Below are 288,358 nucleotides of genomic sequence, written 5' to 3'. Positions count from 1 at the left end.
TTCCTTCTTTATATTCTTCAGGGCTGGATGGTCTGCTGTTTGACTGAGCATCCTGTTCTGGGGTTGTGCCAATCATGCGACACTTTTTCCAATTTTTTTGATTGCCTTGGTCAAGTTGATTGGGCAAACATAATGACTTCCTAGTGTGAACTCGGCCACGAAGTCTGCCAAAGCTTGGGCGCTTATTGCGGTTCTGGGTTGAAACTTAATGTCGAACTACCCTAATTTCACTGCCTACTTCAATATTCGTCCCGAAAAATTTGCCATTTCAAACAAGGCTTTTAGGAGGAAAGCCGTTAAAACAATCACGGTGTGGACATGGAAATAGTGTGACAACTTTCTTGAAGCCATCATCAAAGCTAAGACCAGCTTTTCCAATGGCAGGTACCTTGTTTCCGCGCCCAGCAATGTCTTGCTAACATAAAAGATAGGCAGATGTTGTATTCCCTCTGCTCCGACCAACACTGCACTAACTGCATGCTGGGAAATTGCTAAGTACAAAAAGAATTTTTCTCCTAGTACTGGGGTTACTAACAACGGAAGAGAGGTCATGTAGTCTTTCAATCTTTTCAGGGTGCGGTCGCACTCATCATCCCATTCAAACTTGGCCTTCAATGCTTGGAAGAATGGTCGACACCTGTCTGACGATCGACTTATGAATCGGTTGAACGCGGCTGCTAAACCAGTGAGATACTGTACCTCTTTGACTGTGTTGGGCCTCTCGAGATCTTGGATGGCTTTGATCTGAGAGGGATCGGCTTCTATACCCCGATTGGTAACTAAAAAGCCCAAGAATTTGCCTGCCCTATGCCGAATGTGCACTTAGATACGTTCAGACATAATGTGTGGGACTTCAAAATTTCAAACATTTCATCTAGATCCCTGAGATGGTCCTTCTCATCTCTGCTTTTGACCACCATGTCATCTATGTAAGCCTCCATTGTTCTGCCTAGCAATGGTTCAAATATTTTGGTGGTCATCTGTTGGAATGTAGCCCCTGCATTCTTTAGGCCAAAAAGAATGACCTTGTAACAGTATAGTCCTCTGGGTGTTGTAAATGACGTGACCTCCTGATCCAGTTCATACATAGCGATCTGATGGTAACCGCGATACGCATCGAGAAAGCTAAGTCGGTTATGCCCTGCTGTTAGGTTTACCAGTTGGTTTATTCGTGGTAGGGGGAAGTTGTCCTTTGGGCATCCTTTATTGACTGTTTTGTAGTCCATGCAAACCCACAATTTGCTGTTCTTTTTCGGTACCACTACAGTTTTGGAAATCCACATGGGATAGTGTATTTCTCTGATTGCTCCTGCCTCCAGTAGGTTTCCTACTTCCTCCGCCACTATCTCTGCGTGATGGAGTGCCGATCGACATGTTCACTGTATCACTGGTCTAGCAGTTGGGTGGACATTAAGTTGATGGCAAATGAAGTTAGGGTAAATGCCAGGTATGTCATACGGTGTCCAAGCGAACACTTTGATGTTAAAGGTCAAAAATTCTATGATCTCTATTCTCTCGGTGCTGGACAGAGACGAGCCGAGCAAAAAAAACTTTTTTGGGTTCTTTTCATCTAGTCTTATCGCTACCAAGTCTTCTACCGCTTTCTGTTCGGCTGCCTTGCCAACGTTTCCAAATAGCTCGTTGCTTTTTAGCTCTTCTACTATTTGTACAAACTTTTTGCAGCCCGACTGTCGTTTACTATGACAAAACACTGTTTCGACATGATTTGGCCTCCTAAGACCTCTTCAATCACTCCAGTTTCGTTGGGAAACCGTAACACCTGATGGTAGGTTGATGCCACTGATCGCATGGCGTGTAACCATGTTCTTCCTAAGGTTATGTTATAAGTGAGAGAGACTTTCAATACCCAAAACTCCACATGCTTCGTCATTGTTCCTGTCTTGACTGGCAGGATTATCTTGCCCACCGACCATTCTAGTATTGAGTTGAAGCCGACTAAGGGGGATGTTGTGGGTGCCAAGTCTCTATTCTCCAATTTTAGTTGCTTGAAGGTCTTATTGTACGTTATCTCGCAGGAGCTCCCTTGGTTGATTAGGATCCGTTTAATGTCGAAATTCTTGATGCGCAAAGTAACCACTAGTGCGTCATTGTGAGGGCATTGTAACTGATGGGTCGTTGAACACACCAAAATTAATTACTAAACTATACCAAATTCTATTAGAATAATGGCAAGTCCATGTATCGATCCACAGGGACTATTGTGAAATTAAACTAATTTAATTGTTAAATTCCTAAATTAATTTTGATAAAAAAGATTGAATGATCATAACCTAATTTAATTAACAAATAAATTAAACTAAGGAATTAAATTATCAATATTAAATGAAATTGGATTTACTAAATTGGGGAAAAATCCTAGGGTAGAGAATTCACCACTAACCACATAATTAGGGTTTCCAATTGAAATTAATTATGCAATGGTTTGAACAAATTAATGCTTCACAACTACAAGCTCAAAGCATTTAACAAGAAGATCATCACATTCAATGTATGAGCACGAACCATCTCAAGTAATACGAATCGTTCACTCTAAACTAGGGTAGTGATACGACTCGTTCCTCGTAGCATGGTTCGTCCCATACCTTGAATGTGAAGGAATAGAAAACTCATGTATGGATAATATTCAACAATCACAGAAAGTTAAATATTTGAAAAGATAATGAAGATCATATATAAAGAATTTCTAAAACACCATACAATGGTTCAAACCTTACATAATATAAAATCAAAAGAGAAAACTACATAATTACATGGCTAGGGTTTCATCAAAACCCTAGAAAAGAAGACTAGCCACTCATGGAGGAGTGGAAGGAAGTAGAAGGAGAAGGAATCACCATGGGAGACATCCTTGAAGCTCTTTGTTTACTCCTCTTTTGCAAACCCTAGCCTCCCTCTTTAGGTCCAAAACAATTTCAGAACCCTAATCCAGCCTTTTTTTCTTCTTTTTATGCTTCTAATCTCGTCCAAACAGGTTTAAAACATCGGTTTGACTTTCCCAGAAAAAGTCAACGCACGTGCGGGAAAGTCAACGCACGTGCGAGAAAAGTCAACGCACGTGCGGGAAAGTCAACTCTGCCCAAATTCTGACTTTTTGCTCATTTTATGCTCCGACGATGTATAACCTGATTGACACTCAACACACATAAAATATACAGTTTGACCAACAAGTGAAGTTAAGAGATTCTAATTAACGGCCTCAATGATGTACATTTCAGCCTTAATCACATCCCCCAACTTACTACTTGCTAGTCCTCAAGCAAGTAAAATAAAATAAAATTAAACAAAATCTATCTATTTCCTCTTTCGTGGGAAAACGATTGCATTTAGCATATGCAACAAGCCTTTAAACCACAAGGTTACCCCAAGTGGACGAGTAAAGTCTCGTGAGGGTTTCTAGAAATGATACCCACAAACATTAACATATTCATATATACTCAACAACAAATGACCACATTACTCCACCTAACCATCAACTAATGTGCCACTACAGTGTGATATTTAGACATTATGAGTCATTAAAGACACAGTGGACAAGCATGAAGGAACCTATTGGGTCAAAACCACAATTCAGTTAATACAAAAGTAAAGTTCACTATACTTGTGCATGCTAGTAGACAAGTCATGAGTACCCTCGGTGTAAAGTGCAATCTCCATATTAGTTAGCTATCCACTATAATAGCCCAGTGTAACTCATAATAACACCCATCATATACAAAAAAGCTAACTTGTTGCAGCCAAGATTTTAAAAAGTTTTTTTTTTTTTTTTTTTTTTTTTTTTAATGACTGTGCAATGTCTTGATCCCTTAAGCTTTCTAATCAACCCGTGTAACGAGCATTGGGCCAATGACTCCCAAACCAGACGGTTTTAGGGCACTGGGTGTAGAGACACCCCTACGGGCTTAATAACTCGAGTTGAAAAGGCTACGAATCCGAACAAGTCATTCTTCTTGTTTTTCCTTAACTGTGCAATGTCTAAGTCCCTTAAGCTTTCTAATTAACCCATGTAGCAAGTTTTGGGCCAATGACTCCCAAACCAGACGGTTTTAGGGCACTAGGTGTAGAGACACCCCTACGGGCTTAATAACTCGAGTTAAAAAGGCTACGGACCCAAACTAGTCAAGGTTTTTTTTTTTTGAGAATCTTGGCTCCTCATTTATTCTTTTCTGTAACTCTAGCTATTATCAATGATGTACACCAGGGATTATAATAAAAAGATCACTACTATGATAGTGTGTTCATGTGAATTAAGGCATACTCATGACAAGTGTACTAATATCACAAACATAGACAACTCTCCTCGTGCAAACATCACATGCAAGTATCTACCCAATAAATCCTTTTCATACAAGTCTACTATGATCTCCAAATAACATATGCAAATATCATCACCCTACTAGCAAAAAGTCACATCAGGTGAAGTAATGCAGTCAAGTGAAACAGGTATAAGCATGAATTATGAGCCAAATAGGAATGCACAAAATAAAATATAACCCTCATCACCCAACTTGAATATGACATTGTCCTCAATGGAAAAGTAAAGAGAAATGAGAGAAAATTACCAGAATTGTAGGTGCACATCCAGGTAGGCAGAGAGTAACATATACACACTTCACTTTTTTTTTTTTTGTAAAAACGAAATTAATTAAATAAGTGAAGTAAAATGTCAGTAAATTAAATTAACGAAGCTATAAAATAAACTAAATTAAACTAAATTATAAAATAACTAAACTACAAAATAGACTAAAGTATAGAATAAAACAACCAGAAACAAACATTGTTTTTGTTTTTGTTTTTTTTTTTAATATTTTTTTTAAGTTTTTTTTTTTTTTATGTATTTATTTTTTAATTGAAGAGAAGAAAATGAAATAAATGAGGAGAGACTAAGATAAAAATAAAATCACTAACTACACAAGTATAAGGAAAAGAAGAATAAAACCAAATGTCACTAACTAATTAAACTAACCAGAATCACTACGAAGCAATTTACACTAAACAAATAGAACAAATAAAAAAAAAAAACTAAATTAGGATTAGTGTTAGTACCACTATTGATAAGGTTTTTTTTTTTTTTTAAATATTTTAAATTATTATTATTATTATTATTATTATTATTTTTTAAATTAGTATATAAAAATAAAAATAATAATAATAAGAAAAATAAAAGGGAAACAAAATCTGCAATTTTTTTCGTTTTTTTTTTTTTTTTGAAAAAAAAATAATAAATAAAATAAAATAATTTTTTTTTTTAAAAATCCCGCACTTGCCCCGCACCTGCTTTTAAAGCAGAGTGCAGCTCCTTCAAATGCCAAACTTCCCGCACGTGCGGGGCCCAGGCCGCACGTGCGGCGATTTTCATCCCCTCGCTTTTCTTTCTTTCTTTTTTTTTTTTTTGTGGGGAAATGTCAGCCGCACCTGCTTTTAAAGCAGGGGGCAAATTGCTTTGTGAGGTGTTTTTGGCCCATGTGCGCACAGTGCCGCACATGCGCAATTTGTTTCTCTTTTTTTTTTTTTTTTTTTTTTTAGTTTTTTGTTTTTTGTTTTTATTTTTATATATATATATATATATATAAAATTGAACAAGTATAATACCTTCTTTTTTTTTTCTTTTTTTTCTTTTTTTTTTAAAAATCAAAACTAAGCATTTCTACCTTCAATTGACATCCGAAATAAATATAATACATAAGAAAATAACGGAATGCCCACTAAAGGTATAATCTTCACGCGAAAACCACGGGTACTACTTTTCTCCCTAACTGTGTTTGTAACTTTCTCTATTCTCCAACAGGGTGACAGACTAGGTTGATTCGGTATCCAGAATCGAGGCGCATAAAGCTACCTCAACCTATGGGGCTGCCATACAGAGTTCAAGCCGAGGTAGTTTTGAAGCAATCTCCACACCCCTGGGTATTTAAACCAGACTCTAGTCTCGGAAATCCCAAACCTTTGTGTTCTAGGCTTTGCCATTCGAACTCTAGTTTCCACCGTCTCAGTTAGTCTCCTAGGAACTCACTACAAACACAGCTAGGTGGCTATACCAGACCGTCAGATGCCGTTCGGGCACGGCTAACACCAAAGGAATTACACCTTTAGAGGATTTAAAGTCTTCTAGACGCAAATAAAGCATGACGAGAACAAAGAAAAACAAAATAACATAGAAGGGAAAGAAAAGAGACTAAGGAATCAATCTATCAATTATAATAAAATGGGTCCATCAAACCCCTGGGTAAAGGAAAATGATCCTTCCTAGTCGAGGAATTTAACCTCCTATCATCAATGCAGCCTCGCCACCCAGTAGTGGTTCGTGTGGGGACTAACTCTCCTCCCTCATTCTCAACAACAGTGATGCCCGATTTCTTGGGCACTACTTGTGTGGGACTCACCCACTTGCTATTTGAGATGGGGTATATGATACCCGCATCCAACAATTTCAAAACCTCCTTAACTGACCCATCAATATCAAAATTTTCAAACCCAAAATGACCTAGACAAGCCTCTAAAGGGTCCTCTACAAGAATGGAGGGCACAGCCTCCTCCACAATCTCATCCACAACATCCACTAATAAGCACTCTTCTCTCTCATGAGGTTGTTGGGATGCTTGGAAAACATTAAGTTTCACTTGCATGTTGCCAAATGAAACTTCCATAACCCCGGTCCGACAATTTATGCATGCATTGGCCGTAGCCAAGAAAGGTCGACCTAAGATCACCGGGATTTGTTTCTTAGAACTGGTTACCGGTTCCATATCTAACACCAAAAAGTCAACAGGGAAGTAGAACCTATCAACCTTAACTAGCACATCCTCAATCATGCCACGTGGTACTCTGAGGGATCGGTCAGCCAATTGAAGAGTGACAGTAGTGGGCTTCAACTCGCCAAGCCCAAATTCCTCGTACACAGAGTACGGCAATAAATTGACACTAGCCCCTAAATCTAATAAGGCCCTGTCAATGAAATGGTCCCCTATAATGCATGCAATGGTTGGGGCACCCGGGTCCTTAAGCTTAGGAGGTGTGTCATTTAACAAGATGGAGCTTACTTGCTCCGTGAGTAGGACCTTTTGGGACACATGTGTCCTAGATTTACGCTTTTGCGTACAAAGGTCCTTCAGAAATTTGGCATATGATGGTACTTGTTTAATCGCCTCCAACAGGGGGAGGTTGATTTTTACTTGTTTAAAGACATCCATCATTGCCTCCATAGATGCCGCCTTCTTATTAAAAGGGGACGGTGCATCGAGGCATTGGGGAAAGGGTGCCTTAGGCACATATGGAGTGCTAGGGACTAACTTATCCTTCTTAAGTGTTTCCCCCTCACCATTGCTCTCATTAGGTGTACCCCCATAGTCACCCTTCTTAACTCTAGTTGCATCAGACGCAACAGATTGAGGCTCTAACTCCCTACCACTTCTTAAAGCAACCACCGCCTGCACTTGCTCATGTTGCTTACCATTCCCACTCGAACTCTCTGCCCTATATTGTCCCTTAGGGTTGGCCACAGTTTGACTTGGTAATTTTCCCTCATCTCTCCGATTCATGTAGTTAGCTATTTGATCCAATTGGGTCTCTATCTTGGCAATAGAGTGAGTGTGGGAGTGAACTATCGGTGCTAACCCCTTAAGTTCTGAAAGAACTTCCAACACCTGAGTCTCAAAGGCAGAGTCGCCCTGAGGGACAGGCGGGGGTTGTGGTTGACGGTATGGTTGTGGGGGTCTATACGGTTGCGGTGGTCGGTAAGATGATTGGTTGGCAAAATTATTGAAATTCTGCCTTGGTGGTGGAGGATTGTAAGAAGTGCCTTGTGAAGGGGGCCTCCATGAGAAATTAGGGTGATTTCTCCATCCCGGATTATATGTGTTGGAGTATGGGTTATTACCCGGGTTGGAGAATCCTTGAGCCGCATTCACATGCTCTTGGACTAACTCTGGAAATTGTGATGCCGAAGGGCACTCACTCAAGTCATGAGCAGGGCTCGCACAAATAACACATGCCTCGTGAAATTGAGGCTGATCATGTTGGGTAGGAGCATGTCCCGTAGCTAATAATTGGTCCATCTTGCGGGACAATGCCTCTACTTGTTGGGCTAACTCTAGGTTTTGCCCGACCTCATAAATGCCCCCTCTTTTCGGGGCTCCAACCATGGGTTGCCGGACTTGCCGGGCTGCGGAGGCATGGTGAAGGGAATTATCACTTAGGTTCTCAAACAATTGCCATGCCTCAGCATCATTTTTAGACATAAATGTCCCACCACAGGACGAATCCACCATTTGGCGGTGTGGCTCAGTTAAGCCATAATAAAATGTTTGAACAAGTTGCCAATTAGGCACTTGGTGGTGGGGACACTGTTGGAGAAGGTCTCGAAGTCTTTCCCAAGTCTCATGGAATTGCTCGCCATCCACTTGAGCAAAGTTTGTGATGGCTCGCCTAAGTTGGTTGGTTTTACCTATGGGAAAATACTTCTCCAAGAACCGTTGCTGTAATTGGTCCCAAGTTGTGATTGAATTAGCAGGTAAAGAATTTAGCCAGTGTTTGGCTTTATCCTTTAACGAGAATGGAAACAATCTCAACATTAAGGCCTCATTTGTGAAATTCTGGATCCTTACTGTCGAGCAAATTTCCAGAAATTCATTCAAATGCTTATAAGGGTCATCATGAGTTAGTCCATGGAATGATGGGAGCATTTGTATAGTGCTGGACTTGATCTCATAATGAGCAGCAGTGGTGTTGGGCAATTGGATGCATGATGGTGATGTATATGCAGTGGGTGTAAAATAATCCTTAAGTGTCCGGTTAGGCTCATTCGGGATATTAGGATCTGCCATCTCTAATGGCTCAATGTATGAATAATCAAGCCTGGGAATACGGGCAGAAGTCCTAAGTCTCCTAAGGGTCCTTTCTAGTTCAAGGTCCAAACTCCACAATTCAGGGCGACAAGAACGACGCCCGTGCATACACTACCCAAACACACACAACAAGTTCCGACTCTGTGCACTAAGTATGAAAGCAAAATACCAAAGGAAGAAATACTCACAGCGGTTTAACGAAAACGCTTTACTCGTCTTACGGATGGTTGACGTGTAGACGTTGTCCCCAACCTCTGTTTGAGCTTTGACTTCTGTTTTAGCACTTTGGTGCTTTGCTTGTGAGTGTTTGCTTCTATTTACTCACTTTAGTGCTGCGGTTTTTATTTAAGCTCGGTTGCGCTCCGCTTACACTTCAATGATAGCTCCAATTTCAAACACTCTGCACACTTAGCAACACCAAAAGCATAAAATCCTAAACTAAAAATTAAAATAAGAATGTAACTTTAAATTAACTAATTTCGCCAGAAGTCCCCGGCAACGGCGCCAAAATTTGATGGGTCGTTGAACACACCAAAATTAATTACTAAACTATACCAAATTCTATTAGAATAATGGCAAGTCCATGTATCGATCCACAGGGACTATTGTGAAATTAAACTAATTTAATTGTTAAATTCCTAAATTAATTTTGATAAAAAAGATTGAATGATCATAACCTAATTTAATTAACAAATAAATTAAACTAAGGAATTAAATTATCAATATTAAATGAAATTGGATTTACTAAATTGGGGAAAAATCCTAGGGTAGAGAATTCACCACTAACCACATAATTAGGGTTTCCAATTGAAATTAATTATGCAATGGTTTGAACAAATTAATGCTTCACAACTACAAGCTCAAAGCATTTAACAAGAAGATCATCACATTCAATGTATGAGCACGAACCATCTCAAGTAATACGAATCGTTCACTCTAAACTAGGGTAGTGATACGACTCGTTCCTCGTAGCATGGTTCGTCCCATACCATGAATGTGAAGGAATAGAAAACTCATGTATGGATAATATTCAACAATCACAGAAAGTTAAATATTTGAAAAGATAATGAAGATCATATATAAAGAATTTCTAAAACACCATACAATGGTTCAAACCTTACATAATATAAAATCAAAAGAGAAAACTACATAATTACATGGCTAGGGTTTCATCAAAACCCTAGAAAAGAAGACTAGCCACTCATGGAGGAGTGGAAGGAAGTAGAAGGAGAAGGAATCACCATGGGAGACATCCTTGAAGCTCTTTGTTTACTCCTCTTTTGCAAACCCTAGCCTCCCTCTTTAGGTCCAAAACAATTTCAGAACCCTAATCCAGCCTTTTTTTCTTCTTTTTATGCTTCCAATCTCGTCCAAACAGGTTTAAAACGTCGGTTTGACTTTCCCAGAAAAAGTCAACGCACGTGCGGGAAAAGTCAACGCACGTGCGGGAAAGTCAACTCTGCCCAAATTCTGACTTTTTACTCATTTTATGCTCCGACGATGTATAACCTGATTGACACTCAACACACATAAAATATACAGTTTGACCAACAAGTGAAGTTAAGAGATTCTAATTAACGGCCTCAATGATGTACATTTCAGCCTTAATCAGTAACCTTGCTAAGTCCTTGTCAGAAAAGGCAATGACGTTCGTTACCTCTATTTTTTCCCTTTTGACGTAGGTTGTGCACTCAGTACCTCCCTCATATGCTCAACCTTTTTTATCATCCCTCTGAGTTCACATACCCACTCAGGTTCGACGATCTCATGTATTACATTGATTATGCCTTGGGATGGGCTGTCGACCGGCATCCTATTCGGTCTATTGCGATCCTGGGGGGTTGGCTGTGTTTTCCTTTCAATATACTGGTCCAGGTGGCCTGCGGCCATTAGCTCCTCCAGATGTTGCCATAATGGCGTATAGTTTTCAGTTTGGTGTCCTTTTTCATCATGGAAGGTGCAACGATACCTCTTATCGTAACCCCTCTGCGTCTTTCCCAACTTGGTTGGCCGCCGAACGAAGGGTTCATCGCGTATCTCGCTAAGAATCCGGTAAATAGGTTTATTGAATGCCGTGGTGATGGCAGTGCAAACTCTTAACTTCCTTGCCTGGGAGTCTTCTCTGTTGGCTCGCCTGCCTCGCCCATTTTTCCTTGGTTGTTCAACCGTGTTGACTTTTGTTGCGGTCTTTCTATCTGGCATCGCTGTTGTGCCAGATTTTACTTTAGCGCGGGTGCTATCTTCTTCTACCCGAATGTGCTGATGCACTCTCTCCATTAGGGCCTCCATCGTGAGGGGTGGCATCATCATCATTGAATCCCTCAACTTGCTACCGGTCGGTAAACCTCGTTTGTACTGTGCGATGGCATGTAGGGGTCTGACTTCTCCTCATAAGTAGTGAATTTGGACTGGTGGAAGCCTGAAAGTAGCGGTGCGTTCTCAATTGCCAGAACGAATGGTGAGCTCTGTAACCTTGGTAACACTTTATCTGCTAGTTCGTAAGCAAGGCGCGGTATTGGCATCCCTACCTCGACACTCCTATATGTCCTAGGGGCCAATCACTGTAGAGCTGAAACTTTATGAGGGTCGCGAGCCCTGGTGTCCTCCTTCCGTCGGGCCCTCTCCTCTAGCACTGTTCGCAGGTCCGCTAACCTAGGCAACTCCGTGTGGCTAGATGTCGTTTGGTGCGTATGCAAGGGTCGATAACTACTTCCCTCCGTGTATGACCTCTCAGTCCTTGTTCTTTCAGACCTGGAGTAACGAGTCCTAAAGGTTCGTGATTGTGTATCGTCTGTCCTTAGGCTTCTACTTTCCGTCTGAAACGGTGTGACTTGCCTGTCACGATCTTCTAAGTGGCGAGGGTGCGCCCTACGCTTGCCCACCTCTTTTTTTGCCGCCTCTTTGCCCTTTATTTGGGGCTTCATAGTCTCAATGTCTGCCGCCATCCTCTTTATCAATTCATTTTGCTCTCTCACACGATCCTCCAAAACCTAAGGATCCAACCTCTGTCTCTGCCTTTCAGGACTTTGGGAACAACGAGTACTGGAGCCCCGTCTCTCCCGTGTATCCCTCCGGGAGTTCCGTCGCTAGGCTTCTAACTCTGCCATAGGTGGGATAACAGGTAAGTCTTCGCATCTCCCACTCCCCTTCGGGGTTTGCCCATCAATAGCAGATTACGGCAAATCTTCATTGTGCGCCATTGATTTTAACTAAAGAGGAAAACTCGTCAAAAGGTTTGTTATTTGATATTGTATTTTCCACATACGATGCCTATTGTACAAGTACAAAATAATCTTCTCGTATAATCCTGTTGATCAAGTTTGCACTCCTCCAAACGTCATCGTTTTGCTACCTGAAAACACAAACGTGAGCTAGCTGGCGGGTGTGTGCCAGAAACCCCTCCAATGCCTAAGTCAGCAACTAGATAATAAACAATAAGCTTAGTGTATTTTAGAGTCAGAATTGTGATACCTGTACAAATGTCATGTCATGAGCTTTTATAGATTCTACCTGGTACAATCCCAGTAGGACTCCAACTCTCCTTATGAGAGCCCTTTTGGGAATCACACTCCCAAGGATAATGCCCATCTTGATAACACCCTACTCACTACTAGCCAAGTGAGATGGCTTAAAACCTCATTACCTTGGTTTAGTAATAGCTCAACTAAGCTAGCATGATCACGTCCTATACCAGACAATGCTCACATAGCTCGGCGCTACTGCAGGTTACTCTGCAAGTCTTTACTGTTTAGACGACATCTTGCAGATCTATCATATACCTCGGTCCTCCTCCCAACAATACCTCGATTCAAGACGGCCAAACCAGGCCACTAGTAGCCTGCCTCTGACCGAACTGTCGGGATAATGGACCGAACTTCTTTACCTCGGCCCATAGTACAGCCCAACATCCAGGAATTTGCACCTAGCTCGGTCATTTTCAATAGTTGTACTTAGCTCCGGCCCAATTTTCATATAAATTACCCTCTCATATAATTTACTTATTTTTTATTACTTTGTAAAAAGACAAAAAGACCAAACTCCCAATCACACTTTAATTCATATAAGCCACCCATATTATTTATTGTTCAACTTATTTTTATTTATTTTTGTGTACATCCAAAGAAATATTCATTGTGTTTGGTTTCAATTTTCTGGATTCAATTTTTTGAAAATTGCATTTTTCGGTTTTCTTATTTTTTATTTTTATTTTTAGTGAATTTTTTAAAAAATTTTAAGCATTTTTTTAAAAACTTTTTTAAGACGTATCTAAAAAATAAAATATTTGTAAAAAATAATAAATGTACAAGAATGTGAAAATATATTGAATTTTCGTAATTTTTTAATATTTTTGGTATTTAATATTTTTTTATATAAATGTTATACTTTTTAAGTGTATTTATTTTAAGTGTAACTAAAAATTTTAAAAATTGTTTAAAATATTTAAAAAAAATTAGTGAAAACAAAAAAAAATATGAAAAAAAAAAAATTTCAATCTTCTGACAAATGAATCGTGAAGAGTGAAACTATACAAGCTAAATTAGTTTATTTCTCTCCTTTTTACGTTGTTAAATAATGATATAAAGCGTTCGTTTGAAAATTGAGTTAGCTTTTTGGTTTTTTGATTTTTTTGACTATTTTAATTTAGGCTAAAAAGTCTGATTTGGGAAGAACTTTTTAGCTTTTTTGGTTTTTTAGTTTTTTGGTGAGGTGTCCATATGTAATATTACTAAACTGCCCCTGGTATTAAATTTTGTTTTTATTTGGGCGGCTGTCCTGACAGTGACGTCACCAACCCAGGCTAAGTTTTTGTTTTTATTTTTTTACAAATAGTTTTTCATGTGGTTTTTATTTTTATTCTATTTTTAATTTCAATTTGTTTTCATTTTCTGTAAAATAATAAAAAGTGAGGTTTTATTTTATTGTCCTGTGTATTTTAAGAAATTATTTTTAAAACTCATAACCAAACACATAATTCGAAACTGCATACTACTTTCACAACTCTACACTCAAATCATAACCAAATACATAACAAAAAAATTAAAATATTTAAAAAATATTTGTATAAAATAGAGTTTGAATTTTTTTTATAAAAAAATCTAAATCGTAATATTTTAAATTTCAATCGTAATATTTTAAAATTTAAATCATAATATTTAAAAAAAAAATCGTAATATTTGAAATTTAAATCGTAATATTTAATTTTTGCCTTATTTATTTATTTTTTTGCCATATTTATTTATATTTATTGTTTTATAAATTAATTATTTATTTTTTGCCTTATTTATTTTTGGGGGATGCACCAATAAATCCCAAATTAATAACTTATACACTGTTTAGTCTTAAAAATTTTCTTATAGACTGAAAGGTCCCATTATAATGTTTCAAATATCAGATTAATGTTTCGAACATTAGATTTCGAACATCAGATTAATGTTTCAAACATTAGATTGATGTGCAAATGGGACTAAATGGAACATAAGAAAACTTTTAGGACTAAATGGTTCAACTTTTTATAAACTAGGACTTATGGGTAAATTTTCATTTATTTTTATATTTATTGCCTTATTTAATTACGTGGCGAATGGTAATTTATGTTTTCATGTTTTCTTTTTTTAAAAAAAATTTCAATGAGCCGTATCAAACACATATGAAAATAAAAAAAAAAATTATTTTAATAACAAAATTTAAATAATTTAAATATTCAAAAAAATTAAATAATTTAAAATGTTAATATTTTAAATTTAAAAACAACTCTACACTCAAGTCGTAACTAAACATATAAAATGAAACTCAATTAATAAATTATTGAGTTAACTCATAACCAAACACATAACTCGAAATTTCATACTACTTTCACAACTCTACACTCAAATCATAATATGTTAAATCGTAATATTTTATTTTAAATATTTAAATAATGTAAATAATCTACAAAATTGAATAAGTAAAAAATTAAAATAAATATTCACAAAATTGAAATCGAAAAAATTTAAATAATTTAAAATGTTAATATTTTAAATTTAAAAATAACTCTACACTCAAATCATAACCAAACACATAAAATAAAACTTAAGTAATAAATTATTTTTAAAACTCATAACTAAACACATAACTTGAAACTCCACAGTACTTTCATAACTCTACACGCAAATCATAACCAATACATAACAAAAAAATTGAAATATTTAAAACTATTTTTATAAAATAGAGTTTGAATTTATTTTTATAAAAATATTTTAACAGAAAACAAAAAAAATGTTTTTAATTTTTTTTTTCAACTTTGTTTGTTCTGGGAAAATGTGTTTTTTGGGAATTTTTTTTATTTTTTGTTTGTGCTGCCGCATGTCCCTCTTCATGAGAGGTATTTTCGTAAATTCCCCTGGCCGTTTATTGTTGCCAACCAACTGTGGCTCTTTTGTCCTTTACTGGTTAAATTAGCCTATTTTGGCATTTAGTGGCTAATTTAGCCCGAAAGCCTTTCCCAAACGACTCCAAAGATGGTTTTATCTCTAATCAATTTAATTCAATAGACTATGGAGGAGTTATAGTACGGGATAGACTCATCTTTAATCCAAATTTAAATTAGAGAGATGTTGGTTAGGCTCATGGAATTCATCATGAGTTTTATTTGATAATTTGAATTATTCATTTTTAAAAGTATTATGCGTATAACACTTATGATAAAAGATTGATTCGATAATTATCAAAATTTTATTTTATCATATTATCTTTAAAAAATCATAATTTAATTTAAAAAACACGCTATGCCATTCATTTTTTTTTTAAACAAATAAGAATAATGCTTGGAATCCCCTTTTGGGGTCACCCCCTCACCCCCTTTTGCCATGTGGCAGAGGGTGATTGGAGGAGTAGGAAAAAAAAGAAAAAGAAAAAGAAAAAGTAACCAATGAGAGAGAGAGGTGGTCAAGGGATGGAGGGAAAAAGGGGATGAATCATTACTCAACAAATAATTATCACTGTCATACCTTCAAAATTTCAACGTGATTGCGACAGGTCAAAAACTAAACACCATGGCATTACGTAAAGCCACCTCTTAGTGCCAATCACACTACCAAAAGCCACCTAACTTATCCAAGTTCTACCACCAACCACCCCAAATCATCCATTGCAAACCAAGCCAATGCCATATCTCCATTGCGCCCCAAACTTAGCCACCCCTAATGCCACTGCATACGACCATCGTCATGTTCTCAACATCATTGTGGAGGGCAAAAAAATAATTTCACAGAGATAATGGAGGACAAAATTGTATTTTCACATTATTTATTAGTCTGATTTGATAATTCATATATAGTCACCAAGGCTGGCCGGCATAGGCCCTCCAGGTCATAGTTTAGGGTCCCTCAAAATAGACAAAAAAAAGTGACACCCTCCTATAATAGTTAAGTGTACTATATTAAGTATATTTTAAGTCAAAAAAATAAAAAAATAAAGATGACCTAAATTAACTTAAAATAAATTGACCTATTAAAAAATTAAAAGAGTCATTCAAAATTAAAAGGGCCCATTCTCTCTCCATATCTAACTCATAACCCTAACTCTTAATTCAATTTTTCCAACAATTTGACAACAGCAACACAACAAAGCACAACGGAGCAGTAGTACAAAACATTGCACAAAAAGTATATGAGACAAACTTTAGCTTTTTGTTTGATTTAAAAAAGTACAGCGATGAATCGTTAAAGGTGGGGTGTGTGAACCTTAAAGAATTTTTAAAACATGGTGAGATTTCCGATATTGATGGAAGAGATTTATTGATAGAGTTAAAAGTCTAGAAAGAGAGATTGCCAAAAGAAGTTAACAAACCAATTGAAGTGCTCATCATCTGCAGTTGATGGCAATTTGTTTCCCAAATTAATGAGTTGTTATAGGATATTTTTGACTATTCCGGTTACAGTTGCATTTGGGGAAAGAAACTTTTCAAAATTGAAAATGATCAAAAATTACCTTCGATCAATCAAGTCACAAGAAATATTAAATGGATTAACATTGTTATTCATTGAAAATGATTTTACAAAAAAATTAGATTATGTAAGTATGATTGATTTATTTATTTCTAAAAATGCAAGAAGAACGAGGATCAAGTAATACTTATTAGTTGTTGTAATGCAATGCTAAGTATTTTTTGTAATTTTGATACAAATCTTTTGTCTTTTGCCTTCATTTTTTTTTTCATTGAATGAAAAATATGTGAATGGACCCTACAAATTTATTAGTTGATTATCAGCTTTAGACTTCGAAAATCTCAAGGCCAGCCCCGGTAGTCACTTGTATTTTTTGAAATTTAAAATAAAATAAAGAGAAAAATTAGATTTTATTTTTAAGCTTAACGATATGAAAATCAATTAAGATATTAAATATGACATTTTCTCTTTCTGAATAATCAACCAATATTATATATCATTCTATTCATAAAATAGATTTAAAAAACAAACTTGTAGATAATTTTTGTAAAATAAAATAAAATGATGTTATTGGATAAGTTATTGTAATATTATATATCATTGTATTCATAAAAATAGATTTAAAAAACAAACTTGTGCATAATTTTTCTAAAATAAAATAAAAAGACGTTATTGGATAAGTCATTGTAATTTGTAATTTACCCCAATCCAAAGACTCTTCATTCCAAACACCGACCCAACGAACGCAAGACATTGAACATCAAAACCAAGTTATACTCCTTCCTTAGGATCACACATGATACACGAGGAGATAGACAGTTCGAGAGACAGACACACTGAACGAACCCATCAACACTTTAGGTCTCAATTCATCATCCAAAACCCTTTTTTTGATTCGCATCAATCAGGTACTTCAATTACGCCACCACACGCATATATACATACCAGTTGAGAATCAAATCTGTGTCTTCAATCGATCTTCAAGCTTTAGAGTTTTCAATTGTTTTAATCAGTTCTTATATGGGTTTAATTAGATTTTATTGATTCATGCCCTAATTGAATTGGGTTTTCATTCTTTGTTTGTTGGAATTCTGTGAATCAATCCCTTTTTGTGATGACATCGTCAATTTTGCATTATGTGCAAAATTTATTCCCTTTTTTAGCACCCAAATTCGATGATTTGAGAGTCTCAGATGGGTTAGTTCGCAAATTATCAGTGCCTAAACACACGAAAGAATTTATATTTGCGATTGGAGAACCCGAATCGCAGGCTGTGATATACGTACTCTGTGCTCAGAATCTGTCTGAGAGATCAGCTTTGGATGCTGAGTTTCTTATTAGGGAAATTAAACCTGATGCTGTTGTTATTCAAGTGGGTCATGGGGCTGTGGATGAGATTCAATCCAAAGATATTGAATTTAGGGTTGATATAGCCGTTCCGACTTCGTCGGTTGAAGTTTTGAAGAGGTGCTTTATTCATAAGATTAATAAAGATAAGTATGAAAATGTGGCTGGGAGTTTGGTTTTGAGAGAGATTTTTGGGATTAGTATTCATGGGCATTTCTTGGCTGCCAAAAGGGTGGCTGAAGAAGTTGGTTCGTCGTTCTTGTTGCTTGAATCTCCTTTTGTGAAATGTGGTGGGGATAACAAGTTTCCCAACGGGGAAGTTGAATCGGGAAACAAGTTCCAAGCTTTAGCCATACAGCCTAGCAGTTTGGTTCCACAAAAGTTGGGTTCGATTGTTCCTTCAAGTTCGAGGAGATTTTCTCTTACGAATGACCTTTATTTGCAGATGTCAAAGTCAATATCTTCGTATTTCACTCGATCAATTTCTGTTTCAGAGGTGGGTTCTAGCGAGTTTCAGCCAAGAGTGGATTATGAGGCCCCGCCATTTGCCCAGTTGATATATCCCTTACTTGTGGATTTACACAATATTTTTGTTGATATCCCTTCGATTGGAAGGGCTTTAGCTTATGCACAAAAGATGCTTAGTGACGTGAACAAAGGAGAAATTGTTGATATCAAGCTACTATCTGATGTTTATGTTTTTCAGATTGCAGTTGAGGGATTGAGAATTGCTCTCAACAACGCTGGTCGGCTTCCTATGAACAAAATGGGTAACACGAACTCAGCTAAAACTGAGTTTTCACAGCTTGATGTTGAGGAAAAGTCGCATGCTCTTCTCGCTCAGGCCCTTAGAAGCCAGACAAAAAAGTTCAAATCCATAGTGGCAGTAATCGATGCCAGTGAGTTGGCTGGCCTTAGAAAACATTGGAACACTTCAGTTCCTTCTGAGATCAAGGACATGGTGGAACAATTGATTACAAATTGTGAAAATGACAAGGGAATTTCAAATCACAATGACAAAAAACGGTTATTATCCAATAAACCAATGGTGGCAGTTGGGGCGGGAGCGACTGCTATTTTAGGAGCTTCATCACTCTCTAAAGTTGTCCCTGCATCGACCTTCATGAAGATTGTTACCTTTAAAGTTCCCGCTTCACTTAAACTTATTTTGACCCAAACCCAAAAGGTAGTTTCTTTTGCACTTAGCAAGACTGTTGGTCCTTCAAAACTGGTAGCCCCGGGATTTGGAGCCAAAGCAACTTCTGCCTTGAAAGCAACAGCTTCTGCTGAAAAAATTCGGGTTGTGGCCCACAGTATGATAGCATCTGCAGAGAAAACCAGTCTTTCTGCAATGAGAACAGCATTTTATGAGATAATGAGGAAACGGAGGATCCGGCCAATTGGGTTTCTTCCATGGGCTACATTTGGGTGTAGTATTGCTACGTGCACAGGGTTGCTTGTGTATGGCGATGGAATTGAATGTGCTGTTGAGTCTATTCCTTCAGCTCCTTCAATTGCCAGTTTGGGTCGTGGAATCCAAAGTTTACACCAAGCATCTCAAGCAGTGAGGCAATCAGAAAGCTCCCGGATACAGAAATCTATAGAATCCCTAATGTATAGATTAAGAAAGTGAAGGGGTCAATAAAGTAAGAAAATGAAACTTTTCTGGAGGTGTATACTAGTTAATTTTCTTCTAATTAAAGATTTTGGAGGTTTTCGTCTGTACATAGAATCTAGAGCAGAGGCTTTTTGGTTTGTGATGGATGTTGATTTCATTGTCTGTTTTATTTATTTGTAGCTTCAAAGCATAGACAAGTTAGTAATGATAATTCATGAGAAATTTTGGTTGGATGCTTGCTCTATGTTGACTATCAGTCTGTATTGTTTCTATTTGTGTGAATTTTTTAAGTTCAATTCTAATGATAAGCTTCTATCTATGTGGCTAATCCCTGCCATCACCCTTTTGTGTGATAATCTTTTTCTGCAATGATATATCATAAAGTTGATGTTGTTCATCTGCTTTCTGTCTTCTCCAAATTGTGAATCTAGGAATATATTATTGGGTTGTCATCAATTGCTCCTGAGCACATTTAACCTGATTTATTGCATAGTTTTCATTTAGTGAACACCGGGTGAGTGATTCCCAACTGCAGATTACACAAAGACTCAGGGATTCCAAAACTGACTTACAAATTATATCAGAAGCTAGTTTTATATTTAAAACAGAATAAAAACTTTGGTATTTTTTGGTATTCCAAAACTGACTTATAAATTATATCACATATATTTCCGCCAGCACACCTGCCTCCGAAGACGTTTACCTTTCCAATTCCTCACATCTCATCCCCCAGGAAGTCCTCAGGCGCCATGGTCACAACTTCAACCAGCTCGCGACGGTTTACAAAGACCATTACTGGGCCATCCCTTTGTAGATGTTTGGAAAGTTGCTATTTTAGTAGGCTATTTTAGTTTTTGACCATTTTAGTAGGCTAAAATTTTTGTATTTAGGAAGATGATTGGATTTTTTTGTAATTGGATGTGATGTTTGTGAAAGAAAAAATGAAATGATTATGGATATGATGTGACATTTTGTCTTATTAGTTATTTTAGCTTTTTGTGAATTTTAGCCTAAAAAAGGCTAAATTTTTTCTTGCCAAACAGCCCCTGCTCTCCTAAAAATGCTGCTTGGGTCTGTGCAGACTATCGACTCCTATTGAACTTCCTTTTAAAATGACCTTTTGGTATCAGAACTTCTAGTATTTTTTTTATGAGTTATGTTGCATATTAGGAACCTTAACTGGTAAGACGATGAAATTGGTAGATGTTATGATTAGGAGGAGAGTTAGTATAGCCTGTGTACAAGAAACTAAGTGGACGGGTGAGAAAGTTAGGGAAATTGAGGGTACCAGTTTTAAACTGTATTATAGTGGTAAGGATAGACACAGGAATGGGGTAGGAATCATAATTGACAAGGGTCTTGTAGAAAATGTAGTGGTGGTCATTAGGAAATTGGATAGGATTATGTTAGTTAAACCAGTTATTGGAGGGGATATAATGAACGTTATTAGTGCGTATGCGCCTCAAGTAGGATTAGATTATCAGACTAAGAGGGATTTTTGGGAGCAAATGGATGAGATCTTACAAGAGGTATCCGGAGGAGAAACCTGGTTATAGGTGGAGATTTTAATGGCCATATAGGCATAGATAAATTAAGCTATGAAAGGGTGCATGGTGGATACGGTTTTGGTGACAGAAATGAGGCTGGAGTGACCTGGTGGTGGCCAATCCTATGTATAAGAAGAGGGAGGAGCATTTGATAAGCTTTAAGAGTGGGTCAATTAAGAGTCAAATAGATTATTTCTTAGTGAGAAAAGTAGACAGCCTAATATGCAATGATTGTAAAGTGATTCCTGGAGAGAGTCTGGCCTCTCAATATAGGATTTTGACACTAGATTTATGTTTTAAAGGGCACTGCCAAACTAGGAAGGATGGTGGGCGTCGTAGGACGAGATGGTGGGATCTAAAAGGGGATAAACTAGAAATATTTAAGAATAGAATGGATAAGAAAGATACTTGGGACTTGGAAGATGATGCTAACACCATGTGGAACTCGATGGCTAATTATATGAGGAGAATCTCAAGGGAAGTGCTTGGAGAGTCGAAAGGAACGGGACCCAGTTCTAGGGAAACTTGGTGGTGGAGGGAAAACGTTCAAGCAGTAGTTAAGGCAAACAAAGAGTGCTTTAAAAAGTGGCAGAAGGATAGAATTGAGGAAAGCCTTAAGAGTTATAGATTCGCTAATAAGAAGGTCAAGAAAGTAGTGAGAGAGACTAAGTTGAAAGCTTATGATAACTGTACGGGGAGCAAATATTCCGACAAGCCCGTATTCCTTTCTTCCAAGCTCCGTTTCTGTCCGATCACCTGCGAGCACAACAGCGGTGAGCTACCCGGCGGTGTGTGGCCGGAAAACTCCTCCAGCGGACAAGAAAGAAGCACACAAAATCCGGGTGAAGTCAGAGCGGTTTTGGCTCTCTCCATCAGGCGCGTTGTATAAGAAGTCCTTCACCGGTCCTTATCTCAAGTGCGTGGCACCCGAACAGTGTGGAGGCCTTCTTGTTTGAAATTCATGAAGGCGTTTGTGGCAGCCACATCGGGGGCAGGTCCTTGGCCTACCGAGCTATTTCGCAGGGTTACTGGTGGCCGTGCATGCAGGCCGACGCGCAAAAATATGTCCGTAAGTGCGAGAAATGCCAGAAATTCGCCCATCAGATCCACCAGCCTGCCAGGGCACTTCTTCCCCTCACCAGTCCTTGGCCTTTCGCCATGTGGGGGCTAGATATAGTGGGACCATTGCCAACAGCACCGGGCAACCGGAAATTCTTCATCGCGGCCACAGATTACTTCACAAAGTGGGTTGAAGCTGAGCCCTTGGCAACCATCAAAGAGAAAGACGTGAAGCGATTTGTCTGGCAGAACGTTGTCACGCGGTTTGGCGTCCCCAAGATTTTGATCTCTGACAACGGCACCCAGTTTGACGGTCGCCTATTCAGAGGATTTTGTGAAGATCTGAAGATAGAATTCTACAACTCCACCCCGGCCTACCCGCAGTCCAATGGTCAAGCCGAAGCGTCGAACAAGACTATACTGGATGGGTTGAAGAAACGGCTGGAAAAGGCCAAGGGAAAGTGGGCTGAGGAATTGCCCAGTGTACTTTGGGCATACCGAACAACCCCGCGACGTTCAACCGGGGAAACTCCATTTGCTTTGGCTTACGGCATGGAGGCGGTCATACCCTTGGAAGTTGAAATGCCCACCCTCAGAACCGAGAGTTTTGAGCCCGAGCTAAATGCCGAGGCTATTGCCTTGGAGCTGGACTTAGCGGAAGAGCGCCGGGAGAAAGCCCTCATCCATGTGGCCGCCTACCAACAAGAGCTCTCCAAGAAGTATAACAAGACAGTGCACCCCAGACCGTTCAAAGTTGGAGATTGGGTTTTGAGGAAGATTATGGGCAACACCCTGGTGCCAGGAGAAGGCAAACTAGGGGCAAATTGGGAAGGACCCTACAAGATCACTGGTCTGGCTGGCAAGGGGGCTTACCACTTGGAGGATCTAGAGGGAAGAGCTATACCCCGGCCATGGAATGCGGCCAACTTGAAATTGTATTATTTTTAAGCTTTTTACTTTCCTCTTTTTGTAAAGCAATTTTTTGGCTCGCAAAGCAGAATGTAATTCTTTTTGTCAAATTATAGAAGTCATTTTGCATTAGCACTTGGATTATTGTTTTAATGTTACGGACCGAGATGATGTACTCCGGTTGGAAGAGTTGGTGTTTTGTCCAACTTTGGATTCCCAACCGAGATGATGTACTCCGGTTGGAAGAGTTGGTGTCTTGTCCAACTTTGGATTCCCAACCGAGATGGTGTACTCCGGTTGGAAGAGTTGGTGTTTTGTCCAACTTAGAATTCCCAACCGAGATGATGTACTCCGGTTGGAAGAGTTGGTGTCTTGTCCAACTTTGGATTCCCAACCGAGATGGTGTACTCCGGTTGGAAGAGTTGGTGTTTTGTCCAACTTAGAATTCCCAACCGAGAGGATGTACTCTGGTTGGAAGAGTTGGTGTTTTGTCCAACTTAGAATTCCCAACCGAGAGGGTGTACTCCGTTGGAAGAGTTGGTGTTTTGTCCAACTTAGAATTCCCAACCGAGATGGTGTACTCCGGTTGGAAGAGTTGGTGTTTTGTCCAACTTAGAATTCCCAACCGAGAGGGTGTACTCCGGTTGGAAGAGTTGGTGTTTTGTCCAACTTAGAATTCCCAACCGAGATGGTGTACTCCGGTTGGAAGAGTTGGTGTTTTGTCCAACTTAGGATTCCCAACCGAGATGGTGTACTCCGGTTGTAAGAGTTGGTGTTTTGTCCAACTTAGAATTCCCAACCGAGATGTTGTACTCCGGTTGGAAGAGTTGGTGTCTTGTCCAACTTTGGATTCCCAACCGAGATGATGTACTCCGGTTGGAAGTGTTGATTTGTTCGACTTTGTTACAGCCGAAGTGGCTACTTCGGTTCATGAATTTGTCTTGTTCTGCTGAAGTGCTTAGACCGTGTTATGTATTCCGGTTCGATGAGTTATACTGAGATGTTTTGCTGAAGACAGAACTGATTACAACCGTGCATACACTTGCAAAAATTTGAATTTTCATTGATAAGAAGTTTATTACAAACGGAGGGGACAGAGCCCGGTTACATCAAAAGAGTTGGAAGCAAAAATACAAAAACAAGGAAAAAGAAACCTAAACTAAGGGGGAAAGATTGGTGAACGCATACTCGGCAGCATTAGCATCAAGGTCAATAGCTTGGCTTGCTTTTTGGGCGCCGGGCTCATCGTTGCCGGGCTGCTCAGGCACCTCGGCCTCTTCTTCCTCAGAATCTGTCTCCCCGTCCCCATCTTCAAGTCCCTCCTCGGCCTCAGCCTGTAAAGCGCTGAAAACATCGTTTGCATATGGCACAAGGTAGACCGGTAGAGAAGCTGGAGGAGGGTTGGCAAATACGTCGGTGTCAGAACTTTGGCCGAGGTGTTCGCAGGCGGACTTCTAACCGGCCTTAAAGTAGATGTCTTGGGTTGCAAAGACCTGCTTTTTGTAGCTCTCCTCGGCCTCGTTGAAGCCAGCGGTGTTTGCAGCCCGGCAAGCTTTCTTCTTCGACTTCTTCAGAGCGTCCACCTCGGCTTGGAGCTCATCTCGTTTTTTCTCGGCTGCATCTAGCTGGCCGAGCAGTCTGTTGTTATCATTGTTGGCCATCTCGAGAGAAGCTTTAGCCCGGCCGAGCTCGGCTTGAAGGCTTTCAACCTGGCTGGCAGTGTCGTTGGCTTTCTGCCTAAGCCGGTGGATGCGCTCCAAGACAAGATGTTGTTTTTGAATGGCCTGCACAAAAGCAAAGTAGATTAGAAAGGAGACCGAGCAGAAAAAGTACCGGGCAAACACTTCGTGAAATTTTCAGAAGAACGCCGACTTACCCTGGCCATGGACTTGACTGAGGATTTCACCAGCCAGGTGTCAGGGACGTGGTCGCTGCCGACCACATCGTCCGGTAGGAGAAATGCTTTGGAGAGATCGAAGGCGAGCAAATGTTCTTTGTTAGCCTTGATCGAAGCCGTCGCCGGGATGTCCTGTCCCCGGTGCTTCAACTGAGGACGCCAAGCGGGCACGGGAGCAGGAGTTTCAGCTGGGTGTTCGGTTGTCAGCTCGGCGACGAGCTCGGCGGAGGGGTCTGCCCTTGGTCTTTTTCCAGCCCGGCGCGCTTCTCTGGCAGATTGCCCGGCAGCTGGAGCTGGAGAAGCAAGGGCTACCACGGCTGCACTCGACTGACCGGCAGCCGGGGAGCGGGTGGTGACGCTCGGTATCTCGGCTGAGGTAGCGGTTAGAAGGTTTTTGATTCTGCTGCGCTTTGCCATCTCTTGTTCCTCGGTCAGGCGAATGAGTGGTACGTCTGGAAGGGTAGGATCTGGGGGTGGCGAAGGAGCCCTGAGGAAGTCAGTTACTCTGCTCCGGCGCGGAGCTGAATATCTGTAAGTCGGGGTGTAGCCGAGCAGTTCGTTGCAATCTCGGTGACGGTACCTAAGCACGACCCGAATTGCCTCGACGTTTGGGAATTGATAGTTGGCTTGTAAGGCTTGGATTGTTGCAAAGGAGACAGGAAAGCCGGTTAGATGCAGAGTAAAGAGTTAGACCAACCGAGCAAGGTGAGCGGCTTACATGAAGAACCGAAGTTTTTGTTTATAGACCAGCCCGGTACCTCGGCTGTTTCGTAGTTGCCGGACACCCAGAAAAAATCGTCGTCGTGCATGTCTTTATCCGGGGTGCCGGTTATGATCTTTTCCTTGCCCGGTCTTATTTTCAAGTAGTAAGCTAGGCCGTCACCGGTGTGGCCCATTGTGTATTGCCTCAATATCTCGGCTAGGCCTAAGTTGGTGCCTAGCCGTTGGTTCAATTCGTGAACGCCGTTGATTATTCTATAAGTGTTGGTGGACACCTGTGTGGGTGCCAGCCCGGTGCGGCGGAGGAACTCGGTTATGAGAGGGTTGAGCGGGAAACGAAGACCCCCTTCAACGATGGATAGCACGGTGAAGGGGCACTCCTCCCTACCCCAAGGTGTGGTCTCCTCTTCTGCGAGCTGCAGGTGGACATCGGCCGGGACGCCGTACTCCTCCCTGAACGTAGCCAGCGCAGCCGGAGTATCCACTAGGAAGCGGAATTTCCCCATTTTTGGCCGGCTTAGTGTATCCCGGCTGAGGGGTTTGGCTCTGGGTATTGGATGTTGCCCGGTCCTGAGAGCCTCAGGAATGACAGTGGTCCCCTTGGACTCTGCAGGAAAAGGATGGCAAGTGTTAAGTGTTAGCGCGGTCGCGCGAAAGGTGCTGGATTTTAGCTCGGTCATTAAGGGTGCCAAACCACCTCGGTTGTCTATTCTATCTAAGGAGCCCGGTCGCCCAAGCGGACCAGATGTTAGCCCGGTTGAACGGCCAAGTCCTTTTGTTATCTCGGTTTCCGCTTTGGTTGAAACAAACATGTTGTTTGCCCGGTTTGGTCGGTTTTTTGGATCAAAAGAAGGCCCAGAGCCCGGTTCACCCCAGTTCTTCAGTGTTCTTCAGGAAGACGAAGAACACCAAGAACAGTGGAAGGTTTAATGCGGATTCTACGACCTATGCCCTAATAGCTATGTTTTTGTACCCTAATGTGTGTAATATGAAAGAAAATAGCAACTAGGGGGATCGAAAACCTTACCTTTGGAGGATGGGGGCTGTTCTTCCAAGAATCAGAAATGGCAGTCGAGATAGAGGAGAGGGCTTGAGCTCTGGATCGTCAGATGGTAGAAAGGCAGTAGGAAGAAATGGCTTGAGGAGGGTGATGTATATGTAAGGGTGAAAGGCCGCCCAAATTCAAAAATCTGACAAGAACGGCGGGTTGGTTTCTCGATGACCAATGGGAGCTCGCCACGTGTCCCCATTTATGGCTACGTCAGGATTGAAGCGACGGGATGAAGAGACGAAGAGCCAGCCGAGCTACTTTCGACGAAAAGGCTGTAAGCCGAGGAACATGACCGGGGAAGGATAGCAGATTAGCTCGGTGAAGGCTTGGCGACTTGACGACCGGAGAAATGTTATCTCGGTCGAAGTGAGTAATCCCAGTCACGCTTTCGCGGACGGGATTAAGGGGCAATTGAGAGGGTGATTTATGATCTGGTGTTGGGCCGAGGTATCGACCGGGCAAGTTGAGAGCCCAACAGTGCATTGGGCCGAGATGATCGACTGTTCACCCAGAGATGGGCTACCAGAACTTGGGCCGGGCAGAGTTTGGACTGAGTGTGTGCCGCCCCGGGCCGTACGGGAGCTGCTCGGCCAGGAAGTGACCGGTCAGACCAGGATGCTCGGTCCGAGGATGGTCGAAACCAGACAGACCGAGAGACCGGCGCCCGGAAAGGCGCGGTCAGCCGAGGTAGTTGATTGGCCGGCGAGAAGGCCAACCAAAGGAGGAGCCCGGGCTAGGCTTTGCCGAGATGCCGCCTAGCCCGGTCCTTCATGTGTTTGTCCGGCTAGGCGCATGGGTTTGAAGCATGACATGGCCGAGGTAGAACAGCTCGGCTGCCGAGCTCCAGCTGTGAAGTCAAGCAGTTGAGGTTAGGTGGTGAATGGCATGGTTTATGCTGACAGATGGGATAGCAGAGCCACGTGTCAGGAGATGATTGAGAGTGGATATGGGGTTCAGAAGGTATAAAAGCATGCCTGCGCCCCCCATACGCAACACACGAGCATATCTATAAGGATTTCTTACACTCAAACACTCTCTCCCTTCTCTCTATTCCCTCGAAGGTGTGTGCTAACTTGACCGTCGGAGGGTTTTTCCGGCCACACACCGCCGGGTAGCTCACCGTTATTTGCTCACAGGTGATCGGATATCGACGGAGCTCGGAAGAAAGGAATACGGGCACGCCGGAATATTTGCTCCCCGTACAATTGGGTGATTGCTAGGTTGACCGGGCAATCCAAGATCTCGTTGAAGGTTTCCCAATATCTAGAGTTGTATGCCTTCAGTGTGTCGCTCGGCTCCATCTTGACACTGAGAAGGTGGTCAACTTCCTTTGGCATTTTGGTGTTTGTTTTGAAGCGCGTCACAAAAGCCTCGGCCAACTGTCGCCACCTTTCTATGCTCCCCTCCGGCAGCCTCTCAAACCATTTCAAGCCCAGCTCGCCCAAACTTGACGGGAAGATAAGGCACATAAGAGCATCATTCCGCCTATGTCCGGCCATGACCTGTCGGAAGTGGCTTACATGCATATAGGGATCGATTTTTCCATCGTAAAGCGTGAACTTAGGCTGGTGGAAGCCCGCGGGAAGCGGTGTTATTTCTATCCCCACGGAGAAAGGGGTGGCACTCAGCTTTGCCAAGTCTGTGTCTAGAAAGAGAGGCGCAGCTAGGCGAGGTGGAGGCATTCCGACCTCTTCACTGGCGTGAACCCCATAGGATAGCCGCTGGAACGCCGGCACCCTCTGAGCCTCCCGTCGGCGAGCCCGTTCCTTCAAGACTACCCGCAAATACTCTGAACGAGCGGAATAAGAATACCTCGACGTCGTCGCTGGACGTGAGGGTTGATAGGTGCTGTCTTGCGCGCTGGACTTCTCTACGTGCGCGTCGGAATCTTCAACCTTGTAACTTCTGGTGATTGAGATGGACGGAGTACGCCGCTGGCTCTGACTGCTTGAACGGCGGGGTCGGGTGCGCTCACTGTGGTCTCCCACTCCAGCTACATCCTTCCCTTTGACATGTCGCTTAAGATCCTCCATCTCCGCCGCCATTCTCCGGATGACGGCGTCTTGGCCCCTTAGCTTGTGTTCCAGTCGCCTGGCGTGCGATTCTCTCCGCCGCCGGTGACCGTCTGGACTTCGTGAATGTCCAAAGCTTCTTCCGCGCTTATCCCGCGCGTCTCTTGAATGTCCTCCTGGAGAAGTTTCCAGGTCCACTATAGGAGGAATGGCAGGATGTCCTTCTCTCCGTCTGCCTGACTTCGGGGTAACTTCGTCGATGGCGGACAACAGAAACTCATCGTTGTTCGCCATGGACGGCGATCAGATGAGCGTGGAAGACAAGGTTTTATCTGCAAAGTTCCCACAGACGGCGCCAATTGTACGGGGAGCAAATATTCCGACAAGCCCGTATTCCTTTCTTCCAAGCTCCGTTTCTGTCCGATCACCTGCAAGCACAACAGCGGTGAGCTACCCGGCGGTGTGTGGCCAGAAAACTCCTCCGACGGTCAAGTTAGAACACACACAGGGGATAGATAGAGAGAAGGGAGAGTGTTGAGTGTAAGTATTTCTCTTACCAACTGTTCATCTGTCCGCATATGGGGGGCGCAGACCCGCTTATATACCTTCTGCGCCCCAAATCTACTCTCATTAGTCTCTCGACACTAGGTGCTGCTATCCCATCTGTCAGCACAAATCACGCTGAACATCACCTAACCCAACTGCCAGCCCACTCTATTGGGAGCTCGGCAGCCGGGCTGCAGCTTCTCGGCTGCCAACAGCCATACTGCACTTCAAGACCAAGTGCTTCCAATAACCGAGCTTCGTTTCAGCCGTGCTCGACCGCATTCCGGCGACACCGAGCACGGGATTGGTCATTCCGGTCAACCAAAGGCCTTCCTGCCGAGCTTGAGGCATGAATCTTCATGCCGAGCTATGGGTGCGCGCCTTCCGACCGAGCAACGCACGAACCGTGAAGCCCTTCTAGGCCGCGGACGTCTCAGCCGAGCTCTCACTTGATCGGCCTTCATACCAAAGAGCCCAAGTAGCTCGGCTCCGCAGGCCCTTTGCCATTATTGAGCAAAACCACGGCACAATCTTGAAGCCAAATACCTCGGCCAAATCTTGTTTGGCCGAAACTAGATCATAAATCTCCCTCTTAATAACCTATACACTAAACTAGATAGTAAGGAGGGAGAGAAGAGGGTATACAAACTTGCTAGGATACGAGAGAGGAAAACAAGAGATTTTAATCAAGTTAAATGCATCAAGAGTGAGGATTCTAAGGTATTGGTGAAGGATGAAGAGATTAAGGAAAGATGGAAGAATTATTTTGAGAAACTATTAAATGAGGAACATGGAGGTATGACAATAGAGGAAGAAATAGCCAATAATACGATAAACCAAGACTATAGGTTCTATCGCAGGATTAGGAATTTTGAAGAGGAGATTGCACTTAAGAAGATGAAATCAAATAAGGCTTTAGGACCCAATGATATCTCTATTGAAGCTTAGAAGTATTTGGGTAAAAAAAGGGTTGCTTGGTTGACTAGGTTGTTTAGCAAAATTTTGTTGATTAGGAGCATGCCAGATGAGTGGAGGAACAGTATTTTAGTGCTAATCTATAAGAATGAAGGAGATGTCCAGAATTGCAATGACTATAGAGGAATCAAGCTAATGTGTCATATAATGAAAGTGTGAGAGAGGGTGATGGGACGTCGATTGCGAGATATAACAGTGTCAGAGAATCAATTTAGGTTTATGCTTGGCAGGTCAATAATGAAAGCGATCTATCTTTTGAAGAGAGTAATAGAAAAGTATAGAGAAGAGAAAAGAAATGAGACATTCATATGATGTTTATCGACCTTGAGAAAGTATATGATAGAGTGCGCCGGGATATAATATGGTAGGTGTTAGAGAAGAAAAAGGTGACAAAAGGTTACATTGATGTGATTAGGGACATGTATGAAGGGGTGGTGACCACTATTAGATCGCCTACTGGAGAGACAAATGAATTTCTTATCACTGTAGAGTTACACTAAGGATCTACCTTAAGTCCTCATCTTTTTGCTTTAGTTATGGATTAGTTGCCGAGACATATTTAGGATAACGTGCCATGGTGTATGCTTTTTGTAGACGATATCGTATTAGTGGATGAGATTAGAGAAGGAGTTAACACAAAGTTGGAGACTTGGAGAAAAGTTCTTGAATCTAAAGGATTTTGGATAAGCAGAACTAAGACAGAGTATATGGAGTGTAAATTTAGTAACAGTAACAGTAACAGTAACAATGAAAGCAGAAGAAAAGTGAAGATTGAGAATCAAGAACTGCCTAAGAGTGAACATTTTTGTTATTTAGGATCGATTATCACAACAGCGGGGGAGATTGATACAGATGTGGCTCATAGGATTAAGGCGGAATGATGTAAGTGGAGAAGTATTTCTGGGGTACTATGCGATAAACGAATACCCAGTAGACTAAAAGGTAAATTCTATAGAATGGTTATTAGACCAGTGATGTTGTATGGGACGGAGTGTTAGGCAACCAAGAAACAACATATAGATAAGATGAGTGTGGTTGAGATGAGGATGTTAAGGTGGATGTATGGCAAGACTAGACAAGACAGAATTAGGAATGAGTGTATTCGGGAATGGGTATAAGTAGCACCAATAGAAGATAAGTTGAGAGAGAATCGATTGAGATGGTCTGGTCATATTCAACGGAGGCAATAGTGAAGAGATACGATACTGTAACGGTAGATGGAAGTGTTAGGGGACAGGGTAGGCCTAGATTAACGTTGGCTAGCGTTGTAAATAGAGATATGGATCTACTTAATTTGACTAATAAAATGGCCTTTGATAAGGCCGCTTGGAGTAGAAGGATTCATGTAGCCGACACCATTTGATGGGAATTAAGGCTTGGTTTAGTTTGGTTTATGTTGCATATTAGCCTATGTGAAGTTAACATGTTCCTGTTTCATCAACTTGAGCTTATTATATTGCAAATTTAGAAGAAGGAAGCTACAGGTCAGCAAACCTTGAAAACAAGCATTGTTATTATTTGAGGGGAGACTAAATAATTGAAATGTGGTGAGGTGGTGAAACCCAGAGAACTATTGAGTTTTGGCATGCTGTGTGGTCCAAGTAATACATATATATGGTTTGACAATTTTCATTGCTGTTGTGTTGTGTACAATTTTCATTGGAGTGCTTCTTATATCGCAACTTAGAATGTTCTATATGTGGTTCATTAGTTTCTTGTTCAATTCTCATTGCCTTCATGTGCTTATCAATATATATAGTTCGTTAGAGATTTTAACTGTAACTATATTATATAAATAATTTATCATTTTGCCTAAATGGAGAACAAGCAAGAAATTAATATTAGAGTCATCTCTTCGTATTGTTTGGATGCCCTTTGTGATTCTTTTGTGGACATGTAATGCTTTGTGGACTGAACTGTTGACTTGATGATGTGTCTGTTGACTTTTATTGATTGTGGTTGATCGATATGTATTCTCTCCTAAAACTGAGGAGTTCATTAAGAAGCCCCAAACAGGATAGATGTACAGAGATCTGTATTCTCCATAAACGCATAAAAAAACGGAATTTTGCATCGCTTTTTAACTTGATTTAGGAATTTATGCTCTTTCTGTTTTTTTCCCTTGCTGGCTTGTTCTACTCCTATTTTTTGTGGCAGTTTCTGTTCTTCTTTCTAAACATAACAAACACATAAATTTTAATTCAGCAAAAATCTTGCAACATTCTTTGTGTAGTATCTTGTGTGACATGAACATTGGGCATCTCCTAGGTGCCTAAGTGACAAAAGGCCATTGATTTTGTTGCCTTTGGCACTCTGAGAATTGTAATACCTTATATGTGGCAGGTGATGTATTGTTGAAGATTCTCTGTCTCCTCCAAAAAGAAAAAAATGTTTGTTTCCTTTTTATTTTAATTTGTGTGACAAGAGTCATGACGCACTAGTATAAATTGAGGTGCTCATCGAATAACCTCAACGTATATTTGTCTTGGCTTCTCTGATGGTTTCATATCAAGGATACTGCTACCATTCTTTAATTTGGTTAGCAATTTATAGGCCCATGAACAACCTGTGTATTGTGTGAACAAATGGAACCATACGCATATTTTTACCCATATTGAAGATTTAGCCTTTGAAGGGTCGTGATTGTTTTTTTATGGACTGCCCATTCGGTATATACTCTGTTAGAAGATATGCTTGCCAATTTTTTTGTTTTTACTATGGTGTGGCAGTGACTATAAATTTTTGTACATTTTGAACCAACATTGGGCATATTGGTTCTCTCTGTCTGACAAATGCGGTGGAAATTATTTAAATTTAAAATGTCCACTAAGCGGAGAACAATGAACATACCGTGGAAAGTTTTACCAGTATTGAAGATGTAGCCATAAAGGGTTATGGAGATTGCTTTTTATGGGCTTTCTACTTGATACATAGTACATACTATGGTAGAAGATATGCTTGCCAATTTTCCTTTTAGGATTATGGTGTCGTAGCGGCTATTAGTTTTGATACATTATTTATTTATTTAATGTGAAAAGCAACAACATATTTTTAAATAAATGAAAGGACTTACATAAAGACTAACGAGGACACCAAAAAATGAAAAATTACAAGTCCATACAACACACCAATCTTTAAAATAAAAAAGGAATCCCATTGAAGAGAGGAGAGACTGAAGCTCAATAATAAATCATGAATTTTTTTTTTTTTTTTTTTTGGGTGGTAATTAAGCGTTTGAATAAAAGAAAAGAAAGTTACATATTTTCAAGGGTATTCCCAGGCCATACAAACTACAGATGGAGATCACCTGGCAAAGCATAAGCATCCCTAAAACTATGCTAACAAGAAGATCAAAGAAGGTTCCCTCATCACCTAGATTCTACCTAGGTGGTAATGGAACCACTCATATGATCTGAGTTTACATAGAAACACATTACGCACTAGAAAACAAGCAGTGACGGAATAGCTAAATCCCCAAAATAGAACATATGAATTCCAGGCAACAAATACCATTTGTTCCTAAATTCGGAGTGCACCTGCTTGTGATGCTAACCTCCTGAGTCTCCAAAAGTGTGTCACCACTTTGTGCAATAACAATGTATAAGAGCTTATAAAGGAGAGCTTTGTTTGTATACTCTTCTTGTTGCAATCCATACTATTACTATGAATGCTCAGTAGTTTTGCGTGTATGTTGAAGTTTATTATAAAAGAGAGCTTATTAAGGAGAGGTTTCTGTTGCTGAAGAAAAGTAAGATCATAAATGTACAAATTTAAAGAGCTTGCAACTATAGAAATAATTAGGAAGTAGTTGACCCTGAATAGCTGGGACTGAGACTTTGTTGAGTTGTATAAATTAAATTTTGGGATATCCTCTTCCCCTTTTAAATAAATGTTTTCCTTTCTTGGCAAATTTTAGTGTTTCCTAATTTGTTATAGAAAATTGTAAATAATAACATGGTCACATGGAAAATATCTCTTAATTCACATGGAAAATCGGCATGATATCAGCCTTGAAGGTGGCATACTTTCTATTGTCTTGGTACATTGTGTCATATCTCTTAATTTACTCATTCCTAGGTTATCAAGACTTGAAGTTTAAAACAGTGTTGCAATATTATGCTCTTTATGGTTGCAAAAAGATGTTACCTTTTTTTTTTAGTCATCTCATCAATCTTGGTAGCTGCCCTGGAGGTCCAAGTCACCTTCATCTCTACCCTATAAAGTAAGCAGCAATAGTACCATAGCTTTATCCCCCATGACTGTACTGATAGCCCAATTAAGCACCATTGCTGGCCTTTTGGTTGTCTGAGATTGCGCCGTTTTTTTACTCTTATACAATAACTTAAGTGTCTCCACAAAATCTAAAAATTGGTCTAATGGATGGGTCAACAAATTTTGAAAGCCAAGTGTATGGAAGAGACGAATCTCTACTGTTCAAACTAAAAAGAGATTGTTCCACTCCCTCATATGTCCTCCAGTTGCAGAGTCTGAAAAAGGCACATCAAGCATAAAAGAACTAGGCTTTTTCCAATCTCTTACGCACTTTTTCCACCTTTCTAGCAGAAAAAAGTTCCATCACTCGGGAATATCAAATGAACCCAAAACATGCCTAGGAGGCTAGGATCATAATATCCTAAAGCTCGCTAGCCATGAATCAATGAATGAAAAGGCGATCGACTCACTTCTGATCGTTTTTGCACATGCAACTCCAATTCACAAACTTTTCTCTAATCAAATTGTCACTGGTAAGTATCTTCTTGTGCATATTCGTCCACACAAAGAAAGCAACCTTGGAAAGGGCTTTGAGGAAGTCAAATCCCTTTCCAAGGAAAGGAATGAGCTTAATTGACACACTATGAACGACATAAACTTTCCTTAGGACATGGAACAATCTATTTTGTAAAAGGGAATATTAATATTTAGGTGAAGGGTCCTTCTAGGGTGAGGATGAAAAATATGCTTAATTCCACTAAATTAACATTCCAATTTACTTTGTTTGACATTGTTTGGTTCGTATTTATTTTAGACTCACGCAAAAGACATTGCAAGTTTATAGAAAATAACTTGAAAGCCAATGATTAAAATCAAATTAATGTGAGTTTATACCTATTAATTCCTCCTTTAGGTTTTATAGTTTTAGAAACTTTGAAGCCTAAATTTTCAATTCATTTTTAAATAGAGTTTTTTAAAATAGATACTAGGACTATTTTTAGCACTTACTTTCCAATATATGGAACGTGGAAAGATAAATACATTTTTGTTGTAATACAATATAAATATATAGAATTAGGTTGCATATTTAAACACGTTTTGAATTCATCTATCGCTTATTCAAAGTTTTGCTTTGAGTTAGACCTCTGAGTCAAAATCAACTTCTTTGTATATGAATTCGAAGAATTCAGAGTTATAATGATTGGTGGCTAATAAATGATAATTAGGCATTGTTAAACTGTTAAATAAAAAATTTAAAATTCATTTATTGCCCTTTATTGAGTGTACATTATTATCTTGATTCAGGTTCTGGCCTCTTAAAGTTTGTGGACAAGGTCTTCCAAGAAAAAAAAAAGAGAAAAAGTAGGTTGAGTTGTAATGCGGGTCCCTAAGTTTAGTGACCATAACTGTGAAAGTGGGCTCACTATCTAGCGGAAAGAAATATACATGTGCGCGCACACTTGCACATATATTAAAACTTGCTAGAAATTTGTCCTTTTTTTTGGCATTGCAAGATCCTATAATCAATAATTTCTGTTTTCTTTTAAACAATAATTGGTTTTGCTTTGAAATCTGAAATTCGAATTCAAAGTAAACACTTTTAATTATGTATGCAAGGTAGGACTTATTTCTTTAAAGTTAAGCTTGGCAGTTGTATATAGAGTTTCAACTCAAAGTCACCATCCGGTATGCAAAACAAAATTGATGAGGGAATTAAAGTCAGTCAAAAGGGTGTTAGAAGACGTTTGTAGTTTCCTCTTTATGAGTTGTCCTTGGGTTGAATCTTCCCTATCTTTTGTTTTATCATCAACCTAAATGAAACCGACCATTCCACTTGTACAAACAAATATGGTAGCAGTTTAACTTAATTCCTTTCTCCAAAAGAATGATTGAGTTGGTTTTTGAATGATGGGGTCTTGATGCCCAAACCAAACAACTTTCTGGACTTTGGATTGCTGGATTTCTCTCTGCCCAAGGAATGGTCAACAAAATGATCTATTTATTGTAGGTGGCTTGATAGGTGTAGTCATAATTTTCTAGCTCTACTTCCATCAAATTGAACATTTTCATTTGCTTTAATGTATTTTATCAACTATTGGTAGCCCCGGGTTATGCTGGCAATTTAATTTTTTTCAGTCAATTGTTGAAGCCTTTTACTTGCTTAAAAATTTTGGATTAACCAATTAATGATGGGCCAAAATTTGGTGTTAACTCACAAGAATAAGAATGAGGGAAAAGGTGGAATATAAAAACAAAAGATAATATTGAAAATGTAAAGTGAAAGAGGGACACGAGCTAGATATTGTTATGGTATAACTTATAAGTAACCAAGCTATATGCATGTAATTTGAGAAAATGCCACGTGGGCAAGTCTCTGATTGGCAACAGTTGCCCAATTTCCTGTTTTGCTCCAATAGAAATTTCTACTACAGGACAAAATTAATGGCTGTATTTGGATGTATTGTTAAAGAGATTCCCATAATTAATAGTATGATGGAATGAGCTTTCAATCACCATTGATTTTTAGCAAGGACAAGCTGGTAATTAAAATGCCATGTTAATTTCAATCACTTTTTATTAAGGGAATCTTTACTTACAAAGCAAATTCATTCATTTCTTGGTTAGAAGGTAAGTTATAAATCAACCATATTGGTCATGAAAAAACTACATTTTCTTCGTGTAAGGTTTTTATAGTCAATGAATACCTTATATTTCTAAATGGTATAATTTTATAAAGTTTGTGTGGTTCTCTATTTTGTTTTGTAAATAGATAACCAAATCTTACATGTCTTAGATGCGGTTTTAACTTTAAAAGATGCGTATTTTTGTAATAGACTAGTATTTTATATTTTCTAGTGTTTCTTTTCTAATTGTGCAAGTAAAGCCCAAATAGGCCCTTGAATATATAGTTTATGTTATAAACAATTAGTAACCAGGGGCTATGGTTGAAGAAATATTCAAAGGTGAAGTGATAGATCCAAAATTTGATAGTCCATTTGAGAGGGTAATTTATGTATATAAATGGGGCCGAGCTGTGAGATGGACTTTATGGCCCAAAGTATGAAGGACTGGGTAAAAAGGCCGAAAAGCTACTCCGGCCAAGAGAGATAAAGTTACTCAAGCCCAAGAGAGATAAAGTTACTCCGGTCTAAGAATTGTAGAGCTACTCCGGTCCGGAAGCAACTTGGAGTTAGGCCGGTTTCAAAGTTAGTCCGGTCATGACGTATTGTGGTTAGAACGATCAAAACTTTGCTACTCGGTAGCTCGGTTTGAACATACCATGGTTTGTACATGAAAGAATCGAGATAGGGAGTAGAAAAGAAAGAACCGAACTAAGGATAGTTCGGCCTACTCTGCGGCTCAGCATAGCCAGTGTTATTTCGGTCATGTGGTAGTTTGGCCATGGTAAAAACTATCTCACTTGGTTTAAGCAGTGAGGGGGGTGTTGAAGGATAAGCATTATCTTTCAGGAGTATGAATCCTAGGAGGACTCTACATGGAGGAGTAGAAGTCCTACTAGGATTGTGTCACACAAAACCTATAAAAGCTCATAAACATCACCTTTGGGGAGGTAACACACAACTTTGCTCTCTGAATACACAGAGCTTTGTCTATTTGTCAAGTTTGCTGACTTAGGCATCGGAGGGGTTTCCGGCACGCTCCTGCCGGCTAGCTCACGTTTGTGTTTTCAGGTGACAAAGCAACGTAGTACGGAGGAGCACAGACTTAGTCAACAGGATTATACGAGAAGGTATATTTCTTTTCCGTACAATTGGCTCCGTCTGTGGGAAAAACAGACAGAACAAAACCTCTTGATCAAGCTTCTCCTCTTTTCAAATAATGGCACACATTGAAGAATTGCCGCAGTCCGCCGTCGACGGGCTAACTCCAGATGGAGGTGCAAGGCGTGAAGGATTACCTTCTGTCCCTCCCATGGCGGACTTGGAGCCCCAACGACATAACTCTAGGAGGGATGCTAGGGGGAGGCAGACTAACAGCCCCCGTCACTCTCACTCGCAAAGTCCTGATAGGCAAAGACGGAGGATTGATCCTCAAGCTCTGGAAGATCGCGTGAAGGAACAAGACGAATTGATAAGAAAGATGGCGGCAGACATGGAGGCCTTGAAACGCCAGATGAAGAAAAAAGAAGTGGCGACAGGAGAGGGGCGCAAAAACAAGACGCCCCCTCGCCACTCAGAAAATCATAGTAGGAATACCACACCCTCGCAAGGAGAGAGCAGAAGCCTTAGGACAGGCGACACTCAATCTTGGTCTTCCAGAACTCGTCACCCCAGGTCTGAGAGGACGAGATCTGAAAGATCATACACTGAAGGAAGCACGTATTGGCCCTCGCATTCACACCAAACCAGATCTAGACAGACGGAGTTACCCAGATCATCCGACTTACGAACCGTGCTCGAAGAAAAAGCACGATGCAAGGAGGATGCCAGGGCGCGGGATCCGCACAGAGTTTCTGCCTTACAGCGGTTGGCTCCTCGGACGCATGGAAGCGTCGAGGTTGGAATGCCAATACCGCGCCCTGCCTACGAACCAACAGACAAAGCATTAGCAAGGCTGCAGACTTCACCGTTTGTTCCGGCGATTGAAAACGCACCCCTACCATCAGGCTTCCTTCAACCAAAATTCACTACATATGAAGGGAAGACGGATCCCTACTCACACTTGAGCCACTTTCGCCAAGTCATGGCTGTATACAGGCGAAATGAGGCCTTAATGTGCATACTCTTCCCATCAAGCCTTGGTGACCTAGGCTTGACTTGGTTCGAGAAATTTCCAGAGGGCAGCATAGCCTCTTGGGCACAATTGGCAGAAGCCTTCGTAACAAGGTTCCGAACAAACACCAAAACCCCAGTGGAGATCGACCAGCTACTCTCCATCGACATGGGCGATAAAGAGACCCTAAGATCCTACAACAGTCGCTACTGGGAGACATTCAATCAGATTGGGGACTGCCCCACCAATCTCGCTCTCGCACAGTATAAAAGAGGCCTTCCAGTCGGGAACAGACTAAGGGACTCGATCACCATGACGCCACCCCTCACCATGGAAGCCTTGATGGAAAGAGTGCACCAGCACATCAGGGTAGAAGAAGATGGCGCACGTGCCAAAGCAAAATCTGGGGCAACCATAGTACCAGAAAAGAAGACCTCAGCAAAGGTCAACACGGTAGATCGAAGTAACAGAAACGGACGTGGCAGACGAGATAACGGAGAAGACCCGGATAAAAGATGGTTGAGAATCCGCACTGCCATAACCACGGTGTTCAAGAAACCGATATATCGGATTCTTAGCGAAATAAGAGATGAGCCTTTCGTCAAGTGGCCAGCCAAATTAGGGGAAGCGCAGAAGGACTATGACGAAAGATCACGGTACACCTTCCATAAAGAAAAAAGGACACCGCACTGAGAATTACACACTGTTGAGACAACACCTGGAAGAGTTGGTGACAGCAGGCCACTTGGACAAGTACATTGAAGGAGGGACGCAGCCAGCCCCCCAGGACTATAATAACCACCCTAACGGAATGCCAATTGACGCCCCGCCACAAGGCATTATCAATGTGATACATGGAGTTTTTGAACCTGAGCGTGTATGCGAGCTCAGGGGATCAATCAAAAATGCTGAGCACTTTAGAGAGGTGCTAAGTACCCAACCTGCCATCAAGAAGGGGAAGACAGAGGCAACAAACGTCATGTCTTTTTCGGATAAAGACTTGGATCGAATATACTGTCCTCACAATGATGCCCTAGTCGTCACTCTCCGAGTCAAGGATTTTGACGTCAAGCGGATTCTGATTGACCAGGGCAGTTCATGTGAAATCATGTATTACGAAACATTTAAACAATTAAAGCTACAAGACAAAGACTTAACGCCTGCTGTATCTCCTCTAATTGGATTCAACTCCATGCCAGAATGGCCCGTCGGTAAGATAATTCTTCCAGTCAGAGCAGGAAGCGTGACAAAACAAGTGGAGTTCTGGGTATTGAAGGTCCCCTCCACTTACAACATTATCTTGGGCAGAACATGGCTGCATGCCATGCGATCAGTGGCGTCATCCTACCACCAAGTAATGCGGTTCCCTAATGACACCGGTATAATTGAAGAAGTCTATGGGGATCAGATCATGTCAAAGCAATGCTTCGCCACGGTGAATGGCAGCCGCGCTGCCAAAGGATACGTTCATTCGGTGGAAGAACCTGAAAGTAATGAGCTATTCGCGGATGTCGGTAAAAAGGCTGATCAGAAGGCAGTGGAGGACTTGGTAGAGGTAAGAATAGATGAAAAGAATCCGGATAAGTTCTTTTTGCTCGGTTCGTCGTTGTCCAGCACTGAAAGATTAGAGGTCTTGGAATTCTTGACCTCTAACATCGAAGTGTTCGCCTGGACACCCTACGACATGCCAGGCATTGATCCAAACTTCATCAGTCACCAACTTAATGTCCACCCATCCGCCAGACCAATCATCCAACGAACACGCAGATCAACACTCCACCATGCCGAAATAGTGGCGGAAGAAGTAGGCAACCTGCTGGAGGCAGGAGTAATTAGAGAGGTGCACTACCCGAAATGGATCTCTAACACGGTCGTAGTGCCAAAGAAGAATGGCAAATGGCGGGTCTGCGTTGACTACAAAACAGTCAACAAGGCATGCCCAAAAGACAGCTTTCCTCTACCACAGATAGATCAACTGGTGGACCTAACGGCAGGGCACAACCGACTTAGCTTTCTGGATGCATACAGAGGCTACCACCAGATCGCCATGCATGAACCAGACCAGGAGGTCACGTCCTTTACGACTCCAAGAGGACTATACTGTTACAAGGTCATGCCCTTTGGCCTGAAAAACGCAGGGGCAACATTCCAACGGATGGTCACCAAGATGTTTGAACCATTGTTAGGCAGAACAATGGAGGCTTACATCGACAACATGGTGGTCAAGAGCAAGGATGAGAATGACCATCTTAAAGACCTAGGCGAGATGTTTGAGATCCTAAAGAAGCACAAGTTGCGCCTTAATGCGTCCAAGTGTGCATTCGGAGTAGGATCTGGCAAATTCCTGGGTTTCCTTGTGACCAGCCGAGGTATAGAAGCAGACCCTTCCCAGATCAAGGTCATCCAAGATTTGGAGAGACCGAACTCAGTGAAAGAAGTGCAGCATCTCACCGGCATGGCAGCTGCGCTCAATCGATTCATAAGTAGGTCGTCAGATAGACTACGACCATTTTTTCATGCCTTAAAAGCCAAGTTTAAGTGGGATGAAGAATGCGACCAGGCTCTGGAAAGCTTGAAGGAATATATGTCTTCCCCACCATTGCTCGCCACTCCAGTACCTGGTGAAGAACTCTTCTTATACCTGGCAGTCTCTCAGCACGCAGTTAGCGCAGTGTTGGTTCGTGCAGAAGGAATCCAACACCTGCCCATCTATTATGTCAGCAAGACATTGCTGGGAGCCGAAACAATGTATTTGCCACTGGAAAAACTGGCATTAGCCTTAATGATGGCCTCCAGGAAATTGGCACACTACTTTCACGCCCACACCATAGTTGTGCTCACAGTTTTTCCACTAAAAGCTTTGTTTGAGAGGGCGAACTTTTCTAGGCGAATCTTGAAGTGGGCAGTAGAGCTGGGACAATTCGACATCAAATTCCAACCTAGAACCGCAGTAAAAGCCCAATCTTTGGCAGACTTCGTTGCAGAATTTACTCCAAGAAGTCGTCATATCTGCCCAGTCAACTTAACTGACACAACCGAACTAGGGATAGAAGTTGATGCCGGAATAGCGCAACCCCTAGCAGAAAGCACTCGGTCAGACTCCAAGGCAGACCAAATTAAAGACAGCAAGGAAGAAACAAACCAAGACTCACCGACAGTACAATCAGATGGCGAGGGGTAGACAGCAAGCATGGACCTTGAAAAAAACACCATTCTTGACCCCACGACATCATCTGACCCCTCCACTTGCTGGAAGTTGTTCGTTGGAGAGATATGGAAGCTCTTTGTGGATGGAGCATCCAACCGGCATGGTACAGGACTTGGCATAGTCCTCATCTCCCCAGACGGCCTGGTTATAGAGCAAGCAATCAACCTTGGCTTCCCAGCATTAAACAACGAAGCGGAGTATGAAGCACTTCTCGCAGGACTCAAATCAGCATGCTACATGAAGGCCACCGAACTAATGGTATACAACGACTCACAGCTGGTGGTAAACCAAATTTCTGGCGACTACGAAGCAAAGGATGATAGGATGGCCAAGTACTAAGAATTGGTCAGAACAGAGATCAAGAAATTTGAAGTAGTAAGGATAGAACAAATCGGCAGGGAGGAAAACAGCAGAGCGGACGAACTAGCAGGTTTCGCCTCTATGGAAGATACCTCCATAACTCACCCACTACTGATCGACTACCTACCTAGACCAAGCATAGAAGACCCCGAAGCAGAAGAGGTATGTTGCGCAGAACTAGGCCCCTCTTGGATGGATCCCATCATCCTGTTCTTAAAAGACGACATCCTACCAGAAGAGAAAAAAGAAGCCAACAGAATAAGAGCGAAGTCGCAGCGATTTTGGCTCTCCCCATCCTTGGCATTATACAAGAAGTCATTCTCAGGACCTTACCTAAAGTGTGTTCACCCCAGCAAAGTGCAAGCATTCTTGTTTGAAATACACGAAGGGGTGTGCGGAAGCCATCAAGGAGGAAGATCGCTAGCTTACAGGGCCATTTCACAAGGATACTGGTGGCCATACATGTAGGCAGACTCAGAGAAATATGTGACGAAGTGTGAGAAATGCCAAAAATTCGCACACCAAATACATCAACCAGTAAGAGTACTCCTACCATTAACCAGCCCATGGCCTTTCGCAATGTGGGGCTTGGACATAGTAGGACCACTTCCAACAGCACCCGGCAACAGGAAGTTATTTCTCGCAGCAACAGACTACTTCACAAAGTGGGTGGAAGCAGAAGCATTGGCATCAATCAAAGAAAAAGATGTGAAGAAGTTTGTTTGGCAGAATATCATCACTCGGTTTGGCATACCAAAATCCTTAATCTTAGACAATGGCACTCAGTTCGACGGCAGAATCTTTAGAGGCTTTTATGAAGAGTACAAGATAGAGTTCTACAATTTTACACCGGCATATCCTCAAGCAAATGGCCAAGCAGAAGCATCAAATAAAGTCGTTTTGGATGGATTGAAGAAAAGGTTAGAGAAGGCAAAAGGCAAGTGGGCGGACGAGCTTCCTCATGTTTTATGGGCTTACCGCACCACACCTCGGCGATCGACAAGAGAGATACCATTCTCCTTAGCCTACGGAATGGAAGCAGTAATCCCACTGGAAGTTGGCCTCCCCACAATTCGAAGCGAAAATTTTGATCCAGACTTGAATGGAGAAGCCATAGCATTAGAACTTAACCTTGCGGAAGAAAGAAGGGAAAGAGCACTGGTTCACATTGCCTCATACCAACGAGAGTTAATCAGAAAATACAACAAAACGGTGCATCCAAGACAATTCAAGATCGGAGATTGGGTACTGCGCAAAGTGATGGGAGACACCTTGATACCAGGAGATGGCAAGTTAGGGCCAAACTGGGAAGGTCCTTACAAAGTGGTTGGATTAGCAGGCAAAGGGGCATACCACCTAGAAGACAAGGACGGCAAAGTAATCCCTAGGCCATGGAACACGGCCAATCTCAAGTTATTTTATTTTTAGCTTTTTTCTTTTCAAACATGTGTAATTTCTTTTTCTTCAATAAAACAATCGATTCTTTTCAGCATGAGTTGTTCTCCGCAAAAGTTAGCTTTAGTGAAGTTAGGAATATTGCAAACATTTTATTCTAAGTTAGCTGGAAAAACTAACTTAGAGGTTGGATGGATTAAACCAACACCCTTCCTAAGCCCAGGATAAGGATCCAGGCTACAGGACGTTTGGTCGGAATAACCAAACATTCTTCTAAGTTAGCTGGAAAAACTAACTTAGAGGTTGGCTGGATTAAACCAACACCCTTCCTAAACCCAGGATAAGGATCCAGGCTGCAGGACGTTTGGTCGGAATAATCAAAAATTATTCTAAAGTTGGCTGGAAAAACCAACTTAGAGGTTGGCTGGATTAAACCAACCCTTTGTACTCTTCAGCCGAAGTAAGGGTATGGCTGAAGAGTGGTTGGCTGGATTAAACCAACTCTTTGTACTCTTCAGCCGAAGTAAGGGTATGGCTGAAGAGTGGTTGACTGGATTAAACCAACTCTTTGTACTCTTCAGCCGAAGTACGGGTATGGCTGAAGAGTGGTTGGCTGGATTAAAACCAACTCTTTGTACTCTTCAGCCGAAGTAAGGGTATGGCTGAAGAGTGGTTGGCTGGATTAAACCAACTCTTTGTACTCTTCAGCCGAAGTACGGGTATGGCTGAAGAGTGGTTGGCTGGATTAAAACCAACTCTTTGTACTCTTCAGCCGAAGTAAGGGTATGGCTGAAGAATGGTTGGCCGGATTAAACAAACTCTTTGTACTCTTCAGCCGAAATGAGGGTATGGCTGAAGAGTGGTTGGCTGGATTAAACCAACTCTTTGTACTCTTCAGCCGAAATAAGGGTATGGCTGAAGAGTGGTTGGCTGGATTAAACCAACTCTTTGTACTCTTCAGCCGAAGTAAGGGTATGGCTGAAGAGTAGTTGACTGGATTAAACCAACTCTGAATACTCCTCAGTCGAAGTAATTATGTCGGCTAAGGAGTGGTTGGCTGGTAAGCATAGTTAGTTTAACCAGCTAAAACCGAGATAATAGTTGAAACTAAGAAAGATCCTGGAAAAATCATAACAAGTACAAACGTACACATCAACCGAAGTAAGAGTTAATGAAAATCTTCATTCATCAGAAAGATTACATTTAATGGGCTCCTAGCCCGGTTACAGGTAAAAGCAAAAAAAAGAAAAGCAAAAAGAAAATCAAGAGAAAAGATCATCAATTTCGGCATCAAACGCAGCATCGGCATCAACATGAAGACCGGTTTCAGGCGGGAGCTCGTCCTCGGTCACAAGGGTGGTTTCGGTCGGAACCACGGTTTCACCTGGTTGTTCAATAGTCAAGTCTTCCACCGTGGGCTCTAGCCGAACTGACGGGTCCGCATTGACAACCGGAGTATCCTCAGAAGTAGAGTCTTCGTCAGAGTCTGAACCTTCAAGAAATTGTTGCTGGATGGCACCAGCATACTCCACTAGGGAGTTCGGTATGAAATAGGCTGGAGGGTTGAAAACCTCGGTCTATGAATCGTGACCGAGCTTCTCAATAGATGCCCTCTAGCCGCACTTGAAGAAGAGCTCCTTGGCGGCTTCGCACTGCTTGACATAAGCATCCTCTGCCTTCTTGAAGCCTTTCTTTTCGGCTCCTTTTGCGCTCTCCTTCAGCTGGGTTATCTCGGTATCTTTCTTCTTTTCAAGCTTCACCAGCTCGCGCAGATACTTATCCTTTAGCACAATGGTGGCCTTTTGCTTTTCTGCTTCGGCCGAATTAACCAGTGCGGCCAGTCGGCCGTTCTCAGATCTTAGCTCGACCATTTGCTTTCTAGCCTCCTCTAGCTCGGCCGTCTTTGCTTCGGCTTCTGCCACGGCTTGCCTTGTGGTTTTCCTGAGCTCTAACACTTTCCTATGAGTGATGTTGTTTTTCTGAATGGCCTGACAAAACAAAGATTTCCCTTGAGCCAAAGTGAAAGTTGGAAAAATTAGACAGAAAAACGGACAGAGCTACTTACCAGGATCATGGATTTTGTTGAAGACCGGATGGCCTTCAGTTCGGTGTTTAGTTTCTTTTGGTGGTGCTCCATATCTTTGGGGAGGCACACACTCTTGGCCAGGTTGAAGGCCAACTGGTGATCTTTCTCATCAACAACCGAGTCAGAATCTTGGATATCTCGGTTGTTGAAGATAAGTTTTGGTGCCCAGCTAGTGGTAGTTCGGTCAGAAGGCTCCGGTTGGGGGCTCGGTGGCGGATTCGGTGGAAGGGCAGTCTCGTCTTCATCAACCAAGCATTGTTCAGTTTCGGTAGTCCGGGCGCGCTTGGTTCGGCGGGATGAGGACGGTTGTTGCGTAGGAAGCGCCACCACCGCTTCTTGGGTTTGACTTGCTGGTGGTACTTCGGCCCTGTTGGTCTCGGTCAAGAGGGCCCTTACTCTGTTCTTTTTGGCCATCTCCTCTTCGGCAGTTAATGGAATTAGTCTGATTTGTGGTAAGGTTGGGTCCGGCTCTGGGGCGTCTTTAAGAAGAAAATCAGTCACTCTGGCTTTTCGGCGACCACTGTAACTGTAGGTCGGCTCGAACTTCAGTAATTTGGCCTAACTACGTTCTGGATACCGTAGTGTGGCGCGCAAGGTGGCTAGGTTTGGGTAGCTGTATAAAGAGTGAAGGTGGGCAGAATCTGCGAAAGAAGACAACTGTTAGACCGGCTGAAAGATTAAAAAACCGAAATATAAGAAGCAAGCAAGAAAACCGAAGTAAATTTACCGGGCTCTCCTTTTTTCTAATTTATACGTCGGCCAGGAATCTGGGCTTGATGATCTTCAAAATTCCCAGATACCCAGAAAAAGTCGTCGTCATTCAAGTCTTTATCCGGTGTATGTTTTATTATCTTCTCTCGGCGACGACGTATTCTTAAGTAATAGACCCATCCATCTTCTTTTGAACCAATGGAGTATTGGTGGAAGATTTCGGCCAGGCCAAGGTTTAGACCGGCTTGGCGGTTCAGTTCGGCTATTCCCATTATGATGCGGTAGGAGTTGGTGGATAGTTGGGTTGGGCATAGTCTAGTTTGCCTAAGAAACTCGCAAATTAAAGGTTGGACTGGAAATCGTAGTCCGGTTTCTATTATGGATAAAAGGGTGAAGGGGACAAAGCCTTCATTACCCCAGGGAATAACGTCTTTTTTGGCCAAAATCAGGTGGACGTCATCGGGTATATGGTAGTCTTTTCTGAATTCGGCTAGGCCGCCCGGAGTATTTACTAGGTACCTAGACTTTCCCATTTATTGTATAAATTATGAATAAATTAGATCGGTGCAAAAGTTGTGCTCAGTAGCTCGGTTGAGCGCACGGAGGAGTGCCTGGGCAACCTAAGTCTGCAAAGTAGAAAACAAAGGGGTTAAGCACAGATCATTAGACCGTGCTACAAATTAAAAGCAAGGTAAAAGAGCTCTACTTCAGCTTTGTGGACAGGTTCTATCTCGGTTCAGCAAAATGTTTGGTAGCTCGGATTGAGCATAGGGTTCGCAAGATCGGTTTTTTGTATAAGGTTGGTTATCTCGGTTTGAACTATGGGTTTTGTTACTTCGGTTGAGCCTCTAGGGGCAGCTTTCTGAGTTTGGTTTAGAAACTAAGGAAGCTGGCTTAGCTCCAAGGCTTAGCTCGGTTGAAGGCCGAGGTTCCTAGTTTACTAAGTTCAAACTTCGTTCGGTGAATTTATCTCGGCTAAAGTGAATCAGGAGTTGGTTATTTTTTGAAACTACTGTTATTTCTACGAGTTCTAGTTCGGTTATTGTCTAAATTGATCTACATATATAGCATAAACAGTATCCTAGTTCGGTTACATCATGATTTTGGATCAAAGACTAGTCTTCTACAGGATATATCATATACTCATGCGTTCTACTGTTAAAGTTTTTTCCAATAAAAGTACAGAGCAAAGCAAGATAGAAAAAGTGTTTGTAAAAAGCACACAAAACAAACTACAATGGATCAAACGAAAGCAGAAAGAAGAAAAACAAAACAGATTTTTTGAAGCTTACCAGAAGAAGAAGATAAAGCTGGAGATGGGAGCAACAGCACCAACGAAGAACACGAACTCAGGGAACTCAGAGGTTGGAGAAGTAGAGGCACAGAGAGAGAAGGTGAATAGTGTAGGTGAGTGATTCAAAGACGGAATGTTTGTTTTGTGGAAAGAGAAAGAAAGGGCGGGAACTGTTCAAAAATTGCGAAATACGAAGACGGCGTTGACAGCTGCCGTCCGCGAATGGGAACGTGCCACGTGTATACGGAATAGAAAGCGATTCAGTTTTTGGTGATTGAAAAGACATTGTGACCGGATGAGAGCGGCTCGGTTTGAGTTTAGCTCGGCAGGATAAGCTAAATGGTTGTAGCTCGGTTGGAAGGTTTAGGGACTATAGCTCGGCTGATGAACAGATAATCCCTATCATGCTATGCAGATGGAATTAAGGGGCAATTGAGAGGGTAATTTATGTATATAAATGGGGCCGAGCTGTGAGATGGACTTTATGGCCCAAAGTATGAAGGACTGGGTAAAAAGGCTGAAAAGCTACTCCGGCCAAGAGAGATAAAGTTACTCCGGCCCAAGAGAGATAAAGTTACTCCGGTCCAAGAATTATAGAGCTACTCCGGTCCAGAAGCAACTTGGAGTTAGGCCGGTTTCAAAATTAGTCCGGTCATGACGTATTGTGGTTAGAACGATCAAAACTTTGCTACTCGGTAGCTCGGGTTGAACATACCATGGTTTGTACATGAAAGAACCGAGATAGGGAGTAGAAAAGAAAGAACCGAACTAAGGATAGTTCGGCCTACTCTGCGGCTCAGCATAGCCAGTGTTATTTCGGTCATGTGGTAGTTCGGCCATGGTAAAAACCATCTCACTTGGTTTAAGCAGTGAGGAGGGTGTTGAAGGATAAGCATTATCTTTCAGGAGTATGAATCCTAGGAGGACTCTACATGGAGGAGTAGAAGTCCTACTAGGATTGTGCCACACAAAACCTATAAAAGCTCACAAACATCACCTTTGGGGAGGTAACACACAACTTTGCTCTCTGAATACACAGAGCTTTGTCTATTTGTCAAGTTTGCTGACTTAGGCATCGAAGGGGTTTCCGGTACGTTCCCGCCGGCTAGCTCACGTTTGTGTTTTCAGGTGACAAAGCGACGTCGTACGAAGGAGCACAGACTTAGTCAACAGGATTATACGAGAAGGTATGTTTCTTTCCCGTACACCATTGAATTCATTATTAGGTTGAAATGAGTCATATGACTTCAGATAGCATTTAATTTTCTATGAGATTCTAGTGACTAATGCGTGTTCCATCTTTCTATGTGCGTGTTTGCACACTGTAATTTTGAAGTAATATACTATGTAAAACTCAATAGGCTTGATTTTTTTGAGACATCAAATTCAAATGCCTTCTTGCACAGAATATGAGTTATATGTTGTAAAGACAATTATCAGTGCTTGACTTAATCTGGGACAGCCCATTGCATATTGACCCAAGTGATCCGTTCAGAAATTCTAAGCAGCAATAAGTTAGATTAGGTTAATGGCTTATGACAACTCAATCAAATTTATTTTCTTACAAGGATAGCCGTAAAAAAATTTTAAAAAAAAACCATAAAAACTTGAATATATCGAATTATTCTGATATTTGTTTATGCTGAATTCTATGACAGCGTCTCTCCATTACTCTGTGTTCCGCTTCATAAATGGCACTGCTTTTTTATGTGGTGTGTTTCTTTTTCCTTTTCTATTTGCCCTTTAAACGCAATTTTCCATAATTTTATAATTTCATTACAGCAGTTTTCAGTTGTCATTCTAAATTTTTAAGAAACTTTATACTTCCTTTGTTTTTCTCAGGAGCTGAGGTGGTTGTAACATTAAGGTAGAACTGATGTCTGGTTTTAAATAAGACATTGACAATGGGGCTGTACTATGACAATGAAGATCCCTTCATGCAGTTGAGATGTGTACTTGGCTAGTTACTCTATTTGGGTTTTTGCCGAGTGGGGCTTGTGCCTCTAGAGCCTGGGTTTGAATTGCTTCTTCGATATCTTGCCTACCCAACATTGGAAAATAGGTCCAACCTAACACGAATCACTGTAGAAAGTGTTGGACAATCTTCACTGTATTTAAAAGATTTAATTCTATTGTGTACACAACAACAATTATAATTTAAAGAAATAAAAAAAAGGAGTGAATTTGTTTGATTACAAAAATCAAACTCGAAATAAAAATAAATAAATAAAAACAGATTTTATTTTGTTACAAAAACAAAATTTAAATCTGATTTTAATAAATAAAAACAACACTGAAAATAAATTAAATAACTTACTTGATTTAATTTGTTCGAATTATTTTCTGATCAAGTCCAGTGTTTGACATTGTGTCCTTAAGACAGATTCGTCCTCTCCACGGTGCTTTCAGAATTTGGACGTCTATCTCACAGGATGAAATGATCTTACTACAAACAATAGCAGCACTGCAAATTGTTTGCCTTACGAACACACTAAGTGTTTACACTCTTTCTTTCAGAAATAAAATGCAGCAAGATGAAGAATATAATTAGCAGAGGTGAAATACGAAATTTTTGAATTAATAACATCAAATGAGGGTGGTCCTATTTATAGATGTAAATGTGGCTCTTGATTTTAAATTGAACAGGTATGATACCTGTTGGTTTTGAATTCAAACAGATTTGAATTTGTTAACAATTCAAACAGATAGCAAAAACGGGAAGGGCCCTGTTTGGGTGTGCACTAATTCCAAACTAGTTTATTTCTGTTTGAAAACGGGAAGGGCCCTATTTGGATGTACAGAAAATCCAAATCAGTTTAATTTGAATTCTAGATTAGAAGCCCAACCCAACCACACACCACGAACCCGCGCCCAAGCCCAGGCCCAGCCCAGCCCAGCCCGCCCGACCGGACGGACGGCGGCGGCGGCGCGCGCGTGTGTGGTGATTTTTAGGTCCAATGGGTCTAGCCCATTTTGCCCATAACCTCTCCCTCTAAAACACTTGGGTACGCCTTGGGGCACACCCCAAGTATCTCACCCAAGCCTTATAAACCCTTTCAAAACTTCCCACCAAATCAATGTGGGACAAGCCAATTTACAACCTTAAGGAATTTCCACCAAAACTCCATTTCCATGGAGCACACTTTGGCTTCAATTTTCCATTCACTCGGTAATGGTTTTGAGCAACCAAATATACCATGTGAATCACAACGCGGCATAGAACGCGTTACCACTTTGACCCGAGTAAATCGACACTCGGGGCCCACCTAAAAAATAGACCAAACTTGAGAAAAAATTCTGATTTTACCCAGAATTTTTCTACCATTTCCAACAATCCCCCACATGAATGGAATTTGATGACAACGGAAATGCAACAATATGCAGATTTAACGAAAGAGTATAAGTTGAAAATATCTTGCATCAGGATAGGTAGTTTTCGGCCTTGAACCTTCCCTAGTGATAACCTATCGGACTTACTGGCTAACCAATGGACGCGATGCCTTGAATTGTTCAGCCGTTTGTGTAAGCCAAGACAATAGATTTCACACAAAATATCTTCTAACACATCGTGGTTCTCACTGTTGTGTTCATTTTGGCCTTGAACGCGCCTGGTTTTCATAAGTGTTTCTAGAGAATTTAGCCTTTTCATTCTCATAGAACCGGCCCCAGTTCAACACTCATATAGGCGATTCTTATTGTGAGTATCTCCTTATACTCGTCTTGATTTTATACCTTAATCAAGATATAAGTAATCATTAAAAGCAAAGCTTATCCTTACACCCCTGCATACAATATATGTTGTAGATATCACTCTCACCATAGGAATGGGTAGGGAATTTTTAATCCCTTGGTGATTTCTGGTGAGCCATACATAACTTAGTTGTCCCTTTGAACTTAGTTCTTGGGATCTCTAGTCATATAAGTAGGGTTACCATTATGACGACTCTTATGTAATAGGCTTTAATCCCATCCCCTTCGATGAACTATACACTAGCTCTTTTGTCAAACCTTTTGTTAACGGATCCGCAATATTCTCTTTAGATTTTATATAATCTATTGAGATTATTCCGTTTGACAACAATTGCCTTACGGTATTATGTCGACGACGAATATGTCGTGACTTACCATTATACATATGATTCTGTGCCCTGCCTATTGCAGATTGACTATCACAATGAATGCAAATAGCTGGCACAAGTTTTGGCCACATTGTAATGTCTTCTAAAAAATGACGAAGCCATTCTGCTTCTTCACCTGCTTTGTCTAAAGCAATGAACTCAGATTCCATTATGGATCGTGCGATGCAAGTTTGTTTCGTGGACTTCCAAGAAACAGCAGCGCCTCCTAGAGTAAAGACATATCCACTAGTGGATTTTGAATCTTTAGTATCCGATATCCAATTGGCATCACAATAACCTTCGAGTACTGCTGGATATTGAGTAAAGTTCAAACCATGATCACGAGTAAATCTTAGATATCTAAGAACCCGAATGATCGCTTTCCAATGGTCTTCTCCAGGGTTACTAGTGTACCTACTCAATTTACTGATAGCATAAGCTATATCAGGACGAGTACAATTCATTAGGTACATTAGGCTTCCAATGATTTGGGAGTATTTTAACTGAGACACTGCATCACTTTTATTTTTTGATAAATAAAGACTGATGTGTACAGGTGTTCTAGCTAAATTCAAATCATCCTTGATAAATTTATCAAGAATTTTCTCAATATAATGAGATTGAGATAATGCATATCCGTCAGATGTTTTAGTAATTTTCATTCCTAATATAACATCTGCGACCCCCATATCTTTCATATCAAATCTTTTGTTAAGCATCTGCTTAGTTGATTTGATCATGTTTTGACTGCTTCCAATGATAAGCATGTCATCCACATAAAGACAAACTATGACATATCCTTGGTCAGTGTTTTTAACATAGACGCATTTGTCACATTCGTTTATCTTAAACCCATTAGTAAGCATTGCGTGATAAAATTTTTCATGCCATTGCTTAGGTGCTTGTTTTAATCCATAAAGGGATTTTACAAGTTGACAAACTTTTTTTTCTTGCCCTGATACTACAAACCCTTCGGGTTGTTCCATATAGATCTCTTCATTTAAATCACCGTTTAAGAAAGTTGTCTTAACATCCATTTGATGTATTTCTAAATTAAACAACGCTGCTATAGAAATAAGCATGCGAATGGATGTTATTCTTGTCACAGGGGAATATGTGTCAAAATAGTCCAGACCTTCCTTCTGTCTGTAACCTTTAACAACAAGTCTTGCTTTATACTTGTCAATTGAACCATCTGCTTTCATTTTTCTCTTGAATATCCATTTATATCCAAGAGGTTTAGAACCTGGTGGAAGATCCACCAATTCCCAAGTATGATTTTGCATAATGGATTCAATTTCATTATTAACAGCCTCTTTCCACAAAGGTGCTTCAGGACCTGTCATTGCTGCCTTAAAGCTTTGAGGTTCATTTTCTAACAAGTATGTCAAAAAATCTAGACCAAAAGATTTTGATGTTCTCACTCTCTTACTTCGTCTTAGTTCATCATTAGTTAAATCCTGTTGGTCGAGACTATTACTAGTCTCTTGTGTTTGATTGTCATTAGTCTCTTGACTTTGTGTACAATCATAAGTTCTTTTCTGTGAACTTAATTCCTGTCCTTTCTTGTAAGGAAAGACATGTTCAAAAAACACAGCATTCCTTGACTTTATAATAGTGTTCACATTTATATCAGATATTTCTGATTTATAAGTCAGAAACCGATATGCACTACTATTCTGAGCATAACCAATAAACACACAGTCTATTGTTTTTGGTCCAATCTTAGTCTTTTTAGGAACAGGAACTTCAACTTTTGCTAAACACCCCCACACTTTTAAGTATTTGTAGGAAGGCGGTCGACCTTTCCACAATTCATAAGGAGTGCTGTTGGTTTTCTTGTGGGGTATTCTATTAAGAACATAATTAGCAGACAATATTGCTTCCCCCCACAAGTTCTGTGGTAAACCTGAACTTAGTAACATGGCATTTATCATTTCTTTGAGAGTTCTATTCTTCCTTTTAGCAATTCCATTTTGTTGTGGAGAATAAGGGGCTGTAGTTTGGTGAATAATGCCATGTTGTGCACAAAATTCATTTAATGGTGCATCATATTCACCACCCCTATCACTTCTAACCATTTTAATGGTTTTACCAAGTTGATTTTCAACTTCTGTTTTGTAGAGTTTAAATATTTTTAAGGCTTCATCTTTACTTCTAAGTAAATAAACATAACAATATCTTGTGCAATCATCGATAAATGTTATGAAATACTTTTTGCCTCCTCTAGTTTGAATAAATTTTAAATCACATACATCAGTATGAATTAATTCTAGAGGTTCGGTTTTTCTTTCAACCGATTTAAATGGAGCCTTAGTTAGTTTCGCTTCTACACAAATTTCACATTTATGATTAGGGTTAATTTCAAACTTTGGTATATGATCTAAAAGCATCAAAATTCACATGTCTTAATCTACCATGCCATAAATTTGACTCAAGAATATAAACAAAAAATGTGTTATTCTTATTCATAGCAACTTTCGGTACAACTGTCATTACATTCAACTTAAAGAGACCATCACTCATGTATCCCTTACCAACATACATACCACTCTTTGTTAATACAAATTTATCAGACTCAAATACAAGCCTAAAACAATTTTTACTTAACAAAGACCCAGAAACTAAATTCTTCCGGATGTCAGGTACATGCAGTACGTTGTTGAGGGTTAGTTCTTTCCCTGATGTCATCTTCAAGATCACTTTCCCTTGTCCAGCCACAGTAGAAGTAGAAGAATTTCTCATAAAAAATTGTTCACCATTTGTAGCCTCATTGTAGGTAGTGAACATCTTCTTGTCCGCACAAATGTGACGAGTTGCTCCAGTGTCAACCCACCACTCTTTGGGATTTCCAACCAAGTTAGCCTCAGACACCACAGCAGAGAGGTTGATGTCATTCACTCCGTCAAAGATGTAATCCAATTCTGTTACATTGGCTTGATTAGTGGTCTTCTTACTTGTACTTCCATGATCTTTCTTAGGGCGGCGGCAGTCAGAAGCTCGATGTCTAGTTTTGCCACAGTTATAGCATTTTCCTTTGAACTTCTTGTTACTATCATTTTGTTTAGGACCATCTCCAGTAAACTTTCACTTTTTGTTATGTGGTTTATGAACTTGTTCTACCACATTAGCCTTGGACTCAATAGGATTTTTATCATTCCTCTTTTCAGCCTTTCGGTTATCTTCCTCAATTCTTAATCTTACAATCAATTCATCCATAGTCATCTCTTTGCGTTTATGTTTTAAATAATTTTTGAAATCTTTCCAAGCCGGTGGTAACTTTTCCACTAAAGCAGCGACTTGGAATGACTCGCTAAGAGACATACCTTCTGAATGAATATCATGCAAAATTATTTGAAAACTTTGAACTTGAGATATTACCGTTTGGGAGTCTACCATAACAAAATTCAGAAATTTAACGACGACAAATTTCTTCGTGCCAGCATCTTCTGTCTTGTATTTCTTTTCCAAAGAATCCCACAATTCTTTTGCTGTTTTCAGAGGACTGTATACATTATACAGCATATTGTCAAGGCCATTTAGGATGTAGTTTCTGCACAGGAAATCTGAATGTTTCCAAGTATCTACAGCGGCAACAACTTGCCGATCACTTTCACCCTCTTTAAGTGCTGGAGCCTCTTCATGGAGAAACCGGGCCAAATTAAGAGTCGTAAGATAGAACAACATCTTCTGCTGCCATCTCTTAAACTCGGTACCGTTAAATTTTTCCGGTTTTTCTCCATGATTGATTGGTACATGAACATGGTTCTGGATAGGGACCGATGTAGGTGTAACAATAGGAGTACCACTGCCAGATGCAGTTTCAGTTGTAGTAGCCATAATCTCTGATTACAAAAATCAGAAAAAATTAAAACACAAATTAATTTTCTAGTTACTAAAACCAGAAAATAAATTATAACAACAAAATAATTTTATTTTCCTTGTTACTAAAACTAGAAAAATAAAATATCACAAGAATTTTCTGTAATACCAAATAATATTCTGCAATTGTTAATGACACCAGTATATTACTACTAGTTGTCAAAGGAAAGAGACAGTATATTACTACTATCTGTCAAATAGCATAAATCACTATTTGTTTTTCCAACCAGAATATTACTTTGAAAACACAGAAAATTAAATACAATGAAGATACCAAAAAAGGAATCTGTCTTAAGATTGTTGGACAATCTTCATTGTATTTAAAAGATTTAATTCTATTGTGTACACAACAACAATTAGAATTTAAAGAAATAAAGAAAATGAGAGAATTTGTTTGATTACAAAAATCAAACTCGAAATAAAAATAAATAAATAAAAACAGATTTTATTTTGTTACAAAAACAAAATTTAAATCTGATTTTAATAAATAAAAACAACACTGAAAATAAATTAAATAACTTACTTGATTTAATTTGTTCGAATTATTTTCTGATCAAGTCCAGTGTTTGACACTGTGTCCTTAAGATAGATTCGTCCTCTCCACGGTGCTTTCAGAATTTGGACGTCCATCTCCCAAGATGAAATGATCTTACTACAAACAATAGCAGCACTACAAATTGTTTGCCTTACGAACACACTAAGTGTTTACACTCTTTCTTTCAGAAATAAAATGCAGCAAGATGAAGAATATAATTAGCAGAGGTGAAATACGAAATTTCTGAATTAATAACATCAAATGAGGGTGGTCCTATTTATAGATGTAAAGGTGGCTCTTGGTTTTAAATTGAACAGGTATGATACCTGTTGGTTTTGAATTCAAACAGATTTGAATCTGTTAACAATTCAAACAGATAGCAAAAACGGGAAGGACCCTGTTTGGGTGTGCATTAATTCCAAACTAGTTTATTTCTGTTTGAAAACGGGAAGGTCCCTGTTTGGATGTACAGAAAATCCAAATCAGTTTAATTTGAATTCTGGATTTTATTTTACCAAAAAATAAAATTAAATTTAAATGTTTTTAGGCCAAAAAGATTAGAAGCCCAACCCAACCACAGCTCGCTCAACCGGACGACGGCGGTGCGCGTGTGTGGTGATTTTTGGGTCCAATGGGTCTAGCCCATTTTGCCTATAACCTCTCCATTTAAAACACTTGGGTACGCCTTGGGGCACACCCCAAGTATCTCACCCAAGCCTTATAAACCCTTTCAAAACTTCCCACCAAACCAATGTGGGACAAGCCAATTTACAACCTTAAGGAATTTCCATCAAAACTCCATTTCCATAGAGCACACTTTGGCTTCAATTTCCCATTCACTCGGTAATAGTTTTGAGCAACCAAATATACCACGTGAATCACAACGCGGCATAGAACGTGTTACCACTTTGACCCGAGTAAATCGACACTCGGGGCCCACCTAAAAAATAGACCAAACTTGAGAAAAAATTCTAGTTTTACCCAGAATTTTTCTACCATTTCCAACAGAAAGTTCGACAAGTGGAGGCTTCAGGATCGAACTCTACAAGAATTTGATTCTTTTGAAGAGATGCAAATTTTATACAAGACAGACTGTAAGGCTCCTTCGTTGTTTCCAGCTATGGTTCTTTATTTTTTATGTTTCATATTCATGGTTCATCTTGCAATCTCTTCTTCAAGTGGAGTATCTGCAGATGAGCCCTTGTTCAACTGTGTCCACAGACCTGTAAACCCTCGAGGCAACATGAAAGTGACGAAATGATTATGGGTTTTTTCTTTTGGTTGCAAGCTCATCCCCTGCTGAGAATGAAAGTGTCATCAGTATCTTATAATTCATGATATGATACTTTTTTAGAGGTAAATCCATATTGTTATCGATAGGTATATTAAATTAAATGAATCGTGCAATACATATACGACAGATATATATACAACACGAGACAGAAATAAAATTTCTGTAGCAATTTTGGAAAATAGTTGAACTTAGTTTATGTAAATTAATATTGTCGGAAATATTCATTAACTTAATAAAAGAGAGTATTTTTGAGATGTGAATTGTGCTTTTGTTTTTATTTTTATCTACTTTTTTGACAAATATCTACTTGTATGGTTTCAAGTATCAAGTATCTTGTGTTATAGATTTATGCCTACTTACATGGTTGAAGTATAAAGGTCTCTTTTATAGACAAGCTATTTGGGAATGTGAAAGTTGACGACTATGAGTGCTTTGATGCCATGTTTCTTTGAAGTACACTGTACATGCATCTCTCAAGTGTTTGATGCTAAACTCTCTCATTGCCTTTTTAAATAAGTCCATTTTGGTTGTGAGTAGTGATGGAGGGTAGGAGTAGCACTACTGGTTTGTCGGGTTGCCAATCATGTTTCCCAACGCCATGGTGTCGTATGGTCATGAGTGCATCATTGTCTATACTTTAAAACTCGTCTCTGGTTCTAAAGTAAATTACATGAAAATCTTAGGATTGAAGCTTGAAGTTTACATGTTCAAAATAATCTTCGTCATGAAGGCATCCGTGAGGCACGATGAAACTTGTTCCCCACAAGTCTCTTGCAGAGACTTTAAAGCTTGCAGAGGCAGAGACTTTAAAGCTTGCAGAGGGTTTCTGAAATGCATTCTGTTATCTTATAATTCTTGGCTGCCATTTTGTTTTCACGACTTTCTTAAATTATCAACAGTGGTATATTTTCAGGACTTGGGATTTTGTTCTTTTATTTCAAGCTTCTTTAACAAGTAGCTTGTAGTTGTGAGCATATATGTCAATTATTTACAAATAATCTTTAGATCTAATAATTTCTTGGTGGTTGATGCTGCATTATAGTTAACTTCTTCATTTTTTTTTTCTTTTTTTTTTTTTTTCTGGGAATTCTATTTTTGTTTAATGTCTCGAACTATAACACCTCTTTCTCCCTTGTTCCAATCACTTCGTTTCCTTTTGTCTCACATGCCATTTCAATTAGTAGCATTTCGAAACGATTATCTAGTTGATATTGACTTATTTGGTGCAGTTTTTAGTAAAACTAAATGTTAATAATTAGTAAGTAAAAATTAGAAGTATATCTCTCTTTGCTTTTTAATAATCAATATTTTATTTTTAGTTAAGCTTTAAGTAAAAATTACAGTAAATATTTTGGTACAGATTTTCAAAAAAAAAATAAAAAGTTGTAACTAGTAGTCCCATATAAATGGTTACTATTTTTATGTCAAGTTTCAAATTTTTTGATTTTTTTTTCCTATAGGATTTTATATTCAAATATAAATTTTGATTGAAAAATTTTGAAAAGAGAATTTACAAAATTTTAAATTTTTTGAAAATTGATATTTGAAACTAAAGTTAAAACACTTCAAAATTTAAATGCCAAATATACAAATAGACAAAAATGATTAATACTTGAAAATGGGGGTGGACAAATCCCAATTGAGTTGGACTTACACTATATAATAAGATTATGTGTTTCAAGTAGGATCTAATTTGATGTTGGATCTAATTTAACCATTTTAAGTTTGACTCTAAGAAAAAATTTAAATTACAAGCCTGCCATCCACTTAACCCAATAAAGCTGAACCATTATTTGGTGGTGTTTGACAAGTGATTTTGGGGTTAAAATAGCCACAAAAAATAAAATAAGTTATTTTAGCCATAACAAACAAAACATCACATCCAATTCATAATCATTACACTCTTCTTTCACAAAAAAAGTCAAAAAAGCCAAAAAACCTTTCCCAAACCAAACTTTTTAGCCCAGATTAAAATAGCCAAAAAATCAACCCACTTTCCAAACGGAGGCTTTAAGTTCTTTTATTTATTACTAGTTAGACCCCACGCACGTGGGTGTTGCGCCATCATTGGCTAAGAATTATAGAACGAGGCAAAGAAACGACAAATTGTCATTAAAAATTCTCTAAACATTATTGTATGAATTGAAAAAGGGGACAAAAAAAATATAGATCGAATAATCAAATAAAAAAAATGAGGTAATTATTAGAAGGCTTGATATAGAACACAAGGACCAATAAAATTAGCCAACCAAAGCCTGACCCTCCTGCCCTATATACTCCATTGATTTGATATAATTTGCTTTACAGCTGAAAAATATGAATTCTTTTCCTATACATAGTCGAAATAAATGAATACATAACAAATTAAAACATCATATTGAGCCATGACACTTCACAATCAAAAATGTAAAGTTAAAAATCTAATCATTCCCAAAATTAAAATTTGTTAGATACCATATGTTCTGAGAACAAACTTATTAAGGAGATATAAGCCCCCAGTAGGGTAGCCCTGAAACCAATTCCAAACCCTTGAGTTGGCTAATTGGGTCAGCTTCTTCCCTCTTGGAGAAGTGTTAACTGCAGTAGCCTAAAGAGATCAGAAAAAAGACATCTAATGTAGCTTGTGCATTCTTTCTCAATAAATGCAATAAAATTGCAATGACAATAATCCATGAGAGAGAGAGAGAGTAAAAAAATGTTGGCCCAAACTTACAAGTTTCAATGGCCAAGGATATGGACATGCACTAGGAGAACCATAATTAACAGCCAAGATATTGACACCGTCTTGTAATAAGACATTGAGAGAGGATATATACATGCACAAGAACAGTGAACTTATGTCACAGTTTCTATCTGTCAAGAAGTAGAATAATGCAGATAAAAATTACATAATAAACAACAGAAAATAAAGCAAAACATACAATAAATAAAATTACACCAAAAGGAAATATAACTATAGAAAAAGAAAGACATGAAAATAGGAATGATAGTACATTCACTGAATAATCGTTATAATACTTCAATGGTACATCTCATAATTTTCGTAAAATACAAAAACAAGATAAATTGTTGTAGAGAAACTGCTTATGCACTCATGCAACAGAACAAGTATCATGAAACTTTTGAATTAACTCAAAACTATTAAAAATAAGGATTGATTGATGTATAAAAAACAAATTGAAGAAAAGACCATGGACTCCGCTCTAATGCATTACATATCAAAAGTTCAAACTACCTCCTCTTGAATATTAATCAATCTTATGCAGGTTTCTTTGTAACGTCCTCAAAATAAATACATAAACCAATCATTTATAAAATCCATACACATGAGAAAGTAAAATCTACTCATTCATCAGAGTGTTTCTTACAAAAGGTATTACATGTTGACAACAAAAATAAATGCCCTACGGGCTTACAACTTTCCAAGTCAACACTTGGTTTCAACAAAAGAGAGTTTTAACTCCACACATATTAAGCCCTTGGCTTGGTTTACATGTAATACAAAAAGATAACAACAAAAATAAGCTTTCAGCTTCTAAACCTCCCAAGCTACATCCTTGGAGGCGGCATATCACATGTACCTGAAAATGATGTCCCATAAAGGGTGAGTCAAAGCCCAGTAGAGATACGCTAAACCAAATATGAGTAATAGCTAAAACATTAGCATTTGATAGATACTTAACTCATATAAACAAACGTACATCTCTTCCATAACCAACCCATATTCACAAGTATATTCCAATCCCCTTTCCGTTTCGTTATCCGAATCAATTTATGGATATGGTCCTCTGTTTATCCAGACAGTTTAAAATGAGACTACAACTCATATTAACAGTACTCCGATCATAATTATTTAAAATGAGACTACAACTCACATTATTAACACTTCAACACGTCAATTCAAAATGAGACTACAACTCATATTATTGACACTTCAATACTTCAATTCATCTACGTTATGCAAACGTAATTAAGATTTCAGGACTTTCACTTGGACACTTCGGCCAACTTAGTTATCAATGGAGTCCATCTCCTATCTCCTCCCAAACAGGTTTGAGAGTACATCCCATATCTCCTCCCAAATCATGGAGTACATCCCATATCTCCTCTCAAACAAGATACATATGCAATGTATTTAAATGCTTTATCATATACAATGATCAATCCAGGCACATATTCAATGTGTTAATTCATCAGTCATATTCAATGACATAACTCAATTGATTAGTTTTAATTCACCTAATCATCATGCAGTGTCTACAATAATCAAGACTATCCTCCACCAATAGCCCAAAGCAGTTATCTCTAAACAGATAAATAAATATATCAACATTTTCATAGGTGAGTGATTAATTAATCTAACTACACCATCCACTCTCATGACTTCCCAAATTCATGATTTTCAACTCAATTTTATATTTTCATATTTTTCCAAAATAATTATACGAATTAATTACTCAATTTAATTAGGGCATTTTCCCCATTTTCTCAACTTTAGCCCTAAGGCTCAATTCCCTCAATTTTACACCAATAATCTCATTTCCCAAAGTATCACATATACATGGAGCTTAACAATTGAAAACCCCCTTTTTATAATCTCAACACAAACCCTAACTTTCCCAAAACTCCCAAACAACACCATCTATACGAAATACATAACATTTATGTCAAAACTCATAGAAAGGAGTAGGTATCCCTGCCTCAAGTGAAGAGACTCAAAGGAGAAGGAGGAAGAAACTCAAAATGCTCCAAAGCTCAACTTTTTCGGATCAAAACGAAGCCCACACCAAGCTCTACCTTTTCTTCAAAGAGACTAGGGTAAAGACACCCAAGAACCAAGTGTATTTGTAGAGAGAAGGTGTATGTAGAGAGAGAAAGTGCCGGATCTAGGGTTTAAAGGAAGAAGAGAGAGAAAAGTGTGTAAAAACACGCTGCTGCGAACTGATATACTCGAGGATCGCTCGAGCGAAGGAGTGGTCGCTCGAGCGACCAGACACAAAAGAACCTCGCTCGACCGCAAGAAGCGTCGCTCGAGTGAACAATGCGAAGCTTCAGGTCTGCAACCCAGAAGCACGCTCGAGCGCAAAAGTGCTCGCTCGAGCGAAGAAACTCAAAACATAGTCCTTGCTCGCTCGAGCGAAGAAACACAATCTTCAGGTCCAAACTAGACGCAGACGCACGCTTGAGCGCAAAAGTGCTCGCTCAAGCCAAGAGACACACCACTCAAAGCTCGCTTGAGCGAATGAACCTTGGCTCGAGCGAAAAAACTAAAACCCAAAGCTCGCTCGAGCGAAGAAACCAAAATCTGGGCAACAACTATTTATTTCAAATCACAACTAACCTGTTTCAAACCTGCCCAACATATCCCAAAACTCAAATACAAAGAATCAAAGGATGGAAACGGGAATAAGACAACAACATACGTCTATGGAACCAAGTCCGGAATATAATAAACAATGGAGGAAAAACCGGGATCGCTTTATTCTTCTTCCCTGTTTCTATAATAAAAAAAATATCATATTTTGTCTTTATTAGAAAACTTTATTGGCTTAAACAAAAAATCTACTGATACAAATTTTTAGGTATTCCAAATCAGTCATGGCAAAGAAACAAACAATTGGTATTAAAGTAAACACACTCCACTACTTAAGCAATCAAAAGAAGGCTATTCAAAAACCAATTGGTACAATTTCTTAAATAAACCCAACCAAATCAAACAAAACCTTGCGTTCCAATTTCTTGAATGCATAAAAAAAAAATTAGAAAGATAAGGGAATGGAGTACTTTAGTGCCAATCAACACCATAAGTGCAAAAGGGCTGACTTGGGAAACCAACACCAAAAGTGATTCCCATGCTTATTTAATTTCCACAAGAACTGAATTAGGAAATGCAATCAAACTGGAATTCCATATTTAGCCTAAAGCTAGTTGGGGTAGCTTTTGCCCAAATGCTCTTTTCCAAATGGGGCTTTTAATTGTTTCCCATTTCAATGTTTTTTTCATTCCACCCTGAGCAAATTGATAATTTCCCAACCGCTCCTCTGACGCAAAATAGACAACAAAGAATACAAAAAGAAATTTCTTGGCCCCATAAAACAAGAACAAACATTGACAGAACATATATAATAACTTTAATAAATATTAGATATAGAGTTATGTAGCTTTGAATTCTATTGGTTGTAAAATTGCTTCAAGGAATCCAACAAACAAAAAACCACACACACACACAAAAGAAAATATAAAAAAGAAAAAGAAGCTCACCTTGATCATTTTTATCCATCTGTGCCTTTGTTTCACTAATTATTATGAAAACAATAAACACTTGAACACCAACAACCAAGAAAAAGCCCACGTCGAAAGAAATAGTTCCTTGTACAATCATCACAAGGCAAGGCCTAGAGTGGTAAATAAAAATTGGAGATGAGTACACACACTAAATAGAGGAAACATAGAGCAAACAAACCATGAAATTCCTTGTACACACGGAAAATGCTCAATAATGGAAGAAACTAAACAATAACATTATGATGAGAGAAATGTTTTACTTACATTTCCCATGGTAGGTAGTCCCTTGTCAAAAAAATCAAATGATTCCCAAGAATGAGAACAGTAAGCAAAATGTTGTCAATCCCAGCCCAATCTCTGTTTCATCATAGAGTTTCCAGTTCTTTCATTAATCAGAATTTTGAAATGCAACAATTCGTAAAAATAGAGTTGATGTTATGAACGTGAAGAACCTAAATAAGTTAATTGCTTTGTATAACAAAATAAACATATAGAAGAGTAACTATCCAATGTCAATAAACACCAAACAATCAATAATGGGATTCGAGCATTTCAATTGCCAAACCATTTTAAGAACATAGAATTATAATTCATACCAAAAAACAAGAAAGAAATCATCAAAATGGGACAACTTTGACTAAACCATATGAGGGTTCCAAGCAATTAAATTACAACATTATATCAACCTTCAAACCAACTATAAAAGAATAAAAGTTCATAATAAATCGTTCAAGAAACTTTGTAATCACAACAAATAATCTTTGTTCCAAACTGTATCAAATTATCAAATTACAAATAAAAACAAAGCAACCCAGTGCACGAGCTCTAGCTAATTACAAATGTTTCAAAGAACTTATACAATTGTAGAGAATGAAATTGGTGCCTTAAATTGTTCACCAACGACTTGCTTGTAAAGATTTGGAGTGCAAAGAGGTAAGACACATAAGCACCATAAGCACTCCATTTATCAAAAAAATTCCAAAGATCAGCCAATGTAAAATACTCAACTTTTTCCCTCTCCCAATGGTGCCAAAGCTTGTTAAGGTTTCTAATCTCGATCTATACAAAGATCATAAATCAATCAATCATCCTTGTTCTCCCTTCTCTATCACTTTCTTGATAATTCCACCATCCTTGTAAACATTTACTACTGTGATCCATGAGATGAGATCCACTTCAAACTAAATAACACAAGGAGATGAAAAACACAACCATATCCCTCCTTCTTCATGGTGATGATTATATGGTCCAATCCAATAACCACTTGACCTAACCAACCCATCAACAAACCAATCAAGTTGAAGGAAAACCAAAAGTAACTCAATGAAAATAAAGAATCATTTAGAGAAGCCCTCTAATTTTTTGGTCTACATATTAAGAAAGTTTAGATTAAGAAAGGTCTTTCAAAACAAACAATGACCAAATAAAAAGCATTTTTTAAATCTAGAAAATTGTGAAAGCCAACAGGTTTGGAAAAGAAACAAGGAAAAAGGCACCAAATATATATATATAAATATATATTTACTCAAAACTTTAGGAAGTCATGGATGATTACTCTTCCTCTTGTACTTTCATTAAGTTTTCTGTTCATAATTTTAGTACGTTTTTTTTGCAATTTCCCTTGAGGTGCATGTTCTCTGATTCTTTTTCATGTGAACTCCGAAATTAACCATATAATTTTATAGTTGTTTTGCATAGTCTATAGCTCTTATTATGTGGTCACCCTTTTGGGTGTCTTTGGATGTCTATTATGAATTTATGATGATATTTCAGTGCTTGGTTTTGATAAACTTCTTCTAGAATTGGTGGTTTGTAAGCTCTTTTTCCATTTTGTGCTTCGTTAAATTTGATCTTTATATTCATGGCATGATGGGTTTTTAGTTTTCTTTTGATGGGTTAATGTATATGCACACATGTTGGTTTGCTATAAAATCACAACATTCTGTTTGGATTGTTGTTTTTGAAATTGGTTTGTGATTAAACCTGGTAAACTTAACAAAGACTATCGCTTTAAAACTATTACTCTAGATTCAATATGTAGTATTGATATAATTTAACAAAGTTTCTCTTCAAATCTTTCAATTTCAAATTAGCACATCCAAATGAAGCCTATTTATAGTTTTATTAATGTCTTTTCATTTGTTGTATTTGATGTTGGAGTCCTTGGAAATCTGAGAACAGGTGGAGGAGCCAATTACCCAAATCAAGTTGTTAAACTTTTTGTTGATTTAGACATATTGACAAACACTTGGTGGGCATCTACTAAACACATATGCAAGAATGAAAGCATTGTAGGTGAATATTGTGCAACTGACATATAAACATCAAAATACGGATATAATTACCAGGATTTGCAACGGTGGAACCAGAAATTTGGATTAGCAACTTGAACAGCGTTACGACAACAACTATGCCAACAGTGATGTAAAGAACAGTGTAATACCAATTCTAGCGAGACTATATATTTATATAGTGAGAAATTCAATGTGTGTGAGCATTCACCCATTTTCAATGCAAGTTTTCAATTATAGAAGCCCTCTAATTTTTTGGTCTACATATTCAGGCATATTGTCAAATAGGTGGTGTGCCTAATTTGTGTAAGCACTAACAGACACCCATGAGAATAGAGGCATGCAAATAAGATCTTAATGCATCCATAGATAGCCGAAAAAGGAGTAGAAAACCACTAAATTACATACCAGATGGTGGAGTTTGGTCTATAGTCTGTGAACCCAGAAACAACGAAGCTGAACCAAGATAGGAAGTGAAACAGAACAAAAAGTATACACATATATGGGTTTGTCTTCAGCTGAGAAAGAATTGTTTGTTTGCAGTACTTAACGGAAGACACATACACCTACCTCACTCAAACGGCGCACGGCCAAGAAGATAGGTAAACCATCAAATTGGGAGGAAGAGTTGAAAAATGGCATGCAAGTGAATTCTTTGGGCCGAACCACCACTTCAGTTTTTAGCACATGGAGAATTCTTGGAAAAGCAATTGAGGGATAGATAGATGGTGGGTAATTTGCAACCCACGTGTCCAGCCCACATCTACAAGGAAAAACTAAAAAATAAATAAATAAGTAAATAACTCAAGGAAACTAAACTACTCAACAAACATAGCACAAATCCAAATTCAATAAATAGCTCAAGGAATGATATAATTCTTAACAAATTTATTTACATAAACAAATAGCACAAATTGATTCTTAACTCCCAATAATATTTAAGAGTAAACATTTAAAAACACATAATCTTGTTGTTCCTCAATGATATACTAATATTATTACTGTCAAGAGGATCAAATTCATCTTCTAGATCAAAATAATTTTGTTGTGAAGAGGATCTACCAATTTTCTTGGTGGATTTAGTAATACCATTTTTCAAGCTAAAGGAAGACCATGTTCTTAGATGAAACCTAATTTACTTCAAGAAGTTGCTTTTAGAATCCAAACAAATTTAATCCATTTACCCAAAATACTCACCCAGCAATTACACAAAACAAAGACAGAAGTTGGGTTGGGCATACTAATATTATTCCAGGCGGAGAGAACAAACTAATAAAAAAGCAAGGTTGTCATCATCAATCAAGAAAAGTATGTTATTATTGGGTTGGGCATATTGTCAAACACATGGTGAGCACAAGATAAAATTATAGCAGAACAACAAAACAAAGACAACACATAGTTTGAGCCAAATATTAAATTGAATTGGGGCAACAGAACAAGGAAATCAAATACATACTGTCAAACAAAGCACCCTAAAAAACCTAAGATCTTTCACCAAGAACCCAATGTCATATGATCGAGCACATGGTGGACACACAATTAAATAGTTGTGAGGATCAAGAATAGAGCCCCAAATAGATAAATTAGGAATAATTTCATAATTGACAAAAGGAAGAAGACACACCTCAGTTTCTGCCGGTTGTTCCAGCTCATAAAACATACACCAATCCAGGATGTATGGCCATAAATATATTGAACGTTCTGTTTTGGTGATGAGTTTGAAAATCCACTCAACTCTTGAAGATCTTCCACCGTTCCACCGATCGCACCACTCAACTCCTGAAGAGTTTATCGGTGTATGCGTTTTGTGCAAGATTCCAGAAGGGAGAGCTGGTGGCCTCCGATTGGTTGGTTAATCGGTTGTAGATGTCATGGCTATTGTCGTTGTTAAGGATTGAGAGAGGCATAGGCAAGCACCAACGTTACACCACCGTTATATCCTTTTTGTATATGTTATAGATTTGAATTTGGGGCTTTTCTTAAGTGTGCCTTGCATATGGTATGCAAGGCACTTACACCCTTCTATTTTGCATTTACACATTTGTATGTATTGGGTTATATCAAAATATTTGAAAACTTACACATTGGTGACCTGCTAAGCAGGTCACTTTCCAGGTAAATTAATAAAATAATATATTATATGACTAAAGGTGTAAATGGTCACAAAAAATTTATAAGTTTTCACAAAAAGGGTATATTTTCACGAAAGGCGTAAGGAATTTCAGAAAAAGGCGTAATTGATTTCTGAAAAGTTACATCTTTTTCTGAAAACTTACGCCTTCTGTGAAATCATTTACACCTTTTCTGAACACTTACTCCTTTTGTGAGTTGACTTACCAAAGGTGTAAACAAACGAAAACTTATACATTTTGCTTAAGGTTACACATTTTCGTGAAAATACTTACATCATTTTTTGAAAAGTTACTCCTTTTGTGTAAGAATTTTTGGCATAACATTTATACCTTCTCTTCGAACTTACACCTTTTGTGGAAGCCCAACTTAAAGCTTTTTCGGAAGTCACTTATACCTTTTGTGAAAAAATAAATTCATCAAATTTACACCTTTTGCTTCAGCTTATACCTTTTCGTGGAAGTGCTTATATTTTTTTTGAAAAGTTACTCCTTTTGTGAAAGAATTTTTGGCATAAGATTTATACCTTTTGCTTCGAACTTACACCTTTTGTGGAAACCCAACTTAAAGCTTTTCGGAAGTCACTTATACCTTTTGTGAAAAAATAAATTCATCAAATTTACACCTTTTGCTTCAGCTTATACCTTTTCGTGGAAGTGCTTATATTTTTTTTGAAAAGTTACTCCTTTTGTGAAATAATTTTTTTCATAAGATTTATACTTTTTCTTCAAATTTACACCTTTTGTGAAATAGTATATAAGCACAAAAGTATAAATGTTATGCCAAAAATTCTTACACAAAAGGAGCAACTTTTCAAAAATGGTGTAAGTCTTTTCAGGAAAAGGTGTAAGCTTAAGCAAAAGGTGCAAATTTCATGAATTTTTTTTTTTCGCAAAACGTATAAGTGACTTCCGAAATAGCTTTAAGTTGGGCATTCACAAAAAGTGTAAGTTCGAAAAAAAAGTATAAATCTTATGCTAACAATTCTTACACAAAAGGAGTAACTTTTCAAAAATTGTGTAAATATTTTCACGAAAAGTATTGGTCTGTCTGTGTCGATGTCGATGTCGGTCTGTCTATCGATCATGGTCTCTCTGTGTCGATGTCGGTCTCTCACCCACGAAAATGGTGTAAATATTTTCACGAAAAGTATTGGTCTGTTTGTCTATCGATCTTGGTCTCTCTGTGTCGATGTCGGTCTTTCTCTGTCGATCCCTGTTTATCTCGGTCTCTCTCCAGTGATCTTGGTCTGTCTGTGTCCATGTGGGTCTCTTCTCTGTCGATCTCTGTCGATTTCGGTCCCTCTGTCAATCAGTGTCCATCTAGGTCTCTATGTCTGTTGATCTAAGTCTATCTCTCTCTCTCTCTCTGTCCGTTGCTCTATATTAAAAACGGTTCTCTTTTACATTGACATACTTGATTGGATTTGGGCTCGGAGTCGCTATTCCAAGCCCTCCCAGACTCGTCTTCTCTGAAACGGAGTTCTACTGGGAGAAAGGCCAAGCCCTCCGAAACGCCCTTCTCTCTCACATTGCCATTATCTGAACAAGACAAATACAGTGTGATTGGATTTTAGGAACTTACAAAAAAAACGGAACTTAGACGTTTTGCGAAGTTACTTACATCTCTTTGTGGCATAAGATTTATACTTTTTCTTCGAACTTACACCGTTTGTGAAAGCCCAACTTAAAGCTTTTTCGGAAGTCACTTATACCTTTTGTGAAAAAAAAAATTCATCAAATTTACAAATTTTGGTTAAGGTTACAGCTTTTCGTGGAAGTGCTTACACTATTTCTGAAAACTTACTCCTTTTGTGTAAAAATTTTTGTCATAAGATTTATACGTTTTCTCCGAACTTACACCTTTTTTGAAAGTCCAACTTAAAGCTTTTTCGGAAGTCACTTATACCTTTTGTGAAAAAATAAATTCATCAAATTTACACCTTTTGCTTAAGCTTATACCTTTTCGTGGAACCGCTTATATTTTTTTTGAAAAGTTACTCATTTTGTGTAAGATTTTTTGGCATAACATTTATACCTTTTCTTCGAACTTACACCTTTTGTGAAAGCCCAACTTAAAGGTTTTTCGGAAGTCACTTATACCTTTTGTGAAAAAATAAATTCATCAAATTTACACCTTTTGCTTAAGCTTATACCTTTTCATGGAACTGTTTATATTTTTTTTGAAAAGTTACTCCTTTTGTGTAAGAATTTTTGGCATAAGATTTATACCTTTTCGTCGAACTTACACCTTTTGTGAAAGCCCAACTTAAAGGTTTTTCGGAAGTCACTTATACCTTTTATGAAAAAATAAATTCATCAAATTTACACTTTTTGCTTAAGCTTATACCTTTTCGTGGAACTGCTTATATTTTTTTTGAAAAGTTACTTCTTTTGTGTAAGAATTTTTGGCATAAGATTTATACCTTTTCTTGGAACTTACACCTTTTGTGAAAGCCCAACTTAAAGGTTTTTCGGAAGTCACTTATACCTTTTGTGAAAAAATAAATTCATCAAATTTACACCTTTTGCTTAAGCTTATACCTTTTCGTGGAACTGCTTATATTTTTTTTGAAAAGTTACTCATTTTGTGTAAGAATTTTTGGCATAAGATTTATACCTTTTCGTCGAACTTACACCTTTTGTGAAAGCCCAACTTAAAGGTTTTTCGGAAGTCACTTATACCTTTTGTGAAAAAATAAATTCATCAAATTTACACCTTTTGCTTAAGCTTATACCTTTTCGTGGAACTGCTTATATTTTTTTTGAAAAGTTTACTCTTTTTGTGTAAGAATTTTTGGCATAAGATTTATATCTTTTCTTGGAACTTACACCGTTTGTGGAAGCCCAACTTAAAGCTTTTTCGGAAGTCACTTATACCTTTTGTGAAAAAATAAATTCATCAAATTTACACCTTTTGCTTAAGCTTATACCTTTTCGTGGAACTGCTTATATTTTTTTTAAAAAGTTACTCCTTTTGTGTAAGAATTTTTAGCATAAGATTTATACCTTTTGCTTAGAACTTACACCTTTGTGGAAGCCCAACTTAAAGCTTTTTCGGAAGTGGTTATATTTTTTGAAAAGTTACTCCTTTTGTGTAAGAATTTTTGGCATAAGATTTATACCTTTTCTTCGAACTTACACCGTTTGTGGAAGCCCAACTTAAAGCTTTTTCGGAAGTCACTTATACCTTTTGTGAAAAAATAAATTCATCAAATTTACACCTTTTGCTTAAGCTTATACCTTTTCGTGGAACTGCTTATATTTTTTTTGAAAAGTTACTCCTTTTGTGTAAGAATTTTTGGCATAAGATTTATACCTTTTCTTCGAACTTACACCTTTTGTGGAAGCCCAACTTAAAACTTTTTGTGAAAAAATAAATTCATCAAATTTACACCTTTTGCTTCAGCTTATACATCTTCGTGGAAGTGCTTATATTTTTTTTAAAAGTTACTCCTTTTGTGAAATAATTTTTGTCATAAGATTTATACGTTTTCTTCAAACTTACACCTTTTGTGAAAGAGTATATAAGCACAAAAGTATAAATGTTATGCCAAAAATTCTTACACAAAAGGAGTAACTTTTCAAAAATGGTGTAAGTATTTTCACGAAAAGGTGTAAGCTTAAGAAAAAGGTGCAAAATTTGATGATTTTTTTTTTTCCCAAAAGGTGTAAGTGACTTCCGAAGAAACTTTAAGTTGGGGTTTCACAGAAGGTGTAAGTTCGAAGAAAAAGTATAAATGTTATGCCAACAATTCTTACACAAAAGCAATAACTTTTCAAAAATGGTGTAAATATTTTCACGAAAAGTATAAAGGAGTAACATTTCAAAGTGTTGATAACCAGAAAATGAGTAACAAAGGGTTCATTTCAAAATGTTTGTAAACACAGAAGGAGTAACATATGTTCATCTCAAAGTAGTAAACACAAAAGGAGTAACATTTCGAAGTGTTCATAAACAATTGAGACAACCACTGAACAAATCAAAGGGTTCGTGACCCCCGTTGACCACTCATGCGTCGGTGGGCTCCGGTGCTCACAGCCTTCTGAGATCGGCACCTCCACTTGTACCGCCGCCGCAAATCAAAGGTTTTTTGAAAGATTGGCTATCGATCTTGGTCTCTCTGTGTCGATGTCAGTCTCTCTCTGTCGATCCCTGTTTATCTCAGTCTGTCTCCAGCGATCTTGGTCTGTCTGTGTCCATGTGGGTCTCTTCTCTGTCAATCTCTGTCGATTTCGGTCCCTCTGTCGATCAGTGTCCATCTAGGTCTCTATGTCTGTTGATCTCAGTCTATCTCTCTCTCTCTCTCTGTCTGTTGCTCTATATTAAAAACGGTTCTCTTTTACATTGACATACTTGGTTGGATTTGGACTCAGAGTCGCTATTCGAAGCCCTCCCAGACTCGTGTTCTCTGAAACGGAGTTCTACTAGGAGAAAGGCAAAGCCCTCCGAAACGCCCTTCTCTCTGACATTGCCATTATCTGAACAAGACAAATACAGTGTGATTGAATTTTAGGAACTTACAGGTTTTCGGGGGGAAAAACGGAACTTAGACGTTTTGCGAAGTTACTTATATCTCTTTGTGGCATAAGATTTATACTTTTTCTTCGAACTTACACCGTTTGTGAAAACCCAACTTAAACCTTTTGTGTAAGAATTTTTGTCATAAGATTTATACTTTTTCTCCGAAGTTACACCTTTTGTGGAAAAAAAAATTCATCAAATTTACACATTTTCCTTAAGCTTACACCTTTCGTGGAAGTGCTTACACCATTTTTGAAAAGTTACTCCTTTGGTGTAAGAACTTTTGGCATAACATTTATACTTTGTCTTCGAACTTACACCTTTTCGTGAAAGTGCTTACACCATTTTTGAAAAGTTACTCCTTTGGTGTAAGAACTTTTGGCATAACATTTATACTTTGTCTTCGAACTTACACCTTTTGTGAAAGCCCAACTTAAAGCTTCGTCGAAAGTCACTTATACCATTTGTGAAAAAAAAATTCATAAAATTTACACATTTTGCTTAAGCTTACACCTTTTCGTGGAAGTGCTTACATCATTTTTGAAAAGGTACTCCTTTTGTGTAAGAATTTTTGGCATAACATTTAAACTTTTTCTTCCAACTTACACCTTTTGTGAAAGCCCAACTTAAAGCATCTTCGGAAGTCACTTATACCTTTTGTGAAAAAAAAAATTAATGAAATTTACACCTTTTGCTTAAGCTTACACCTTTTCGGGAACATATTTACACCATTTTTCAAAAGGTATTCATTTTGTGTAAGAATTTTTGGCATAACATTTATACTTTTTCTTCCAACTTACACCTTTTGTGAAAGCCCAACTTAAAGCATCTTCGGAAGTCACTTATACCTTTTGTGAAAAAAAAAATTAATGAAATTTACACCTTTTCGGGAACATATTTACACCATTTTTGAAAATGTACTCCTTTTGTGTAAGAATTTTTGTCATAACATTTATTCCTTTTGTGCTTATATACTCTTTCACAAAAGGTGTAAGTTGGAATAAAAAGTATAAATGTTATGCCAAAAATTCTTACACAAAAGGAGTAACTTTTCAAAAATGGTGTAAGTATTTTCACGAAAAGGTGTAAGCTTAAGAAAAAGGTGTAAATTTGATGATTTTTTTTTTCCCAAAAGGTGTAAGTGACTTCCGAAGAAACTTTAAGTTGGGGTTTCACAGAAGGTGTAAGTTCGAAGAAAAAGTATAAATGTTATGCCAAAAATTCTTACACAAAAGCAGTAACTTTTCAAAAATGGTGTAAGCCCTTCCATGAAAAGGTGTAAGCTTTAGCAAAATGTGTAAATTTGATGAATTTTTTTTTTCACAAATGGTATAAGTGACTTCCGACGAAGCTTTAAGTTGCCGCTCACAAACGGTAAAAATTCTTGAACAAAAGGAGTAACTTTTCAAAAATGGTGTAAGTATTTTCACGAAAAGTATGAAAGAGTAACATTTCAAAGTGTTCATAAGCACAAATGGAGTAACAAAGCGTTCATTTCAAAATGTTCGTAAACACAGAAGGAGTAACATCAAGTGTTCATTTCAAAGTATTCGTAGTAAACACAAAAGGAATAACATTTCGAAGTGTTCATAAACAAATTGGGACAACCATTGAACAAATCAAAGGGTTCGTGACCCCCGCTGACCACCCAAGCGTCGGTGGCCTCCGGTGCTCATAGCCTTCTGAGATCGGCACCTCCACTGGCACCGCCGCCGTAAATCAAAGGTTTTTTTCTCTCTGGCTATCGATCTTGGTCTCTCTGTGTCGATGTCGGCCTATTCTCCGTTGATGTCAGTCTCTCTCTGTCGATCCCTGTTTATCTCGGTCTGTCTCCAGCGATCTTGGTCTGTTTGTGTCCATGTGGGTCTCTTCTCCGTCGATCTCTGTCGATTTCGGTCCCTCTGTCGATCTCGGAATGGCTGCTCTGTCGATCAGTGTCCATCTAGGTCTCTATGTCTGTTGATCTCAGTCTATCTCTCTCTCTCTCTCTCTCTGTCTGTTCGTTGCTCTATATTAAAAACGGTTCTCTTTTACATTGACATACTTGGTTGGATTTGGACTTGGAGTCGTTATTCCAAGCCCTCCCAGACTCGTCGTCTCTGAAACAGAGTTCTACTGAGAGAAAGGCCAAGCCCTCCGAAACGCCTTTCTCTCTCACATTGCCATTATTTGAAAAAGACAAATACAGTGTGATTGGATTTTAGGAACTTCCAGGTTTTGGGGGGAAAAACGGAACTTACACGTTTTGCGAAGTTACTCACATCCCTTGTGAAAAAACTTACACTATTTGTGAAAGGTTACACATTTGTGAAATAATTTATTTTATAAAATTTAGACCTTTTCGTTGAAATACTTAAACCTTTTGTGAGAAGTTACTAATTTATTAAAAATCATGTCTATTAAAAAATTTACACGTTTTATTGGAACTTACACTTTTTCTGAGAACATAACTTACACCTTTTTTGAAATAAGTTACATCTTTTCTGAACTGCTTACACCTTTTATGGAAATCTGAATTATATTTTCCTAAAATTTAAACCTTCAATGGGAAGTTACACCATTGTGACATAACTTTCATGTTTTGTGAAAACTACATACATGTTTTTGAAAATATACACCTTGCATGGAAGGAGTATTTGAATAAAATTTATACCTTTTGTTAAAAACATAAACCTTTTCTGAATGATTACACCTTTTTATGGGAATGCTTACACCGTTTCTGAATGGTTACTGCTTTTGTGAATAACTTTTTTCATAAAATTTACACTTTTTATGGGATATTACAACTTTTCTGCCAGCAAAACTTACACCTTTTTAAAAAATTTACACCTTCTATGGAAAATATATTTTCAGCAAGTTTACACCTTATTTTAAAAGCTTACACCTCTTCTAAAAAGGTACTCCTTTTGTGAAGCAAACATGTTTAAAAAATTTTACACCTTTTAAATAGGAGTTACATCTTTGGTGAAGACAGTTAGACCTTTTTTGAAAATTTACACGTTTTATGAAAAATAAGCTTTTGATAAAGTTTGTTAAAAGAAATTATTTGACAAAAGGTATAACCTTTTCAAATATGGTGTATGTTTGTCCGAAGAAGGTGTAAATGACCATAGAAAAGATGTAAGTTTTGTTTTTCACTAAAGGTGTAACTTGAAATAATAAGTGTAAATTTTATGAAAAAGGTTTTTCCACAAAATGTGTAATTTTTCAAGAAGTTGTAAATATTTCCGGGAGAAGGTATAAATTTTTAGGAAAGGTGTAAAATTTAGGAATAGTTGTAAACTTTGTGAGTTTTTACAAAAGGTACAAGTTCCCAAAGAAGACCAATCATCGAAGCTGAATGTTTCATTTTTAGAAAAGATCCAAGGTGTAACTTTTATTAAGAAAATTAATGTAAAGATATAAGTTCCAAGGTGTAACTTTTATGAAGAAAATTAATTTATAAATGATGTCAGTTTTCATTAAAAGGTGTAAGTTATCAGAACAAGTATAAAAGTTTCAAAAATGCCGAAGTGTTCAGAAGAGGTGTAAGTTCCGTCTGCCCGTCTGCCTCTCTTCCTTCTCGGACCTCTCTCTTTGTTTGTCTTTCTCTCTGCCCGTCTCTCCGTTGTTCCATTTCCCCGTAGCTGTAGGGTTTTACAGAGAAAAATATTTGAGGAGCTTAAGTTCTTGGGAAGGCTAGCCATGGAAGTGGATGCATAAATACTTTTTTTTAAGTTGATTTTTGTCGGTGGAGCACAACCGCAAGGGTTAATCGAGCACCACCGTCGGTTCGTCTGATCCGGTTGGTATTTCCTTTATTTCGTGCTGGTACATTATCTGTCTCCTTGTTTGTCTTCTATCATTCGCATATACCTTCACACCCAACCTGAAATCAACCCAATAGGAACTGTTCTGTACTCCATTTTCGTATTTTGTGCTATTCGAATAGGAACTCTTCCCTCTGCTAACCGAAATGGACCCAATAGGAACTGTTCTGTACTCAATTTTTGTATTTTCTCCCTTTCGAATAGGAAGTCTTCCCTCTGCTACCAGTGCTGCAAGTTGAACATAGGTATCATAGTAGTTAGCAACAAGCATAAAAGGTGTTCTGTATTTACATGGCGAACTTGTTAGGTTGGGTTATATATAACGAAAAAAGACTTTAAAAAAAATTTGTGTAATGTTGGCACGGGAAAAACAAATTTTTTTTTCGAGTAGCCAAAAAAGCAAAAATAAGAAACTCGATAAACAAACAATGACTAATCTTGTTTCCGCAACAGGTAGCACACTCGGTTGAATTCTGCTTTCAATTTTGTAGTACTCGGTGATTTTATATTGCCGGAACTTATGTTTAGAAACAATCTGTGGTACACGGACTCTTCAAAATAGATCAAATACCTGTGTCGGACACCTGAGAGTCGGACAAGGGTATGGGATATGTGTCGGATACTTTTCAACGGACACTTGTTATATAATTGTATAAAACACAATTATTATATGTGCAAATTATTGTGAAATTACTATAAATGTGATTTTGACACCGTGAGTTACATATAGTACCATTTTATGTCACATATTAGATTAAAAATATGATATTTTTCCCCACACCGTGTACCATTGAATGTAGGGTTAAGATTTAATGAGTCGGACCTATACAAACATACCGCACCCGGCACCCGTACCCGAGTCCGTGTAACACAGTAAACAACTCTTTCTTTCAGTGCTAAAGTTCATGCATAGTTGACGGTATTCAACTTAAAAGATAGGAAAGCCAATTGAAAGAGTTGAAATGAGGATGACGATTTCCAAATTTTGTAGAGAGCTATTCGTTCCCACACCCAATTCTGAATCAAGAGTTGAAGTGTTCACTTTCATGGCTAGCCTTTCCAACAACTTAAGTGGCCGGAGACGATGGCTGAAAACAAATACCTTCTCCCCACCTGACTCGGACAAGCCTAACAGATTAAGGAAGAAGTTTGCCTTCAGTCCTTCTCTAATATCCAACTTTTCCAAGATGTGGTCCATCCGGGCATCGTCAATGCCCTCTGTTTCTGTGGTTGGCGTGTCTGTAGGTGAACTCTTTAGGAGGGATCTCAACTATGTGTGCACATACAGTGTGCTTCCATCCCAGGTGATGTTCAATTGCTTAACGAAGTTGTTCAGTTCTTCAACTTCACGAACTGTCATAAGGGTGAGGTGAAGAAATTCAGAAAAGTCAACAAGCCCAGGCAATTCATGAAGAAAATCTCATTTGTAGAAATGGACAACCTTGCCTGTCATTGCACGCAACTTTTGAATGACGGTTACCTTTCTCTTGAAGTTATCATCTTGCATATATATACAGCAGTTACATTTGAAGAGGAAGGTAGCTGTCATTCATGAGTTGCGGGCTGTCTGGACTTTATTGAGCGAGTTCATGAATGCGTACTCTCATTTGTCTTTTTTACGACCTTCGTGCAGAATGAGAATGGATGGGTACGTTAGTAATATTTGTTGGCAGGCAGTGGCAGTCTTGCTTGTTTCATTGTCACATACAATTGATGAAACTTGCTTGTACGCCTGGAAAAGTATTCTTCTATGATCTGCCCACTGTCTGAGCACCCGAAGGTAATGGAGCATGGGCCAGGATGCAGCCACCTCGATTCTCTACAACCAAGTTGCTCAGTAGGAAATTGAAGCCCTCAACTTGATGGCTGGCCTTTCCAACAACTTAAGCGGCCGGAGACGATAGCTGAAAACCAATACCTTCTCCCCACCTGACTCGGACAAGCCTAACAGATTAAGGAAGAAGTTTGCCTTCAGTCTTTCTCTAATATCCAACTTTTCTAAGATGTGGTCCATCCGGGCATCGTCAATGCCCTCTGTTTCTGTGGTTGACGTGTCTGTAGGTGAACTCTTTATGAGGGATCTCAACTGTGTGTGCACATACAGTGTGCTCCCATCCCAAGTGATGTTCAACTTCTTAACTACGTTGTTCAGTTCTTCAACTTCACGAACTGTCGTAAGGGTGAGGTGAAGAAATTCAGAAAAGTCAACAAGCCCAGGCAATTCACGAAGAAAATATCATTCATAGAAATGGACAACATTGCCTGCCATTGCACGCAACTTTTGAATGACGGTTACCTTTCTCTTGAAGTTATCATCTTGCATATATATACAGCAGTTACATTTCAAGAGGAAGGTAGCTGTCATTCATGAGTTGCGGGCTGTCTGGACTTGATTGAGCGTAGAAATGAAATGCGTACTCTCATTTGTCTTTTTTATGACCTTCGTGCAGAATGAGAATGGATGGGTACGTTAGTAATATTTGTTCGCAGGCAATGGCAAACTTCTTCCTTAATCTGTTAGGCTTGTCCGAGTCAGGTGGGGAGAAGGTATTGGTTTTCAGTCATCGTCTCCAGTCGCTTAAGTTGTTGGAAAGGCCAGCCATCAAGTTGAGGGCTTCAATTTCCTACTGAGCAACTTGGTTGCAGAGAATCGAGGTGGCTGCATCCTGGCCCATGCTCCATTACCTTCGGGTGCTCAGACAATGGGCAGATCAGAGAAGAATACATTTCCGGGCGTACAAGCAAGTTTCATCAATTGTATGTGACAATGAAACAAGCAAGACTGCCACTGCCTGCCAACAAATATTACTAACGTGCCCATCCATTCTCATTCTGCACGAAGGTCATAAAAAAGGACAAATGAGAGTACGCATTTCATGAACTTGCTCAATAAAGTCCAGATAGCCCGCAACTCATGAATGACAGCTACCTTCCTCTTCAAATGTAACTGCTGTATATATATGCAAGATGATAACTTCAAGAGAAAGGTAACCGTCATTTAAAAGTTGCGTGCAATGGCAGGCAAGGTTGTCCATTTCTACGAATGAGATTTTCTTCGTGAATTGCTTGGGCTTGTTGACTTTTCTGAATTTCTTCACCTCACCTGTCACGCCCCCAAACCGCCCCTAGTAGTTTGGTGCCGTGATGGCCAGTAATCCGAGATTACCGAAGGCCGACTTACAAGAATCACACCCAATCAGAGTATAAAATACGGGGCTTACAAGTGCGGAAGCAATATATATACATATACAGAATTTAAATAGTCCATGAGAGCCGTGCTTAAGTCCAATGAAATGACATACATTTTTACAAAGTCTTACAACTTAGATACAATAAGGGAATGGGATACAAAATACATCTTGACCAAAAGGCTTCTCAAGCCGACATATACAAGTACACATGAAATATAGACTAAGAAGCATAATCTTCAAGATGGTACAAAATGCTAATCCAAAACACGTCGGCAATGCACCCAAAAACACATCGGCTACACGTCTAGGCCTCATTGCCTTCTTGCTCATCACCTACATATATATAGAGAGGGTGAGCTTGGATACTCAGTGAATGATATAAGAAATAAAGGTTTTGCATGATTGATATCCAAGATTTCTTTTAAAACAATACATAGCATACTTTACAATCAAGGGGGGAATCAAGTTCATTGCCGGCCTTTCAAGTTCTTTGGATGTTATTACATCTACTTAATACAAGGGGGTGATGACAGTTCCAAGACAAGAGTGCAGTTGCATCATAGTCCCCTGCAGCTAAGGACTTTCAAGACAAGAGTGCAGTTGCATTATAGTCCCCTGCAGCTAAGGACTTTCAAGACAAGAGTGCAGTTGCATTATAGTCCCCTGCAGCTAAGGACTTTCAAGAAGTGCCATCAAAACAAGATAGTGCTTAATATACAAATAGGGATAGTCCTTCATGCTAGATCAAGTACTTTTCAAAACAAGGCAAGACGAGATTTATGAAAGCAAGTGTAACATAGCTTTATTAAAAATACCACTCACATAGTTCCTTCAAACGCCGGAGTCGAGACAAGCCCAAGTCCTACAAACACATGGCAAAGCCTATTGAATGCACCTTCAACAAGTTTCGTATGTACACAATTGATTTCGGAAAACATGCTGGGCACCGACCAGGTCTAGGCCGAGGTTCCACACCTCCTCGCCGAGGTGTGTTCCCGAGGGCCACATGCAAGGAAAAGAGGTCGGGAACTCTGGGTTTCCCTCTGCTGATGAACATGAAGAACATGAGTGTGAAAACATGAAAATATGAATGTTCAACCATAATCTGTCATCACAAATCTGGGATTTTCATGCTATGAGTTTGAAGACATGGACCTGGGTACCCGTACTTGGAATTCTTGCGGAAATAAACACAAAAACATGATTCTTTATGCAAGCTTTCGGATCAAAACAAGACTTTCTTGAAGAACGCATGAATGTCATTTTCTCTTTCTAAAATCGAACTTTAAAACAATGCATGGCTTACAAATCATATCCGATCATGCAATGCAATAACATGAACATAGAGAACATCATGAGCAGATCAAGAATCTAACCTTAGAACACGGATCTAACGGTTCGATCTCTAGGAATCAAGCTTGAAGATCTACTTCCTCACTCTAAAACTCCTTCTTCCTCCTAGAGTTTCTCTCTCTACAAGGCAAGGTCATGATACCAAATGATAGTTTTCTTTACCCGGTTCTGGGGTTAACCTTCTACTGAGACACGTGGCGGCGACTGGTTGGGTTTTTCCTGAAAAGGTGGCTGACAGGCCAGACAAAGCATGGTGGAAGGGTGTTCAACAAGTAAAGCGGTATGGGCTTTCTGACGAGGCAAAGACATCGGCTAATAACAAGGCGTATTTAACAAGCTACACGGAATGGCACTCCGGCAATGGGTGACATCGGCTAACAAAAGGACTTCGGCAACTAAGGTGACAATGACCCCGGCTAGGAAGGACAACACTTGACTAAGCTGTGCCACATCTTGGCCTAGATGCGCCACACCTCGGCCTAGGTCATACCACTCCAGGACGAGATCACTGGGGTGCAAGGTAACATTTCGGCTAATGTGTCAAGGCAAGGATGGAGGTCAACAAGGGGTTCCAAGATACTTCTAGACTGAGGATGACCTCGGCTTATAATGATCTAGGCGTAACGTAACCTAGGCTTGGAATAACATCGGCTAGTATAACTCAGGCAAGGCGTGACCTAAGTTTCACATCGAGGAAGGAACAAGACAAGCATACTACACTTAGACAAATTACAAGGCTTCAAAACAAGACATGGATCACATTCGCTCAAGCGAAACAAGTCACAAACATACACATGCAAGCTTAACAAGTCATAATTATACCGATGCTCATGAACATGATGAGGACATAAAATGTGGGTTCCTACATCACCCTTACAACAGTTCGTGAAGTTGAAGAACTGAACAACGTAGTTAAGAAGTTGAACATCACCTGGGATGGGAGCACACTGTATGTGCACGCACAGTTGAGATCCCTCCTAAAGAGTTCACCTACAGACACGTCAACCACAGAAACAGAGGGCATTGACGATGCCCGGATGGACCACATCTTAGAAAAGTTGGATATTAGAGAAGGACTGAAGGCAAACTTCTTCCTTAATCTGTTAGGCTTGTCCGAGTCAGGTGGGGAGAAGGTATTGGTTTTCAACCATTGTCTCCGGCTGCTTAAGTTGTTGGAAAGGCCAGCCATCAAGTTGAGGGCTTCAATTTCCTTGCTTGTTTCATTGTGACATACAATTGATGAAACTTGCTTGTACGCCCGGAAAAGTATTCTTCTCTGATCTGCCCACTGTCTGACCACCCGAAGGTAATGGAGCATGGGCCAGGATGCAGCCACCTCGATTCTCCGCAACCAAGTTGCTCAGTAGGAAATTGAAGCCCTCAACTTGATAGATGGGGTTTCATCTGGTTTTTGTGCCTGGGATGAGCACCAATTTCTCTAACAGCAGAATCGTGTCCTGATTGTTTAACCCCGTCATGAAATAGTTCAGTTGCTTCTTTGTCCTTTGTAGTCGGGCCTTCCTAAAAGTATGTGCGTGTAGTCCTTCAGCCCTAAATGAAAAACATAATGTAGTCCTTCCTCTTCAATATTTGGGAAATTATGCATTTATCGCTTGTACACATAATTATTTTAATTGTAAGCTGTGGGAACGAAATGCAAAATTTTGATGTGTGTCCTTTCTTTTGTCTGTTTCAAAATCTGTATATGTGTTGGGAAATTCTACGTGTTGTTGTCTGTGTTTACGCAAAATTTTGAGGTTAACAGCCACATGTTGCAGCCGTTTGTTTGTGTTCTTGTAAATATTGATTGGAATACTTTGCAGGAGTTGTCGTCATTGCATCTGATGGATATTGGTCACCTCGCACCAACAATGTTAGTTTTCTCCTTAAAGACTTGCTACCAGTTGGTTTCGTACATATGTTTGTAAACAAACGAAATCCATCACCAAGGAATACGCTGATTTTTTTTCCGGATCAATTCTTACAGCAGCCCGTGTACTTTTGTGTTTGTGTTATTTTTTTTGCACAAATTTTGAATGGCCTCGCTTTGCAGCATCAATTTTGAACTTTTGTTTCAATTACGTCCATTTGATTACAACTCTTCACTGTTTTGTATCAGAAAATATGTATATACGTGGCAACTGTACTTTTTGTTGTAGTCAACTTATAACTTTACTAAACTTACATAATCTCAATCAATTGACATTACAATCTTTGTTTTAAAAATCACAAACGGCATTAGCAATTTGACCGAAAATGTCCACGAAATTTGAAATGGACTGTCACAATTTAGGTAGTTTAAAGTGCATCGATCCAAATTAGACAACGGACAAAATGTGTACACCACCCCTGTAATTTTCCCTTCAATCTAATTTGTATGATTTGCTGTTTCATAAGGGGAAGGAAAAGATTGAAGACAATTGCCGAACAACATATCCAAATGTCTGACACTATCGCTGGCTCTTGTCGAAAGCGGCCAGTTGCACCATTCATTTGTTACAAGTACTAGTTGTTTATTTTGACAATCTGGAATTACATTTTTCGTACTGAAATTACGCGCCTCGTCGAAGTTCAGTTTGTGATGTTTCAAATTGGTTTTGTTCCGCATGTCTGAAAATGTTTAAATTGGTGTCGATTCAGTCCCGGATGTACGAAAGCTGTCTTATGCCGATTTCGGGGCCAGCTTGACATAAAAACTTGCATATATATATATATATATATGTATTCATATTTAACATTTAGTGATGATAAGCTTCACGATGCTTGCATGCAGCCAGCAACAATTCAAGGAAATGCAAGGGCCAGACAACACTCGACGAAAAATGGTGAGTGTCGAAATCTGTATTCTCTATAATACACTATGATGGAAACACATCGCTGGGTTGCTATCCACACGTTGTATTGAATGGTCGTAGTGGGCTTCTGATTGTTTCGCGTTTGTAGGATTTTAGCATGTAATAATGTCACCTTCCTATTGTTTTTGTAAATTTCAATTCGTTGTAAAAGTCCAGCTACGTTTTGTCGTTGACTTTTTGCTGCAAGTGTTATTTGTATTTGCAATCTTATTTAATTACCAACAATGCACGCGGATTGCGTTTGGCATAAAGTTGTAGTTACAGTAATTTTGGACTCATAGTTGTTACTTGTCTTGTACGTCTGTCATTTTCTTGGTTAAAGACTAGAAAGGAGATTGTGAAAAGGTGGAAGGCACTCCCTTCTGATGAGAAAAAGAGGTTTGAGGAAATGGCTAAAGCGAGCGCTGAGGAACACACCAAAGTAGTACCATGTGCACCGAAGTCTGGAAAGGTCATTACGTACTTCATGTTTTCGTAAATGCATTTGGCTAGGTCCTGCTTTGCTGACATTGTTGGTTGTATTTTTGTATTAATTTAAGGGTAAAAAATGTACAGGGTAAAAAGCAACTCCGCATATCATTGAAGTCAATTGTTGAACTAGTTAACCGGTTCAACAAAGCACAAAAGCAGGCAGTCATTGACATTGGGTTTGCTCGCCTCCTGGGGATGAAGTGTACACGTATAGATCACGACTTGTGCGCATGGTTGGTATAGAACTTCGATCCTGACAGTAGTTCATTGAATGTTCACGGTCGTCAAGTCAGGCTCACGTGTAAGGCAGTTAATGTTTTATTGGGAATATGGTGTGAAGGCGATGACGTGCAGTTGGCTGGGTCATTAGAAGCATATCCCAATATCTACGATGAGGTTGGAGTTGTTAACGGAGTCATTCCTTTGAACAAGTTGAGACTTTATCTGACCGAGACTGCTGGTGCGGAGGACGAGTTTCGGTGGAAATTTGCGCTGTACGTGTTGGGGGCCATGTTGTGTCCTACCACAATGACCGGGTTGAAGCCATCGTTCATTCATGCCGTGAAGGATGTGAATCGTATGTGAGCTTGTAATTGGGCAAAGTTGACACTGCAATTCCTTCACAACGGTGTTCGCAAGTACAAAGGTCATCGCGGTGCAACTGGATGTGTTTTCCTGCTAATGGTATGCCAATAACTTGATTTTTTTTTTCCATTCCCCCCTTCATATGTGTCGTGCATTGTTCTGTCATGGTTCAACAAATTGGCCTTGATTGGGACATACAATGGTACCTGCTTTGTGAGTATGACAAACAACACTCTTCCTGACCAAGTATGGTACTTGCAGAAATATATTTTGTGTGACTACCGTCATGAATTTAAGAACAAAGAGTACAGGGCAAAAAGTATGCCGAACCTCAATGGAGGAACCAATTAAAACTACGTTGCGAAGAGGGGAACATGTACATAAATTTTTTTTCTTGGTTTCATCAATAAAGTCCTTGGTGTGCTGTACATTTTTTTCCCCAAAAAACATTGCATGATATGTGCCTATAAAGTTGACAACATCCTCAACAAAATCGGTATGCTATGTACGTTCCACTGCAAAATTGAGAATAATGAATGTCATTGTTACTGAATATAGTTCATTTTTGTGGGAAGAACAACTTAATTATGGTGTGCCCCTTAATGTCCACAGCTGTTGCACCTTGATTGTGTTTGTCTGAGCTCGACTACGACGCGGTCCACACCTCGGCTTCATGATTGGGGTGATACCCAAATACGGGAGACGCTGCGACGTATCAAAAGGAAGCAAAATTTCCCAACAATTGCGGTAAGCACTCCTACCACTGTGCACATTTCACACCATCGACCCACTTGTCTTCAACATACAATGTCAGACTTCATTTATGCGTTTCTATGATTAGGTGGAGTTTGATTACAGTAACGCCGATGGTGCTGACATGGATGCATGCCATGTCGAGAACCAACAAACAGGACAGTACAATGAAGTCCGTATGAGCAATTTGGAGTCCGACATTCGTGAACTGAAGGAAATGATGAAGCAAGTTCTCCACAACCAAACAGATTTTATGGAGATGTTACGACATTTCGAAGGCAAGCAAGTTGTTGGCAATGACAAGGTAATCCATCCAAGCATTACGCAATTTTCACACAGTTGAGCCACATCATTTGAAGATGGTTTGTAAGACTAAGTTCACGAATGTGTATGTATGATTAGGTGGAAGGCAATGATGTGTGTATCATTAACCTCTCCTCCAATGTTGCTCAACTGAAGGAAATGCTGAAGTAACTACTTCAACGTTTCAGTTTGGGCTGCAACGAACCGTTCACTGAACAAACCAATTTACGTGAACTGCAGCAAATGCTACACCACCTCATCGAAGGTATATTCTCTACACCGCAACCGGCAGGCGTGGCCAAACAGGGTGTGGACCCTGCTGTTAGAGTCGAGGCGCATGACGATGGCGTGGTCAAACCATCTGACGAAGTTAACCCAATGGAGTGTAATATTTCAAATGTACAAGGGGTGGATCACCAACAACAGATTTTGAAGGGAACCTTGGCAAGGGACAAAAGTCATTTGCATGATGGGCACAAGCTGAACATCGAAGAAGGTGGGGACAACAACAAGAAGGGAGGCCTTTAGTCAGGGGAAACATATGAAACTGAAGATAAATACAGTCCTGACCTCCAGTCAGTGGGCGTGAAGAACGTGGCGTGCGATGTGCATACTTCTCCTACTAAGCTTGGCAAACCATTGGGAGCAACTGGAATCGTTAGAGGATGTGCAAAGGGAAGACGAAAAGGAAAAGGAAAAGGAAAAATGCGCGGAAGTGGAGTTCAAGCCACTGAGGTCGGGGATATGCAATTGTGCATCGATAGCAAAACAAATAGTGGAGTTGACGACAACAGTTCACCTGTGGATGTTGATGGTGTGGACAACGTGAACAAGGTACAAATACTGCCTTTAATGCCCCACAAATTCTGAATACCCAATTCATGCCCATATCAATAATGTGAATCAGTAATTTTACAATCATCTGTGTTGTATTGTACTAGTTGTCAAAGAATTGCATGTTTGCAGTTATGACTGCTGCCATATGTTACTACACATTTCTAACAAACTCCGCACCAAACATCACAAGTTAGGAAAACTCTGAGGCTCACAGTTTTTACATTATTTCACGTTCTTTTTTATGACTACCGACCTTGTAATGTAAGCTTCAATATTTTTATGAAATGTGTACTGTTAGTTGCCTGTTTATTTTTGTAGGACTCGTTGACGATGTTGGACAGCGAAGGGTTGTTATCGGCGGAGGAACAAAAACTTCTTCACTATGTATTTGACGATAGCAAAAATGAAATGTATTGTTTCATTTACTACTTGCAAATTTTAAATGACAGTCCACTATGAAATAACTATCGTTCTAAGGATTATTTATTGCTTGTAGAGACATTGTTGTTTCCATGAATCTTCATGGACGGGCATGTGAAGTTGGCACCCGGCGTGACATGCACACGCTCAAACCAGGGTCGTGGTTATCCGACACTGTAAGTGTTGGCTGCACAAATATGAATCTGCGTTTTTCAGTACCCCTGAACTCAGAAACCTTTCTAATCAACTTGCCTTGTGTCTTGCATACAATGTTCCAGCCAATCAACTTGGTGGTGGTGCAATTGACTAATCGACAGAGGGATTTACACAATGACGGGAGGCACACTGATTGGTTCTTTCCCGTATATCTGTCGGTAACTAAGTGTTTAAAGCTACGTTGTGTATTGTGTATGACATATTTTGACAAATGTTTCCGTCAATGACCTTTATGCATTACACATGCAGACTTTGATTCTAAATAAAGATATGCAACCTCTGCACCATGAACATATTGTCACATCATTTTTCGGACATGACAGATACACTGGTGCGATTGATGCATGCCAGAGGGTAATATCAATGTTCATCCCGTTATATTAAAACGAAAATATGAAAGCCATTACATGTTTGCATGGCCTCTAAACAAGGTCTGCTGTTGTGTTTACGTGTAGATTTACATGCTTTTCAATTACAGAGGAGTGCATTAGTTGTGCTTTAAAATTGATATGGTGGACCGTGTAGCCTACCTATTCGACTCAGTCCCATCAAAAGGAAGCTAAATGCAGCTAAAATTTTGGTATGTCCTTCTGGTGCATTTCTGAACACTACAAAAAACTTGAACATCCTTTACGTAAACCAAGTTCAACCTTGTGGAACAGGTTCAAACTATGCACGACTTGCTGCAACTACACTTTGGAAATGATTATGTTACAGACGTGCGTAGCTTCCACCGCTGCATGTTAGATGAGAGGCCAGTACAATAACTGGACGGGTAATCCACAATCCCTCCCTCACATTAATGTCTATGCTGCATGACTGACTTAATGAACCTATTAAGTATTGACGACAACTTTAATGTGAAATTATTTTGGTAGCACGTTTGACTATGGGATGTTCATCATCAAATTCATGCAGCAACCTGATTTAAGCCCCGGTCCACACAAGGTACATTCTACCGCTTAATTTCCATTTGTCAATCAAATCCTTCCTCGTATGTCCTGCAATTTTAACTGATTTGTCTTATGATCTTTCTGTACAAAGTTCGCTCCCTCTGTGCATCATAAGTTGTTGGTTGACATCATTATGGATGTCAATAATGCAAAGATCGCAGAGTACCGGGAGTGCCTTCATATGAGCAATGCCACAAGCTAGGCCAGTGATGGGAATGGGCTGCCAGTACGCCAGTAATTTGGGTGGCAATAGGACTTAACTAATTTTTTATTCTTTGATTTCAATATGGATGTTAATTATGGCTCCCCAGTATTGTTTTTGCTGGACGATGTAAATATGGACCAACTGCAAAGTGCAAGTCAAATGTAAACATGAATCAAACATGTCGATGTGGCTGCTGACTTAGTACTATTTTCTTTACGCATGTTTCTTGTTCGGATGAATGCGACTGTAACTGTATATAATTTACGGCTGCTTTTGTTACCGAAGTTAGTTTATAATTTAATTACAAGAAAGGGAAAATTAATTTTCAAAAATGAAAGAAACCACATTATGAATGAAAACTCAATACTCTTCGTAGGTAAGTTATATATCAGCCCATTAGCACATATGACTCCAGCCAAAACAAAACTTTCATGGCTTATAGGGAAGGTTAAAAAAAAAATAAATCAAACTACATATCTGCTGCATCATCAGCAGCGTCTTCTGAAAAGTTGTCCATACTGTCTGCTTGACTGTCCTCATCCATTGTCTTATCAGACTTCGCTTCGTCCGCCACCAATTTGTCATCGGTCAGCCAATCAACGTTCTGCTTGATAGCGCCGACTTGCCGCTCCAAACTTGACAACCGTGTGTCCACTTCATTCAACCTTTCGTAGATAGCTTGCAACTGCTGGAATACATGAGCAACATGAGCTTTAACAATAGCTTCAATCTTGTTCGAATCGGACATTTTGTAGGAATATGTGTATGGTTTATTTTACTGACTACTTTTTTAAAGGAATGTACAGATTCATAATATTACACAACACTATGCTGTAAGTATTTGTAATATATGGTACATGACTTGTATGTTTGCAGAAGACCTCATGCATTGTGATATACATCGTATTAATTTCTCAAACTGGCCGAATTCATCTTGCAAAAATTCGTTCCTTCTTGCATGCACCAAGTCATCCGTTCAGTACCCCTGATCGTCCATTATTTGACATTTCCAACACACATGCATTGTACCTTCCATCAATACTATCCCACTGTCATTGATTTCCACACCCACAGTTCATCATACATTCACATTCGTCATTTGTATTTGTGCCCCAACCCAATTACATGTCTACTCATCCATAAAGGTTAGCAAAATTGCTCTTATCAGATACATATGTCGTTCCAATTGCACCGAACCTATTAAATGAACTACCCGCAGTCATTAAGTTGCTTTTACGCAATTTGGGTAGGTGTTACCACCAAACAACAATAAGTGTGTTCACATCTTTAAACCTACCACCAACGTATTAATGACTACGGGTTTAAGGTAATTTAACATTTACAACCAACCACAAAAAAGTTTGCAACCAGTGTTGTTTCCTTTGCATTTGGGTTTGTTTTTGCGTCCATATATTCTTCGTGAACCTGCGAAAACAAAGTTGGACTCAATCAAGAATCTTCACACCTATGGATGCACACCACGGTAAACGTGGTCGTGGACAATCACTTGCAACGGCTGCCAGCTCCCGACCGAAGTCACCAGAATTAGATTATGCAGGTGGGTATATCGATTCCTTCAGTGATCGACGTTTCTTTGAAACAGGGTTCCCACTGTGGAGTTTTGAACCTCTACGGGATTACAACTGCAACCCAATACAAGATGCTTGCCTGGGGAAGTATTTTGGAATTCCAGTTTCACTGTTTGCGAAACGAGCTCAGTGTGAACACCGCTGTCGATGTGCTTTTCTGAAGGTCACAAAAGCCCGATCGGTTGAAATGCAGCGGCAATTCCCTCATGTCAGCAACTCCCAACTTAGGCATCGTTTGCAAAGTGAGGTTGATCAAATGACTCGTCGACTCATTAGGAACTCACGAATAGAGGACGCAAAGGCAGAGTCGAAGATACATGGATCGAACCCGGCATCTGCGATCAAGGCTATAATGGAGGATCCTGCACTGGTGTCGGACCCTGACCTTTCAAATTACTCAGACTCCGAGGTTGTTGATTTGAGCGAGGATTAGCAGACCTGGACATGTGTATGACATAGTAAGCGTAGTCTTGTAAGATGGCATCGTCGCGCGAAAATAAACGACTTAGAAACTAACAGACCGTCATACTCTGCTAACCATTGCAACGGTGCATGCGTTAATGTCTTCATCATGTCCACTTTGTTGAAGGTATTTTTTTGGGTCACCGTCCTCGACTAAAAGCTGTCTTATGATTTTTGTTGGTACGATGACAAGGTAATTTTTTTGTAATGTCAATGACCGATATCAGAAACTATCATTAACCTATGTTTTGTTGATTACTTCATGTTTGTGAATCGTTCAATATGGACAATAAGGTTTAAGTGTCGGAATCATTGACTGGAATCACAAGCTGTAATTGCAAACAAAAATTGTGCACAACCAGCCAACGGTCTCATACACTCTTAACATCAATATGGGCACAAAATGTTATGTTTTTTCAAACACAACGGTTGTGTGGAAGCATACCCCATGGGGTCAACCTGTGAATTAGCAATTTTTCTCCCATTGTGCATTGTTATGAACTAATCAGCTCCCCTTCAAACAAAAAAATATACAATAGACCATGCAGAAACAAAGTATTGATATTCATTAATGAAGAAGTCAGCACGATGGTGAAGAAATGTACCACGCATTCTATATCTGCTTTCAACTTGCTAACAGATAATAGTTGAGGCCACAGATAAGTGACAAACAGATACTAGTTGACAGATAACAGATTTGCCAAATCTGTTAATTACAAACAAACCTGCAACACATAACAGAAGTTGTTCATTACAACCAAAATTCATGCACCCAGATAAGAGAACTTGCAACAGATAACAGGCCACAGATAAGTGACAATGCACCGACAAAATTCAGTCATCCACAAAGCATTCACAAAATTCATCCACATAGCATCCACAAAAATGAATCCACATACCATCCACAAAATTCGTCCACAGATCTGCCAAATAGCATCCACAAAGTTCTTACAATGACACCAACGTTTCCCAAAATTCATTATAGACTAACATTATAAGTTACATCATAATAACTTATAAAATTCATTCCGTACATTCATTCCATAATAAAATTCATTCCACAAAGCTATTAAGTAAGTTACATAAGTTACATCATAATAAAATTCATTCCATAAACATTACTTACATCATGAAGTACAATACAACAAAAACTGGTACAAACTTCCATTCAATTTTCCAAAATACAAAGAAGTACGAAAGTTACATGATCAAGTACAAAATGATAGAAGGGCTGTGCTACATCCCCCGAATTTGGGGGCCCCTAATCCCCTGAAAAATCAGAACAAGGCAAAAAAAAAAAAACATGCCCAAAACGACGTCATTTTGGGCATTAGGGGGGTTAGGGGGGGCATTTTTAGGAGGACAAATCATTTCTCAATGATAGAAAATAGGAAAATGATTTGTCCCCCTAAAAATGCCCTCCCTAATCCCCCTAATGCCCAAAACGACGTCGTTTTGGGCAATTTTTTTTTTTTTTTTTTTGCCTTGGTTTGAAATTTAGGGGGATGGATTAGGGGGCCAAAAATTAGGGGGATGTAGCAAGGCCGTAGAAAATATAATGAAATACACCATCGCTTTGATAATATTTTCTATCCTTTCAAGCCTTCGACCATGGTCATTTCCCAAGTCATGAAGCCTCGTCCTTACATCGTTGAAGTGTTCTACTGTTAAAGCATCACCAGCTCTAGTGTTGGAAGGGATTGTGGACATAACGCCTTCATCATCTTCAGCCACGAACTTGAAGTAATTGCAATGGGGAGTGGGAGTGGTACTCTACAATGCATGACAATTAGTTAGTTGAATACGACAAATATTACTGTGACTACTAAAGGATTAAAATTTCCAATACATACTTACATATTTTGATGGGCAAACAAAGCACAAACGCCCTTCATTTCCATTCTTATTGTTCTGACAATACGTATGGCAGCGGTTCTTTCACAATTGCACAGCCTCGTTTGTAATCTTATGTTGCTAATGTTAGAAGAAGAAGCCATTTTTTAAATCTGTATACATGAGAAATTTGTAGTGCTCTGCTATGCTTCTGTTTGATGGGGTTAATAGCAGGTCTAGTTTAATTTGAGGGACAGAGTGTGTCTTTACTGAAAACATCTATTTGTTCAAACTGCCATGTTTAATAGCATTTGCACAGAGGTTACACAGACTAAACTGTTAATAGCATTTGAACAAACATCGCAGATCAATGTAGACACATAGCATTTTGAAACTGAACAAATACAGCAGTTTCAAACATAACATTTGTGATTAATTACACACATGTTACACACATAGCATTTTCAATCTGAACAAATATGGCAGTTTTACAAACATATCAGTTCAATGTCAAGTAAATTATCAATCACACATGTTAAACAACTATTATCAACAAATCATGCTGAAGTGAAATGATTAGGGGCAGATTGTTGGAGACTGTGATTCAGTAGTTATCAAACTGAAATAGTTATCAACAAATGACACATGTGATTTTCAACAAAGCACACTGAAATACTTATCAACAAATCAGTAATAGTTATGAACATTTAAGTTCAGTTTGATAATAGTTATCAATGTTGATAATAGTTAATTCAAGTCACGCAGCTAACACATTAGTTGATAGCAGTTCATTACAACAATTCATGCGTGATTGACAACAAATTCAGCAAAATCACATTATCAATCACACATTGAAAATTACACAACTATATGCATTCGTTCAACTAATTATCAATCTGCATAATCATACTATGTTCTGCAAAGATGTGATCCTTTCATTTTATGTTGGATCAGTTTCTGCATATTCATACTACGTTTTGCAAAATTTATACTTTAACTCTAAAAGGTAAATGCATAAATGTTCGTCACAATATGTGCCACATTTTTCAAGCATACCATTTATCTATCTGCATAACAGTAATTTTCAAATCTATTTTGTGAATCACAACCCTAACTTTTTGATTTCAGCGTTTGGAGGACGAACCTGGTTCATCTATAGCCTGAAAGCCCACGTTATCGTCAACAAATTCCTTCTCTACAGCCGATGGTGGTCGCGGTTGAGCTATGGTTCGCGAAGCAGAGAAAATGAGGGCTACAGCGGTGGGTTGGGTTTACGAGTGGGTGGCCGTCGGGAGTGGTCGCCGATGAGGCTGGGTTCGGTGGAGGAGGAGTGAGTGTGACAGTGAGGGGGAGTGAGAATGAGATTGAGGTGTATACTCTGTATAACCTGTATAGCAGAGCGAGAAAACGAAAATTTATGTTTGGTTTGCATTTGGGAGACGAGTTTTAAAGAAAAAAATTTCTAAAAAATTGTTTGGTTTGAGTTTTTCTAAAAAAAATTTCAAAATCACTTTCTCTCTCTTACACATCAATCAATCACTTTTGCTCTCTCCTCTCTCATTCCCAATCACTTTTTCTCTCACACACATTTACTCAAATTCTCCCAAAATATCAAATCATCCCAAACTCCCAAAAAAATAACTCTCCCAAAATACACAACCAAACAAACCAAAAAAAATTTTAAACTCTCTTCCCAAAATTTTTTTCAAAAACAACTCTCCCAAAAACAAACCAAACAATCTTTATTTTAATTTTTAGTCCATAAGCCAAAAAATCACTAACAAAAGACAGTATGAATTAAGATTGGGACCCTCTTTCCCCGTACGAGGATCCTCTCCTTGCAAGCCCGTCATTGCGCCCGTCCTTGCAGAGCCTTCGGGCCTACTTTTAGGCCCAATTTTGATAATCCGAACCGTTCATATTTTATGATTTATTCAGTATATTATACCTGTAAAAAATCAAGTTGATTTATTCACTCTCTCTATTTCCAACTCCCTCTGGAGCCTCCCTTTCTCCTCCCCTGCCTTGGCGCGCTTGCCCTCCAGTTCCCTCTAGAGATCGCCCACTCTGCTATCCGCCTCGTCCTTTTGCCTGACCAGCTCCTCATTATTGCTTATAGCCTCTTCATGTCGCTCGACCGCGATGGCGCAGGCTCTTTGGGCCTCGTCCAACTTCTTCTGCTCGCCAGCAAATTGGAACTCGAGCGACACAACCTAGCGGTGTGTGTCCTCCAGCTCTGCCTTAACCGTTTGCAGCTTAGTGTGGGCACTCTCCCAACTTGCACTCTTCTCCTTTAACTTTGCAAGCTGGGCCTTGGCCTCATCTACCTTGAGTTTGGTAGCCCCCGCCTTCCTTAGCAGGGCCCCTGCTAAGGTGGTTACCTCCATTTGAGCGAAGTATAACCCCCTTAGCAGCTCAGCCTCGTTGAATCTGGAGGCCGAGCGCAGGGCTGCCTCTTCTACAATCCCTACAAGGCGATCTGCCCCTGCTCTGGCTGGGCCTTCTTCTTCCTCCAGCCGCCCCGCCACCGCACGAGCATGGTAGATCGCCGTGGTCCCACCGACTCCTCCTTCTTGAGGTACAAGACCCCCCTGAGGCTGTCTCTTCCTCCTTGGCCCAGGGCCAACAGCCTCATTCTCCACTTGCCTTTCGGGGACGACCTTTGCGACCCCTGCGGCGATCGCCGCCACCACTGGCACCACCTCCATGACCTCTGAGGCAACATCCACCACTTCTGGGCCACCTACCCTTCCTGGGGCCCCCTCCACTTCTCCCCCTTCAGACCCCACGACCGCACTGGTTTCTTTCACACTCATCTTCATCCTCCTCTTCTGGGCAGGCACTTCCTCACTCTGACTCACTCTCTTCTTCTTCTTTCCCACGCCCAATGCCTCCATCTCCTTCAACGACCTCTCCTTCAAAGGGTCTGCTGGGGGCGGCCGCGGCACAAAATCACCCAAGTTTTTCTCTCCCGAGGGTTTGGGGCGAGGTCGAATCCGCTCCCTCGCAACAGGTTTTGATGGCCGGTCGGCCTGGGACTCTTTGAATTGCTGGGCTTTAGCAAGAATGGCCTGATCCTCTGCCTCCTGCACCCTTCTCCTCGCCTCCAACTCCGCTCAGTCGAGATCCCCACTACTTGGCTTTGGCCCCAACCCCGCCTCAAACAATGCCGATGGCTGAACGAGCTCGTCCCATTTGGCCTTTTCTCTCTCTCTCCACTCCTTCACCCTCCTCACCCTCCCTCCGCAGCTGCCCCCAGTTTCAGCTCCATAGACCTGATGGGCACTTTCCATACGGTGCGCGCTCCAAGCCCCCCATTGGCAGACACATAGAACCATCGCGGCCACCACCCCTTGATTGACGACGGCAGACCCGCCACCAATCCCTTCCCCACTGCAGCCTGCGGGGTGACCCACGTCTCCTGCTGCCCCGACGCCTTATAACACGCAAAGAATTCGTCTACTATCATGGCCTTCCCTCCATTTGCCTTCGGCCATGCACTGGCACAGGCAAGCAGGATCTTCCATGCGTTAGGCATTAGCTGCCCCGGTGCTACCTCCAGACGGTTAAGCACATCCACCACCACTTGCGGCAGTGGTAACTTCAGTCCACCCTTCAGAGCTTCCTCATAAAGGGAAAACTCCCCTGGCCTGGCGTTAGACGGCCTTTCCGTTGCTGTCAGTAGCAACAACTCCACATCCCCAGGGATCTGGTATTTTTCGCGGATAGCCTCTAACTCCGCCTCAGTAATCATGGATTTGTCAGCCTTCGTGTGCCAATGATCTGGTTCCGCCTGGCTGATTGGCTTTGGAGTTGCTATCATGGTGGAACCGTGGGATCGTACCACCGGCTCCCCCACCCTCTCTGTCCTATACTGCGCTGCTAGCTCCACAGCATCGTCATCTCCAAGCGGGTCCACCCTGACAATCGCACTCCCTTCTTCGGCCATTTCTGTGGTATGTCTGCGAATCGCTTCGGCGGGAGGAACAAGGAAATTGAAAAAGTGTTGTAGAGGTGTATTGTGAGCAACAAAGGAATTCACACTTGGAATATTTTGATTTTTCGTACACAGCTAGGTGAATCGAATAATGCCAAAAGCCCACTGTTTACCCGTATTCGAAGGGTCCCAATTAATTTTCGCCAGTTTCAAAACTTTTCAAAATCATCCACCAAAACCGTCTCTTCAACACCCACAATGACCTAACGTTTCGTTTCTGATCCAACGCGTAATCTTCCTCCCTTTTGCGGGATGTGGCCACGTGTACGGCCACGATGCACTGTCCATCCCCCTTACCCTGCCTTTTCTATTTCCAATTATCATTTTCCACGCCGCCCCTTGAGCGCCGCGCCAATCCGCCCGTCCTTCACACGATCAGCCCTCCCTACGGTCAGCCTGCCCTCAACGGTCGGCCTTCTCGCGCGGTCAGCTTGTCCTCACGGTCGGCCCATTGGGTTGGTCTGCCCTCACGGTCGGCCTTCAAAACGCGATCGGCCTGTCCTCACAGTCGGGCCCCTTGGGTCGGCCTGTTCTTAACGGTCAGCTTGTCCTCACGGTCGGCCCCTTGGGTCGGCCTGCCCTCAACGGTCGGCCTTCTCGCACGATCGCCCCTCTTCACGGTCGACCCTTTAGCTCGACTGGCAGGCCCTCCGCTCGGCCTTCGCGCGATCAACCCTCTCCACGGTCGAACAATCCTACGCTCGCCTCACCAACTCGGCCGCCCATCTCGGTCGGACCCATCTTCCTCATACATATTCCCTTCGCTGGTCTGAAGCTGCACTCGGGAATGGGGGACTACTGACATAGACAGGCCCACAAAGGCCATGAACCACTATAAATAACCAGAGCCCATCATTCGGGGCCCAATGCATAACCCTGCCGATGGAGTCCGGAACAGCTGGAATCCAATATGGCACCAAGAACCAACAGCATTTAGACACGCGGTGGGTGGAGGATGAGCCACATCAGCAGACAAAGATCTGCAAAGTTATTGCCACTACGCATCACCATTAATGCAGTCCATCACAGCATTTATTACGACAACACCTCTCCGTCGGAACAGGACCCCCTTACCCTGAGCAAGGTAAGCTACAGCATAGGCTTTCGGCAAGGAGAGCAGGTCAGAAGGGACAACGAAATGATGACAAAAGGATATAAGCAAATGTTGTAGACAAGAAAAATGTTAAGTTCTCTATCTCGAATCCTCTCCCATATACTCTGCTTCTCTTCCTAACTTGCTCGTCGAAGAGTTCGCTGGGGGACTACTCCGTTCCCCGTTGAACTTGCATGCAGGCTATCTGGTGGGCGTCATCATTTGGGCACGGGCTGGAGGAGTTTAGACCTGTCTGATCCATTCACTAGGACGAACAGCATTAACACATATAATCAGTGCAAATTTCCTGTCACAAATATCATATCCAAGTACAACAAAATCTATTACTTTGAAAACACAAAAAATTAAATTTAAAAAATATGAAAATACTAAAATAACATAAAAATAACAACTTCCTAACCACCTTTTAGGGCTGGTTTGGCATGTTTATAAAAAGTCAAAAGTCAAAAAGTCACTATTTTGAGTTGAATCACATTATTTTAAGTCATATCACCTCTCACACACATCATTTCAACCCCCAACCCAAACGGAACCCATATTTCACAAAAAATGAAAAAGTACATTCATTTATATTTAAAAAGTGAGGAAAAAAATTGGACTAAAAAAGTGCAATTTTTGTCTTTGTGGATGAAAAAAATGAGGAAAAAAATATGGATGTTTGGGTTAACTTTTTGACTTTTATGAAAAAACGTGTATTACAAAATTGTATAAATTAATGTGTAAGGAAAAATTAGAATTCGGAGTTGTGTAGCCGTAATTTTTGACTTTTTGGTTTTTTTTCCCAACTTGCCAAACTTGGCCTTAATATGTAGTGTCACGTACGTTTCCGTTTCCCTCCCAAATTTGGAACAAAAACCAAAGTCGGCAGACAGCGCTTTTGAAATCCCACAGATGCAGTACTTTTCATGATGACCCACATGCCGTAGCCTTTCTAATCTCACCAACTCATTTCCATTTCCCACATACAAATTTTGACAACTCTGATGTCCCTCCTTCTCTCTCCATTTCGGTTTTGCTATCCACCTCCAGTAATACACTCTCTCTCTGTCTCTTCATTTCGACTGCGCCAGGTCGCCGACGGTAACAGTCACCATTTTCTCGGGCATGTGTGAGTCTGTCTATTTTTTATTTCGGAGCACATTATTATTATGACCTACTGTGTTCCACTCGCACGACATTACCATTTCTCAACTATTAAACTGTTCCTCCTTAGGTCATTGAAACCATACGTACGATTAGGTATACAAACTACACGGGTGGCAAACTGATATTGCCATTGAGGAGTTCCAAAGTGACAAACGGTCTTCGTTAAGCAATGTAGTCGGGTTTTTATTTCTCTGCATGAAGGTAAGTTGCGTATGGGTGCTGTTGGGTTAAATGTCCGATGTGGCCCTGTTTGAAGTGTGCGGCATTGGTTGTTGATTCTGGCTTGAAGTCGTAAATACTATAAAACGAGTACAACATATGGCCAATTAATTTTCGTAAAACAGTGGCATGCCATATCTGCATAAATTAACGACAACATATCGTACTTGAAAATAAACGAAAAGTACCACTCGTACAATGCACGTACGACTCAATGGTCCGTTGATTGTAAGTTGTTAACAGTCAATTTCGTTTTGTTACAATTTGGGAGTAACGTTCTTTCTGCATCCTTATGAATGTTGCATGAAATTCTTTGCAGGAATTATCGTAATTGGATATGGGCGACATGTCAGACAATGCGAAGCAACTGTGAGTTTATGTCGTTCAGTATTTGATACAGTTAGGTTTGCAAGGTTATGTTTCCTGTACGTACTAAATACCACGGTCTGTTCGTGTATGGCATATTGTGCCGTTATGTACTGCCATCAGGAGGTTGTGCGATTTGAGTTTGACACATTTGCGATAGCCTCAAATTGCACCATGAATTTCGTGTAATGGATTAAAACTGTGTCGATTTCTTACCAGAATATGTGCACATACGGCACATGTCGCGTATTCTGCGGAGAGAATTTGTGAAATCCATAATTCACTGAGTTATACTAAACCACTTCAGTTCATAATTTTCAGTGACAACGGAAAACGACGTTACCAATTTCACGAAAATGGCATAACTTTTGAAATGGGAAGGCAAGATTGACTAACTTTAAAGTTAACCGACGAAGATGATAGAATGCACAAAATGTGCATACCACCGATGTAATTTGGCCTTGAACAAAATTTCATTTACGCTGATATTTGTTACAGGCAAAGGAAAACATTGAAGGTAAGTGGCAAAGGTTCACGAATGGAAAGGGTTGACATTACCGAGCCCCCTCGTCGAAAGCGGCCACTTGGGCCATTTATTTTTTACAGGTTCGATCCGTGTCCTTCAAAGTGGCTCACAGTACGAATCCCTCTCGTCAGAAACGTGTGACAGTATTTTTGCACAATTCTGCATTACATATTTTGAACTCATAGCTTGCACCTGTGCAGATTTCAGTTTGTACTCACAAGAAATTAAGATTTTAGAGACCAAAAGTAAGGGCCAAAATAATTTGAACCATTTATAATTGTTGTTACAGAAATGATGTGGTTATTATATTTTTAGCAACCAAAATTGGACATTACGGATGCATTATTATGTAGTTGGGACCAAATTTGTTTGTGTCACAAATTGTGTACATATATGTATATATATCCATCCATATCTAACATATACTTGCGCCAAAATTGACAATGGTTGCAGCCAGGAACAATTCAAGGAAAGACGAGAAGCAGACAACCCCGGACCGAATATGGTTAGTGTGCAGACATGTAGTAAGTAGAGTACCGTGATGGAAACACGTGACTGATGTGATAGCAAAGTATGGACTTCTATTCCATGCGCACACCAGTCATGTGCTTCTATTGTGTCATATTCAGCGATTTCCAGCAGTCATAGACGCCATATTGCATGTTCTTATAAACTCCGATTATTTGTAAAATTCCATGTCCGTTTTTATTTCAACTGTGTGCGAAATAGTAATTTGTATGTGCAAACATATGTAAATACCAGAAAATGTGCACACATTGCGAGTGATATAACTTTTGGTGACAATTATTTTGGACTTACAGCTCCTATTTGTCCTGTATGTGCGTCACATTGGTGTAACACTTACAGAGCCGAAAGGATATTGGGGAAAGGTGGAAGGAACTCCCCTGTGATAAGAAGAAGAGGTTTCAGGACATGGCTAAGGCAAGTGCCAAGGAACTGGGCGAAGAAGTTACAAAGAAATCTGCAAAGGTACTTACGTGCTTAGTGTTTTCGTAACTGCATTTGGGGAGGACCTACTATCGACATAATGTTGGTTAATTTTTTGTATTAATGTTCACGTTAATAACATTGCAGAGTAAAATGCAAGTCCGCATATCATTGAAGGCAATTGTTGATATCGTGAACCGGTGTAACGAAGCACAAAAGCAGGCAGTCATTGATATTAGGTTCGGTGGCCTCCTTGGGTTAAAGTGTACCCGTATAGATCACAACAGGTGCCAATGGTTGGTACAGAACTTCGATCCCGACACGTGTTCGTTGACTGTTCATGGCCGTCACCTGAGGCTCACCTGTGAGGAAGTGCATGTCTTATTGGGTATACGGTCAGAAGGCAATGACGTGCAGTTCACTAGTTCAATAGACTCATATCCCAATATCTACGAAGAGGTTGGAGCTGTTAAGGGAATCATTCCTTTGAACCAGTTAAGAGTTTATCTAACTGAGACTGATGGTGCGGATGACGAGTTTCGGCGGAAGTTTGCGCTGTACGTGTTGGGGGCCATGTTGTGTCCTACCACAATGACCGCGTTGAGCCTGTCGTTCGTTCATGCCGTGAAGGACGTGACCGGTATGGGGGCATGTAATTGGGCAAAGGTGACACTGCAATTCCTTGTCAAAGGTGTTTGGAAGTATAAGATGAAAGTTCAGCGCGAGGCAACTGGATATGTTTTCCTTCTAATGGTAACGTAATCGACCGTTGTTTGTTTGTACCATGCCGATTACATATTTCATCCATTGCTGTGCATATGGTTCAATAAAATGGCAGTCGTTGCAAAATACAAACTTATCTGTTATTGAACAGCATGACAAATATACCTGTACGGGCCACATTTTTTGTAACCACGAAAAGCTTATCTTTTTAACCGGAAAGCTGCATGGGGATTCTGCCATCGAGACACATAAACACATACATGTGATTGTGTTGTAAGTTGTATGCATTGTTAGCGAATACGGATTATTTTGCTCGGAAGTGTATAGTAAATATCTTTTCCCCCTTCTAATGCAGCTATTTTACTTGGATCGTTTTGCCCCTCCCTGTAAGAGTACGTCGGCTACTACACGCTCCATCCCTCGGCTAAATGATTTGGGTGATGCCGAAATATGGGAGACGAGGCGACTTATGGGAAAGAAGCAAATGTTGCAGCAACATGAGGTAATCAACCCATTTGTTCTGCACATTTGACAGCATTGCCCTACCTGTGTTATGGATAACGGTGACAGATAGAATTTGTGTTCCTATGACTAGGTGACAAGCAGTGACAAATAGTGACCCATTCCTTAGCGTACGTCATATTTTCAGTTTGTCCCTCCCTATTTACTCTGAAATACTCAAACTTTTGAGGGGAAAACATGAAGTTTCCATGTGGACGATGTTGTAGCCTTACAAATTCAATTTTATGTACTATTTCCGTTACGAAATGAATTTTGGTTAAGCCCTGAAGTCAGATTTTTGGAAAAGCTTGAAGATTTTGATTTTTTAACCTTGTAAAAAGGTCAAAACATTGTCGTTCAGTTATTGTTAGTTAGTTTGTAATTAAAAGTTTCTCTTTGTTTATGTAATTGGGAAAAGGTAAAGTGGTAAACATGGGATCGACTGTGAAGTTGTTATCCACACCAGATGAGCATCATTTACAACAAATTTTTTTTTTCATTTCAGACAAATGGAGTGATTAATTTTTATTATATATATTTAATATGTAAACTGTGTACACATATGTTGTGTGCAACTTAAGAAAGCAGACCGAAACTTTACGATTCACAGTTGAGATCGATTAACGATTCAGTGCATTACCATTTTCATTTATGATTTGAATCTCGATTTGACAACTATGTTAGGTGGAGTTTCATCCAACAAAAGCGGAAAGCAACGACATTGATAACGCAATTGACACACACCATGTCAAATAACAAACAGAAACCATGGATTGATGATGTTCGTTTGAGCAAGGTTGAGACCGACATTAGTGAACTGAAGGAAACCATAAAGCAAGTGCTTCACAGCAATGCGGAAATAAGGGACATGTTGCTCAATTTTCGAGGGAAGGAAGCTGTTGACAACGCAAAGGTAAGCAAAAGCAATCAGTACACATGCTTCACACAGTTCACAGAGGTTACTTGAAGATGAAATATCGTAGCAGGTTAATGTATGTGTTTGTGTGATTAGGTGGAGTCGACTGAAAGAAATTGTAACATTAACATATCCTCCAGCATTGGTGAACTGAAAGGAATGCTGAACGAACTGGTTGCAGCTATATTGTCTGGGAAACAATCGTTTACTGAACAGACACATATTGCTGAAATGAAGCAAATGATGCAGCAAGTGCTAGCAGGTTTATCGAAAACAGCACAATTGTCTCGCTCAGAGGAAAAGGGTGTTGACCCTACCATGGGAGTCGAGTTGCATGATGGCGGCGTGGTCTTCCCAAATTATTATGGTAGCCCAAATGAGGGTAATGTTCAAGATTTACAGGGAGTGGATTGGGAGGACAATTATGTGAATGGATTGTTGTCCAATGAGATAATTGATATGCACGTTGGACAGTTGCGTACCGTCCAAGAAGTTAGGGACATGAACAACAACCGTGGCCTTGCGTTGGAGGAAACATACGCAAGCGAAGAAAGCAAATCTCTTTCGGTTCAGTTTCTGGCCATGAAGAACGTTGCAAAACAGAGTTTATCTTCCTTTGATGATTTGCAAACCTTGCCACCAATGCGAAGAGAAGCAGACAATGTACATCCTTCTGCTGGTAAGGTTGCTTAAACATTGGGAGCGGGACAAATTGTAACAGGCACACGAAAGGGAAGAGGAAGAGGAAGAGGTGTTGAAGCAACAGACGTAGGGGATATGCATTCGTGCAACGATAGCAAAATAAGTACTCGACTTACTGCCGAAAAATTCCCAAGTCGCCACATCACTTCACCTTTCGTATGTTTCATTACCAATTGATGCCGACAGCATTACTGATCATAATAGAACCATTATTTGTGTTGTATTTTAATATTTGTCATTCTAGTGCAAGTTTGCAGTAACAAATGTTGTACAATTGTCTTACAGATTTCGGACAAAGTCCTGTCCAAACTGCACAGGTTAGACAAGCGGTTCCATTCAGAGGTTAGACATCGCTTCACCAATTTTAGATGCATAAGGATGTGTTATGTACTTTGCAAATTAAATTTCTGAACAGTGGTGAGTTAGTTAATTGTTTATATTAACAGGAGGAGTTGATGTTACTTGATTGTTTATATTGATAGAAGGACTTGATAACACTGGAGAGCATAGAGGTTTTATCAGCGGCCGAAGACGAAGTTGTTGACTCTGTACTTGACGACAGAAACAATGAAAGGTACGGATGAGTTTAGTACTCGCAATTAACCTGTTCCGTAGTATTTGTGAAATAAGTTTGAAGTCCACAATTTTCATGTGTCGTGCTATGTTTATTTGATTCTTGTAGGTATCAGTTCTTTAATTTTTCATTCTCTATGATTTTGATGGGTTTATGATGGGTTTATCCATGTCGTATGTAGGATTTTCTTTGAATTTAATGCAGTGGGCTACGGAAAGATCAGTGGCTAAATTTCCTGTCTGAAGTTTTCTTCTTTTGGTCTTATCCTGCACACATGTACCTATTGGGAAAATTGCAAACCACTGATATTTTCACAAAAATATTTACAAATTCATGGAAACCTTTATAATTTTAATTATGAAACTTAATAAAGTTTACCAATGATTTGCAAATTTTTTTGAAAACTTATAATGAAGTGTAATTTTCCCTAGCTATTTTCTTCTACTCTGCTTACATTTTCCATTTTGATCATTTTGGGATATTGTTGGCTCCAGTTTGTAAAAAACGTGTTTCTTTTTTTTTTATCTTACTGACCTGTAAATGAGCATTTCAATTTTCACATATTATTTTAGCAAATACTATTGGACATGTCATAAGTTGTAATATCTAAAACTTTGTCTTTTCATTTTGTTTTTTAAAAACTTAAAACTAATCTTCATTGGATTGGAGCCTAGTAGAATCAGGAATATCTGCCATAGTTGTACAACAGAAAAAACTAATCTTATGTTGTAGAGTTAAGCCAGATACGTTTAAGTTTTACTAGGCTGTAGGTTGCTTCTTATTGGTTGATGTATACGTTTTATGTAGGGACATTGTCGTGTCTATGAATATGCATGAAATGCCTTGCGAATGTGCTACGCGACGTGACATGCGCACGCTGAAACCAGGGACATGGCTATCCGACACTGTAAGTCGTGGCATCTGACAATGTTATTTCCACTATATTTGCATGATGGACATATCCATGTAGGGACATTGGTATTTCGTATTACATTTAAACAAATGGCAAACCTTATTTCACAAGTTGCCTGGTCTGTTACAATGTTCCAGCCAATCAACTTGGTCGCGGTTCAATTGACTAACGGACAGTGGCAAGTACACAAAGACGGGAGGCATACTGCGTGGTTCTTTCCAGTATATGTGTCGGTAAGTAAGTGTTTTAGGTCGGTTGTGTATTGCAGAAGACATATTTTCAGAAAACTTTGGCTGACTGAACTTTACACACTAAACATGCAGACTTTGATACTAAATCAAAAAACTCAACCTCTGAACCATGAAAATATCGTCAAATCATATTTTGGACATGACAGATATACTGGGGTGCTTGATGCATGTCAGAAGGTAATATGAATGTCCATCCCATTGAAGCGAGTAGATTTAATATGAACGTCGGTAATATGAATGTCGATCCCATTTACATGAATGTCAATGTAAATATGAAAGTGCGTACATGTTCGCATGCCCTCTAAACAATGTCTTCACTTGTGTTTATGTATAGATTTACATGCCTTTCAATTATAGAAGAGTACATTGGGTGTGCCTAAAAATAGATATGGTAGACCGTGTGGCGTACCTATTTGACTCATTGGCATCTGCCACACTGGACACCAACAAGCTGAACACGGCAAAAATGTTGGTATGTCGTGCTGAATTTCACAAATCTACTTCCACACTATCACATCCTTCACATAAACTAACCGTCTCATTCTGCAACAGGTTCAAACAATGCATGCCTTACTGCAACTATAGTTTGGAAATGAATATGCTGTAGACGTGCGTACCTTTGAGGCCATTACAACAGCTGGACGAGTAATCCACAAACCCTGCGTCACATTGACTTCACTCCTGAATCACTCATTTAACGAACCTGCTTATATTTTACGAGAAGCTGAATGTTACATTTCATTTGTAGCACTTTCGACTATGGGATGTTTGTGATCAAGTACATGCAGTGGCCTGATATACCCAGCGGTCCACACAAGGTACATTGTACCGCTTAATTTCCAATTGAGAAATAAATCCGTTTATTTCCTACCGCTGTAACTGTACCTGATTTGTGTTATTCGCTTTCTGTACATAGTTTCATCCTTCTGTGCGCCGGAAGTTGGTGCTTGACTTCGTTATGGATGTGAACAATACAAAGATGGGCGAGTATCGTTCGTGCATGTGATTGATTGCAATTACAACAAATAGGGCAGCGATTTTATCATGGTCTACCAGTACGAGTGTAATTTCGATGCCCAACCATAACTGGATTACTGCATCAGCTTGTCGTGACAACTTTTAGGTCGCAGCTGTGATAATACTAATTTCCCACGCGTATTGATTGTACACATAATTCCAATGTTTGGGACTGGAACAAACGAGGGAAAGTAGTAATGTTTGTTTGCTTTTATCGTGGCCTGAACGTAATGTGATACACATAATTCCAATGTTATGGGTACAGAACAAACAATGCAATGTCATATTTGCCCAAATGACTATAGTAATGTTTGTCCAGTGCAATGTGATATTTGTCCAACAAACAATGCAAGTTGAAAGTAGTAATGTTTGTTCGCTTTTACCACATGAATTATGTTTGTTCGATTTTTTTGAATGCTATGATTTTGTCCAAAACAAAGCAAAAAAAGCCCACAGAACAAACAAATAGCGGTGACTATAATGCACTTTGAAGGGGAATTGATTACTTCATAACAATGCACAAATGGTGAAAAATTGCACAAAAAATAAAAACAACCATACAACAGACCATTAAAAACACAGAGTATTGATATTCAATTTTTTTTTTGTTCAGCAAAACAAAAAACTGTATTGATGAAAAAGCACATACAAGGTGTCAATGACACATCAACAAAGAGGAGGTTAGTTGGTGAGAGACCAACAAAGAGAAACAAAAACAGAAGGAAAACAATAAGAATGTAACTCCAAGCTTATCCTCACAAAACCACATAACAGGGGAACCAGATGAAACTCCAAGGCAGCATGAACAAACTTCAGACCATAGAGCCACCATTGAGACTTGAGCCTGAACCTTCAACCTCCATTGAGACTTGAGCCTGATCCTTCAACCTCCAAAAAAAAAAATAACTACAGCAGTAGACCAACAATTACAACAAGGCCAGCAGCAGACCTCCAATAACTTTCCCCAATCCAGCAGCAGACTTCCAATACAGCACACCAAAACATCATTCAAACAATTGCAAAAAGGCCAATATGCAGCAGCAGACTTAAGCCTATTCATTGATCCCATATAGCAGCAGCAGAGTACATATATAGCAGAGCAAAGTTGAAGCACAGCAGAGCAGCAACCAGAAATGAGCATGCTTGACCCCATAAACTAAGCCAGAGCAACAAGCCAAAAATAAGGCAAAGCATAGCAACATTGAAGCACAACAGAGCAAAAGTAGCCACCAAGAAGATATGGTAATACCACAGACTGACCAAAATCCTGCATACCACAGATTGACCAAACTCCTGCACCCTTGCAGCAAAAAACACCAAACACCACCCCCTCAATCAGACTTTGATACTATCCAGAATACAATATATGTCGTCCACTGAATACTGTAGGCCTCTATAACTTTGCTTACAGCAAAGTGCAACCCTTACTTTCACCATCTCAGCCAATTCAGGCCCATCAACAATCTTATCATTAAAAAGGCAATCATTCCTACCTTTCCAAATCATTCCTAGGTGTGCAATACAAAAGAATACATATATAAACTAGCCTAGGATTTGGGGAACAGAACGGCTAGAACACCCCACTCTGATTGAGCATCTGCCAGCATGGCTTGGGCTTGGTCCAACTCAGCTTTAGTTGTCTGAATGGATGCAGAACGATGTCTAATTTGGGAGAGCATCATCCTTGCTTCTTGATTAAGCTGGTCATGTTGCTGCTGCAGATGAGCCTTTCTTTGCCGGACAGAGGCAAGTTCTGCCATGAGTTTGGCTTTCTCGAGTTCAAGTGCTGAGTGTTGCTGAAGAATGGCTGCAGAGGTTTGCTGGCTGAGTTTGAGTGAAGTAGATATGGTGTGGGCTTCGTTTAGGAAATCCTTATTGGTTTGAATATCCTTCGAGCAAGTCTAAACCATCTCTGAAAGGGTTGGCCATTCCGTGATGATCTTGGCCAATTACTTTAGTTGAATGGGGTTGAAAGGATTAGGGGAGAGGTTTACAACAGCAGAAAGACAGGCCAAGGTTTCATCAGGTTTGTGGAGAATGATTTCTTCAACTGGGGTGTTAATGAGGTTGATGAAGGTGGTTAAGGTTTGTTGAGTTTCAGCATCAAACAGATGTAGCCTTTGAGGCAATGGGGATATTTCGTCTAGATCTTGTTGGAGAATAGAAAGTTCTGCTCAAATATCCTGGCATGGATCGACGGCCTGTGAACATTAATAGTTTGGTGAGAATATATGCTTGCAAGTAATAAAGAGTAAATAGGATGAGGTTGGAAATGGTAGTACCTGTCCTGACAATGTGCGCGCAGACGGTTGGCCTTGTTCAGCTGTGGTTGTGGCATCAGGACGAGTTGTTTCTGGTACTGATGAAATGACAGCATCAGCGCCTTGTGGCTCTTTCTCTGGTTCTGTTAACAGGGAAAAGTCATGAGGACCTTCAAGTTCTGTCTCGCCCATTGGTCGTGGAGATGAGTCCTGTATTATGTCCATTCCTGTAAATTGGAGAACAATACCAGTTACTTAAAGAGAAGTTTTTTTTTCCCAAACGAACAGTAACATTTGTATTTCTATTTACCTTGGTTGTGGTGAACTTCTGGTTGAGGGGATTTTGTGTTGTCACCTGTTGGAGAGGATTGGCTGTTGATTGAAATGTCAAATTCAATCCTCTGTGATTCTTTGTTTGACGTTTGGGAATTGGAGAGGTTGGATGGTGATGGTTGAGGGCTAGAGACAGAAGGGACAATGTGTTGAGGAGAAATGGAAGGATGTTATGATGCAGACTGTATAGATTGCTGTGGCGAAGACTGTGAAGCAGGTTGTAAGGAAGTTTGTTGCGATGCTTCAGGTGGTGGTGGAGTTGGTTGTACAGTGGGTTCTGTGGGTACATTGCTGATTGGACTGGGAATTTGATGAATGTGTTGAGGAGAAGTGGAAGCATCGTTATCATCAACAGCAGCAAGGAGTAATCTCCTTCTTTTTCTCTGCACAAAAGTAAGTGATTAGTCGGGCGTGAATGAAAATTGAGATGCTGTAAATATGTAAAGTGAAGGCTTACTTGGTAGAGCTGCCCTGAAGTATTTGATGTTGTTTGGCCAACCATTTGGCTGAGAGGGATATCCCACTCACTTAGGTCTGTGCTTAGAGCAGGAGCAGTGGAAGGCTCTTCTCTCTTCTTCGCCGTGACCTCTGTCTCGGCAGGGGTACGGGTGGTAGTTCCTCTCTGTGCTTGTGTCTGCGCGGCTGCGAAAGAGTCTGCCATTAATTTCGGAATTGAGGGGGTGTTTGTCTGAATAGTTGCATCCATTGGATCCTTGCCTTTACATTGGTCCCTAACCAATGGTTCAGCAGCAGGCCCAATTTTGGCTGTCAAAGGTTAAACAAGTTAGTGTTGTAGAGAAAAAAACAAAACAAATTGCATGACACAGTTAGGGATATGAAGTATATGAAGGAAGGATACCTGTAGCCTTAAGCTTGGAAGGCGAGGATATGCGGCCCTGAATATGAATACAAGTATCGTTAAGGCAGCTTTCAAGTGGCTTGCAGAAAATAATGACAGACATAAGTCCCCACCAATGGTCAAAAGCAGCCGAGCAGTCCGAAGCAGGTTTGAAGAAGAAGGGGCCAAAATCTTGGAAAATTTTGGTGTTCTCTGTCAGAATGGATTCAGCTTGTGTAGGATCTTTGAAGTGGATTCTGGACCCAATCTCCTCATGGATGGTTGGGTGGAAATAAGGATAAGGGATAGCCTGGGAAAGACCAAATTGCCTGGACCATTGATTGGGACAGTATGTCTCAAAACTGCAGCTGGATAGCTTGGCGGAGGATATGGAACAGCCAACCAAGACATGTCTAGAGGTGAGAATGTGTCTCCAACTCTCATTTTGTTCTTAGACTTGCTCATTGTGTAAATCAGAAGGGTCTGTGAAGAGGAAGCGAAGTCTACTGGAGGAGAATTCAAAGTTTTGAAATGGCATGTACAGGTTGGAAGGTCTCTGCGAAGGAAGGTTGTAAAACATGGTAAGATGATTTCTGAAAGTGAGGATGGGTTGGCTGTTATAAGTGAGCAGTTGCTCAGCATAGGAGTAGCAAACAGGTTTCAAGGTGTTAGGTGGTGGGGGTCGTGCCTCAGGGAAATAGGCATACAACCAGGCCTGGAAGAGCTAGAAGGGGCCACCACAGTTGCCAGAAATCTTCTTGTCGACAAAGGAAAATAGGGCCTTGTAAAGGGTGGCAAGAAGATAAGGGGCTAAAGCCATAAGTTGGCCATCTTGCATACACAAGGCAAGGGGGAGGTATTCTTTGGTGATCTTGTACCCAGGGACACAAAAAAGAAACTCACAAAGCCAAAGTAAGTAAAAAGCAGTTCTTTCTTTGTCATCGACAGGGGAACCAGGCTTGCCTTGGTATTTTTTGGCAAAATCTGTATAGCACATGTCAGTGTTTAAAGTAAATGTCACTTTTGGAGGCTCAAGGAGAGCATGAATTGGATTGCCCAAGATTGGGAGACCAGTCAAGTGAGCTATATCTAAGATGGTAGGGGAAATCATACCAAAATTGAGGAGTATGGAGTTACTAAACTGCGACCAAAAGCATGCAGCAGCAGCAATCAACCCTTTGTCCACGTCATAAATTTTAGTCGACAGTCTAATTGCTTCACCAATGCCTTGGTGTTTCCATACTTCAGCGTCGTGACCTTCAATTCTCCTGGTCCAGTTTCGCCAATCAGAGTCTGGTGACCTCCACCCTCTGAGTGGGTTTTTGCTGACATTCCAATTAGTCCACTTGAGTCCAGCTTGGTTGAGAAGAAGGTTCTCACCATTACCAAGGAGATAGTATGGAGCTAGCTCGTCTGGGAAGTAAGACGCGAAGGTAGGGCCTAGAGTAGCCTTAGCGACAGAGCTTGTGCTGGGCAATAGGGTTGCAACAAATTTTAGAGGAGCGATACGTGCTCTGATAGGGTCTGGGAAGCGGAGTAGGTCTTCATTGTTCTCCTCAGATGGAGATGGTTGAGATTTTTTCGGCGCCATGGCTTAGGGTTTTGTGGTGCTCTGGTTTTGAACGGCAATGGTTGAGAAGAAAGAGTACAGTCTGGGGAGTTCGAATCAAAGGGAAATGAAGTGGTTTGAAGTTGAAAGGGTGGGTCTTTTATAGCTTATGATGGGGGCCAGTATATTTAAAAGCTCTTATATTGGGCTGTAGTTTATGTTTGTTTTGGGCCCGTATTAAGAAATTTGCTATTGGGCCCAAACAATGGCCCCCTCGTTGAAGTTAAATATCATATGACTTGGACCCCCACAAGGGGGGACCCCCATGACCCCCTCTCTCTCTGATTGGCCACTTTTTTTATTTTTTTTAATTTCTTATTTTTTTTCCTTCTCTAATCAGCAGCCCCCACGTGTGTGTGTGGAGGGGGGAGTGGGGGTGGTGCAGGTGGTGATTGGAGGGGGTCTCAATCACTTCCGCAATATTTAACTTGAACATGGGGGCCATTGTTTGCACCAAGTTTTGCCAGTCTCTGTCGGCAGATGGTCCACTTAATCGAGGGCATGTGGCCAAGTCTGAAGGAATGTCCACGGCCTGAAAGTGGGCTCTCTGCATGTGGGTCACCTAGAAGTGATAGGGGAAGTTTTTACCACCATTCATGGAGTTAGTGGGCACACTTTCAGGAGGAAGCATGAGACAAAGCAGGAGCCTTGCTCTGTCGACAGAAGTTTAAAACAGTTGGTGGCCATGAAATAAACACAAGAAAAGGGAGCTCAACAGATAGAAGTGGAGGTTTAGTATTGATATCCGTATACTGTTTTTGTGGCCCATCATTGCATGATCCCACACGTCTACACCATAACTGCCACTGTAACTGCCCCCTAACTTCGAATCTTCAAGTCCCCTGAAAACCAATATTGACTCTTCCCCGTCGACCTTCCTTTTCACCATTGTGGGGCATGCCCCTCATCATTATGAGTTAGTGGGCATACTTTCAGGAGGAAGCATGAGACAAAGCAGGAGCCTTGCTCTGTCGACAAAAGTTTCAAACAGTTGATGGCCATGAAATAAACACAAGAAAAGGGAGATCGACAGATAGAAGTGGAGGTTTAGTATACTTGGAATGCCTAGAACGGAGATCGTTGGTTTCAATATCCGTATACTGTTTTTGTGGCCCATCATTGCATGATCCCACACGTCTACACCATGACTGCGACTGTAACTGCCCCCTGACTTCGAATCTTCAAGTCCACTCTGCCAAATATTGACTCTTCCCTGTCGACCTTCCTTTTCACCATTGTGGGGCATGTCCCTCATCATTATGAGACAAAAATCGACAGAATACTATCCACTAAACATAACCACAATCCTTGCAAACTGGGCCAATGAACCGCAACACTTGGCCACTCACTGTTACTGCCCCTGACTATGAATCATCAAACTCTGCCAAATATTGAATTTTCCCTGTAATTTAATCAAAATATATTCAATGTCGATAAACTTGAAAATATGTTTGAAATAACCTTTTTCTGTATTGTAATGACTTAAACACAATTGTTGTCCTACATTTTACGTAACGAAAATACACAACTTATTTATATCAAAAACAAAATATACATCTCGGGTTTATAATCAAAAAAATGGGAACTACCTTTTTTTAAAAAAAAGTTCACTCATATTTTCAGCTACATTCTGATTGGATATTAGATTAAAAATTCCTCTTTGCACCTATTTTTCCCACATCCTCCCAACAGCTGCTCCATTCAACTAACATTGAATCTTGAATGCCACCTGACTTACACGCTAGAGCAGTTACTGGCAGTGCTCATGGATTTAGTGGCCACCCTCCAAGAGGAAACATGAACGAATTGGGAGTCTGTATCTGTCGAGGAAAGGCTAAAAGGACCTGGGCACATGTGGCAACTTCAATTATATGCACTTCGACAGGTACAAGTGAAGCTTTTATGTGGTTTCAATACACGGAAATAACTGTGCAGTTATAGAAGTTGCACAAAAGCAGTTGCAAAATTGGCAGATCATGGGGTCGTGGGAATTTTATAGCTATAAAGGGAAGAATGTTTGCAGAGAGAGAGGACATAAACAACAACACAACTTACTTTCTACATTGTAACTTCTGTGTAGTTTTTTCCCTTCTACTTTCTACTTTGTTACAAACAACACAACAACACAACAACTTACTTTCTACTTTCTACTTTCTACTTTCTACTTTCTACTTTGTTACTTTCTACTTTGTTACCATCAGTTCATCGAAAGAAGTCTTCATCCATTTCAGGCATTTGAACCAATACCACAATTGCTTGATTTTCTTCTTGAACTTGTCAACTTTAAATTACTGCTTCGTTGCTGTCGATATAGGCCCACCATAATTTTACTAACAATAAACCCATACTTCCATAGTAAACATTAAATAATTTCACAACTCCTGTTCGTAACTCGTAATTCATATACCATTCGGCATGGAGATAAAGTAACGAGTTCGTTGGGTTACTTTCTCCAAGTAACACACAAAATTAACTGCCACTTGGATTATATACAAAATGCATGTGCTGGTATGTAATTTTGCAAACCCACTTGAACAAAATTCGTATTTTACTCAAAATATAATACTAATTTACCGACACAAGTCATAACAAATCAATACGAAGCGAAACACATCGTTAGTTGATAAACCACACCGCAAAAAACCCTTCAGTTAGATCCAACCAAATATGGAACAGAAACAAGCAACCCGCAAAAGGAATCTTGGAATACAGACATAAGCCAATTTCCCACCCAAAACAATACACAGACAACCCATATATATCTCACCTCACCTTCAATTAGTTTTGAAAATGACAAGTCACTGCAAACACAAATGACAACATCACTCTAAACAATATGGGAAATTTACAACTCGTGGCCTTGTACATAAGTAACGTTGTGCCATTTCCTGGCATTGTACATAACCAATTATTTACACGTTACGTACAACAATCCGTGCAAAATGAAAACTACATACATTATTTCCATGTGTTTTCAATAGCTAGTACTGTCTACCTAATAAATTAAGGGAATAAGTAAATCATACAAATTATACAGTTACCTGATTCACCTCATCAATTGTGTTCGAATCATTTTTCCACACTGCTGCTTCAACACTACCGTATTGGCCCACAGGCTGCTTGGAATCAGGAGAAATATCGAAAAATAGTCGCCGTTGCTTAATGTGCGGTGTACTTGGATCCACCAACCCAGTTTTGCAGCGAACGGGCAATGACTCCGCATTGTACTCACGGTCAGTTATGTGGGGTGTATCTGCATCTGAGTTAGTACCCACTGTTCGGCTAAACCGAACCTTAGGACACGTTCGCTTTGTGTGCCCAATGCATTTGCAATTCCCACATTTTCTTGGTCTTCGACAGTTGGACGAGGCCCGTCCTGGGTTCCCTTTTGTCTTCACAACATCAGGATCTTCTACTCTAAATTGTCGACGGAATGAATATTTCCCTTTGTCTCTATTCCCACCATTCCCACCATTCAAATTCCTCTCATATAACTCCTTCATCCGGCTCATCATCGGAAGACATGCATCCCTAGCCTCTTTGAAACCTTCCGTTGATTGCGAGGCATAAAAACACATTTCGTTGTAGGAAGAACACAATATCCCATACCGGGCCGTCTGTGTTGTAGTGTTATCAATTGAGGGTTGAGGCCACTGCTGGCCATCCTTACTTGCAGCCCTTGTCCATCTATGCAGCACACAAGTTGGGGGAATTTGCGTTAAATTTTCAGCTTTCATAACACATATCATGTGGCAGCAAGGTAGCCCAACGACTCAAACTTCATACAAGAACATCTCATTGCAGCATCCACTGGACTGTGTGTTACTATCCATGATCTGTCCTTCACTTTGTACTTATGAATATAGTAGCATTTCTGACCATCCGGCAAAGGGAACACGTCCTTGACATTCAACTTCCCCTCTTCTAAGATTTCATCACGGAACATTCTAAATATATTTCAGGTGAACAGCTCAGCTCCATGTCTCTCTATATCTCACAATGGAGTAATCAATACCGGAAAAGTGTTATTTGTTTCAGCATCATCTCCAGCCTCGTTATACCTTATCCTTGCAAGAGCCCGATCATAGTGCCTAACAAATTCATATAGCTTCAATTTGTGTTGGAGGAAGGGATTGAAATAAGCATTCATACACTCCGAGCGCTGAGTGCTCTTCATCCCAGCAAAGAAATGTCCACGCATATATGCCTCAGCCCACATATGACGCTTCTCATATGTCTCCAACACCCAACTGTTGGTTTAAAGTCCAAATTTTTCGACCATTGTCGTCCAGCCATGCTCAAACTTTGTCTCATCCGTTTCCATGTCCATGCACTGCTTGAAAGCATGTGCAAAGCCACTTATGTGAACATTTGAAACAGCATTTTTCCCAAGATGCCAATTACATAATCGATGTCTTGCGTCTGGAAATACTCTTCTGATTGCCTCTCGCATCGCCTTATCCCCATCTGTCAGTACGGACATAGGTGCTTTATTGCCCATCGCCTCCATAAATGTTTCCAAAACCCATGTGTATGTCTCAATTGTCTCATTAGCTAGCAAAACACATGCAAATATCGTGGTCCTAAAGTGGCTAGTCATACCAGCCAACATGACAAAAGGTTTCTTGTATGCATTGGTTCTGTAAGTTGAGTCAAATATCAACACATCACCAAACTTTGCGTAGTCGGCCCGCGATTTCGAATCTGCCCAGAACAGATTTTGTAACTTGTTATCGTTACACACATCATACTTGTAAAAAAAACGTGCATCAACATCAAGTTTTGCGCATAGGTAAACCAACGCACCCTGCGCATCACCATCCTCAACTTCTGCTCTACGTTCGGCTTGAATATGGTTGTGCAGATCCATACGGATGAAACCAACATTCTCATAAGACCCGGACTGATTTACCATATAGTCCATGATTTGGCTAGTCTTCACACTGACATTGCGCATAGCCATTGTTTGAGATTTGTCAGCGCTGTTTAAACTGCGATGTGATCTCAGATACATCACACAGTGTTGTTCCGCCAATTCATGGTTGTGGTCTGTGACAAAGTGAGTCACAACATACTTTCCCTCTTCACCAGCATCCGCATCGTACCGTATGCGAAATTGGGCTTTGCAACCTACTCTTGTTAGTGCCTTGGGAGCTCTACTCTTCTCAGCAACACGGTCCAAGTATTTTGGTAATCTCTGACCTTCCCTTGAACACAACCACAGCCCACTAACGACCTTTCCCTCTTTATTTATGTTAAATCTGGATTTTCGTATACTAAATCCCTTGGCTTTAGCATACGCATTGTAGAAATCTTCTCCATCTTCGACCGAATCAAATTTCTGTTCCAGAATAGCACGTTCAACATCACCAACCATGTCATTGCGATGGGCATCGTCAACCATTTCTTTTTTCACATCAGCTCCGCCATCTTCAACGTTCATGTTGGTTGCTTCTTCATTGCTCGGACCAGCTTCGCAACCATAATCAGGTTCTGCCCGACTTTCATTCATCAAACGAATGTCATCTGCTTCATTTGGAATGTCATAATCATCACCTTCCCTTTTAACTTCCGCTGGGGCCATACTGCACATGACATTACTACAAACAATTACTTGATGACCGAAAATTGTTAACACAAACACAAACATGACATTTTCACATGGTTTACCTGTTTGTGCAAACACAAACACTCGCTTCAAAAAGAGAAAGAGAAAGGTTAGCTGCCAATGGAGGGGTTTCCGTTGGAGCGAAACGTAGAGCGGTTGAAGTTAGGATGGGGGTTTAGTTGAGGGAAAATAGCTGAAGTGAACGGGCCAGAGAGACAGAGAGGGAGACAGAGAGAGGGAGACAGCTCCATACCTCATATCTAGTTCGAGAGAAGGGCTTCACTTCAGCAATGGAACCAACACAACCTTGTAGTTACGTTGTTGTTGGAAATCGCCCGTTATACTGTTCCCTACAGAGCTTCGTCAATGGAACGAACCCAACAGGGGCTTCTCCCTGTTAATGAAAATCAACAGTTACACTGACTCAACCTTACACAAAGAGGAGAACAGAGAGAGATAGAGACGAAATACAGAGAGTGAGTGGGATACAATCATGCAAATACAAGCATTAACCGGTTGCCCCGGTTTCAACTTTTTCACGATTAAACAATTCAATGGTCTTGATCAATTATTGTAATCTAACGGCTAACAATTGGGTTGCATATGGTGTGCAACCTTAAGGGGGTTGCACACTTAAGCAGAACCCTTGAATTTGAAACATTAACAAAATTTAATAGTAAAATAAATAAGAGTTTTAACAAATATTTTAATTAAAAAACGAAATATGTATACACTTTTTTGTCTTATATATATTTACTTTATTTTATAAGTAAAATAATATAAATTTATAATTAATATTTTATGAATGAGTAAGCCCGGTTAAATTGGATTAAAAATCTTTATCTCAAATTCAGTTTAAATATTAAATGGGTATAAAATCTTTACCGGGCTTATCGATAATAAAAAAAAATAGAAATTTGGCTATAAACTCCTCTTACATTCTTTTTTATTGTTAAAATGACAAAGAAAAAAATTATGCTTTCAAAACCCCCTCATAATTATAAAGTCTTGCATAAAGGACAAAATTTATTATTTAAATATTTTATCAGACTATTATACCCTCAACCACCTTCTCTGCCCACTCCTCTCCATCCCTGATGAGCTCGAAAGTAGGGCCAACCCTTGCAAAAAAGCCTAACGAACTGTGAATCTACATTCAAACATTCTGGCGAGTCCTTTGATATGTGATCTGTTTCGGTGGCGGTGCAATGTTTCACGACTTTGATCTGCGTCACGACCTCTCGTTCCAGAGTTTTCCATTGCATTTTCTTCACATCTTCGATGCTTTTGATCTCAAATTTGATTTGATGGCTTCGTTGAAGACATTGCGTCTCACGATGCTGTTGTGATTTTGTTTATCTTCATCACGATCTCCGGTGAGTATGATGGGAATTCCTTCTCTCTACTTGTTGATTCGTCATCACAATCTGATTCTTCTTTGTCTGATTGTTTCTTTCTCAGAAGAATATTCAAATTTGAGCCGATCAAGATCATCGGAGATTAGACAGATCTGAGATCTGAGATCTGAGATAGATGACGACGCTGATCTGAACTAGATAACAACGTTGACCTAAGATACACGGAGGCACTGAAGAAGATGTCGGAAACAGAGGTCGAAGGAGAAAGCTCAAGCAGGCATATGGAGCTCAAGTGGCCATGAAGCTTAGGCGACCACTTTCCCAAAGAAAGAAAGAGAGAGAGAGAGATTGATTGTTGTTTCCAATTAACTTCTTTTTTTTATTATTATTATTATTTGTTAATAGATCTAAGAGTAAAATTTGAATCTGGTTCATTCATTTAGTACGTATTTTATTTTTTGTAACGATAAAATTTTACTCTAGTTAAAAACATGTTGATTTGCTTAACGATATAAAAATTTTACTTTGAATCGTAGTAAACTTCACTTTGATTCAGAGCAAAATTTTACTTTAAAAATACTATTTTACTCTAAATCAGAATAAAGTTTACTGTAATTCAAAGTAAAATTTTACTCTGAAATACACTGCGATGATGGCTTAATAGGAGAATTAATAGATACGAGGGTAGTATAGTAAAATAAACAAATTTTAAAAGGGTGAATTACGCTAACAGTCCCTATAGTTTGGGATTTGTGTCATTTTTGGTCCATATCTTTTCAATCGTGACACATTTGACCATGAATTTTGAATATTGTTCCAAATAAGGACAATCGATGATATCATTGGATTTTTCAAGGGCAAAAATGTCAATTTGATAAAATATAAACTAATTTAATAAAAATAAATTTTAAATTTTTTTTTTGAGTTTTTAAAAATTATTTCTACAAAATAAAGATAAAATTATGTAAAATTGATAAATATTTTAGACATTTATTTATTTATTTTACTAAATTAATTTTTATTATGTGTTTGGATGATAATCATGTAATGGTGGTTGTTTTTGTTTTCATTAAATTAGTTTTTATTTTTCTAAAAGTCAAACATGACAACAATTTTGATATCATTGTTAAACGGGTAATGGTAGAGATCATGAAAAAAATATTATGAAATGCATCATGAAAATTTTTCATCCATTGATTAGTAGTGTTTTATTGTATGTGTAATCCGAAGGTGGAGAATTTTTCATGATCATCTTCATGACATTTTTTTCATGATCCCTAAAAATCAAAAACTAAAAACGTTTCATATATTAAATATATCGATTACCCATTGTATGATCATCATTCAAATATATAATAAAAATTAATTTAGTAAAATAAATATTTAAAAGATTTATCAATTTTATATAATTTTATCTTTGGTGAGTAGAAATAATTTTAAAATTTTAAAAATATTTTTTTGATATTTATTTTTGTCAAATTAGTTTATATTTATCAAATTGACAATTTTGCTCTTGAAATTAAGTAATGATATCTTCAATTGTTTTTATTTGGAATAAGATTCAAAATCTAGGATCAAATGTGTCACAATTAAAAAGTTAAGGACCAAAATGACACGAGTCTCAAACTATTGGGACTGTTAATGTAATTCGCATATTTTAAAATATTAGAAGATTTTGAAAGTATCTATATAATTCTTGTCTTTTTAAAAAATAAATTAAACCCTGAAGACCTATCACCAAATCTCCCATAAAAAAATATAAAAATAAAAAATAAAAAATAAAAAATAAAAATTGCTTTTGGTTTTTGTTTTTGGTTATATTTCTATGTAGTTGGTTTGTGTCTCTTGAACTTATTGAAACCAACAAAACCGATGACAGAGGGGCCAGTCACGTGACGTGGCTTTGTAGGATCCGTGTGAGTGTGAGCTAGTGAGAAAGGTAGCTCAACTCAACTGCGGCGGAGCGGAGCTACCAAGAATTCCCCAGTTCCCGCACCAAAAATCACACAAACAAATACACACACCCCCACTCTCAAATCCCATCTCTCTCTCTCTCTTCCAATCAATCATCAATCTATACTGATTTTCTGTGTGTATATAGATAGATAGATAGATAGCAGTAAGATATAAAGATGATGTTGATTAGAACAATTTGTCCGAATCGACGCCCACTGTTGTCGATGATCCTGAACCTGCATTCGTCCTCGTATTCTTCTTGTGCTGAAATTCAAGCAGAGCGAACGATCAGAGATGGTCCCAGACACGATTGGACGCGGGATGAAATCAAATCCATCTACGACTCCCCTCTTCTCGATCTCCTCTTCCATGGGGTCAGCATTCTCTCTCTCTCTGCCTTCTCTTTGTTTGTTTGTGTCATATCTTGTTTGGTTGCCCAGAAAACTAAAAAGAGAAAGAAACGTTACTCTAGAAAAGGAGAAAAATCTCAAATTTGGAACTCGATTCATAAAATTAAAAAAAATTAAAAATTGAAATTTTTGCACCCAGTTTGTTTTGTGATGAAGAAACAATAGTAAACTATGTGGGTTTTCAGTTAATTTTTTTTTTTTGTTTTGGGTTGATTAAGGAACCCAAAATTTAATTGAAATTGCATTCATGTTTATTTGCTTTAGGGTTAAATTACACTTTTCACCCCATCTTTGATTCGAATTTTAGTTTAGTCCCTCGCCTTCTAATTCAAATTGCAACAATTTGAGTCCTCAAATTTCAACCCTTTTTTTAATCAGTCCATTCATCACTCACCGTTAAAAAAATGGAAAGTGCTCATGTGATGCTTTATGGGCATTGAAGGAAAAACAATTACTAGTATTGTTGTTTTGTTATGGTTATTATCATTACTATTATTTACCACCACTTACAGCATCTCCAATCCTTCACATTTTCTTTGAAAAAATTCTCAAAAATCATTTCCTATCCTTTCATCAAATGTTAATCAAATCGAGAGTGTCATTTTTTTCATCAAATTTGAATTTGATAAAAATTTTAGAAAGATGAAGCATCGGAGATGATTCATTTTGCATCAAATTTGATGCAAAGGAAAATTTGGGATAAGAAGGGAATTTTTAATAAGATTTTGATAAAAATTTGGTGAAAGTATTGGAGTAGTTCATATCAAATCAAGCTTTTTAGTCAAATTAGATGAAAAAATTGGTGAAGGTTTGGAGATGCTCTTATACTAGTATTACTACTTCTGCTGATACTGCTACTACTGTTATGTTGAGCTTGTTAATCTTATATTAGATTCATCTTCTTATAGGCTCAAGTTCATAGACATGCTCATAACTTTAGGGAAGTGCAGCAGTGTACTCTTCTATCTATAAAGACAGGTGGATGCAGTGAAGATTGTTCTTATTGCCCTCAATCCTCCAGGTATAACACTGGATTGAAAGCCCAAAAGCTTATGAACAAGGAAGCTGTTCTTGAGGCAGCACAAAAGGTGCAGTTTCTCTACCATTTTTGAGCTGGTTTAAAAAAATTTGGCACTTAAAATATCATAAACATTTAAATAATATTTGTCATTGTTGTCTAATTGGGATACCAGGCAAGATACCAAAATAGGGGTACTGTCTGGGGTGCCAAACCTCATAAGGCTTAACCAGAAAGTAAATGAGGTGGCTGGGTGGTCCCTGAGATTTCCAGCTACTGAAACCACGTGACAAAAGACATGATTGATATTAGATTTTTTGTGTTTTGTTTCATGATTGTGAAACAGATCATCTCCCGGACCCATAATTCCTCTTCTGAGCCATTGAAGCTGGAGTTTTGTAGTATTCATTTTTTAGTTGATGCATTCTGATTCTCCTTCAATGCTTTATAAGGGTTAGAGCTATGTTTTAGCATAAAATTTGTTATCAGTATGTTTTTCGATAATGAACTGCTTTGTTTCTCTTTTATTTTATTGACCCTCTGTAGTCTGGACATATAGGCCTTGTTTGGTTTGTATTTGAGAAACATGTTTTAAGATAAAAAGTACGAAAATTTGTTTGGTTTGGTTTTTTTTCAAAAGATGTTTTGAAAAATTTTGAGAGAGAGTTTTGGAAAAAGTGATTGATTTGATGTGTATGAGAGAGAGATTTGTTTGAAAAATTTGTAAACCAAACAAGTTTTGAAAATTTTTTTTGAAAAAATTTGTTTGGTTTGATTAACTTTGAAAACTTATTTGTAGAGAATTTTTCTCAAAATTTTTTCCGAAACACAAACCAAACAAGGCCATACTCTTTGAATATTTTTTAAGCAATTTTTTCTAGTTGATCTCATCGAGCTTGCAAAGAATGCACAGATGATGACACATACATGTCAAAAATTTGTTATTGCAGCCAGAGACAAATCGTGCTTTAATAGCCATGTGGACATGGAAAAGAAGTACTATGTCTTGAAAAATGATTCTTGCCATCATTATGCTTTTGCTTACTACTTTAATACTTGCTGAATGTTGCTAGTTTAAATTGGTAAAGTATTTTGAAATATGTGTGAATTGTGTTTTTTCCTTTGAGTAGCATGCAGTATAATTTCCTTTGGTGTCCATTGGCAGGCAAAGGAAGCTGGTAGCACTCGTTTTTGCATGGGTGCTGCATGGAGAGACACAATAGGAAGGAAGACCAACTTCAACCAGATTCTTGAATATGTGAAAGAAATAAGGTAATCAAACCATCAATTTTGCAAATTGATACTTATGTTTCAGAGCCTTTTGGTTAAAGAAGGAGATGAATTTCGAGCACCGTCAAGACATGATTTTATTTGTTTCTGCGCAAACCACTTAAACTCAAATGGTTCTGCGGTCTGTTTTTTATTTTATGTATTAAATAGATGTATTGTCTAAAGTAATGCCACTACCTATAATAAATTTGTGTATGACAGATAAGATAAAGAAATGCAGTAATGGGTAGGTTGTTGTAGCAAAAAAATATGAGGTAGTAAAAGGATTGGGCAAGAATGGGAACATTTTAGAGATTGTTGCCGGAGATGTAAGTGAGGCAAAAGAGGTGAAGAAAGATTGGATTATTACAGCATGAGGTTGTCGACCTTCTTTTCTCTAATCTTTACTCAGGCATCAATCAAACATTATGAGGAACAAGGCAGTATGATGGCTGGAGGCTGACTTGATGATATACATATTATATAATTAAGTTTACAATTTATTCAGTACTTCATTTTCCAATTGCTGGCTTTTGGAAATTTTCATGGATGATATTGTTATAGTGGATGAAACTAAGGGATTAACACTAAATTAGAAATCTAGAGAGAAGCACTAGATTCAAAAGGGTTTCAAATTAGTAGATTTAAAAATGAATACATAATGTCAATAATATTCTACAATTTATAACATGTTATGTTAGAATATTACACAATATGTAATATATTTTAATATTCCAAACGTGTTTATGTACCTGTACCCGACTTATGGATACATGTCCCAATATCCAAATATTTAGGTTTAGAAAGATTTGACATTTGGACACACCCCCACATCCCATACATGTTCCTAAGTCCATGCAACATATAAACCAAACAAAACCAAGCCTTAAGTCCCATCAAATGGAGTCGGCTACATGAATCCTTCTTCTCCACGCGGCCTTATCAAAGGCCATTTCGTTAATTAAATTAAGTAGATCCATATCTCTATTTACAACACTAACCAACGTTAATTTAGGCCTATCCCGTCCCCTAACACTTCCATCTACCGTTACAGTATCACATTTCTTCACTACTACCTTTGTTAGTCTCCGTTGAATATAACCAAACCATTTCAATCGATTCTCTCTTAACTTATCTTCTATCGGTGCTACTCCTACTCAGTCTCGAATACACTCATTCCTAATTCTGTTTTGTCTAGTCTTGCCACACATCCACCTTAGCATTCTCATCTCAGCCACACTCATCTTATCTACATGTTATTTCTTGGTTGCCCAACACTTCGTCTCATACAACATCGCTGGTCTAATAGTCATTCTATAGAACTTACCTTTAAGTCTAGTGGATATTCGTTTATCGCACAGTATCCCAGACGCACTTCTTCACTTACACCATCCCGCCTTAATCTTATGGGCTACATCCGCATCAATCTCCCCCGCTGTTGTGATAATCGACCCTAAATAACGAAAATGTTCACTCTTAGGTAGTTTTTGGTTTTCAATCTTCACTTCTCCTCTACTTTCATTGTTGTTGTTACTAAATTTACACTCTATGTACTCTGTCTTAGTTCTGCTTATCCGGAATCCTTTAGATTCAAGAGCTTTTCTCCAAATTTTTAACTTTGTATTAACTCCTTCTCTAGTCTCATCCACTAGCACTATATCGTCTGCAAAAAGAATACACCATGGCACATCATCCTGAATATTGTTCATCAACTCATCCATACCTAAACAAAAATATGAGGACTTGAGGTAGATCCTTGATGTAACCCTACAGTGATAGGAAATTCATTTGTCTCTCCAACAGGCGATCTAATAGTGGTCCCCTTCATACATATCCCTAATCACATCAATGTAATATTTTGTCACCCCTTTCTTCGCTAACACCCATCATATTATATCCCGGAGCACTCTATCATATGCTTTTTCAAGGTCGATAAACACCATATGAATGTCTCTTTTTCTCTATACTTTTTTATTACTCTCCTCAAAAGATAGATCGCTTCCATTGTTGACCTGTCAGGCATAAACCAAAATTGATTCTCTGACATCTCTGTTATATCTCGCAATCAGCCTTCTATCACCCTCTCCCACACTTTCATTATATGACACATTAGCTTGATTCCTCTATAATTGTTGCAATTCTGGACATCTCTTTTATTCTTATAGATTGGCACTAAAATACTCTTCCTTCAGTCACCTGGCATATTCCTAGTCAACAAAATTTTGCTAAACAACCTAGTCAACCAAGTAGCTCTCTTTTTATCCAAACACTTCCAAGCTTCAATAGGGATATCATCTGGTCCTAAAGCCTTATCTGATTTCATCTTCTTAAGTGCAATCTCTACTTCAAAGTTCCTAATCCTGCGATAAAACTTATAGTCTTGGTTTATCGTATTACTGGCTATTTCTTCCCTTATTGCCGTACCTCCATATTCTTCATTTCATAGTTTCTCAAAATAGTTCTTCCATCTTTTCTTAATCTCTTCATCCCTCACCAATATCTTAGAATCTTCACTCTTGATGCACTTAACTTGATTAAAATCTCTTGTTTTCCTTTCCCGTATTTTAGCAAGTTTGTATACTCTCTTCTCTCCCTCCTTACTATCTAGTCTAGTGTATAGGTCATCATAAACTTTCAACTTAGCCTCTTTCACTACTTTCTTGACCTCCTTATTAATCAATCTATAGCTCTTAAGATTTTTCCCAGTTCTATCATTTTGCCACTTTTTAAAGCACTCTTTTTTTGCCTTAACTACCGCTTGAACCTCTTCCCTTCACCACCAAGTTTCCCTAGAGCTGGGTCCTATTCCTTTCAACTTTCCAAGCACTTCCCTTGAGATTTTCCTCGTACAATTGGCCATCGAGTTTCACATAGTGTTAATATCATCTTTCAAATCCCAAGTACCTTCTTTATCCATTATATTCTTAAATATTTCTAATTTATCCCCTTTTAGGTCCCACCATCTCGTCCTACGACACCCACCATCCTTCCTAACTTGATATTGCTCTCTAAAACATAAATCTAATACCAAAATCCTATGTTGAGAGGTCAGGCTCTCTACAGGAATCACCTTACAATCATTGCATTTTAAGCATTCCACTTTTCTCACTGAGAAGTAATCTATTTGGGTCTTAATTGACCCACTCTTAAAGGGTATTAAATGCTCCTCCCTCTTCTTATACATAGTATTGGCCACCACTAGGTCAGAAGTCAATGCAAAATCTGAGATACTCTCTCCAGCCTCATTTCTGTCACCAAAATCATATCCACCATGCACCCTTTCATAGCCTAGTTTATCTATGCCTATATGGCCATTAAAAATCTCCACCTATCACCAGGTTCTCTCCTACAGGTATCTTCTATAAGATCTCATCCATTTGCTCCCAAAAATCCCTCTTAGTTTGATCATCTAATCCTACTTAAGGGGTGTATGCACTAATAATGTTCACTATATTCCCTTAAATAACTAGGTTAACTAACATAATCCTATCCGCTTTCCTAATGACCGCCACTACATTCTCCACAAGACCCTCGGCAATTAAGATTCCTACGTCTATCCTTACCACTATAATACAGTTTAAAACCGGTAACCTCAATTTCTCTAGTTTTCTCATCCGTCCACTTAGTTTCTTGTACGCAAGCTATACTAACTCTCCTTCTAATCATAACATCTACCAACTCCATTGTCTTACCAGTTAAGGTTCCTATATGTCAAGTGGCTACCCTAAACCTATAGTCTTGGACTAACTTCTTTATCCGCGCTCGTCTAGAAAAACGCAGGAACCTTTGCCCATTTTTCATCACACCCAGGCGTCGATGTGGCACCCCTTGCTCACTTTTCGAAACACCCGGAGGCAGGCGCAACGCGTCACTCGAGGGAAAAAGCTAAACTAATGCAACATGCAGTAGTAAACAAAGATATGAATTTATTTAATTTAGTTGAGCATATAGCCCTTGATAGAGTAATATGGCAACAAATGATTCATATCACTAACCTCACCTAATTGTGATACAAGGCTTAGTTTGATTTAGTCATCTCTTCTGATTTATTTGCCTTGCTATGTCAAATCTTTCTGCCCTTGACATTTTTCCTTCTTCATACACCAAATATTTCTATCTATCATAAGCTTATCTCATGTGGCAGGGAAATGGGGATGGAGGTCTGCTGTACCTTGGGAATGCTCGAGAAACAGCAAGCTTTGGAATTGAAGAAGGCAGGCCTTACAGCTTATAACCACAATCTTGATACCTCAAGAGAGTATTACCCTAATATTATAACCACAAGATCATATGATGAACGTTTGGAAACCCTTGCATATGTTCGTGAAGCGGGGATCAATGTCTGCTCAGGTAATTTGGTTTAATTCTGAAGAATACAATATTTTCCTGCCTTGGTGATTAGAAGCAATATATTTATAGTTTGATTTATTATCTGTCTGGTACAGTTCATTGTCTTTTTCTCCTTTTCTTAGGTTAGATATTTTACTAACATTAAACAATAAGCGAAGTGGCAGAAAATGAAGTTGGTTGAGGAAACAAGTTTTCATCAGATCTTGTTCATGGAGATTCCACCTTCCGGGTCTTGTGCACCCCCAAAGTGGAAGGTGCAGTGGTCAAGCCCCAAGCAGGACAAGTGTGTGTATTCCTGCAACCTACCAAAAAAAAAAGAAAGTAAAGGGAAAAAAAAAAAAAAAACAACTTAGGTTGAGTTGAATTTTGTAATAAGACAACAATGTTGAATATGGAGAGAAAATAGAGATAGAAAAGAGAAAAGAAAGAGCACAAAGGTTTAACATGGTTAAGCTAATAGTGGCCTACATCCACACACACAAAGCCCTATGGGCTACATTTTTTATTCACTCAATTTCATACTCTTGTTTACAAGATACACCATATATATAGAGTGAGAGATACAATCAAATTCCTGTAGTTAAGGAATTGAAATAAATCAAAGATACAAAAAATCATAATAAACCCAAATCATGGGATCTCCAATATGGAGAGACAATAGAGATAGAAAAGAGGAAAAAAAAAGAGAACACAAAGGTTTAACATGGTTAAGCTAATATTGACCTACATCCACACACACAAAGCCCTATGAGCTACATCTTTCATTTACTCAATTTCATACTCTTGTTTACAAGATACACCATATATATAGAGTGAGAGATACAATCAAATTCCTTTAGTTAAGGAATTGAAATAAATCAAAGATACAAAAAATCATAATAAACCCATGATTTCCATGTCTTTTGATATTTTCCGTATCTTCTGATATCTTTGACAATATATTCTTATCTCCAACGCCCCCCCTCAAGTTGGAACATGGAACGATTGAAGTGAAGTGTCCAACTTGAACTCGAAAATATGATGATCGTCACAAACAACTACAATTAATTTGTTGAAAACTGATAACAATTGTAATAATTCCCTTCAATGACAATTTCGGAAAACATAGGCAAAGAATTAATATCTTGCAACAGAGAAATGTTCATAGAATCAGTCATGATGACAGTAAAAGAAAGCAACCAAGAGAGAGAAACCAACAAGGCTGAAAGAATGATGTATCACAATGAATGCTACCGAACACACCGGTGGCCCAAAAATAAAAAAGAACTAAATATGTGCTTACCGCGTCATCACAAGGACCCTAAAAGGATAGAGAAGTAGCTGGAAAACTTGGCGTGTCACAAAATAATGTTATCGAAAACACCGGCAGCGCAGAAACAAGTAAAAACTACAGAGTTTGCTTGCCAAATCAGCAAACTAGTGATCAACACAAGAAAAAAGGAAAAACACCTTGATAACAAAAAAATATGAAGTGAGAAAGAACTCTAGAGGAAAACATGCTTAGGGTTTGGTAGGCTCTGATACCAAATTAAATTTTGTAATAAGGCAATAAGATTGAATATGGAGACATAATAGAGACAAAAAAGAGAAAAGAAAGAACACGAAGGTAAAGTGGTTCAGCCAATATTGGCCTACATCCACACACACAAATCCCTATAGGCTACATCTTTCATTCATTCAACTTCATACTCTTGTTTACAAGATACACCATATTTATAAAGTGGGAGATACAATCAAATCTCTTTAGTTAAGGAATTGAAATAAATCAAAGATACAAAAAATCATAATAACTCCAAATCATGGGATCCTATATATTATGATATTTTCCGTAGCTTCTGATATTTTGACAATATAATCTTGTCTCCAACAGGTTGTAGATGTGCTAAACTTATTTTCTATACATTTCTATTTTTGCGGTGAAATGCTTGTAATTAGTTTAGTAGTTAAAACAAGCTTTTAATTGCTAAGTAAATGCTAAAAGCAATAAATCTATGTTGTGAAGCTGGGTCACCTTTCCTTTTTTTGTAACAGTGGGTTCTTTTTTGACTGTCCTTGTCGTCTTGTTTTATTTTGTATGCTCCTTTATTTATTTATTTATTTATTTATATTGTTAGCTGGCTTAGAAATCAAAAACACCTAGGTGGTTAAACATCAATAGAAAGGTAGAAAAATTAATCAGAAAAAGAGAATAAAACGACCGACCATAGGGACTTGACCATTGGTTAGCCTTTAGTTTATGTATTAATGAATTCTTATGATTTACAGCTAATTTTTCTAGATGAAAAGAATTTTTTTTTCCTGATTGGGTTACATGTTTATCTAACCCACCCACCATCTTTGGTTAATAGGAGGAATAATAGGGCTAGGAGAAGCAGAGGAGGACCGAGTTGGTTTGTTGCATACACTTGCAACACTCTCTGCACATCCAGAGAGTGTTCCCATCAATGCACTGGTTTCAGTTAAAGGCACACCTCTCGAAGATCAGAAGGTAATTCTAATAATCTTTGACTGACAATTATGTAAGTAGCAATTGTGAACTTTCATTATGCTTTCAGTTATTCTTCATTCTTGATTGGATTTCTTTGCCTGTAACATGTGAGTAAGTTTTGAGGGATTAAAATTTATCATAAACTGCCTTCAGTTTTTCTATGACAAGCAATTTTTGGCTTAAAATGTTGAAACCAATAACACTGAGGCATGGATTTTTTATTATTATTATTTTTTGGTTTTGGGTGGGGGGTGGGGAGATAAGAATTTAATTAGAGAAGGTGCCAGGGGGCACCACAATTGCTGAACTCTTTCCCTCACAACTTCCTCCACCCTGCCACACTAAATCCACTCTCCTTCCAGCCTTCATGATTAATTAGTGCACTTTAACCTCTTTAGCTCCCTCTCCTTCCTAGCTGATGAAGACACCCCTCGTTTTTACTCTAGCTCTACAAGTCTCCATCTATTTCCATTGGTGCTAAAAAGTTAAATCCGTTTCTCTTCTCTTCTCTCTCTCTATTTTATTTTATTTTATTTTATTTTTTGGTGGGTGACTGATGTCTGTTGCCACCACAACATTAGCCTCAAAAATAGATTTTATATTGGCTTGAATTTGAGACATGTTTTGTTTATGATGTATGCTTTGTCCAGCCAGTTGAGATATGGGAGATGATTAGGATGATTGGCACAGCCCGTATCGTTATGCCGAAAGCAATGGTCAGGTTGTCAGCCGGAAGAGTTCGGTTCTCCATGCCGGAGCAGACACTGTGCTTTTTGGCTGGTGCAAATTCCATCTTCACCGGCGAGAAGTTGCTGACAACTCCCAACAATGATTTTGATGCTGATCAACAAATGTTCAAGGTGCTTGGACTGCTCCCAAAAGCTCCCAGTTTTTCTGATGATGATTTCGAAGCAGAAAATTGTGCAAAAGCCGTGTCTAGTTCTGGTTGAGATAGATAGATACAGCTTTATCACAGGGACGTACTTGGTCACCTCTCTGCAATGAAAAAGCTTCTTTCTACCTCCTCGCAAATGTGGATATTCATTTGGTCCAATAATGTCACAATTTCACTGGAAGATTATTTGATCAAACCATTTCTCGTGGATATTGTTAGTAGGGACTACTAGGATAGAAAATTGTTTGGGTTGGTGTACCCAAAATTGCCCAATTAATTAAGGGTAATGCTAGGGACACCAAATTTTCTACCAAACAAATGACCAAATGTCTCACATGGGTGTGGGGTCCGCAATTTTGTGGGCCCCACACCCATGTGAGACATTTGGTCATTTATTTGGTAGAAAATTTGGGACCTCTAGTATTTTCCATTAATTAATGGGTTTTGATGGGTCAGTTTAATTCAGGTTTGTTTACAGATATGGACCTAAATTATCCATTTAGGGTTAGGTTAAATCAGGTTGGTTTGGAAGCATGGATCGGAATGACCCATTTACCCTGCACTTTTGTTCTGCTCCCTCCCTCTATTTGTTTCCTCCTTTTTTTCTTTTTTTGAGATAAAAGTCTCAACTGTTGATTAATAATCATTATCATAAGGATAGCTGTCCGCCAAACCCTTTAACCACTTTTCTACAAAATTTTGTACGACAAACTCCAAAATCTGAATGCGGTAGTGATCTTCCACTATTTTTGATGATTCTCACTGTAAGATAAATTGATAGAGAGAGAGAATAAATTATGTATATATTAATGTATTGAATGTTGTATTACAAAGGTTCAATTGAGCTCGTTTATATAGGAGAGGAGCCAAAAGTGGGAGCCTAAAGTAGCCGAAAGTGGCACTAATAAAGTAAAGTAAAGGTAAAGGAAATATACACTACTAACAGCTATACACTACTAACATCATTACAAGCACTAATATAATATACTAACAGCCCCTCTCAAACTCAAGGAGGATAGGTACTAGTCAACTTGAGTTTGGAGAGAGTAGCAAAACAGGAAAATAGACTGACAAATAAAAGTGGATAGGAGACACTGTATGGTCGTGTCAGATCGTTGGTGAAGACACTGTATGGTCGTGTCAGACCGTTGTAGCAGGACAGTTTACGAGGTCATGCCGGACCGTTGTAGAAGTTGACCGGAATCAATGTCGGGACAGTTTACGGGGTCATGCCGGACCGATGTAAAAGCTGACCGAAATCAATGTCGGGACAGTTTACGGGGTCATGCCGGACCGGTGTAGAAGCTGACCGGAATCAATGTCGGGACAGTTTATGGGGTCATGCCGGACCGTTTGTAGAAGCTTGTGGTGGTGCACCAAGGAGGCGACTTAGGGAGTGCGCCATGGGGTGGCTTGAGTGGTTCCCATGGTGTATAACCATGCTCACCATGATATATGTATAACCCCCCTCAAACTCAAATAGGTGTGAAGATAGAAACCTATTTGAGGTTGAAACAAGGGTGAAACAAAAGGGATTAATAAAGTGGAGTAAAACAACCAACCGAGTTGGTTGTGAATGGATATATATATATATATATTTTTTTTTTTGGAATAAAATCAACCATCATTCAGTAATGCAGTTGCTAAAGAGAAATATTAAAAGAGAGTGGTGGAAAGAAAAGTTTAAAAGAAATGATGGGAAAGAAAAATAAATGTGGGTATTTAAAAGAGTGTAGAAGTAGTTTGGAGAAAACAAATAAGAAGAATTAATTTTGAAATCAAACGTGAAAGGAGGAGAGAGAGGGGACAAGCCCATGTGAGTGAAAGAGGGGTGTAAAGAAAGTGAGGGAGTGGGTTGATTAAAAAAAAAGGATTGTGGGTTTGAAAGTGGAAAGATGAGAGAGAGAGAGATGAGATGAATCTTTCTTTTCTTTTTTTTTTTGTATGAAAGAAGGAAGATAAAATAAAATAAATAAAAGGGATAGTGGGATCAGACGGCGTGGTGTGAAAGTGGAGAGTTTGGGTAATATATTATAATAAAAAGAGATATATATATATATAGAAAATAAAGAAAGTTGGGGAGAGTGGGAAGCATAATAATGAGTCTGTGGTGTGTTGTGTATGGGTGTCTCTTAAAATGGGTGTGTGTATGGCCCTCTCCATCCCTAACCCGAGAGAGAGAGAGTGAGGTGGCAGTGTGTGTGTGTGTGTGATAGTCGAGCCAGTGAGACCGAACCAGCATCACCCTTCATGACTCCATGGCCTTGAAGAGAGAGAGAGAGAGAGAGAACCCGTGTACCAAAAGTCACGTTGAGAAGAGAGAGGGAGAGTTGTGTGTTGCTCTGTGGTCATGCATGGTGACCGAGAGAGAGTTGATGAATGCATGGTTTGATCAGGCCTCCCATGGCTGGAGAGGAGTGAGACTGAAACCGGCGGAGCGGACACCACAGCATGTGTGAATGGTGTGTGTCTGCTGTGTAGCTGGTGTGTGCGCAGGCCAACACCGCGTTGAGTGGGCGGCGTGGCCAGCACTGGTCGGTCGCGGCTGGTAGCAACAGTGAGGTCACAGATGTCGGACACAAGGCACGCAGGTCGTGCGAGCTGGTGGTTGCGCGCAGGGCAGGTGCGAACCGAGCTCGCAAGCAACCAACAACCGTGATACCGCAGCAGAGTTGTTGTCGGAGCTGGCCAACCGTAGCAGCAGTAGTGGTGTCGCAGACGAGTCGGCGTCGGCGTTGGTCGGCGAAATCGAGCTCCGATGTGCCTAGATCTCTGAGGAGTTGCGTCGCTAAGCCGAAGTAAAGCACCGATGGTGAAACAGAGCCTCTCTGAAAATGTTGAAATCTGGGTTTGTCTTGGAGAGAAAGAGTCAGCTCCGTAATGGCAGCACTTGGAGTAGCCACAGCCAATGTGCAGGAGTCGGTTGCCTTCAGTAGTCACAAAACAAGCTAGGCAAGGTGGCCTTTGGGTTTGGCAGCCGCAGGCTCCGATTGAAGAAGAATAAAGCTGGGCCAGTTTTGAGGAAGAAGAAAGAAGCTTGATCCCTCTGTTCCTATCGGGAGGAGGGGTTTAGTAGCAGCGGAGTCGGGGTATGTGTAGAGGTCCGGCGGGCGGCCAAGGCGAGGCTGCCGCCCGCCGGTGAAACAGAATGACTAGGTTCTTAACCTAGCTCTGATACCATGTAAGATAAATTGATAGAGAGAGAGAATAAATTATGTATATATTAATGTATTGAATGTTGTATTACAAAGGTTCAATTGAGCTCGTTTATATAGGAGAGGAGCCAAAAGTGGGAGCCTAAAGTAGCCGAAAGTGGCACTAGCAAAGTAAAGTAAAGGTAAAGAAAATATACACTACTAACAGCTATACACTACTAATATCATTACAAGCACTAATATAATATATTAACACTCACTTCTTCTGCCAAATGTAACAACCAAACAAGTTCTCTGGTATTTTTTTCATGGCTTCATTTTTAAATACATCCCTTTCATTACAATGGTGGACAAGATCTATGATATGCATCTCTGGTACACACCACCCATCCAAAGTTCTCTAATTACAGTGTCACATTCACCTTTCTTCGGTGATAAGCTCTAGCGAACAAATTTGATGCCTTCTTTTAATCAAGAGAAAAAAAAATCTTCATTCCACAACCCCCCCCCCCCCCCCCCCCAAAAAAAAAAAAAAGAAAGAAAATTCTTTATATTTCCATGGCAACAGTGGCGGATTGCCCAGGACAGCGTATAGGCAAATCTAGATCAAACAGATACAAAGTGAGTTGATGCTTATAACCGCAATAAATTTCTCGATTCTTGGAAGCATTACACAAATTAAGCATTGTAAGAATATATCAACATAATGGATTTCAATACACCCACACTATGAATCTTTGGTAACTTTGGATTCAAATTATTCTACTGCAATTATTTCATAAAGATATCACAGTTGTTTTCCAAGATATATATATTCTATATTTACTTCCTTAATTAAAAATGTAGTTTATTGAAAATCTGTCAAGAAACCCGCAGTATATTTCCCTCACAAAGAAGCCCAAGCAGAAAATCCATGTAACAATTAACTACAAATCTACTCAGAAGTTACTGGCTCCTAGAATTGGCTCGATTAAGGGAATATGAAATCTATCTTTTGTTCTTTTGCTTTAAAATCTTAGCCAGAAGTTACTGAAAAAATGCCCTTAAAAACGAAAAATTGGATCAGAAGAACATATTTATCAAATTTATCTCCAGAGCTCCTTAGTAAACATGAGCAAATATACAAGGTGGAATGCTAAAATAATCGTTCAAAACAAAAATGCTAAAAATAAGAAATAGATGATCCACCTAATCAAATGGAGGTACAAATACCATTCTTGACATTAACCAATCCACCATTCTCCACAGCATGACATTCATGAATCTAATTTTCCCTAAAAAATATTTCTTTTCTTTGAAAGTATTCATTCATATATACCAATTATTCCTTTTCTTATCTCTGTGGTTTTGTTCTTTTCCCCTTTGGAAATGTAAAACCAATATGTTGATGTGAAATCTTCAAGTTTTTGTGCTTAAGAAGTAATCTCCAACCGTCAAGAACAAATGTTCTCCCAGAACGACGTCAACTGCAGGCTGATTTTCAATGCAATCAACCTTAATCTGTAAGAAAGAACAACCAGAAAGCATGAAATCAGTACTTTGAGCAACAGTGACTAATCGGTTGTTAAAGGTTCTGGGCAATAACAAACCTTTCTGTTTCCAAGTTGAAATTCTGACTTCAAATTATGATGATCCCTTGACAGCAAATAAGTCTGTAAGCCATTCGCAAATTTTGTTTTTCCTGCAACAAAATGAAACTACTGAATAGAAAGAAAGCAGGAGAGAGAAATACAAGGCTGCTTCAACCGATGCAAACTTAATAGATACAAAGAGAGAGCTCAACCTTCACATAGTGCAAGAACAGCATCCGAGTTGAATACTAACGACTGTCTCGCCAAAGTGATAGTAAATGACAAATCAGAAATGCCATGGAATGTCTCCTCATCAAGAATCACCTGCAATTATTACCAGTGTAATTATGAAGAAATTTCTTTAGGAACATCTACAGACCATAATCATAGAAGTAGAACCAGAAACCAGGGCAACATAATGAAACATAAAAAAGCCTTCAGAAATTGCCACGTACAATTACTAACACACAAGTCAAAGTAAACTTGGTCCTTGAGTCACAAGTAGCTATCAGAGTGAAATCAAGAAAAGCACGAAGAATCATTAATAGGAAGAATGGTGCAATGGAAAACACTAAAGTAAACTAGAGCCTATGCTCATCAAGTAACAGCACATTCAAATATTTGAAAATATTAATTGAATAAATAATCCAGAATCCAACAATGATGACTTCATACACAACTGTTCTAAGATGTTTAGTTCATTCTTTTAAGTTTTTTACAGATCCACAAATTAATTCATTGATAAAAGCACTTAAAGAAGAAAAACAACCACATGCATAATTAAGAAGTATTAATGCAACTTACCGCGTGAGGTGGAAGGATGGTTGAAGGAAGCAAACAGGAACCGACTGAATCCCTGATATATGATTCCTGCACATGAAGAATAGAAAGTAAACATGCACGCTTCTAGTCATCAAGCTTTGGTTGGTTAGACATGCCCAATCGTCTGAAACTGGTTAACAGTCTATCATAGAAATAGATGATCATTTTTAGGAGTGATTATTCCCACAACCAAAATGGCTGCATCCACAGGTGCTCACATGCGGGTCCCATCTATGTGAATAAGGGGACTTTATCCATCCTATTTAGCTGTGGAGAAAGCCATCCTCATTTTCTTATCGATTGTCTCATAATATGTAATGTACCAATTCTCTGGATGCATAACATACCATTTAAGGTCATCAACAATCCTATATTAATTATTCAGCCTAACTCTACATGGTGCACAATCCACAGGCATGGGAAAATCATAAGACCGTTCGATACAGCTCTCAAGATCCAAATCTTCAAGAACCCCAAGATCTAGCAACACCCTTTTTAAAAGCCACACCCGCTGTTCACCCTTTGCAGCAACTTTGTAACAATATCCAATCAAAATTCTGAATGCCATGTGGATGAGAACTTATTCCACAAAGGCTAGCAAACCAATAAGACAAGCAATTTAAGATTCTTCGAAATCTAGTGAAATTGGACTCCCTAAAACACTAATTCAATAAAACAAATTATGAAATAACAAAAGAAGTGTCTATGCTAGCCAGAAATAGAACACTTTCTCAATATTACCAGGTAGTTCTAACCTTGCAATTGAAGTTGCAAAAAAATTGATACACAAAAAATTTAGAATACATCTAACCTCACAAAAAATTGTTACCTGTGAATTTAAAATCTGTTGTGAGATTGACGGATCTTTATCCAATGACCTGAAATAAACCTCTACCAAGTCAGTCGGTTCAAGGCCAGCTTTCTTCCGTAATTTCTGGATCCTATTAACAACCTACAATAATTGAAGTTTACAGCATGGTCACAAGCCCTTCATAAATCTTCCAAATTACAATTTTATGCAACAATCCTTTACATCAGTATATATACACACACAAAGGAAATAAACAAACAACTTATATTTTACCTCACGGGCAACCCCTGCCTCCAACAATGACTCATCAGGACGCAAATCCAATATCACCAGAACATCACCTAAAACATGTGATTGGAAAAGACTGTAAGGCAAATGTACTAACCATTTACTGTGTAATTAACAACATAATATTACTACTGATCCTTACCATCTCCAGCAGCATCAACTTCTTGCTCAGTCATATTATCAGGGAGCTTGAAACCTCGGACGATCTAAGAGTAAAAAGAATGTCAAAGATAAATCATATACGTTTAATGGACATTTTCTGGAGATCATATCCACAGTATGTTGGTTGATATTTTCAGAATAATAAAAATGTCTAAAAGGTAAAATTTGTATTGCAAATTTGAAAAGCCATGATTAGTTACAGTCAGAATAAATCAATGTGACTTCCACGCCACTAATAAGCAATACAGTTAAACATCATATATATATATAGATAGAGAGAGAGTAATCAACATAAAATATTTGAAGCGTCATCCGGAACCCAAGCCAATTTTTCAAAACAAGTCACTGTTAGAGACCAATATTGCCTAGGACCAAATGTATGCGAAGATTCGATTTTTCTTCCAAGAGATGTATGATGTATCCTCAGTTGCGTCCATGTCCCCATTTTTTTAAAATTACCGTGTCCCGTTTCGTGTCCAAGTCCGTGCTTCATAGATTGGCAAATTTAAAAAAATAAAATAAAATGCATATCATAGTTTATTTGGCCCACTTATTTATTTAATTCTTAAATTGGTAAATATTTTTCGAATTAGAACTTTGAAAATTCAAAACCATTTAAATTAGTATAATAGTATAATTATAAATATATTTATTTTTTATATTTAAAATTAAAAAAATTAAACTAAAACTTTAAATCTCAAAAAGGAAATAACATTTTTGTTTATATATATATATATATATTGTTTATGTAAAAAATTCAACTGTAAAAATTGAAAAATAAAATTCATGAACATAATTTTTTTGGTCATATACAATCGGATTTCTCATATACACAATCAAATTTCCCATTGTAAAAGGGTAAACTTGTATTTTTAGTTCTTATCCCATCTGATGGGATATGATATAATAGGGGGAGTGGGTATTGTATATCCATCCATTTTGGGGGATATACAATCTAGTTGTATATTATATTCTCCTCCAACAAAAAATTACTAACACAGGATATATGGAGCCTACAGTATATAATCTCCAATCCAACCTTCTATATCCAAGAATCAGATAGGGCCTAAAGTTATATAGCAAGATAAACAAAGCCTTACTTTTTTCTTTGATAATCCAGATAAACAGTGTCTTAAGCATTTAAATTCAAGAAAAAGAACTTTCCTGGATATCAAAATAAATGAATCACTGTATTTTCTTTCTAAATTATCAATCACATCATGTATGTTGTCAAGGAAAAACATTCATAAACATTTAAAGTTGCATTCACTAATTTTAGCTGGGCATAAATAGAAGCACATGTAAAATCATACTTAATATTTGAAGCCTATTTCATCAAGTCTTTATTTATAATGTTTTCAGAAAATAACAGATTAGTCCTACTTTTCACATTTCCTACAATTATAATTTCAATTCAAATATACTCTCTTTGATGTCGTGAACTGATTCATATTTTGTCATTAAATTGCCCTTTTTTAGTGTTTCATATTTTTCACGGCAGCTAATAAGCGTTGTTCAGTGTGGCTGGGGTTGTTAAAAGGAGTTTACTGTGGGACAAAATAAATGGTAGATTGGTATAGATGACGGTAGGAAGGGAAAAAGGGATATGGAACAATGCCAGTGATCTTTGACTCGTACGTATAGTGATTAATGGCCATGAGAAATGGTAAAATTGGACCGTGAGCAATCCCATCTAGTAGGTATCAGTTATATATGTAACAAACAGCAGATTATCTGATAGTGACGGATAAGAAACAAATATAGAGCTGCATAAACACAGGAAAAACGATGCACCTTGATGTCAGTCAGCTTCAAACTGTGTGTAGCAACAGTAATTTCTCCAGACTTCTCGAAAGCTAAAATATCCTCCTGTGACATTGCTTTGACTGCCTTGGCAACAACAGGCATTGATTTTCCAAGACGTTTGCCTAATACACTAGAAGATAATAGCCCAATGACCCAAAAAAAAGTAAGCAAGAATAGAGAGAAAGCAGAATAACTTGAGCAACAAAAATTACAGTCAATACCTGAACTCCGGCTCGGCACGTAAAGAAGCATACTTCAAAGGATCATTGCATGGGACAATGGATTTTACATTGAGTTCCTCCAACACATACTACAATAAAAAAGAAACAATTAAGAAAACCAGAAATAAAGTAATAAAACATGGCATTCCAAAATACCAACAAAATTAACAAAACAGAGAGCAAATGTCAAAAAGCCCAGGATTTTGGATACTAGATCTACTTGTAGATGCAATACAAAAAAATAAAAATGCAAGGAGGAAGACAAGACAACTAAACCATCAAACAGGAATGAAGTACAATTTTGGGCATTTAAGTAGATTTAACAAGAAGCTAACACACAACAGAATACAGACACATCAAATCACCAAGCTGAAGATAAATTCTCATGCAATGTGACTACAAGGTCTTTTGTTTATATTTTACGAAGTTTTAAACAACCACCAGTCAACCACATTTTCTTATTCTTACTGAAAAAAATATATATAGATGAAAAGCGGGAATCTCGACCCAAGTAACTGAAGAGACATCAAAGATTTTCCTCCAATTTCTCAACATGATAACCAATCGAGACAGATCTCAAATGAAAATAGCCTCACTGTGAAATTTTCCATAGAAAAGAGTCCCATCAAGAGAGTTACAGAACAATCTACAATTTTAGATACATGTAGTCTCATATAATAAAACATAATCCCATCTTTACTATAAATCTTGGAGAACTTATGCACAGACCTCTTTTAGTTTTCCAGCTATATCATCAAGAAACTCTGCATCAGGATGAACTACAACCATCTCCCTGTAGTTCACAGAAAATAATGAAGGAAATAGTTTATATGAGAATAAATCAAACATGAAAGCTAATGCAGAAGCATGTAGTGAAAGCAGAAAATGATGTATGAGACAAGCTATAAGAATTACTTTAGTGGTGATTTCAGAGGTTTGTTGTGACGCTCACGAATATTCCGGGCAAGATCAATGATGGTCATCATCCTTCTGACACTCTGCTCAATACGTTCCCCTCCCTGAATGACAGCAAAAAATTTAGAATAAATCGATTTGTGACAGAAAAGCCAAGGAAGGGAGACAAGTTTCCTAAAAAAATCTACAAAAACTACGAGGCATAACTAATCCACAGAAATGAACAATACCTTCCCTTCTTCCTCAGGAAAACCGCAATAGTGAATGCTTTCCTCTGACCCATCAGAAACTTTGCGCAAGTTTTGGTAAAGAACTTCAGTAAAAAATGGTGTGAATGGGGCCATTGCTTTACAAGAAGTTAAAAGGACCTGGAATAAACAGCCCAGGTTATAAAGTATTTGTACATATAAATTGAAATCGAGGGCACGTAATTAATAGGTGAATATTTGAATACTAATTAGGCATACTGGAATAGGTCATGTACAGTATGAAGTTCCACAAATAAAGCACCCTATGTTAAATATGCACACAAAGCCAAATCTGGGGTCAAGAAGCATAAACTATTCATATTCTCAAAATTCAACAATTAAATTTGGTAGATGAGACATAGTAACTTAATTCTCAAAAGTGATGGGCACCCAAGACCACTATGCTTCGCAGATAAGAGACCTTAGAAAAGACCAATACCAATTGTGCCCGTGTAAACCAATGACTTTATCTGGAGAAAAAGCCTGCAAGCTCAGAATATAAAAAGAAATTAACCACCAAAAAAAGGGGCTTCAGCAGGATTTTTGTTGATATCAAGAAAGAACAATGAACGCAACCCAAAAAGAAGAAAATCTCCAACTAAACTACTCTTTCTAAAGCCAGATCCTGTAACATTGTGACCAGTGTTGTCATGGAAATCAGTTAACCTCATCTAATGACAAACCAATTCTTGGAGAGGAAGGCAAGGGCATTTGATGTCCAATTTGAGGATTTAAAGAGGATATAGGATAAGATAAGTCATCTATCTTATTGTGGGCTTCAGTTTGATCCCCTTTTAAGCATTCCACTGTCTTTTTATTAGTAGGAATAGGAGGGTTGTGCGTAACGCATAATTTTTTTTTATGTATCTTTTTGTGTTTTTTGGTAGACTTCATGTCCTCCACTTTCTCTTGCCTGTTTACTTTTTCTATTATTAATAAAATTTCTTTGTTGCCGATATAGTTTTTTTTTTTTTTTTTTTTTTTTTTGGGGGGGGGGGAGGGGGGTGGGGGACACCTTACCCCCAAATTTTAAAGCACTTATAACGACTCCAAGACAACAGCACACCACCTTGTGTCATCTCATTTTCAGTTCACTTTAAACAACTTCATTTCATTCAATTCTTAGTACCAAATCAGGGAATAAGAATAACTGTCAAAAACAAATAATTCAATCAATTTACACAAATTTTATATACTGCAAATTCTACAAAACACTATGCAATAAACAAAGTCCAGATACTCTGCTCTAGATAAGCACAGATAACAGACAAGATAATCATGGCTAAATTTAATTCCTAAAAATAAACATGAAATCCGAAAGTAAAAACTGGAACCAAGTCAAGGATGAGATTACAAATTCATTCTAGAATAGTACCATCATATTATGAACAAAAATCTAAACATTACAAGACCAGAGTCACTGCATCATACATGGTACAGAGTTGAAAGTGCAATCCTGCAATCTTCTTCTCCGGTACGACCTTTGAGTCTCTTACGGTTGAACCGCACATAGATATTCGTGAGGTTATCAAGAAAGTTTAATAGATAAGGAACCACCTACAATGAGAGATACAGATCTGGACTAAAACACAAGCTCACAGCAATTATGTTGTCATAAATAAAATAGCTAATGGAAAATACAACCTTAACACTTCTTTTACAATAATATTCATAAACTCATCACGTAATGAGATGGAATGTTACAAGTGCTTATAGAATGCTACTTATCAAACAAATTTAACAAGAATTCATAATTGGATGCACTGGTAGTGTACAAGAGACATGATCAAGACGGCTACATGAAAAAGGATCAACAATAATTGCCAAAAACAAATAAATAAAACGTGTAAAGGTGTGATTACATATGGAGAAATTTCATGTGTAGAAGTGTAAATAAGGCCCACTGTGGAAAGGATAGAGGATTCAGATAAAGCAGTGCACTTGGGTCCAGGGAAGAGTGTAGGGAGAGCTAATATGCTAGAGGGCTGCTCACAACTGGCAGAAAGGTTGGTTGGATCAAACTAGCTGTATCAAAATTTTGTAAACTCTTATACATCTTGCCTGTAAGATGTGCTCTTATAACACAATCACAATATTAATTTATCACACAACTTAAAAAGTAGAAAATGGGATAAGGAAAAACAAATGTTAATACGTATTAAAAGTTATTCACAAATCAAATAATAATAATAATAATAATAATGTATCAAAGTGGAATGCTATTTTTCTTTAAAAAAAATATAAAAAAACTCATGACCAATTCTGTTACAGTTTCCCACCTTGTCTAAGCCTTGACAACGTATCACAGTGGAACCCTATTTTTCTTTAAGCTTTTGCCAGATATGAGTGCTAGGAAGTTAAACTAAGCAAACCTTCACTTTTTCTTAATTTAATAAAATCCACCATAGAGTGCCAAGTAGGAGCAACCCAAGAATTCAACCACCTGGGATAAACCATGGGATTTTTTTTCAGAATTCAAAGACAGGTTTAATGCTAGCTCCCTACCTAATTGCATGCAACCCTTGCCTGCCATCAAACTCTTATGACACCTTTTATTCTGTTGACTTTTTGGTTTTTATATCATTTATTCATTTTTTAGACTTTTTAACTACATTGTATTCACATATTTGCTTTAGTTTCTGTCATGCAATTTCTGAAGCAATAGTTAGTATATTTAACTCTTACCAAGACTAATTTGTACATTCAACAACAAAGAACTTGGCTAACTCAAACATGATCTCTTACTGCACAAGGATATGAAACAAACTCTGAACTGGAGAACCCAAGACTTTCAAAAAGAAATCCAGCAATTCCACAAACCTAATAAAGTATCCTCCATTATCCAGGTCAACCTTAGTCACCTGAAACTTTTACAATCTTCTTTCACTTCTCTTTCTATTCCCTTTCCAATCACAAATTACTAACACGGTTCATTTTTCTTCTATCATGTTCAATTTTTTTACTCTTTTTAATCACCATGAGGTTATTTCTTATTCAATAAAATAAAAGTTGATGCAGTGACTCCTCTTTCTAGAAGTCTTTTTCATCGTATGATATTCTAAGGTTTCACATTTCAAACTAGACAGAACATATTCAAAAGGTTGCTGGTTGTACACATATTAACAAGAAATTAAATAAAAAATTAGTAATTGCAGACTGCAAAGTAATGGTTAACAGATAACTAACTGTATAGAGGCGATATCCATCCATTTCTTGCCGAACAAAATGCACCAAACTCTGAGTGGCAGAGTTGATCCACTGGTCAAGAACATTAGATGACTTCTGAAGAGTGACTTGATCAATAGGAATGAATGGTGCAAGCCCCTCAACCTCAAGTCTCTTTGCGTTCTGAACAAGGAACCTGTAAGCATTGTACCATGGTAAAAATACGTCTTTGATCTGTGTAGGACAAAATACACAAAGTTAGGAGAGGCAACTGGAGATCAATTAAAATACAAGAAAATAATTAAGAACATCAAATATTCAAGATAAGTGAAACATGTTAAAATATGGCATTAACTAGAGTCAACGCAAACAAAAGAAAACACAATACTCACAACACCATAGACTCCATCCTTTTTAAAACGTAAAGGCTCAGCACGCACAACTGGAGAGTTGATAATATATAATCGTAAAGCATCCTGTACAATGAACAAAAATATATTATTTTTAAAAAAATCATGTGTCAACGAAAAAAGAATAATCAAATCGAGTCAGTTGTGTAAGCACCATGGAAAGAAATAAAACTACCGAAGATAAGCAGGGATTCAAATAGATAGTAATAACACTAAACTGGCAATCACTTACAGCCCCATAATCATTTATGACTTCCATTGGTGAAGGATAATTCTTCAGTCTTTTACTCATCTTTTTCCCATCCTCAGCCAAGACAAGTCCATTGCAAATGAGATTCTTAAATGCAGGTTTCCCAAATAGTGCAGTTGATAAGACCATGAGTGTATAGAACCTGCAAGTTGAAAAAGAAATAAATAAATTTCCACTTTTTGTATTTCAAGAAAACTGGAGCCTCTCAGCATAACATTAAAGAGTGAAAAAGGATAACAATCCAGCATAACAAATCAAACTATTCAATCCTTAATAATTACTACATATAAACTAAATCCATAAAACTAGGTTTGAAACATTATGTAACAAGGAAAATAAAATACCACTTGAGAGCATATTTTAACGTTCAAGTGATCTATAAAGGGTTTTGATAACTAACAACTGATGCACCTCAGGCCCACTGCACACAACATAGCATAACAAAATCAAGTCATAAATGGCCTCTTTGAATGCCACGAGGCAAGGCAAAACACATCCCTACACTACAAACACCTACTCCTGCTTTCTGCATTTTTTGAAATTAAAAACAAATAAAACCACGAGTTCCACCCTCAGCGGTACAGGTAAGTCCTTAAACAATAAAAAAACAATAGAGTCAAAATTCCTAATTAAACAAATTGACAAGTTTCCGATATTACGCTGTATTCCTTGTTAGTTAAAAGAAGAAAAAAAACACAAAGTTTCCAATAATCTTCCTGAATGTAAGAAGATAAAGCCATTAAAAAAATCACTAATTAAACTAATTGATCAGTTTCTTAATAAAATCAACAGTAATGTAACATTAAAACCTTGAAATTTTCTATTTATAAGGACCATCCAGCATCTCTATTCCTATTGTTTGGATTTTTTTGAAAAAAAAAAAAAATTGCTACTCCCTGAGTGGTAAAAAACATAAACCATAGGAGAGTATGTTTGTGTCCGCGTCCATGCTGCTCAGCCGATATTAACTTGGTGGGTTGACTGCAAACTTGAATGACATCAGGAAGAATTTGTGGCATGTTTCTTTGGCTCAAAGCAATCGGCTTAAAAACTGATACGGTGAGATCTTCACATTAGATTCCCCTTTATCAACCTTTCCTTCATTCAACCTTTTTGGTCCTGTTTTTCCCGAGGTTTTAAAAAGAGGCCGTAACCGTTACGTAATGCTGTTACATAACGGTTGTAATGGTTACCACCACCCGTTACAGCCGCTATAGCAATGTGATGGAAATTTACATGTGTAACGGTGAAACGGCCGTTTTGGTATTACATAACAGTCGTCGCGGCACCGTAATGGCCGTAACGGTCCGTTACATACTTTTACAATATTTTGAATAGCTTCCTTTTAAAAATAAAAAATAAAAAAAGCTTACAAGAAAGAACAAATTAGTAATCCAAACCCAAAGAAAAAATCTTATACGGATTTTTTTTCTTTATAATTTTTATTTCATTATATTAGCATAAAATATAAAAAATATATAAACAGTGGTTACATTTATTTTTATAATTATTTTATATAATATTTAATTGTAAATATTTTTTATTTTGTTATTGCAATATGTTGTTTAAAAAATGTATTTAAAAAAATTAATAAAATCAGTAGCTCAAAAAAAAATTTTGTTTATGGCACAATTTTTATTTTTATGGTGCCTACCAGTAATATCACATGATATTTTGGCATGTTCAGACCCATTAGATTGAGAATAATATTTAGCATTGTTGATTATGTTTTGAATGATTTTTCTCTGACTATTTCTGGCATATTACTGCATAAGATACTGTTTTATATCACAATTGAAATATGCTAAACCTAGGGCTACGTCACTAACAGAATCAACAGTAAATATAGACAAAGATTGATAAGTAACATAAAATTCACTCAAAAATTTCAAGGGGAAGGAACCGACGGACATGAGTATAGTAAATCCAGCTAGGTACAATTTGAAGCTTGGGTAACCAGCTTAGGGTATGATAGAAGATCACCCCTTATTTATAAATGAAAAATTAGGGTTTACAAAGAAAACAATTACAAGATGATCCCTGAGGGCATAAAATGATTACAGACCCTACTGACTTTCGGCTAATATAATATGCTAACACTCCCCCTCAAGTTGGTGCGAAGATATCTCGCATGCCCAGCTTGCCTAATATGTCATGAAATGGTTTATTCCCAATTCCCTTGGTGAGAATGTCAGCAAGTTGTTCACCAGACTGGACAAAAGGAGTACAAATGGTACCACTAGTGAGTTTCTCTTTAATGAAGTGGCGATCAATCACAACATGTTTTGTCCTGTCATGTTGAACGGGATTGTGAGCGATGTTGATGGCTGCCTTATTATCACAGTATAACCGCATGGAGTCCGTCTGATCAATACCTAGATCACTTAACAATAATTTGATCCATAAAAGTTCACACGCACCTTGTGCCATAGCTCTAAACTCAGCTTTTCCACTTGACCTGGCAACCACATTCTGTTTCTTACTCCTCCAAGTAACTAGGTTGCCGCCAACAAATGTGCAATACCCTGAAGTTGATCTCCTATCAGTTACTGACCCAGCCCAATCAGCATCTGTATAGGCTTCTCCACGAAGATGATCATACTTTGAAAAATACAGACCCTTACCAGGAGCAGACTTCAAATACCTCAAGATTCTCATGACAGCCTCAAAGTGAATCTGACGAGGAGCATGCATAAACTGACTAACTACACTGACAGCAACAGCAATATCAGGACGGGAGTGGGATAGGTAAATGAGCTTACCCACTAATCGTTGATAGCTCCCCCTATCCACAACTTCTCCTCCTTCATCATCCCCCAATTTCTGATTTGGTTCCAGTGGAGTGGCACATGCCTTGCAGCCAAGCATCCCAGTTTCCTTCAACAGGTCAAGCACATATTTTCTCTGTGAGATAAATATCCCATCCTTAGAGCGAGCAACTTCAATTCCCAGAAAATACTTCAAGCTTCCCAAGTCTTTGATTTCAAACTCTTTGGCTAAATATTTCTTCAACAGAGGTATTTCCCCACTATCATTGCCTGTAAGAACTATGTCATCTACATAAACAATAAGTGCTGTTGTCTTACCGCGTGAGGAATGTTTCACAAACAATGTGTGATCTGCCTGACTTTGTTTGAAGCCATATTTAAACATAGCCTGAATGAATCTCTCAAACCAAGCCCTTGGAGACTGTTTGAGACCATATAATGACTTCCGAAGTTTGCATACTTTGCCTTCTGTTTGATGATCCTCAAAACCCGGAGGAATGTCCATATATACTTCTTCTTCGACGTCACCATGGAGAAAAGCATTCTTGACATCAAACTGATAAAGCGGCCAATCTAGATTAGCTGCTAGAGAGAGAAGTACTCTGACTGAATTCATTTTAGCCACGGGTGCGAAGGTCTCCTGATAATCAATGCCATATGTCTGAGTAAACCCTTTTGCCACAAGTCTTGCCTTGTAACGCTCAATAGACCCATCTGCTTTGTGTTTCACAGTATATACCCATTTACATCCCACAGGTCGTTTGCCCGTAGGTAACTCAGTCAATTCCCAAGTGCCATTCTTCCTAAGTGCTTTCATTTCCTCAATCATGGCTAGTTTCCACTCAGAGGTAGCAAGAGCATCCTGAAAATGGTTAGGAATGCTAACAGAGGAAATATTGGACACAAACGCTCTATATGAGGATGACAAATGAGAGTATGATACAAACTGTGAGATAGGATGTTGAGTACAAGATCTCACACCCTTCCTCTTGGCAATAGGAACATCAAGATCAATGGACTCACGAGATTCAAAGTTACCTAGACTCTCATCAGAAGCAGGAGATGGCAGTGGAGTAGCAGAAACGGTCCCGTGTATCCAGTTAACTTGTTTTCTGTCTATGTCCCGGACATAAACATTCCCGTCCTTATTCTTGGTGACAGTGGGTTCTATAGTTCCAGTAGAAGAGGGGGGTGCAAGAACAACTGGTTCCACCATAAGAACCACAGTAGTAGAGGGTGGTGCAAGAGCAACTGGTTCTACCATAGGAGGCACAGGACTCACTTCACACGGAGGCACAGGACTCACTTCACACCAAGGCTCCCCCGGAAAGGAGGACGGTGACATCGGAGAGGACAAGAAATAGGACTGGGACTCAAAGAAAGTGACATCCATGGACACAAACCACTTACGAGAAGAAGGGTGGTAACATTTATACCCCTTTTGAGTAGGAGAGTAACCAAGGAAAACACACTTGAGAGAGCGAGGGTCCAACTTACCACGAGAGGGAGAGTGATTATGGACAAAACAGACACAACCAAATATTTTGGGAGGAATAGAAAATAAGGACTGAGAACCGAGGAGGACGTGAAGCGGAGCCTGTTTGTCCAAGACCTGGGTAGGGAGACGATTAATAAGATGGGCAGCGGTGAGAACAGCGTCGCCCCAATAGAGTCGAGGCACATTCATAAAAAAACACATGCACCGAGCCATGTCAAGAAGATGCCGATTCTTGCGTTCGGCCATCCCATTTTGTTGAGGGGTATTGGTGCAAGAGGTCTGATGGATAATGCCATGAGTAGAGAAATATTGTCCTAACCCAGAATCTATGTATTCCCCACCATTATCAGAACGAAATATTTTGATAGTGGCCCCAAACTGAGTACAAATCATCTTATGAAAAGTGCGAAACACAGAGAAAACCTCACTCTTATCTTTCATGAGATACACCCAAGTAGCACGAGAAAAATCATCAATAAATGTAACAAACCAGCGATGACCTTTCACAGACAGAACACGAGAGGGACCCCAAACATCAGAATGTATTAATGAAAAAGGAACTAAGCTTTTATTCAAACTGGGAGCAAAAGAAGCTCTATGTTGTTTTCCAAGTTGACAAGACTCACAAAGAAAGTCAGACACATGATGATTTGCGAAATTAGAAGGAAATAAATGCTTAAGTAAATGAAATGAGGGATGCCCAAGACGCCGATGCCACAGCCATACATCAGCGGGGGTAGTAGAAGACGTGGTGGTAGAATAAGCAAGTTTGTCCGGTTGATCTAGGAAGTAGAGACCATTTTCTGCACTACCACTGCCAATCGTCCTCCCCGTGACAAGGTCCTGAAAAAGACAATGATCAGGAAAAAACGTCACACGACAATTCAAATCCTGGGTAAGACGCCTTAAGGATAACAGATTAACAGAAAACTTGGGAACATGGAGAACAGAAGATAGATGTATGGTAGGAGTGACTTGGACTAAACCTTTTCCAAAAATGGAAGAAACAGTTCCATCGGCAATCCTAACTTTGTCCTGACCTAAAGAGGGCTTATAGACAGAGAAAAGATCAGAGGAGCCAGACATATGATCTGAGGCACCAGAATCAATAATCCAAGGCAAAGATGGATGACACAGGAAAGCACAAGGAGAAGATGCTAAGTTACCTGAGCGGGCAAAGGACGAGGAAGCGGTACTGAGAGCAGTAGAAGATCGGCGGTCCAACAATTGGCGCAAAGCATCCTCCAGCTCAGTATCAGAAGCTTGGGTAACAGAAGTAGAATTAGAATCAAGGGTATCAACGGCACTAGACTGATGAGCCCGGGAATAGGAACTACGGCCCCTAGATTGACCTGACCGACCTCCTCGAGAACCAGACCGATCACCGCTACCCCCAGATGGAGTCCCATGAAGCTTCCAACATGTCTCACGAGTATGCCGCGGCTTCTTGCAATAATCACAGAATACAGACTCCTTAGCAGCAGACGGACGAGGCAGGCTGAGGCCATCTCGAGGAGTAGACAGTAATGCGGAACGGTCAGTAGATACAGGGGACATCATAGCAGACCGGCGACTCTCCTCATTTTGTACATAAGAAAATGCCTCCTGAAGTGAAGGAAGAGTATCCATACTCAGAACTCGACTCCTAACTGGATCATACTCCACATTTAGGCCGGCCAAAAATTTAAAGACCCGTTCCCGTGAGATGAACTTCTTGTACCCGACAGAATCAGTAGGGCAAACGGGCTTATAGTCTTCCAGGTGGTCAAGGCGTTTCCAGCCGTTGGTGAGGAAAGTGAAGTATTGAAGAACAGTCTGCTCCCCCTGAAGTGAGCTCTCAATAGAGCGGCGCAACTCAAATGCCTGTGAAAAATTCCCTTTGCGGGAATAGGTAACAGCCACAGCCTCCCAAACGTCCTGGGCAGTCTCCATAGACAAGTAGCCCTCACCAAGTTCTGGAACCATCGAATGGATAAGCCAACTCATAATTAAAGAGTTGGTAATCTCCCATTGGTCATAACCTGAGTCAGTGGTACTAGGTGCCTGTATCCTGCCATCAACATATCCCATCTTCCCTCTGCTCTTCAAAAACATAGTCAAACTTTGAGACCATGCTAGGTAGTTTTGACCATTAAATAGAGAGGTGGTGATTTTCAGACTAGGGTTGGGGTTCTCAGTCATGGTAGTATGTAGAATGGGACTTTCACTCTTTGGTGTTTGAGAAGAAGGGGACACACTGGTGGAATCTGTCATGGATACAATACTACCGAACCCGCAACAAAATTAGTAGCAATCACAAACCTGGAAGGTGGTAGTGATATAACAGGCACAATGACCACTATAAAGAGATAACTAAATTTAAGAAACCATTTTTTTTTTTTTTTTGATTTATTTATGTATATATCAAGATATCTACATGGATTTATATATAAATATATATATATATATATATATCAGGCTAGTTTTATATATATATTAGTATATATATACACTAGGTCTGAGATCATACCACAGTGAGGACGACGAGTGACGACGAGTGACGAAGTTGAGGACGACGAGTGCTGAGGACGATGAGGGCGAGGAAGACGAGTGACGAACGTCTGGAGGAGATCGACGAGCTGAGGAGAAGACGACGACGAGCTGAGGAGCTGAGGAGATCGACGAGCAGAGGAGAAGAACGAAGACGAAGCAGATGATCCAACTGGCTGATGAAGATGAAGCGGCGTGACAACAGTGACTGACGATCGACCCAGCAGATGATCCAACTAGGTACGTTTTGAACCCTAACCCTAGAGGTGTAGCTCTGATACCATGAAGCTTGGGTAACCAGCTTAGGGTATGATAGAAGATCACCCCTTATTTATAAATGAAAAATTAGGGTTTACAAAGAAAACAATTACAAGATGATCCCTGAGGGCATAAAATGATTACAGACCCTACTGACTTTCGGCTAATATAATATGCTAACACTTTCGGCTAATATAATATGCTAACACAATTGTGGTTGGACTCAACTACCTCACGTACGCTAACCTAAATCTAGTAATCAGCAAGATAAATATTCTAACATAAGCAGGTAGGAAAAGAAAAAGTACACAGATAAAAGACAATAAACTAACCATCCACGAGTTTGATCCAGCCCCTCAGCCACAAAATGCCCAGGGAAGTTGTTCTCAAATAGTTCAACATTCTCAAATGGATAATGGATATAAGCATATGGCATCGACCCACTCTCAAACCAACAATCAAACACCTGAAGACAATAACCACATAATCTGTAATGTCAAGGATAAAAGAAATCATAATATGGAACACACTATAAAGATAATGCACCATAAGTTTTGGGAGATGAAATAAGTGATATTTTCGTTGAAGGAAATATAATCCCAACACTCATAGTGGGTGTTTGGGAAGTGGGTTTTTTTGCAGGTTTTTTTAGTTATAGGATATTATTGGAGAAAAAAAATTTTGTATTTGGGAAGATAGATGGGTTTTTTTTGTGATTGGATGTGATGTTTGTGAGAGAAAAAGTGAAATCATTATGGAGTTTGATGTGATATTTTGTTTGGATTAATTTTTTTTGGTTTTGTAACCAATTTGTCTTTTAGTGAAAAAAAATAAAAATAAAAAAAAAAACCAAAAAGCTTCCTTCCCAAACACCCCCATACTTATTCTCCATAAATCAATATAAAGACTACATAGCTAAGCACTCATACTTATTCTCCACTCTTTTTATAGTTCACACATTTAACCTGAAAGAGTAAAGAAATATAATCCCAACAAAAAAGAATATATTTAATTTTTTTTCCTTTGTTACCCTACAAGCATTATATCTACTACCAAAAAAATACCATTAAAAGGAAAAAAAACTGAAAATCTACAGCTTTAATGTCTGAATCCTTCACAAAAGTGCAAACACTGAGCCTCTACAACTGAGCAACTCCTTTCAAGTGGAGAGACTTTATGAAGGTCCTTCAAGAAAATCAACAGGCACAAGAAATGTAGCAAGACTTGCAGGCAGCACTCAACAAGTTGATAACAGAACCTAATAGGATTCGTGACATGGTAGGATACACATTAATGATGGGGTTCATTATCGAACTAATGAATGGCATACTCCTGCACCTTTGTTGTCAAATCATGAATCAATTCCTGAATCGTTTTTGCTTAAATAGTGAATCGTAAATAGTAAGATCCACATTATTTGGCGTAATACATAATTTTATATATGAATATACATAAGAAAAAAACATATGTTGTTTAACATGAAATAAGCACCATTATGTGTAACTAGTATATGTATATACAATAAAACTGTGTAGATCAAATATAATTAGCTTCCACTGCATCATTAATTCCTCAAAAATAATGAATCATTAGAGACACATTGGCGCACAAAATAGAACATGAACATGTGCACGTTAATGGATTTAGACAACAATCAAAAGCAATAAACTTCTTCCTAGGTACTGAACATAATTTCAAAAGTACGAAAAAAACAAATACTATAAATCTTAAACTTTATGATGTGGAAAGTAACTAGGAAATTTACATAACAGTTCATAAGCAGCATTGCAGAGTCAGACTGATGTATGAAGGTGCCAAAAAATTAAAACTTAATTAAAAGGCATTAACAGGAACTTATCAATGAGGAAACAGCTTTTAAGCCCTACCTAGTTACAAGAAACACACTGAGATTTATGAAGATGATAGATAATTTAACCTATCCGCAAAAGCTTCTAAAACTTAATAACAATTAAGGGGCTTTAATAGTAAAATAGGATCATGAGAACAGTTTTAATGACCTAGCTTTTCACAACTAAAGATTCCGCATACAGCCAGCAGCTCTGCACTTAAATTCAAGATAAATAGTATTCTAAGAACAACATCGAGCTTAATCGTTTCTGTAAATAGAATGTGAAATCAGGAATGCAAGAACTATACTGCTCAAAACCCAGAAAATGCTCTTACATCCTCTACAAGTCTAAGCACACAAAAAACAAGGGCCATGATGTTATGAAATCATAGCATGATCAATCTTGTGACTATACAATTGAGTGTAAAACTAAAATTATAAAATGAGGAACTTATACTACTCAAAATCCAGATCTAATGCTCTTACATCCTCTACGCGTCGAAGCACACCAAAACTAGGGCCACGGCTGGATGGAATTGTGATATGATCAATCTTGTGGCGATGCAAGTCAGACACCTGTAAATGAGAGAGAGAGAGAGAGAGAGAGAGAGAGAGAGAGAGAGAGAGAGAGGGAGAGAGAGATTAGTAATGCAAACTTAAAACATACATGAATTGCACACTCAAACAGGAGATCACAAAACCAGATAAGTACGAGTAGCAGAACTAATTGAAGAATACATTTTCCAGAAGCAAAAACTCCAAGGTAAAGAGCCAATATCCACTTTCCGAACAAGTCTTAGCACAATACTAAAACAAGTTTTATAATTTAGTCTTGTGTTTATCGACGGAAGACCCCAACACCACTTCAAAGTGACAACTATGGCTCAGATAAATCACAAATAAACATAACAAACAACACACACACACATATATACTCATTTTACTAAGAAATTAAAATAGCATAACCATACCCATTTTACAGCATTTTACAACAGCACTTTCCTCTGTCAGATCCAATGCATCATTGTCACTAACAGAAAATATCACAAAAACAAGTACATACTCATGTTTACACACCTTATCACCTCCTGACCTTTTCAATTCATCACAGTTGCTTTATTTTACTATTTAACTAAATTCAAGAATGCTTAAACACCTAACTGGATTTGTTAACATCCGTGACACTTTTTTCAGCCTTGCTAACCAATGTTTCATTGAATGATCCCATCCACTATAAAAAAAAATTCATGATTTTCACATTTTAGATGCATTCTAATATTACCATAGCTACCAACATTGGTGCAAGTAGTGATGTCAAAGCACAAAACCTATTTAAACACTAAAAGTGTTAACTTAAAATGCATGTGCACGCCTGCGTGCGTGCATCTATTTGCATGCAAGTATATGTAGAAAATGCAGTTTTAGATCTCATGCATAATAGAGAAATAAAATCAACTTTTTTTTTTGTTTTTTTTTAAGAGATAGTCTTGGAGATCTCTAATAACATAGAGAAAGGAACAAAAGTAGATAGTGAATATTATATATCAACCCTAAAGGCCTTTAAAGGTCTATGAGAAACTTGTTTTGGATGTAACGAAAAACAAATGATAAAGAAGACTTAACAATCAATTTCCAATAAATATCAATCTTCTTTTGCAATTACAATATATCATGCTTGTGATGGGGAAGAGGATCAAACCAATAAAAGGAATTTATCAAATCTCAATTGGTAGGTAGGACTCAATCCCTCATCAATTCAACATAGACCACAGTCGAATGATCTACTGCATGGAACACGTAGTTTTCGTGCATCAATGCATTCTACTAGATTGCTGAAATAAGTTGACAAGCTATGCGCTATTTGATGCCTAAAGGTTCCTCGCCCAGTCTGTAGTCTATGAGGATCCCATAACCAGTATTAAAGTTCAAGGTGAAGTTAGTTAATCTTTCACTTCTAAAGGGGAATAGAAGAGCGAGCCCCATCCTAAGAACATTGTATTGTCACTCCAAATCGAGAAACTAAATAGTGTCCTAAAATCTAGCATGGTTAGCAAAAAGACATTCAGAAATTTTAGCAAGAAGGAATGTAACTCATGATATGTATATATCAAAAAATAAAAAACATTGTTCCCATTAATATGACATGCCGGAGACTTCTTGTTTCAGAAAAACTATATCCATTAAGTCTTTAAATGAAAATAGAAAGCAGGCAAAACAGTTCAATAATCAATTTCCAATAAACATTGTATTGAATCTACTTTACGACCTAATATACATAATACTAGTCAACTAGAAAGGGGTTGAAAAGGTAAGGATCAGAGATTAGTTGGGGTGGGTGGGAGAACAAACCTCAACACCAGAAAGCTTTTGAAGTTTATCAACAGAATCCATAACAATCGTTTCCTCGCCATCATCACTAACCCACACAGGAAGAGGTGTACCCCAAAATCTACTTCGACTTACAGCCCAGTCTCTTGCATTTTCTAGCCAATTGTGGAAGCGCTTCTCCTGTAATATGCCATCACAAAATATAAGTACTCAAGTAACAAACAAGAGAGAGAGAGAGAGAGAGGAATAAAATACAATAAAATATTCCAGACAAATTTATTCGGAAAATTCCTAACAATTCTTACCTTTTCATATCAAATTTCCATCAAATCCTATTAGCACACCAATCAACCCTCTTAACATGTTGTTTGGTTTCCTAACTCAAGATTCACTTTTCAAAAAACAAAAATTTTTTGTTTTCCGTATTGTTTTGTTTTTACTGAATTTTTTAAATATTTTAAGCAATTTTTTAAATTTTCTAGATACACCTAACATAAATACACTTAAAAAGTATAATATTTGTGAAAAAAATCTTTAAACAATTCAGTAAATACCAAAAATACAAAAAAAAATACGAAAATTATGTATTTATTAATTTTCTAAAATATTTTTTTACAAATATTTTACTTTTTTGATACATCTAAGTAAGGTATATCTAAAAAAGTAAAAAAAATTACTTAAAATTTTAAAAATATTCACTAGGAAAAAAAAAAAAACTCTCAATTTTTAGAAAATTAAATTCAAAAAATTGAAACCAAACAAGATTCAATGAAAAATTCATGGGAAAGTAGGACTTCTTGACAAACAAACACACACACACACAACTTTGCTATAGAAATAGCAATCAAAGACACCATCAACAAAGAGGAATTATTCAACCTATTTACCATAATGCGGGCCTTCCAAAAGTCTATAATTTCATTTTATAGATGTATAAAACATCATCTGAAGATAAACATCAGATTCACAAAAGTACATCAAGAAATATGAATATTTTGTCATAATCCTTTGTTCTTGAACATGAGAATTAGATGAATCCAACACTCAGACACATACTCGCACCTGATACCCATACCCTATCCCATGAAATATAGGATCCTGTGATAAAAAGACAAAGTAACTGTTAGAATTTACCTACACCTACCACCACCTACTACCACACCTACTACACCTACCACCAATTTACCCTTACCTACTCCTCACCTACTACCCAAACCCTCTCCTATATAATGAGCCACTCTGATTTGTAATATAACACATCAATATATCAATCAATAATAATACATACAATTTATTCTCTCTCTTTCTCTATACATTATTTCTTACATGGTATCAGAGCTGGTTTAAAACCTAGTATTTTCGCTTCTCCGGCGGGCGGCAACCTCACCTTAGCCGCCCGCCGGACCTCAACCTATTCCGCTTATAAAATCAACAAAGATTTGCGCAACTGTAGTCATGTGTGAGGCTGATGGAGAAGAATTCTTCACCTCATATGACGAGACAGTCTGGAACTGGAAACATTGCAACATTCTGCTCTGGAATTCTGCAGCAGCTAGATTATAGCTTGGTTGAGTGCCAAGCTTTGGTTCTTCCACCCATTCTTGAACTTGCCCAGCAAAGTGTGAAGGTTCATGCTTGTGTTGGAGGGACTAGTGTGCGCGAAGATCAGCGCATTCTCTCCAGTGGGGTTCATGTTGTTGTTGGTACTCCTGGTCGTGTGTTTGACATGTTGCGGAGACAATCACTTCGCCCTGTTTACATCAAAATGTTTGTCTTGGATGAAGCTGATGAAATGCTGTCACGAGGTTTTTTAAAAATCAGATCTATGATATTTTCCAGTTGCTGCCACCCAAAATCCAGGTTGGGGTGTTCTCAGTTGCTGTCACCCAAAATCCAGGTTAGGGTGTTCTCTGCCACAATGCCACCAGAGGCTCTTGAAATCACCAGGAAATTCATGAATAAGCCTGGAAAGAGAAAAAGCTCATGCTAGGATTTGCGAAGTGATTCGCTGCAGGAATTTTGGCTTTGGATGAAACCCTTACCATACTCCACTCATTCTCTCCAACAGTTCTAACTTTTTATTTTTATTATTATTATTATTATATCAAATAATCAATGCACTCATGTTCCCCACTAACAGTGTCCACTTTTGACCCAAACCATTTTCAATCCATCATTTCTCCTTCACCTTTTGCACCCCACTCACCGACTCTCTCTCCACTTTATCACATGGGTTTGTCCCTCTCTCTCCTCCATTTGATTTCAAAAATCACTTATTTTTATTTATTTTTTCCAAGTCACTTTTCCTCTTTTTTAAATACCCCACTTTATTTTGAAACAATCGCACTGATGTTTTTCATATAATCCATCTATAAATATTTTTTATCTATTTTCTTTCTCCCTTGTTTTCTTTCATTTTATTTTTATTTTTTCAACAAAACACTCCCAAAACAAAAAAAAAAAATAAATAAAACAAAAAAAATAAAACAACATTTTACAAACTTGTTATTTCTTCATGCCGGGGATCAACCCCGATCAGCATTTTACACCATAAAAAAAAAATAAAAAAAAATAAAAATAAAAATAAAAAAACACAAAACAAAACAAAACACAACCAACACAAATCGGAACAGTGGGATTTTTCTTCTCGCCTATTCCGCCGGTCTTTTCTTCTTGCCTCCGTCCTGGGCGGTCCTTGACGGTGTTGCCTCCGTGCTTCCTCGACCACCAAGCAAGTTGCCTCCTCCCTGCTCCTCCACTGCAGCATATGGTGGACCTCCAAATCGGAACATCACGGTGGCCTTCCGCTTCAGCTCCTTGTTTTCTGCCTTTAGCACACTGATCTCTGCTCGCGCATCCTTATACATGCGTTGGAGCAGAGCCAGCTGGGAGTTTAAATGCTGCACCTCATTTGTCCTACTCTGCAGCCGGTTCGACAAGTTTGTGACCGCCGTCATGCTTTCCACACATGTCTTCAAAGTATACTGGTTGGCCTCCACATCCGACTGCACTGCCATTCTTTGCTCCACCGACCGCATCGGAAAGTTCAAAGGAGCAAACTCCGGGGCGCTTGGTTGAGTTTCCAGTGCCACCGCACCAGTTCTCTCTCTTGTTGACTCGTTGAGGTCTGGAAAGAGAGTGAGCAGACTCCGGGAAGACGAGGCCATTTTCTGGGCAACAGAGTGTTACAGAATATCTCTCGCAACAGAGTGTTACAGACTCTCTCTCTCAGCACAACGAAGAATTTTTCAGAGGATTTCGCAGGTTTTTTTGCCTCTGCCTCGGCCTCAGCCTCTGTCTTATAGCCGAGGCAGCCACGCGCATCGCGCGCCTCTTACCACCAGCCGACAAACGGGCACGCAAGCCAAGGCGCCCACGTGCCTCGCCATCATGTCCGGCACACCTTTTGATGAATTGGGCACGCCTTTTGATGGCACGCCTTTTTATGGATTGGGCACGCTTTTTGATGGCACGCCTTTTGAAAATTGGGCGCACCTTTTTGAGGATGCGATTTTTTAAGGGGTCCGACAAGACTCTGTAAACTGTCCCGACATTGATTCCGGTTAGCTCCTTTCTGGGTCCGACAAGACTCTGTAAACTGTCCCGACGTTGATTCCGGTTAGCTTTTACAAGGGTCCGACAAGACTCTGTAAACTGTCCCGACATAGATTCCGGTTAGTTTCTACAACGGTCCGACATGACCCCATAAACTGTCTTCTACAACGGTCCGACATGACCCCATAAACTGTCTTCTACAACGGTCCGACATGACCCCATAAACTGTCTTCTACATCGGTCTGACACCGCCATCCAGTGTCCTCTACACCGTTATGACACCACCATACAGTGTCCTCTACATGGTTATGACACCCCCATACAGTGTCCTCTACAACGTTATGATACCACCATTCAGTGTCTTCACCAATGGTCTGACACGACCATACAGTGTCTCCTATCCTTTTTTATTTTTATGTATTTTCTTGTTTTGTTCCTCTCTTCAAACTCAAGTTGGTTAGTTTCTATCCTCCTTGAGTTTGCGGGGGGCTGGTATAGATTTATACCAATTAAACGCTCCTCCTTTATTAGAATTTAAATATTAATGTGGTATTGTATTTTTCTTTTCTTTTTTTGAAAGTATAAGAATTTCATTAAGAAGAGGCAGCCAGGGGTTGGTAACCCACAAGAAGTGTGGGTTAGAGCTTAGTTGCACGAAGCGGGGCGGAGGCGGGAGCGGGAGGGGGAGCAGGGGAGCGTGAGCCGATAGAAGTTTCTTAGGTTGGGAGCGCCTCGGGGAGCGCTTAGATATATATATATATATATATATGTATATTATGCATATATAAATAAAATTAATTCAAAAATTTTGGAGTAGCTTTATTTAAATATATTAAATTTGATGACTTACATTGCTACACAAAAATATAATAGAATCCTATTAGAAAATTCATCACTAATACAAAATATCATTAATTCTTAATCATCTACTCAAATAAAAAGACTTGACAATATATAACGTTATTTATTATATGTAAAATTAAAACATATATATTATTTATTTATTTATTTTTAAATTTTATTTATTTACTTTAATATCAAATTTTATTTACAAATTAATTTTTTCTTACAAAAAAAATAATTTATTTTATGTATGTTTAAGTTGAGAAAATAAGAATATTCAAAAAAAATAGAAAAAAAAAATAGAGGAAAGGAAAAAAAAAGGGTTTTTTTTTGTTAATATATATATATATAATAAGGAATTACGGACATCAAACGAATAGAACAGAGGAGAGAGAGAGAGAGAGAGAGAGAGAGAGACGACTGCTCAGAAAGAAGAGAGAGACCATCGCGCAGAGTCGATGAGTTCAACACAAGCGAGAGACAAAGTCGAAAGCGAGAGAGAGATGATCGCGCAGACTCATGGAGAAAGATGAACAGAAGAAGAAGAAAATAAAGAATGAAGAAGAATAACAGATTAGGGCTTCAACAGGTTCTTCTTCACCCTTTCTCTTTCTATTTCTCTCTCTCTGTCTATCTCTCTCTATATATATATTCAATTAGTTAGGGTTTTTATCTCTCTATATTCGAGTTAGGGTTTCTCCCTGCGTATTCAGCGAGTTAGGGTGTATCTCTCTGTTTTTGCTTTTCTTTTCCACCAACGATCCCATCTTGGACAGGATCACATTTCTCTCTCTACAGAAACGCGATTCTTACACGTTTCTTTCTAAGAAACGCGGAATCGCGCTTCTTACAAAGATTCGTCACCTGGTTGCACGAATCCTGCAACTAAGGGTTCGAGTCATAGCATTACTAGCTCATTTTTGGGATGATAAAGGCTCCGTTTGATAAGCCTCTCAAATTATAGTTTCACCCTTTGATTTGAGTGTGGTGTTTGTTTTGAGCTTTCAAATCATAATTCAACGCCCATTTCTCAAAACTCAATTCAAAACATAAACATTACTTTTCAAAACTCATAACCAAACACATAATTCAAAACTCAATTCAAATCAATATTTTAATTTTTTAAATATTTTAAAAATATTTTAATTTTGTTAAGATTTTTAATATTTAAATATGTTACGATTTTTTTAATATTTTAATTTTTTGAATATTTTTAAATATTACGATTTTAATTTTTTTAATTTTAAATATTTTATAAAAATAAATTCAAACTCTATTTTATAAAAATATTTTTAAATATTTTAATTTTTTTGTTATGTATTTAGTTACGATTTGAGTGTAGAATTGTGAAAATAGTATGGAGTTTCGAGTTATGTGTTTGATTATGAGTTTTAAAAATAATTTCTTAATTGAGTTTTGTTTTATGTGTTTGGTTACGATTTGAGTGTAGAGTTGTTTTTAAATTTAAAATATTAAAATTTAAAATTATTTAAATTTTTTGAATATTTAAATTATTTAAATTTTTACTTATTAAATTTTTTGAATATTTATTTTAATTTTTTACTTATTAAATTTTTTAGATTATTTAAATATTTATGATTTAAATTTTTTGAATATTTATTTTGAAAAAAAATTATTTCCATTGTAATATTTTCAATTAAAAAATTGATTAATGTTATTTTTTGTTTATAATAAATTTTTTTAATTGAATTTTAAAAAGAGTTTGGTTATGAGTGTTGATCAGAATTTTCAATGGAGTGAAAGTAGTGTGTTTTGTAATGAATTATAACAATTTGAATTAAGTTTTGAAAATTCTTTCCAAAACTCATAACCCAACAAATTTTCTTACTTCACATGCCAAATCAAACTTTCAAAACTTAATTTCACACTCAATTCAAAACTCAATTCAACACTTTATTTAAAAATCATAACCAAACAAATTTTCTACACTCAAATCATAATTTCAAAACACACAAACTCAAAATACAACTCATATTCTCAAATCATAGTTAGAAAGTTTTACCAAATGGAACCAAAGTTTTCCATGCAATGGGGGATGTGGTTTTTTAGGGGTGGAAGAAGACTTTGCTCAACATAAACACTTTAAATGGGCTCATCTGAAGGTTAAACGGGATGGGGGGAAATCCCTACATCAAGTAGGATTGGATGGGATGGCCAAAAGGTTTGAATAAAATATTCCTATATACAACATAATAAATATATAAAGATACATTTTGCATGTGTCCCCCACGTGTCATGTCCTATATTCTTTAAAATTGTCATGTTAGCGTGTTAATATTGTGCCATGTGCACGTGTCCTCGCTTCTTAGCTTTGTCCATTAAGGTAGAAGGAATTGAGGGAGAACCAATTAAGGAAATGCACAAATTGAAGTTCTAAGCATGACGTCACAGTGTCAGTTCCTTTTGAAAATCAACTGCATAAAGATGTGCAATTTGAATGTTCTTATGAAAGTTAACTCCATACAACAACCATATTCTTTGTAATTCTAGAAATATACTGTAGGAACCTGCATCCTACATATTAGGCACCGATCTAAATATTCTTTACAAGGTTCTAACATTTCTTCAACAGTACAAAACAATAATTTAAGCACTAGATAAAAAATTAATGAGATTTAAAAAATATATCAAACCTTCACAAAATCAGGAACCCAGTAAGTTTGTTTATTGTTTTCTAGCAATTGATCTTTCAGCCTCTCCACTGCAACAAACCTAAACATATATGATAAAGATTCAGCTCAATAAGATAACCCATAAAATAAAGAAAGAATGAAAAGATAAGAAAAATGACAAGACTCCACATTTGATGAGTACCAGTTTCTAAATTAAGTCGGATAAAATAATTCTAATTGGTCACAACTTGGAAATGCATTTTACAAGCTACTTTTGTCGATCGCAACCTTTATCTCACAATATCTTAATCAATCAAGAATCATATAGTTGGGTTCATCAAATAAAAAGTTACCAAATCAAGATAATGTTAACATGAGAGATTAAATCAGTTATAAAGAGCATAAGGAAGAGATTTCCCAGTCTCTATTGTGCATAGTTTCCAAATGTGATCATGCATTCAAGCTGACTATTGGATCACAAGCAACAACATGCCTCATATGGCATAAATTTGAGTTATAGAGTTTCTTTTAGTGGAGGAGGACAAGTTAGTTGTCTTACTTTTATTAGATAGCATCAAAAGATCATTTTAAAAGTAAACAATAAAACAATAACCAAACCAAGGGGATACAACATACTGCCATTCTCAACTAAAGCCTAATTCAAAAATCATATCCAACTAAAAAGATGACACAGCATTCAGTTTTACTAAACACGATAATAGTTGCTAACGAGTGGCTCCAATATAAGAAGTCTCCAAAATCACTAGTTCACGCATTCTTAAAATCCAAAATTATCTTCAGCCTCTAGACCCCAATATGAACTGAGGAAACCCATGGTCCAAACTATGATTGCAATTATATAATCATTCTCTATAAGTACATCTTTCCAGACAAGAACACAACTACACCACGACAAACATTAAAAGTTTCACATGAAAGGATTAAAAAAAAAATAATAAGAAACAAAAAACGCAATTAGCACCAAAGGCCAAACAACTACTGAGGTTAAAACAAGTACATAAAAGACAAAGGAAAAAAAAATGTTCAATGCTGTGAGCTTACCAGCTTGGAACTGCTCTGTAGATAAGAGGGGTATCAGATCTCCAACAAAAAGGATAACTATGTGTCAAGCTTCCAATCTTTACAAGCCGGCCATTATCCTGCAGAACAACCAAAAGAAAGGGGCAGAATGTAATAATATATCAAGCATAATAACAAAATTCTGAGAAGAAAAGTACAGCAAGTTTGGCACAAGGAACACGTGCCAACAGTGACATCTAGCAGTCCTGGAAGAATTCAGTTAAAAAACAAAACGTGTCATCACGAAAGAATCAAGTTAAAAGGATTTGCATCATTTATTGTCAAATCCTTTCCAAGTAAAACTGCTCCTAATTAGTTATTCAAACACTTGTATAGAGAATCTCTTCATGTAACAACAATTATCAAAGCATTTTCTGTACTCTTATCCAATATAATAACTAAAACATCAGAATCATTCTTGCCTTCACTGCCTGAATAATATCCTTGTCTGCATCCTTGATATAACGACCGCTAAAGTCAGTAATTCTCTCGGTAAAGCAGCCATCATCATCAACTGCTACAATTAGACTCTCCCCCTAACACATGCCAACCAACAACAAATTCAAAGAATAATCATACCAAAAAAAAAAACAATCAACAAAGTCAGCACACAGATGAAACCAATCGTACAAATGCAGCTGCCAAACATCAGGGGATGAAATTACACATAAAAAGCATTTTTAGAAACATCCTTAAAGTAATACAAATAATGTGTGCAAGAACAAACAAACCTATGTTACCTAGAACATGGATCATTCCAGTACACGAAACACGAACTAGATCGCGTTACATAAAATGCTCTAAATTGTGATACGATAGGGGTAGACTTGTATAGTTTACACTAAGAATTTGAGGTAGCTCTAGTCTAGAGTAATTTTTTAAAACAATTAGACATCCTTCAAAATGTGGTTCTTTTTCCAAATTAATCCTGTAGCAACACATTTCTATGAGCATTTGAACCATTTTTTGACGTTTTCCCATGTCAAAACTACATTCACCTTAAATTTTAGTTCATTATATTTGATAAAAGAAAATATCTTGGAAAAAAAACTATTGGGATAGCTTTGGATCGCTGAAATTACTGTTTTGGAACGAAGTGTACTATATTTCACAACATGTTCCAAAACGTAATTGCTAGGTTATCAGAATTTTTCGGTAACACTGAAACAAAAATAACAAGAGCAGCATCCCGGTGAAATTCAAGCACGACAAAAATTAGCAGATACCCCATCATTAATGTAACAACAAAAGCAATAAATGGATTCATCACCCATGAGACCAACATTTTAATAAATTGTTCTTTGTTGCCAATCAAAATAATGAAATACAGATATACAACATAACAAACAATGAATAAACTAGAAGAAAAACTTAAGTATAGAAGTGCAGCAACTCTTGCAGACCTTAATAATTATTTGGTTTTCAGTACAAACACGATAATCATCTTCACCAAATGCAGGAGCCATGTGAACAACTCCAGTTCCACTGTCAGAAGTTACAAAATCATCTGCAAGAACTCTAAATGCCACATCGGAGAAGTCCATGAAGTAATCAAACAACGGCACATACCTGTAATGCATAACTCCCTTAAATCATATATGGTAAAATATATTAAATCATAAATGATGAAAAAAAGTCAGAAAATAAAATAACAGTTGATCTCTAATCATGCATTCATAGTCTCTCTTAATTACAATACTCCAAATCATATATGGTGAAATAAGAAGTTAAAGCATAAACTACAGTTCATCTATCTTGTAACATGTGAATTCATTCCCAGGCCTTGTACACACAGCCCTTTACAGCATGGGAGCTGGCCACACCCTCATATGTTACCTTAACCACAGCCCTCCTTCCCTGGCAACTGTACACAAGCCTGGGACCAAAACAAGAAATAGAGGAACAGGGTCTTTCTCGCTTTTATGCTGTGTTTGGTTGTTGTATTTGGAGAGAGATTTAGAAAGAGAAAGGGAAAAGGTGTGTGAAACTAGGTGAAATGTAGGTATATTTTATTCACATTTCACCTATCTTTTTTATTTCCTTTTCCAAATCTCTCCTCAAATCCCCCCAACCAAACACAGCGTTAGCATTCCAGTCCCCAAGTGAGAGGCTCGCACAACGGGCCATTCTCTCAAGGCCGGAGAACACACTACATATGTTGTGCCTGGGCTATGAAAGCTCTTAGCCACATGGATAGTTCAATGTGCTCATCACCTTGACCCTGAGATGTTTACAGCACATTAGCATAGTTTATTCCAATTCAAACCAGGGTTTCAAACAAACCCTCAAGGGGATAGATGAATCGATTCAAGTGAGATCCAATGTAGGTCCAACCTTCAATCCACTTGTAGGAATCTATCCACGGTAGCACCACAATCTATGAAGCACGGACACGGACACGGACACGCATACGGACACGGACACAGGACACGGCAATTTTAAAAAATGGGGACACGGACACGGCTGGGGACACGGCAAATTTTTTTTTATATAAATATTTTTATTTTAATACAATTTAATTATTTTATTTAATTATTATATTTTAAAATAAATATGATTCTATTAATTTTTTATTTTATTTTATTTTGTCTACTTTTTTTTTTATTAATATATGTATATATATTATATAAAATATAAGATATAAGGTGTTTTTTTTATTAATATTAAATAAATACATATATACATATATATATTATATACCTAATAGATATATTATACATGAATCAGATATATATATATTATATACCTATAATAGATATATTAGTACATGAATCGAATCAGATCAGAGGAGAGAGAGGGCGATCGACGCGATTGCAAGAGAGAGCGATCGACGCGATCGATGCAAGAGCTAGGGCGAGAGACGCGAGCGAGAAGGAAGGCGAGAGAGAGGGACGAGAGAGAGAGAGAGACTTACTGATGAAGATCGACAGGCGAGTCAAGGTCGAGGTCATGGATGGAGGTCAATCGCGATCGTCTGGGGTGTTCGATCGACTGATGGAGCTTGGAGCTTCGATCTTCAACTGGATTCATGGAGCTTCGATCTTCGACAGGTTTGTCTCTCTTCACTCTCTTCCTTCACACTCTCTCCTTTGTCTCTTCCTACTTGCCGCGTCTCACGCCGTGTCCAGATCTGGACACGCGTGTCCCCTACAAGAAAAACAATTAAATTAAAGGGACACGGCAGATGGCGTGTCCCGTACGTGTCCCCGGCGTGTCCCCGTGTCCCCGGCGTGTCCCCGTGTCCGACACCGCCACGGCGCTGATTTTGCCGTGTCTATGCTTCATAGACCACAATTCCTTTCTTCTATAGAATCCAGACACACAATTCCTCTCCAAGGCCCAAGTTCAGGCCAGGACTGCTATTTCTAGATCTTTTGGTCTTAATCTTCTCAGGCTAGGGTTTGCTTTCAATGAGTCTTTGACTCACAAGGTCCTGGTTAAGCTTGCCCAGAGCTGCAAACTTGTTCCGCTAATAGCCATCTCAATTGGGGTCACTCATTTCATAACCTCAAGCGACCCCAAGATGGCCATGGACATTATCAACTTAGAAGGATATTTGCAAGGGTTGCAATTGAACAAATTTGAGGAATTGTCGAGGGTGTTGGGAATACTTATTGAAGCTTTTGAACTTCTTGTTGACTCTTGCGGGTCTAGTCATGGTAGCGTATTAGTATAGGCTCTACTTGTTTGTGGAGCACAAAAATTACTTATCTGGTGATTCAACTCCCAGGATCTACTTGTTTGTGGAGTACAAAAATTACTCATCTGGTGATTCAACTCCCATCTCAACCACAAACGACAATATGATACAGCTTGGTCGCCCACTGCTCCTGGTATTTGGTTTGCAAATATTGGGTGTTTACAGCTTATGGGAATCTTTTTTTTTTTTTTATTCTTTTCTTGGTGATGCTGTCTATATGGATCCCATGAAGGATATTTTCTTTTTCTTTTCTCTTTCTTTTGTTAATTGTAATGTTTCCATTACTATCAATAAAACCTTTTCTACCTAGCCAAAAATAAATAAAAAAACAACAAGGGGGTAAAGGTGGACTGCCCAAAAAAATGGTTGTGGGAATGGATTCTTTAAGATAGAAGAAGCCAAAAGGGTATTGAGGTCATTTTACATTTTTAATTAACAGCATTAGGATTGCACTTTAGTCCCAAAAAAACCCACGTGGGAGCAAACAGCTATTTCTAAATGACAGGGGGTAAAGTGTTCAAGGCCCAAACCAGTAGACGGTAAAGCAGATTTTGCCCTCTAAATTAAATTTGAACTTTAAGTCACAAGCCTCCTCCCCATTAACCAAGATTTCATTACCCCAAATAGGCCCATTAAAAGAGCAGCCCCATCTTTAACCAACTCACCTAATTGAATGACATTGATTGCTACATCCTTATTCTTCCTCCTCACCCATCTTTTTTCACATATGCCTATCCCTTCTTTCCCATCATCTTCAACCTAGTGGTGGTGGTAGCACAAAAATTGCACAGTAACCTGACTAAACTCAAGTTTCGACCACCACCTCTGTCCTCATTCAACCTCACCAAAGCCCTTATACATACCTCAATGGCTGCCCTATCAACACAATGGAGATATTTGTTGGCAAGAAACATGTTGGATAACCTTCAACCTTAATTCTGGCCTCAAAAATATTGGAGAACTCTTTAGTTATTTGGTCAATCTCTATCAGTCCTCTACAAGATATTCTCTTATCTATAAAAATGCCACTTCCACAAACGGAATGGTAAGTTGACCACCGCTATCAACCCCCAAAAGACACAATTACTTCATTTTGCTAATAATCTTCTCGATTCCATTTTTGGAGCCAAACCATGAACAGCCATAACTACAAAATTCATCAGCCGTTTCCTTACTATTACAAAACATTAAAGTTTTAGAAACCTGAAATGGTTGATAAGAGAGGTTTCGCATTCTAGAAACTGCCTCCTAAATCGGGAGACTGGGAATAATGAAATTCTCTTTGATATAGACAAAACTGCAACCCCAACTATTCTGCTAGTCATCGGGGAGGGACACTGTTTGTCAAATTAAACATTACATTCTTACACCAAAAGATAAGGGTAGGACACTTGTGACAAATTGGAAGCACTGACAAAGTTTATGACAGAACAAAAAATAAAAAATAAATAAAGGAAGATGTGAATGAACATTAGTTATTTGGATGTAGTAAACAAACCAACAATGACATCTCTTTTTCTTTCGATAAATAATAATGACAATTCATATTAACTAAGAACGCATACTGAAAATACTTACTTTGTTCCCACAAGTGAAGCCCCTGAAAATTTATCCAACACCTCATATGTATCCACCACATTCTTACTTTTTCCACCAGAGGATCCCTTGGTCTTAGAGTTTGAATTTTCAGATTCATTGACAGATCCATTAGAAATGTTCTTTTTTGGTTTCTCAACAGGAAGCTCCGATAGTCGAGACTCAGCAACCACATAAATTTTCCCATTGAACTTGTTGCGAACCTGATTGTTGTTTCGACACGAAGTTAATTTTCATGTGACATAACCTGAACTAAAATCAAGCTTATATTCCGATACAAAGGTGTAGAATCAATCTACCAACACTCACATGCTATAACAGGATAAAAGTGTTAGATGGTTTATGATTCTTTAGTCTTTGTCATAGAATAGGAGCAAATTTCCAACTATGAAACAAAAAGCTCTGTTTGGTTTTAGAAGAAAAAAAAAAAAAAAGAATCCTCTTTCTGATTTTTTAAGCCAAAAACATTTCAACTGTTTGGTTTCAGCTTATTTAGCTGAGAATATGGGGGAAAAGAAGAATTTTTTTGTTTTAACTAGATCCACCCTGTTTGGCAAGAGCTAAAAAAGTCACATTTTTTCTGAACTTTTTATATCTGTATTAAAATTTTGTAAATTTTTATTAAAATTTGTTACTTTTTAGTGAAGAAGCTCACTTTACAAAAACAAAAAAAAAAAAAAAAAAAAAAAAAAAAACCCAAATAAACTTTCCCAATAACAAAAGCCAACTTTTTTAGCATTTGCCAAGCGCATCAGCTTTCTAGCAATAACTTCATCCTGAAAAGGCCAAAAAGCATTTGCCAAACCAGCACAAAGTTTCGTGCCTTGGAGTAAGACAAAAGCGCGAACACACAGACCTTGCAAATTTCCACAACTTGACATGGATAAGCATCCCAAAAAAACTTAAATCTCAGCTCAAGCAAAGACCGAAGATATGACCACCAGACACCTTACAAAATACCTCCAGATGCCTTAGAACGCAATAAATACCTAAACTACAAACAGGCTTTCATTCATTAGCTACAAAAGGGTTTCCAATCAGTTCTACAATATATGCCTTTGACAAGTATACCAGTATATGTACCAAAAAAAGAGACAAATGTACTAGAATAATAGTATTAGATGAGATCAATTTAAAGTAGCAACACATGGTGGAATGACATACAGAAATAGTAAATTCTGGATTCATCAAACTTGGCCAAATAGCATTAACTAACCTTTACATAGACAAAGTTTGCATTGACACAAAGGCCAAGATTACTGGGAAGGGTCCAAGGCGTTGTCGTCCATGCCACAAAAGCCGCACCTTGTGGATCACCAACTATTGGGAAAGACACCATGATTTCAGGGTCAGGAACTTCCTGTTCAGAAAGTGTAAAAAATAAGGGGAAAACTCATAAATTGAAATTAGAAAAATAAATAAATGAAAATATTCTTAAATCATTATAATCAGAATAACAATGACAAACAAAGCAAAAGCGGGACAGTTCAAGCTTTCCATTCAATTAGCCATCCGGGCACTCAGCCAATGACATCAAAAACAAAATTACAATTTTAAAAAAAAAAATGCCAAAATAAAATTTTAAAAAAAAAATCATTTAAAAATCTAACACATGCATTGTAAAACAGAAAATGTGATCAGAGACTTCTAACAAAGTTTTGGGGAAAAATTGTGAGTGCTCTCAATTAGTTTTAGAACCATCGGTAGAACCACCTAGAGCAACCACCAGTTGTACCACCAGAAGCACCAGCACTGATGACAAGAACAGCAACAAATAGCACCAACACAAAATACAATTATTTGTTACCATCATAATAGTAACACTAGCACTTGAACAAGCCACCGAGAAGAGGAGTTCTGATTTAAACCTTATAGTTGGAATTGGCTTCAAAATTAGACAGTGGAGTTTTGCAACCAGTGCTATATGGCATAACCTGCAAAAAATAACATCACAACAACTCCAAATTCAACCCATTACACAATAAAACTATCATCAATACAATTCACTTCCCAAAAATCTCCCAATACAATTCAAACCAAAACCCAATTGCTTATTGCCGGAATTTCTAAAGATTAAATCAACATTAATAATTATACAGACAAACCTTGAAGCCTCTATAGACAAAAACCATTTCAAATATCTGAGAGAAAAACCAAAATCTTCCAATACCCAATGTAGAATTAAACTATATATAACAAAACCCCCTAAAACCAAAACGCAATTACATATTGCCGAATTTTCAAAAGATTAATTCAACATTAATAAATATACAGACAAACCTTGAAACCTCTATAGACAAGGTCCTTTTCAAAGAGCTGAGAGAAAACCCACCACACAGTCTCCATAAACTTCAAGTCCATAGTCTTATAATCATTACGGAAATCAATCCACCGACCCGTCCTCGTCACAATCGTTTCCCACTCCTCCACATACCTGGTCACAATACTTCGACACTCTTCATTGTAATTCCCAATCCCCATCTTCAACACATCGTCTCTAGTCTTAATCCCCAACTTCTTATCAATCTCGAACTCCACAGGCAATCCATGGCAGTCCCAACCGAACCGTCGAGTGACGTGGTGGCCACGCATGGTCTGGTACCTAGTCACGATGTCTTTGATCGTACCAGCGAGAATGTGGCCGTAATGAGGAAGACCAGTAGCGAATGGAGGACCGTCGTAGAAGATGTACTCTGGGAAGTCTTTGGTGCGGTCGAGCTGGGTTTCGAAGGCGTGGATTTCGGTCCACCATTGGAGGATCTTCTCTTCTTGGTATGAGAAGGAGAAGTCTTTGCCTTCGCAGACGTCGTCCATGGTTGGTTGATTGTGGCCGGAGAGAGGGGGCCTAGGGTTTAACGAGGAAAGAGATGGAGAGAGACTGGGACAGGGAAGTGTTTAGGAAAGAATCAGAAACCCTACTAGACGATACAGTGAAAAAAATTAGAGAATAAAGTCCAAAACTACAAAAAAAAAAAAAACGAAACTAAAATGTACGCAATTCTATGGGTCGGTGAAGTTCCAACCCATCAAAAATAAGGATTGTTTTGAAATATTTTAAATAAGTGAATTTTTTAATTTTTTATAAAATATATATGTAAAAAAATAGGAAAAATAGATTAAAAAAATATTAAAAAAAATGTTGATAGATGTTGATTAATTTTTTGAAATTAATTTTTTTTTTTTTTAGTGAATATTTTTAAATTTTAAATTTATTTTTATTTTTTTATGTACCTTACTTAAATGTATTTAAATAGTAAAATATTTGTGAAAACAATATTTTAAAAAATTAATAAATATACGAAAATATACTGAATATTTGTATGTTTTATATTTAGCCAATTTTTTTAAAAAAAAAAATCACAAATATTATATTTTTTAAGTATATTTATGTTAAGTTTAAAAATTTTTAAAAATATTAAAAATATTTAAAAAAATCATTAAAAATAAAAATATATATAAATGTACAATTTTTTGAAAAGTAAATTTTGAAAATGGAAAGCCAACAAAGTGAATGTTGCTTATAAATTTTTTTTTATGTATATTTTTTATATTTTTATTCATTTTAATTTACTTTTAGAATTAATATAGTATGCCTATCTTCCTTTTTAGGACTCCGCATCTTTTATTTTTTAAATTTTAATTTTATGCAAATATAAAATTTCATTTTTATCCTTATTATTAAGGTTTTAATCTTAATTTTTTAAACCCTAATCTTGAATCCACCAACTATCTCCTATCACTCTAACATCGGCAATCGCCTCCCATTTCAACCAGCAACCTCGGTTGCCATCACCAACATCATCTATAGCCACTAACACATTCACCTTTACTCACCAACCATCAACAACAGCACCACCCTCACCAATATTAGACTCTCTTTTCCTATTTCAATATATTAATCTATCATCATATTGTAATCACGATCACAAAAAATCAGTGATTGTAGCAAATCTACTCTTATTGCACTATTGTCACGACTGTAGTGTTACCTGCGATTTCCCCATATTTCGTTTGGTAGTTCAAGGCCGAATCACCATCATTTGTTCAATGGTCTATAACTGAACTATCACCGTTTGTTTGGTGGTTTATATCCAATCTTCCATCGTTTTATTTGGTATTGGTTTTTCGAACCAAGCAAGATAATTTCAAATGAAGAAAAATTGAACATGAGCATGTATGACAAGACACTAGGGTAGTTGTATGGGTGGCAATGATGACAAATGATTGAGATTAGTAAAATCAGAGATTTTGGCTTCGTTTGGCAAGGGTTTTTGTGGCTATTTTAGTCACAAAAGACAAAATAGGCTATTTTAGTCACAACAAACAAAACATCACATCTAACTCATAATCATTACATTATTCTCTCACAAAAAAAGTAAAAAAAAAAACAAAAAAAACAAAAAACTCTTCCCAAACCAAACTTTTTAGCCCAGGCTAAAATAATCAAAAAGTCACAAAGCCAACCCACTTTCCAAACGGAGGCATTTGGTGAAAAAAACGAGATGGAGGATCGCTTGTGGAAGAAGGGAAAGGAAGATAAAGCTAAGAAGGTCGGTCATCAAAAAAGAAAAGTCACTGGTGAAAGCAGGCTGAAGGAAGGTCTCTAGTGGAAGCTATGGCAAGGTTGCCAGCGAGGGTAATGGGTTGCTAGAGGTGGGGGGAGATTGACAATTGAAAAGTGTTAGGACGAGAGTTTAAAGAGTATATTTGAGATTAGGAAATGGGTCTAAGAAAAAATAAGAAATGAAGTAATTTGGTTGGGTGGTAGAGGTTCAAAGAAGCGGGTGATTCTAAAAAGAAAGGCATTTAGCAATTCCCCTAGAATCATCTCATTTAAAATGTACTTAAAAAGGTAATATATTTGCAAAAATAAAAAACAAAATCATTAAAAATTACATCTCGTATGCTTTTATATTTAGAGTGAGTTTGGCAACAAGCCAAATGAGTTGCTTAATTGATTTATTTTTATCACACCAGCTACCTGTTTTTATACACATATATTTTGTAAATAGCCAAAAAAACAAGTTATACCCAAACTCATTCTTAGTACTTGTTTTTTTTTTCCTCTTAATAAACATTTTTTTATTGTTAAATTTATCTAGATTAAGTGCACATAAAAAACACATTTAGATTACGTGCATCTAAAAAATAAAAATAAAAAATTGACTAAATTATTTTTAAAAATACTAAAAACAACAAAATACAAAAAATAAAAATTTCAAAACTCAAAAATTTAAGAAATTATTTTTGAAAATTCAAAATCAAATTCCAATTTCAAATGTAAGCATCCAAGTCCTTGATGCCAATTGCATGACTAGTGCATCGGATTTGAACTCTTTGATCACAAAGTGCTATTTTGAAAGGGTATTTTTTAAACTTATTTTAGGTCGTATTATTTTTAAAAAATTTTATACAATTTTTTTTTTTATAAAAAAAATCACATTTTCTTAAAATATGACAAAATATGCATTCGTTGGAATGTGTGCATGCTAAGTAAAGCATACCTTTGTGTTATTTTGTTTGACTTGCATATCACCGAGTTTTCAAAGATTAATTTAACATGAATTACTAATAGATATACAGACAAACCTTGAAACTTCTATAGACAAGGCCCTTTTCAATGAGCTGAGAGAAAACCCACCACACGGTCTCCATAAACTTCAAGTCCATAGTCTTATAATCATTCCGGAAATCAATCCACCGACCCGTCCTCGTCACAATCGTTTCCCACTCCTTCACATACCTGGTCACAACATTTCGACACTCTTCATTGTAATTCCCAATCCCCATCTTCAACACATCGTCTCTAGTCTTAATCCCCAACGTCTTATCAATCTCGAACTCCACAGGCAATCCATGGCAGTCCCAACCGAACCGTCGAGTCACGTGGTGGCCACGCATGGTCTGGTACCGAGTCACGATGTCTTTGATCGTGCCAGCGAGAATGTGGCCGTAGTGAGGAAGACCAGTAGCGAATGGAGGACCGTCGTAGAAGATGTACTCTGGGAGGTCTTTGGTGCGGTCGAGCTGGGTTTCGAAGGCATGGATTTCGGTCCACCATTGAAGGATCTTCTCTTCTTGGTTTGAGAAGGAGAAGTCCTTGCTTTCGCAGACGTCTTCCATGGATTGTGATTGTTTGGCTGGAGAGATTGCAGAGAGAGACAGAGACTGGGTTTAACTAGAGAAAGTTGAAAACTAAAATCTAAAGAGATGGACGATACAGGGAAAAAAATTAGAGAATAAAGTTGAAAACTAAAATCTACGCTATTATTGCCATATGGTAAAATTAGATTTTTTGTGAACTCTACGCTATTGCTCTAAGTCTGACGAAATTATAGATTATTTCTCGGAGTATATCTATATTCTTAATCAATTATTATTTATTATATTCTTTCATATTTCTTAAATATTTAATATAATATCTTAACTATTCATATTTTGTACTAATTATAATATTATAAAATATTACATATTTATATTTTAAAATTACTAAATAATTAACCATAAGTCCGTGAGATTCCAACCTTAAAAATAATGGCCTATTCTGGGAATAAGGATCAAAGTTGCTTATGACTTATTCTCTCCAAAAAAAAAAAAAAAAAAAAAAAAAAAGGATATAAGATGCTTTTTGATTTTTTTCTAAAAAATTAAAAGTAAGTTTATTGAGTAAAAAATCATTTGAGAAGTTAGAAATAAGTTAACTTTCAAAATTATCAAAATACCTTCGTGTGATGTGACAGTAAGGCCTATCCTGATAAGTAGGTCAAAATTTGATTTTATAACTTTTTGAAAAAATTTATAAAAAATATAGAGATGATGTAACTTTAAAAAAAAAATCAACAAATTGACTTTTAACCTAAAATACCCTTTTGTGATAGTAAAATTATAATTTCACAAAATTTCATGGGATAATATAGTCAATTCAGCCCCGGTTTGCTTTTCATCCTAAGCTAAAAAATCACAAAAGACCAAAAAAAAGTCAAAAAATGACAAAAAAAACTTTGCCATTCTAAAGTCAAAAAAACCAAACAAGCAAAAAAATCTTAAGCTAAAAGAGTCAAAAAAAACTAACTAAAAAAATCATTACCAAACGACAACATACCTATTTGCCTAGTGATGTGACATCATAAACAAATAATATTGAAAAAAACAAAAACATATTTTTTTTTCCATCTTGCCAAATAATCTTGTAAATAAACCAAAAAGCTTTGATATAAGCCAAAAAGTAACTTATATCCAAATTTTTAAAATAGGCCAAATTAAAAACAAGTCGGTTATAAGTCAAATATGAATTTTGTTTACAATTTTTTTTTATGTATATTTTTTTATATTTTTGTTAATTTTTATTTTACTTCTAGAATTGGGACATTGTTATTTACCCCTACATTTTTTCTTAAGACCCCCACATCTTATATATTTTTTTTTAATTCTAATTTTGTCCAAACATAAAATTTTATTTTTATCCCCATTCTTAACTTTTTAACCCTAATTTTCCAAACTCGTAGCCCTAAACCCACCAACCATCCCCATTACCTCAATACTGGTCACCGCCCTCATTTCAACCAGCAACCTCCACTGCTATCACCAATATCACCTCTAGCAATTAACACATGCACTCTTACTCACCAACCAGCAGCAACACCACCACTCACACCAATCTTAGACCCTTTTTCTTTATTTCTATTTATTTATCTCTCGCCAGATCACAATCCCAATTATAGAAAATCAATAATGGTAGCAAATCCACTCTCCTCATATGATCATCATGACTGTAAAGTTGGTTGCAATTTTCTCAGATTTCATTTAGTAGTTCACAACCGAACCACCACCATTTGTTTAGTGGTCTAAAATCAAACTACCACCATTTGTTCAATACTAGTTTTCCAAACCAAATGAAACGATTTCAAATGAAGAAAAATCGAACACGAGCATATTAATGGAATGAGATATTTGGATGAATGAAAGAAGGTGGAGGATTGCTGGTGGAAGAATGTAAAGGAAAATGGAGCTAAAAAGGTGGGTTGTCAGAAAATAAAAGTCGCTAGTGAGTGAAGAGGCCTAAAATAAGGTCTCCGGTGGAGGAGAATGGTTATGGAAGGGTTGTCGGTGAGAGAAAGGGATTGCCAAAGGTGGGAGTAGATTGCTGGCTGAAAAGTGTTGGGATGATAGTTAAAGGGTATATTTGAGATTATGGAAGGGGTCTACAGAAAAATAAGAAGGTAGCAATTTTTGTGGCAGGAGGTTCAAAGAAATAGAGGGTCCTAAGAAGAAATGTAGGGGCATTTAGCAATTTCACTAGAATCATCTCATTTAAAACGTACTTAAAAAGGTAATATATTTGTAAAAATAAAAAATAAAATCACTAAAAAATTACATTTTGTATGTTTTTATATTTAGAGTGAGTTTGGCAACAAGCCAAAGGAGTTTCTTATTGGTTGATTTCTGTCACACCTTCTATTTGCTGTTTTGCACATTTTTTTTTTTTTTTGTAAAAAATCAAAAAATAAACTCACCCTTAGTACTTGTGTTTTTTTTTTTCCCTTCATAAACATTTTTTATTGTTAAATTTATATAGATTAAGTGCACATAAAATATTAAAATATTTAAAAAACATTAAATAGGTTAAAATACAAAAACTAAAAAAATATTAAAAGATAATTTTCAAAACTTAAACCAAACAAAGTGTAATCACTTTGTTTGATTTTAAAGTATAGAAAAACAGTTTTTGAAGGGGTGAATTGAGTGTGCGAAAAACCGAGCAAAGGTGGCTTTTGGGTGCTCGGACTAAATGTTGCAAGATATGCCGTCGAATTTAGGCCAAAGGTTAATAGAAGAGATGTATTTTGCTAATTCGGCAATTACGTAGTTGGTTTTCTCTTTGGCGTTGGAGTCCATTATATCAGACAAAAACCAAAACAAAAACAAAAACCAAAACAAAACAAAATAGTTTTTGATCTTTAACTTCCTATTTTTTTTTTTTGTTTTAGTGAAATTTTAAAATATTGTAATAAATAAATTTTCCTTTTTAAATCCTATTAATTTAAATACATCTAAAAGGTATAAAATTTGTGAAAAAAAAAAAAAAAAACACTAAATTTTACAATATATTAAAAAAAGCATATTTTCATAATTTTTTTTTAAATTACATATATTTTATTTGTTAAAGTACATTTAGATTATGTGCATCTAAAAAATAAAAATAAAAATTTGACTAAAATATTTTAAAAAATCACTAAAAATAAAAAAATACAAAAAAAAAATTTCAAAATTCGGAAATTATTTTTGAAAATTCAAAATCAAACTGCAATTTGATCCAAGTTCTTGATGTCAATTGCATGACTAGTGCATATATATGATTTGAACCATTAAATGGACCAAATTGCAAAAGGTCAAGGTAAGAGCCATTAAATGGACCAAATGTAAATAATTATACTTTTTTTTCTTTTTTTTTCGATTCATAAATAATTATACTTTTCTTTTGAATGTGTGCTAAGTAAATCATACCTTTGTGTTATTTTGACTTGCATCACAAGTACAATAGCCTCGTATCCTTATATTCAAATAATTTTTCTTACTTACAATATTTTATCAATTATGGTATGATAAGATTTCATATTCAAACATATTTATAACCATATGTCTATGTCCATACATTATTAAATGTCTATTCAAATGAAAATGGTGGACTGAATATATTAAAAATGTTAACTACATAGAATTTTGATTACAAAATTAGAGATGATTTATTCATATACAGGAAGATTCATTAAATATATAAGTATTATTGACTGTGGAACAATTGTAATTTATTTAATAATTGAATTATCAGTGAATCTACAATTCTAGAAAAATAATAAAAAAATCACAAATTTTTTTTTTTCATAAAAAGTTAAGATTTATTCAAATTATTTTTTAAATATATATATACCATTGATCTAATATTTTGAAGGCTTTCTAACACAAACTTTCTGGTTACTTAGCAATTCCCTCATTTTGCTTACTATTTAAGCTCTGGGCTGTATTTGTTTCAACTTAAAAGAAGCTATTGTTAACTATTTAAGTAAAAAAATAATAATATTTATTTCCTTAAAAAAAAGAGATTAAACAACAATAATAATTAAAAAAAACTAAGGAGCCACTTCATTTACCAAACTCATCAATCATTTTAACAAATTTATATTTTAAAATTAAAATAATAACTAAAAATGCAATTTTCAACAAAAAAAACATATGTCCTTGTAAGCGTCATTAATTTTTACATGTTGAAAATGTCCTTGGCGTTAACCTGGTAGGTTTCCAAACTAGATTAATCGATATTTGGTGATGTTTATTTCAATTGTACTGAGTTACTTATAATTATTTATTTTATTTAAAAAAAATGTGTAGGGTTTAGTATAAACAAGTTACAAAAATTAATTATCTTTTAAAGTTAGGAAGACGTGCATTTAGGTTTCAATATTGGCCTCGTTTGGGAAGTGACTATTTTAGAGACTTTTTGACTTTTTAACTATTTTAGTAGGCTATTTTAGTTTTTGTGTTTGGGAAGATGAGATGGATTTTTATTTGAGTTGTTGTATTAAAAAATGTGTTGAAATGATATTTGAAATTAAAATGACAAATTTGTCCTTAAGATTACAATTTTTTAAATTGATATAAAAGGACAAAATCGTAATTCACCAGTTGAAGTAACAATTTGTCAATTGACAGTGTAGGCTGTGCCTACACTGCCGGCAGCTGCAGCCTATTTTTTTTTTTTTTTGAAAAACTTTGAACAGTGGAGCTTTTTGACTTATTTGTAATTTGAGGCTATAATAGCCTCAACCCTTTCTTCCCAAACAGCGCCATTATCAATTTTTAATTAAAATAAAAAAATTTAGGATAAATTACGAATACACTCTTGAGGTTTGTTTAAAATATAGATTGTCTATTGTGATTTGAAATATTATAAATACCCTTTTATTAGAATTTTTTTATTTAACAGAATTAACTAAAAAAATAAAATTCATATTTACTCTTTTATACAATAATAAAATTACTTAAATTATTAATTAAAACATATTTTTAACATCATTAAAAATTGTTAATTGACTTGATGACTTATTAATAAAAGAGGTGATTTGTTATGAAATTAGAAACTTTAAGATAGAATATAATTTTTAAAACTCTAAAGAATAATTCATATTTTAATCAAAATTCAGAGAGTCTATCTGTAATTTATCCAAAAATATAAAAAAAATGTACCGAAACAGATCACAGGGAATGTGTCTGTAATTTACCCAAAAATGTAAAAAAAAATGTACCCAAACAGATCACAAGAAGAGGATATATTGCAAGAAGACAACTCGAGAGAGCTGCTCTCTGGCTCTCTGTAAATTGATGAATTACGAAACTCAGAAGCAAGCAATCGAATCTAACCAACCATTCCTGCGGAAAATCTGTTCCCAATCTCTCTCTCTCTCACACACCCACACACACATTTTTCTCTCAATTAACTCTTATTTTAGTTGCCATGATCATGTATTCTTTGAAGCATACGTCACCATTAGTTTTTTTGTCTGTTAAAGTCTCAATTTTTTTCAATTTTTTGCTGTGCCCAGCTAATTTACCAGTGTTAAAATAAGAAAAAAGTCAACCCTTAATCTTATCCCTGTTAAAACTGTCAATTCAACTGAAAATTTAAACTTCATTCCATTCAAACAGAGGTTGTTGACTTCTATACTCCAATTCCTTATTTAATTATTTGTTTTGGCATTTTCACAATTGAATACACCAATAATCAATAAAGATTATTAGTATTATTATTATTTTGTTTTAATTTAACTATATATATGTTCATTGGTTTAGGTTGTTGAAATTATGTATTTGTGGAGCTTCAGCACTGGGCATCTGCTCTGTGTTCTTCTGGGTATTGCTTTGTTCTTATTATACAGAAACCCATCTTCACCTCCTGCTTCTCAAAGCATGGCTGGTGAGGAAACCCCCAAATCTATTTATGATTTCACCGTCAAGGTATTAATCAGTTTCTTTCTGGAATTCTTCAATTAATCTCTGGCTTTTGATCTTCATGAGTTCATCCTTAGCTATTTGATTTGGGTTTTCACTTTTTTCTCTATTTACTTCTCATTTTCTTTTCTAATTGTTTTTGTTTCCTACTGCACTATTCTGGATATCTGTGTTGCATATTTTTAATTTTAATTTTTTTTTGAAAAACTTTTATGTTTATTTGATGTTAGATGACTCATGAGTTTAGTAATAAATTTCAGTTTCTCTCTCATATATTATGTGACAAATTATTGGTCGTGATTTTGGTGCTCTTCTCGTGAGTTTTCTGCCTCTGTTTATTTACCCTGCTTTGTTTGGATTATGATAGTAAAGAGACAACGAGAAATAGAGAAGCTTGGATCGCAATTAATTTGGATTGAACTAGTTTATCTCTTTGTTTAATTTCTTCTTCTTCTTCTTCTTCTTCTTCTTCTTCTTCTTCTTCTTCTTCTTCTTCTTCTTCTGCTTTTGTCATCCTCTTTTAGTTCCATAGTTGTTAATGTTTGATTTCACTGGCCTGTTGGCTGCCTTCTTTGGTTTGAAGCTTCCCATTGTTTCTGTCAAATGTTATCATTATATGTGGTTAGTAGTTGCTGATTGAATAGAACTGAAAGTGCAGGACATACGCGGAAATGATGTACCTCTGAGCAATTACAATGGGAAGGTTGTTCTGATTGTGAATGTTGCTTCAAAATGGCAAGTGACTTTATATATCCTAGTTAGTCAAATCTATTATATTTACAAGATTGATTTGCCTCTTCTTTTGATATTTACATGGTCAAATCTATTTTCTTTTGATAATTATTCGTACTTAATTTTATTTATTTATTTTTTGGGTCCTCGCTGTTAGTTGCTTTGTCTGCTTCCTGAGAGCCGATGGTGCACAATTGATCTTTGGGCCATGTGGGGACATATTTTCTGATTACCAGCACGTGGCATGGTGACGCCGACGTGTCAGCCGAGGTGCCACGTGCCCTGGTAGTTAAGCCGAGGTAATCTCGGATAAGCCGAGGTCATCTCCGAAGATGTCGGAATCCGAAGATAAGGGACAAGAGTCCTGAAGCAAAGAGGGGACTCAGTTAAGATAAGGATAAACCTCTTAGGGAGTTTATGTCTATCTCCTAAAGAGTCCAGAGTAAGTACTAAGACTGGGGTACACAGAAGTCATATTTCTAGTTGGACTTGGATTAAGTATATTATAAAAGAGAGGCACCCCCGTGGGTCTAAGGTATGTAATTCAGACTTTGAGTATTCAGTTTAATACTTGATTATCCTTGAGAAACGTACTGACTTGATCGTCGGAGTGCCCCCGGGTGGAAGAACCACCGCCGGAGCTTTTTCCTTTCTGTTACAGGTTGTTGGAGCCATCTATTCTGCCGGTGCTTTGCTACTGATCACTAGGCGGGCAGTGTGATCAGATTTTTACTCACACAATTTGGCGCCGTCTGTGGGAACGAAGGAAGAATAGATGGCCAGTAACGGACAACAAGGAAACGCTGGGGACGATGCTCCTTCTGGAAGCAGCAGACCAATTAACCTTGACACCGAAGGAGACAATCACAATACAGAAGCCCGTGACCAGGGTCACAGGGAGAACGACGATATCCAGGAAGGTGACACAACAAAAAGATCAAACCAAGGAAAATACTACAATGAAGACAACCTCCAGGTATGGAGGGACAGGTGCCTACGCAGGGACGAAGAAGTAAAAGAATTAGCAAACAAGTTGGCGGACCTCCAGTCGGTCGTCAACTTCATGATGCAGAACAATGTTATGCAACCACCATACCCGCTGCAAGATACGCCGATGCCAGCAACCAACACCCAGAAAGGTGGAGGAAAAACAATCCCCGAGGTCCCTCAACATACCAGGAGCGGAAGGCATTCTCACCGGTCTTCCAGGGAAGTCGGACGAGAAAGGCCAAGGCAAGAGGAGTCCCGAAGGACGCAACACATGAAGAATCCAGACCCCAAAGAACATCGACATGTTCAGGGGCAAGTACTCCACTTTGACACAACCCATGAAGAAAGACCCAAACGAACCCACCTCGAGGCCGAGAGCAGTATACCAAAAAGACTAAAATCAAAAGACAGCCGAGCTCCAGGGAGGAGCAAAGAAGACTTAAGGGACTACCTCAAGAGGAGGCAGCAAAATGCAGAGGCCGAGGTGAACTCCCCAGTAAAACCGAAGACAGCCTTCTCAGTAGAACTGGACAAATTCGAACCACCCAAGAGGTTCAGTATGCCGAGGTTCCAAATCTATGATGGTAAGTCAGATCCAAACTTTCATGTTGGGCTATACCTAAATTCAATGGCACTATATAGCGGGAACGAACCACTGCTCTGCAAAGTATTCCCCTCATCCTTTGGGGAAATTGCATCTGATTGGTTCCACAAGTTACCAAAAGGAAGTATAAAGACATGGGAAGGCTTGGCCGAGATGTTTGTGGCCAGGTTCGTGACCAACAAGCTGCAACCCCTGAGGGTTGGTGCTTTGATGGCTCTAAGAATAACCAAGGAAGAAGGCCTTAGGGCCTATGCGAAGAGATACTACGAGGTGTTCAACCGAATACCTGAATGCAACCAGGAAGTAGCAGTCGTGTCTTTCAAGAACGGCCTGAAAGATGACTGCCCACTACGGAAGTCTTTGGCAAAAACATTGCCAAAGAGCATGGAAGAACTCATGGCAAGAATTGAGAAATACGCCAGGGCCGAGGAAGATACGTCGGGAAACAAAGAGGTGAAGCAAGAAAAGGGAAACGGCTCGCCAAAGCGAGGCCGAGTCAACAATGGACCCACCAGACAAGAAATAGAATTAAGAAATAAACAGGCGGTAACCACGGTATTCCGGATCCCAATCCATAAAATCTTGGATCAGATTCGGAATCAACCATACTTCAGGGCTCCGGAAAGAGCACCAGGGGAATTCATGGGAAAAAACGTCGGCAGACGTTGCGCCTACCACAATGAAGGAGGGCATCCAACTCAAGGTTGCAGAGCCTTAAAAGCACACTTGGAGGACCTAGTAAGGCAAGGCCTTCTGAGGGACCTGGTCGATGAGGCCAGAACAAGGGAAGAACAGGCAAGGTTGCCTCAAGCACCAGCAGCACCCCCTCCCCCAGCACAGCTACCACAGGCAAGAGAACCAAGGGTGGTCAATGTGATCCACTCAAGGGTCAACGAAAACGAGGTCAGAGGAGAAACCCAGAGGGTAAGACATTTACAGCATATCCACCAAGTTGGGGACAAAAGACATCGGCCAGAAGAATGCCAAGGGCCAATGATAGCCTTTACCGAAGCCGACCTAGAACTGGTCCAACATCCGCATAATGATGCTTTGGTAGTATCCCTCCAGGTTGGGGAATGCCAAGTAAAACGCATCCTAATAGACCAAGGCAGCTCCTGTGATATCATGTACGTCAGATGTTACAGAGAGCTAGGCCTTCACCCCGATGACCTAGAGCAATCCAGCGGCCCGATGGTCGGCTTTAATGGGACGCCGACATGGCCACTGGGTGCAACAAGCTTGGAGGTACAAGCCGGCACTAAAAAGATCAGGACAGAATTCCTGGTTATTGACACACCCTCACCATACAACATCATCCTTGGAAGACCGTGGTTGCATGCAATGGGGGCAGTTCCCTCGACGTTGCACCAACTACTCCGATTCCCAACAGAGAATGGGATTGAAGAAGTCAGAGGGGATCAACTACAAGCCAAAAATTGCTCAATGACAGCGATAAAGTCCACCTGTAGTATACAGGAGCCAAAGAAAGCAGAAGTTGAAGAGGGAGACATGGAAGTCCTGGAAGACGTCGGGAAAGAACCGACCGAAAAAAGCGAAGAAGCGCTAAAGAAAATCCTCGTCCAAGAGGGCGACGAAGAACAATTTTTTCTTCTCGGCTCTGGCTTAGCTAAAGAAGAAGAAAAGGAACTAGAAGATTTTTTAAGGGCAAACATAGAGGCATTCGCCTGGACATCCTATGAAATGCCTGGCATTGACCCCGAGGTCACTTGCCACAGTCTGAATGTCGACAGATCGGCAAAACCAGTGATTCAACGAGCCAGAAGGCCGACGTTATTACACGTCGAAGCAGTGGAGGAAGAGGTAGACAGACTCCTTGAAGCCAGGGCAATCCGAGAAGTTCAGTACCCAACGTGGCTGTCCAACACAGTAGTAGTAAAAAAGAAAAATGGCAAGTGGAGGGTTTGTGTAGATTTTACCAGCCTCAACAAAGCTTGCCCCAAGGACAGCTTCCCTCTGCCCAAAATCGACCAACTGGTAGACGCCACTTCGGGACACGAAAGAATGAGTTTTTTAGACGCATACAGAGGGTACCACCAGATTGCTATGTACCCTCCAGATGAGGAGAAGACCGCGTTCATCACCCCGAAAGGCCTGTACTGTTATAAGGTAATGCCTTTTGGGCTGAAAAACGCAGGAGCAACTTACCAGAGGTTAGTAACAAAGATGTTTAAACATCTGATCGGCAAAACAGTAGAAGTTTACATTGATGACATGGTCGTAAAGACCAAGGAGTCAAAAGGTCATCTGACCGACCTAAAAGAGGTCTTTGACATACTCAAAAGATATCGGCTCCGACTCAACGCCGCAAAGTGTGCCTTCGGAGTTGGGTCAGGTAAATTCCTAGGCTATCTGGTAACAAGAAAGGGCATAGAGGCCAGCCCAGACCAAATCAAAGCCATCCTGGAGCTACAGAGCCCAACATCGGCAAAGCAAGTCCAAATGCTCACTGGAAGGGCCGCAGCCCTGAACCGATTCATCAGCAGAAGCTCGGACAAGTGCAGACCCTTCTTTAACCTGGTAAAAAAAGCCACAGACTTCCTGTGGACCGAAGAATGTGAAGCAGCCTTAGCCGACCTGAAAAAGTACCTGACCACAACCCCGGTCCTTTCTAACCCAATCCCAGGGGAAGAATTATTTTTGTACTTAGCAGTCTCTGAACACGCAGTCAGTGCAGTGCTAATCCGAGAGGAAAAAGGGGAGCAGAAAGCTGTCTATTATGTAAGCAAGACATTGGCTAACGCGGAAACAAGGTACCTTCCACTGGAAAAATTAATGCTAGCCTTGGTAATGGCCTCAAAGAAACTAAGCCATTACTTCCAGGCACACAAGATTGTGGTTCTAACAGAGCACCCATTGAAGTCCTTATTACATCAAGGAGACTTAACAGGAAGGATAGCAAAATGGGCAGTAACACTAGGACAGTTTGACCTAGAATTCAGGCCGAGAACAGCAATAAAGGGCCAAGTTTTGGCCGACTTCGTCGCAGAACTCACACCTGAAGCCATCACACCTCAGGCTCCGTCGAGCCGAGATAAGCATCACCCCGACAAACAAAAAGAAACCCAGTCAAAGACAAAACAGCAAGAGAAAGAAAGGCTCAGACCATGCAGCATCTACATCGGCGATTCGTTCAGACTATTTGTCGATGGAAGTTCAAACCGCCAGGGAGCAGGAGCAGGAGTACTGCTGATATCTCCAGATGGAGAGATTGTAGAACAGTCCATCCGACTGGGGTTCAAAGCCTCCAATAATGAAGCAGAATATGAGGCATTAATTGCAGGACTAAAGCTAGCAGCAGCAGCAGAGGCAGACGAGGTAATTGTTTTTTGTGATTCGCAATTAATTGTTAACCAGTCAACAGGAGAATTTGCAGCCAGAGACGAAAGAATGTCGGCATATGCAAAGGAAGTCATCCGACTGGCGGCCCTATTCCAGAACTGCAGATTACTCCAAGTCAGCCGAGATGACAACACCCACGCCGACGCGTTAGCCAACCTGGCCAGCTCAATTCAAACTGGAAAAACAAGGACAATTATGATCGACTACATGTCGGCCCCGAGTATAGATAAACAGAGCACCGAGCATGAAGCGATGTGCGTGGGCCTTGGACCAAGCTGGATGGATGCAATCATTGCGTTCCTAAAAGAGGGGAAGCTGCCAGAAGACCACAAAGAAGCACATAAAATTAGGCTGAAATCAGCCAGATTCAGCCTAACAGCGGGAGGCCATCTCTACAGGAGGTCCTTCACTGGACCACTTTTAAGGTGCGTACACCCTTTGCAGGTTGAAGATTTTCTCTATGAGATTCATGAAGGAATTTGTGGAAGCCATGCTGGGGGCAGATCGTTAGCCCATAGGGCCATTACTCAAGGGTATTGGTGGCCCTACATGCAAAAGGATGCCGAAGCCTATGTAAAGAGGTGTGAGCAATGTCAAAGGTTTGCACCTTTGATACATCAGCCAGCTGCTGACCTAAACCCAGTATCCAGCCCTTGGCCGTTTGCCCAATGGGGCATGGATCTGGTTGGACAACTTCCCCAGGCAACTGGGCAAAGAAAATATTTACTGGTAGCAACAGACTACTTCATAAAATGGATAGAGGCAGAACCTCTTGCCAAAATCCGAGATGTGGATGTCAAGAATTTTATTTGGAGAAACATAATCACCAGATTTGGGATTCCAAGAGCAATAGTTGCCGACAACGGAACACAGTTCGACAGCAAACTTATCAAAAACTTTTGTGCGAAATTCAAGATCAAGAACTATTTCTCAACTCCAAGTTTTCCTCAAAGTAATGGGCAAGCAGAGGCGTCCAACAAAGTAATCCTGGATGGAATAAAGAAAAGGCTCCAAGCAGCAAAAGGAAAGTGGGTGGACGAACTGCCCAACGTACTTTGGGCATATCGGACTACGCCGAGAAGATCAACGGGAGAATCCCCCTTTGCCATGGCCTATGGCACAGAAGCAGTCATCCCATTGGAGATCGGCATCCCAGGGATCAGAACCCAGGGAGTAGAGAATGGCACCAATGACATACTCTTAGCCCGAGACCTGGATTTACTAGAAGAACGAAGAGAGAAGGCTGCAATTCAGCTTGCAGTATACCAGCAACAGCTTGCCAGAGCTTACAACAAGAAGGTTAATCCAAGGGATTTTCAAGTCGGCGACTTAGTCCTAAGAAAAGTCGTCGGGAACAAGAAGGATCCCAGGGAGGGTAAGCTTGGCCCAAACTGGGAAGGACCCTACAGAGTTACTTCAGTACTAGGCAATGGAGCATATCGGCTTGAAGACAATGAGGGCAAAGCATTGCCCAGACCTTGGAATACTTGTAACTTGAAATTCTTCTATCATTAGATAAACATCATTGTTTGGCCGATATTATCTATAAAGTCTTTTCAGAATTCTCTCAACATGTATGATTAATGGTTATTGAAGACATATCAAACTCAGGCAAACTAAGCCGATGTTATTCCTTGATCCACTTGTTGAAATTTGTAGCAATTTACAAGTTGGAATCAAGCTGATTCCTTATCCTCACTTGTTGAAATTTGTAGCAATTTACAAGTTGAAGTTAAGCCGATGTTATTCCTTGATCCACTTGTTGAAATTTGTAGCAATTTACAAGTTGGAATCAAGCTGATTCCTTATCTTCACTTGTTGAAATTTGTAGCAATTTACAAGTTGAAGTTAAGCCGATGTTATTCCTTGATCCACTTGTTGAAATTTGTAGCAATTTACAAGTTGGAATCAAGCTGATTCCTTATCTTCACTTGTTGAAATTTGTAGCAATTTACAAGTTGAAGTTAAGCCGATGTTATTCCTTGATCCACTTGTTGAAATTTGTAGCAATTTACAAGTTGGAATCAAGCTGATTCCTTATCTTCACTTGTTGAAATTTGTAGCAATTTACAAGTTGAAGTTAAGCCGATGTTATTCCTTGATCCACTTGTTGAAATTTGTAGCAATTTACAAGTTGGAATCAAGCTGATTCCTTATCTTCACTTGTTGAAATTTGTAGCAATTTACAAGTTGAAGTTAAGCCGATGTTATTCCTTGATCCACTTGTTGAAATTTGTAGCAATTTACAAGTTGGAATCAAGCTGATTCCTTATCTTCACTTGTTGAAATTTGTAGCAATTTGCAAGTTGAAGTTAAGCCGATGTTATTCCTTGATCCACTTGTTAAAATTTGTAGCAATTTACAAGTTGGAATCAAGCTGATTCCCTGTCTTCACTTGTTGAAATTTGTAGCAATTTACAAGTCGAAGATAGGCCGAGGTTAGAGAAGATGCTTAACACTTGTTGAAAATTGTAGCAATTTACAAGGTTATGTTAAGCCGACGTATGATCACCCGCTGAGGTATACAGAAAATTAACGGGTCGAAGCAAAGGTTAAGTATATTGTTTAAACACTTGTTGAAATTTGTAGCAATTTACAAGTAGGTTAGAACGAAATCATTTGTTTAAATACTTATTGAAAACTTGAAAAAATGGCAGAAGTATACATTGAGTAGTATATGTTCTATGCTTGTCAAAATTTATACAAGGTTTGCAGGTCAGCATCTTGCCGAAGTAAAAGCTTTGTAGTTATACCCGAGGTATGTAACCCCGAGAAGATTGCACGAAGAAAGCAAAACAGAAAGCAAGCAAAAATTTCTAAGTATAAAACTACGCAGAAGCAAACAAACAGAACATTATAAGATTGACATATCCATAGCAAAAACAGTTGCAATTACATACTGAAAAAGGCACATCGGCCATAAGAAGGAATATACGTTGTCCAGGAATTAAAAGAAAAAACAAAGTCCAAAGTCCAAAAAAGAAAGAAGGGAAAATCAAGACTCTCGAACATCAGCAGCAGCAGAAACTGGAACCTCGGATGATTCAGCTGGAATCTCCTCGGCCACCTTCTCCGCTTGTATTTCGGCATCTATCTCTGCCAAGGTTGTGTCAAGACTTTTTTCAGTCAGAAGGAGGTCAGATGATAGACGCCCTGAATCAGACTCCTTGGATACTTCCTCAGCATCATCACCCCCTCATCTTGAGTTAAGTCCATAACCAGTTCAGCGGGAGGAAGGGACTTGACTTCGGCAGCATTCTTGGGCTTTCTCACCAAGGCCTCACCACCATCATTTTCTTTATCTTCCTCCTCGGCCTCGGACTCTGACTCACCAGCAGGAGGAGGTGGAGGAAATGGTAGCGGAATAGCATCCGCCTGACGCAATGGTGAGTCAGCAGGAAGGTCAAGCTTCTTTATCAAGGACATCCAACCAAGGGAAAATCCCCTGTTGCATGCTTGCCTGACTTGGAGCTTGTAGTCTTCTGCAACGTCGGCCATACCTTGAGCATAGGCTTTTTCATCGGCCTCTTTGATTTCGGCCTCCTTGGTGGCCAGCGCTTGTTGAAGTTCTTTTTGCGCTTGGACCTTCTGAGCCTCGGCCTCAATTTTCTCGGCTTCAGCTACTTTTTTAACGGCTTCAGCAGCTTCGGCTTTTTCAAGAGCTAAGGTTTGGTTCTTTGTTGCAGCCTCGGCTTGATCCTCTAGTTTTTTCATTTTTACTTCAAGGGCCCTTAATTCTCTCTTCATTGAAGTCGCCTCCCTCTTCATATCAACCAATCTTTGACGATTTTCAAAGGATTGCATTGAAAATGAATGGGCATGTTGGATAGCCTGAATAAAAACAGAAGTATCAGAAAATTTTCTCAGAAAGAAAACGAAGGAAGAAACATAAAAACAAACAGAAATACTTACTTGAGCAGAATGTTGGAGCATAAGAGCATAATTTTCATACTCACTAAAACTGGCATTTCGCTCCAAGTCATTCGGTAGAAGGAGAGCAGTGCTAAGAGCGACAGCAACATTAATGTCGTCAGCACTCTCGCTAGCCATAATGGGCCTGTCCTCCAGAGATAGATCAGGGGCCCATGGGACGTCGGGCTTCTTTGAAGCCGAGGTCGTCGCAGACGATGACCTTGGCCGCTTTGTTTGTGTAGACCCTGAGGGTTGACCCTCAGCAGATCTCTTGGTGGAGACAGAGGTTGATTTCTTGCTTTCTGCCAGCCTTGAAATGGGCACAGTATCTTCAGCTTCGGCATCTGTAGCCTTAGCCTTAGGCTGAGCCCTTTTTACTCTCTTTTGTTTGGGTGGGAGCATTGTTTGCGCAGGTGCGGCTTCGGCGTCAGTTGGAATGTCGGCAAGAAGATCTTGGACGACAGGCTTTGAACGAACCATTTCGGCTGTTTTTACAAGCCTTCTTCGGCGTTTACGTTCTGGAATTGGTATTAAGTAGGGGGCCGAAGTTGATGGAAGATCGGCTGGGTCAGATGTGGATTCTTGATCTGTTCGGGATGTAGAAGCAGTTAAGGTTGTGGCTGTAGGTGGGGAAAGGCTCTTTTTCCTTTTTCTTGGGACGTCGGGTAAGGCGGATTTGTATGTAGGGATGAAGTTTAGTAATACTGGGGCTTTTCGTTTATGAATTGGGAGGCCAAGAAGTGTTTTCAGATCTGGTCCTGGGAAGAAGGATTGGCGAAAATTTTTCGGTGGTTGATGAAGATCTGCAAAGAATCAGACGTCAGAAATAAAGTATTAACATCTTAAGTAAAAACAACTAAGTGTTGACTCAGGGCTCTTACTCTTGCCCTCTGTAAATGTTCGAGGAAGAGGGTAGAGGTGGACATCTTCATCTGGGCCAAATTCCCAATTTCCAGAGGCAATAAGAAAGTCATCTCCAGCCCCCTTGTTGGAGTCTGGAAGGTCAGCTATAATCTTGAACTGAGTGGATCTCGGCTTAAGGTAATATACAAAACCCCTATCCTTCAGATCGAGAGGACACATGGTATAACAATATTGAAGGTCGGCTAGGGTGATTCTAAGGTTTTCTTGCCTAGCTAAGGCAATAATACCGTTAATTACCCTATAGGAGTTGATAGTGAGTTGCATGGGGTTTAGCTTATAGAAATGAAGAACTTGACGAAAAAGGGGATCGAGTGGGAGCCGAAGTCCACATTCGATAAAAGCAACTACTGGAAAAGGCATTGTATGGTCTGTAGGCACGATAGTGTCATTATCCCCAGCCAGCTTAAGATGAACGTCGGCTGGGATAGAGAATTCTTGCCTAAAGTATTCAAGACTTGTTGGGGTATTTACCCTATGCCTCCACATACCCATTATGTCGGCCTAAACTAAGAGGAATATGTTTCAGAAGATGGGCGTTTTTCAGGTTTCCCTAAAGATTAAGGGTTCTACAGACAAAACCCAAATCTACGAATTATTAAGATAAAGATCGGAGGCACAGATCTGGGACAGATACAAAAAAGAAGAAAACAAAGACGAAGTTTCAGATTCAAGAACAGAGGTATAGTTCTCAGAAGCAGTAGAGATACAGAAACAAATCAAGAAACAGCAGCAAAGAGAAAAATGGAAAAGCATAAAAGCTCAAAGTATAGCCACAAATTCAAGAGACAAATAAATCCCAGACCTCGAACAAAATCAGTAATGGCAGTAGACAGACAAAAACACATAAAGAGAGTTGAAGAATTAAAAGAAAGGGTCTTACCAGAACAAATGAAGCCGGGGCAGTGCGCACCAAACCCAGAAACCAGTTGCAACAACAAGGAGGGCTTTTTTAAGAATGAAGGATCAAAAGCGGTTCCAGGAGAAAGTTTGAAGCAATGGCGGATTCGAAGAGGAAAAAGCTTTCAGAAAGAGAGAGAACGAGAAGACAGAATGAAAAAAGTAAAGGAAAAGAAGAGGCAAAAAAGAGTTTTGTCAAAAATTTGAAACGGCGGCGAAAATAGGGCAATAATTGCGCCTAGAGCAACGCATGCGTCAGACGGCGCAGACAAACGAACAGACAGCATCCAGGCGCGTCACTGACACGCTCCAATAAAGACGAAACACGTGGAAGAAACAGTTAGATATGCATGACAGCTCATGTGCGTAGGGGAGTACGACCGAAGCTTCGTCCTCCGAAGAGAACACGTCGGCTGAAAAAAGATAATCTTGGCAAAACAGTTTTTTTGCATACTCAGAAAAGAAGTGACAAAATTTCGAACAGTGTAGGTTCCATCACCTCAGAATGCCGAGGTAATAGAACCTAGGGGGCAGTTGTGGGGACATATTTTCTGATTACCAGCACGTGGCATGGTGACGCCGACGTGTCAGCCGAGGTGCCACGTGCCCTGGTAGTTAAGCCGAGGTAATCTCGGATAAGCCGAGGTCATCTCCGAAGATGTCGGAATCCGAAGATAAGGGACAAGAGTCCTGAAGCAAAGAGGGGACTCAGTTAAGATAAGGATAAACCTCTTAGGGAGTTTATGTCTATCTCCTAAAGAGTCCAGAGTAAGTACTAAGACTGGGGTACACAGAAGTCATATTTCTAGTTGGACTTGGATTAAGTATATTATAAAAGAGAGGCACCCCCGTGGGTCTAAGGTATGTAATTCAGACTTTGAGTATTCAGTTTAATACTTGATTATCCTTGAGAAACGTACTGACTTGATCGTCGGAGTGCCCCCGGGTGGAAGAACCACCGCCGGAGCTTTTTCCTTTCTGTTACAGGTTGTTGGAGCCATCTATTCTGCCGGTGCTTTGCTACTGATCACTAGGCGGGCAGTGTGATCAGATTTTTACTCACACAGGCCATATTCGTCTTCTTTTATTTAGGAATATTCAGAGCTCTTTGGATTTATTCATAATGCTACTTCTTTCTTGAAACCTACTTAGTTGCTTGGCATATGACTTCTTGTTTATTGTTTGTTTGAGTTTACAAAGATAATATAGACTACAAAATACTTTTAATCATATTCAAGTTGTTCAATTCAAACTAACAGAAACTTTTACCACCTTTTTTGGCTCCCTTTTGCAGTGGTTTAACACAATCAAACTACAAAGAATTGAACATTCTATATGAAAAATACAAAGACCAAGGTCTGGTAGTTATTCGACTCCAGTTAGTTGTGTGTTTCCTTTCTATTATTTCAAAGAGTTTGAGGGGTCTTAATCTTAACTTGATTGCCAATATATATTCTCATGACAGGTTTTGAGATTTTAGCATTTCCTAGCAACCAGTTTTGGCAAGAACCAGGAACTAATGAGAAAATTCAGGAAACCGCATGCACAATGTTCAAAGCTGAGTTCCCCGTATTTGAAAAGGTAATTAATCCTTTAAGTGCGGATGCAAACGTTACAGAAAAATAAGCACCATTAAATTGTTTTTAGGAGAAACCTAGCTTGTTCCTTAGTCTGTACTGTCCAACTTTATAACCTAAAAATCATTAAGGTATTATCACATGTGCTCATAGAGCAGAAAATTGTCTTCTTGTCTTGTCCAACATGTCATGACACTGTCAAATTCTTGTACCAACACGTCCCCACAGACATGCTATGAATTTCATCTTCTGATGTAAATAAATTGGAACCTGTGCAAGTTCTTTTGAAAGAGGATGAGGCTTGAAAATGTATTTTTATTTATTTTTTATTTTTAAATAAATAAAATTTAAACTAGGTTTTAGCTTGTCTTGTGTTTGCAACATTGTGGCATTGTTGCTATATTCTGATCTTCTGGGAGATAGTTAAATGGGGCATGTATAGCAACTAAGGAAGTAGAAAGTTACACCAGTAAAGAAAACAAATTAAACAGATTCATTCTGTTAGGTTTTATTTCTTGGCAAACCCGTTTGACAAAACTCCTTTGAGTTGTAATTTTATTCGCATTTTTATTTCAGTGAGATTATGAGTGTTTAGATGCGAATCCAACCCGTATTGTGCTTTTCAGAGAAGTTTGTGATGCTAATGCTTTCAGGATTGCCACTTCGCTGATTATGACGGGGATCGAGCTGCCCGGTCAGCTCGCGGGGGTCCAGGGGGCAGCGCCCCTTGGCGGGTCCGGGGCAGCGCCACGGCGGGGTTGAGGGGCAGCGCCCCCGAAGCAAAATGCAAAAATGCATTCAAAGTTGCCATTCGATCATGTTTTATTTTTCCAGATTTTCCAGTTTTGGCCTGTCCGCTCGAGCGGGACATCGGGCGCTCGAGCGTGGATTGGAAGCTCTCAGCATCTCTGCAGTCGCCTGCAAAAGTACTGGATAGTGTGGTTTACCGCTCGAGCGGCAAAACCGACGCTCGAGCGTGGAGCCTGTATGAAATCACAGAATTTGAAGTCTCCGCTCGAGCGGGGAAAAGGGCGCTCGAGCGGACCGCGCGAATCCAGATTTCCAGATTTGATAAAGAGTTCGTTTTCGGCCCAATCTAGGATTACTTTTTGGTTCCCTATAAAAACTTGGTTTTCTCCCAAAACTAAGGGATTGATTAGAACTTCTCCAGATCTTCTTTTTGGTGTCTAGGGTTTATATCTGGGGATACTTTGGGAGTTTTTCTTTGATGTTTTTATTGAGTTTTCAACTCATGATCTAAAGAGAGTACATCAAAGGTTTGTTTTGTTCTACAAAAGAGAGAGTTATTCTTCAGTTGTGGATTCTGAAGAATTCGAGCCTGAAGCTTTGGTGGAATCCGGAGTGGCTCATCAGAAAGACAATTCCGTGGTGAAGATGGGGTTGGAAGAGGCACATAAAGGTTGGTTCAATTAGGCGTTGTGGATTCGCTAGGTAATTGAGAGTATACCTGTGTAATTCCTTTAATTCTTCTTAGTGGATTGTCTTGTGGCTGTTGCCCGTGGTTTTTTGATCACAGTTGGAGGTGTCCAATTGTGGTTTTTTCCACGTTAAATCACTGTGTCTCTTTGTCTTGATTGTTTGATTGTTTGATTGGGATTGTTATATTCTGCTTAAAATTGATACATAATCACAAATCAACATCTAGGGGATTTCTAGGTTTTTCACATTCATTTTAGACAACGAAATAATCTCTGGTGAAGAAACTGTTAATCTGATTGTGCTGAGCATGTGAGTTCTCAATTACCATATTTCTTAATCTACTTTTGACTTGGTAGCAAGAAGCAACCCTTTTGGCTTACTGGTGAATAAACTCAGCGTCAGGCAACAATGATTTCTGTGTTTGCTAAAGATGTAGAAGAATAATGAATGGGTTCATCACTAGGAAAGATCACAACAAATGTTTCTTCTGCCTTGCTGTGTGTTTGGTAGTTATGGGTAGTAAAGATATAGGGGGATTGGTTCTTAACAGATTTTGCTAGAGAGATTTAAAGGAGCCATGTTTAGTGAGTACCACACTTCCCTAGTGGAGTATATTGAGGATAAAGGAATGTGAAGTGGTCGGTCCTGGGCCTTCCGAAAATCATGACAGACACTTTGATGGCACAAGACCATCAGAGGTGGAGAGGGAGAGATCTGAGGCAGCCTTAGGGTGGAGAGAGAGAGGGAGTGGCAGTGAGGGAGGAGAGTCTTTGTAAGGGCAAGTGACTGTGGTGGTAATGAGTCGAGCAGATGGTCGTAGAGTGATGGCTGCTCACAGGTAATCCATGGTACTTAGGTGAGGGAATGCTCACGAGCCAATGTGAATTACTTGACCTGCTGAGGCGGGCATTATGCTTTTGAGGTCGTGGGATCCACTCCTTAGTGGTCGTATGACCAGTCAAAGGTATTCAAATACCTATACTAGTCATGGAGGGGAATTTGAAATTCACCATTCTAAGATTTTGTTTCCTTCCTCTTTTTCACAATCTATGAATTAAACAAAGCACTTTTCTCGTAACAAATCTGTTGGATCTTATAGATCGATGTGAATGGAAAGAATGCAGCACCACTCTACAAGTTCCTAAAATCAGAGAAAGGGGGTATATTAGGAGACGGCATCAAATGGAACTACACAAAGTTTTTGGTGAACAAGGAAGGGAAAGTTGTGGAGAGATATGCTCCAACATTACCTCCTCTTAAAATTGAGGTTTGATCAATCGTTTATATATTCATTTACTGACAATGTTTGATGCTTGCCTGGGAAGTTGCATTAGTTAATTGCAGCTGATTGTTCTTGTCTAATTTTTCTGATGCAGAAGGACATACAGAATCTGTTGGGATCTTCATGAGCATCAAGGTTTGATGCTGCACTCCACCTTCACAGAATATTTATTGTTTTATTGAAAACAGTTTATCTGAAAATGGATGGCAATCACATTTTGAAATATCTAGAGTGGAAAAAATTTCCACACAATTAATTTTGAAATAGCACTTAAAGTTGATTGAATCTTTTTTTTCCTTGTTTTCTTTTTTCACCCCTTAGCCTCGCAGGTTATTAATTATGGGTCCAGGAGATTCATAAATTACAGAGGTCTGAAGTTTGCTGCTTTACTTTCCCTTTTACAATAAGGCCACGTTGCTTTGGCAAATTAGATTGGGTGTGATTATGAGTACGATTAGATTGAATAATGTGAATAGTAGGGTGGTGGTATTAGTCTATGTTCGCAATGTATGTTTTTGGGCTATAATTGCAAAAATAAGCAACTCTCAAAACTAGTACTCTCTCTCTCTCATATTTATTTGATTGTTAGGATTGAGGTGTATAATAATAAACACTTTTGATCCTAAAGGTGTTTTTTCGCATGCCCATGGGCTATTATGAGGTGGTGTGATAAAATGAATGTAATTGTTACATATAATGATAATGAAACTCATCATTTTATTTTAATATTTGGGAAAATGATATGAAAAATGACAAATTACAAAATGACAATATATATGTTTAGTCCCTCAAATTCAATATATATGTTTTAGTCCCTCAAATTCAACCTGTCAATTTTACAAAGATCAAACTTATCACATATTTAAAATCTGTTTACTTTTCTCTTCTCTCACATCACCCCGTCTCTTTCTGTCTCTAGAATTTTCATCGATCTGTTTATATTAATAAATCTAGAAATACAAAATTAATTATTGATGAAATAATGAGTTAAATATTTTATATTTTTAATTGACGGATCCCACCCAGGGATAATCGTTTTATTAAGCCATAGCAGTTGGCAATGGCTCCAGTTCCCAAACGTTCCAAGAGTATGTGTTGCTATTTATTTATGCTATCAAAAATAAAGTAAGGCTTCGTTTGGAAAGCCAAAGATTGGAATTTTTTGATTAAAATAGTCACAAAAAATAAAATATTACATTTAACTCATAATCATTACATTCTTTCTTTCATAAAAAAGACAAAAAAGTCAAAAAAATTTCCCAAACGAAGTTTTTAGCTCAGGCTAAAATAGTAAAAAAAAGTTAAAAAGTCAAAAAGTCAACCCACTTTCCAAACGAACCCTAAGTCAAAATTTACATGGACAAAAATTTAATAATAATAAATCGAACTTCTTGAGTTTTTTTAAATTTTTTAAAAACTTCTATTAGATAAAAAAGCAAAAAATACACCTGCTAGAATCTTCTACTAAAAAAAAATAATTAAAAAAAGTTATTTTATTTTATTTTATTTTATTTTAAATGTATATGGTGGAATGAAGAGCATGGATGCTTGAAATTTTCTTTGAGAGGAACAATCTTCTCTCATTTTTTTCCCCCTTTCAAAAATTATTGAGACATCTGTCAAAAATCCTTCTATACAGATTGTAGAAAAAATGGAAATAGAACATAGATTTCATTAAAAAATGCATAATTTGTGGAAAACACAAGAATGATTAAATAAATTAGAGATGTTATGGATTAAATCTATAAGATCAAAGTCCTGCTATGCTATCATGGAAATTGGGAACATGATAGACTCATTTACGTTGTGTTTGGTTGAGGAATTTGAGAATGGATTTGGAAAAGGAAAGGAAAGGAAAAAATTAAGTGAAATATGAATAAAATACACTTAGGCTTATTTTGGCAACATAATTTTTAGCCACTTTTTTTGGTTAGTAGCAAAAGCTAAAAGGTGGCTTTTTTGGCTTTTTTTTCATTTGGGAAGTTGGTTTTTAGCCAACGGTGAAATTACAATTTTACCCCTCATGGGTCAAAATGTGTTACATAGGTGAAGTTGTAAATATTTTAAATAAATGGGGGTAGTTTAGTCATTTTATTATGATTTGACGTCATAAACAAATATTAATCAAAAAATTCAAAAGTCACTTTTTACCAACTTCCCAAATCATTTGTCTAAAAAAGCCAAAAGCTTAGTTAAAAGCAAAAAAAGTCACTTTTTACCATCTTTCCAAAATAAGCCTTATATTTCACATAATTTCACACACTTTTTTCTTTCTTTTTCTCTATCACTGACAAACCCCCCCCCCCCCTTCCTCTTTCTCCATCACTGACAGACAAGACTGGCATGTCCATCTCCAGGTAAAGAACAGAAGGAACTCTCGTTGTTACTCTAATCAAGCAGATGAGGCAGCGGAGCACAAGCCACAAAGAAAGCTAGCTCTCCATGAGAGTCCAGGCTGGTATGAAATCCACGAGCAGAAGAAAATGCCAATGCATTTCTACTTCCCAACCGATGATTTTCTTCTAGCTAGCTGCACAATCTGACAGTGCATGCCACAGCTTGTGCCCAATATTTGAGCCTGGCTTTGACGTCTTCGGGATGGTCACCTGAGGAAATACAAGTCAGGGCAACAGAGAGTGAGAGAACGTACAAGAAATTTCTCAATCAATGGCTGTAACCAACAAACATTATCCACGAATTTGCGAAGACCAGAAAAGAAAAGAAAAAAGTTCTTCATAAAACCCAAGGCCACATACCAGAGAAAAGAAAATTAGGGTTTGTCATATTTGGTGCTAAGTAATAAGTTACAGGAAAATCTCACAAGTGGGTCTAGGATGAATAATATAAAGTGCCATAGATTTCAAATAAAGGGAATTGAGGCTTTACTTCAAAAAATTATTAGAGGGTTGGGTATTATTAGATAAATGAGATTTTAAAGAGGAAGATAGAATAGAGTAAAAAGAAACATATAGTTTATTATGATCCAAATATTTCGAATAACTATTATTAGGTCTTTATTTCAAATCCATCACAATAAAACTATCACATTCAAAAATTTAAAGTCCATATCTAAATTTATCTTGAAATCCATATTTAAACTAAACTCAAATCCATACACTTTAAAATTATAGGTAAAACTGAAGGTAATGAATGTTACATCATAATCAGTGGGAAACTATGTTCAAGAAATTGAAAAAAATATCAATCATCACTCAAGCTATATTACCGTGCAAATTGCTGAAACTAAAGATGAAACAAAGCAAGGGAGTTTCAAACATCAAAATTAAAACTTTAAAAGCACAAAATTTGATCCCAATTCCACACCACCTTGTTCAAAGCAGATCTCTACTAGGAACAATTATATAAATATATACACACAAAAACCAAAGAATCCGGTTCTACATTCTCTTCTACAATGACAAAAATCAAAACAAAAATTAACAAATCATCATTCCATCTAAACAACATATCACATTTCAAACCCTAAACAACCCATTTCACAATTTCATAAAAACCAAAACTAGCAACATTATCCTCACTTGATCAACAGATCAACTCAAGCATATATACCAAAATGGAATCAAATTCAAGATCAGGATTTACTAATTATCAACACAAAGAGATTTAACCAAAATCACTCACCAGGACTAGAGATCTTCCAGTTGGCAATCGGACCGGAGGCCGGCGAACACGTCTCGGCGGCAGCGGAGGCGGAGGACGGAGACTCCGGCGACTTCTGCTGGTCATCGAGAAACCTCTGGCTCATGGAATAGCAAAGCTCGAGAGCAGGCAAAGTGTTACAGAGTTCAGGGATTTCATCGTAGCTGAACCCAAACCCTAGATCCAAACAGCCCTTGAGCTCCTCCAAATCCTCATCAGTCAAGCTCTTCGTCCTCGTAAGATCATCCTCATCTGCTGCCTCTACGTACCCTTCAAGAAACACCTGGTTCTTCTCCTTCTTCTCGGCCTTGTTCTTGAGCCAAGGGTCCTTCTCATCGTCACTTCTTAACAACAACCCAGCTGGTGGATTGTTGTTGTTATTCTCCATTGTTAACTCTGCAAATTCAAGAATGTCATTCATAGATCTGGGTTCTGGTGAATATCTCCTCTGTTTCTCGCTCTCTCTCTAGAGTGATTGTGTAAGAGGTGGAGCGTCCGCGTTTTAAAGGGAACCCAGGTAAGATAGCCTTGTGCTTTATGTTATGGGTTGTTTTTATGTATGTATGTATGTATGTATGTTGCTCACGATGGTATGCTTATTTATGTACAAAATTCACACATACATACATACATCGGGTAGCTTACAATCAACAAGTCTACGAATCCACACAACCGACCTGCTGACCAAATAACATAAAGAAAAGAAAACGTAATCATTTGGGTCCCCACCCTTTTTTTTTTCACTGTAATTTTTATGGATAATTCCTGATAGCTCGAATAATTGGCTCGGCTTTTGGCTCGAATCTGTAAAACGACGTCGTTTTATATATTTTTTTTCCCCTTTCTTTTTCTTCATTTTCTTCTTTTCTTCTTCGTCTTCTTCGTTGAAACCAGGAACAGAGGGGAAGAGGAGAGAGAGAGCTCACCCGCCTTCGCCTGCCGTCCTCGTCGCGAGGAGCTCGTCGCCTCCGCCCGCCATCCCCGTCGCAGCACGCCGCCGATCGTCGCAGAAGCTCCGATCGTCGCAGCACGCCGCAGCTCCGCGCAGCCCCGCCTCCGGCCCCGACTCATCCTCCAGCCATTTTTATGGCCCCCTCCCCTCCCCTCCCTCCCTCCCCCTTCCTCCTCCTCCTCCTCCTCCTCCTCCTCCCTCCTCCTCCTCCTCCGACTCCGACTCCGACGAATTCAAGCCAAATTTGAGCCTCGAATTCGAGTTACGAATCATCGCTGAATTTTTATGTAGAAAGGTTTCGTTTTGAAGTGAATTGATTTTTTAGTTTTTTTGATTTTTTAATTATTTTAATTTGAATTAAAAAGTTTTGTTTAGATGGAATTTTTTAGATTTTTGGATTTTATGATTATAATTTAAATATTATATTTTATTTTATTAATATTTTAGCTTATTTTATTTTTGTGTGTGATTATTTTAGTTTTTTAACTCCAAAAACTTTTATGGCAAACAAGGACTAAAGTTTCCACTGTTTGATATATTATGTATGATTTGGAAGCGCAATACGATTTGAGAATAAAATTATAAAGAGAAATTTTACTATACATAGCCTTTATAGTATGCACTCTTAAATTACGATATTTTTTTCTTTAGTTATGAGTAATTATTATTTTTAAATATGATTTTATTTTAATTATAATTTATAAGATCTTTGATTATATCTAATGTAACTATTTTTTTTTTTTTAGTTATGATTCAAAAAGTAGAAAGTTATACCATTTTCTTTTTTAATCATAAAGTGCATACAATACACACTTCCATCATATTTTTCCCAATTATAAATTAAATTGTAAATGGAGGATTGGTAAAAAATTAAATTGCGTTTTGGATGGTTTGGGCGATTTTATTTTGCTAATTGATTGAAGATTAATCGTAAATAATTATTAATTATTTACATAATATTAACACTAATTTGTACACTGAGAGGGTAATTTGTGAACAAATTGGGTTGAGTTAGGACGAGTCTTCTTTGGAAGTTGGACCACGAAATGGGCCAAGGAGATATTTTGTATTTTGGCTTTAGGTTGAGGTAGGTACCAAGACGATTGGATGTGTTGCTAGAATTGGGACCTATCTACCTTCTGACTGAGATGATAGCAGGGCGATGAGCCGAGCTGGGTGTAGCTCGGCAGGATGCCAATCGGTGGCAGGGTCATCACGGCTCGCCCATGTTGAGTACGGAGCCGAAGTAACTTGGTTGACCGCATTGTCAGCCGAGGTAAAGGGTTCAACCATCTCACTTGGCTTGTAGTGATGATGGTGTTTTAAGGATAAGCATTATCCTTGGGCTTGAGACTCCTAAGAGGACTCTATTAAGGAGAGTAGAGTCCTACTAGGATTGTGCAAACCATCTCACTTGGTTGGTAGTAAGTAGAGTGTTATTAGAATAGACACTCGTCACTGGAAGTGTGATTCCTAGGAGGACTCTTATAAGGAGAGTTGGAATCCTACTAGGATTGTGCCAGGCAGAATCTATAAAAGCTCATAGCAGGACCTATGTACAGGTATCACAATTTTCTACTCTAAAATACACAGAGCTTATTGTCTATTGTCTAGTTGTTGACTTAGGCATCGGAGGGGTTTCCGGTACACACCCGCCGACTAGCTCACATTTGTGTTTTCAGGTAGTAAAATGGCGACGCTTGAAGGAGTGCAAACTTGATTAACAGGATTATACAAGAAGATTATTTCGTGCTCGTACAATTGGCGCCGTCTGTGGGAAAACAATCACAAAGAACAAACCTCTTGATAAAGTTTTCTTTCAACTCATTTCAATGGCGCACAATGAAGATTTGCCGCAATCTGCCATTGATAGGCAAACCTCGGAGAGGGGTGGGAGACCTGAAGGCTTACTTTCTATCCCATCCATGGCAGAGTTAGATTCCCAGTGACGGAACCCCCGGAGGGATACACGGGAAAGATGGGGCTCTAGTTCTCGCCGCTCCCAAAGTCTTGAAAGGCAGAGGCCGAGGTTGGATCCTCAGGTTCTGGAGGATCGCGTGAGGGAGCAAGACGAATTGATTCGGAGGATGGCGGCAGACATGGAGACAATGAAGCGCCAATAAAGGAAAAATTGGCGGCAGAAGAAGATGTGGGCAAGAGCAGGGCGCACTCTCGCCCCTCAGAAGATCTTGACAGGCAAGTCACACCATCTCAGACGGAAAGTAGAAGCCTAAGGATAGGTGGTACACAATCACGAACCTTTAGGACTCGTTACTCAAGGTCTGAGAGAACGAGGACTGAGAGGTCGTATACTAAGGGAAACAGTTATCGGCCCTCGTACACGCACCAAATGACATCTAGGCACACGGAGTTTTCTAGGTCGGCAAACCTGCGTACAGTGCTAGAGGAGAGGGCCCGATGGAAGGAGGATACCCAGGCTCGCGACCCTCGTAGAGTTTCAACTCTACAACGATTGGCTTCTAGGACACATGGGAGTGTCGAGGTGGGGATGTCAATTCCACGCCTTGATTACAAACCAGCAGATAAAGTGTTAGCAATGTTGCAGAGCTCACTGTTCGCTCCAGCAATTGAGAATGCACCGTTACCCTCAGGCTTCCACCAGCCTAAATTTACTACTTATGAGGGGAAATTAGACCTCTACATGCACTTGAGCCACTTGAGCCAGGTTATGACCGTGTATCGGCGAAACGTGACTCTAATGTGTATCCTGTTTCCTTCTAGCCTTGGTGACCTAGATTTAACATGGTTTGAAAGGTTGCCAGAAGGTAGCATAGCTTCTTGGGTGCAACTAACAGAGGCATTTGTGACCAGATTCAGAACGAACACCAAGACGCCAGTGGAGATTGACCAACTTCTCTCCATAGACATGGACGAGAAGGAAATATTGAGGTCTTACAATAACTGGTATTGAGAGACTTTTAATTAGATTGGAGATTGCCCCACAAACTTAGTTATCGCACAGTACAAACGAGATTTGCCGGCTGGCAATAAATTGAGGGATTCAATGACAATGACGCTGCCTCTTACTATGGAAGCCCTAATGGAGAGAGTGCACCAACACATCTTGGTAGAGGAAGATGTGATACGCACCAAGGTAGAGTCCGACAAAATAGCAAGATCGGACGAAACACCTTCGGCAAAAGTTAACGCGGTCGACAAGAAGGATCAACCACGCAAAAAATCTTTGCCTAACTGGGGGCAAAGTGGGTTGGTAGGTTTGACCAACTCTTTCTAAAAAATCTTTTCCCAACTGGGGGCAAAGTGGGTTGGCAGGTTTGACCAACTCTTTCTTACAAATCTTTGCCTGACTGGGGGGCAATAAAGAAGGTTGGCAGGTTTGACCAACACTTTTTTCTTCCTCTAACCGAGATAAAGATCTAGGCTTAGGAAGGTTGGCAGATTTGACCAACACTTTTTCTCCTCAAGCCGAGATAAGGATCTAGGTTCAGGAAGGTTGGCAGGTTTGACCAACACATTTTTTCATTCTTCAGCTGAGATAAGGATCTAGGCTCAAGAAGGTTGGCAGGTTTGACCAACACTTTTTTCTTCTTCAAGTCGAGATAAGGATCTAAGCTCTGGAAGGTTGGCAGGTTTGACCAATACTTTTCATTCTTCAGCCGAGATAAAGATCTAGGCTCAAGAAGGTTAGCAGGTTTGACCCACACTTTTTTCTTCCTTTAGTTGAGATAAAGATCTAGGCTCAGGAAGGTTGGCAGGTTTGACCTACAATTTTTTCATGCTTTAGCCGAGATAAGGATCACGGCTCAAGAAGGTTGGCAGGTTTGACCAAATAATTTTTTTTTGGATTCTTCAGCCGAGATACGTATCTTGACCAAAGAAGGTTGTTAGGATTAGGTAAGGCCAAACTAATTAGTTCGGCTAAACATCTAGTCAAAATGATGCAAAACATTGAAAAAGAAACACAGTAACCGAGCAAAGAGATCGAAATTTTTTATTACAAAAGGTGGGACATATAGCCCGGTTACACAGAAAGGGCATTTTTTTCATGCGATTGCGAAATTGAAGGATATAAATGTTGAAGGCAAAAAGGCGAGGCTGTTCAAATTTTTGAAGGTACATAATGGTTGTAACAAGAGAACAAGGATAATGAGGGCACGCCACATATCCTGGGAATAACGTCGTGCCAGATTAGTGGAAGGACATGTTGAGCAACTAACAAGACTTATTGGGGCCGAACGAGCTGTGAAACTAAACAACTTTTCTAGCTCGGTAGAGTGAAGCGTTCTTAGCTTGGCTGGAGGAAAATAATCCCAATCATGCTACGCAAATAGGAATTAAGGAGCAATTGAGAGGGTAATTTGTGAACAAATTGGGTCAAGTTAGGACAATTCTTATTTGGAAGTTTGACTGCGCAATGGGCCAAGGAAATATTTTGTATTTTGGCTTTAGGCCGAGGTAGGTATCAAGACGGTTGGATGTGTTGCTGGAATTGGGACCTATCTACCTTCTGACCGAGATGATAGTAGGGTAATGGGCTGAACTAGGTGTAGCTCGGCAGGATGCCAACCGGTGGTAGGGTCATCACGGCTCGCCCATGTTGAACACGGAGCCGAAGCAACTTGGTTGACCACAGTGTCAGCCGAAGTAAAAAAGTTCAGCCATCTCACTTGGCTTGCAGTGATGAGGGTGTTTTAAGGATAAACATTCTCCTTGGGCTTGAGACTCCTAGGAGGACTCTACTAAGGAGAGTAAAGACCTACTAGGATTGTGCAAACCATCTCACTTGGTTGGTAGTGAGTAGAGTGTTATCAAGATAGACACTCTTCACTGGGAGTGTGATTCCTAGGAGGACTCTTATAAGGAGAGTTGGAATCCTATTAGGATTGTGCTAGGTAGAATCTATAAAAGCTCATAGCAAGACCTATGTACAGGTATCACAATTTTCTACTCTAAAATACACAGAACTTATTGTCTATTGTCTAGTTGCTGACTTAGGCATCGGAGGGGCTTCCGGTACACACCCGTCGGCTAGCTCACGTTTGTGTTTTCAAGTAGTAAAATGACGACGTTTGAAGGAGTGCAAACTTGATCAACAGGATTGCACGAGAAGATTATTTCGTGCTCGTACATACACATATATATATATATATATATATATATATATATATATATATATATATATATAATACTCCATACATCCCTCCTAAAATATTAATCCCTTATTTCATTTTTCATTGCCTCAAAATATTAGTCAATTTTTAAAAATCAATGACTAAAATAATATAAATTCCTTATTTTATCATTATTTTAAATTCATTAATTATGACAATTGATGTTCCTAAGAAAAAGTCAAAGGGTAGTTTTGAAAATTTAATACTTTTGAAGTGTAATAATTTTACTACTAAAAAAAATTAAATTTTTCAAAAGGGACTAATATTTTGGGGCGGAAGGAGTACTAACTAATTGTGAAAGGTAAAATTTTCTCCACAAAGAAAGCGAGATGACGTGTGTCTTCTTTTACTTTACCAAGAGAAACTAAACGTTAGTGATCACCCCTAACTAGGGTAGGTTAGGAGGTCCCTCCAACACTCAACTCAGTATACTGTTTGGCCATAAGAATATAATTTGTATTTTAAAAAAGGGTTCTTGAGTTACCTATGATTTGTCCTCTTGTGCTTTACCTACTTACCCTTTTATAGTTGCTTAATTTAAATCTCATACGTTCAATCATTGTTCAATTCGAGGGTTCTACTTTTATCTGGTTATAGTCATGCAAGTTGCCAAGTTTATTTTACCTTTCACTGACGGTTTAGATCATATCAGATGTTAATGGCCAACTCGTCAAGCATTGTATTCGTTGGATTTACCAAGCTTGACCTATACTTCTGCATTTACTATATTGCGTTTCTAATCGTTGGATGAAGCTTAATTTGACATATCCCCACTGCTTTGCAGATATTTTCCTTTTAGAAGGATATCTTTTCACTCCACGCTTCTAGACACGCACCACTTGCTGCTAGTTGTCTTTAATGGGCTTCTACAGAATTTACTTTACATAATATTTTATAGGAATTTTTATTGATAAATCCATTCTAGAGTTGTTATAACCCATTAGGTCCACAAAAGAATATGATAAGCTGATTAGTCCCATAAACTTTTCTTCTTATTCCATAAGGTCCATTTTTCTAATTTAACATATTTTCTTGGACTATTTTGCCCCCATATATATAGATATATGTGTACAGTGTTATACCTATTTACGTATTACGTGGCTGTTTACGTGGCTGTTTCCTCGCTGATTCAGTTTGGCAGTTTCCATTTCACGTTTTTCTTCATCAATCCAATTCCAAGTGATACGTTTATGTTTTGCATACTCGTTCCGAGGATTGGTGGTGTTAGGGTTTCGTTGTTTGTGTTCTAGTCTGGTTCTGTGGTTTGCGAGTGAAGATGACGAAGAGGTAGCTGTTCGGCTGTCACATTTGCCTTGTGGTTTAAGTAGTTCGAATCAGTTGTATTCGACTTTCTGGAGGATTGTAGGATTGCAGGGTTAAGGTTAGTATCAATTTGATTATGAATACATGTTCAGTTCATTTGTATAATGAAGCAGATGCTCTGTTTTTGGATTGATATGAATTGGATGCGCTGGTTTTTCAATTATATGCTTCTTACGTGGTCATGTGGAGGGGAGTACATTCATATTATGTGAAGAACAGTGTTAGTTCTTATTTTAGTTGGATGTATGCGTAATGAGGATCTGTGTAGATGATTTGATTATCAGTATATATGGCAATGTGAATGTTGACATTTTGTTAATATGGATTATGTGAACAATGTGGATGTTCTCATTTTAAATTGATGTTTGCTTAATGAGGCTCTGTGTGTGTGATATAATTCAGAGTGTATGTTTCAATGTAAATGTTCAGATTTTCTTAATATTATGTGAAGTTTGTTGATGTTCTCATTGTTACTTTGATGCTTGCAATTTTGGCATATTGTTAATATAAATGTGAATGTTCACATCTGTGTATTTGTGAATTATGGATTTAGCACCTGAACTGTACACGTAGTAATTTTTGATTTTTTGCACAATGTGATTTTTCATGTCGATTTTGATTAAATGTGTAGTTCTCATTTTACTTGGACGCATGCGTAATGAGGATCTCTGTAGATGATTTGATTATCAGTATATTTATCAATGTGGATGTTAACATTTTGTTAATGTGGATTATGTGAAGAATGTGGATGTTCTCATTTGAAATTGATGTTTGCTGAATGAGGCTCTGTGTGTGTCATATAATTTAGAGTGTCTGTGTCAATGTAAATGTTCACATCGTGCGAATATGATGTGAAGATTGTTGATTTTCTCATTTTACTTTGATGTTTGCTTAATGTTGCCATGTTGTTAACAACAATGTGAATGTTCACATCTTCGTATTCTGAAGTATGGATTTAGCACTTCAACTGTACGCGTACTCATCTATTTTTTGCACAAAGTGAATTTTCATATTGATTTTTGTTAATGTTCATTGTTGTGTTTTTGTGTTTTTGTAGGAGATGGATACGTTTATGCTGTTGGTGTGTACATATGGTTGCAGTACAACTGTAATAAATGTTGCCCGCGCAATGTGTTATTCTCGTTTGGTGGAGTGTTTGTGTGAGAAATGGGATGAGTTGTTTGCTGGTTCTATTTCACTGTTCTGTAAACTACCTGGGATTAGGAAGTGTGATTTGGACAATGAGGAAGAATTTCAGAACATGTTACTGCTTGCTAAATCAATGGGGGTACAACATATAGAAGTTGTGGTTGAGTTGAAAAGTGGTAGTATTCAGTCAACTAGTTTGGGATTGGTGTGTGTGGGGGTTGAGGAAGAAATTGATGCATTACAAAGATTTTGCCACCATAACGAGAAGGTGTTGTTGTCAGCCCCTTAGGCAAATGGTATTACGCATGTGGGACAACGGTTTGTTGGAGGTGCACAAGAATTTCGTGACGTTTTATGTAAGTACGCCATCCAATGTGGGTTTCAGTTTACATACGTGAAGAACGAGACAACAAGAGTTACTGCTGTGTGTGCGATGCGGGAGGAGAGGGGCTGCTTGTGGGCTATACATTGTAGAGCACAACGAGCAAATGATTTTTTCTACATCAAGAGTTTTAGTGATGTGCATACGTGTGGTACGGATGTCCGAACATCGAAGAATCCGCGAGTTAGTTCGGATTTGGTGTCGAGTACCATATCTGAAATTGTGAGGGACAAGCCGTTGACTCGGCCGTGTGATGTTGTGACTATTTTGAAGAGGGATTATGGGCTAGATGTGAGTTACCATGTCGTATGGTTGGTTGTGGAGAAAGCAAAGGCTGGTATTCATGGAGATCACTCATTATCGTTTGACCAGCTGCGGTGGTATTCGGATGCTGTGATGCGGTACAATCCGGGGAGTTATGTCAATATTGACTATGATGCGAGTAGTCAACAGTTTCGTCGTTTCTTTGTGTCATTTGCTGCGTGTATTTCTGGGTTCAATTCTTGTCGGCCTTTATTATTCTTGGATGGAACATTCCTCAAAGGAAAGTACAAAGGTCAGCTACTGGCGGCAACGGCAAAAGACGGAAACAATGGTTAGAAATTTTTTTACCTTTATATTCGTGTCAATATTCACATTGACATGCATAGTATGGACAAATGAGTGATGGAGAAATTATAAGTACTGTGAACATTGACATTAGTAAGCACTGATGTGAATGTTTACATCTGTGTCTGCTGATGCCTGTAATGTGAACATTCACACTATTCTACACTGATACGTTCACATTATTATACATTTGTGCCTGCTAATGACAGTTATGTGAACATTCACATTCACATCAGTGTATACTACTGTCAGTTGATCCGTTAATGAACAGTACTATGAATGTTCACATTATCAATTGCTGAACAATCAAAAATGAATTATTGATGGGCGTTAATGTGAATGTTCACATCATTGTTGTTTATGAACTTTAATCCAGAAATAACAATAGTAATAGGGCAAGGTAGCTGTAAACATTCACATGACCTGTTTCGTTTATATTGTTTTCTATTCAATTTGGAATAATGTGAACAGTTGTATATTGGTGTTGTGTTGTAGGTCTGTTTCCTGTTGCATTTGCGGTTGTTGATTCGGAGACCACGGCGAATTGGTCGTGGTTCTTGCATGAACTTGGGAAGGTTGTTGATGGTAACCGCCATATTACTTTTATTTCGGATCGTAATCTTGGCCTGTTAGAAGCTATGCCGAAGGTGTTCCCATCGGCTCATCACGGTTATTGCTTACAACGCTTGAAGAGCAATTTAAGAGACCGGATGAAAGGAATTGATAATGGCTTCAAGGATCACCTAGTAAGTAGTTTGGGTGATTGTGCTTATGAGCCAACCGTGATAGGGTTCCATGAAAAGCTTGCAAAATTAAAAGAGGAGGGTAAACAACGAGCACATGATTTTTTCAATGACTTGGCACCTGAGCACTGGGCAAATTCATACTTCAGGTAATAATAGTTTCATAAAGTGTTTCATTGGTCAAGTCAGAATGGTAGCGATGTGAATTATCAGTTAGGATTTGTAAAAATCTTGCAATTGTGTTTCATGTTCAATGGCAGTGATGTGAATGTTCACATCTGCTAGTAATGACTGATTTGAATGATGTGAATGTCCACATCCGTTGTTATATTTTGCTGTTGTTAACATTCACATCATTCTGTCATTTAAGTTGATGTTAGTGTTCACATCTATGCATCATGTAAGTTGATGTTAATGTTCACTGCGAATGATGTTAATGTTCACATCACTCAACGTGAATGTTCAAACCTGTTAACTTTCGTTTTGTAAAATGTTTGTGATATTGTGCAGGGGCATGCGTTATGGGGAGATGACTTCCAATGCGGCGGAGTCATTTAATAACTGGATTAAAGAAGCGCGTAATCTTCCTATCACTCAAATGGTGGACACAATTCGTACTCAGTTGATGCGGCAAATGTCTGCACGGCGTGACCAAGCAAACAAATGGAATGAGCTTATTTGTCCTACATTTGAAACAAGGCTTATGGATTCGTTCAATCACAGCAGGTCTTGGCAAGTTAGCAAATCCAATGAGAATGTGTTTGAAGTTCATTCGATACCATCTGTTACTGTTGATGTTGCGAGGCGTACATGTTCGTGCTTCAAATGGCAAATCAACGGATTCCCATGTGACCATGCTGTTGTTGCCATTCAGAAGAGCCGCTACAATCTCAATGATTGTGTGGAACATTACTTTCATGTACAGACATATCGTGGAGCGTATTCGGATGCCATATTCCCTATACCATCGGTGGAGAAGCCGCCTTTTGATCCCATGGACTTCACTATATACCCGCCAACTGTGAAAAGACCACCCGGCAGGCCGAAAAAGAATAGGATCCCATCAAGGGGTGAGAAACTTAAGCAAATAAGGTGCGGTAGATGTGATAAGCTGGAGAGCCATAATCGGAAGTCATGCAGGGAGCCGATATAGGATGTACATTTTTCATTTTAACGTTGTGTTTTACATTGGATTCTTATATTCATTTCTGAAATAAGATTGTGTTGTGTTGGCAAGCAAAATAATGGTTTGGCAAACTTAGTATTTCATTTCTGCGTTGTCATTTTCTTTTTCTGTATGAGACTGATTTTTTGTTAAAGTTGTAATGATAAATACATGATGTGGACATTCACACTTACGTAAATGAATCATATTATGTGAAAACTTGCACATGGGTTGGACGTTTTACCTTATTGTTGTCAATGTTGACATGAATATAAGTTGTGATGTGAACTTTCACATGCATGAAGATTGACATGGTGTGAACATGTACAACTGTTATGAATGTAAAGAAATGTGAATATTCACACCTGTTCATGTTACCCGTAATGATGTCATGCACACAATGTGTACATTCCTACACAAGGTATGTGTATTACATTAAAAACTGGTTCCACAAAGCGCATCAAATATGCTCATCACAACACGGCATTATGAATATCATAAGTGATTATGAACATTCACATCAGTGTTGCAACTGTGAACAGTCACATCTGTAAACATTAGTGCATATGAATATCGTAAGTGAATGTAAACATTAGTGCATATGCATATGAATATCATAAGTGCATGCTCATCACAACACGGCATTATGAATATCTTAAGTGAGTATGAACATTCACATCAGTGTTTACAATTGCTATGACCAAGAACAAAGGTGAATATTCACACGTGTGTATGTGAGCCGTAATTATGTCACGTACACCAAGTGTACACTCCTGCACAAGGCATATGCATATCATAAGTGAGTATGAACATTCACATCAGTGTTACAACTGTCTTGTGCATATGCATATCATAAGTGAGTATGAACATTCACATCAGTGTTGCAACTGTGAACAGTCACAGCTGTAAACATTAGTGCATATGAATATCATAAGTGAATGTGAACATTAGTGCATATGCATATGAGTATCATAAGTGAATGCTCATCACAACACAGCATTACGAATGTCATAAGTGAGTATGAACATTCACATCAGTGTTTACAATTGCTATGACCAAGAACAAATGTGAATATTCACACATGTGTATGTGATCCGTAATTATGTCACGTAATTATGTCAGGTTCAAACATTCGCAGAATTTTTTCTCACAACAACACAGCATTATGCATATCGGACGTGACTGTGAACATTCACATTAGTGGTACAACTGTGGACATTCACATATGTAAAACGTAACAACACCAAAATTAGTTCAAAATTCGCAGCTGCCTTTTCCCTATTAACAGATGTTGTATCACTGTTTTACAATCAGTTGTTGTGTCAAAATATCAACGGATTCCATATTAACATTAAAATCGACTGTTGGTTAGTTCGTAGGTGGACACCCCCCACCTATAGGTTTTAAGGAAGCTCTGATTTCTTATGATTCAAAAAACTGTGCACTAACAAATCTCGTAGTCCACACCATTCTGCACTATTGAGGCTGCCCACAATTTCTTCATGATATATGTGCGCCCGCATGATGTAACATACTGCAGGTCCGCAGTCCACTCTGTAAATGTGAAATGGTTTTGATTAGCAGTTGACATGAATATTTGCGTAATGGTTATGGACGATTTGGAAAAAATGTAGTGAGGCTTACGAGTCGTCGCCTTGCTGAGGACAGACATCAACACTTTTGGTTGGTTGTGCTGTATTTTGGCCTGCTAACTTAGTGTATAGCGGTGATGACTCGCCAGTAACGCTCACAACATGCTCAATGTAGTTCCTCTGTGTATGGAATTTCACATTAGGCACTTACAAACATGTGTGTGTACAGTCATTTAATGCACGAGAACAAGTCATGTTTGTGTTGAAAAATAGCCACTTACAATTTCATTTGCTTGGTCGATATGCGGGTCATGTATGCTTGTTCTTGGGCGCAACGAGTTGTAATGCTTCCACAAATTTTCTTTAGCATCATACACAACTATCGTCCAGTGGTACTCATGATGCAATGGGAATAGTAGGTATCTCTCTCCTTGGTAGTTTTTGACATGTGCGTCAATGTGTTTACTCCTTTTGCGAGGATGGTACTCTCGTATCACTTTCTGTACACATTTGACAAATAATTAATGGACTGTGAAGTTTCACAGTCACATTACAAGTAATGGAATGATAGATTTTACCAAACACATGCTCGTGAAGATCAATGAGGCTTCATCCGAAGTTGGGTTGACCACCTCTTGTTGTTCATGCAACATTTCAGCATATGCATCTATGAGCTGCACAAACATGGGGTCATATTATATAGATTTTGTGGTTGTGAGTGTGTGTGTATGTGTGTGCATATGCATGAAGAGTGAATTATATTTGTAATGGCATACATTGCTGTGTATTGATTCCTCATTGATAAGGTTGACAATGTCATCAAAATACACATGTGTAGCCTTCGAATCTCCTTTCCACACCAGCAGCCTGGGCATTAATAACAAACCAATGTAAATATTCACATTGCATATTTCTCAACAACCCAAAAAAACTGAACACAGTGAGGAATATAGACTATTACGGAATGTGAATGTTAACATTGGATGTTTGCACAGTCACTTACTCATCGCCTCCATTTTTTTGTAAAGCTTGGACCTTTTGTTTGTCATGTTTGGACATCTTGGCCCAGACTTTGAACTTCTTGGTAAAGGATAATTTTTTTGGCTGCTTCGCTGGTGGATGTTCCTCCACATCTTCAACAATTTCGACTGGATGGGGCTGCTTTTGGCCAGGTAAGTCTGGGTATTGGAAGTCAGGCAGGCGATGTTCTTTGCGATCTTTTTCCTTTATACGCTTGACCCTTGAAGGTGGGCTGATATTGTGTTGCATTGGGCTAGGGGGTTGCCTTTCTGACATAGCTTGTGTGACAATGTGGACTGACTGGTCATCGTAAAGATCCTGAAGAATTGTTTTATCGCATTCTAAGTCGATGACCAGCTACGTTAAGCGTTTGATTTCTTGATCCTTCTGCTCCATGGACTTCTTCATTTCGATATTCACGTTGGGTGGGCTGGACTGGTTAAACAATCTATGTTCAAGATCAGCTATGACTCTTGCCCTCAACTCCCATGAAAATTGATGGTGTTTGTACTTTGCTTCCCATTGCCTTATGACGCCCCAAGCCTTCCGATTTTCTTGGATAAGCACATCAATGATATCAGGTTGCTTTGTGTCTGGTATTACAATAGCGCTGTCATAATGTTGGCTGATAAATGGAATGTGAATGTCCTCATCACTGTCCTTCAGGTCTACCCCATCCCCAGAAAAGTGGGAGTTGCTGCCACTGTCTTGTTCTCCCTTGATGTCAGAAAGGTTGGGAGATGTTCTGCCTGGTTCATAAATTTCAGGCTCCACCTTCAATGTTTTACGCTTGAACTTTTGTAATTCTGTTGGGATTGCAAAGAGTTCACCGGCATTAACCTGAAAATGAAAAAATTATGTTACTTAACGCATATATTTTGGGTGGTGTTATAATGTGAATGTTTTGAGCACTAGTTGAAGGCCCTACCTCATTAAAACCCAAATCTGCTAAAGAGATGGTTTTCATCTTCTTCTGCAAAGCAGTCAGATCCCACTTCACACAGCGAGGAAAAGCATTGGGTCTGTGAGGTTAGAGGACGGTTGTGTGCTCACACAACCAGTACTTCAATAAAACAAGAAACGCATATTGTTATTTAGCATTTGCAGAGTAAGGGCAACCTATGTGAACATTAATCACAGTGGCATTGTTGTGAACATCCCAGTAGTACATTATCATTGAATGTGAACATTCACATATGAGAATCGTGAGTGATGTGGCACTGTTGTGAACATTCACAGAAGTATGTTATGAGTGAATGTGATCACATTCACTGCTTCAGATGTGAACATTCACAGTAGTGAAAACATAATTGCCTACAGAGCAGTGTGGTAAACATTCAGAGTGGTACATTATCATTGAATGTGAACATTCACACTATTCACATTTGAATCACTGATGTGAATGATGACAGAAACATAAGTGCTGTGGCACTGTTGTGAACATGCACAGTAGTATGTTATGAGTGGATGTGATCAGTCACATCAGTGGTTCAGATGTGAACATTCACATCTGTGAAACATAATTGCCTACGGACATTCACATCAGAGGTGCAGATGCCAATGTTGACAGTTGGCTTAGATGAAAAACTCTGGAGGACATTTCAATGTTATTATTTGAAAACATGGGTACTTTCCATCAATAACATGACACAGCCGGTGACTTTTGCTGGATTTTTGTCATTTTGGGAAATAGATGATGTCAACATTGTCCTAATTTGCTTGGCCCAATCATATTCTTGCATGCTTTCCAGTGGGACCATATGTGCGTAGTAGCCCCATCCTATTGTCTCTCCGCTTGTTGAGAAAAAAAGCTTCTGGCAAGCATACATGCACACTAGTCGGGCAACTTCTTCGTTGTCATCTTTCTTTTTTCCTTTCAATGCCTCGGTCAAAAGGGTTTGTATCCATTTTGAAGTCAACCGGCTGACGTTTTTGCATCTTCTGTTTACAATGCCAGTCTTTGGTTTCGCACCGTATGATATGTCCATTGGCTTGCTGCCATAGTCCACACCGAAAATCAGCTTGATGTCGCTGTTGTGTATTTTCATCTTCTTCTGCCCAATGTAGAAGGCATCTTCTGAAGCTTGGTACATTTGTAGTACATGCACAACAACGTCATCATACTTCATGCATTTATCCAGGTCGATTTGATTGTTTCTCAATGCATCAAACAAATTCCAAAAAGGTGTTTGTCGAAGGCACCGAAGCTGTGCTTCTGTGAACTTGGTGGTTTTCATTAATTTGACCAGTCCGGTCATATTAGATCTGTAGTTCACATGGCGCATGTCGACATTGGTGCAAGTATTTGTTTTTGGGGTTTCTTCCTTCACATGGGACTCATCTCTTTTTCTCTTTCCGGTTTTCTTGTGTGCGACATCTGCAAAATGGAGCATTTTAAAAAAATTAAGTGAAGGCTCATGTGATTAGCATAGTGGAACAGATGTGAACATTCACAGTATTTCCACTGGTGTGCATGTTCACAGTTGTGTGCGTGGGTGTGAAGCACCAGAGTTTGTGTGTGGTTGTGAACATTCACATAGGTACATGAATGTGTATTTCGACTGTGTCACGACAAACACAATGAACATATCGTGTCAGTGTGTGGTAAACAATGCATTTTTATACAACCATGAACATCGTTGAAGAGCATGTATAACATTTTCAGGCAATGTGAATGTTCACAGCATATAGGAGCAGCACCAATAATATCTGATTGTCCTAAAATCTTCAGGGAATGTGAATGTTCACAGCATAGAACAACAGCACCAATAAAATATGCCTCTCTAAAAATTTTCAAGCAATTTGAATGTTCGCAGCCTAGAACTACAGCACCAACAATGTCTGACTATCCAAAAATTTGCAGGCAATGTGAATGTTGAAAGCATAGAACAACAGCGCCAATAATAGCTGACTCATCTAAAATTCTTCAGACAATGTGAATGTTCACAGCCTAGAGCAAAAGCACCAATAATATCTGATTGAACTAACACTTTCAGGCAATGTGAATGTTCACATCGTAAAACATTAACACCACCAACATCTGACTATCCTAAAATTTCCAGGAAATGTGAATGTTGACAGCATAGAACAACAACACCAATATTATCTGAATGTCCTAAATTTTTCAGACAAATTTTACAGACAATGTGAATGTTCACAGCCTAGCCCAAAAGCACCAATAATATCTGATTGAACTAAAACTTACAGGCAATGTGAATGTTCGCATCGTAGAACATTAACACCGCCTACATCTGACTCTCCTAAAATTTCCAGCAAATGTGAATGTTGACAGCATAGAACAACAACACCAATAATAACTCAATTCTAAAAATTTTCAGGCAAATTTTACCGACAATGTGAATGTTCACAGCGTAGAGCAAAAGCACAAATAATGTCTGATCGAATTAAAACTTTCAGGCAATGTGAATGTTCACATCGTATATAATTAACACCACCGACATCTGATCCTCCTAAAATTTCCAGCAATTGTCAATGTTGACAGCATAGAACAACAACACGAATACTATCTGAATGTTCTAAATTTTTCAGGCAAATTTTCAGACAATGTGAATGTTCACAGCGTAGCCCGAAAGCAATAAACCAATAATATCTGATTGTCCTACAGTGATCAGGCAATGTGAATGTTCACATCTTCCAACAACCAGAACAACAACAGAATTTGCCAAAGTGTGTCAATGCCTGTGAATTTTCACAGCATACAACAACAACACCATTAATACCTGATTACGCAAACATTTTAAGTCAATGTGAATGTTCATATCTGTTACCAACAGCAACAAAAAAAAAAATGGCCAAAATTTTTTTGAAACCATGTCAATGGTCACAGCATTGAACAACAACAGAATAACATCTGGAATAATTTGATCATCAAACCATTTCCAATCAATGTGAATGTTCACATTTTTCAATAACAACAACTACAACCAGAATATTTTCGAATGTTGACAGTTGTGAACACAATGTAATGGCAAGTGTAATGTTTTTGAGTGCAAAAGTGAAAAAATTTAGGGATTACGATTGAGGGGTTCAGAATAAATGAATGCTTACGTTTTGTGCCCATTTCGACGACAAAGATGTTGAGACGAAGGGACGATTCGACGAAGAAACGTATACAGTTTTCTGGGCGTACGAACGGCGAAGAAGATGATGAGACGATGTGACGATCGAACGAAGACAGGCTTCTCGGCGTAGGGATGGGGAGAAGATGATGAGACGATGCGATGATGCAACGATGGAAGGAATACAGTCTTCGGGGCGTCGAGGCGATGTGGAATGCGGTTTTGGATTTCTGGACTGTAGAGGTACTGTGCGTGATTTCTTGCGTAAGAATAGAGAGGGGTAGAGAAACGGTTATTAGATTCAAAGAGAGAGAGAGAGGGGCGCGTGTTTTTGTAGGGCTTTTTTGGTCTTTTTGTATCAAATGGACCTAATGGAATATTACAAAACAGTATGGGTTTCATGGAACAACACTCTTAGATAATGGATTTACTAAAAAAGCTCTCTATTTTATATGTATATAATACTAATTTATAACAAATTCTACATACTTTTTTTTAATATAAATAAACAAATTATATATTTTAAATCTCTCTTACATCAATTTTTACTTTGATATTTTATTAGAGATAAAAAAAATATATGTATTAACTACAACGGAGCGGTTTCATATGCGAATTATAAATTTCAAACTGCAGTTCAAACTACCCCGTGATTAGCAGGTGGATCGATGTGAATTGAAAAATTTGATACAAATTAGATGGTATTTTGCACAACCATATATATGATTAACATACATAAGTGAAATAATTTAAGTGGTGTTTGAGAATTAACTTTTTAAATATTATTTACAAAAAAAAGAAAAGAATAATCTTATAATTTATAGTGATTTTTTTTTTTTTTTTTAAAGATAGTTTAACCCCTTTCTAAACGGGACTAAGCAAAATTATTTTTATGATGAGTCTCACTGATATATATGGTGATAATGGATCTTGATAATTTCCATTTCACAGTTGAAATGAAAGATTTTCAATGGTTATAAAATAGGTTTGTAAATTTATCATTATTTATATTGAGGTAGTATTTTTACAATCCTAATTCTCCATGAGAATACAAGTGGAATAATTTAAGTAAAATTGTAACTTTTAGAGGTGCCTATTATGTTGTATCAAATTGTTTTTACTTAGGAAAATGATTGAGAGCCCTAAAAAAGTTGCCCCTAATACCCCTAATTTCCAATTTTGGAAACTGTTTTTTTTTTCCTTTCTTTTTTCTTTTTTTTTTTTCTTTCTTTTTACCCGAAATGGAATTTCGAGCCATTCGGGGCTCTCCATTTCGGGCCCTCAATCACCACCCTGTTACTTATATGACCCATTATAGTTGTGACGTATAAGTAGAACAATTTGAGTAAAATTATAGGTTTCATTTGGTTTAGTTTCAGAATTATGATTTGTGTGTGGAGTTGAGTTTTGAGTTTTTGAATCATGATTTAAAAAGAGAAAATTTGTTTGATTATGAGTTTTCAAATGATTTGTACTTTTTTTTGATTGATTGATATATAAAATGTGACTGAAAGTGAGAAGAGAGATGAGAGATGAGAGAGAAAAAATGATTGATCGATTGATTAATGATAATAATAATAATAATAAAGAGAAGAAATGAGTTTTAAAAGTAATTTTGAATTATATTTTAAAAATTTGTTTGATTATAAATTTTGATTCAAATCATTATTCGAAAACAGAATTGAGTTTTGAAAATTAAACTAAATGCTATCGTAATTTTTATGATGAGTTCTACAACTACCATATGATATGTATGATTAGGCTCCGTTTGGGAAGAAAAAAGCCAGGTTTTTTTTGGTTAAAATAGCCACAAAAAATAAATTAGGCTATTTTAATCATAAAAAACAAAACATCAAATCCAACCCATAATCATTACAATCCTCTCTCACAAAAAAAGCTAAAAAAATCAAAAAGCCAAAAAATCTTTCCCAAATCAGGCTAAAATAGCCCAGGCTAAAATAGCTAAAAAGCCAACCCACTTTCCAAACAGAGGCTAAGATACATAAATAAAATAACTAAAGTAAAATTTTAACTTTTATAACAAATCTTACAATTTAAGTTAACTTGTAACTTTTATAATGAGTTTCAACATTGATATGTATGAGTATGATCAAAATACATAAATAAAACAATGTGATAAAATTGTGACTATTATGATGGATGTTATTATCTAATAGATCTCGTGAGGACTCTTTCATGTAATTGGTTGCACGGTGGATTTTGCATCCGTAAAAACTTGTCGGTATACTCTCCCTTATAGAAATTGTTGTGATGTAGGATGTGATGACGTGGAATGGAACAGCTGTAGTGAAGGGGTTGTGATGGAGATGGGTATCCAAGAGAGGGCGATACGCGGGATCTCTTTGGATCACCAAAGGTGGTTGTAGCATGCTCCTCTTCCGTCCAAATTAAATTAGAGTGTTGTTGAATTTTTGTGGGTTTATTATAAAATTTGTACCGATAATTTGAACCGTCAATATGTATATCTTGTTAAATATTTTATTGTTATAAAAAATTATATTAATCGAAGATTGATATTTACTTAATTTGATTACATTTGTGTCAACTGTAAATATAATTTTTAAAATAAATTATTGATACAAATATTATTCGATCAAGTATCTATCGATATTCGATTAACGTAATTTTTTTTGAAGAGATGAATTATTCGACAAGTCCTATATAATGAATGGTTCAGATCATCGATGCGGGTTTCGTGATAGGCCTATATAGACTCAATAGCACCCTCTAGTTGAAAAATCCAATCGGAGAGGAACCTGCAACTAACAATAATATTATAAGAATATAAATTTATTCCTAACTATTCAGAAATTATTTAAAAATATTATTTTGTAATTTAGATTTATTTTATACATGAATTTCATACTATTCAAATTTAATTTTCACTATACTATTACCCACCAAAAAAATTCTGAATGGATATATGTCTGGCACCATAATATTTTTCTTTAGGTAAATGGTAGATTGGTGCCTTATTTGGGGGAGAATTTAATGTTAAAGACCTACATATTTTATTTACAATAATATAGCAAGAAAATTAGACCCTCAATTATTAAAGGTATATCTTGGGTAGCAGCGTGAAATTTTTTTTTTTGGAAAGTTTCAAACATTGTTCTTGGAGAAGACGCTCGACACGAAGATGTGGGACTCAATAATGGTGCTATAGTCCCACCATTTTTCTTTTTATGATGGTTTTGTTGATTTTTGTCGTTTCCTTTGAATGATGAAAAACACAAAAATATAATTATATATTTCACTCTGCTGTTTGATTGAAGGTGGAGATTTGGTAATTATTTAATTATAATGAATAAAGAATAAGGTAAAATTTGAAAATTATTTTTTGACAAGTGGATGGAGAATGAAATATAATTTGGAGGGGAATTAATTGACTTTGGAGAAGGGGGATATTCAATAATTCTCTCATATAATCTAGGACATATTCAACTAAACAATTACCAAATTAGAGGGAAATAAATTACAAATCTAAATCGTGGACCTCGCATGTCCAAGCGTGACAATTGCATGAGGAACGATTGAGTTTGTGGTGTTGTCGCTCACAAAATTCTGTTTCAGACGATGATAGGACAGAGCAAATTAAGGAGGAGTAGCGTGTTGAGATAATTTGTTATGCATAATGCTTGGGACCCACTGGGGAGACCTCATGGACCCCAATGAGTGGTCATTTGCCAAAGTTTTTTTTTCCCATCTCCAATCACTAACCTTCACGTATGTGTTGGGGTAGTGGGGGTGAGGGTAAGGGATAATGAGGGTCTGTATATGATTGGTTTGGTATTTGTGAGAGGGAAATGAATATTAATGAGATAATACAGCAAAAGAGGAATAATGGTTTGAAGAGTAAGAAAAGTTAAAAAGATTAAATTAAGATATAAAAACGTAAAAATGAGATAAATATATGAATTTTTGTTATTTTACTATTATTACATTTAAATTATATATATACTTACAAAAATATTTAGTTAATACAATTAGGGTGAGACAGGGGAAGTAAGTATCGTTTTCTTATAAGAGTAGAAAAAAACTCATGAGAGATCTGAAACTTTTCTAATTTCTTTCATAATACTGTTTAGCAGGTTTTTTTATTATTTTTTTTGTATTTAATAAAATTTTAATTTTTACAATTTCGTTTTTTAAATATATTTTTTTTCAACTTAGAAGACACTAATTATTTTTTTTAAAGCACTAAAATCTAAAACTGCCACATTCCTTTTAGGCCTTTCTAGTTTAGAAGGATTTAATAAGTAAATTTTAATAAAAGAAGTTTGACAAAGAAAAGAAAAGCTTTTTTTTTTTTTTTTTTTTTGGGTCCAACGTGGGTTTTGCAAAAGTATTTTTAGGGGTTGTTTGGGATGACCTAAATAAGTGTATTTTTTATCTTTTTATGAAAAGATGTACAAAAAAGTACAGAGATGATGTGATAAAAAAAAGATAAAAAGATAAAAAATGTGTACTTACTTAGGATAGCCAAATTTGGCCTTAATATTTTTGCTTTTTAAGGAAGAAGCATTTGCTAAAAATTTTGGTTGTTTCGGGGGCTTGCTTTTGAATTTGTTTTTTCCTTTACTAATAACATTTTTCAATTTTTTGTGTGTAATGCAATAAAATGAAGGTATAATAGTCTTTAAATATACTTTAATGGAGCCAACATATTATTCGAAAATAGGTAAAAAGAACTTTTTACTAATGTTGTGTTTGGTTGGGGGATTTGAGGAGGGATTCAGAAAAAGAAATGGAAAAGGTAGGTGAAATGTGAATAAAACATACCTATATTTCACCTAATTTTACACACCTTTTCCCTTTCTCTTTCCAAATCCCTTTCTAAATTCTCCAACCAAACACAATATTAGTGAATTTTGATTTTGTCATCATCAATCAAACTATATGTAACCAAACATTTCTTTTAACCAAAAACAATAAAAAGTAAAAAATGCCAAAACTAGAGGATTCACAGGCAACTAATAGTTTACCCATCATCTCCTTTTTTTCCAATTGTTTGTTTCTACTATTTGATCTTCTCCTCCTTTCTCATCACCTTGTTTGATATATATATATATATATGTGCATGCAGTTGTAGAGGGGACTAGAGCTAAAATTATGCTTTTTCTAGTATGATTATTCATGTGACTTTAGATCTTGGGATCAATTTAGTATGGTTATTCATGTGACTTTAGAGGGGACTAGAGCTAAAATTATGCTTTTTCTTTTTTAATTTTCTAGCATGATTATTCATGTGACTTTAGATCTTGGGATCAATTTAGTATTTTTGTTTTCATTTAAGATTAATTCATTATTTTTGAATCAATCTAGTAAACAAACCTGCAAAATTGCAAATTATAGTAAACCCTTTTTTTTGTGATAATTTTAATTTGGTTTGTTATATAATTCAACATTTTAATTTTTTTAATTTTCTACTTTTTTGAATGATCTCATTGGACAGTGGTGATGGCATATATCACTACCACTGCCATACCAACAACAGCTTTTTTTGACAGTGTTAGATTAGCTTTATGGTGGGAGTTAATCTAACCGTTAACAACTACTTTTCGTTAGAAAAAAGAAAAAGTGTTGAATGTCAATGGTTTATATTTTGATGGGATAAACGAAAGAAACATGGAACAACCTTGGCGAGTTTAGAAAATGACTTAAGATATTTTCCCTTCAGTGGGACAACAAGTTTTTATTAGAGTTAGAGAAGAAACAAAGAAACCAAAGAGAAAATAAAAAATAAAAAATTGTGGGATCATCGTTTGGTTAAATTCAAATATGGTTTTTGAATTTTTTGTTTTTTGTTACTTCTTAAGTGCATTTAAAAAATAAGAATAATAATTATAGAATGAAAAAAGTAAAAATAAAAATAAAAATAAAAATTCAAAAATCAAACTAAACGAAAAAACATCTATGTTTAAAAAAACACTAAATTCCACATTTTCGTTTGTAGATTTGGACTATAAAATAGTCAAATAGTTAGTTGTCACACCTTTTGTAATATGTGGTGAGAAAAAGTATATTAATAGAGTAACAAATTCTCTCTTTGCCCCTGCAATGTCCAAATATTTCACAAAGTTTGAGAAACAAGAATTTAATAAATTTTAAATCTACAATCTGACATCCCTATTTTGAGAAAGTGAATGGCAAATTTCAATTAAAATTAAAATGAGGAACAAAGAATCTAATTTTAAAAAGCTTGTCTTGATTTTATGAATACTCAATAGAGTTAAAGCACCGTTGGACCGTAGGATAATATAACATGTGCTTAAGTTGCATACCTAAACTCATATAAAATCTATTTGGTACAATTTATTACAAGTTAAAAATTATAATTAAAAAGTAAAATGTAAAAAATACTTATTACTCAGTTTTTAGAAAATTAACTTATTTAAGTTATTTTTCTATAATAAATTATAAGTTATAGCTACAGAAAATAGTTTGATATAAATTCTCAAATAAAAAGAAGAATAAATTATAAATAGCAAATAACTTCATTATGAATTTTGATACTCTCTATTACATGTTTGTAGTGGAATATTTTTATTACATATCTAATTACTAAAAAAAAAGATCATTATACTTTTGGTTAGATGAAGTAATGGAACTTTTCTATTACATGTCACAATCCCCCCATTAAACCATCTGAGAGTACATGCACTCAAAAACAAGAGTTCTGTGGCATAGTTTGAATTTGTGTTTGGTCCAAATGATTCCAATTTCATCTTGTTAGTCGTCTGCTTGGTCGATCGGCTAGTTGCCCGATAAAGGCTGATAGCTGCGGTCGATAAGGTAACAATTGCGATAGATAAGTGTTTCACCCAATCGTCCGGGTGATTGTCCAGCTGATTGACCGGTGAACATTGATTCGAGTCATTCGAGATACCTCAATTCGAACTACCAAACATTTTTTTAAAAGTAAATTCATGTGAAAGAGAAGCCAAAAAAGGTGAAAACTTAAGAGGGGAGAGAGAGAGAGAGCGCAAAGGCAAAGTGGCTTTAAGGATGAAAAGGAAAAGGCAAAGTGGCTTTAAGGATGAAAAGGAAAATTACATTTTAGGACCAGCAAAATGGAGGAAGATTGTGTGGCTCCTAAAAGGATGAAAAAACTTGAGTAACACATCTAGATGTAGAGTTGCAAGCCGAAATGCACATGTCATTGATGTGAGATGTGTAGTATAACACTTTTGTCTTGGTATCAATTGTAACTAACATGCATGTGACTAGTCTTTTATTATCTAACTTGGAAGTTATTGTATAAAACAACTGGGGAAAGAATTAAATAAAAATAACTTAATACGAGCAAAAAAATGTATACAAATTGTTGTATTTATTTGAGTTCATATTATGCAAAATAGAAAAAACATACGGTAAATTATACGAACTTTCTTTGACAATTGGCAATTGGTATTGTAAATTACATGGATCTTTCTTAACAATTAGTATAAGATAGTAACACTATGGTCTCTCATCAAATAAGACACACGCTAAACGTATTAACATAATGAGTAATTTGACATAAATACCCTTATGTGTTTTTCATCAGTTGATATATGACTTTTTTATTTTATTTTATTTCTTTTTGTGGGATCAACAGTTGATAATATTAACGGACAGGTACACTGAAAGAGTAGATTAATGAACTGGGCCACTGTTGCTATATTAGTCTCATTTTAAAAAATAAAATATAATAATAATAACTTCTTGTACAAGAATTGGATTCACTTAATCGGCATGCATAGATAATCATTTAGTCGATGTGAGAATAATGTTAGAGACTCAAAATTTTTACCAAATATTTTATATGAATATGAAACTCACATCATAGGATAGTACGTTGCAATGAATATTATAATAAATCCGCTTTGATGAGCATAATGCAATGTCTCTCCACTCTCACTAATATTATTATGGTTTGCTTACAAGTGCCTTAGGGTACAAGTAATCTTTGATTTGAAAGAGACCCATACCCAATAACAAACCATACCTTATTATTTGGTTTATCAACTTGTGTGTAGGGTTTAGCAACGTTGCCAATGTCTCTTTACAAGATAAACAGCTCTGCTGTATAACATTATTTAAGGGTGATTACTTTAGTTCTATTAGGGTCTAATTTCAGACGTCATCCTTTTATGGTTAGATTTTTTTTTTTGTTATTCGAGTTGAGCTAAGCTAAGTTTTTGTAAGGTTTCAATTCGATTAGTTTGTTTGTTGAGTTCAAAAATCAAACTCAAGCTCGACTTGAAAATTAGTTCGATTTGAGCTAAGCTCAACTCGTTTGTATCAAGTATACTTGAACTTGGTTTGAAACTTGAAATCAAAAAAAAAAAAAATTGATGGTCGAGCTCAATTAGCTCGTTAAATATTATTTTATACCAAATTATATGTATATATAACATATTTTATATTATTAAATACTGTATAAATAATATAATTACCTTATAGTTTAAATAAATAATAAGAAGTCAAGTTTAAATTTCCTAAAACTCGAGTCGATTATTAAAAGAGTGTATAATATCTAACTCATGCTCATTTATATATGTAACAGACCGAGCTGAACCGAGCCCTTATCAAATGGAGTTCACAAACAACTCGTTCATCTATAACCCTACTTGCACTACAAGAAAAAGCATCTTTGGCGACTAAAAAAGCACATTTGGTTGTTGAAAGTATAGGTTTTGGCGGCCAAAAAAGCATTAGTAGCCAAGAGTATAAGTTTTGGCGACAAAAAATCTATTTGGTCGCCGATATATGACTTTTACCGACTAAAAAAATTTTAGTAGCCAAAAGTAAGGCTTTTTGGTAACTAAAAAAATTTAGTAGCCAAAAGTGAGGTATTGGACGACTAAAAAGATGTTTAGTCGCCAAAAGTGGTAATTTTAGTGCGGGAATTAAATTTTTTAACGACTAAAAAATAATTAGTTGCCAAAAGTATAGAATTGGTGACTAAAATTATGTTTAGTCGCCAAAAGTGGTTATTTTTTTTTTAGTAAATAATTTATTTTTACATAAACTATGTTCAATAAAAAATAATTATCTTTATATATATACTTTTATGTTAATACGGGTCTATGTACTATATAAATAATATATGTTGCATATATAATCATATGGTGTTATAGAGACGTAATGGAAAGAGTGCCTTGTATAAGGTTTATGGTGTGGGAGGTTGATGGTTCGAATCTCTACAAGAGCAGATGAGAAGCTAGTTAGTGTTTTTAGTCGCCAATACCTTTCCCGACCGTCTTCCGGCGACTAAAAAATTTAGTCGGAGAAACTAAAAAATCGACTTTGGCGACTAAAAATTTATCTGCTAAATGTGTTTTTTTCTTATAGTGTTGTGTGATAGAATTATATATTATATTATATATATATATATATATATTAGGATAGATTGTGGGAAACTTCCATTCGCACTTTATAATTAACTTATTGTATTGGGTGAATTACACTAATAGTTCCTATAGTTTGGAGCTTCTGTCACTTTGGTTCTTGACTTTTCAATTGTGACATATTTGACTATGAATTTTGAATCTTGTTCCAAATAAGGACAATTGAAGACATCTTTAGATTTTTCAAGGGTAAAATCGTCAATTTGATAAAATATATACTAATTTGACAAAAATAAATGTCAAACAAATATTTTTGAATTTTTAAAAATTATTTCTACCTATTAAAAATAAAATTATGTAAAATTGATAAATCTTTTAGACATTTATTTATTTTTTTACCAAATTAATTTTTATTATGCGTTTGAATGATGATCATGTAAAATTAATTTAAAAATAATTTTAAAAAAATCAAAAATATTTTTTTATATTTGTTTTTTTCAAATTAGTTTATATTTTATTAAATTGATGATTTTGTCATTGAAATTAAATAATAGTATCTTCAATTGTCCTTATTTGGAACAAGATTCAAAATTCAGGGTCAAATGTGTCACAATTGAAAAGTCAGGGACCAAAGTGACACAAGTCTCAAACTATAAAGACTATTTGGATAATTTGCCCTATTGTATTTTACAATTTGTCTTTTATTTTAATATAAAGAAAAGTTCAAATATAGATTCTCTATATTACAATAGACTTGTATTGTGTAATATAATATAGTTAGAGAAACCACAATTTTAAAATTAAGTGGCCTTTCACATTCAAAACATCCTGTTTTTTTGAAGGCTTTTCTAATTAAAGAAACTTCTTTGATTCGGAATCTTTGGGAATAATTCTTCTTATAATTGTTGAATGCTCTAAGACAATTATATCACCAAACTTACTGCCATTGGTTTGAGAAGTCACAAGTTCGAATTTTAAGATAAGAATTTACAATTTTGAAAAGTTTTATATTGATTAAATAATATTTATTATACTTGTCAACCAAATCATGTCATGATCTTATATTTTAATCTATTCCCACTTGCACAAACTATTCTACTACACCTGGCTGCCAGCTCAGATTTTCTATTGTTTGGTGAGCCAGCTTCATATATTTATCATATAGAGAGAAATAATTTTAATTAATATATATTAGTATTAATCTTTTGTTGGTTAACAAATGATATTAAATAAAATTTTAAAAATAATTTCTTGCCATGTAATCATTCATCTATAGATTAAACATGTTTATTAGAAAATTATCCATTGTTAATTAATAGTGTTGGAAGGGATAAAACTCAAGGCTTAAACATTGGATGTTATTTTTATAAAGAAAAATATTTGGTGGTCTGAATTTTTGTGGCTTGAATGGCTCGAATATGTCAAAACGACGTCTTTTTATACTCAAAACGACGTCGTTTTGGATGTTTCGAGCCATTTGAGTCATGATTTTTCGGGCCACCTAACATTGTTGTTTTATAAATTGACTGTTCGATGTTAAGTTCGAACTTGCATTTTTATGCTGAGTTTTACGAATATAAAAATTAATATTTTAATTTTAGATAACCAATTTTGAGATAATTTTCTTTTAGGTAAATCAAACACTAATTTAAACCCGGGAAAATGGCCATTGAATTGGGTTCATATCTTGAAGATGGAGATTTCGTAATTATTTAATTATAATAAAAAAAGAATAAGGTAAATTTTGAAAATTATTTTTTGACAAGTGGATGGAGAATGAAATATAATTTGGAGGGGAATTAATTAACTTAGGAAAAGGCGAATATTCAATAATTCTGTTGTGGGAACTGAATAATAATTATCTTAAATCAATTTTATAAAATAAAATTGAAAGCAAAACAGATTCTGAAAAACTAGGTTTTACAATTTAACAAAACTAAATATACATATATATAACAGAATAAGTAAAAGATGAAGATAAGGGTTTAGAAAATAGCCTGTGTGATTGTGAGGAGAACGTCAAAAACGCTGTCCTAAAGTCGTTATGCGCTCCCTCCGTGCAGGTTTTAACAATCACAAACGACTCCAAGATACAATCCAAAAACTTTACAGGATCTGGTACAATACACAGTTGCACCAGAAGAATTTGCCAAGAATGTATCAATTGTCCAGAAATATGAAATATAAAAATACTGTAAAGAGAAGAAAGAGAGAGAGAGAGAGAGAGAGAGAGAAAACAGAGTAAGTTGTATATCTTTTCCTGAGTAAGAGTCCTATTTAAATAGGCTCTTTGGTGTCTGTTTGGAATAGACACACCCTTTAGTTTGAAACCAAATATTTATTTAAAATTCAAACAAATAAGATGTTAAAAGAAATATATAAATAAATAAATAAATACAAATAAAAATAATATAAAATAAATACAAATAAAGTTTTGAAACTTTTAGGAAATTTCCAACATTCCCCCACAAGATTCAAAACTTTGTAAAACGTCAAATAAATACAATAATAATATTAATATGGGCAACACTAAAACCATATAATGGGTGTAGGTGTTTTTCAAACTTGAACCTCACTTAGTGTTAACAGTTTTATTTTGAAAGAATCTTAGTGAACTAGGTCTTGAACTAAATCCCTTTTACCAGAATTTAACATGCCACACATATGGTATGATACATAACTGTGGCGCGGGTTAGCACTATTAGCAGCTATGTGCTCAATCTTGATTCTCATGAGAGTTTTAGGAAATAGCCCTATTTTCACGGTCGCAGCTTCATGACGCTCTCACTTAGGTGAATCCTCCAAAGATAGAAGTGATGGATGTCTATCTTGCGAGAGTATGCCCGCCTCGGATTCATTGAGAGTAAAAACTCTTCCTTAACCATCACATTTACATCAACACCCACAGGCATTCAGGCAGGTATATCATATAAGCACATAGCCTCATGGTAAGCATGCTATCATGGCAGTCACTCACACACATGCAAGGATGCTAAAGCATAAAAGCTTACCTAGTACTCCAAGCCAAAACAGAAACTATGTTAGAAATCAATGCATGATCCTAACTATGCTGAAATGCCTAATGCAACACATACAAAATGCAACTAAGATAGGCTCGGCTATTCTAAACATGGCATATGATGATGCTACAGCTAGCACATATTCAATTTGGAATTTGAAATACAAATGCAGTTAGTATGATGCGCTGAGCCCGGTGCATGCAATACAGATGAATAATGCAAACATGCTATCATACTGTATGCTAATTGAAACATGCCCTAATCTAACCATCATAAGCTGGTAAATAAAGGGGAGAAAGACGTGGGGTTGGAAAACATACATCACACACACGCACACTTATTACAATTGTGCCTTCACTTGGAGGGTCCAAAAGAATAATACAGTCCGAATGATAATACAGTCCGAAATGAATAATTAAATATTACAAAATCCTAATTAATTAACAAATTAACTAGGAAAACGATAAATTAGCACGTAAGCCTATGGACTGCCTCAGCTCTGTTCCGAATGGTGGAATGATGCATGCTTGAATTGCCTGGCGCGGAAATCCATTGCGATGCCCCGATTCGCCTTGGTTTGCAATTAATCCCGGAATGCTGTGCAAGGCTCTGGAAGGTTGATTTCTGGTTTGCTGCAACAGAGAGCAACAAAGGGGCATGGCAAAGTATTTTCACATATGTATGTATGACTACTCTTCGGGGAGTGTAGTGCTCGATCCTCGTGCCACCAATCACGTATATCGATGCATGATGGCCGAGGAGTCGAATTGCACGGCTCAATATGAGATGAATGCACATGAAAACACAACAAGACCTAAACTCCATCATGGGTAATCCGGAGTGTCGGCGACAGGGAATTGAGACACGTTCCGTCACTCGGAGTACAAAACGTCCCTCGTTTCCCGTGCCCGGGCTAACTCCTATCCCAAACACAATGCAAATGAGATGGCATACACAATGCGACTAACATACAACCTAGCATATGCAATGCTATGAAATGGCATACACAATGCTCGATGTAACATGGCATACACAATGCTCTAACACGTAACCTAGCATACGCAATGCTATGAATTGAAAAGGCATACACAATGCATAATGGACTTACACCAACATGAGTGGACTTCAGCCACACTTACATCAGTGGCCATGAGATGAAAATGAGATGACCGAAATGCGTGCACACATGCACGCAAATCGAGGACCGAACCTAAGGCATAAAATACCACTCTACCAAAGCATGGCAAGGATGAAGCATGGAATTCAAACATGTAATTTTCAGCACTGAAACATAATGCTAAATGGTCCCGAATCATGCAAACATGGCACCCGATACATGGAGTAAGCCCCGAAACTCAAAACTAGTCCAATACATTGAACCACAAGTATACAAAGAAAGCATTATTTGATCATGAAGTCTAAAGACAGAGCCAAGGCAGTCCCAAAACATGCACATTTCTAGTTTAGAGTATGGCCAAAAGATGCTAACATGATGGACTAAAATAGCATGCAATATTGGCTAGCGAGCATGGTTTACATGGTATGTATATGAAGAAAATGAGAACTCATCAAACCAGCCAAAAACAGTGAACAAAATATGCCAAAATATGCCTAAATAATCACTGAAATGCAGCCAATGCATGCAAAAATGAGGGGCTTCTTTGGAAGGCCATTCAAGGGGTTGTTAAGCACATATGAGATAGACATGAAGCATGACCAAACCAACTCTGGAAATGAGTTATGACAGCCTTAAAACTCACAAAATTGGCCCTCAAATCAGTCAAGGAAGCATGCAAAGAAAGGCCCCCTCAAAAGGCCTTGAATCGAATTGTTCTACACATGCATTGTAGAGATAAAATACGATCAAAGGGGCCCCGGACAGACCTAAGACAGACCCCAAAACTCACAAAATTGGGCCCAGAAAGAGACTTCAATGCATGTAAAATAGAGCCCATTTGGAAGGCCCAAAAGATCCCCAAACAAGACAAGGAGAGAGGGGGTCACCCCCCTCTAATTTTGGCCCTCAAAAATGCATCAAAGCCACTAAAAATCCACTGGATTTCAGTGGCTAAGAGGCCACACCATGGCCAATGCAAGTGCTCTAATGCATAGCCTTAAACATGAAGAGATAAAGCATGCATAGGGGGAAGATGACCCCAAAAAGAAAAATGCCCTTAATAAAACTTGAAGAGGGGCTCAAAATAAGAACTTTTCCAGTTTATGACAAATCTCGAAAATGTTCACAAGTAAGCCTAAAATATGATGCAAAAATAGCCCTAAAAGAGAGATAGAGGATAAGGGGAAGTAGATGATCTCAAACAGCAAAGTGCCCTTAAACAAACATGAAGAGGAGCTCAAAATAAGACTATTTTCAGTTTACACCCAGGCTCAAAAATGCTTTCAAATGGAACTAAGGTATGGAGCAAAATAATACAAAAATGGGAGAAATGAGGACTTACCCTTGTAGCACAGCAATGCAGCCAACCCTGGACCAAGAAAGTGAGCTTTGAACCTCTGAAAATGAGTTCCAAGGTGCTGGAATGGATGATGGAGGTGTTAGGCTTAGAGGTGTAGTGTAAATGGCCAAGAAAATTAGGATTTGAAGCTTTGGAGAAGAAGACTATGGAGGGTGGATTGCATGTGCCTTGGCAAGATTTTTCTAACCCTTCCAAAATGAGGTAGGGGGTTTGGTTATATAGAGGGAGAGAAGTAAGGCTTCTTGGAGAAGCCAAGAGAGGGGGTCAAAGCTTCTCAAAGAAGCTTTAACCAAAAAGGTCAAGCTTCTTGAGGAAGCTAGACCAAAATGGTCAAGCTTCCTTAAGAAGCTTGACAAAAGAGTCAAGATTCTCCAAGAAGTTAAGCAAGGGGGGCAAAACCAATTAAAAAGGATCTAAAAGAGGCTCAAGATCTCGGATCGTGGGTCAAGTGCTTCACAGCTGGCACAGCTGTGTTGCACTTGAGAAGAGCAAAAAGCAGAAAGCTGGCCGACTAGCTAAGGTGGCCGGCCGGCCACTCCCCATGGTCGGCCGACCAGGGGTCAAAAGGGTCAAGCAAAATTGCTGGTTGGCCTACCCAGAAAGGTGGCCTCCTAGATGAGTAGAACACAGCCCTGTGGTGAAAAACCAGAAAAAGTGACCCAAGAGAGAGAAAAACCAACTTTTTAGCAAGGTTCAAAAGGGTCAAGAAGAATTACTAGTCGGCCTATCCATATTGGTGGCCTGCCAGATGAGCACAACACAATGGTGGTATGAAAAGCCAGAAATTGTGGCTCAAAAGTGAGAAAATCAGCTTTCTGTCAGAAAAATCGGCTTTTGGAGAGAGAAAAAGGGAAAACTGGTTTTTCAGGGGAAAAGGTGGCCGGCCACCATACTACCCCCTCCCTAACAGTGAAAATAGGGTCTCTACCAAAAATGGACCAAAACGGATGCAAAACGAAGGTTCGGGGGCCAAAACGCGCGGTTCGAGGCCCCGAAAACAGGCTGTTAGGTACCGGAAGTGGCGTATGACCACGAAGGTGGTCTCCAGGGCCACAGTGTCCCTATAAAGGGAGGAAATAAGGTGTGTGTCAAAAACCGGAGCAAACAGAGGTAGTTAAGCTATCCCGAACCGAGGCATACGGCCGACGGCTCCGAAAACTGGAAACCGGGCTCCAAATGGGAAAAATGGCCTACGACCACGAAACGTAGCCTACGGCCACTGAGAGATGGTCTACGAGACCTCTCTCTCCCTTCGGGAAGAGAAAACGGAGAAAACAGAACCTGGTTCGCAAACCGAGATAAAGCACAAAAGAGCCCCGAAGTCCGGAGGCAAGGCTCACGGCCAAGACTCTGAAACCTCAGAACGAGCACAAAATGCAACATCACCGAGCGCTCAATTGGTGACGTCTGAGTCTTAAGGTCGGTCAAAAATGGGGTGTCTACAGTCTTCTAACTCTATTTCTTTCTCCCTTTTACTTATCAACTTTCGATAGTTAGTTTAGGGCATGTTTCAATTAGCATACTTATGTTTGCATGCGTGCATCCATTTATCTGTCTTGCATGCACCGTGCTCGGCGCATCATTCAAACTGCATTGTATTTAAATACCAATTTGAATACATGTTATCTAATTGCATTCACATGACATCTTAGTTAGTCGAGCCTATTTTAGCTGCATTTTGCGTGTGTTGCATTAGGCATTATTAACATAGTTAGGATTCATGCATGATTTCTAATGAGCTTCTTTCCTTGGCTCGGAGTACACTATGAGTGTTTTCGCTTTAACATCCTTGCATGTGTGTAAGTGACTGCCATGATAGCATGCTTGCCATAAGACTAACTGCTTAAATGATTAAATGCATGAATGCCTGTGGATGAAGGTTTGATTTCCTGAATTGGAACAACTCGATGATTGTGAGTTTTAAGCCCACTTGAAGTGGCAAAATCATGTTTTTCTAAGCCCACTTGAGGGTGGCAAATCCGCGTCTTAGCCTACTTGCGAGTAGCATCTTCAAACCATTTTCGAAAAACAAACATGAGTTGTTTTGTTCCAATCCGCGTGATTGAGTCTATACTTATGTGTTGTGCGCATCACATAGTAAGCTAGCTAATAAAACCGAAATAAGAACGCACGTGTTTTTTCAAAAACAACATATCATGTTAGTAGAGGCCGATCCTTTGATCGAGAGAGCGGGGGTGCTCATTTCAGGACCTTCCCATCTCGTACCCAAGTTCCCGAGCCGAGGCAACTTTGGTGATGACGGACATGTGGCCTTAGGCATGAGTCAGGGTTTCCTAAATTTCCCCAAAACAAAATATTTAGGTGGCGACTCTGAAATCTGGTAAAGCAATCCATGTTTGGCACTTCTTGATTAAAATCAGTTTTCCAAAACGATTTGCTGGATTTGGACTCTTTAGTGATTTATCAGTCTTGCATTGCACTTTGTGAGATTAGATTCAGAGCCGTGACAGGAGTTCGAACTGTAGTGGCTAGAACTACGATTCGCACTCTCGTGTGCGGAGCGAAGTTCTGGCGGTCTACAGTTTCTGGCGACTCTGTTGGGGATTTAGAGAACTTGACTCGAACGTTATGATATGTTGTTTTGTCTATACTTATGTGTTTCTTTGTATTGCATTTGCATTGGTGCGCTTAAGTCACAGTGTTTGCCGTCTGTTATTCCTGAACGGTTTGTCGGAGGCTGTGTGCCATAAGGCTGGCCGGTTACGGGCTCTGCCAAGATGGGAGCACAAACCTCAGTTTTTACCGAGGCACCCTTTTTGACCATTCGACCTAGTTGCATATCAGAAACTGTAGTGACCATTTCAAGCTAGGACCGGTTGCTTACCCGATTGTAGGTTGTTTGAAACCGTTACGTGCGTAGTAAAACCCTAGCTCTTGACAAGATAGGACAGGGAAACCCTACGCCTCCATAGGGGTGTTTTGGCTCTCACTTGCTTGCTATGTGCTTTTAGAGTGTGTCTCTACAGGAATGCATGTATCAGTTTGCAAGTCTGGGTATCAGGTCTGCGGACATCAATATTTGGGGAATCAGTTTTACCTGAGGGTATCAGATCTAAGGCAGTGATTTGGGAACAATGATCAGTGTTGAGAACAGTGTGTTCAGCTTACAAATGCCAACTGTGTGTTGTTTTTATTTTAAGCTGAAATACTGTCTGTTTTTCTGGTTGTTTGTTTCCTTATTATGCTTTATTTATCTTTTTGCAAGGTAGTTTAGCATCATTGCTTCCGAATAGGCAGATATTTCCCAAACATTTTGGATCAGAGGTTGAAGACTTCATCGATCCGAGGATCTGATAGACGGATAACCAGTGTTCCTTTCATTACCCTCGGTTGATAGACGGAGGTCAGTTAGGCGCAGTTCATCAGTACAGCGGTTACCAGATCAGTGGTCCTTATCCACCCCACCAGTGAGTAGTCGCGCTGAGGTTTCCGTTTCTACCGCAGAGAGAGATATACCTGTTGTTCAGTTAGATCAGCACCCTATGGCAAGTATGGAGGACATGATGCGTCAGCTCCAAGAGACTATGCAAGCCATGCAGCGGGATGCTGCCCGCTAGGCACAGTTTGCCGTATGTCAAGCAGAGGTTATGGCCCAACAGACAGGGCTGATTGCCAGACTTCAGCAGCAGCAACAACCACCACAAGTCAGAGCATCTGTTTCGCATCTACCTCCACCCCCACCTAGAGTTCCACCACTCGGGATACTGTAAACGTCCAGGAAGATATGGATGTTCCAACAGGACCAGTTCCACTACCAGTTTCACCACAGATTTCAAAGACACCGGCCTTCTCAACAAATACACCGTTTGAATCTGAGATGGACCCAACCAATCTGAAGATGAGTAAGCTTGAAAAGCTATTTAAACGGGCCCAGGGGGTTAATTCCATTCCGGACATAGAGGATGGATACATCGACTCAGCGGTGACTTTGTCGGACTAGTTCAAGATGTCGCATATAGATCGTTTTGACAGTTCTGGAGATCCTATAGTATATCTGCGGTTGTTCTCGGATATCCTACAGCCAATGGGCCTCTCCAGATTGCAAAAACTTTCACTCTTCGGCTGGACCCTGGCGGGTATCGCGGCCATCTGGTACGCGAAGTTGGAAGACTCTATCAAGAGAAGTTGGGAGGAGAGGGCTGAGGCCTTCATTGCCCAGTATTCATATAACATGCAAATTGAGGTCATAACTTATGATCTCGAGATGACGAGGCAAGAGCCAAAAGAGGGCTTCTCTGACTTTGTAACCCGTTGGAGAGCCAAAGCTTCTATGATGACCACTAGGCCGGTTGAGAAGGATCAAATACGGATGGTTGTGTGCAACCTTCAACCCAAACTGATGCAAAAGATGATCGTCTTATCCCTCCCTACCTTTGCGGATTTACATGAGATTGGGGTACAGATTGAGGATGCCATTAAACAGGGTTTGATTGACCACGAGAGAGAGCAACCCAAAAGGGCGTTTACCCGCAGTTCAAATGTAGGCACGAGTAATGCTGTAGCTGCCAGAACTTCCGATGTAGGCATGGTCACCACCACCACATCAACAACAGCCACACCCTTTACCAGCACGTCTAGTGCCACCCCTCAAAAATCAAAATACTTGTCTCGAGGCCAGAGGGCTTTTACCCTGCTGTATATGCCTTTGTCCAAGGCCCTGGGGGTTTTAATCAGAAAGAATCATTTGAAGCCCTTGGAGCCGCGGCCATTACCGGATAAACTTCTTACTTCCCATAACCCAGCCAAATACTGTGCCTTTCACCAATAGCATGGTCACGACACCGACCAGTGCTACAGACTGCGTCATGAGATCCAGGATCTTATTGACAATAAGGTGATTGCACCTCCAGAAAAACCAAATGTCACAACCAACCCACTCCCACCACATAACCAAGCTCCACCACCCAAACACATCAATCTGATTCAAACTGGGGTTGTGCCATATGACCCTAGTATATACATCACGCCCTCCCACCTACCCAAGCCGGAGGTTTTCATCCCGAATAGCATGGATTTGTGCATGTTGAACACCTCCTAAACCCAACCTGAACCGGTGGTGGTGACTATCGAAGATAGAAAGGATTGACTCTGCAGGAAGATGGGAATAATGATTCAGAGCCTAAGGGGTCTAGGAGTTTTGCTGAGGAAGCGTACAACCTGAGTGGTTATATCACATTAACAGATCAAGCTAAGCTGAGGGTAGAGTTGTCGGTAGGGGCAGAGATTAGTGTGGTTCGGGAAGATGGACCAAGTCAGGGGTTAGATGACCTAGCAGAGCTGGAAGAGGCCATTGCAAATCTGTAGTTCTTTGAAGAGCAGGACTCAGGGGATGTGAACATTAACTTGTTCGACTTGGATGGATTAGCAGAGCCTACGGGGTGGCTCAGTGACGAGCCAGATGTTGTTGAAGGGCATCAGCCAGTACAGGGGCCATCAGAAACAGGGATATCAGCAGTGGCCGAAATGGCCGAGAATCAGAAAGAATCGTCGGAGAGCACCGGTGCAAAGAATTATGCTCGAGAACTGGGCAGTGTATGTACAGCAGACGCCGAATGAGAGGCTGCATTGAACAGATTTGAGCAGGAAAAGAACGAGGATCTTGAGAGGGCTACAAAGGCCAAAGCCCCTGTGGGAACGGAATGTGCTGTGAGCACAAGAACAGTTGCAACGGAACTGAACAACTGTCTGTCGGTTGTCGGCGGGATGTGGTGGGAAGACGACGACTTACGTCTTGCCCATACTGACGATGATTGGGGGCAGAACCAACCAGATGATACCTGGTATGTTGAGGAGGTTGACCACATGACCAGGGGTGGGCGGTATTTCAAGCCCCTACACTTGGATCAACCAAAGGCATCCGGAAAGGACAAAAAAGCGGAGAGACAGAAAGAAAAACTACTCGAAGAAGAGACTATGCTAAAGCAGTTTAAGAAAATCCAAGCATACATCTCTATCTGGGGACTACTTATGGCCTCAAGAGTTCACAGACAAGCTATCCTTTCTACAATGGACAGGTCTAAACTTTCAATCGATACCACACCGGAGCAGTTGGTAGGGTTGGTTTTCCCGGGAGGAGCTTCCCCGACCTTGACCTTCACCGACAAAGAGTTGTCGCCTAAGGGCTCAGATCATAACAAATCGCTCTATATCTCTGTCGAGTGTAGAGAGAAATGGATACCGATGGTCCTTGTTGACATAGGATCTACTATCAACGTATGTCCGTCGAGAACGGCATATGTTATCGGGTTGAAGTCTGCGGATTTTGTGCTTACGGCCCAGGTGATACGGGCCTATGATAATACCAGCTAAGAGGTTATGAGGACTGTACAGATTCGGACTCAGGTTGGTTCGAGGCAACAGGATATTGAGTTTCATGTCTTGGATGTTCCCACAACCTTCAATCTACTCCTTGGGCGGCCGTGGCTACACCAAGTGAAAGCCGTCTCTTCCACCCTGCACCAAATGCTGAAGTACCCCCACGGGAAGGCGGTGGCGATCGTTTTTGGGAATTCTTCGATACATCCTCTGCTAGAGGTTTCTACATCGGTTCTGGAGATTGAGCATGGTGCGGAGGATGTATTTTGGTCAGGGTTCACCCTAGTTGAGGCCCGGGTTGTACAGAATATTCTAGCTGTTGATGAGGGGCTATACGTCAACGTACAATCTGTCTACCTTATGAACAAGCTTCAGCACATGCCCGGGATGGGATTAGGGCGAAGTGGCCAGAAAAGCGTTACAGTATCGGCCGAAGTGCCGCACAACCCATATACTTTTGGCCCAGGTTATCTGCCTAACAAAGAGGATTGGGTGAGGAAAGGAAGAGAGATGCCCAGAAGAGCCAAAGCAAAGCAGGCCAAGAAGCACTATGAGTTGGTGCACCGACCTATCTAGGGGACCCTAAATGGACGCTTTGTCCGGGAGGGGGAAGACTTCCCGTTCTACGACTTTCTGGAGCCATGGCTAAATGCAGAGAGACAACGCTTACCGGGATTTGAGATTTTCTTTGACTTGCAATTATCCGGGGATGAAGTTGCCGAGGAGTAGACAGACCCACCAGCTGAGGCTGAGCAGTGCAAGAAGGAGGATTCCGAGAGCACAGAAATTGAGATGGGGGTAGCACTGGCTTGTCTACTCTTAGATCCTCAGATCGTACCAGAGTGCTTGGGGGATAACTTTTCAGTTTCCATGATCGGGGATAAAGCGGTTGTGGGCCCATCTTCAGGCATTCTTGATGCATCCATCGCACCCTCCCTCGTCTAGCAATTCGAGGAGGGCTTTTTATCGAGCAGTTCTGGGTCAGGTAGTGAGCCGGAATCTGATTCCACTGAGTCTGTGGAGTTGGAATTAGGTACCAGCTCATTTGAGTCTGAGTCCGGTATTCTTGGGGGTGATAACCCGGATGCCACTGTCCTGTCCAGGTCGTCTTTTTCTTTTTACTTTGAGTTTGTTGTAACAGAGGAATCAGGCGGACTGGATGTTATTAAAGAGAATGGTACGGTTGTGGCTTCTGAGTACTTTTTTGTGCCCTTAATTTATTGCATTAATCAAGACTTTCAAAATTTTGATGAAAACAACGAGGAAGAAATTCCTCCGGTTTTACAACGTTTGATTGATCAAGAGTAGGAGAGGTTTGTAAAACCATTGGTTGATGAAATCACCACAATTAATGTTGGTATTGAGAAGGACCCGCGGCTGGTCCAGATCGGGTCCACGTTGTCTTCGAAGGAACGCGAGCGCTTAGTCGCTTTATTAAAAGATTTCAAAGATGTTTTCGCGTGGCCCTACGAAGACATGCCTGGAATCGATCCTGAGATTGTACAGCACCGGATCCCTCTTGGCCCATAGGCCTGACCTGTTAAGAAGAAGCTCCGAAGGATCCGCCCGGACTGGGCTCTGAAGAACAAAGAAGAGGCAACAAACAGATTGACAAAGGGTTCTTGTTAGTATCCGAATACCCTACTTGGTTGGCCAATATAGTTCCGGTGCCGAAGAAGGACGGCGGAATTCAGGTATGTGTGGACTTCAGGGATTTGAACAAAGCCAGTTCGAAGGACGACTTTCCTCTACTGCATATCAACGAATTAGTGGACTTCACTACTGGGCATGAGCTGCTCTCGTTCATGGATGGGTTTTCAGGCTACAATCAGATTTTGATGGCACGCGAAGACAGGGAGAAGACTGCTTTCACCACCCCGCGACGGACCTATTGTTATAGGGTGATGCCGTTTAGGCTGAAGAATGCTAGGGCTACATATCAATAGGCTGCGACCATAATCCTACATGATATGATCCATAAAGAGGTTGAGATGTACGTGGACGACATGATTGTCAAGTTGAAGGAAAGAGAGGGCCACTACACCGCTTTGCAGAAATTCTTCCAACGGATCAGAGAGTATCGGTTGCGGCTGAATCCTCAGAAATGTACATTTGGTGTTACAGCAGGGAAAATGCTGGGGTTCTTGATCACACAAAGGGGTATCGAGGTCGATCCTTCCAAAAAAAAGGCCATCTTAAAAATGCCACCACCGAGGACTGAAAAAGAGATGCGAGGCTTTTTGGGTAAAGTGCAATTCATAAGACGGTTTATTGCAAAATTAGCCTTGACTTGTGAACCACTGTTTGGTCTCTTAAAGAAAGGAAAGAAGTTCCAATGGGACGATTGATGCCAAGTTGCTTTCAAGCAATATTTACAAAACCCACCTGTGTTGTCATCGCCTGAGCTGGGAAAACCGTTGATTCTGTACCTTTCAATGACTGAAACAACAATGGGCTACATGCTTGCACAGGAGTTTGAGGACAAAGTGGAGAAGGCTATCTACTACATGAGCAAGAAAATGCTGGATTACGAGACCTGCTACACTCCGTTGGAGAATGCTTGTCTGGCCTTGGTATGGGCTACCAGGAAGTTGAGGCACTACTTGTTAGCTCACTCTGTAATACTGGTTTCGAGATTAGATCCCATCAAATATCTCTTCGAGAAACTGACACTTACGGGTAGGCTAGCCTGTTGGTTGCTTCTACTTTCCAAATTCGATCTAAAGTACATGACGCGCAAGTCAGTGAAAGGGAAAGCGGTAGCGGAGTTCCTAGCCGATCACCCAATGGACGGGGATGAAGCAGTTGAGTATCTGTTCCCAGACGAGGCCATTTTGCATGTCGAAGAAGAGACTTGGACAATGTGCTTTGACGGAGCGTCAAACCAATACGGGTATGGGATAGGGGTGTTGCTGATAGCACTCGACAATTCTCGCATACCCTTAGCATTCAAACTCCGGTTCAAAGTGTCGAACAACGAGGCAGAGTATGAGGCATGTATTGATGGACTAGAAGCTGCCTTGGAACTAGGGGCAAAACGGTTGGATGTCATCGGGGACTCGAACCTTGTTGTATCTCAAGCTAAAGGAGATTGGAAAGTTAAAGAAGAAAAGATGAGAATCTACCATCAGACCTTGGATGCTCTGATTCCTCGGTTTGAGAAACTAAACTTCGCTCATCTGTTAAGAGAGAACAACAGGTTTGTTGATTCATTGGCAACTCTATCTTCTATGATAGACATCCCTTTCGGAGTCCGGATGCGTCCGATCATCATTGAACAAAAATTCGTGCCGGCCTACGAGTTGATTGTTGCCATAGACAAGGTACAAGATGAGAATCCCTGGTATTACGACATCTGGAACTTTTTGGAAAAGGTGGTGTATCCATCAGGGGCAAATGCCAAAGATAAGAGGGCAATTCGAAGAATGGCTGCTCAGTTTATCGTCTGCGGGGGTAAATTGTATAAGAGGGGTCATCTCGGGATGCATAAGCTATGCGTTGATGCTGAAGAGTCCAAACACCTAATGGAGGCCATCCATGGAGGAGAGTGCGGAGCGCACATGAGTGACGTGATGCTAGCCCGGAAGATCTTTAGACAGGGTTATTATTGGTCAACCATGGAGGAGGACTGTATTGGCTTTGTCCGGCGATGCCACAAATGTCAGATCCATGCAAACCGCATGAACATTCCGCCGTCGAAGCTGTACAACATGACTTTGCCATGGCTGTTTTTGGTCTGGGGGATCGATGTAATTGGGGCTGTTGCTCCAAAGGGATTCAATGGGCATTAGTACATTCTGGTAGCGATAGACTACTTCATGAAGTGGGTTGAGGCTCGATCTTACGCGATGTTGAAGGCATCGCATGCCGCTAAGTTTATCAGGAACAACATCATCTGTCGCTACGGGGTCCCGAATGAGATTATTTCGGATAATGGTTCCCATTTCAAGAAAGAGGTGATCAACTTGTTTGAGAAATACAACGTGGCTTTTCATAAGTCATCTACATATCGGCCGCAAACCAACGGAGCAGTTAAGGCCGCGAACAAGAACATCAAGCACATTCTGCAGAAGATGGTGGAAACCTACAGGGACTGGCCAGATAAGCTGCCATTTGCTCTTTGGGGCTACCGGACTTCAATTCGAACTTCTACTGGGGCAACTCCGTATTTCTTAGTTTATGGGATGGAGACTGTTCTGCCTATCGAAGTTGAGGTTCCGTCATTACGGGTATTGGTTGAATGTCAGATAGTTGAGGCAGATTAGCAGCAAAACAGGTTCGAAGAACTTATGCTCTTTGATGAAAGAAGACCGAAAGCACTGTATCACGTTTAGGGTTATCAACGAAGAATTGCCAGGGCTTTCAACAAGAAGGTTAAGTCCAGGAATTTGAAAGAGGGGGATCTAGTGCTCAAAGACAACCGAGCTCCCATCCACGACCCTAGGGGCAAGTTCAGACCCAATTGGACTGGTCCTTACATCATCAAGTCTATCTGGTCAGGTGGAGCTGTCGTTCTGATGGACCTAGATGGCCTAGAGTTCTCCCAGCCGATCAATATGGACAAGTTGAAAAAATACTATCCCTGAGTGGCTCGCTAGGCCAAAAACCCGAAAGGGCGACATAGGCAAAAGTTAGAGCATGAAAAATTTGAAATAATAAAAACTGAGCTCGCAAGGTTGAAAACTCAGAAATGGTGGCCTTGGCAAAAGTTAGGGCGCAAAAGGAGAGTGTTAATACATGAGTGAACCAGAACCGAACTACGTAAGGCTTGATTCCCATCTTTGGGATACGTAGGCAACTTCATTCTGAAGTCTAGCCATAAACACTTCCAAATCAACTTTGTCCATGTGATCATGTTGGTCATCTTTGTCTATTCTTCATTAAAGAGCGCAGTTGTGATCTCTAGTGCAGTGCTGTTCAGACTAGGGGCAATTTTCTAGTTGTTGGGATTCGGGGTTGTACATCTCAGTGATAGATCTCAGGTGTGTCCAGTTGTGATCCATATCGAAAATGGTTTTGAAAAGTTTTAATAAAAGTTGATTTTGCTCAAATTAATCTTTTTACGACTTAGACCATTTTTGGACCAAACGGAAAATTTTCAGTACCCACAACCTTCAATTACATTGATTTCAGTACAGAGTTCTCTTACTTTTGAATACAAATTGAAGTTACTTTTTATTACATTCATAAACAAAACTTGAAAGTACTGATAAAACAATAAATTCGGGGCATGGACAAGTCAGGTGTTCTTACGCCCCCTCCCAGAGCTTGTGGAAGCCTCTGACGCCAAAGTAGGCCCAACCTGCACCTCTTCATCAAGCCAAGCTATGCACTCATCAGAGAGGGTGCAATTGAAAGTGGGCGCGGGGACCAGAAGCTCTCTCGTCCTCCATGCTGTGGCATACCGAGCTAGCTGGGCACCTCGGACTGGAAATGCGGCAGGGTACTCTATCCCTTCCTCCGGGCAAGTCTGATCATGCCCAAATTGGCGTCAGAATCGGAATGGAAAGTAAAAGACACAGTGTGTTAGGCCGATCAACTGTTAGCTCACTCTGTAATACTGGTTTCGAGATTAGATCCCATCAAATGTCTCTTTGAGAAACTGACACTTACGGGTAGGCTAGCCCGTTGGTTGCTTTTGCTTTCCGAATTCGATCTGAAGTACATGACGCGCAAGTTAGTGAAAGGAAGAGTGGTAGCGGAGTTCCTAGCCGATCACCCAGTGGACGGGGATGAAGCAGTTGAGTATCTGTTCCCAGACGAGGCCATTTTGCATGTCGAAGAAGAGACTTGGACGACGTACTTTGACGGAGCGTCAAACCAATACGGGTATGGGATAGGGGTGTTGCTGATAGCACTCGACAATTCCCGCATACCCTTAGCATTCAAACTCCGGTTCAAAGTGTCAAACAACGAGGCAGAGTATGAGGCATGTATTGTTTGACTAGAAGCTGCCCTGGAACTAGGGACAAAATGGTTGGATGTCATCGGGGACTCGAACCTTGTTGTATCTCAAGCTAAAAGAGATTGGAAAGTTAAAGAAGAAAAGATGAAAACCTACCATCAGACCTTGGACGCTCTGATTCCTCATTTTGAGAAATTGAACTTCGCTCATTTGTTAAGAGAGAACAACAGGTTCACTGATTCATTGGTAACTCTATCTTCTATGATAGACATCCCTTTCGGAGTCCGGATGCGTTCGATCATCATTGAACAGAAATTCGTGTCGGTCTACGAGCTGATTGCTACCATAGATGAGGTACAAGATGAGAATCCTTGGTATTACGACGTCTGGAACTTCTTGGAAAAGGAGGTGTATCCATCAGGGGCAAATGCCAAAGATAAGAGGGCAATTCAAAGAATGACTGCTCAGTTCATCGTCTGCGGGGGTAAACTGTATAAGAGGGGTCATTTCGGGATGCATAAGTTATGCGTTGATGTTGAAGAGTCCAAGCGCCTGATGGAGGCCATCCATGGAGAAAAGTGCGGAGCGCACATGAGCGGGGTGATGCTAGCCCGGAAGATCCTTAGACAGGGTTATTATTGGTCAACCATGGATGAGAACTGTATTGACTTTGTCCAGCGATGCCACAAATGTCAGATCCATGCAAACCGCATGAACATTCCGCCGTCGAAACTGTACAACATGACTTTGCCATGGCCGTTTTCAGTCTGGAGGATCGATGTAATTGGGGTTGTCACTCCGAAAGGGTCTAATGGGCATGAGTATATTCTGGTAGTGATAGACTGTAATAACCCACATTCATGTCTTAGTCATGTTCATGTGCATTTTCATGATTTTGTCATGTTAAGCTTGCATTTGTAGACTTAGACTTGTTTTGCCTAAGTAAAGGTTCTTGTCTTGCCTTGATGCTATCATGTTTTCCCTAAGTGTTGTATGCATGCTTTGTTCCTTCCTTGCTGTGTTAAGCCTAGGTCATGCCAAGCCTAGGTCATGTTAAGCCTAGGTCATGCCAAGCTTAGGTCATGTTAAGCCTAGGTCATGTCAAGCCTAGGTCATGTCAAGCCTAGGTCATGCCAAGCCTAGGTCATGTCAAGCCTAGGTCACACCTTTGAACCTCTTACCCCTAGGACCATCTTGGAACCACTTTGGTTGACCTCCACCATCACCTAGGCATGTTGGCCGAGATGTCATCATCTAGGCCGAGGTGTGCATCACCTAGGCCGAGATGTGCATCATCTGGGCCGAGATGTTATCATCTAGGCGTCCTAGATCCTTGATCCTTGCACCTAGTGATCTTGTTCCGGGACTGGAATGACCTAGACCGAGGTGTGGCACGGCTAGGTCAAGTGTTATCCTTCCTAGCCGAGGTCATTGGAACCTTACTTGCCGAAGCCTTTGTCCTAAGCCGAGATCATTACCTGCCGGAGTGCCCATGTCATCTAGCTTATTGTATACACTTTGTCTTACACATGTCTTGTCACTTAGTCACCTTTTTTAGGAGAACCAATTTAGTAGTGCCATGTGTCCCGGCAGAGTGTTAAATCAGTCGTCAGAGAGAGAAACCTATTTTTTCTATATCTTTGTTCTAAAGAGGAGAGAAAAGCTCTAGGAAGAGAGGAAGAGGAATTCTAGAGAGAGGTAGATTTTCAAGCTTGATCCCTAGAGATCGAACCGTTAGATCCGTATTTTAAGGTTAGATTCGTGATCTACTCTTGTTATTCTTTATGTTGATCTAATCACATTACATGATCTAGCATGTTTCATGAACCATGCATTGCTTTGAAGTTCGGTTTTAGGAAGAGAAAGTGATATTCACGTGTTCTTGAAGAAAACCATGTTTTGATCCGAAAGTTTGTATCAAGATGCATGTTTTCGTGTTTATTTTCATATGATCTTCAAGTATGGGTACCAAGGTCCATGTTTTCGAACTCAGAGCATGAAATCCCAGATCTTGTAATAACAAGTTATGATTTTACCATTCATGTTCTTCATGTTCTTCAAGGAGGAAACCCAGATTTCCAGGCTTCATTTCCCTAGGTGTGATCACCGAGACTACTCTTGCCTAGATCACACACCTAGGCCAAGCATCGTATCTCACCTTGGCCTACCTTGCATGATCACTTGCACGTTAGTTTATCTTGCATGCACACCTAGGCTAACCACTGCACACCTAGGCCGACCATGGTACACCCTTGCTGGCACCTTGTAACACCTCGGCAGGCAGTTGCACACTGAAGCCTAGGTAACCACACCTCGGCCAAGAGGTGTGGGACCTCAGCCAAGACCTCCTGAGTTCACCCAGCTAGGTCATTTTAGCCTAGATCATCTTTGTGCATCCATTCCAGACCTGGTTGGTACCCAACATGTTTTCCCTAGATGTTTCCAGCATGTTTTCCCTAGATGTTTTCCAGCATGTTTTTCCTAGATCATTTGCATTCATGTAAAGCTTGTTTTTAAGAGTACATTCAATAGACTTTGCCATGTGTTTGTAGGACTTGGAGCTTTGCCTTGATCCCGACATCCCAAGAACTATGTGAGTGGTATTTTAATGAAGCTACGTTATACGCTTTGATAAAGGCTTTGCTTTGCTTTGTTTTGAAAGTATTTATTAAGCATGAATGATTATCCCTATTTTGTGTATCAAGTATAAGTTCGTGTATCAAGTAATTAGCGTTGTTTTGGATGACATTCTTAGAAAGTCCTTCCATGCTAGGGGACTCTAAGCCCATGTTGCATTATGTTTGGGAAATCTGCTATCGACGGTCTATGAACGGATAGCCCCCACTGACGGTCTATGAACGGGTGGATTTGTTTTGTTCGGAATGTCATCAACCCAAGTACATGTTGATGTTTTAACATCCAAGAAGCTTTGAAAGATTTGATTAATGAACTTGATTCATCCCATGCTTTGTTTTGTACAAGTTATGATATATGTATTGTTTTGACAAGGACCTCGGGAATCATTCATTTACCCCTTTATTACTTATACCATCCACTGAGTATCCAAGCTCACCCTCTCTATATATATATGTAGGTAACAAGCTAGGAGGCGGTGACACCGAGATGTGTGTTTTGCAAGATGTTTTAGAATGCATGTTATGTCGGCAATCTTGAAGCTTATGTATTTTGAACATGTCGGCTTGAGAATCCTTTTACTCAAGATGTAATTTGTATTTTATTTTGCTTATAATCAAGTTGTAAAGCTATGTAAGGATGTATGTCATTTCATTTGACTTATGCACAGCTCTTATGGACTAATTAGATTTGTATATATTGCTTCCGCGCATGTTAGCCCCATATGTAATACTCTGATTGTGTGTGAATTTTGAAAGTTGGCCTTCGGTAATCTCGGATTACTGGCCATCACAGCACCATTCTACTAAGGGCGGAATGGGGTCGTGACAGAATGGTATCAGAGCACGCGTTCCTTATAGTACGATATTCACACACTTTGAATCCTAAAGAGCATAGGATTTCCCTTAGAAAGATATTAGGATTTCATCATGTTGCTTGCTACTTGACAAGGTGTGCATCATCTCGGCATGATCATTTATTACTTGCATGCATGTTTACTTGCTCATTTTGTTTAAGAGTCACATTTTGCATACCTCTAGCATCATGAGAAGGGGTAGACCTCCAGTTGGCCGAGATCATTCCGAGGACAGAATAGACAGATTAGAAAGATTGGTCGAAGGATTGGTCTGTGAGTTGAGACAACCTAGGCCACAAGACACAGGTACCATTTCCACTCAGGCCGAGCAGACAGATGGCCGACATGCAGTTCCATCTCCACCTCCACCTCCTCCAGTACCACAAGTGCAGCCGCAGCCAGCTTTGTATGGAGACAACACCTTGACCTTGATCAAAGAATTCAAGAAGATGAAATCGCCGAAGTTCCATGGAGGTATAGAGCCGATGAAAGCAGAGGCATGGGTTCTTGAAATAGAGAAGTTGTTTGAGGTTTTTCCCAGCACCGATGCCCAAAAGGTGTCATTGGCAGCATTCACATTGGAAGACGATGCTCGTAGGTGGTGGATGATGATCCGAGAAGGTCATCCAGACTTGACTTGGGCCAGATTTTTGGAGTTGTTTTATGACAAACACTTTCCCCTCAGTGTCCGAGATCGCAAGACCACAGAATTCCAGATGTTGTCACAGGGCAGCAAAACAGTGGCTGAATATGATCGTGCTTTCACCGAGTTGGCAAGGTATGCACCTCACATGGTCAATAACGAATACAGGAAAGCTAGGAAGTTTGAGAGTGGACTTCGGGGACCAATACAAGATCGGGTTAATCTGCTCAACATGCCTACTTATGCTGGAGTGTTAGATAAAGCCATCCTTGCAGAAGCTAACTTGAACAGAAGTCAAAGTTTGTGGGAGAATCAGAAAAAGAGGCAGACCTATGACAATCGCCAAGACCAGCATGATGCCAAGAAGAAGACAAATGTGGACAGTTCCAACAATACGAACCAAGAAGGTGGCACCAGGCCGACATGTACAAGTTGCGGGAGGCGACATTTTGGAGTTTGTCAGCGGGCATATGGAGCATGTTTCGAATGCTGTGAGATGGGTCATCGTATTAAGGATTGTCCCAAGGTAAAGGCTAGAGATGATAAGAAGAGATGAGAATCCGACATTCGGAATTGTTTTGGGGAAAAGGTAAGTTAAGTTTGGGGACCAAACTTCTTTAAGGGGGGAAGGATGTAATAACCCACATTCATGTCTTAGTCATGTTCATGTGCATTTTCATGATTTTGTCTTGTTAAGCTTGCATTTGTAGACTTAGACTTGTTTTGCCTAGGTAAAGGTTCTTGTCTTGTCTTGATGCTATCATGTTTTGTTGTATGCATGCTTTGTTCCTTCCTTGCTGTGTTAAGCCTAGGTCATGCCAAGCCTAGGTCATGTCAAGCCTAGGTCATGCCAAGCCTAGGTCACACCTTTGAACCTCTTACCCCTAGGACCATCTTGGAACCACTTTGGTTGACCTCCACCATCACCTAGGCATGTTGGCCGAGATGTCATCATCTAGGCCGAGGTGTGCATCACCTAGGCCGAGATGTGCATCATCTGGGCCGAGATGTTATCATCTAGGCGTCCTAGATCCTTGATCCTTGCACCTAGTGATCTTGTTCCGGGACTGGAATGACCTAGACCGAGGTGTGGCACATCTAGGTCGAGGTGTGGCACAGCTAGGTCAAGTGTTATCCTTCATAGCCGAGGTCATTGGAACCTTACTTGCCGAAGCCTTTGTCCTAAGCCGAGATCATTACCTGCCGGAGTGCCCATGTCATCTAGCTTGTTGTATACACTTTGTCTTACACATGTCTTGTCACTTAGTCACCTTTTTTAGGAGAACCAATTCGGTAGTGCCACGTGTCCCGGCAGAGTGTTAAATCAGTCGTCAGAGAGAGAAACCTATTTTTTCTATATCTTTGTTCTAAGGAGGAGAGAGAAGCTCTAGGAAGAGAGGAAGAGGAATTCTAGAGAGAGGTAGATTTCCAAGCTTGATCCCTAGAGATCGAACCGTTAGATCCGTATTTTAAGGTTAGATTCGTGATCTACTCTTGTTATTCTTTATGTTGATCTAATCGCATTACATGATCTAGCATGTTTCATGAACCATGCATTGCTTTGAAGTTCAGTTTTAGGAAGAGAAAGTGATATTCATGTGTTCTTGAAGAAAACCATGTTTTGATCCGAAAGTTTGTATCAAGATGCATGTTTTCGTGTTTGTTTTCATATGATCTTCAAGTATGGGTACGAAGGTCCATGTTTTCGAACTCATAGCATGAAATCCCAGATCTTGTAATAACAAGTTATGATTTTAGCATTCATGTTCTTCATGCTCATGTTCTTCATGTTCTTCAAGGAGGAAACCCAGATTTCCAGGCTTCATTTCCCTAGGTGTGATCACCGAGACCACTCTTGCCTAGATCACACACCTAGGCCAAGCATCGTATCTCACCTTGGCCTACCTTGCATGATCACTTGCACGTTAGTTTATCTTGCATGCACACCTAGGCTAACCACTGCACACCTAGGCCGACCATGGTACACCCTTGCCGGCACCTTGTAACACCTCGGCAGGCAGCTGCACACTGAAGCCTAGGTAACCACACCTCGGCCAAGAGGTGTGAGACCTCGGCCAAGACCTCCTGAGTTCACCCAGCTAGGTCATTTTAGCCTAGATCATCTCTGTGCATCCATTCCAAACCTGGTTGGTACCCAGCATGTTTTCCCTAGATGTTTCCAGCATGTTTTCCCTAGATGTTTTCCATCATGTGATGTTTCCATCATGTTTTCCCTAGATGTTTTCCAACATGCTTTCCCTAGATCATTTGCATTCATGTAAAGCTTGTTTTTAAGAGTACATTCAATAGACTTTGCCATGTGTTTGTAGGACTTGGACCTTTGCCTTGATCCCGACATCCCAAGAACTATGTGAGTGGTATTTTAATAAAGCTATGTTATACGTTTTGATAAAGGCTTTGCTTTGCTTTGTTTTGAACGTATTTGTTAAGCATGAATGATTACCCCTATTTTGTGTATTTTCGTGTATCAAGTAATTAACTTTGTTTTGGATGACATTCTTAGAAAGTCCTTCCATGCTAGGGGACTTTAAGCCCATGATGCATTATGTTTGGGAAATCTGCTATCGACGGTCTATGAACGGATAGCCCCCACTGACAGTCTATGAACGGGTGGATTTGTCTAAATCTGCTATCGATGGTCTATGAACAGATAGCCCCCACTGACGGTCTATGAACGGGTGGATATGTCTAAATCTGCTATCGACGGTCTATGAACGGATAGCCCCCACTGACGGTCTATGAATGGGTGGATTTGTTTTGTTCGGAATGTCATCAACCCAAGTACATGTTGATGTTTTAACATCCAAAAAGTTTTGAAAGATTTGATTAATGAACTTGATTCATCCCATGCTTTGTTTTGTACAAGTTATGATATATGTATTGTTTTGACAAGGACCTCGGGAATCATTCATTTACCCCTTTATTACTTATACCATTCACTGAGTATCCAAGCTCACCCTCTCTATATATATATGTAGGTAACAAGCTAGAAGGCGGTGACGCCGAGATGTGTGTTTTGCAAGATGTTTTGGAATGCATGTTATGTCGGCAATCTTGAAGCTTATGTATTTTGAACATGTCGGCTTGAGAAGCCTTTTAGTCAAGATGTAATATGTATTTTATTTTGCTTATAATCAAGTTGTAAAGCTATGTAAGGATGTATGTCATTTCATTTGACTTATGCACAGCTCTTATGGACTAATTAGATTTGTATATATTGCTTCCGCACATGTTAGCCCCATATGTAATACTCTGATTGTGTGTGAATTTTGAAAGTTGGCCTTCGGTAATCTCAGATTACTGGCTATCACGGCACCATTCTACTAAGGGCAGAATGGGGTCGTGACATAGACTGCTTCACAAAGTCGGTTGAGGCCCAATCTTACGCGGTGTTGAAGGCATCGCTTGTCGCTAAGTTTATCAGGAACAACATCATCTGTCGCTACGGGGTCCCGAATAAAATTATTTTGGATAATGGTTCTCATTTCAAGAAGGAGGTGATCGACTTGTTGGAGAAATACAACGTGGCTTTTCATAAGTCAGCTACATATCGGCCGCAGACCAACGGAGTAGTTGAGGCCGCCAACAAGAACATCAAGCACATTTTACAGAAGATGGTGGAAACCTACAGGGATTGGCCAGATAAGCTGCCATTTGCTCTTTGGGGCTACCGGAATTCAATTCGAACTTCTACTGGGGCAACTCCGTATTCCTTGGTTTATGGGATGGAGGCTGTTCTGCCTATCGAAGTTGAGGTTTCGTCATTACGGGTATTGGCTGAATTTCAGATAGCTGAGGCAGATTGACAGCAAAGTAGGTTTGAAGAACTCATACTCTTTGATGAAAGAAGACTGAAAGCACTGTATCATGTTCAGGGTTATCAACGAAGAATTGCCAGGGCTTTCAACAAGAAGGTTAAGTCCAGGAATTTGAAAGAGGGGGATCTAGTGCTCAAAGACAACCGAGCCCCCATCCACGACCCTAGGGGCAAGTTCAGACCCAATTGGACTGGTCCTTACATCATCAAGTCTATCTGGTTAGGTGGAGCTTTCGTTCTGATGGACCTAGATGGCCTAGAGTTCTCCCAGCCGATCAACATGGACAAGTTGAAAAAATACTATCCCTGAGTGGCTCGCTAGGCTGAAAACCCGAAAGGGCGACCTAGGCAAAAGTTAAAGTATGAAAAATTTGAAATAATAAAAACTGAGCTCGCAAGGTTGAAAACCCGGAAAGTGCGGCCTTGGAAAAACTTAGAGCGCAAACGGAGAGTGTTAATACACGAGTGAATCAGAACCGAACTACGTAAGGCTTGATTCCCATCTTTGGGATACGTAGGCAACTTCATTCTGAAATCCAGCCATAAACACTTCCAAATCAACTTTGTCCATGTGATAATGTTGGTCATTTTTGTCTATTCTGCATTCAAGAGCTCATTTGTGATCTCTAGTGTAGTGCTGTTCAGACTAGGGGCAACTTTCCAGTTGCTGGGACCCGGGGTTGTACATCTTAGTGATAGATCTCAGGCATATCCAGTTGTGATCCATATCGAAAATGGTTTTGAAAAGTGATTTTGCTCAAATTAATCTTTTTACGACTTAGACCATTTTTGGACCAAACGGAAAATTTTCAGTACCCACAACCTTCAATTACATTGATTTCAGTACAGAGTTCTCCTACTCTTGAATACAAATTGAAGTTGCTTTTTATTACATTCATAAAGAAAACTTGAAAGTACTGATAAAGCAATAAATTTGGGGCATGGAAAAGTCAGGTGTTCCTGCGCTCCCTCCCAGAGCTTGTGGAAGCCTCTGACGCCAAAGTAGGCCCAACCTGCGCCTCTTCATCAAGCCAAGCTATGCACTCATTAGAGAGGGTGCAACTGAAAGTGGGAGCGGGGGCCAGAAACTTTCTCATTCTCCATGCTGTGGCATACCGAGTGTAGACACCTCATTTTTGACCGTCCTCAAGACTTGGACGTCACCGCTTGAACACTCGGTGATCATCCATGTTTGTGTTCGTCTTGAGTTCCCGGAGGTCTCGGCTACGCGCCTTGCCTCAGAACCTCTCGACTCGACTGTTTTGTGTCTGGTTTTGTACCAAACACTTATGTTTTGCCTTGGAGGGGCAGGGAATGGCTTGTGAGCCATCCCCACACTTCATCGGCCATGGCTTGAGGCCACCGGCTGTGTTTTGTTGCCATCGGCCAAATATTTGGCCGGCCGGCACTATAAATGGCCGGCCGACTATCTTTTTTTGGTCAATTTCACTTTTGGCCGGCCGACTACTATGCATCTGATTTTGCAGATATTTTCATGCAACTGGCATGCACTTGGCTCCCCTCCATACACGTGTATGGAGGGATTTCCCTCTTAGCTAGCTTGTCTTGTAAGCTTACAAGATTGAAGCTCTATAAAAGAGAACCTCTTCTCTCTTGTTCTAGGGTTAGACAACTTAGACAAAATTTTCAGAGGGTTTTGAGTTTTAGGGTTAGGGTTCATACGTCCTCCATCTCTATATCTCTCTCTCTCTCTCTCTCTCTCTTTGTTTTGTGAGTGTTTTGGCCTTAGTTTTGCACACAAACACCCACCATCACACCTTTTCTTGGAGATGAGGCCCTTGAGGGTTGTTTTTGGAGTTGTGGAGTTGGTTTGAGCTTGAAGAACCAGCTGGTTCACCATTGGTGAAGAGGGTCTACAAGGGTAAGAAACTTGTCCCTTTATTCCCCATTTTTGCATTGCATTTTTGCCTACCTTGCATCTGTTTTTGAGCTTTGTGTATAACATATAAAAGTTCTGATTTTTAGTGCTCTAAATAGTTGGTTAAGGTTGCTTTAAGCTTTGGGGTGGTTTGACCTCTCTCAAGCCTTGAAAGGCTCCATTTTGTGCCATTTTGGTTGAGCTCCGGGACCATTGTGTTTGGGCCTCCTCACCACTGAATTCTTGAGGGATTTCAGTGATGAGGATGGTGCCTTGAGGTCCTAGGAAGGAGAGGGCCACACCCTCTCCTTGTTGTCCTTGAAAAGGGCCCCTTTTTGCCTCTTGAGGGAGCATCTAGTCTAAGTGTGTGTTGGCCATGCCTTAGCTGATTTTCATGCTTATTATGTCATAATACGCCTCTGTTTTTAGTTGGTTTGGACACACCTTGCTTGTTTAGCATACATGTCTTGTAATGCCATATTGTAGCCTTAACATGCATCTAGGTTTTAACCCTTGTTCAAGCATGCTTTTGGCCTAGCTTTGTGAAACTTTTGTACTTGTTTTACCATGTTTAAGGTCTGTTTTTGGTTGTTTTGGTCAACCATAACATGTATTGCATAGCTCCTTTGCATTGTTAGCTTGTAGGCTTTAAGTATGTGAAGTGTTGAGTATGCATTGTTTGATTTATTTTAGTGGTTTGGCACCACTTATGGCATCATTTCAGTCCCCATGACATGCTTGTATGCTTGCCTTTGGTGCCTCTTTGATGCCTTGAAAGCTTGTGTTGTACGCTCCATGTTTTGGCAACTATGCATGCTTTTGGATTTGAGCCATTTAGATGTCACCTAGATGTGTTGTTGGCTTTGTTTTAATATGTTAAAACTCTATTTTTGATCATTTAATTCATGCCATGTTTAGTTTTGTTAAGGGTAGTTTGATGCCTCCCTTAGCTTACCTTGGGTTTTGGATCTTGGTTGCATGTCTTGACTTATCCTGTTTAATTGATTTGGCATCATATTTAACATGATTTCAGGGCTTAATGTGCATGCTAATTGTCCATGTTTAGTCTCTTTTAAGTGTGCTTAAAAGTTACTTTTTATGTGCTTAAGTGTTGGCCTATTAACATGCGCATGTGTGTGTGTGTGTTGGGCCTCACTTCCATAGCATTGGCCACTGTTTTAGGCTTGTTTGAGAGTCGCCTAATTTAGTTTAAGTCCATCCCTTTGTTTGTTGCATGCTCTCCTTGTATGTTGTAGCATATTAGTGAGTTGTTGCGCGATTGAAATCGCATGATTGAATGAAGTTACATGCCTGTTTGCATGCTTAAACACCCACATTGTGCCTTGCACTTGTAAGTTGCATTGTCTCATGCCCTATGTCTTGCATGACCATTGTATGCCTTGTATGCTTCTTAGCATTGTCCATGTTGCATACTAGTCGACATGCTTAGGATTGCATTGCATTGGCATGCATGTTTCGCCTCTTGAATTGCTTGTGATAGAGGTTGAGTTCAATTTGCTTGATTATGTGCATTGCATTCCATATCAAAATGCACACTTGATTCTTTGGGCCGTCATGCATGGAAATGTGCGATTGATAGTCCGAGAATCGAGGATCATGTCCCTTTGAGTCATAAATATGATAAGGGGTGTGATTGGTGCATACATTGCTTGAAATGCATTGTCATGCCAAGTTCTGTCCTCTGCTACTGTCAAACCAGTTTTTGCAGGAAGATTTGGCCGGCCGGCCATATTCAGTGCCGACCGGCCATCATTTTTGGCCGATGGAGCAACTTTGTGGCCGGTGACCATTATCCATGGCCGGTGGCCAATCCCCTCAACCGGTGGTGTTCCACAGCACTCAGAGAAGCAACCTTGCGACTTTGGCAGTCATCAGAGAAGCAGAGCGGGGAAAACAGAGGCAACTTGAGCATGGTGGCGGATTTCTGAGCAAAACCGAGCGCGCATTGCATTGGGCCCTCTTCCCGAGGCTGTTTATTGCTTAAATTAGATTAATTAATTTGCTTAATTAATTACGTGGTCTGTAATATTTAATTAGCATGTAGGTTAATTAACTTGCATTATTCTTTCGGTCCTTTCGAGCGAGGGCAAATCTGTAATAAGTGTGGGTGCGTGTGTGCATGTCTTCCAACCCCCACTTCTTGTTCCCTTTTACTTACCTGCTTTTGATGGTTAGTATTAGGACATGTTTACTTTAGCATACCTTATGCTATGCATGCGTGCATTATTCATTAGTCTTGCATGCACCAGGCTCGGCGCATCATGCTAACTGCATAAGTATTTCAAATCTAACTTGAATACATGCTACTTGTGCATTTTCACATGTCATTTATAGACTAGCCGAACCTACTCTAGTGACATTCCGTATGCGTTGCATTAGGTATTTAAACATGGACTTGGATCATGCATGATTGCTAACATGTTCTTATTTTGGCACGGAGTACTAGGTGAGCTCTTTATGCTTTAGCATCTCACATGAGTGTGAACGTTAACATGATAGCATGATTACCATGAGGCTAGATGCTTATTTGATGAACTGCTTGAATGCCTGTGGGTGGAGGTTGAATTACCTAAATTGGAATAATGTGTTAAAACTGTGAGTTTTAAGCCCACTAGATAGTGGCAAAACCATCTTTTCTAAAGCCTACTTGAGGGTGGCAAAACTCGCATTTTAGCCTACTTGCGAGTAACAAACCATTTTCAAAACAAACATGCAATGTTTTGTTCCAATTTAGGCGATTTAGTCTATACTTGTTTGCTGTGCGCATAACATAGTGATTCTAGGCTAATAACCGGAATAAGAACACATAACGTTTTTAAAAACGGATATCACGGTTAGTAGAGGCCGATCTTCGGATCGGGCGAGAGGGGGTGCTCATAGCTGACCTTCCCCAATCGTACCCAAGCTCCCAAGCTAAGGCAACTTTGGTGATGACGGACACGTGGCCTTTGGCACCAAGTTAGGGTTTCCTAAATTCCCCCATAAAAAATATTTAGGTGGCGACTCTGTATCTGGCAAAGCAGTCCATGTTTGGCACTTCTTTCAAAATCTGTTTTTTTTCTCAAAACAAATTGCTGGATTTGGACTCTTTGGTTCAAATTTAGAACCGTGACAATTCGAGAGTCCTGAACTATAGTGAACCCAAGGCGAACAGAACGGGGGCTCGTCTTCCCGGGGCTTTCAGGGACGTCTACACCGAGCTAGCTGTGCGCCTCGGACTGGAAATACGGCAGGGTACTCTATCCCTTCCTCCGGGCAAGTCTGATCATGCCCAAATTGGCACCAGAATTGGAATGGGAAATAAAAAACACAGTGTGTTAGGCTGATCAACTGAATCCTTGGCTGGTGAGACATGCTGTAACTCATCACTGGAAGATTGAGCCAAGGGCAGCGCCAACCAGTGCTGACAGTGGACAGACTGCACATCCATTCGCACCACCATCCCTCATCAAGGGCATTGACTAGACGTTGCCGAAAGAAATAGCCGCGAGCTGAATATGCTAGGCATGAGTCCACAACCTTCAACTTATCCATCAACCATATCTCGGGAGGGATGAAAAATGAGAGATTAAAGAATAGAGAGGTGTGCGTGGAGAGAAAAGTGAGAAAAGAGTTTTGAGAGAAAAACCGAGCCTGAGGACCGAATGATGTGAGAAATATATGTGAGATAGGGTGGGAAGCATTACCTGCAGTAGTAGTGGACTCCTCGCGAATCTAGTCGTCTCTCAGCGATGGAAAGCATCTAAACCCGTCAATGTCTTAGCCAACGTCATGGCAATACAACTCTTGCCCTTTTTTAACCCTTAGGCAACCTCAATCAAACGGACGCTAGACCCATTGGAGCTTGGGGCAAGCAGAAAATGAGACAACATGCACAAGTAAAGCGCTTGTCGCCGAAAACCCTACCAGTGATGATTGCCGCGGCATTAGAAAACCGACGAATCAAGCTGGGGATGTCTAATTCCCCGTCACGGATCAAAGACCGAGCGTCATGCAAAGTGAGCCCGCACATCCGTCCTAAGGCTTGGATGTGACCGAAACAGAATTGGGGCAAGATCTCTTCCTCACGCTCGGACTCCATCAAAGCTTGAAAGTCTTCGAATGTGGGATATATCTCTTGTTCGCTAAAGCTAACAACATGAGTTACCAGATTCTAACACCTTGCCGCGGCATAGAGGAACGGAAAATGAAACGGGGTGCGGCTCAACGTGAATAGTGTCACGACTCGAACCCGCCCCCGTGGGTTAAGGACGTAACCGGCCAGTAATCGTGAGATTACCTACGGCCTCAAACTGTCGGAAACGTATTTTAACAGAGTTAATGGGGGCCAAACGGAAGCAAAATTAAAAACTTTGTCCATAGAGCCATGCTTATATGCACATCAAACAAACCATACTCAGATACGTTAATAACTCACATCAAAAGTACGGTTTCACAAAATTCATTACAGACAGGATCGTCCAAAACAAGTCAACCTATAACAGACTATGTACAGTCATGCACTAGGTCCTTGCCAACAAGACAAAACATAGGTACATAGTGAAAGGGCAAGGATGGTCTCATGCGCGAGGCACAAGGCTGACTCTCCCAAAACTCCTGTTGTTTCTAGCAGACTTCACTGGGGCTGGGTTTGGACTTCCCTTAGCTCACCTACAAATACATGAATGAGCGTGAGCGATAGCCCAGTGAATAATATCAAATATAACAGTTACATAACAATATGTAGAACAACATGCTCCAAACGGCCTTGGGCCCAATTCATACTTCTGTTTAACAACAAAATATATATATATAACCATACGAAATGCAAGTCAAGTAACTGTAGTTCCAAACATTCTGGCCTTTGGCCCATTCAGATTTCCATTCATGTCAAAACGGCCTTCGGCCCATTCATTCATGTCGAAACGGCCTTCGGCCCATTCATTCTTATCAAAACGGCCTTCGGCCCATTCATTCTTATCAAAACGGCCTTCGGCCCATTCATTCTTATCAAACAGCCTTCGGCCCATTCATTCTTATCAAAACGGCCTTCGGCCCATTCATTCATGTCAAAACGGCCTTCCGCCTATTCATTCTTATCAAACAGCCTTCGGCCCATTCATTCTTATCAAACAGCCTTCGGCCCATTCATTCTTATCAAACAGCCTTCGGCCCATTCATTCTTATCAAAACGGCCTTCGGCCCATTCATTCATGTCAAAACGGCCTTTGGCCCATTCATTCATGTCAAAACGGCCTTTGGCCCACTCATTCATTTATTCTTGTCAGACTTTTGTCCACAATCCCGATTAACAACTCATAATATTTATAGGGGAATAACGATTGGACATTGACAAGTTTTCAAATATTGATATTACTCACAGTGATCGGCTTGTGGATGCGCCCTGGAGCTTGACCCTACACATTTCATGAATACAAAAGGGTCACTAACAGTTCAATCCGTTCTTTAATTCACATATACCTCTTTAGGCTTTGTTCTTATCTCATTAACTCATTTACAATGCTTAACATATGCCTAAGAGTGCTTACAAGTGAAAGGGAACGGAAAACGAATCACAGAATGCATGAACAAAATTCCAGGAAACAGGGTCCCCGCTCGAGCGTAAACTTCTCCGCTCGAGCGGACCCTTAAGGCCTGCAGAAGTACTGGTTGCACGAAAGATGAGCTCGAGCGTGGGATAGAGCGCTCAAGCTGAAGGCCTGTCTACGAAAATCCACGCTCGAGCGTGGAGTGTCCCGCTCGAGCGGACATCCAACTCTGCAAAAATGCTGGGAGCACGATTTTCCCGCTCGAGCGGCCATTACCCCGCTCGAGCGGACCTCAAAAATCTGGGTTTCCCAGATCGTGTTCTTGAGCTCCAAATCGGTTTTCCATCCACATTTCTTGCATGCAATGGTTCAAATTACACATTTACACATGCTACTAATGCAAGATTACAACATTAGGAAGGCTCAATTACATGGATTACATGCATGTCCCAAAATATCTCAAACCCATCATCAACATGCTCAAATTCAAACATTCAAGACTTATACTCCCATGATTTGTACATGCATGTGGGAGATGCTCATCATTCTCAACTTAGATGGTACAAATGGTGATTACAACATGAGCTTTAACCAAAACTCTACATGAATCATGTGTTTCAAGCTCAAACATGCAAATTCAAAGTAATTTCTTACATGCATGAGTTCTAAGACTTCAAACTCAACAAAAATCAACTCATTACATGTTCTTGATCACAAACAACCTTTGAACTTACAAATTACAAGTAAGAGTCCATGAATTCACTTACCTAAGAGCTTCAACACTCAAGCTCTAGCCAAATCTCGAGCTAGATCTTCAAATTCCCAAGTCTTGAGCCCAAATTACACAAATCTCTCCCTTTTTCTCTCCATGGCCGGCCTCTCTCTCACTCTCAATTGTCTAACTCAGATTTTGAGTTTTAAGAGGACTAAAGGAGAGTGCAATACAAATATACAACAAGCCCCACTAACAAATATTTTAATATAAAATAATGGGGTACTTAATTTATCAATTTAATCAGTTTAAATTGACCAGAATCAAATTCCAATTAAATTTCACCGTAGGCTCTAAAAATTATGCCAACCACAATGGCGTAATCAATTTCGATTTCCGTGGCCGATAAGGCCCTCAATTAATTTTCCAAAGCAGACTACTCAAACAGATATTCCTACAATGAACAGATAAAATTTCAAACCACATATTTCCACATAGTAGAACACCAAATCATATCAAAATACATAATCACATTATGTTAAGGACCAATTAACATATTACGGAACAGGGGTATTACAAATAGTGCATTTATTCCGAAGCCCCGAAAATTTAGCTTTTCCGAGCCATCCAAGTTAGCTATCCAATTTGTGAGATTTTGGACAAGAAATGCCTCAATTTTGTGCAAAAACTGAGTTGAAATGGAGAAACTACGAAGCTGAGGCTTTTGTAGAAGATAAGGTGTTGAGTGGAAGACAGGTGGCAGCATTCTAGAGGTTCTTGCCATTTTTGGCCGATCAGCCAGTAATGATGGCCGACCGACCATCTTTGTAGCCGATCGGCCAATTTTTGTGGCCGATAACTCTTTATGGTGGCCGATGGTCCCCCATTTTGGCCGATGGTCTCTCCTTTTGTTCTCTGAGCTATCCATGTGTTGGAGGTGTTGAGAACTTGTGACTTGTTCCACTTTGAATGCCTTTCGGTGACAATTTTGCGAAGTCGCGCCTGTGTTACTTCATTTTGTTTATCGAGTTGTTGCGTTTTTGTTTATCGAGTTGTATTCTGCGTTGATTGTTAAGTTCTTGTCGTGTTTATCGAGTTGTATTGACATTTGGTTAGCATGTCAAGTACTAGTTTTGCTTATCGAGTTGTTTTGTTCTTTCAGTTGTCAGTTGGTTCACTACCTGATTAAGACATTGCAATTTGAGTATGCAATTTTTAAACAAAGTTCAATCTCATTTACATGCTGTGTAATGTAATGTGATGCGATGCGATGCTTAGAATGTAAAATGTAACACTTTTTCAATCAAAAAGCTGTTTTTCATTCCATCATAGTTTCTTTTTGCAAAAGTACAAAGTTTTAAAGAAATAAACCTGCCTGAGGCAGTACAATGTGCAAAAACTACTAGCAAAAAAAAAAGAGAAATAAAGCAAAAAGAAAAACATCTGAATCGGCGCTAGACGCCTCAAGAGTGGGAATCCCTCCTCATCCTCTTCCTCGACGAAGGCCCAGAACCGCCGTCGTCAGCTCTGCTGCCTGAGTTTGAACCCGAGCCATCTACAGCCTCATCTCCATCCTGGGAAGACTCTGACTATGGACTCACTGCCTCCTTGTCAGACTCATCATCATCTGGGACAGGCGCTCGCGAACTACTCCCGGTATGAGCACACCCCGCTCTGCTCCGGCTGTGTGTTGGAGTCCCGCGTCCTGCTCTCCCTGCTGCTCGGGGAGGCACTGAAGGTTCTGCTGAGGCACCCGCAGTGGCTGGTATCTGGAATGGGGCCTGAAAAGAACAATTTGGCAAATGCATCAGTTATGCTATGCAAAGCTGAGTATGGTATCAAATGCGGTGAATGATTACAGCGTGTGAATGCTGTGAGCAGTATATAAATGTCGTGACCGGTGAATGACTGCAGTGTATGAGGGCTGTGGCCAGTATATGAGATGCAGTGTATCGGTGTCGTGAGTGGATATAAGTACGGTGTGTCAAATACAGTATCGATAATGTGATGCGTCAAATGCAGTATGGAGCAGATTATAGAGGGTTTTGGGATAGAGGTTGAAAGAACTTATCGGAATACCATAAATGCTGAGCAGGTCCATGCTCCTCTGTAGCATCCCTATCACCGAAGCCGACAGCTCCAAAGCGTGCCCGGTGTACTCTATGGAAGCCTGCAAAAGTGTTGAGGTAATCAGTAATCTGCGGGATATCAACTGAAATGAAATGAATGTACAAAATGAAAAGTATAGCATATACCGGGGTTGAGCCTCGAACTCTGACGAGCTCATGATCAGCTAGGGGAAGAGCGATGAGAATCTGATAAGTCTCTCCAGCCTGTCCTCGGCATGTCATAGTAGTGGGCAGGTCTGGCCACTTTGCCCTCCGTCCCCTCCGGGAACCTTTCCTGCCATGGGCCTGAGTTGCCCTCGATCCTCCTGCTCCTCCTGCTGTGGCTGTAGGTCTCTCTCTCTTGCCTTGGCAAGCACTGGCCAGAGGCTGCATGAGATAAGTCTGGATGAAGACGGTGTACTCGCCATCATCTCTGAAAAAGTCGACATCCCAACTGATCGTGAAGTCGGTCATCTCTTGAGGGGTGTACGTCGCTGTATGTCTCATGTGCGAAGGAGGTGGCATCGAAACCACCGGCTTGGGTAAGCCGAGGCTCTGTCGCAAGAATCGCTCTCTCAAGTACCATGCCCGGCAGACCGGACCCTCAAGCAAAACCCGAAATTGGGAAGTCTCCCGAGCGCCCATATACCGGTCTCTAACTGCGTCGGGCAGCACTGCCCAGGGCTGCCAGGTGATCTACAAATGACGGGTATACAGGTTGTTATCTGCTATTGAATGTGCAATATAAAGTAAAGCTTAGATGAACTGTAAGGTTTGAAATACCTCTCCTGTGGCTACAATGTCAAAATATCGGCGAAAGAATAAGAAAGACTCTCGCGGCCTCCGCTCGCATCTCACATCATACCTATGTGAATATGGAACCACGGGGGGCATCTCTACCTCCGGCTCTAGAGCAAGCCTAGGGAAGTAGGCATATACCCACAACTACAGAATGTGAAAGGGTAATAATGAATATGTTTATCAGTAGAGCAGTATGCAGATAAAGTAGAAATCAGAGAATGATGTGCAGTGTATGCAGTGTAAAACCAGTGTAAAGCAGATTGCGTGTTATGCAGTGTGTGTGGTGTACAGATAATGTAAAGCAGAACTGTAAAGTAGAAGGGAAAGATGTACCTCCCAAGCTCTCCAGTAGCCTCCTAGCAAGTGCCCGCTCCGGCGAGATGAAGAACTCATATATCCGTACAGTGTGGCCAGGCCGGCGCCACCCCAGTCATAGCACCGGATGTGAGTCACGTTCACCAGTGTGCTCAAAAGGTAGAGGCCAACGGTGTTCGCCCGGTCGGCGAAGAGAGTAGTGCCCAACAAGAACATGAGGAACCCCCGGGCATAGTGCTCGACCTCCTCGCGGGTCGTCGGCGTCTGTCCCTTTAACTGGTCCTCGAACCATGAATATCTCACGAACCCTGGTCGGGAAAGAGGTGGGCGAATCCCCAGCAGAAAGATTTGAGCGGCATCCCACTCGCCCATATCAGTGTCGAAAAGGATCGGATCACCTCCTACTCCGATGCCGGTGAGTATGGAGAAGTCGAAGGAAGTCATTGTCATCTCCCCTGTTGTAGAAAGGTGGAAGGAATCGGTGATGTCCCACCACCTCTCCACTAAAGGGCCTAGAAGAGGCCGACTCGCAGTGAAGCGCGAGAGTCCCATGTAGAATATGCCAAAATTGGCCTGATCAACGATGTGGCGTACATCATCGGGTAGCTCCATGTACCAGTTGCATGCAATAGTGTTCCCATACCCCCGGAAGGCATGAAAATCTCCCTGTGTTCAAAGACAAACAGATGCGAAGTAGTGTCAGGAATACAGTGTATGCTTGTGTTCCGAATTGATAGAAGTGCAGTGTGTATATATGTTTGGGTCGGCACAGGTATCATGTATGAATGTGCTCAGGGTGAACTAGGCATGTGATGTACAAGTGTGTTTGGGATGATCAGATAAAGGGCAGTATTGGCTATCCAAGATATATGACCTACATTGCAGAAAGTAGAGGGGAAGAGTATACCTCAGTGGCGCCAAAGGATAAGTGTGACTCCGACTCGCGTAGCAGGAGGTCCTCCGGAGCACCTCGCGCGAAGCTCCTGAACTGGCGAATACTGTCAGGAGGCAACACATGTACCTCGGGCTGGTACGTCGCCGGGTCGAAAGGCCGAACACTGAGCGGCAAGGGCTTGAACTCGGGATCCATCTCCATCCCTGGAGGAGCCCCACCCTTTGGAATATCATCCGCCATCTCGAGAAGAGTGAGAAAATGGTCGAAGGTATGGAAAAGGGGCAAGAATGTCAAAAGTCAACCGAAAGTCAACTCTGAGGGATGAAAAATGAAAGAAAAGGTCGAAGTGCGGAAGAAGGCACAGAAACCAAGGGTAACTCGGGGGAAACAAACCCCAAGTAAAGGAAATCAAGAAAGAGGCACCAAAGTCACTTTCCAATTGGTTCAAAATGTTGAAAACTATGAGGGTTTCGCGAATTGAAGGTTTGTGGGATGATTAAAAACACGTTTGAAGCTCAGATCGGGGAAGAAAAAGTGATCTAGAGAGAGAGGGGAATGTTTTTCGGCAAAGAGGAAGTGAAAGAATAGGGTTTGGAACCCTATACTTAAAGGCCTGAGGCAAAATGTCAAAACTGCTCCGAACCTGTCATTTTTGGCCGATTAGCTTGTTTGGTGGCCGATGGGTGGCCGATGGCTCCCTCTTGTGGCCGATGAACCTCCCATGCCCTTGTTTGGGGCTTTTCTGTTGATTTGTACCCTCATCTCTCAAGAAAGTGCAAGAAAATACACTTTTGAAGCTAAAGCGGCCTCCGTGGTGACCTCGAACCATGTCTTCCGTGTGCGGTATTCGATATGCACAAAATGTATCCTTTTTTTGTATCCTTTTGCATATTGCTAGATTCGAAAATTATCTTTGAATGTGTGGCTTTACAGTGTTCTTATCACATTCATGAGGTTTGCATTTGTTATATGCCTCTTTCACTTTTGCATCGGACATGCGTCATCGTGTTTGCGTAACATACGTTCGTTGTGTCAAATAGGTATTCGTGTTTACATTACAAGGAGTATGTACATTGCATGGAGCACGTTTTAACCTTGCTTGCATAGAATGTGTACTTCTCACCCTGGCATGAAATGCACATCTTAAATGTTGCATGGAGCATGCGTTTCTCGCACTTGCATTGTTTTGCACACTTCGGTTGCATTGTTATGCACACCTTACTTACGTTGTCACGCACGTCCTAGTTGCATTGTTTTGCATACTTCAATTGCATTGTTATGCACCACTTCGTTTGCATTGTCACGCACCTTAGTTGCATTGTTATGCACACCTTACTTGCGTTGTCACACACCTTACTTGCATTGTTATGCATGTTTCGCTTGCATTGTTATGCATACCTTACTTGCGTTGTCACGCACCTTACTTGCATTGTTATGCACACCTTCACTTGCGTTGTCACGCACCTTACTTGCATTGTTATACACACTTTACTTGAGTTGTCACGCACGTTACTTGCATTGTTATGCACACTTTACTTGCGTTGTCACGCACGTTAGTTGCATTGTTATGCACCTCATTACTTGCGTTGTCACGTACGTTTTACTTGCATTGTTATGCACTCTTCACTTGCGTTGTCATGCACGTTTTGCTTGCATTATTATGCACGTTCCACTCTCATTGTTATGCACACTTCACTTGCATTGCTGTGCACTTTTCACTTGCATTGCTATGCACATTTCCATTGGCATCATATGTGCACGCGTTCATCTTATATTGAAATTGTATCTTGATATAGCGTTGATCATGTGTTCCTATTACATTGTACTTGTCAAAATCTCTCTTTTGTGCAGGCATGATATTGTATGTACGGTTCCTTTGAGGCTGGTGCGACCAGACGATATTGTATGTACGGTTCATTCAGAGGAATGCCAGGTAAGACCTTTCCTGTCCTTTGAGTTCATTTTGTTTTGGTTAGAAACACCTGGGCGCGCTCAGTGTTTACGCTATACCCCTGTTAGAAGCATTGGGACGTGCTTCGATGTTTATACAACTCCTCAGTGCTTGCACTGCTTACCTTTCTCCTCTTGCGTTTGACACACGTTTGGATGACTACACTTTCTTGCATAGTCCTTCTCCTTTTACGTTTGATACGCTGGGAGGTGTTTCGTTTGAGACTTTGGGTGTTCCCGATAGTCGCTTTTAGTCTTCTCCGCGTGAGACGCAGTGAGAATTGTATAATTTTCTTACATCCTTTCTGCATGAGATGTAGTTTGGCTCGTGTTTACTTGTTTGTGTACAAGTTTGCTGTAGCATTTCTTTGCATAACATTCGTTTAAAATGTTGTATTTATTTTGCATAATTGTTTCATCACAGCCCTCTTTGCATAATCATAAGTTATGTTTTGCATTATGCATGTCATTTGCATTTTGCCCTTGCCTGCGAGCGTATCTCATTGTTATTTTGTATGTTTGTCTAAGTCTTCGGCCTTATCAAAAATGGGACGTCTCTGGGCTTTGACATTCATTCCCGTCATTTCATGACTTCCGAGTTCTGTCAAAGAGGGGCAACTGTAAACACCCCATTTTTGACCGTCCTCAAGACTTGGACGTCATCGTTCGAACACTCGATGATCATCCATGCTTGTGTTTGTTTTGAGTTTCTGAAGGTCTCCGCTGTGCGCCTTGCCTTGGAGCCTCTCACTTGTCTGTTTTGTGCTTGGTTGTGGACCAAGAGCTTGTGGCTTTGTTTTTGAGGGAAGGGGATGGCTTGTTGGTCAGCCTCACAACCCATCGGCCAGGCCTCATGCCTATCGGCCTTTCCTTCTTTTCATCGGCCATCAGTGGTGGCCAGTCGGCACCCTTTTTGGCCGGTCAGCCATGTTTGTTGGCCGAGGCCTTTTTATTTGCTTTTGCAGATATTTATTTTCCAGTTGTGCCAGTTGGTGAGCACAGAACCCATCCTCCATACACGTGTATGGAGGGATTAAACCAAGCCTCTAGCTTGTTCAATAAGCTTAAGACTTGGATTTCTATAAGAGGGGAGGTCCCTCTCCCTTTCCAGAGGTTCTGAAAATTGGAGATACAAAACATATCTCTCTCTCTCTATATATATATATATATTTCCTCTCTCTTTCTATATTTGTGCTTGTTTGTGTTCAAAAGTGTCATTTCTTCACACTTTTGCAGACAAACACCTACTGAAACACCTTCACTACTGAGCTGAGGTTCTTGGAGGTTGTATTTGAGTGGTTTTGGTTTGGTTTTTGCCTCAGAAGTTGCTGTCTTGAAGTGGTTCTTCAAGGGTGAGTCTCTTACCTCTTTAAAGCTTTGTTTTCATAGCTTACTTAGCCATATTTGCATACTTCTTTTGGCTGAGCTTTCAACTGTAAAAAGCTTCATTTTCAAGTGCTTAAAGTGTTTGTTTGAGGCATCTTTGGTGTTGGGGGTGGTCTACCCCCTTTTGTGCCTTGTTTGGCTTTGTTTTGTGCTACCTCTTTAGGCCTTTGAGATCACCTTTTCTTGGCCTTTTAGCCACTGAAATCCAGTGGATTTTCAGTGGTAGAAAGTGTATTTTGAGCCCCAAAATATGAGGGGGTTGTCCCCCCTCCTCTTTTCTTGTTTGCTTGTGTTGATGGCTTATCAAAGTAGCATGTCTTTCTAGCTTGTTTTGGCTCCATTTCAGCATGCCTTAGGCCTTATTTTAATGTGATATAGCTCTGTTTTGGCTTGGTTTGATTACCTCTTGCATGCTCCTTGCACTTGTAGTGCAATCTTCCCTATAGCCTTAACATGCATCATGCTTTTGACCATTTTTTTAGCATGCTTTTGGCTCCACTCCAGAAAGATTTTACTCATGTTTTGCCATGCTTAAGCTCTGTTTGAAGTTATTTTAGTCATGCATGCCTTGCCTTGTATAGCCATAGTGCAATCTTGCTCACTAGCTTTGAGTTTCCAAGTCACTAGCATGCATTGCTTGGGCTATTTGCATGATTTAGCATCATTTGGTATGTGTTTTCAATGTGTGTAGTGTGGTCACACTCTCACATGTGTACTCTTTCAATGCTTTTGAAAGGTTGTGCTTTATGCCTTAAGTATGAGCCAATATGTATGCCATCTTACCTAAGCTTTTGGGCTGCCATCTCAATGCATTTTTGGTGTTATTTTGACATGCCATAACTCTGATTTTTGTTGGTAAAGTCATCTCATGTTTGATTTTGATAGGTGTAGTGTAATCCTCCTCATTGGCCATGTATACTCCATGCTTCATCTGTAGTGCATGCATGTTTTGGCCTTGTTTTGACCTGCCTTGGGACTGTTTTGAGTTACCTTGGCCCTTTGGGGCTTGCTTGACATGGCTATGGTACAAGTCCCTTTGCTAGCCTTAAGCTTTGAGCCTCCTAGCATGCTATGCTTGTGTTATGTGCATGATTTGGCATCATTTCTTACATGATTTCAGAGTATATTTCAGTGCCACACTCTCACATTTTCCACTCTTTCAATGTGTTTGAGAGTTGTGCCTTCATGCGTTATTTGTGAACCAATGTGTATACATGCTTGTATTTGCTTTTTGGACTTCATTTTTAGCATGTTTTGGCCATTGTCTTGGCATGCATGAGGCTTGTTTGAGGTTGGTTTGGTCCATTGAGTATTGCATTACATAGCCCTTGCCATTGCATTGTTGTTTAGATGTTGTTGCATGACATTGTGTTTGCATGTTGTTGCATGGCATTGTGTTTGCACGTTGTTATATTGCATTGTGTTAGCATGTTGTGTGTGTTGCATTATGTTTGGGTTGGACGTCAATGCAAACACGAGGAATGTCGCACGTTTCATACTCAAAGTGATGAAACGTGCCTCACTTCTTAGTCACCGACACCTTTGATCATGTATGATAATGGTGGAGATTCATCGAGTCTTATGTGTTATTTGTGTGCATTCATTGACATTGATTTGCGCAACTCGGCCTCTTTGGCCGTCATGCATTGAGATGCGTGATTGATGGCTCGAGAGCCGAGCACTACACTCCTATGAGCTTAAGACATGATAAGGAGTGTAGTTGCACAAACATTTTCTTGAAAATACACTGCCATGTCTCTGTTAGTGCTCTGTTGCAGCAAAAGGAAAAATTGCAGGAAACAGTGGCCGACCGGCCATCAGAACTGCTGACCGGCCATCTAATCTGCCGATCGGCTATCAAAATTGGCCGATAGCCATAAACTCTGGCCAATGGCCATTCCTCTTGGCCGACCACCCCTTAGTATGGTCCTAAGGTGGATTAGAAGCATCTTGGAAGTTGACACAATTTTCAGAAGTCCAAAAAAGTGCAAACAGAGGCATCATGAGGCACGGTAGTGGATTTCCGAGCGAAACCAACCGAGCATGCATCTCTTCCTCACCCGCAAGGCCATTTCATTACTTATGATTAGTTCGTGTAAACTAGTCATTTGATTTGTCTTGTAATATTCTAATTAGCTTAGCATAGCTATTTGTTTCAATTTGGATTGTAATACTTAATTAGCTAGAGTTAGTTAATTAGTTTACTTGTAATGATTAGTTTAATTAGCGTAGCTAGTTAGCTTATTATTTCGGACCCTCCTGCGAGAGGGCGTATTGTTGTAATAAGTGTGCGTGTGTGTGATGCATGTCTTCCAACTCCATTTCTTTCTCCCTTTTACTTATCAGCTTTTGATGGTTAGTTTAGGGCATGTTTCAATTAGCATACTTATGTTTGCATGAGTGCATCCATTCATCTATCTTGCATGGACCGGGCTCGGCGCATCATTCAAACTGTATTGTATTTCAATATCAATTTGAATACATGTTATCTAGTTGCATTCACATGATATCTTAGCTAGCTGAGCCTATTTTAGCTGCATTTTGCATGTGTTGCATTAGGCATTATTGACATAGTTAGGATTCATGCATTATTGGAATAACTCGATGATTGTGAGTTTTAAGCCCACTTGAAGTGGCAAAATCATGTTTTTCTAAGCCCACTTGAGGGTGGCAAATCCGCGTCTTAGCCTACTTGCGAGTAGCATCTTCAAACCATTTTCGAAAAACAAACATGAGTTGTTTTGTTCCAATCCGCGTGATTGAGTCTATACTTGTGTGTTGTGCGCATCACATAGTAAGCTAGCTAATAAAACCAGAATAAGAATGCATGTGTTTTTTCAAAAACAACATATCATGTTAGTAGAGGCCGATCCTTTGATCGGGCGAGCGGGGGTGCTAATTTCAGGACCTTCCCCTTTCGTACCCAAGTTCCCAAGCCGTGGCAACTTTGGTGATGATGGACACGTGACCTTAGGCACGAGTCAGGGTTTTCTAAATTTCTCCAAAACAAAATATTTAGGTGGCAACTCTGAAATCTGCTAAAGTAGTCCATGTTTGGCGCTTTTTGATTAAAATTGATTTTCCAAAACGATTTGCCGGATTTGGACTCTTTGGTGATTTATCAGTCTTACATTGCACTTTGTGAGATTAGATTCAGAACCGTGACAGAAGTCCAAACTATAGTAGCTATGAACTACAATTCGCGCCATCGCTAGTGGAGCGGAGTTCGGGGTGGTCTACAGGGAGACACATGGGATATATGTGTGGGCTGGAAGTGAAGGGCCAAAGTAGTGGAGTTAAGGTACAAAGAATTAAATATAAATTTATTAGTATAGTTTAATTGTATTGATTTGTACATCTTGAAAAATAGTAAACGACCTCTATAAATTACGAAATTGGGCAGAGATATGTATACGTAGTTTTAGACAACTTTTGTATTTTAATTTTTTACTAAAAAGATCAATTAGAACTTGTAATCGGATAATCTTGGTTACAATAGTTTCTATTCATTTTAGCAATACAGACTTTAGATGATGTTTTAACCCACGAAATGGGCTCATTTTCATTAATTTTGCAAAAACTGAAGTAAAACATTATTTTGAACACTTTTTGTGTTTTGAACTTTTCTCAAAAAAAAAAAAAATCATCTTAGGGCAGTTTCTTTTCGTTTTCAGTTTCAGATTTTTCGGTTGAATTCCGTCTAGGTTCTATCAAGTTTTTCTCTCAACTTGTTCAGTTTCTACTAAATTCGTTCATGAAGTCTTTTAACAAATTTTGATTCTGTACAACTTTTATTTTTTGAATTTTGGTCAATTCGAATGATTTAAGCATGAAACAGTGTATTTTTATACTTCTTCAATAATTTATTTATGATTAAATTATACTAACTTTATTTTTTACAAAATGGTGGGTCTTACTAACTTTTTATGCAGGAATGATCCATCATATTATTTATTTATTTTTTTGTATACTCAATTTATATTTAGTTGTGTACGGGCAAGAAACTAAATGTCACCGTATCTTGGGAAGCTGCCCATTTGTCTTGATGTGGGTGGAACTACTTGTCTTGTCCTGCAACAAAAATTAAATGTACTTTTTTTTGTGTCTAGTGAATACGTGAGTGTCAAATCTTGTACTCATACCAGTATACTTGTATACTGGTCCGTTTTGTTTCTTGGTATCTCGGGTGCGTTCTATTTGAATGCAGCCGAGTTTCCTGTGACAGAAAATAATTATGGTTGTAGGACATGTTTTTCGGATTTCTTTTATTTTTTGGAGTTTAGGATCAATATTAGTTTATTTATTTATTATTATTTTTTTTTATGACTTTAGTATTTTGATAGTTTGTCATTGTGAGTTATTTTTTAACTTTACATTATTTAAGTTGTTTTGACTATTTGTTGCTACTTTAATGTTAGAGGTATTGGATAGTCATGAATTTATGATGGATGGTTTGGTTAACATTTGTTAATTCTTTTTTATCCCTTATATTCTTTTTTAGCATTGGAATTTACTTAAACCAGATTGGAACGAAAACATTTAGATTTTTGTTTCACCCCTAGGATTTGGATGATGGAATATTGATTGGGGTTTAATTCTAATTTAATATTTAATTGTCCAAATTTTGGGGTGTTACACAAACCAAATTTGATGAGGCAAAATCCGCAAAGCAGATCGAGATAGAGACAGAGGCGGAAATCCAACAATTTTGAAATTGGTGAAACAAATTTGATTTTGATGGGACAAAGAGGCGGGAGCCAAATAATGAAGCAAGGGTTTATCATTCTTTATCTTTCATGCCATCCTTATCTACCATCTACACCACAAATTTGCTGTGTTTTTATCTTCAATGATCAGTGTTCATTAGGCATTCTTTCTCTCTTTCTCACTCTCATCAAACACACACAATACCTCTATCTTTGTCACTTATTTATGATCTTCTTGTTTTAGGCATAAAACTTGATAGAATTTGGAAAAATTTAATCTTTTAACTCATGAATTTATTAACTTTCATCTTTTACTATAAAAGGTTAGTTATGATTTACTATTAGTGTATTTATGTTGTGATTTTATATAAAGTCTTACAAGTGTTTGTTTAAATGCTTTAGTGAGATTTTACATTGTTTTGCTATGTTTTTATTTTATTTTATTTTTTTACCCTTTCCCTATTTGTAAGGACGAATAAAATGACAAAATAATACTAATCTCTTTTCACACCATCACTTCAAGAAAGATTCTAAAGCCCCATCTATGTTTTTTTTTGCATTCGTAAACATGGTATTTCTAAAAGTCCCAATTAAGTGATTAAATCATGTGGCTTGCTTATCTACTAGGGCTCATTTGTTTTCAGAGGTAGAATGGATGAAATTGATAGTAAGGGGATTAACAGTGAAGGGATTAATAGTGAAGGGCTTAAGTAAAATTGTGTTTGTTTTGATGATAGTTGTCAGTGTAGGGATTGTTAAATTATTTTTATATAAAATAAATATAAAATAATAAAAAAAATAAAAAAATACAAAAACATTAAACATTAATGTTTTTTAAAAAAATGCCTAACATGTAAAAAAATTTTAAAAATAAAAATAAAATAAAAAATTTCCAGAAAAAAATAAAACAAATAAAATAATAATTTTTACTTCACAAAAAATATAAAAAGTTAAACATTAATGTTCAAAAAAAATGCCCGACATGTAAAAAATAAAATAAAAATAAAAAATTTCTAGTCCGCTGGATTATTTTTCTAATACCAAGTCTTGGAGGCCCATCCGAATCCCCTTGGGGGGCCTATCATAATCCGGAGTTCACTATTAATCCCCTTCTCATCTCTCAAAACAAACACAATATTAGTGGGTCTCACCTCACTACCAATCCCAATCCCCTCTCTAACTCTCCAAACAAACGGGGCCCCTAAAGAAATGTATATCACTTTCAGTTGTAATCATCTTCACTATGACACTTTGTACTAGTTTATTTTTTAAATATTATTTATTAATTGTAAATATATAATTACTTAAGTAGTTAAATCTTGATTTACAGGTGGGAGATATAGCTGTTATAAAAAGTATCATTAGGCCAACAAAAATAGTTACAATCGGAGTACTTAAAAGTACAGACTCATCTAAAGAAGTAGAAGGAGAAGAACTAGGACCTGATTATTAGGAGGTACATGTTCAAGTGCCTGTCAAACTTAATGAGAACCTGATCCAATCATATAAACTTGTCAAAACAATTGGACAAGTTATTGGAGCTCATGTTACTTGACTTGCTCCATTTGTGGTATATTTTTTTCGTAAATACTAATTTCATTAACAAGTTTATATTAACTTAATATAGTTTTAATTACCTTTATATGTTTATCTTTTGGATGCAGATTTTGCATGTTATGGATGTTAGCCGAGAATATTTATACAAGTGAGGTTGAGAATTTGGAAACTGAATTTGTTTTGATAATTTATCTCTCCGAAAGATGGATATCACTATGGCTTTTCAGAACTTATGGTTAGAATAATTTTCTTTTAAATTTTTTTTGCTTTAACTTTGTTAGTATGATATAATATTTTATAATTTTGATTATGATTTGTATTGCAATATAAATAAATTTATATTTTTAGATAAAAAATAATTGTAGTTTGAATTTTTTTTATTTTTGTTTTTGATGTGATGATTCTATGGTGGTAATTTTTGTTTATTATTATGAAAATATTACAAGATGAATGGATGTCAAATTATAGGATGTGGTAATTAATATTCAAATTTTTATAAAATCGATTCAATTTTTACAAGCATTTACGCATGTTTAGTTGTGGCTTCTAAAAGTGTCAATGAAAAGAACATATAAGTGGCATTTCATAGTAGTGGTAGTAGCTCTGCAAAGTGTCACTAGAATAAGCGCCAATGGCACTTTTATCCATTTAATGGCACAAAAGCATTGAATTTAGTGGTATTTATGAAATTGTTAAAAATATCAATTATGACATAACAAGCGCTATTAAAAATTCATATAATGACATTTTTTAGATTGTAAGTCTTCTTTAATGGCACTTGATAGTGTTACGAATAATGTCTACCATGACATTAAAGTGTCATTGAAAGTCTTTAGCTTTGATGGTGTAATGACACTTACAAGTGTCACTGAAGTGCCACTAAATCTTTTTTTTAATGGCGGTTGATAGTGTCACAAATAATGTCTATCATGACATCAAAGTGTTATTAAGGCCAAGTTTGGCATGTGGCCAAAAAGCAAAAAAGTCAAAAAGTTACTCAAAAAGTTAAAAAGTTATCACTATTCACCAAAAGTCAAAAATTACGGCTGCACAACTTTCAATCCTAATTTTTCCCTACACACTAATTTATACAATTTTTTAATACACATTTTTTCATAAAAAGTCAAAAAATTAATCCAAACAACTATATTTTTTTTCTTCAACTTTTTAGTCTAAAAATTCAAAAAGTGTACTTATTTAGGACATCCCAAATAACTCCTAAAAGTCTTTAGCCATGATGGTATAGTGGCACTTGCAAGTGTCACTGAGGTGCCACTAGCATCTACCATGGAACAGGTATAAATGATACTTGTTTAAAATGTCATAAGACTAAAAAATAACATTAAAAAAATATTTTTGTAAAACTTTCAAATGCTACTAAACTAAGAAAATGTTGCAGTCACATTTCTTTTAGGCCTTTCTAGTTTAGAAGGATTTAATAAGTAAATTTTAATAAAGAAGCTTGGTAAAGAAAAGAAAAGTTTTTTTTTTTTAGTCAACGTGGGTTTTGCAAAAGTATTTTTAATATTTTTGCTTTTTCAGAAAGAAGCATTTGAAAAAAAAATTGGATTTTTTTTTTTTGGGGGGGGGGGGGGAATGCTTTTGAATTTGTTTTTCCCTTTGCTAACATTTTTCAATTTTTTGTGTGTAATACAATAAAATGAAGGTATAATAATCTCTAAATATGTTTTAATGGGGTCAACATACTATTCGAAAATAGGTAAAAAGAACTTTTTTACCCAGTGAATTTTGATTTTGTCATCATCAATCAAAATATATGTAACCAAACATTTCTTTTAACCAAAAACAATAAAAAGTAAAAAATGCCAAAACTAGCGGTTCACCGGCAACTAATAGTTTACCCATCATCTCTTTTTTGTCCAATTGTTTGTTTCTACTATTTGATCTCCTCCTCTCTCTCATCACCTTGTTTGATATATATATATATATATATATGTGCATGCAGTTGTAGAGGGGACTAGAGCTAAAATTATGCTTTTTCTAGTATGATTATTCATGTGACTTTAGATCTTGGGATCAATTTAGTATGATTATTCGTGCGACTTTAGAGGGGACTAGAGCTAAAATTATGCTTTTTTTTTCTTTTTAATTTTCTAGCATGATTATTCATGTCTAGATCTTGGGATCAATTTAGTATTTTTGTTATCATTTAAGATTAATTTATTATTTTTGAATCAATCTAGTAAACAAACATACAAAATTACAAATTATAGTGAACCCTTTTTTGTGATAATTTTAATTTGGTTCGTTATATAATTCAACTTGTGAATTTTTTTAATTTCTTACTTTTTTGAATGATCTTTGTAACAACCCTGACCCATGATTAACGTTAACTCATGCTTAATTACGCCTAATAAATAATTGAAGTGAAATGTTGCATCATATGTTGTTTTGTGTGTGCATATGTCTGTTTAACATAGAAAGATCTGTTCATGTTTTCATTTCGGTTTGCGAATTGAAAGCCCTATCGGCATCCGATTCAGAAATTGACTTGATTTATGTGTTAATTAGAATTTTTAGATTATTATGGTAGATTCAATTGAAATCTGATTCGGAGCGATTTACATTAGAATAATTAGTTGCCACTGCCTAGGCTAATTAAAGTTTAATTACCCAACTCTTAATTAAGCCTATATAAGGCTAAGTTGGCCCCATTAGTTTATTTTACATCCCCAATCCTCATCTTGAAGCTACAAAACGTGGAGAGAGGCAGAGTCTAAGAGAGAGTTGAGTTCAAAGAAGGATTTGGCTTGGAAACTTAAGGAATTGGTGGGGTTGAGCAAGACTTCCTAAGAATCAAGGGAATTAAGACTTCTAGGTAAGAATTCAATCTTGCAACCTTGAAAATAAACTACTTAGTCCAAGAAACCAAAGAATTAAGCTATGTAATGCTAGAGTTGAGCTTGAATGAAAGAATATGGGTCATACCATGCATGCATGTCCATTTCTTCACAAATTGAGCATGATTTCCAAGAATTCTCTCATGCATGTCTTGAATTCACCTTTATTTTGCAAAATGAACAAGTTTCATGTTGTTTTATAGTATTTGATCATGTTTGAGAAGCTTAAGTTCAAAGAAATTCATGCATTTCATGTTCATGGAACATACATAAATATTAAGTTGAATTTTTGCATAATTAGCAAGCTATGGGGCCATGAATTCATGAAATAATCCTTGATTCCTAATACTTTATGATTTTCTAAGAGTTTCCTCAAGTCTTGGTTAGAAAAATAAAGTTTTGATGCTTAAAGATTGAGTTTCAAACTTGGAGATCAAATCTGGAAATTCCAAAATTTGCACCTACGCTCGAGTGTAAGAGTTTACGCTCAAGCGAACACTCTGGGTGCGTGCACCTCCGCTCGAGCAACCAAAATTCCGCTCGAGCATGAAATGCATGCTCCCAGAAGTTCATATGTTTTGTAGATCGCTCGAGCGACAAAAGTTATGCTTGAGCGAAGGTCTGAGTCTCATACTCGAGCGGGGATCGAGCGTCCGTCGAGCGTAAAAATCAAGCAACAAGTACTTTTGTCAAAGTTTGCAGACCGCTCGAGCAAAAAAAGTTACGCTTGAGTGGACCCTCACATTTGCATGTCCACTCAGGCGAGGAAAGCCACGCTCGAGCGTGGATCCTATTTTCAGTAAGTTTTGAAAATGTTTTCAAGTACATTTTGCATCCTCATTCCATCCTAGGCAATCCTAGGCCAAGATTAAGACACCATAATGAGAATAAGGCTAGAAGCACACTAAGAATAAAGAAATAAGCTATGTACACCCCGAGCGTGTGTTTTAATGTATGTATCTGTTATGTTATGTTGGTCATGCGCTGCAAGACATGTAAATTGCTTATCCTGTCTGTTTTCCTTGGAGCCTCTGTTATCTGTGAGTAATAGCTTTGTAAAGTTATGTTCAATTTATAAGTATTTTCTGAATGAAATAAGATGATCTGTTTTCTGAAATATTATTTTCTGTATGAATGAATGGTTGTCCAATATTTCTGAAATGTATTTGTGACATTCTTAGCTTCAAATGGCATTCGTTATCTGTTATGTTACGTCCTAATTATGGGTCAACTATACATCTCATGAGCCAACTGTTATGGATCGTTATGTATAGGTCCCTCTATGGGCTAACTGTACGTCTCATGAGCCAACTGTACCGTCTCCGTGCACGAGAGTCAACTGTATGCCTTTATGGCCGTCCCTTTATTGATCAACTGTATGCCTTTATGTCTGTCCCTTTATGGGTCAACTGTTTCTACTAGTGTTAATGAATGTGTCACGTATGATTAACTGCAAGTTCTAATTATGAATACTACTCTAAACTATATCTGTTATGCACTATGATTTCTAAACATAATTACGAATTCATTTCTGACAACTATTGAATCATGTTTTTTGTGACTGTTATGGACAACATTCATTAAACTTCTTTATTTTGTTATTATTTACTGGGGTCCAACTCACTATTTATATTATGTATGTAGGTGAGCAGGCACGTGACCAGGCCCAGAGTTGACGGCCTACGTTTCTGTTTTGTCAACCAACTACCGTGTCTCCTGAGGAGGTTCCTTTTGAGAAGATTATGTCAAAGCTTTAGTTGAGCTTGTTTTGTATATCTGTACTTGGGCTAAGTACCCTTTGACCCTACTTGTGTAATTGAGTGACGTAAGGCTAATATATTTTTGACATTACATCTGTATATATATATATATATATAGGTTTGTTTTGAAAATTTCTATCTCATGTATGTCTGCACAGCTCTATGGACTATGTTAATTTTATATATTTGCTTCCGCAGCCCCTATCTTATGTTATCCTGTTTAGAGGTCTTTGGTAATCTAATAATTACTGGCCGGTTACAACACTAAACCCATAGGGACGAGTTTGGGTCGTGACAATCTCATTGGACAGTGGTGATGGCATAGATCACTACCACTGCCATACCAACAACAGCTTCTTTGACAGTGTTAGATTAGCTTTATGTTGGGAGTTAATCTAATAGTTAACAATATATTTTCGTTAGAAAAAAGAAAAAGTGTTGAATGTCAATGGTTTGTATTTTGCTTTCCAACAATAATGGGATAAACGAAAGAAACATGGAACAACCTTGGAGAGTTTAGAAAATGACTTTAGATATTTTCCATTCATTGGGACAATAAGCTTTTATTAGAGTTAGAGAAGAAACAAAGAAACTAAAGAGAGAGAAAAAAAAAAATTTGTGGGATCATCGTTTGGTTAAATTCAAATACAGTTTTTGAATTTTTTGTTTTTTTGTTACTTCTTAAGTGCATTTAAAAAATAAGAATAATAATTATAGAATGAAAAAAGTAAAAATAAAAATTCAAAAATCAAACTAAAGGGAAAAAGATCTATGTTTAAAAAAGCACTAAATTCCACATTTTTCGTTTATATATTTGGACTATAAAATAGTCAAATAATTAGAAGTCACACCTTTTGTAAAATGTGGTGAGAAAAAGTATATTAATAGATGAGTACCAAATTCTCTCTTTGCCCTGCAATGTCCAAATATTTCACAAAGTTTGAGAAACAAGAATTTAATAAATTTTAAATCTACAATCCAACATCCCTATTTTGAGAAAGTGAATGGCAAATTTCAATTAAAATGAGGAACAAAGAATATAATTTTGAAAAGCTTGTCTTGATTTGATGAGTAATGGCATATCCTCAATGGAGTTAAAGCACCGTAGGGTAACATGACACGTGCGTAGGTTGCATACCTAAACTCAAATAAAATTTATTTGGTACGATTTATTGCAAGTTAAAATTATAATTAAAAAGTAAAATGTAAAAAATACTTGTTACTCAGTTTTTAGAAAATCAACTTTTTAATTTATTTTTTTTATAATAAATTCTAAGTTATAGCTACAGAAAATAGTTTAATATAGATTCTCAAATAAAAAAGAAGAAAAAAATTATAAACAGCAAATAACTTCATTATGGATTTTTATACTCTTTATTACATGTTTGTAATGAAATATTTTTATTACATATCTATTTACCAAAAAAAAGATCATTATACTTGCTCCTAAATGAAGTAATGGAACTTTTCTATTACATGTCACAATCCCCCACTAAACCATCTGAAAGTACATGTACTAAAAAATAAGAGCTCTACTGCGTAGTTCAAATTTGAGTTTGGTTTGAATGATTCGAATTTTATTTTGCCAGTTGTCCGCCCAATCGTCTGATAAAAGGTTAATAGTTGCAGTCAACAAAGTGACAATCGCAATAGACCAATCTTCCATCCGGTCGTTTGAGTGATCGTCCAGTCGGTCGACCGATAAACAGTGATTCAAGCTAAGTGATTCAAGCTATTCGGGATAGCTCAATTCGAACTACCAAATATTTTTCCAAAAGCAAATTCATGTGAAAGAGAAGCTAGAAAAAAGTGAGAACTTAAAGTGAGAGAGAGAGAGAGAGATCAAAGGCGAAGTGGCTTTAAGGATGAAAAGGAAAATTACATTTTAGGACCAGCAAAACGGAGGAAGATTGTGTGGCTCCTAAAAGGATGAAAAAGCATAACACATTTAGATGTAGGGTTGCAAGCCGAAATGCACATGTCATTGATGTGAGATGTGTGGTATAACTCTTTTGTCTTGGTATCAATTGCAACCAACATGCATGTGACTAGTCTTTTATTATCTAACTTGGAAGTTATTTTATAAAATAACTGGAGAAAAAATTAAATAAAAATAACTAAATACGAGAAAAAAATATATACAAATTGTTGTATTAATTTGAGTTTATATTATGCAAAATAGAAAAAACATAGGGTAAATTATACCAACTTTCTTTGACAATTGGCAATTAGTATGGTAAATTACACGGATCTTTCTTGACAATTAGTATAAAATAATAGCACTGGTCTCTCATCAAATAGGACACACACTAAATATAATAACAGAATGAGTAATTTGACATAAATACCCTTATGTGTTTTTCATCAGTTGATATATGACTTTTTTTTCTTTCCTTTTTGTGGGATCAACAGTTGATAATATTAATGGACAGGTACACTGATGGTGTGTTTGGTTGGGGGATTTGAGGAGGGATTTGGAAAGGGAAATGGAAAAGGTAGGTGAAATGTGAATAAAATATACATATATTTCATCTAATTTCACACACCTTTTCACTTTTTCTTTTCAAATTCTTCCTCAAATCCCCCAACCAAACACAACGTGAATGTGTAAATAAATGAACTGGGCCACTATGAAATGCTATGTTAGTCTCATTTTAAAAAATAAAATATAATAATAACTTCTTGTACAAGAATTGGATTCACTTAATTGTCGGCATGCATAGATAATCATGTAGTTGATGTTAGAGTAATGTTAGAGAGTCAAAAATTTTACCAAATATCTTACATGAGTATAAGAACTACATCATAGAACAGTATGGTGCAATGAATATCACAATAAATCCACTTTGATGAGCATAATGCAATGTCTCTCCACTCTCATTAATATTATTATGGTTTGCTTACAAGTGCCTTAGGGTACAAGTAATCTTTGATTTGAAAGAGACCCATACCCAATAACAAACCATACCTTATTATTTGGTTTATCAAACTTGTGTGTAGGGTTGCAAATGTCTCTTTAAAAGATTAATAGTTGTGCTGTATAGCATTATTTAAGGGTGATTACTTTACTTCTGTTAGGGTCCAATTTTAGATGTCATCCTTTTATGGTTAGATTTTTTTTTTTTTGGTAGTCGAGTTGAGCCAAGCTAAGTTTTTATAAGGTTTCAATTCGATTAGTTTGTTTGTTGAGTTGAAAAATCAAACTAAAGCTCGACTTGAAAATTAGTTCTGTTTGAGCTGAGCTCAACTCATTTGTATTAAGCATACTTGAACTTGGCCTAAAAATTGAAACTAAAAAAAAAATAGAAATTGATAGTGGAGCTCAATTAGCTCATTAAATATACATATATAATACATTTTATATTATTAAATACTATATAAATAATATGATTACCTTATAGTTTAAATAAATAATAAGAAGTTCAGATTTTCTAAAACTCGACTCGTTTATTAAAAGAGTATATAATATCTAACTCATGCTCATTTATATATGTGAGGGACCGAGTTGAATCGAGCTTTTATCAAATTGAGTTCACAAATAACTCGTTCATCTATAACCGTACTTGTGTGATAGAATTATATATTATATATTATATATATTAGGATATACTGTGGAAAACTTCCATTCACACTTTATAATAAACTTATTGTATTTTACAATTTGTCTTTTATTTTAATATAAAGAAAAGTTCAAATATAGATTCTCTATATTAGAATAGACTTATATTATGTAATATAATATAGTTAGATAGACCACAATTTTAGAATTAAGTGACCTTTCACATTCAAAACATCCGGTTCTTTTGAAGGCTTTTTTAATTAAAGAAACTTCTTTCACTCGGAATCTTTGGGAATAATTCTTCTTATAATTGTTGAATGCTCAACGACAATTATATCAGCAAACTTACTGCCATTGGTTTGAGAAGTCACAAGTTTGAATTTTAAGATAAGAATTTACAAATTTGAAAAGTATTCTATTGATTAAATAATATTTGTTATACTTGTCAACCAAATCATGTCATGATCTTATATTTTAATCTATTCCCACTTGCACAAACTATTCTACTACACCTGGCTGCCAGCTCAGATTTTCTATTGTTTGGTGAGCCAGCTTCATATATTTATCATATAGGGAGAAATAATTTTAATTAATATATATTATTAATCTTTTGTTGGTTAACAAATGATATTAAATAAAGTTAAAAAAGAATTGCTTGCCATGTAATCATTCATCTATGGATTAAACGTGTTTATTAGAAAATTATCCATTGTTAATTAATAGTGTTGGAAGGGATAAAACTCAAGGCTTAAACATTAGAGATTATTTTTATAAATTGACCGTTCGATGTTAAGTTTGAACTTGCATTTTTATGATGAGTTTTACGAATATAAAAATTTTAATTTTAATTTTAGATAACCAATTTTGAGATAATTTTCTTTTAGGTAAATCAAACACTAATTTAAAACCGGGAAAATGACCATTGAATTGGAATCATATCTTGAATTGTACTAGTAAAACTTAATTTGACACGTTGTATTGTCTTTATCATTTATTTTACGTAACGAGACTTTACATGGGCTATAATATATATTTAGTGGTCCGTGTCTAACTTTGGCACTTTTGTTTGAATTGAGCGGAGAGAGTGGAACTCTCTCAAGTATTATTTTCAATCAAGAAAATAAAATGGTACTTGATAATAGTAGAGTGTAAAATATAATTTGCTCTACAAATTATTATAGATAACATCTTAAACCCAGTAATTTGATTAAAATTTTATTTTACTTCCTATTATTTTTAAATTAATAGTCTATCTCCTAAGGCTTATTTTGGGAAGTGAGTTATAATCAACTTTCCAGATTGTAACCCACTTCATCTCTCACAAATAAGTTGATTATAACTATCTTCCTAAAATAGTCCTAAGTCTAACTTTAATTTAATTATTCCGTTTAAATTAAATGCTATAATTAATGACTTAAAAAAGAAGTAATTAAATTGTTCAAAAACAATAGCAATTTGATTCAAACTATAAACGTAAAAAATATATATTATTCCTCATTTTTATTAATATCGTAATTCTTTAAGGTTATAAAATTAAGAGTGAAATATTAATAAATTTTAAATAGTGATTTTATGAGTTGCTTGGTCCTTTCTTTTTTCTTGTGAATCCAAATGTCTTATTCCAATGTGAATTACACAAAAAATCAAGCATAAATACGCGTATGTTATGTGTTGAGAGATAAATGTGGGTTTTCTTATAATGTTGAAATTACTAAACATAATACTTCAAATAAACTTCTTAGTGTACTTTTTCTAAATATAACACTCTAATGTAACACTCATTTATTATACTTTTCTCAAACATTACACTTCGATGTAAAACTCTGAAAACATAATATTTCAATGTAATACATTAAAAAGCTCTTTAGCCTTGGGCTAAAAAGTTTGGTTTGGAAAGGACTTTTAGTTTTTTTGACTTTTTTTTTTATTTTTTTGTGAGAGAATGAATGTAATGATTATGAGTTGGATGTGATATTTTGTCTTATTGGGCTAAAAAGCCAATTTTGTTTTTTGTGGCTATTTTAGCCAAAAAAAGCCGCAAAACTCACTTCCCAAACATAATACTTTTCTTAGATGTAACATTTCAATTAATATAACACACAAAAACTCCTTACTATACTTTTTTTTCCAAACATAGCACTCCAATGTAACACATTAAAAAAAATTTAGTGTATTTTTCTCAAACGTAACAATGTAATATTTCAAAAAAATTTCTTAGTGTATTTTTACTAAACGTAATAGTCCAATTAATGTAACACACAAAAATTCTTAGTGTATTTTTTTCAAACGTAACATTCTAATATAACACTTCCATGCAACACCAGAAAATCATAGTAACAAAAATATACGCTGGACAACTAACACTTCAGCCATTAATTCTTTCAAAAAGAATTTTTCACACACCACATTTCTATTCCCTTCTAAATTAAAAAAATAAATTATAAAATGACATTTACTTAAATTCAAGTGACACTCAATCAAATAAAAATAACTTTTCAAAACAAAAAATATTAATTAATTAATAAAAAAACTCTTAAAATTAAATAAATTACATCCTCTCATATAAAATTTGTAAATAAATTTTCTTAAAATTATCTCATTCCACTGCCACTCCCAACTCCCCATGGCTATACGTCCTACAAGATGTGATTCGAGACAGAACCCTATAAGCCTGCCTTAATAATCAGTTTTTTTAACAATATTAAGATTTTAAATACAATAATGGAACTTGCGCATCGGATTCGATTTATACGAATATCCAAACCACAAAAAAAGGAGTGTGAAATAAGAATTCATGTTTATGGCGTGAGCGGGCAGGGTCATCATGATCACATCATCACCACACATTGATATTCATGGATGCTCTATGTATGTATGTTATGGTAAGGGTATGGTGTGTACATGATGATATCGCATGACATGTGTCCCGTGATTCACGTCGTGCCACGTGGGACCGCCACTGTTGGGGATTGGGGTCTTCCAATAAAGACAATAACAGGCCAACAACCCACGTGGCCAGTCGTTATCACTCAATAATTTCACTTTGGAAAAACACTAGTCACCATTTCGGTGAACAATACATCAAATCACTAGTCACCATTTTTTTTTTTTTTTTTTAAGGAAATAAGTAGAGGATGTTAAATCCGCAGGAACTCTGAATGAAAAAAAAAAAAAAAAAACCGCAGGATCTCAATACGAATTCTATTTTGATAATTAAATTTGTTTAATAAGTAAAATTTGTTAAGTATTATATATTTGTAAAAAATCATATTAATCAAATATTGATAGCTATTTCATCAGATCAGATTTTTGTCAATTATTATCTTTTCACAGTCAATTTTTTCATATAAAACTGATTTGATCATATAACTATTGATATCCAATCAACGTGATTTTTTATAAATATATAGTACTCAACGATTTCTATGTATTGAACGTTTAAATTATCAAAATAAGACTCGTGATGAGCCCTCAAGAGCCCAACAGTACCCTCTAGTTTGGATTCCTTTTTTTTAAATAATAAATTTGATTTAAAGATTTTTTTAAAAAAAACTAAATAAGTATATTTTTAATTTTTTT

At 38.5% G+C, this 288,358-nt stretch overlaps 6 protein-coding genes, 2 long non-coding RNA genes and 1 pseudogene across 23 annotated transcripts; 3 read left to right on the top strand and 6 right to left on the bottom strand.

Annotated features, from left to right (window-relative positions):
- The first annotated feature begins 17,690 nt into the window (after positions 1 to 17,690).
- Positions 17,691 to 19,984, top strand: LOC114267886 (uncharacterized). The gene has a single exon (XM_028208961.2). The coding sequence runs from the start codon at positions 17,901 to 17,903 to the stop codon at positions 19,764 to 19,766; it is 1,866 nt and encodes a 621-aa protein (XP_028064762.2). The 5' UTR covers positions 17,691 to 17,900; the 3' UTR covers positions 19,767 to 19,984.
- A 40,615-nt stretch (positions 19,985 to 60,599) lies between these two features.
- LOC114320997 (uncharacterized) lies at positions 60,600 to 68,841 on the bottom strand. 12 transcript variants are annotated; one of them, XM_082872668.1, is made up of 6 exons: positions 68,497 to 68,841; positions 67,443 to 67,635; positions 64,846 to 65,850; positions 64,558 to 64,691; positions 61,010 to 61,149; positions 60,600 to 60,883 (listed from the first exon to the last, which is right to left on the bottom strand). In XM_082872668.1, coding segments are annotated over exons 3-6 (417 nt in total). In that variant the 5' UTR covers positions 64,848 to 65,850; positions 67,443 to 67,635; positions 68,497 to 68,841; the 3' UTR covers positions 60,600 to 60,742. The 12 variants fall into 12 exon arrangements, 8 of the variants coding, with proteins under 8 accessions (XP_082728794.1, XP_082728790.1, XP_082728791.1 ...); XM_082872664.1 differs by having other exon boundaries at positions 66,927 to 67,648; positions 68,497 to 68,806; XM_082872665.1 differs by having other exon boundaries at positions 67,281 to 67,648; positions 68,497 to 68,806.
- Positions 68,842 to 109,581: 40,740 nt separating this feature from the next.
- On the bottom strand, positions 109,582 to 110,249 carry LOC145792136 (uncharacterized). Its single transcript, XR_014331287.1, has 2 exons — positions 109,846 to 110,249; positions 109,582 to 109,762 (listed from the first exon to the last, which is right to left on the bottom strand). It is a non-coding gene; the product is annotated as an uncharacterized LOC145792136 (long non-coding RNA).
- Positions 110,250 to 121,104: 10,855 nt separating this feature from the next.
- Positions 121,105 to 132,229, top strand: BIO2 (Radical SAM superfamily protein). The gene is made up of 6 exons (XM_082872657.1): positions 121,105 to 121,611; positions 122,556 to 122,735; positions 123,831 to 123,937; positions 128,079 to 128,284; positions 130,633 to 130,772; positions 131,423 to 132,229. The coding sequence occupies exons 1-6, from the start codon at positions 121,414 to 121,416 to the stop codon at positions 131,720 to 131,722; spliced, it is 1,131 nt and encodes a 376-aa protein (XP_082728783.1). The 5' UTR covers positions 121,105 to 121,413; the 3' UTR covers positions 131,723 to 132,229.
- A 3,650-nt stretch (positions 132,230 to 135,879) lies between these two features.
- Positions 135,880 to 173,169, bottom strand: LOC114285889 (tRNA synthetase class I (I, L, M and V) family protein). The gene is made up of 27 exons (XM_028228977.2): positions 172,409 to 173,169; positions 171,997 to 172,062; positions 171,345 to 171,488; positions 170,111 to 170,331; positions 166,236 to 166,401; positions 165,255 to 165,368; positions 164,815 to 164,912; positions 163,774 to 163,852; positions 156,743 to 156,901; positions 154,880 to 154,969; positions 152,877 to 153,010; positions 145,474 to 145,633; positions 145,224 to 145,307; positions 144,853 to 145,065; positions 143,098 to 143,223; positions 141,649 to 141,786; positions 141,419 to 141,522; positions 141,233 to 141,296; positions 140,504 to 140,592; positions 140,271 to 140,412; positions 138,457 to 138,520; positions 138,300 to 138,367; positions 138,045 to 138,167; positions 137,198 to 137,263; positions 136,606 to 136,717; positions 136,412 to 136,503; positions 135,880 to 136,322 (listed from the first exon to the last, which is right to left on the bottom strand). Exons 1-27 carry the CDS (start codon positions 172,940 to 172,942, stop codon positions 136,221 to 136,223), a joined length of 3,552 nt encoding a protein of 1,183 aa, XP_028084778.2. The 5' UTR covers positions 172,943 to 173,169; the 3' UTR covers positions 135,880 to 136,220.
- A 666-nt stretch (positions 173,170 to 173,835) lies between these two features.
- On the bottom strand, positions 173,836 to 176,251 carry LOC145793666 (isoleucine--tRNA ligase, cytoplasmic pseudogene; annotated as a pseudogene).
- A 5,132-nt stretch (positions 176,252 to 181,383) lies between these two features.
- On the top strand, positions 181,384 to 198,403 carry LOC114285888 (putative glutathione peroxidase 2). 5 transcript variants are annotated; one of them, XM_082872659.1, is made up of 8 exons: positions 181,430 to 181,565; positions 181,973 to 182,137; positions 182,790 to 182,866; positions 194,845 to 194,906; positions 195,016 to 195,131; positions 197,667 to 197,834; positions 197,944 to 197,984; positions 198,171 to 198,403. In XM_082872659.1, the coding sequence occupies exons 2-7, from the start codon at positions 181,985 to 181,987 to the stop codon at positions 197,974 to 197,976; spliced, it is 609 nt and encodes a 202-aa protein (XP_082728785.1). In that variant the 5' UTR covers positions 181,430 to 181,565; positions 181,973 to 181,984; the 3' UTR covers positions 197,977 to 197,984; positions 198,171 to 198,403. The 5 variants fall into 5 exon arrangements, with proteins under 5 accessions (XP_082728786.1, XP_028084776.2, XP_082728785.1 ...); XM_082872661.1 differs by having other exon boundaries at positions 181,465 to 181,565; positions 198,179 to 198,403; XM_082872658.1 differs by lacking the exon at positions 181,430 to 181,565 and adding an exon at positions 181,723 to 181,830.
- Positions 198,404 to 199,503: 1,100 nt separating this feature from the next.
- LOC114285887 (uncharacterized) lies at positions 199,504 to 202,247 on the bottom strand. The gene is made up of 2 exons (XM_028228973.2): positions 201,492 to 202,247; positions 199,504 to 200,455 (listed from the first exon to the last, which is right to left on the bottom strand). The coding sequence occupies exons 1-2, from the start codon at positions 201,928 to 201,930 to the stop codon at positions 200,376 to 200,378; spliced, it is 519 nt and encodes a 172-aa protein (XP_028084774.2). The 5' UTR covers positions 201,931 to 202,247; the 3' UTR covers positions 199,504 to 200,375.
- A 12,105-nt stretch (positions 202,248 to 214,352) lies between these two features.
- On the bottom strand, positions 214,353 to 215,367 carry LOC145792418 (uncharacterized). Its single transcript, XR_014331823.1, has 4 exons — positions 215,156 to 215,367; positions 214,859 to 215,077; positions 214,630 to 214,757; positions 214,353 to 214,539 (listed from the first exon to the last, which is right to left on the bottom strand). It is a non-coding gene; the product is annotated as an uncharacterized LOC145792418 (long non-coding RNA).
- Positions 215,368 to 288,358: the final 72,991 nt, after the last annotated feature.

Source organism: Camellia sinensis, chromosome 6 (assembly GCF_055761805.1).
Source record: "Camellia sinensis isolate YWXY chromosome 6, ASM5576180v1, whole genome shotgun sequence".
NCBI classification, from domain to species: Eukaryota; Viridiplantae; Streptophyta; class Magnoliopsida; order Ericales; family Theaceae; genus Camellia; species Camellia sinensis.
Note: the sequence above shows the minus strand (reverse complement) of the source record. Positions and strands in the feature narration are given on the sequence as shown.

What these genes read in the sequence shown, in the direction of transcription:
- LOC114267886 (XM_028208961.2), top strand. Translation starts at nt 17,901, where the DNA reads ATGACATCGTCAATTTTGCATTATGTGCAAAATTTATTCCCTTTTTTA.
- LOC114320997 (XM_082872668.1), bottom strand. An exon ending in GATGGATAAAAATGATCAAG is followed by an intron (nt 61,150 to 64,557) that starts GTGAGCTTCTTT and finishes ACTTCTTGACAG; the next exon opens with ATAGAAACTGTGACATAAGT. An exon ending in ATCCTTGGCCATTGAAACTT is followed by an intron (nt 60,884 to 61,009) that starts GTAAGTTTGGGC and finishes TGATCTCTTTAG; the next exon opens with GCTACTGCAGTTAACACTTC.
- BIO2 (XM_082872657.1), top strand. Translation starts at nt 121,414, where the DNA reads ATGATGTTGATTAGAACAATTTGTCCGAATCGACGCCCACTGTTGTCG. An exon ending in TCGATCTCCTCTTCCATGGG is followed by an intron (nt 121,612 to 122,555) that starts GTCAGCATTCTC and finishes ATCTTCTTATAG; the next exon opens with GCTCAAGTTCATAGACATGC. An exon ending in TTCTTGAGGCAGCACAAAAG is followed by an intron (nt 122,736 to 123,830) that starts GTGCAGTTTCTC and finishes GTCCATTGGCAG; the next exon opens with GCAAAGGAAGCTGGTAGCAC.
- LOC114285889 (XM_028228977.2), bottom strand. Translation starts at nt 172,942, where the DNA reads ATGGACGACGTCTGCGAAGGCAAAGACTTCTCCTTCTCATACCAAGAA. An exon ending in CTGGATCAAACTCGTGGATG is followed by an intron (nt 145,634 to 152,876) that starts GTTAGTTTATTG and finishes TTCAACTTGCAG; the next exon opens with GTTCTATACACTCATGGTCT. An exon ending in TGTTCTTGCACTATGTGAAG is followed by an intron (nt 136,504 to 136,605) that starts GTTGAGCTCTCT and finishes ATTTTGTTGCAG; the next exon opens with GAAAAACAAAATTTGCGAAT.
- LOC114285888 (XM_082872660.1), top strand. Translation starts at nt 181,985, where the DNA reads ATGTATTTGTGGAGCTTCAGCACTGGGCATCTGCTCTGTGTTCTTCTG. An exon ending in TGAAAAATACAAAGACCAAG is followed by an intron (nt 194,907 to 195,015) that starts GTCTGGTAGTTA and finishes TTCTCATGACAG; the next exon opens with GTTTTGAGATTTTAGCATTT. An exon ending in TACCTCCTCTTAAAATTGAG is followed by an intron (nt 197,835 to 197,943) that starts GTTTGATCAATC and finishes TTTCTGATGCAG; the next exon opens with AAGGACATACAGAATCTGTT.
- LOC114285887 (XM_028228973.2), bottom strand. Translation starts at nt 201,930, where the DNA reads ATGAATGACATTCTTGAATTTGCAGAGTTAACAATGGAGAATAACAAC. An exon ending in CTGGAAGATCTCTAGTCCTG is followed by an intron (nt 200,456 to 201,491) that starts GTGAGTGATTTT and finishes GTATTTCCTCAG; the next exon opens with GTGACCATCCCGAAGACGTC.